Source organism: Salvelinus namaycush, chromosome 19 (genome assembly GCF_016432855.1).
Source record: "Salvelinus namaycush isolate Seneca chromosome 19, SaNama_1.0, whole genome shotgun sequence".
Classification (NCBI taxonomy): domain Eukaryota; kingdom Metazoa; phylum Chordata; class Actinopteri; order Salmoniformes; family Salmonidae; genus Salvelinus; species Salvelinus namaycush.
In genome coordinates this window covers 24,917,614-25,187,315 of record NC_052325.1, presented here as the reverse complement: position 1 = coordinate 25,187,315, position 269,702 = coordinate 24,917,614, and the positions used below count along the sequence as shown (strand labels likewise).

The following is a 269,702-nucleotide window of genomic DNA, read 5'->3' as shown; positions in this document are numbered from 1 at the left end:
CCCTACAGGGAACAGTCACACCAGCCTCTCACCAGGCTCCCTACAGGGGACAGTCACACCAGCCTCCCTACAGGGGACAATCACACCAGGCTCCCTACAGGGGACAGTCACACCAGCGGTGGACTCGCACCAACCTGTCACTTCAAAAGCACTCAATGGTCTTGGAGTCTCTGCATTTGCACTTTATATTTATTGTCTCTCATGTCATGTCTCTCTCTCTCTGTGTGTGTGTTTGGTGGTAGAGAATGTGTCCCCTCCTGTCCCACTGTGAACCAGAGGTGGGAACAGGATGATACTCTTCTCATCAATTAGCTAAAGAAAACGTATACTTAAAAACTGGAAATCAGTCAATCCCCCGTAGTTCACGCAATGTAATGGTCTAATACTTTATGATCAAAATGGAGAGAGTGTGGGCGACAGAGAGAAACAGAATGGTGCAGTTTGAGACCATGTAGCAGAAAGTGATGCGGGCGCTGGAGATACGGGTGGGGGCTAGTGGGTCTGGACAGATGTGATGTAGTGATGTTTGTATGATGTAGTCGTTTGTATGTGTATGTTTTGTATTGTTTATAAAATATCCAATTAAATTGTATAAAATAATACAATAACATTTTAAAAATAAAGAATGAGGTGAATCAGCAGACTTGTCTCTTCAGTTTTCCTACAAGTTGGTGTTTGGGCATTCTAGTCATTCTAGTAAAATATGTATTTGTTTACAGACATGTTGTGTTTGAATAAGTGTTAGTCTCAGTCTGTCTCTATGTGTGTCTGTGTGTGCATGAATAGTTGAAAAAGAGAAGACGTGTGACAGTGGCTGAATAGAACAGATTCAACACAACTGATGTTAGCCTTTGTATTGATGAGGATTCTCTGCCCTCTTGATTTGGTGGAAGAAAGAGAGCAGTAGCCCATGTTGACACAGGAGAATGTGGCTGCTTGCTTTGTGCAGCCATAACATTCCCACCACTGTCTGTCTGTAGTGGTGCTGCCTACAACCAAATTCAGGGTCTATCTCCATAGCAAGTCCTCCAGTCATCCCTATTTGAATTGGTCCACCTGTTTTTGTATTTGCTCCCTAATAACGGTATTACAACTAATTCCTCAGAACTAGCAGAGAAGGAGGCACCAGTCTACAGTTTATCTCTGATCGTCATGGCTCTAAACTCCAGCTACAGGCACTTTCTCAACAAGTGAATCAAAGTGTAAGTGCTTGCTTAGTGGCATACAACATAGCAGAGGAAGAGGATACACATCTAGAGTCTAGGTTCTACATAGCAGAGGAAGAGGATACACATCTAGAGTCTAGGTTCTACATAGCAGAGGAAGAGGATACACATCTAGAGTCTAGGTTCTACATAGCAGAGGAAGAGGATACACATCTAGAGTCTAGGTTCTACATAGCAGAGGAAGAGGATACACATCTAGAGTCTAGGATCTACATAGCAGAGGAAGAGGATACACATCTAGAGTCTAGGTTCTACATAGCAGAGGAAGAGGATACACATCTAGAGTCTAGGTTCTACATAGCAGAGGAGAGGTACACATCTAGAGTCTAGGTTCTACATAGCAGAGGAAGAGGATACACATCTAGAGTCTAGGTTCTACATAGCAGAGGAAGAGGATACACACCTAGAGTCTAGGTTCTACATAGCAGAGGAAGAGGATACACATCTAGAGTCTAGGTTCTACATAGCAGAGGAAGAGGATACACATCTAGAGTCTAGGTTCTACATAGCAGAGGAAGAGGATACACATCTAGAGTCTAGGTTCTACATAGCAGAGGAAGAGGATAACATCTAGAGTCTAGGTTCTACAAGCAGAGGAAGAGGATACACATCTAGAGTCTAGGTTCTACATAGCAGAGGAAGAGGATACACATCTAGAGTTCAGTTTACATAGCAGAGGAAGAGGATACACATCTAGAGTCTAGGTTCTACATAGCAGAGGAAGAGGATACACATCTAGAGTCTAGGTTCTACATAGCAGAGGAAGAGGATACACATCTAGAGTCTAGGTTCTACATAGCAGAGGAAGAGGATACACATCTAGAGTCTAGGTTCTACATAGCAACGCAGAGCTTTAGCCAACTGCCAGGGTTGTACAGGCAACGTTTTCTCTCGCCTTCTTTTCTTTTCAAGTGAGAAAAATATCCTGTTAATTGACAACGCGGGAGGGACAAGATTTCTGACCCTCACACAGAGGTTTCCGTAGAAACTTTGGAAGGCTATTTTGTTCCAATTTGCTCTGTGGTGTTAACTTAAGATCAGAAGCCAAAAGGCCAAATGGTAACTGTACAGTATATTAGCCTGCAAGTTTGATTAATCCAGCTGGAAGGTATATACTGTATCTTTGGCAGATTTATATTCATGAAGTCTATAAATTAAACTACAGTAAATTTGCCTTTAAATGTCAGCCTACACTATTTGGTTTACTTGAAAAACTTTAACTGCAATGAACTTGTTTGAGATTTAGTTGGGGTTGGGGAGCCATCTTTTCTCTGTCCCTTTCTCCCTTCACCCACCCCACCCCATGAAACCTAAGAAACTCCAGTTTAAATGCCATTCCAGGTCCGCACTCTCACCTCCATTGTAAAAGTTGGCGGTGTGTGTACGGGAGTGTGTGTGGTTCTTTGTGGCACTCCACACTACTTATGGGAAGGAGACGAACGACTGGTGTGAATTGAAAGACTCACCCCTCCCCCGTCTCTGTCTCTCCTCTCTCTCTCTCTCTCTCTCTCTCTCTCTCTCCATGAAATAGGTTTCTAAAGGGTACAACAGTCCTCTCAGCCCATCCCTGTAGCCGCAGGACCATGTGCCAGTGATGACTAGCTGGTGAGTACTGTGCTTCGTTCTCTTCTGCTACAGTTTGATCAAGTTTAAAACTTTATCATCCGTTTTTGGGGTTAAAATGGAAATATGTCTTTGGGATGGCGCATGCGCGTATGGATGGGACGCACTGGGAGATAGTAGCTCAGTTTTGTACCATCAAAACTGTGATTATATGTAGAAGCCAGACAACATAGTTTAAATCAGGCCCTTAAAATCGATAGATGAATATATCCCCAAGTAACTGGGAGAGAGTGAGCGGTGCATTATACACAACAACGATCTGTGTGTAAAGATACACTGAGACTCGGCCACAACAAGCCATGGCTTCTCTTGGAGGAAAAGACAAAGAACAACTTGGAGATGCAAATGAGAGCAGCGTACAGCTGAAGGATATCCAGGAAAACATGGTTTCAATGCTCTTAATACTCACCAAAAGAAACAAACTGTTACAATCTGTAGTTAAAAAAGTGTATTTGCTCAATAGGGAAGTAGAGCCTATCTTGTCAGACATGTATATACAGGATGGGCACGTGGACGATCAAGACAACAAAATTGGCCTTCTGGAAACAAAGGTGCAAACTTTAGAAGATTAGCTGGATCAGCTAGAAAACAGATTGAGACAAAATAATATATGAATATTGTCCCTACTGGAAGACAAGGACAAAGGGGACCTTTCCAGCTACGTGATCAAACTGATATCGGAGGAGCTTGGCGCGGATGTATCACCAGAGGATATGGAGCGATGCCATCGGATCGGCGTGAGGCAGAAGAACTCTAGATACCCTCGCATGGTAATATTTAAGCTTTGGAACTATCAGATCAAAGTCAACATTCTGAGGGCACAGTGGGGGAAAGGAGATCAAGATCCAGGGCCAGTCCCTTTGATTCATCCAGGACATGTCTACTAGGCTGAGTTAAAGGCCTGAACAGGCTGCAGGAAACCTTTCCAGTTGAAAGAGAGCCCAGTGCCCTGAGGAGAGGTGGAAAAAACACACTAGGCTACATACAGTGATGCCCAAGACCAGCTTATCGTAAATTGAGAAAATATTCCTTCCAATACAATCTGAACTCTATTGTCCCCAAGTAACTGTTCTTCTCCAGGAAGTAACAATATAATTAGCCTATGCCAATGAGATACATGGACACTGAAAGGACAATATAAAAGAGAATGTAAGTCAATAATAGTCAAAAATTGGTCTATGGATGCGTGCGCGTGTGCGTGCGCGCGCGCATGTGTGTGTGTGTGTGTGTGTGTGTGTGTGTGTGTGTGTGTGTGTGTGTGTATGGGTATGTATCTGTGCATATGAATGGGAGAATGAAGGAGGGTGAATATGTGTAGGATGGCGGGGGAGAATGGGTGTGCTGAGGCACAGATATATGTTGTGTGCGAATGAAGGAGAATGGGTGTGCTGAGGCACAGATATATGTTGGTTATTACTGTATTGTCGGAACTAGAAGCACAAGCATTTCACTACACTCGCATTAACATCTGCTAACCATGTGTATGTGACAAATAAAATTCGATTTGATTTGATTTGATGTTGTGTGTGAATGAAGGAGACTGGATAAGTAAGTAGATGTATAGAGGGTTGTAAATGTGTTTGAGAAGAAGGGGGGGAGAAAGAAAGAGGTTGGGATAAACTTGGCCTGGGTGGGTAAGGATGGGAGGGTGGGGCAAGCTTGACTTGGGGAGACAAGGGGGAGTAAAGATGGGAGGTGGGGATAAGCTTGGCTTGGGTGGGATAAAGGGGGAGTAAAGATGGGAGGTGGGGATAAGCTTGTCTTGGGGGGACAAGGGGGAGTAAAGATGGGAGGTGGGGATAAGCTTGTCTTGGGGGGGACAAGGGGGAGTAAAGATGGGAGGTGGGGATAATCTTGTCTTGGGGGGACAAGGGGGAGTAAAGATGGGAGGTGGGGATAAGCTTGTCTTGGGGGGACAAGGGGGAGTAAAGATGGGAGGTGGGGATAAGCTTGTCTTGGGGGGACAAGGGGGAGTAAAGATGGGAGGTGGGGATAAGCTTGTCTTGGGGAGACAAGGGGGAGTAAAGATGGGAGGTGGGGATAAGCTTGTCTTGGGGGGGCAGGGGGGAGTAAAGATGGGAGGTGGGGATACGTTTGTCTTGGGGGGACAAGGGGGAGTAAAGATGGGAGGTGGGGATAAGCTTGTCTTGGGGGGGCAAGGGGGAGTAAAGATGGGAGGTGGGGATAAGCTTGTCTTGGGGGGGGCAAGGGGGAGTAAAGATGGGAGGTGGGGATAAGCTTGTCTTGGGGGGACAAGGGGGAGTAAAGATGGGAGGTGGGGATAAGCTTGTCTTGGGGGGACAAGGGGGAGTAAAGATGGGAGGTGGGGATAAGTTTGTCTTGGGTGGACAAGGGGGAATAAAGATGGGAGGTGGGGATAAGCTTGTCTTGGGGGGGACAAGGGGGAGTAAAGATGGGAGGTGGGGATAAGTTTGTCTTGGGGGGGACAAGGGGGAGTAAAGATGGGAGGTGGGGATAAGCTTGTCTTGGGGGGGACAAGGGGGAGTAAAGATGGGAGGTGGGGATAAGCTTGGCTTGGGGGGGACAAGGGGGAGTAAAGATGGGAGGTGGGGATAAGCTTGTCTTGGGGGGGACAAGGGGGAGTAAAGATGGGAGGTGGGGATAAGCTTGGCTTGGGGGGACAAAGGGGAGTAAAGATGGGAGGTGGGGATAAGCTTGTCTTGGGGGGGCAAGGGGGAGTAAAGATGGGAGGTGGGGATAAGCTTGGCTTGGGTGGGATAAAGGGGGAGAACAGGGAGGGGGTGGTGGAGAGGGATGGATTTGGATTGGGAGAGAGAGAAGGAAGGACTTAATTATACTACAATGCCATTGTATTTTTTTAAATTTTGTGACTTGTAAACCTGTTGTAAAATGAATAAGAGTTCTGGACAGATTAGGAAAGGATGTCAAATCATTATTTTTCCATTTTTTCATTACAATTAAGACTTAATTGTGGTTATTGGTGAGAATGGAGAGGGGCTATATCCGGGGATTGGGATTGTTTGCTGGGAGGGCATCACACACTTCTTTGAGGTGTGCGTGGGGCCTCCACTCATCCCATTTCAATCTCTCAGAGGACCCACTCACCCCAAATAGACCCCATCCAGCCACTATATGTTTCTTAAATTCATAAGGTAATACAAACCAACCACAGTACTTAAGTGGCAGTCTTTCTTCAACTCAAGTATTTTCTTCAAATGTGTGTACAATGTATATATCGTATCCACAGTTTCTTTTAGGTAAATTAGGAGAAGAATCGGAACTAAAAAGCAAACCTGGTGTTTTTAGATAAAATTCATGCTATATTAGATCAAATACAGACAGGAACGATTATTTAGCAGGTGACAAATTATAAATTCGATATTGATTGACAGACGTAGTAATAAAAAAGTCAAATTTAGTCAAATGCCTTTAAGGTGTACATTAGGGGAATGATAATCTCCTACTCAGCAAAAGTTAAATCTGATATTGAAATTAAAATTAAATCAAAATAAATCACTATCTTAGAAAAAGCCCATAAAAAATCTTTACAAGGTAAAGAAGAAAACAACTTTTCTGAATTTAAGCAGGGATACGATATTTTACTTCTGAAGAAAGCTGACAACTACAAGTTAAACTCAAACAAAGCATACTACTTAATGGCAAATAAACCTGAATATTTTGCAGCTCTCACAAAAACGAATACATGCTAAACCAGTTATAATTTTAAAAGATAAAGATACAGAAGCGGTAATTAGAAACAACAACGATATTAAGGATAATTTTAACAGCTTCTATGAAAAATGTATATAAATGAGAATTAAACAACAGTTGGACGGATCCTATAGCCTTCTTAAACTGAACAACTCTGAAGCAATTATCAGAAGACAAAAAATGAGCACTAAGTACAGAGATCCCCCCAAGAAGAAGTGTTAGGTACAGTTAGAACGTTCACACGGAGAAAAGCACCAAGAATGGATGACTTTCCCATAGAATTCTATTCAACATTTTGGGTCAAAGTAGTATTTACATAAATGACAACAGACATGTCACTCAATTGAGTACTTCCTAGTTCCTTGTATCAAACAGTTATTTCCAATATATTAAAAGCAGGAAAATCTGGAGAGTCCCCTGCTGATTATAGACTCATGAGTTAAATCAAATCAAATCAAATCAAATTGTATTTGTCACATACACATGGTTAGCAGATGTTATTGCGAGTGTAGCGAAATGCTTGTGCTTCTAGTTCCAACCATGCAGTAATATCTAACAAGTAATCTAACCTAACAATTTCACAACAACTACCTTATACACACAAGTGTAAAGGAATGAATAAGAATATGTTACATCAAAATATATGAATGAGCGATGGCCGAACAGCATAGGCAAGATGCAGTAGATGGTATAAAGTAAAGGATATACATATGAGATGAGTAATGTAGGGTATGTAAACATTATATAAAGTGGCATTGTTTAAAGTGGCGAGTGATACATTTATTACATCAATTTTTTCATTATTAAAGTGGCTAGAGATGAGTCAGTATGTTGGCAGCAGCCACTCAATGTTAGTGATGGCTGTTTAACAGTCTGATGGCCTTGAGATAGAAGCTTTTTTTCAGTCTCTCGGTCCCCGCTTTGATGCACCTGTACTGACCTCTCCTTCTGAATGATATCGGGGTGAACAGGCAGTGGCTCGGGTGGTTGTTGTCCTTGATGATCTTTTTGGCCTTCCTGTGACATCGAGTGGTGTAGGTGTCCTGGAGGGCAGGTAGTTTGCCCCCGGTGATGCGTTGTGCAGACCTCACTACCCTCTGGAGAGCCTTACGGTTGTGGGCGGAGCAGTTGCCGTACCAGGAGGTGATACAGCTCGACAGGATGCTCTTGATTGTGCATCTGTAAAAGTTTGTGAGTGTTTTTGGTGACAAGCCAAATTTCTTCAGCCTCCTGAGGTTGAAGAGGCGCTGCTGCACCTTCTCCACCACGCTGTCTGTGTGGGTGGACCATTTCAGTTTGTCCGTGATGTGTACGCCGAGGAACTTAAAACTTTCCACCTTCTCCATTACTGTCCCGTCGATGTGGATAGGGGGGTGCTCCCTCTGCTGTTTCCTGAAGTCCACGATCATCTCCTTTGTTTTGTTGACATTGAGTGTGAGGTTATTTTCCTGACACCACACTCCGAGGGCCCTCACCTCCTCGCTGTAGGCCGTCTCGTCGTTGTTGGTAATCAAGCCTACCACTGTAGTGTCGTCTGCAAACTTGATGATTGAGTTGGAGGCGTGCATGGCCACGCAGTCGTGGGTGAACAGGGAGTATGAGGGCTGAGAACGCACCCTTGTGGGGCCCCAGTGTTGAGGATCAGTGGGGTGGAGATGTTGTTACCTACCCTCACCACCTGGGGGCGGCCCGTCAGGAAGTACAGGACCCAGTTGCACAGGGCGGGGCGAGACCTAGGGTCTCGAGCTTAATGACGAGTTTGGAGGGTACTATGGTGTTAAATGCTGAGCTGTAGTCGATGAACAGCATTCTTACATAGGTATTCCTCTTGTCCAGATGGGTTAGGGTAGTGTGTAGTGTGATTGCGATTGCGTCGTCTGTGGACCTATTGGGGCGGTAAGGAAATTGGAGTGGGTCTAGGGTGTCAGGTAGGGTGGAGGTGATATGGTCCTTGACTAGTCTCTCAAAGCACTTCATGATGACGAAAGTGAGTCCTACGGGGCGATAGTCATTTAGCTCAGTTACCTTCACTTTCTTGGGAACAGGAACAATGGTGGCCCTCTTGAAGCATGTGGGAACAGCAGACTGGGATAAGGATTGATTGAATATGTCCGTAAACACACCAGCCAGCTGGTCTGCGCATGCTCTGAGGACGCGGCTGGGCATGCCGTCTGGGCCGGCAGACTTGCGAGGGTTAACATGTTTAAATGTTTTACTCACGTTGGCTGCAGTGAAGAAGAGCCCGCAGGATTTGATAGCGGTCCGTGTCAGTGGCACTGTGTTGTCCTCAAAGCAAGCAAAGAAGTTGTTTAGTTTGTCTGGGAGCAAGACATCATGGTCCGCGACGGGGCTGGTTTTCCTTTTGTAGTCAGTGATTGACTGTAGACCCTGCCACATACCTCTCATGTCTGAGCCGTTGAATTGCGACTCTACTTTGTCTCTATACGGATGTTTAGCTTGTTTGATTGCCTTGCGGAGGGAATAGCTACACTGTTTGTATTCGGTCATGTTTCCGGTCACCTTGCCCTGATTAAAAGCAGTGGTTCGCGCATTCAGTTTTGCATGAATGCTGCCATCAATCCACGGTTTCTGGTTGGGGAATGTTTTAAAAGAGGCTGTGGGTACAACATCACCGATGCACTTGCTAATAAACTCGCTCACCGAATCAGCGTATTCATCAATGTTATTGTCCGACGCTATGCGGAACATATCCCAGTCCACGTGATCGAAGCAATCTTGAAGCGTGGAATCCGATTGGTCGGACCAGCGTTGAACAGACCTGAGCACGGGCGCTTCCTGTTTTAGTTTCTGTCTATAGGCTGGGAGCAACAAAATGGAGTCGTGGTCAGATTTTCAGAAAGGAGGGCGGGGGAGGGCTTTATGTGCGTCGCGGAAGTTAGAATAACAATGATCCGGGGTTTTGCCAGCCCGGGTCGCGCATTTGATATGCTGATAAAATTTAGGGAGCCTTGTTTTCAGATTAGCCTTGTTAAAATCCCCAACTACATTAAATGCAGCCTCAGGATATGTGGTTTCCAGTTTACATAGAGTCAAATGAAGTTCTTTCAGGGCCGTCAATGTGTCTGCTTGGGGCGGGATATACACTACTGTGATTATGATCAAAGAGAATTCTCTTGGTAGATAATGCGGTCGGCATTTGATTGTAAGGAATTCTAGGTCAGGTGGAACAAAAGGACTTGAGTCCCTGTATGTTGTTATGATCACACCACGTCTTGTTAATCATAAGGCATACACCCCCGCCCTTCTTACCAGAGAGATGTTTGTTTCTGTCGGCGCGATGCGTGAAGAAGCCAGGTGGCTGTATCGACTCTGATGGCGTATCCCAAGTAAGCCATGTTTCCGTGAAACGAAGAACGTTACAATCTCTGATGTCTCTCTGGAAAGCAACCCTTGCTCGGATTTCGTCTACCTTGTTGTCAAGAGACTGGACATTGGCTAGTAGTATTCTCAGGAGCGGTGCGCGATGTGCCCGTCTACGGAGCCTGACCAGAAGACCGCCCCGTCTGCCCCTTCTGCGGCGCTGTTGTTTTGGGTCGCCGGCTGTGATCCGATCCATTGTCCTGAGTGGTGGACCAAACAGAGGATCCGCTTCGGGAAAGTTGTATTTCTGGTCGTAATGTTGGTGAGTTGACGTTGCTCTTATATCCAATAGTTCCTCCCGACTGTATGTAATAAAACCTAATATTTCCTGGGGTAACAATGTAAGAAATAACACATAAAAAACCAAAATACTGCATAGTTTCCTAGGAACGCGAAGCGAGGCGGACATCTCTGTCGGCGCCGGAAGCAGTCAAATAATAACAAAGCTTATCAGCAATAGAATGGCAAAACTCTTACCAGACTTGATACATATCAATCAAACAGGGTTTATTAAAAATAGACATTTACAAACAAATACAATAAAAATATGCAGTTTAATACAATATGCAAAAAAAACAAGATATACTGTAGATTTATCAATAATGTCGATGCTGAAAAGGCCTTTGACCATCTTGAATGACATTTTCTATTCAAAACTTTGGAAGCTTTCAACTTTCCAGCTGAAATAATATGTTTAATAAAACTGTTGTATAAATGTCCTAAAGCAAAAAATCTACAGAAATAATACAATATCTAATGAAATTGCTTTAGAAAGGAGCACAAGGGATGTCCCCTCTTCCCCCTCCTGTTTGCACTGGCTTGCAGAAAGAATTCGACAGGATCCAAACGTAACTGGTATCAGTATTAGTAAACATGAATATAAGATACATTTATTTGCAGATGATCTCCTGATATACCTGATCAGTATTGAAAACTCAATGCCCCCGTTGCAAAAAATATTTTCAGAGTACAAAAAAATCTCAGGATATAAAATGTATGTGAAACCCCCCCCGAAATAATGGCAATAGAATGTCATTTTAAACTCTCCGCACATAACTTTCAATGTGCGTTTGTAGAAGTTTTCAAGTTGTGATTGATCTTGGTATTGGTCTTGGTATTAGATAGGACAATGTTTAGTTTCCAACTGCATACCACATGTCCCCTTGTCCCATACCTCTGAGATGGTTGGACCAGTGGAGACCTAACGTAGGAAGCTCGAAGCCATCTATCACTCCATCTCTCTCCAACTATGTCTCTCTGTTTACCCCCCCCACCCCCCCCCACCCCCCCCCCACCCCCATCCTCCACCTCTTCTTTACAGCCCCTGTAGTAAAGTGACTGAGGCATGGAGCCTTTTATGTGAAAGAGAGGTGGAGTGGTGAGATGGAGAGAGGAGGGGTGGTGATGGAGAGAGGAGGGGTGGTGAGATGGAGAGAGGAGGGGTGGTGATGGAGAGATGGAGAGAGGAGGGGTGCTGATGGAGAGAGGAGGGGTGGTGATGGAGAGATGGAGAGAGGAGGGGTGCTGATGGAGAGAGGAGGGGTGGTGATGGAGAGATGGAGAGAGGAGCGGTGCTGATGGAGAGAGGAGGGGTGGTGATGGAGAGAGGAGGGGTGGTGATGGAGAGAGGAGGGGTGGTGATGGAGAGAGGAGGGGTGGTGATGGAGAGAGGAGGGGTGGTGATGGAGAGATGGAGAGAGGAGGGGTGCTGATGGAGAGAGGAGGGGTGGTGATGGAGAGATGGAGAGAGGAGGGGTGCTGATGGAGAGAGGAGGGGTGGTGATGGAGAGATGGAGAGAGGAGGGGTGGTGATGGAGAGATGGAGAGAGGAGAGGTGGTGATGGAGTGATGCTTAAACCTCTCATTCTATCCAGCCTGCTAATGGTGAAGTCCTAGCCCGCAGCTCCTCTCTCTCTATAATATAATATATGCCATTTAGCAGACGCTTTTATCCAAAGTGACTTAAACTCTCTCTCTCTCCTCTCCCTCTCTTCTCTCTTCCGCCCCACAAAAACTGTTTGGCGGAAGGAGGGAGTCCACTAGGGACTTTGTCTAATTGGCTCTACGTGGGCTAATCAAAGAACCAAAGCTCAGAGGTGAAGTGTTTTAAAAATACAGCAAGTGATATATCCTTTCTTCTCTGCTCCTCTCCAAGAATGGTGAAGTTTATGTAATACGTTTTTGTAATAGAGAAGTGTACTTTCAGCTGTAAATTTATCAAAGGCTTTTATACAGCGATAGTTGCCTCTGTAGGGCCAGTACCAGAGGGGGTGCTTCCTTTGAGTGGAAGAATGCCAGACCGGGCAGTAAAGATTTGAGTTCATTGAGCCCTTAAAGTTTCACACAACTCTCCAACTACCTGACCCAGTTATCATGATGAGGCGCATGGGCCAACACAGTAGAAAGTCTACCCTATTGAAGGGCCTAGTTGGCTGGCACTGGCTTCTATTCCCCTCCAGTGCGCTGACTCGCCCAGCTTGAGTCGATTTGTGCCCCAAAAGTTTCCCCAAACCATATCAGTGGACCAGAAAGGCCCCGTCCCATTTGGCCCTTGTGTGAAAGCTTGTCAAGAAGCTCCTTTCTGTTTATTGTTTGAATTATCCTCCTTTCTCCTGGATGTATCTGGACTATCTGGACCCTGAGGAGTGGAGGCCGTGTTTACGTGTTGTCCTTCCTCTCCCTGCTGTTATTTGCTGATATTTGTTTCAGGAAGAGCAGGAAGAAAACAAGCAGCTTTTCAAGTATGAATGGAGGAGTAGAGGATAGCGGGATGAAGGGAGGATGGAGGGAGAGAGAGGAGACCCAGTTTAAGGGCTCATCTCATCTCATCTGAAGTTTAGGGGTATGTCCAAAATGGCACCCTCTTCCCTTTATAGTGCACTACTTTTGACCAGGACCAATAGGGCTCTGTTCAAAAGTAGTGCGCTATATAGGGAATAGGATGCCATTTAAGACCCACTCCCGGCCTTAAAGGCTCTGTCTGTTGATGTCCCCCCAGGCAAATTACCACACTGCCTTTGTAGGTCCAGCCATGGTACATTAGTGTGCCTTAAAAACGTGGCCTAGTGCTGCCCATTCAGGGAACAAAGAGAGGGTCCGCTGGCAGAACCTTGGCTGGTTACACAGAGGAGCCATTCACACGGGACGCAGGATCGCAGGGAGCCTTACCAACGATGAGCAAACCTACATCACCGGGAGGGAATCCACCGTGACATACTTTCATGGTAGAACTTGTGGTGGTGAAGATGTCATGATGTCATCGGCTCTCCTCTCCTCTACTTACACAGCCAGGAGATGTTTCCTCCATCTAGTTTCAAGTTGTATTAGTTGTGTGTACGGGATACGCATGGTATACATTGTCCAATGAAATGCTTACTTGCAGGTTCCTTCTCGACAATGCAACAACAATGAGAAATAATAAAAGATAAGAATACAAACATAAAGTAAATGGCTCAGTAGAACAGGCTTTTGTCATCCTTGTGTTGTCATCAGATTTACTTTAGATGCAGCATAACTTTCTTTACAGTTGTCATCGTTTTCCTTGATGGCAGCTTTGCACACTCTTGTTATTCTCTCAACCAGATTCATGAGGTAGACACCTGGAATGCATTTCAATTAACAGGTGTGCCTTGTTAAAAGTTCATTTGTGGAATTTCCTTCCTTCTTAATGCATTTGAGTCAATCAGTTGTGTTGTGACAAGGTAGGGGTGGTATACAGAAGATGGCCCTATTTGGTAAAAGACCAAGTCCATATTATGGCAAGAACAGCTCGAATAAGCAAAGAGAAAAGACAGTCCATCATTACTTTATGACATGAAAGTCAGTCAATCTTGAAAATTTCAAGAACTTTGAACGTTTCTTCAACCTTGAACGTTTCTTCAAGTGCAGTCTCAAAAACCATCAAGTGCTACGATGAAACTGGCTCTCATGAGGACCACCACAGGAAAGGAAGACCCAAAGTTACCTCTGCTGCACAGGATATGTTCATTAGAGTTCCCAGCCTCAGAAATTGCAGGCCAAATAAATGCTTCACAGAGTTCAAGTAACAGACTCATCTCAACATCAACTGTTCTGAGGAGACTGTGTAAATCAGGCCTTCAAGGTTGAATTGCTGCAAAGAAACCACTACTTAAGGACACCAATAAGATGAAGAGATTTGCTTGGGCCAAGAAACATGAGCAATGGACATTAGACTGGTGGAAATCTGTCCTTTGGTCTGATGAGTCCAAATTTCAGATTTTTGGTTCCAACCGCCGTGTCTTTGTGAGACGCAGAGTAGATGAACGGATGATCTCTGTATGTGTGGTTCCCACCATGAAGCCTGGTGGAGGAGGTGTGATGGTGTGTGGGGGCAGGTAGCCTAGTGGTTACAGCATTGGGCCAGTAACAAAGGGTTGCTGGATCAAATCCCTGAGCTGACAAGGTAACAATATGTCATTCTGAGCAAGGCAGCTAACCCGTGCGTGTTGATTAAGGCAGCCCCCCACACTTCTCTGATTCAGAGGTGTTGGGTTAAATGTGGAAGACACATTTCAGTTGAATCCATTCAGTTGTACAACTGACTAGGTATCACCCTTCCTTCTTGCTGGTGACACTGTCTGTGATTTATTTAGAATTCAAGGCACACTTAACCAGCATGGCTACCACAGCATTCTGAAGTGATACGCCATCCCATCTGATTTGTGCTTAGTGGAACAATCATTTGTTTTTGTATAGGACAATGATCCTAAACACACCTCCAGGTTGTGTAAGGGCTATTTGACCAAAAAGGAGAATGATTGAGTGCCGCATCAGATGACCTGGCCTCCATAATCACCCGACCTCAACCCAATTGAGATGGTTTGGGATGAGTTGGACCGCAGAGTGAAGGAAAAGCAGCCAACAAGTGTTCAGCATATGTGGGAACTCCTTCAAGACTGTTGGAAAAGCAATCCAGGTGAAGGTAGTTGAGAGAATGACAAGAGTGTGCAAAGCTGTCATCAAGTCAAAGGATTACTTTGAAAAATCTGAAATATAATATATTTGTTTAACACTTTTTTGGTTACTACATGATTCCATGTGTTATTTCATAGTTTTGATGTCTTCACTATTATTATATAATGTAAAAAATTGTAAAAATAAAGAAAATTAGTAGGTGTGTCCAAACTTTTGACTAGTACTGCATATATATATAGTTGAAGTCGAAAGTTTACATACACTTAGGTTGGAAAGATTTGGATTTGGCACTACTTTTGTCTTGTGGATAAAGGCCCTGTATTCAGCACCTCAAGCATCTGTTTGTACTATCAGCACCCTCTCACAATATTTCTCCCTTTATAGAGGAAATCGGTAGGGCTGTCCGCTGAGTCCTCTCCTGTTTTATGTAGCCATCAAACCCCTAGACGTCTCCCTGACAGGCGATGAGGGAATGACGGGTAGAAGTCGAGTAGGGCAGGTCCACAAACTGTCTCTGTATGCTGACGGCCTCCTACTGTATATCTCTGACCCCATCACGTCTATCCCAATCGCTATTTATATCATCTCCAGATTTGGCTATGTTTCAGGTTACAAAATACATTTCACAAAAAGCTTACTCTTTCCGCTCAATAAGCAAGCAATAGATCTATCGTTGGATTAATTTCCTTTCAGGGTAGCTCTCAATACTTTCACCGATTTAGGGTTCTGTGTGACTTAGAAATTCAATGACCTGTTCAATTTTAATTTCAAGCCAGCCTTGGAGAAGGCTAAGCAAGACCTCAATCGCTGGTCGACACTCCCAATGTCACTCGCTGGCAGAGTCAACTCGGTCAAGATGGTCGCTGTCAGAGTCAACTGGGTCAAGATGGTCATTATGCCAAGATTCCTGTATCTGTTTGACTATTCCCATCTTTATAGCAAAATTATTTTTTAAAGAACTGGATAGACATATATCTACTTTGATTTAGAATAAAAAGATCCCACGGTTGCGCAAAGCGTTTTTGGAGAGGGGGGGTCTTTCCCTACCCAATTTCCTCCATTACTATTGGGCTGCTAATATTCACAAGGTAACCTTGTGGGTCTTTACATTTTTAGAGGGGGAAGGACTGGTGTTGTCCCTTATGGAAAAGCACATCGTCCTCATTCTGCTTAGTCTGTGCACCCCTACCATTAAGCAAACAATACTACTCAAACAACCCTATTGTGAAAGTTCACTCAGGATATGGCGTCAGTTTAGGATTCACTTTGGACATAGACAAGCTATCTCATCCATGCCTTTTATTTCCAACCCACCCTTCACACCCTCTCTCATAGACACAGCCTTCCAGCTATGGTTTCAGAAAGGTTGAAGAGTGTAAAATACCTTTTCCATGACCGTATATTTACCTCCTTTGAACATGTAGTTAGAGAGCACAGTATACCCCAGATGCACTTCCTCAAGTACCTGCAGATTTGTAACTTTACAAGAAAGATTTTCCCCTCATTCTCATCTCTCCCACCCACCAGCTGGCTTGATGAATGTCTGAACCTGGATCCTTATGTAAAGGGACACATTTCTAAGCTATATGACATTATTCAGAATATTGCATGCCCCTCTCTTGACCATGTAAAGCGTTCATGGGAGGGAGAGTTTGGAAGCAAGATTTCCGATATCACTTGGCATTCTGCAATTGACAGGACACACTTATCCTCTGTCTGCATTAGACATGGGTTACTACAGTTTAAAGTATTTCATCACCTACACTTTTAGAGTGACTTGCCAGATTGTATCCAGAAATTGACCCAACCTGCTCTAGATGTCATCAGCCACCCGCCACTCTGTATCACATGTACTGGTCGTGGCCGACACTAGTTCCATTCTTGTTCTCTATCTTTGAGACTTTCTCATATATATGCAATAAGGAAATTGCCCCAGATCTCTGTCGCCATTTTCAGCGTAACCCCCGAAGGGCTTCATCTCTGTAACACCCAAGAAGACGCCATAGCCTTCTCGTCCCTTCTGGCCAGCCAACGTATTATTTTTAAGTGGAAGTCAGGTGCCCCACCATTACATGCTCACAGGGATGTTATGGCCCATCTTAAACTTCAAAAGCTAAAATATTCCACTCGTGGCTCCTCTCAAAGGTTTTATAAGGTCTGGCAGCAATTTCTCAACTATTTTGAGAGTAACCTCTGCGCTCAGAACTTAATATAGCCTCTGCAACACCCCCAATATCCTTTTATTATTTATATGTATTATTTATATTAACATCCAGATACTTTTATATATTTTTTGTATTGTTCTTTTTTATTATATATACAGTACCAGTCAATAGTTCGGACACATTCAAGTTTTTTTTTTCAAGAGTGTGCAAAGCTGTCATCAAGGCAAAGGGTGGCGCTACTTGGAAGAATCTCAAATATAAAATATATTTTCATTTGTGTAACTTTTTTGGTTACTACATGACTCCATATGAGTTATTTCATATTATTGATGTCTTCACTATTATTCTACAATGTAGAAAATAGTAAAAATAAAGAAAACCCTTGAATGAGTAGGTGTATCCAAACTTTTGACTGGTACTGTATATATATATTTTTTATAATAATTTTTGTCATTTATTTTTTATTTTATATATATTTTTTTTATTGTCCAACAGCTGTTGCATAGGATAGTTTCAATATAACTTATTGCTGTATTTATGTTGTTAGTGTCCATTATTGTCTGTATTAATATCTACTTTTAAAAACCAATAAAAATGATTGCAATATATAATAGTAGAGACGCAGAGCTAGACAATGGTACACTACAGTTGAGTAACAATGGGGAAGTAATTCTGCTTTGAAAGTTGATAAACTTGTAAAATAATTTTTGAGAAAATGGCCCTTGAATATTTTGGTACACAAACTGGAGAGCTCTTCTTTGTCTACACCCATTCAGCATTGTTCACACCCTCTTAAGCTTAGGCCACACCCATTTCTTTAAGGATTCACATGGATTCACAAGGCTATGTACTAAACAACCAAAGATTTAAAGACTCAAAGCTGGTTCGATCCCAGCCGGCTGTGACCGTGAGACCCATGAGGCGGTGCACAATTGGCCCAGCGTTGTCCGGGTTAGGGGAGGGTTTGGCCAGCCGGGATGTCCTTGTCCCATCGCGCTCTAGCGACTCCTTGTGGCGGGCCGGGCGCATGCACGCTGACATGGTTGCCAGTTGTACAGTGTTTCCTCCGATACATTGGTGCCGCTGGCTACCGGGTTAAACGAGCAATGTGTCAAGAAGCAGGGCGGCTTGGTGGGGTCATGTTTCAGAGGACGCACTTCTCCCGAGTCCGTACGGGAGTTGCAGCAATGGGACAAGACTGTAACAACCAATTGGGGAGAAAAAGGGGCAAAAAGTAAAACATTTATAAAAAATAAGAGCATCAAGCGAACCTTGCGAAGATACTGTATGTGACTGTGTGAGGGCGACGTCTTGCATCTCGCTCATCCCAATATCTGCGGTGCTGCTCGTGGCAACGTCATTCCGCTGAGTCCACCTTTAAGATAGATGACTTGAGAGAGCCTGTATATATCTCAGGTGGCCATGGATATATGGATTTTTGATGCTGCTGTTGCCATAGCACTGTATGTGCCCATCCTGTGAAGTTTCAAGGAGACTTGAAAAGCAAGATGGGCAGTGGGGAGAGATGCAGAGATGGGAGGATCTGAGATGCCACCTCCTCTCTTCTTCTCTTCTCCATGGTTGCACAGAGATGTATAATAGTTTTCGGGAACTTCTGAAAGACTGCAGAAATGAGACTGTGTGTCAAAGCAGCTTTGTTCAGGCCTACGGGTGATATCAAGTCACAGGGAATCTATTTCTACATTTTTTGTAAAGGCATCCCATGTAATGAATGTAATGAATGTAATGATTTAATCCATATTTGATCACAAATATCACATCGTAAGATTAACTGTATTTTCCCCACCATTCATATAATTAGGCATTAACCATACCTCCCAATATAATTTCGGATGCCTTTCACCTCCCTTCAAAAAAATCCCTCCCTTCAAATCCTGTAACGAGTGTGTTGAGAGTCAGGAAGCAACTTCAGGGAGTGTTTTAATAAATAAAAGAAACAATGAACACGAAACACAAACATCGCACCGACATGAAAACAGAGTCAATAACACCTGAGGAAAGAACCAAGGGGAGTGACAGATATAGGGAAGATAATCAAGGAGGTGATGGAGTCCAGGTGAGTGTCATGAGGCGCTGATGCGTGAGACGATGGTGACAGGTGTGCGGGATAATCAGCAGCCTGATGACCTAGAGGCCGGAGAGGGAGTTTACGTGAAAAATCCTCTCTATATTAAGTACCCCTAGAAAAGTCACTCCCCTCAAATCAAACATGAAACGTGTGAAAAGTGTGATATGAAGCCATTGACTTACTTCTGTAGGCCTATATTCAGAAATACCCCCAGTCCTCTTTTCCTTTTCCTACAGTCTGACCTCCTCATCAGTAAAGGAAGTTGACATTCTCACCAAATTAATTACTCTGAGGTTTGGGACTGGCTGACTGAGGACATTTCCTCTTATGTCCAGACTCAGAGCCCCCTATTCTCGCTCTCTCTCTCTTTCTCTCTCTCTCGTACGCACTCACTCAGATACTCACTGGCCACACACACACACGCGCACGCTTTCACGCTCACGCGCACACACACACGCACGCACGCACGCACGCACGCACGCACGCACGCACGCACGCACGCACGCACACACACACACACACACACACACACACACACACACACACACAGATTGTGCCCAGTGGTCCTTTGTGTCTCCCTGGGTTTATCTCAGTATGACCGGCAGATAGAACAGACCTTATTAGCTGAGCTCTCTCTGTGTTCATGTTGCCGTCAGAGAAAAACATTCAACGGACAAAGTACTGTATAAAACCTTGACAATGGTTGAGAAAAGGAAAAGGGAACACGGCACCCTATTACCTTCATAGGGCTCTGGTCAAAAGTAGTGCACTATATAGGGAATAGGGTGCCATTTAGGACTTAGACTGTAATTTCTATAAGCTTTGTCTTCATAAACTATTTGAAAATGAAAATAACAGCTATGTTTTTCTAACCGAAATAACCTGTACTGAAGCTACAGTTTAACTATGGTGAGTAATTGAATCATCTGTTTATGACTAACAAAGAGAGAACAGATTAAAGAATAGAACCAATTTGGCTGCATTTTGTATTGAACAAAAATGTGTTTTTCAGCCAGTAGTCTTTATGTTACAATTACAGTTACACAACAGGCTCCCTCTTCAGAAAGGGAGGGAAAGAGAGAGAGAAAAAAGAGAGTGAGAGAGCGCACTTTGAGGACTTTGAAATCCAACAGGACTTTAAAATCCAACAGTGGAAGTTGAGCTGTTGTACCACAGTGGCTGAGACAATGTAGACAGTGATCATTTCATCTCCACATTTCCTGGCACAAAGCCAGGGTCATGCATCAACATGTCTGTAATGGAAAATCTTGTTGTGAGACCACATGGCAATTAAAGTAGGAATCAGGATGCTTTTCTGTAATTATATCACAATGAATGTAATTATTGTTGTGTGCTTTGCGAGCAGCAACAGTGTTGTTGTTGTTGTCTAATGTATTTAATCAATTGTCTTTGTTGTGTTATTAGGCCTCCCTCCCCTAGCTCTTTCTACTTTAATGAACGTTCTAAATAACGGAACCAGCTTGAAACTAGTTCATTATGTGTTTATAGACTGTTTACTGAGTGCACAAATTGGTTCAAATGAACTAAAACATGCCCTATGTAGGCTACTGTGTAGTTACATTTACCATGCCAATTCATTGTTCCATTCTCTGTGTCATGCCTTGTAATTTCACTACTCTGCTGATTGGACCGTATAAAAACAATCTACTTATCCGTTCACATAGTGTGTTATTGGATGTTTTCCACTGATTAGCCTAATAGCAGCCTAAAAAAAACATGTTTAGTACACAAATACACAAAGCAATGAAAAAACATAAGTCTTGCCGCAGTGAATGTCAGATCCAGAATGCACTGCTTTCAGGCTGTAGTGTTTTGTTTTTGCTCATGCCACGCTCCTTCCTCTCTCTCCAACACCAACAGAGGTTCTGACAGTCCCTAGTAGAAAGGTGATAATGGCTGTTGTTTTCAGATGTTAGTCATTTGTGCTTCACCTCAAACCACAGAGCAGAGTATGTCAGCCAACTACCACATGACTGGGTGTGTGTGTGTCGCAAAGAGAGGGGATGCTACAAATCTCATGCCCTGCCACCCCTGTATAAGTGGAAAGCTGAGGGGACCAAGATCACAAGATCAGATAAAAGTGGCCTGAGGAACAATATTACCATCATAATCCTATTAGTCTACATGAATATTATTGTGGCTAACTAGACATTGTTCTGTCATTCAGTCTCTCAGCTGACACAGTTCTGCAGGGGGCATCTGAATTAGGCCATTTGAATAACACAATTCAAAGTTGATCGGAAAATTCAAAGACATTTTAAAATATGAAAATTAATCAGGGAATGTTCTCAAAGCCTGTTGCCTGAATATAGCCTTTGTGATATTCAAATATTACCTCTCCTTATTCTCAGCACACATTGTATTGTTCTGCTGTAATCCTGTAGTAATCCTGATCAGAGGTGGTGTGTGTGTGTGTGTGTGTGTGTGTGTGTGTGTGTGTGTGTGTGTGTGTGTGTGTGTGTGTGTGTGTGTGTGTGTGTGTGTGTGTGTGTGTGTGTGTGTGTGTGTGTGTGTGTGTGTGTGTGTGTGATGCGTGTGTGTGGGTGTGTGTGTGGCAGCAGCCTCCCCCTCAGAACACTCAGATAGAGGGAGTGGGCATCTAATAGAGAAGAAGGAAATGAAGCAAGGTACTCTGAGATAGAGGAACAGGAAGAGTCAAAGGGCCAACTCTCTGACACTAAGCATCCAAGGAAAGTGGGATGGAGGAGGAGAAGAGAGGGGGAGAGGGAAGGTGAAAAAGAGGACCTTGAGTGACAGGTGCAAGTTACTACTGGCTGAGTAGCCATGGAGTTAACAGGAGTCAGTGGCGTTTGGAGGTGGGTGTGTTGATGTGTGTGTGGTTGGGTGTGTGGGTGTGTTGATGTGTGTGTCCATGTGCTTGCACGCACACTCACTGAGCCTCCTATCACACTTTCAAACGTCGCAGCTCACACAGGCTACTACGGCCTAGTCAACGCTAGACAAATTGCATTAGAGACCAATTAATGTGAAAGTAACCCAATTAATCAATGTCCCAGACTAGCACTAGCTGGCATTCAGACCTGTTGCAGGCAGCCTGTTTGAAGGTGGTTTTAGAGTGCTGTATGTCTGAGGAGACTTGTTAAGAGGCTACATCTTCCCCAGACTAGAGTTTCACGGGTAATTGAGTTTTGAATACTGCAGAGACACAATAGAGAGATCGTTCCGTCTTGTCCTCCCCTGGTTGAGACTGGCCAGACAGACTACTTCTCAATGTCATCAACTTTCTTTATCCTCCTTTAGAAAGTCTCCTTATCTGGGTTTAATTGGAAACTCTGACGGCAATTATTTGATAGATTGTTATGCGACCGTCAACAACAAAATGTATGCCTTTTCTAAAACGATAATTTTGGGACACAAAAGCTCTCCAGACAGTGCCTTTGGAAACGGTGGGCAGCGGGCTTGTTAGATTAAAGTTCTGTGTCCGTTCCCTGTGTGTGTGTGTGTGTGTGTGTGTGTGTGTGTGTGTGTGTGTGTGTGTGTGTGTGTGTGTGTGTGTGTTATCCCTGGGCAGCACAATAGTGCTGAGTGATTAATGCCTTTAGCCAAAATCCAATAAAGGGGATGTGGAGTGGGGACAATGTGGTACGGCATCTCTCTTTCTCTATCCCTCCATCCCTCCCTCCATCTCTATCCATCCATCCTCCGCCACCAGGTTCCAAATCAGCCAGCCATTTGTTCTACTGTGATCAATGTGTTCTGACAAACAGAGAAGCCAAATTGTAATGCTTTATTGAAATTCCTCCTCCAACCTGCAAGGACTGTGTGGTTGTGTGTGTGTGTGTTTGTGTTTGTTTGTTTGTTTGTTTGTTTGTTTGTGTGTGTGTGTGTGTGCATGTGTGTGTCTTGAGTGGTTTCAGGCCGCCGCAGCTAGAGGCCAGTTCTCAGAGCCTGTGTGTCTGTCTGCCTCTATGTGTCAGGCCGTCCTGTCTTGTCTCTTGTGTTAGACAACGTGTGGACTGAAGCACCAAATCAATTGGACCTAATAGAATAAGGTACAACTTAATTTGACTACACTAAGATTTATATTGGATTCTGATGTAATAGTTGTTGGACTTTTTGAAGGCCAGATACTGTGTGTTATTACAGATTAGACTGGGTAGTATAGGAGGAGGGCTGTGTGTGTGTGTGTGTGTGTGTGTGTGTGTGTGTGTGTGTGTGTGTGTGTGTGTGTGTGTGTGTGTGTGTGTGTGTGTGTGTGTGTGTGTGTGTGTGTGTGTGTGTGTGTGTGTGTGTGTTTGTGTGTGTGTGTGTGTGTGTGTGTGTGTGTGTGTGTGTGAACATACATTTTTTTTTTCAATTTAAAGTTTTATTAAGTTTTCAATCAACCAACCAAGCACATTCCACATTCACAGATGTGACAGACTTTAAAAAAATAAAAATAATAATAATAATAATAATAAAAAATTGTTTTATATATATATATATATATATACACATACATACATACATACATATATATATACACATACATACACACACATACACACAAATAATAATTATAACAACATTTAAAATATAGAACTTGCAGCAGCACTATCAAGGTTCTTATTAGCTATTTCCAGCCTTAGCTGAGATGACGAGCCAATAGATTTTACAGCACCTTACACAACACGCATCTGCTCATCTCCCTGATCCTCCCCATTCACTCTGTCCAATTTGAAATATAGTTGAGTAGTGGAGACCAGAGTCTATCAAACTTGGGCTGTCTCTTGTGGAGGTCATAAGTGAGCTTTTCAAGAGGGAGAAAGTCAACAATCTGGTCAATCCACATTTTAAATGTAGGAGAAGTATTAGAGGCCCACAATAGAAGAATACATTTCTTAGCAAAGTATGTAATGGTCATGAGCAAATTTTCTCTGTCAGGATCAAGAACAAAGTCCTGCTGGGCATTAAGAAGATAGAGACACGGGGTCATATCAAACTGTACATCTAGTATTTTCTGTGCAGCAGTATGTATAGATTGCCAAAATCTGGCAATCTCTCTACAGCTCCAAAATACATGCATATAGGTTCCACTTTCAGAGGTACATCTTTTACAGTTAGGAGAAATGTCTGTTTTCATTTTATGGAGTCTCAAGGGAGTGTAATAAAATTTGTACAAAAATTTGTAATTAGATTCTTTCATTTTTACATTAGTAGAGGAGCAGTATACCCTGTCGCAAACCTCCGCCCATAACTCATCACTGATAGTCAGACCAAGGTCCTTTTCCCATATTATTTTCAAAGGAGTAAAGGAGGATCCTCCTTTCTCAGACAGGAGTCTATAGATATAGGATATTTTGCCTTTAATGGATTGTCCTGTGACAAGAAGGGTTTCAACTTCATTCAACTGAGTTCTAAACCTCCTCTTGGAAGTAAATGAGGAGATGACATGTCTAATTTGAAGATATTTTAAAAAATGGGATCTTGGCACATTGAATTCACTGCAGAGCTCTTGAAAGGATTTCAGTGTAGTGGTCTTCTGATGAAATAGGTCTGAAAAGGTCCTGATTCCTAGAGTATGCCAAAGATTAAAGTTGGTATCCCTCAGGCCTTTGGCAAGTCTGGGTTGCCTACTATAGGCGAGTGAGAACATATTTGGGAGGAGATGCCCAGGTATTTCTTACAGTCCCTCCACGCTAGTAGGGTGCTGTAAATCACAAATGTTTTGGCTATGTTGCCCACTTCACTAAAGTTATTAATGAATATAGTTGAGCTTAGTGGCAATGAACCACAAGATTGGGCTTCTATCTGGATCCACGTTGACTCTTGTCTGTTTGTGATCCATGTTAGCATGTTGCGGATTTGGGCAGACCAGTAGTACAATTGAAGGGAGGGAAGGGCAAGACCACCCTTAGATTCAGGTTTCGATAGAGTGGAGAGCTTGATCCTAGGTTTTTTATTGCCCCATATAAATTTGGTGATGCTTTGGTTAATTGTTTTGAAAAAGGAAGCTGGGAGATAGCATGGGAGCATCTGAAATAAATAGTTCAGTCTAGGGAGGATGTTCATACGGATTACATTAATTCTTCCTACTAAGCTAATTGGGAGGGAGATCCAGGTTTGGAGGTTGTTCTTGATTCGATCCAGGAGTGGAAGATAATTCTCCTTGAAAAGCCTATTCAGATCTGGTGTTATGAATATCCCAAGGTATTGAAACCCCTGTGTCTTCCATTGGAATGGGCATAGTGTCTTCATAGAACTGGTGAGTGTAATATTGAGAGGGCAGACAGTGGATTTGTTAAAATTAATCTTATAACCTGAAAACGTGCCATACTGAGCAATTGTGTCTAAAATGGGAGGAAGGGATTTCTCAGGGTTGGATATGTAGAGCAAGACATCATCCGCGTAAAGCGAAATCTTGTGCTGCAGGCCGCCTGCAGGAACACCCATAATACTTGGATTGCTCCTTATCAACTCTGCCAGAGGCTCCGCCCCCAACAAGTAGAGCAGGGGGGACAGCGAGCACCCTTGTCTTGTGCCCCGTCCCAAAGGGAATCTGTCAGAGTTCAGTCCGTTAGTAGTCACCATGGCATTTGGATGAGAGTATAGTGATTTGATCCATTTAATAAAGTTTGGGCCCATATTGAACTTTTCTAAGACTGAGAACAGAAAGCTCCACTCCATCCTGTCGAACGCCTTCTCAGCATCCAGTGAAGCCAGCAGGACAGGGGTCTTCTGTGCGTTTACTTGATCAATAATATCAAAAAGACGGCGAATGTTATCAGAAGAGTATCTGTCTCTAATAAATCCAGTTTGGTCCGCTTTTATTATTTTGGGAAGAAGAGTGTTTAGTCTTTTGGCGAGCAATTTGGTAATTATTTTGTAGTCGAAATCCAACAAGCTTATGGGCCGGAAGGAGGAGCAGGATAGGGGGTCCTTGTCTTTTTTGAGCAACACTGTAATGCGAGCTGTGTGCATTGAGTCTGGGAGAACTCCGTTTTTGCAAAAATCCTCCAGCATTGGCATGAAAATAGGGCTAAGCTGGGGCCAAAAAGCTTTGTAGAACTCTCTGGGGAATCCATCTGGGCCTGGGGACTTGTTAGGTGGCATGGAGGTAATTGCCTCCAGGATCTCCTCAGGAGTGAAGGGGGAGTTGAGATCTTCTTGGTCGGTCTCTGATAGTTTAGGTAGCGAGATTCCCTCTAGGAAGGAGTGGAGTTCTGCCTCCGTGTGTTTTCTCTCAGAGGTATATAGTTTGCAGTAAAAATCATGAAAAGTTAAATTGATCTTTTTTGGGTCATATGTGACCTCATCCTCTGCTGTTCGGATAGCCATAATTGTACGCTCTGACTGCTCTTTTTTTAATTGATAAGCAAGCAATCTACTAGGCCTATTGCTATACTCATGGTATTTCTGTTTAGTAAAGAAAACTTTTTTTTTAATCTCCCGAGTATAGTCCAAATTCAGTTTGGCTTTGGCTGCTTTAAGTTGACTCCAGGAGGTGCTGTCTGGGGATTGTTTATGTACTTTTTCACAGCGTTCCAGCTCCCTCTCCAGATCTAGCCTGTGTGCTTCCATTGCTTTTTTCTTAGAGGAAGCATATGCAATTAGATGACCTCTTAGTGTGGCTTTAGCAGCGTCCCACATTGTGGCCGGAGAAACAGGAGAATCTTTGTTGTCTTGTGTGTAGTTGTCTATCCATGTAGTTACCAATGTATGGAATGCTTCGTTTGATAGCATGGAGGTGTTGAATTTCCAGCTCTTTGACCTCGGGATGTTTTTGCAGAGGTCAAAGCGGAGGTGGACAAAGGCGTGATCCGAAAGCGCTATGGGTCCGATTGTACACGTGGCTGAATTTACGAAACTCTTTGGGATAAAAATGTAATCTATACGGGAGTAGGTGTTATGGACATTAGAGTAGTATGTATAGTCCATAGATGAGCTATTAGTCTCTCTCCAGATATCTATCAGTCCCATCTCTTTAGTAAGAGAGTTCAACATCTTTGCAGATCTAGGATTTGTGGTGGGGACTTGAGATGATTTGTCTAGGGTTGGTTCAGGGTACAATTAAAATCTCCGGCCAACACTCCAAAGGAAACACAATGCTCATTGAACAGGGTTATCATTTTCGACATAAAAGCAGGAGTATCTGTGTTAGGGGCGTATATGTTTAAGATAGTAATTGGTTGCCCATACAGTGACCCAGTTATCAAAATAAATCTCCCCTCCGGATCAGATATGTTTTTGTCAATTATGAATGGAACATTCTTATGGATAAGTATTGCTGTACCTCTACTGTTGGATTTGAAAGATGAGAAATACACCTGTCCCACCCAAGCTCTGCGGAGTTTGGCATGTTCAGCATCACAGAGGTGTGTCTCTTGCAATAGCGCGATGTCTGCTTTTTCCTTTTTTTAGAGCACATAGTATCTTTTTCCGTTTTATTGCATGGCCTAGACCATGGCAGTTCCAAGTCAATAGATTTAAGGTACTAGTCATCGTCATCGAACAGTAATCGAACTTTAGTGCAAGTCATCTCTGGGTAAAGGTGGATAGTAGTTACAGCTGCGTTCACATAAAAGGAAAATAAATGGTTTACATAAAATAACAATCTCTGAACACCCCAGCCGAGTTCCCAAACAACTCGACATATCCCGTTGGATCTATTACCTCCCCGCTCAGTCACAATTCTGTGTTCCAAAAAAAAAAAAAACGGGAACAGTTAGCAACGCACAACGTCTCCCCCTCCCCACCAAAGAAATGCCTCATCCTCTCCGCCCCGCATTGAGTAAATGACAACGTAGCCCCCGTCCAGACCACATTAAAAAAGGGAGAAAATAAAATCAATAGCCCAGCCTACATATAGTAGGCCTAGGTTATAATATGGGGCCTATCCCTCTCAGCTAAAGGAACATAAATATAGATTAGACGGCTATAATGACATTTAGCAGGGCGGGTGGGTCTTTGGATATCGGCTATATGTTGTCTTACCTCCTTTAGTAATAACAGTAATCGCATTTAGTCAATGGTCCATTTCTCATTGACCGGGGTTGTCTTTCAAAAAACGTTTTGCCTCTTCGGGAGTTTTGAAGTGTCGCAGGGCTCCTTGGTGAAGAATCCTGAGCTCGTTTGGGTATTTGAATCCCCTAAAGATGCCTCGGTCAATGGAGCATTTCTTCACCTCGTCAAACTCTCGCCGCTTTCGGCGTATTCCAGCTGACAGGTCCTGGAGTAAGGTGAGTTTGGCGTTTCCCACTGTAATGGTGTTGGTTTTCGCCGCCTGTAGGACTCGTTCCTTGTCGGTGAATCTCAGGAAACGTATGGTGATTGGGCGCGGTGGTTGTCTGGCTGCTGGTGGGGGCCTCAGTGCTCGGTGAGCTCTCTCGAGTTCTACGGGCCTGTCGGTGGACAGGTGGAGCCACTCGGGAAGTTTGTCTTGCAGGTAGCGGATCAGTGGCATGTTTCCCTCTTCTTTTTCGCCCAGATTTAATAGAACACAATTATTCCTTCGCCCCCTGTTTTCCAGGTCCTCTGTTTTCTCTTCCAGCTGCTCTATTTTTTTTTTAGCATATGCTATTGTTTCCATGGCGTCTGTCAATAAGTTTTCCGTGGATAGGATTCGCCCCTCTGCCTCGTCCAGGCGCCCCGCGTTTATGGTTATCTTGTTGTTTATGTCAGGCAAAGCATTTTCCAGGATTGTCACCTTGCCCCCTATCGCACTGAGCTGAGCGTTAATGGCATCTAGTTTAGTGTTGAGTTCTGTACGTTGGGATCTCAGCTCAGAAAAGATGTCTTCGACAGAGTGCGAGGTTGGCATTCGTTGGGCCTCCGGGGGGAACGGGTCCTCTTGCTCCTGGCTAATGGCGCTAGCTTTTTCTGAAGCTAGCTGCTTCTTGGAGGCTTATTCCGTCGCTAGTGCTCGAGTCCGGGTAAAAATGTCACCTGTAGTGTCGCCTTTTGTAGCCGCCATGACTTTTTGACTAAAGCTAAATGAGTTTAAACTTGAAGTGGAGGTAAGATTAGGAATTGGAAACTACTTGTGCGGAGCTCCTAGTTCATGCGGCCATCTCGTTCAAGGGTCACGTGATCCCCGTGAACATACATTTTAACACCTGCACTCAATTTACCTTTTAGAAAGAGAGGGTGAAAAAGGGTGCTAATGATTTGTTTCACGTTTCAGGAGACCTCTGGTGACCTGACTTTGCTTCCAGTTGAAAAAAGTGTTGTGTATTTTATTACACTAATTTACTTCTGGGAGACGTAGCTTTGTCCAATCCTATTGGACACAACTGTATATCTGGAGCTCTGCCTGGTGTGAATGTCTTTGCGTAGGAGTGTTTGGGATTAGGAGGAGTATGTATGTGTGTGTTTGGGATTAGGAGGAGTATGTATGTGTGTGTTTGGGATTAGGAGGAGTATGTGTGTGTGTGTTTGGGATTAGGAGGAGTATGTGTGTGTGTGTGTTTGGGATTAGGAGGAGTATGTGTGTGTGTGTTTGGGATTAGGAGGAGTATGTATGTGTGTGTTTGGGATTAGGAGGAGTATGTATGTGTGTGTTTGGGATTAGGAGGAGTATGTGTGTGTGTGTTTGGGATTAGGAGGAGTATGTGTGTGTGTGTTTGGGATTAGGAGGAGTATGTGTGTGTGTGTTTGGGATTAGGAGGAGTATGTATGTGTGTGTTTGGGATTAGGAGGAGTATGTGTGTGTGTGTTTGGGATTAGGAGGAGTATGTGTGTGTGTGTTTGGGATTAGGAGGAGTATGTGTGTGTGTGTTTGGGATTAGGAGGAGTATGTATGTGTGTGTTTGGGATTAGGAGGAGTATGTGTGTGTGTGTGTTTGGGATTAGGAGGAGTATGTATGTGTGTGTTTGGGATTAGGAGGAGTATGTATGTGTGTGTTTGGGATTAGGAGGAGTATGTGTGTGTGTGTGTTTGGGATTAGGAGGAGTATGTGTGTGTGTGTTTGGGATTAGGAGGAGTATGTGTGTGTGTGTGTTTGGGATTAGGAGGAGTATGTGTGTGTGTGTGTTTGGGATTAGGAGGAGTATGTATGTGTGTGTTTGCCATTGCCTTGCAGTGCCAGTGGCAGGCGTGATGATTAGGACCAGATCTGAAGGGGGACAGACAGCCCTGAATGCAGCCTCTTTATCTTGTTGTTCATTACGTCGTGATAGCAGTGTCATCCTCCACACAGACTCAGCACAGACACTACAGCACAGACACTACAGCACAGACACTACAGCACAGACACTACAGCACAGACACTACAGCACAGACACTACAGCACAGACACTACAGCACAGACACTACAGCACAGACACTATAGCACAGACACTATAGCACAGACACTACAGTACAGACACTAAAGCGTCTATTTTCACTCCGTAATGTTGATTGATCCGTTTGATACATTAAAATGGTTCCATTGTGTATAGGTGGGCAAGCATATGTGCATAGCTCCACGAACACTCAATGTTTTGATAAGAATCAGTCGTCAATCTGAGTGGTCAAAACTGACCAGTGGGTAGTGTACATTTTAGAACACCCTCATGCTTCTATAAGGGCTCAGCATGTCATGCACAATCAAATCATTGTACACTATCAATTATCTTCCCCCGCCCCAATCATATCATGTCTACTCCTCAGCTCCATGTGGTGTCTGTTCAACCTGTTGTTTTGTCTACTCCGCTGGACCGTGTGTGTGTGTGTGTGTGTGTGCGTGCGTGCGTGCGTGCGTGCGTGCTTGCGCGCGCGTGCGCGCGCGCGTGTGTGTGTGTATGTGTGTGTGTGTGTGTGTGTACGTGTGTGTGTGTGCCCTCCAGTGGACCTTCTCCCTATAATGGGATCTCTGCTTAGAGATTCAGAATTGAATTGATAATGAGGCTTTATGGAGGTGTGCTCTGGAAATATCAGAACTAAACTCACCATGAACTCATATGAGGTTTTCTGATTCAGCCCAGACCTTTGATTCAGTCAATAGCTCATTTAGGGAACACGCTGTTACAGAGTTGTTACAGAAAGTCCATGAGCCTGGAGAGTCGGTCGGGCTCACTTGGGTGACGATGTCTCATAGGGATTTTCTTGAAGGTCTACAGTTGAAGTCGGAAGTTTACATACACTTAGGTTGGAGTCATTAAAACTCGTTTTTCAACCACTCCACAAATTTCTTGTTAACAAACTATAGTTTTGGCAAGTCGGTTAGGACATCTACTTTGTGCATGACACAAGTAATTTTTCCAACAATTGTTTAAAGACAGATTATTTCACTTATAATTCACTGTATCACAATTCCAGTGGGTCAGAAGTTTACATATACTAAGTTGACTGTGCCTTTCAACAGCTTGGAAAATTCCAGAAAATGATGTCATGGCTTTAGAAGCTTCTGATAGGCTAATTGACATCATTTGAGTCAATTGGAGGTGTACCTGTGGATGTATTTCAAGGCCTACCTTCAAACTCAGTGCCTCTTTGCTTGACATCATGAGAAAATCAAAAGAAATCAGCCAAGACCTCAGAAAAAAAATTGTAGACCTCCACAAGTTTGGTTCATCCTTGGGAGCAATTTCCAAATGCCTGAATGTACCAAGTTAATCTGTACAAACAATAGTAGGCAAGTATAAACACCATGGGACCACGCAGCCGTCATACCGCTCAGGAAGGAGACGCGTTCTGTCTCCTAGAGATGAACGTACTTTGGTGTGAAAAGTGCAAATCAATCCCAGAACAACAGCAAAGGACCTTGTGAAGATGCTGGAGGAAACAGGTACTAAAGTATCTATATCCACAGTAAAACAAGTCCTATATCGACATAACCTGAAAGGCCACTCAGCAAGGAAGAAGCCACTGCTCCAAAACCGCCATAAAAAAGCCAGACTACGGTTTGCAACTGCACATGGGGACAAAGATTGTACTTTTTGGAGAAATGTCCTCTGGTCTGATGAAACAAAAATATAACTGTTTGGCCATAACGACCATCGTTATGTTTGGATGAACAAGGGGAGGCTTGCAAGCCGAAGAACACTATCCCGACCGTGAAGCACGGGGGTGGCAGCATCATTTTGTGGTGGTGCTTTGCTGCAGGAGGGACTGGTGCACGTCACAAAATAGATGGCACCATGAGGTAGGAAAATTATGTGGATATATTGACGCAGCATCTCAAGACATCAGTCAGGAAGTTCAAGCTTGGTCGCAAATGGGTCTTCCAAATGGACAATGACCCCAAGCATACTTTCAAAGTTATGGCAAAATGGCTTAAGGACAACAAAGTCAAGGTATTGGAGTGGCCATCACAAAGCCCTGACCTCAATCCTATAGAAAATTTGTGGCCAGAAATGAAAAGGCGTGTGCGAACAAGGAGGCCTACAAACCTGACTCAGTTACACCAGCTCTGTCAGGAGGAATGGGCCAAAATTCACCCAACTTACTGTGGGAAGCTTGTGGAAGGCTACCCGAAATGTTTGACCCAAGTTAAACAATTTAAAGGAAATGCTACCAAATACTAATTGAGTGTATGTAGCTTCTGACCCACTGGGAATGTGATGAAAGAAATAAAAGCTGTAATTAATCATTCTCTCCTATTATTCTGATATTTCACATTCTTAAAATAAAGTGGTGATCCTAACTGACCTAAAACAGGGAATTTTTACTGGGATTAAATGTCAGGAATTGTGAAAAACTGAGTTTAAATGTATTTGGCTAAGGTGTATGTAAACTTCCGACTTCAACTGTATGTCCCCAGAGTTGGAAAATGTGTGATATCAGTGCAGTAATGGTAGCGTCCTCTGTGTTATTACTCTTAGGGATTTTACCCTGTGACAAACAATGTCAGTATACAACAAGTTATTGCTCACGTATACACTTTAATCATACATCTTTGGAATGCTTAGATTGACAGAGGGAGAATCTAAGAGGGGGGAAGGAAATACCACAATCTGTATATGCACAAGCCATTAAATCCTTGTCTGTGTCCAAAATGGTACACTATTCCCTTTAGAGAGCACTACTTTTGACCAGGACCCATAGAGTAGTGCACTACTTTTGACCAGGACCCCTAGAGTAGTGCACTACTTTTGACCAGGACATCTAGAGTATGCACTACTTTTGACCAGGGCCCATAGAGTAGTGCACTACTTTTGACCAGGACCCATAGAGTAGTGCACTACCTTTGACCAGGACCCATAGAGTAGTGCACTACTTTTGACCAGGACCCATAGAGTAGTGCACTACTTTTGACCAGGGCCCATAGAGTAGTGCACTACGTTTGACCAGGGCCCATAGAGTAGTGCACTACTTTTGACCAGGGCCCATAGAGTAGTGCACTACTTTTGACCAGGGCCCATAGAGTAGTGCACTACTTTTGACCAGGACCCATAGAGTAGCGCACTACTTTTGACCAGGGCCCATAGTTTTCTGGTCTAAAGTAGTGCACTATAAAGGAAATAGGGTGCTATATGTTTTTCTACCGGCTACTTGTTTACTTTACCAGACAGTGCTCACAGTGTCCTTGCAGCTACTTAGGATTCTCTGAATAGACGGATGGGGAAGTTACTTCAAATGCGTAACTAGCTTTTTCAGGATGGGGAAGTTCAATCAGTATTTATAAGTATAAAAACTGAATGGAAGGTTTTTCCTCTTACTCTGAACTGCCATACAAGCTCAGCCTCTGCAGAGTTAGGGGGATTCAGTAGTGTCAATCTATGTGTGTATGTCCATTCCCTGTGTGCGTCTCCAAGTGGCCAAGACAGGCTCTGTGATTGAATCCAGCCAGGCCTCTCCCAGGCAGCCCACCCCTGGTCTTGACGTACAGTCTTTTCATTGCCCCCTGTCTGCCTGTGTGTTTGTGTGTGTGTGTGTGTGTGTGTCTGTATGTGTCTGCGTGAGTATGCATGCTTGTGTACGTGTGTGTGTGTTTGTGTGTGTGTGTGTGTGTTTATGTGTGTGTGTGTGTATGTGTGTCTGTGTGTGTGTATATACACTAGTGGCCAAGACAAGCTCTTTGACGGAGGGTGTTTCCATTGCCCCCCTGTCTGCCCCCCAGGCCGCCTGCTGCTGATGGGATCAGGGCTGAGTCTCAGTACCATTAGTAACAGCCACAGCCTTCTGGACCCCTGGTCTACCGGGTCACTGGCCACAGCAGACACAGACGCTGTATTGCCTTCAATAGATCTGATAATCAGGGCAGCTGTAAGGAAATGGTGTGTTGGTGGTGTGTTTGAGTCTGTCTGTCTGTGTGTAAGTGTGTGGGTGTGTGTGTGTGTGTGTACATCCATCCAGCTGTTTCTGTATGCATCCATGAGTCTATTCAAGAGTGGAGCTTTGTTCCTCATATCAAGAGTTCTGTTTTGATCCATGCAGCTCTCCTTTTGAGGTCTGTTGTAATCAATTTGCTCATCAATTAAAGTGTCTGGCTGCCCTTGTGTGTGTGTTTTGTTTTGTGTCCGCTCCAGTTAATGAGAACAGCACTCCTTCTGTTGTCCTTGAGATAGCTGCTAATTAGACTGAGCTGAGCTGTCTCTGCGTCATTGGTTCGTAATGGCCGCTTTGCTCCCACAGAACGCCATGCATCTGAGCAAAACTTTGTGAGAATTCACGTCGGTGAATGGTGGTGCATGGTGGTGCATGGCGGTGCATGGCGGTGAATGTCGGTGAAGAGGTGGTTTGGAGAGGCTGTGGAGGTCAGTCATGTGCCTCTCTGAATTTTTTTGAATCGTTCAATTCCTTTAAACGTCCGTTTTTCTGAGTATCTCAGCCCTCTTGATGATTGGAGGAAGTGTTGGGATCACACTCTCCTGTTATCAGTTGGCACACCACCCTGGCAAATCCGTTACCCATCATGGAGAGGATGGTGGCATTTCAAAGCTGGTCCCTCATTGGTCCATCCACTCCTTAGCTTGTTCTTACCCTCTCTCTCTCTCTCCCCAACACGAGAGAGCAAACAACAGAGATAGAATGAGGGAGAGGGGAAAGAGAGAGAGGAAAGAGAGAGAGAGGGAAAGAGAGAGAGGAAAGAGGGAGAGAGGGGAAAGAGAGAGGGGAAAGAAAGAGAGAGAGAGGGAAAGAGGGAGAGATGGGAAAGAGAGAGAGAGGGAAAGAGAGAGAGAGAGGGAAAGCGAGAGAGGAAAGAGGGTGAGAGGGTGAGAGCAGAAAGAGAGATAGAGGGGAAACAGAAAGAGAGAGGGATAGAGAGAGGGGAAAAAAGAGAGAGGGGAAAGAGAGAGAGAGGGGAAAGAAAGAGCGGGGGAAAGAGAGAGAGGAGAAAGAGAGACAGGGGAAAGAGAGAGGAGAAAGAGAGAGGGGAAAGAGAGAAAACAAGGGAGAGAGGGATCGAGCAAAATAGAGAGAGAAATATGGTGACCTCTCTGACCGTGTTAATGACCTGGGATTTGTGGGATGGAAACTCCTCTATTGCGTTAGCCAATCAGAGGTCGTCACCCCTGGTCACCCAGCCAATCAGAGGTCGTCACCACTGGTCACCCAGCCAATCAGAGTTCGTCACCCCTGGTCACCCAGCCCCTGGTCAGTCATACTCTTTGTGTCGGTGGTCACCCAAGTCCCTCCCTCTTTGTCCCTTATAGCCACAACAGCTGAGACCTGCCCTCCTGAACTCTCTTGGTTCGTTATCAACGTTAGATCACTATAGAAGAAACTGACCAGACCCTTTTCACACTATCGTGTTGACCCAAATCAACCTGTGTTCAGATGTATAAGAAACAGACCACTTAGAGATCTAGAATGAAAACTATATCAAAATGTGTGAATTTTTAAGTTGCCAAGGCAATGACAAATGCAAGAAGGAGCTCTAGTCTATAGCCTCCATATGCAGCGCGGCGCTCTATAGGCTCTGCAGTGCAGTTTGGAATATGGAAATGGTATGTTGACTGAAATTGTAATAGGGTAATGTGGAACACATCAAAGGATTGGCTCAGTGGTTCTCAGTGGCTCAAGGCAAATACGGGTGAAGGAGTGGGTGTTTTTAATTCCAAGTTCCAACATGGTATTTTTCTAAACTTTTCATGAGACTAGAGTATCTAGCAGCGATATCAACTGTACTGCAGAACCTCTTGGACTATTGTTTCATTCTTTCACTTTGAAGGTTTAACCCATCAGTTAAAACCACATTAAAAGCACCCAGATGGCACATAGTGGCAGCTTTAAACATTTCATAAATCCCATCAACAACTGGGCTGTGAGTCAGAACACGACCTCACACCTTTTGGCCTGTTTCAACACTCTCTGCAAACCTCCCAAATAAGAATCAATACGAGCCCCAGGGTTACAATTCTCACAGTGAAGGCTCATAGACTGTATACAATGAAGAGGTGACAGGTCAACTACAGCTATGCACCCAAATGGCCCCACGGGCCCTGGCCAAAAGTAGTGCACTATATAGGAAGTAGGGTACCATTTGAGACACATCCTGTCTGAACGGTATAAGCTGTGACACTGTCTTCCAACTGATGTAATAATAAACCTTTTGAAGGCCAGACGCTGTGTGTTATTACAGATTAGACTGGGTAGTACAGGAGGAGGGCTGTGTGTGTGTGTGTGTGTGTGTGTGTGTGTGTGTGTGTGTGTGTGTGTGTGTGTGTGTGTGTGTGTGTGTGTGTGTGTGTGTGTGTGTGTGTGTGTGTGTGTGTGTGTGTAGCCAGTATGGGCGTGATGGGGTCTGACAGGCCCGGAGATTGGAGGAGACCCTTTGCCAGTCAGCCTCCCAGCAGATTGCTTCTGACCAACCACACTCTAGAGGGGCTGTGTGTGTGTTTGTGTGTGTGTGTGTGTGTGTGTGTGTGTGTGTGTGTGTGTGTGTGTGTGTGTGTGTGTGTTTGTGTGTGTGTTTGTGATTGTGTGTTTGTGTGTGTGTGTGTGTGTGTGTGTGTGATTGTGTGTGATTGTGTGTCTTCAGAATATTGGAATGGTTCCAAGCTTAGGAAAAATATATGGCTTTGAAATCTAATCTCAGGACTCCAAATGATGTTCTATCCCAGGGATATTCAACTCTTACCCTACGAGATCCGGAGCCCGCTGGTTTTCTGTTCTACCTGATAATGAATTGCACCCAGGTCTAAATCAGTCCCAGATTAGAGGGGAACAATGAAAAAACTCAGTGGAACTGGCTAGGTCAAGAGTTGAGTTTGAAGGTTCTATCCTATTGTTATAATACAAACGTCTACTGCATGGTTCCCAAACTCAGTCCAAATATAACTGGGCCTGTTGTTGTAACTGCCAATTATACTGTCCTGCTGCAAAAAAATATTATATGTGAAGTGTACTTTAGTATTATTTGGACTGGAATGCCTGTGGCGCGCGCACACACACACACACACACACACACACACACACACACACACACACACACACACACACACACACACACACACACACACACACACACACACACACACACACACACACACACACACACACACACACAGTACTACTATCTGGAGTCTGATGATACAAACTGTTCTCAAATCGTCACTACTCTACAGGCCATATCAAATCACTGTAGCCACTGGCATGGCAGTGTGATTGGAGGGCAGTGTGATTGGACATTTTGAACAGCTCAATAAGTGTCCGTCTCGCCTCAGGCCTTTGTGTAATAACAATCTGTCCTTTTTGGGCTATTTGAACTGTGCTGCATGCACCATAAAAACACCTTGGTGGTGCTCTAACAAGCTGTTTTGTTACAATATGAATTAGGCAACATAATGGGGTGCAATCTGCGATTGAAATCAGGACTTTCTTTGTGGAGTCCGTGTGTTGAAGTCTGAGTGTTGTACTGAAAGTCATTCTCGCTCAGTTGTTGTTCCAAATGGCACCCTATTCCCTTTATAGTGCAGTACCTACAGTATGGGCCCTGGTCAAAAGTAGTGCCCTATAAAGGGTGCCATTTGGACCGCATCCAGTGCTACCAAATGATATTTGGTGTTTTATATAACTTGCACTTTAGGCTGTACCGGAGCGACAAGTCTAGGTCCAAAAAGCTTCTAAACGGCTTTTACCCCCAAGCCATAAGACTCCTGAACATCTAGCCAAAGGGCTACCCAGACTATTCACATTGCCCCCCCCCCCTTCCCATCTCCACACCACTGCCACTCTCTGTTGTCATCTATGCATAGTCACTTTAATTAACTCTACCTACATGTACATACTACCTCAACTAACCGGTGCCCCCGCACATTGACTCTGTACCGGCACCCCCCTGTATATGTTGTTATTTTTTACTATTCTTATCCGTATTTTTGAAACTGCACTGTCGGTTAGGGGCTCGTAAGTTAGCATTTCACTGTTGTAGTCGGCGCATGTGACTAATACAATGTGATTTGATTTGAACAAAGGTTTCTGAACTGACAGTGACTACAGGGCAAAACAGATCAAGAGGCGGCAGGTAGCCTGGCGGGTAAGAGTGTTGGGCCAGTATCTGAAAGGTTGCTGGATCAAATCCCCGAGCCGACAAGGTAAAAATCTGCAGTTTTGGCGCCTCCCGGGTGGCGCAGTGGTCTAGGGCACTGCATCGCAGCGCTAGCTGTGCCACCAGAGTCTCTGGGTTCGCGCCCAGGCTCTGTCGCAGCCGGCCGCGACCGGGAGGTCCGTGGGGTGACGCACAATTGGCCTAGCGTCGTCCGGGTTAGGGAGGGTTTGGCCGGTAGGGATATCCTTGTCTCATCGCGCTCCAGCGACTCCTGTGGCGGGCCGGGCGCAGTGCGCGCTAACCAAGGGGGCCGGGTGCACGGTGTTTCCTCCGACACATTGGTGCGGCTGGCTTCCGGATTGGAGGCGCGCTGTGTTAAGAAGCAGTGCGGCTTGGTTGGGTTGTGCTTCGGGGGACGCATGGCTTTTGACCTTCGTCTCTCCCGAGCCCGTACGGGAGTTGTAGCGATGAGACAAGATAGTAATTACTAGCGATTGGATACCACGAAAATTGGGGAGAAAAGGGGGGTAAAATAATAATAATTTTAAAAAAATGTACAGCTGTGTGTTGTCCGCATAGCAGTGAAAGTTGACATTGTATTTCCAAATGAAATCACCAAGGTGGAATATAGGTGGAATATATAGTGAAAACAATAGTGGTCCTAAAATGGAACCTTGAGGATCACCGAAACTTGCAATTGCAATTGAGGACAATCCATCCACAGAGATGAACTGATGTCTTTCTGACAGATAAGATCTAAACCAGGCCAGAACTTGTCCGTGTAGACCAAATAGGGTTTCCAATCTCTCCAAAAGAATCTGGTGATGGTGTCAAAGGCGACACTAAGGTTTAGGAGCACAAGGACAGATGCAGAGCCTCGGTTTGACGTCATTAAAAGGTAATTTACCACCTTCACAAGTGCAGTCTCAGTGCTATGATGGGGTCTAAAACCAGACTGGAGCATTTTGTATAGATTATTTGTCTTCAGGAAGGCAGTGAGTTGCTGCGCACAACTTTTTCAAAAAGTTTTGAGAGAAATGGGAGATTCGATATTTTATTTTATTTATTTATTTCACCTTTATTTAACCAGGTAGGCAAGTTGAGAACAAGTTCTCATTTACAATTGCGACCTGGCCAAGATAAAGCAAAGCAGTTCGACACATACAACAACACAGAGTTACACATGGAGTAAAACAAACATACAGTCAATAATACAGTAGAAAAATATGTCTATATACAATGTGAGCAAATGAGGTGAGATAAGGGAGGTAAAGGCAAAACAAAAGGCCATGGTGGTGAAGTAAATACAATATAGCAAGTAAAACACTGGAATGGTAGATTTGCAGTGGAAGAATGTGCAAAGTAGAAATAGAAATAATGGGGTGCAAAGGAGCAAAATTAATAAATAAATAAATACAGTAGGGGGAGAGGTAGTTGTTTGGGCTAAATTATAGATGGGCTATGTACAGGTGCAGTAATCTGTGAGCTGCTCTGATAGCTGGTGCTTAAAGCTAGTGAGGGAGATAAGTGTTTCCAGTTTCAGAGATTTTTGTAGTTCATTCCAGTCATTGGCAGCAGAGAATTGGAAGGAGAGGCGGCCAAAGGAAGAATTGGTTTTGGGGGTGACCAGAGAGATATAGTACCTGCTGGAGCGCGTGCTACAGGTGGGTGCTGCTATGGTGACCAGTGAGCTGAGATAAGGGGGGACTTTACCTAGCAGGGTCTTGTAGATGACCTGGAGCCAGTGGATTTGGTAATGAGTATGAAGCGAGGGCCAGCCAACGAGAGCGTACAGGTCGCAGTGGTGGGTAGTATATGGGGCTTTGGTGACAAAACGGATGGCACTGTGATAGACTGCATCCAATTTATTGAGTAGGGTATTGGAGGCTATTTTGTAAATGACATCGCCGAAGTCGAGGATTGGTAGGATGGTCAGTTTTACAAAAGTATGTTTGGCAGCATGAGTGAAGGATGCTTTGTTGCGAAATAGGAAGCCAATTCTAGATTTAACTTTGGATTGGAGATGTTTGATGTGAGTCTGGAAGGAGAGTTTACAGTCTAACCAGACACCTAGGTATTTGTAGTTGTCCACATATTCTAAGTCAGAACCGTCCAGAGTAGTGATGTTGGACGGGCGGGCAGGTGCAGGCAGCGATCGATATAGGCCGATAGTTAAAAAAAAATTCTAGGTCAAGGTTTGGCTTTTCAGGAGAGGCTTTATTACTGACACTTGATGAGTTTGGTACACATCCAGAGGATAGGGAGACGATTATTATCCTAGGAGGACCAAGCACAGGAAATAGCTCTTTCTTGTAGTCAGCTGGAAGGTTTAGAGGCCATGACTATTTTAGTGAATGTTTCGAGAGATAAAGGATAAAAAAACTGGCAATTCTGTGCAGACTCAGGATAACTGAGTTTTGGAGAAATACGCAGATTAAAAGAGGTATCCATCATTTTCTTTCTAATTCTCATGGTCTTTTCGTCGAAGAAGTTCATGAATTGATCACTGCTGAAGTGAAGGCCAACCTCTCTTGGAGAATGCTGCTTTTTAGTTAGCTTTGTGACAGCATAAAAATAAAAAACTGTTGATTCAAAATATTAATTGTGCTTGTTAACTCTGTAGTAACTCTGAAATAACTCTGTAATAACTCTGTAATAACGCTGTAATAACTCGGTAATAACTCTTACGTAGATTTTATCGAGGAATAGATGCTATATTTTCCATTGCTGCAAATTAATTCTGTTTCTGCCTGCGAGGCAGCGTCTTCTGATCTAATGAGCTGGTTTTTGTTTTCCACTGGTACTGAAGCTAATGTCATGGTTAGCGCACGTGTGTGTGTGTCTGTCTGTGTGTGCGTGCGTGTACGTGTTCGTGTGCTTGTCTGTGTTTGTCTGTGTGAGTGTTTGTATGCAACAGAAGGCTCAGGGACAACAACACATTTTTCATACAGTTACTACTCATGGGTGCTCAATGCTAAATCCTCATATAAGATGCCTAACAATCAGATCTAATCAACATAGATTATGATCAAATGCATCAAAGAACCCACTGGAGGGGAATCAATCCTCCTTATAGACTTTCCCAACAGAAATGACCAATTTCATTTCGATAAACATCAATATCTACATCCGTTCATTCGCAGTAAAACACTTTATTTCTCTGATAGCAAGTACTTTATTTTTTATGAGTAACACCAGTGATTTTCTGCATCCCAAATGTCACCCTATATAGTGCACTACTTTTGAGCAGGGTCCATAAAGCTCTGGTCAAAAGTAGTGCACTACATAGGGAATATGGTGCCATTTAGGATGCAACCATTGGTTTCCCGATGGGCTGGAAGCAATTTAATCAGTGTCTTAATTGATTCAGATGAGATTCAGTTGAAGGGGTTTCTATTGTAATTAGAAGTAGTAGAGTAGACACATCACCATCCGGATGAGAGGAGGTGCAGGCAGAGCGCTCAGGGCCCTAAATCATCCTTCTCCAAAATGGCGGAACAGAGCTGAGGGAGCCACTGACTCATCTTAAACTTTTATGGCTGGTAGGCAGAGGGAAACTGTCTGACACACCTGCTGGCCCAGTGGCCCTGTGGAATGTGATAGACTCCCCCTGACATTATTATTAGTGTTTTAAAGGAGTTTTTTATGGCCTCCCTCCCGACCGCGCCACTTCTCTCGTCCTTTGCTTTAGTTTTAGTGAAAGGCCACAGTTTGAATGAGGCTGTTGAGTTTGGAAGGTCTGAGAGACTAAGAGGAGCAGGGGGTATCAAACAGCACCCCCCCCCCCCCCCCCCCCCCAATCTCCACCAATCCCCACACAGCAGAGAAGAGAATATGATCAAGGGAAAAAGACAAGATATAAAGTTTCTCTCCTCATAGACTTTTATTCTGTCTCCAGGGCCCTTGGCGAGCTACGCAACTATTTACATTTCACAGCTTTTATCAGACTTCAACCTCTCTCACCTTGTTTTCAGACACGCAGTATGTGGGTATCATTAAGTGGGTAAGGAAAACATATTTAGCATTTTTAGCTAGAAGACGTATCCCCCTCCCTTTAGATGTTTTTTCTATGAGGGTAATAGTCTACCCTTACCACTTTCATGGTCTATGTTACATCATCAATATTCGAGCTCTCTCTCTCTCTTCAGGAGGGTTTCTCTGATGATACACACTGGGCTCAGCGTCAATATTCTACTCTACCTGCCCACATCTACTAAAGAACTGGCTCATTATATTACCTGTTACCAGGGCTACGGGATACATCCAATGGGCAGGGAGTGGGGTAGGAAGGGAGGGAGTGAATGAGGGAGTGAGTGAGTGAGCTTAGAGAGACCATATTAAATCAGAGCAATATCAATGACTGGACCTCCTACCTCCAGTGTGTGTGTGTGTGTGTGTGTGTGTGCTGGGGTCCATGTGTGATAATCAGAAGGCTATTGACAGGGGATGTGCTTGGGCATTCGCTAGTCAAAGCCCTGGCTTAGAGTTCCCCTCTAAGCTATGAGAACACTGTCCACAGTCCATGGATAATTAACTGCCTCACTTGTTCTCCCAGCCAGGCACTCTGATGTGCTGTAACACACCCTGTGAGTGTGTGTGTGAGTGTGTGACAGACAGCTGACTGAACTGAAATGGTTTCATATTGGTTTTATCTTGGCAAACTGCATTCAAGAAGGAGGATGTCATAGAGGGTCTGTCCTAGTGGGCCTCTGAGGGTCCTCGGTAATGGAGCCGTGGTGGACACAGGCACGCACACCTGTGTGTGATCTGATGTGTGTATGTGGACTAATGAATCTGTCAACCCAGAGTGACAGCCCACACACACACACACACACACACACACACACACACACACACACACACACACACACACACACACACACACACACACACACACACACACACACACACACACACACACACACACACACACACACTGCCAGTCTAATTGTTGTTAGACCGTCTATAAACACACACCTCTACCTGCTGTTAGTGTTTACCCATGGGTTTAGTTGACTGTGTCTGTGCTCAGACCAGCTCCTCTCTCTGGGCTGTAGAGCTGCTGCTGGTCCTCCCTGTCTTCTCTCTCTGGGCTGTAGAGCTGCTGCTGGTCCTCCCTGTCTTCTCTCTCTGGGCTGTAGAGCTGCTGCTGGTCCTCCCTGTCTTCTCTCTCTGGGCTGTAGAGCTGCTGCTGGTCCTCCCTGTCTTCTCTCTCTGGGCTGTAGAGCTGCTGCTGGTCCTCCCTGTCTTCTCTCTCTCTGGGCTGTAGAGCTGCTGCTGGTCCTCCCTGTCTTCTCTCTCTGGGCTGTAGAGCTGCTGCTGGTCCTCCCTGTCTTTTCTCTCTGGGCTGTAGAGCTGCTGCTGGTCCTCCCTGTCTTCTCTCTCTGGGCTGTAGAGCTGCTGCTGTTCCTCCCGGGCTTCTCTCTCTACTAGTACTATTTTAATTGATACATCTTCCACTTTTTACTTTACGGGCTACTTCCAGGTCTGAATATACTTGACATAGCGGTGTGCCTATCTAACACTAGGGGTTTGCTCTGCACTTTACATATCTGCAGATTATTGTACAGCGTTATTCTCTCTATGATTGGCATGAGGAATGCACTCAGTAACCCAGTATTGGCATTTCTTCCTTTCAGAGTCTGTTGACTGTTACTGTATTGTAATGACAAACACCCCAGCGGCTCATGTGCATTTGCCTAATTAGTAACCAGCTGTAGTGAGAGAGAGGGGGGCGGGGGGGGGGGGGGGGGGGTTAATTGATTGTGGGCAATACAGTTGATTTGCAACTCAACCAAGCTAATAATGTGGTATTGATCGGTCCATTAAATTGAACAATATTACAAGGAGATCTAATCCAGTGACTGTGAAAGCAGAAGTTAGTTGATGCTCTTACAGTTTTTCATCTACTTATGGTATTACGTCATTCAATGGTGACATTGTAAGAAGTGGTGAGTGTGGGTGATGATGGACTACAGGCTTCAGCCAGGCTGTACTCCCTCGTATATAACGTCTGCAAGAAATTACATTAACTACAGAGGAGGAGGTGTGTGGTACTGTTCAAGGCGGTCTAACAGAGTTTAGTGTTACGCTGAGCAGAGCAGGTGAACCCAAGAGCAGAGTCAGAGCGGACAGAACTGTAGCGGAGAGGGAAACAGCGTCAGGCAAGGGAAAACTGGCACAACATGAAAACAGGATCTATGCAGGAACAAACGGCTAAAACCGCATACTGACTGAACAGAGGTTACGATCTGGCAGCGTGGAAGTGGCAGGGATGAGTATTTGTAGAGGTCTTGATAATGGAACATGTTGCAGCTGGTGGGGATCTGCTCTGCCTCCAGCACACCTGTCTCCGCCCACACAAATCACACACACAGAGAGAAAGAGGGAGAGGCGGCAGGTTAGGGAGACACAGGATGAGTAGTAGAGGGCATGGCAGAAGCAGATGTAACATTTAGTCTGGTGTGGCTAAACCAAGATGGCTGCCATACCAGACCTTTTTTTAAACATTTAACTAGGCAAGTCAGTTAAGAACAAATTCTTATTTACAATGACGACCTATCTCTGCCAAACCCAGACGACGCTGGGCCAATTGTGCGCCGCCCTTTGGGACTCCCAATCACAGCTAGCTGTAATGCAGCCTGGATTCAAACCAGAACTGCAGTGATACCTCTTGCACTGAGATGCAGTGCCTTGGAGGTTGGAGGGGCGCCATGTGTGACTGACATGTTTTCCGTTTGCTCCTGCATTATTCTTAAAGTTTATGTGAATTTTGCAGCAGAACCGTATTTATTTTCAAATATTAGTTTGGTGATCCCTTTCCTTTAAAACCAAGACTAATTTGCTTTCGAATGTCAGCATGTCGATGAAACATAAGGCCAAAAACATGACTTTAAAAAAACCTGGCCTACAAGACTCTTATCACCGCCCTCTCCTGAGTCTGAGGGCCTGGGGACTAACACTTTACCCAGGGGTACGGCTTGGCCTGGCGGCGCTGAAATGAACATTCTCGAGGCCATCAAACTACTACGCTCTGAGATAGTTGAAATGAAAACGGAGGTAGTTGCTACGATTGAGGCCTGAATACAGGAGGTTTCTCATACTTTAAAAGCAGATCTAACCATCCTGCGGAACTAGACGGTGCCAGCAATCACATCACTCAAAACAACAACAGAATTGCACACTACAACGATTGCAGCACTGGAGACCTCCACTACCAATGTCTCCGACTAAACTACCTCCCTGGAGGCTGACGTGAAACCCCTGGCTGCGGATCTGAAAAGGGTGCAGGAGAGCTGTGTGAGTTTAGAGGAATTCTCTCGCTGCAATAACCTGAGACTGGTATCGGTCCCAGAGTCAGTGGAAATGCCACGCACCACGGATTTCATTTTTCGGCTGCTGAAGGATGTTCTTGCCTTGGATGAGAAGCCCCTGATTGATCGTGCCCACCGGTCGCTGCGCCCAAAGCCCCGGGATGGTGAGAGGCCCTGTGACATCATTCTTTGAGTGCACTTTTCCATGAGAAGATGGAGATTCTCCGACGAGCCCGCAATACCACTCTGAGCTTTCAAGGACAGCTTCTCTATCTACCAGGACCTCTCCCCCACTGTTTCCAGGCAGTGTGCAGCTTTCGGGCTGGCCAAACGACTACTACGGGACCATCCAGGTGTGAAGTATGGACTGAGATTCCCGGCCCGTTTATGACTATCTCATGATGGTAAAGACTACACATTTGATTCTCCGTATGAGGCTGTGGCACACATTCAACGTCACATCAAGAAGTCTTGAACTTGCTCATAGATCAGCAACTGTTGCCTGCGATCTGTGGATAGCAAGTAGCCCACCTGTGGTACAATTATGTTTAGTTATAACATACTATTCTTGTATAGTTGGGGAGTTGGCGAACCCATTCAGGCTTATTTGATGTGATATTTGATGTGATCTAATGTTTTGATCATCTAGTGTGTTTGCCTTCCAAGCATTCAGTCATTTTCATTTCATTATATTAAGGGTTTGCTTAACTCCTTTCTTTCTAGGCTGTCTCATTCACCTATTCAGTTTGTTTACATAGTGTCTCAGTGACTCAAAATATTTTTGGTTATTTGTTTGCTGTGTCCGTTTGTACTGACCCAGTAAACAGTAAATGTTCCGAGGCTACACGTTTTGGGGGGTCTTCACTTTAATTTTAAAGGTTTTGAAGGTCATATATGCCCAGCAAACGTTCAACATTGCACACACGTAGTTTTTGGTCTTGGCTGTAAGATGTCTTATCGTCAAACTAGACAGTTATTATTATTTAATTTTTTTTGATCGTCTTACTATTATTTGCTTATTTCAAATTAGGTTTTTGGTTGAGAGCCTTTATACATTTTATTTATTCTCTCTCAATGCCTGTTATAAGACTGGGAAAATAATTATATACATCTACAAGTGATGCTTTTGTCATTTCGTTTGCACAAGGGATTCACTTTTATTTTTCTCTCTTTTTGCTGCTTGATCCACTAACACAAAACGCGACTTTAAAGAGCGGGACTGTGGGTTTGGGTTTAACGCCGCACTCTCACAGACATACTGTGCGAAGAGAACATGTTCTATTTAGGCTTGTACCTCGTTTTGGGAGGTATTGTCTGGGATGGGGGGAGGTGGTTGGGGAGAGGAAGGAGGTTGAATTGTTCAGTTCTAATGTTGTTATTCTGTCTTTTTAGTTTTTTTTTTGTACTTTTGCCAAGTATCTTGCACCGTACATTATTACTCTGAGACAAGTTATTCTGGGGTTTTGGGTATTCATTGCTTTTCCACTCTATGCTCTAATGACAGGGTTGTATAACGGGAGTGCTCAGGGTGGCCGAAATAATACGATTAAGTACATTTCGTGGAACATCAAAGGGGTTAACAACCCTGTGAAGCGTAAGAGGGTGCTGACACACTTAAAGGGTTTGAATGCAAATGTTGCATTTCTACAAGAGACTCACTTGAGGACTGGTGAGCATTTTAGGATGCGTAGGGACTGGGTTGGTCAAGTGTTCCACTCTAACTTTCATAGTAAATCAAAAGGTGCTGCCATTTTGGTTGATACATCTACTCCCTTTGTAGCTTCTGAGGTTATTGCTGATCTTAAGGGACGATACGTCATAGTAACCGGTAAACTGTTTTCTACCCCTCTTGTTTTGGCTAGTGTTTATGCTCCCAATTGGGATGGCACAAGTTTCATTTCTTCCTTTATATCTGCTATACCCAATTTAGATTCCCATTTGTTGATTTTAGGGGGGGGGATTTTAACTGTACAATGTCCCCAGTTCTTGACAAGTCCTCACGAAGAACTACAGGCCCATCTAAATGTGCCCTACTTATTCAATCTTTTCTTCAGAAATATGCTATGTCTACAGCATACTCTACAGATAGACAGTATTCCTTTTATTCTCATGTTCATCAAACATATTCCCGCATTGATTACTTATTTTTGGACAAAAAACTTCTGCCTAACCTTCGGCGGTGTACTTATGAGAGTATTGTTATTTCTGACCATTCACCATTAGTGCTTGAACTAGAGTTTCCCCAGCGACCTCCTATGCGCTATCAATGGCGTCTTAACCCCATTTTCCACTCAGAAAAGGAGTTTGTCAATTTAATTTCTTCTGAAATCACCTTATTCCTAGAAATTAATTCAACGCCAGGTATGTCCTGCTCTACCATATGGGAGTCTCTGAAAGCGTACCGACGTGGCCAAATTATTTCTTATACAGTCAACCAAAACAAAGCTCACTCTCAGCGACTTCGGGACCTGAGCGAAGCCATAGCCACATTGGATGAGAAGTATGCTACGGATCCTTCCTCTGATCTACATAAAGAGCGCCAACTACTCCAATCTGAATTTGATGAGCTTTCTACCAGGTAAGCTGAACAGTTACTCTTGCGAGCTTGATACAGAGTGTATGAACAAGGCGACAAGGCCAGTAAACTCCTTGCACATCAGATCCATAAATGTGAGGCCTCACGTTTAATTCCACAAATAAGGACTCTGTCTGGTGCCACCACAGTTATACATAAAGAGATCAATGATCAATGCAAACAATTTTACTCTGCGCTATACACCTCTGAATCTCCTCAAGACCCTTTGCTAATTGATTCATTCTTTAATGGTTTGAATATGCATTCAATTGATACAGACTCCCATGACTGTTTAGAAGAAAAATGTACACCTGAGGAGATTGCAACAGCAGTGTCCGCAATGAAAAGTGGTAAATCACCGGGTCCGGATGGTTTTCCAACCAAATTTTACAGGACGTTTTCTGGTCTGCTTTGTCCATTCTTGTCTCGATTATTTGCAGAGTGCCTTAATACCTCAAAGCTATCACCTAGTCTTTATCAGGCTTCAATCTCATTACTATTAAAGAAGAACAAAGACTCCCTGGAATGTGGATCCTATCGCCCAATCTCGCTTTTAAACTGTGATTACAAAATCCTAGCCAAGCTCTTAGCCATCCATATGGAAGGCTCACTGCACCAAGTAATACACTCTGACCAGACTGGCTTTGTGAGAAATAGTTATTTGTTTTTCAATATTAGACTCCTTATGAATATACTGTACTCCCCAGTGTCGGGGGACCTGGAGGTGTGGGTCTCACTTGATGCGGAAAAAGCTTTTGAACACGTTGAGTGGGACTACCTAACAGCTGGCCTTTATAGATTTGGCTTTGGCCCCAAATTCATTGCGTGGATAAAGATTCTTTATTTTTCTCTCATGGCTTCGGTACGGACTAGCAACTTTTCCTCTGACTATTTTCCCTTGCACCGCGGATCCAGACAGGGTTGTCCACTCTCCCCCTTGTTGTTTGCTTTGGTAATCGAGCCTCTCGCCATTGCACTACGCTCTACTGATGCCATTCAAGGAATAATCAGGACGGGCTTAGAGCAGAAAGTCTCGCTATATGCTGACGACCTCCTTTTGTTTATCTCCAACCCTGATACCTCATTGCCACGTGCCTTATCTGTGCTTAAAAAGTTTGGATCAATCTCAGGGTACAAGCTGAATCTAGGCAAGTGTGAGCTTTTTCCTGTAAATAAGGCTGCTTTAAAGTGCTATTTTACAAGTATTCAGTTTAGGATTGTCTGGGATCAATTCACCTATTTGGAAGTTAAAGTGACAAGGAAATATTCAGAATAGTTTCAGGAAAACATTGTTGCTCTAGTAGAAAGTTTGAAACAATATTTTACTTTTTGGAATTCACTACCTCTTTCTCTTATTGGAAGGATTAATGTCATTAAAATGAATGTGTTGCCCAAATGTGTATATTTATTTCAATGTTTACCCATATTTATTCCAAAATCTTATTTTAATTCACTGGATCAAACATTCATGTATTTTATTTGGAATGGCAAGGTACCACGGATTGGTTGAAAACATTTACAGAAGCCTAAGGCATTGGGGTGGTTCAGCTCTACCAAATTTTCAGACATACTATTGGGCTGCAAATTTCAGAGCCCTTTTGTACTGGCTGCAGACTGATCCTACTGGTCCTAGACCACTCTGGGTCCAGATGGAGTCTGAATCGAGTAAACCTGCTGCACTTTCTTCTGTGTTGTGCTCGTCTCTCCCAGTGTCCCGAGGCAAAAAGTTTGTCAACCCAATTGTAAAGTAGTCTCTCAAAATTTGGAATCAATTCCGTTTAGCCTTTAGCCTCCGAGGCTTTTCTCTATCAGGCCCAATCATTCAGAACATTTTATTTCCTCCATCTTTAGATGATGGGGCTTTTGCCATCTGGCACTCACTAGGCCTCTCCTCACTAGCCCAATTATTCTTTGATGATACATTTGCCACTTTTGCTCAGCTACAGGAAAAGTTCAACCTCCCCCAATCCCACTTTTTCCGCTATCTCCAGACTAGGAACTTTGTCAGAGCTAACACACCTGAATTTCCCCATAGGCCTGCGAATACAGCTATAGAGAGCATCTTTGAGTTGAACAAGCTTCCTAGGGGTGCAATTTCAGATGTATATGCAATCATTAGTGACTTACAGAATCCTTCTTTGGTAAAGACTCGATGGGAAAAGGATTTGGGGGAGGAACTTGGGGAAGACACCTGGGAGTCTGTGCTGCACAGGGTGCATTCGTCCTCTTTTAGCACTAGACACAGCCTCATTCAATTCAAGGTGGTTTACCGTATCCACTGGTCCGGGGCCAAACTTGAAAGAATATTTTCTGATTTTGATCCTACCTGTGTCCGATGTTAAACGGAACCAGCCACACTGTTGCATAGGTTTTGGGGCTGTCATAAAATGTCAGTTTTCTGGGAATTAATATTTAAATGTTTCTCTGATATATATGACACTGTTATAGATCCGTCTCCCCTTACAGCCATTTTTGGCGTACTGCCCATAGGTACCCCCCTGTCAAGAATTCAGTTGGACACTGTTGCTTGTACAACTCTTTTAGCTAGATGGCTAATATACAGAACTGGAAGATGGCAGCTCCCCCATCTTATAAATATTGGGTGAGAGATGTGTTGTGCTCTCTGAAACTAGAGAAAATTCAATTCAATACAATACAGCCAGCAGCATACCACCCTGCATACCACTGCTGGCTTGCTTCTGAGCTAAGCAGGGTTGGTCCTGGTCAGTCCCTGGATGGGAGACCAGATGCTGCTGGAAGTGGTGTTGGAGGGCCAGTAGGAGGCACTCTTTCCTCTGGTCTAAAAAAAATATCCCAATGCCCCAGGGCAGTGATTGGGGACACTGCCCTGTGTAGGGTGCCGTCTTTCGGATGGGATGTTAAACGGGTGTCCTGACTCTCTGAGGTCATTAAAGATCCCATGGCACTTATTGTAAGAGTAGGGGTGTTAACCCCGGTGTCCTGGCTAAATTCCCAATCTTGCCCTCAAACCATCACGGTCACCTAATAATCCCCAGTTTACAATTGGCTCATTTCATCCCCCTCCTCTCCCCTGTAACTATTCCCCAGGTTGTTGCTGCAAATGAGAATGTGTTCTCAGTCAACTTACCTGGTAAAATAATGGAAAATGAATGTAGGAACACCAAACTGTTTTATGAGGCTTGGGCTCCATTCCGGTCTTACTTTAAACAGTCCATCTCTGATGGCATTCATATTAAAATTAAAATAAGTCTGTATTTGACTCCCCTGAGACTTAAGGGTTGGATGAGCATTTCTTTGTGTTTTTTTGGGGGGGGGACATTAAGGTTGATGATGTGCTTATTGATTGTGACCTGCTGATGCCTTGTTCATCTTGCCCGGTCAATGTGAGCTTGTTTTGCCCTGTTTTATTTTATAATTGTTTTCACGCTTACATAAAACTATTATTATACATTATTATACATTATACATTTAAAGCATTGTAAACTTTATTTTTGGTCCAGTGGATGGTCAGTCTGTGGCCATGACTGTCTGTGAGTGTTTGCATTTCTCCACCCCTATCCCTTGTCTGTTTACAGGAACAATGGTGAGGTTTCTGCTCTGTCCCTGTACTACAGATTGCCCTTTAACCTTTGTAGCCTTCTGCACGGTGTGTTTAACTTGTCTAAAGTACGGTATCTTTAAAGCAAATTTTAAAAAACATTTTATTTGTATTTTTTTCTAGTTGAGTATATTATTTATATTGTTTTGTGTTGGCTTGTGTGTAAAACTGAATAAACAGAGTTTTCAAAAGAGATGCAGTGCCTTGAAATCTTTCAAATACTTCTAGCATTTGCTTTAGCCTTCCTGGAGTGCCAAGATGGGCGGGGTTTTCCATTTTGTCACTATTCTATTGGATTAATTGCTATAGGTAAACTCAATCAAGCCCAGCTGAAGTTTTTGAAATTATTTCAGGTCTGTGCCATAATACCAAGGCTGCTTCAGCACTGTGAGCGGTGAGATGACTATCAGCTATTCATGTACGTCGTCTACTCAAAACAATTTTTACAAAAAATGATCTCTGTAGAGAGTAGCTGTGGCGTGCATCTTTCTTGTACTAAGTACATTTCTATGAGCCATAGATTTTAAGCACACAGGGTTCTGGTACATTGACTGGTGGAAACTTGCACCCCATTGAACAATCCACCACCCTCTTATTCAATTTTCCAACATTAATCAGCCGTTAAATTAACTTCTGAGGTTTAATTGCGTACTTTGAATGATTATGGTGAGGTCAGGGGTAAGGTACTTCACAGACTTGGCTGCTCGTAGTTTTTTTCTCTCTCTCTCTCTCTCTCTCTCTCTCTCTCTCTCTCTCTCTCTCTCTCTCTCTCTCTCTCTCTCTCTCTCTCTCTCTCATATTGTGTACGCTTTATTCAAACAGTTGTGAAATCAGAGGGGAGATAAACAAGTGGGAGACTCAGAGTGGACAAGGGGGAGAAACAGGGTGGACAAGGGAGAGAAACATGGGCACAAGGGAGAGAAACATGGGCACAAGGGGGAGAAACAGGGTGGACAAGGGAGAGAAACATGGGCACAAGGGAGAGAAACATGGGCACAAGGGAGAGAAACAGGGTGGACAAGGGAGAGAAACATGGGCACAAGGGAGAGAAACAGGGTGGACAAGGGAGAGAAACATGGGCACAAGGGAGAGAAACATGGGCACAAGGGAGAGAAACATGGGCACAAGGGGGAGAAACAGGGTGGACAAGGGAGAGAAACATGGGCACAAGGGAGAGAAACATGGGCACAAGGGAGAGAAACAGGGTGGACAAGGGAGAGAAACATGGGCACAAGGGAGAGAAACAGGGTGGACAAGGGAGAGAAACATGGGCACAAGGGAGAGAAACATGGGCACAAGGGAGAGAAACAGGGTGGACAAGGGAGAGAAACATGGGCACAAGGGAGAGAAACATGGTGGACAAGGGAGAGAAACATGGGCACAAGGGAGAGAAACAGGGTGGACAAGGGAGAGAAACATGGGCACAAGGGAGAGAAACATGGGCACAAGGGAGAGAAACATGGGCACAAGGGAGAGAAACATGGTGGACAAGGGAGAGAAACATGGGCACAAGGGAGAGAAACAGGGTGGACAAGGGAGAGAAACATGGGCACAAGGGAGAGAAACAGGGTGGACAAGGGAGAGAAACATGGGCACAAGGGAGAGAAACAGGGTGGACAAGGGAGAGAAACATGGGCACAAGGGAGAGAAACAGGGTGGACAAGGGAGAGAAACATGGGCACAAGGGAGAGAAACATGGGCACAAGGGAGAGAAACAGGGTGGACAAGGGAGAGAAACATGGGCACAAGGGAGAGAAACATGGGCACAAGGGAGAGAAACATGGTGGACAAGGGAGAGAAACATGGGCACAAGGGAGAGAAACATGGGCACAAGGGAGAGAAACATGGGCACAAGGGGGAGAAACAGGGTGGACAAGGGAGAGAAACATGGGCACAAGGGAGAGAAACATGGGCACAAGGGAGAGAAACAGGGTGGACAAGGGAGAGAAACATGGGCACAAGGGAGAGAAACAGGGTGGACAAGGGAGAGAAACATGGGCACAAGGGAGAGAAACATGGGCACAAGGGAGAGAAACAGGGTGGACAAGGGAGAGAAACATGGGCACAAGGGAGAGAAACATGGTGGACAAGGGAGAGAAACATGGGCACAAGGGAGAGAAACAGGGTGGACAAGGGAGAGAAACATGGGCACAAGGGAGAGAAACATGGGCACAAGGGAGAGAAACATGGGCACAAGGGAGAGAAACATGGTGGACAAGGGAGAGAAACATGGGCACAAGGGAGAGAAACAGGGTGGACAAGGGAGAGAAACATGGGCACAAGGGAGAGAAACAGGGTGGACAAGGGAGAGAAACATGGGCACAAGGGAGAGAAACAGGGTGGACAAGGGAGAGAAACATGGGCACAAGGGAGAGAAACAGGGTGGACAAGGGAGAGAAACATGGGCACAAGGGAGAGAAACATGGGCACAAGGGAGAGAAACAGGGTGGACAAGGGAGAGAAACATGGGCACAAGGGAGAGAAACATGGGCACAAGGGAGAGAAACATGGGCACAAGGGAGAGAAACATGGGCACAAGGGAGAGAAACATGGGCACAAGGGAGAGAAACATGGGCACAAGGGAGAGAAACATGGGCACAAGGGAGAGAAACAGGGTGGACAAGGGAGAGAAACATGGGCACAAGGGAGAGAAACAGGGTGGACAAGGGAGAGAAACATGGGCACAAGGGAGAGAAACATGGGCACAAGGGAGAGAAACAGGGTGGACAAGGGAGAGAAACATGGGCACAAGGGAGAGAAACAGGGTGGACAAGGGAGAGAAACATGGGCACAAGGGAGAGAAACAGGGTGGACAAGGGAGAGAAACATGGGCACAAGGGAGAGAAACAGGGTGGACAAGGGAGAGAAACATGGGCACAAGGGAGAGAAACAGGGTGGACAAGGGAGAGAAACATGGGCACAAGGGAGAGAAACATGGGCACAAGGGAGAGAAACAGGGTGGACAAGGGAGAGAAACATGGGCACAAGGGAGAGAAACATGGGCACAAGGGAGAGAAACAGGGTGGACAAGGGAGAGAAACATGGGCACAAGGGAGAGAAACAGGGTGGACAAGGGAGAGAAACATGGGCACAAGGGAGAGAAACAGGGTGGACAAGGGAGAGAAACATGGGCACAAGGGAGAGAAACAGGGTGGACAAGGGAGAGAAACAGGGGCACAAGGGAGAGAAACAGGGTGGACAAGGGAGAGAAACATGGGCACAAGGGAGAGAAACATGGGCACAAGGGAGAGAAACAGGGGCACAAGGGAGAGAAACATGGGCACAAGGGAGAGAAACATGGGCACAAGGGAGAGAAACATGGGCACAAGGGAGAGAAACAGGGGCACAAGGGAGAGACACATGGGCACAAGGGAGAGAAACAGGGGCACAAGGGAGAGAAACATGGGCACAAGGGAGAGAAACAGGGGCACAAGGGAGAGAAACATGGGCACAAGGGAGAGAAACAGGGGCACAAGGGAGAGAAACATGGGCACAAGGGAGAGAAACATGGGCACAAGGGAGAGAAACAGGGGCACAAGGGAGAGAAACATGGGCACAAGGGAGAGAAACATGGGCACAAGGGAGAGAAACATGGGCACAAGGGAGAGAAACAGGGGCACAAGGGAGAGAAACAGGGGCACAAGGGAGAGAAACAGGGTGGACAAGGGAGAGAAACAGGGGCACAAGGGAGAGAAACAGGGGCACAAGGGAGAGAAACAGGGTGGACAAGGGAGAGAAACATGGGCACAAGGGAGAGAAACAGGGTGGACAAGGGAGAGAAACATGGGCACAAGGGAGAGAAACAGGGTGGACAAGGGAGAGAAACATGGGCACAAGGGAGAGAAACAGGGTGGACAAGGGAGAGAAACATGGGCACAAGGGAGAGAAACAGGGTGGACAAGGGAGAGAAACATGGGCACAAGGGAGAGAAACAGGGTGGACAAGGGAGAGAAACATGGGCACAAGGGAGAGAAACAGGGTGGACAAGGGAGAGAAACATGGGCACAAGGGAGAGAAACAGGGTGGACAAGGGAGAGAAACATGGGCACAAGGGAGAGAAACAGGGTGGACAAGGGAGAGAAACATGGGCACAAGGGAGAGAAACAGGGTGGACAAGGGAGAGAAACATGGGCACAAGGGAGAGAAACAGGGTGGACAAGGGAGAGAAACAGGGGCACAAGGGAGAGAAACAGGGTGGACAAGGGAGAGAAACATGGGCACAAGGGAGAGAAACAGGGTGGACAAGGGAGAGAAACATGGGCACAAGGGAGAGAAACAGGGTGGACAAGGGAGAGAAACAGGGTGGACAAGGGAGAGAAACAGGGTGGACAAGGGAGAGAAACATAGGCACAAGGGAGAGAAACAGGGGCACAAGGGAGAGAAACAGGGTGGACAAGGGAGAGAAACATGGGCACAAGGGAGAGAAACATGGGCACAAGGGAGAGAAACAGGGTGGACAAGGGAGAGAAACAGGGTGGACAAGGGAGAGAAACAGGGGCACAAGGGAGAGAAACAGGGGCACAAGGGAGAGAAACAGGGGCACAAGGGAGAGAAACAGGGTGGACAAGGGAGAGAAACAGGGTGGACAAGGGAGAGAAACAGGGGCACAAGGGAGAGAAACAGGGTGGACAAGGGAGAGAAACAGGGGCACAAGGGAGAGAAACAGGGTGGACAAGGGAGAGAAACATGGGCACAAGGGAGAGAAACATGGGCACAAGGGAGAGAAACAGGGGCACAAGGGAGAGAAACAGGGTGGACAAGGGAGAGAAACAGGGTGGACAAGGGAGAGAAACAGGGGCACAAGGGAGAGAAACATGGGCACAAGGGAGAGAAACAGGGGCACAAGGGAGAGAAACAGGGGGACAAGGGGGACAAACCGGGTGGACGTGGGGATCAAACCCCAGTCTCCAGGATTGTACATATATGTCAAGAACCAGAAATATTACCACACAATCACAAGCTCTGCATGACATGTCTCCTCCTTTTTCTAACTTCCTCTCTTTCTTCCCTTCTTCTTTTCTCACAGTTGTATTCCAGAGGCCCACCTTGGCAGTTAGAGGAGAGGCTCCGCGGTACGCCACCCCCATGTCTGTGCCTGGCATGTTGCTCCTCCCCCTGCTCCTGCTGCCCCTCCCCATCGCGCTGTCCCAGAAACCCCTGCTCCTCTCCCTGCCCGACCCCACGCCCGCCCCCCTGTACCTTTCCCGGCCGGAGTGCACCCGGAGAGAGCACCCTGTGGTCACCTTCCAAGGTAAGTCATACTGGACACAAAACTCGTTACAGGACATGCATTTCTGGACATCCACACTGAAGGTCTCTTCTCTCACTACTGAATACAAACTGGAATATTTAAGCAATAAGGCCCGAGGGGGTGTGGTATTTGGCCAATACCATGGCTAAGGACTGTTCCTATGCACAATGCAACGAGGAGTGCCTGCATACAGCCCTTAACCGTGGTATATTGGTCATATACCACATACACCCCCCCCCCCCCAAGGTGCCTTATTGCTATTATAAACTGGTTACAAACGTAATTAGAGCAGTAAAAATAAATGTTTTGTCATACCCGTTGTATACATTCTAATATACCACGACTGTCAGCCAATCAGCATTCAGGGCTCGAACCACTAAGTTTATAATTGTACTTAGACCACTTTTGTTTACTACTAGTCTTTGACAGATCCTCCATGGCTTCTATAACCATAAGGACTTGGGATGATCTCACCTTTACATTCCAAGTGTTTTAAATGTCTGAGGGGGTGTTGGCCAAATGTGTTAGAAATGATTATTAGAATTATGTTCTAGATAATGGTTTCTCTAGGCTCTTCTTCTTGAACAAAAGTTTGGATGAAATTGTGTGACCTAAGAATGTTTTGCCAAAGGGAAGAGTGTGAAACTGTACACCCATGATTCAATTATTGCAGACTCCAAGCCTAACAGGTTAGAGTGAGGAGCACCCCTTTGTACAGACAGGTTTTAAATCTCTCATATGACACTATACAGAGAGACAGAGAGATGCTTTATGTTGATGCCAGCCCCATTTGACAGAAACATCAGTCTTACAGGGAGATAAACACTTTTCATTTCCATCTGTCTGTCTGCCAGCTTCAATAATTCCAAACGTTGCATGGTTCACACACACACATACACACAAATCTGGACAGAGAGAACGTTGCGTTCAGTGATACCCTCCTATCTGCTCTGTTTATCTATGCAGTGGGGCATGAAACAAGGTGTTCTCCATGAAATTGCTGTATTTATTTCAGGACATGCAAGTGTTTTTGTTAGCCTTTCCAAGGGCCTTGACTAGATAGATTGGTGAAGAAATTCTGCTCAGTTTGGGGAAATAAATAAAGAAAATAAAGAAATAGTGAAGTGATAGCTAGAGGGTTTCCTTATTATCGGAGATATGCCCAAACCTCTTAAAGCAATGGGTCATATGAACATTTCCTGGGGCCCCACCTACTTTTTATTGCAGGGTACCATTCTGATGGTGTTTCTTTAGAGGCCAGTTTATCAATGTTATCACGAGGTCCTCCAGGGTCCAGGAAGAGGGCTGGAAGCCAAGGAGGACGCTTTTTTGCATCACAAAAAAACAAAGCCTATACGATTCACTCATTGATTTGAAATGATAAAATGTTCCATTTACATCAAGAAAAACAACAGGGGATACAGTTGAGACTATTTAATGTCAACATTTCAGCACAAGGCCATTCTCAAGACTTTCTCAATATCTGTAATGTTAAAACACTGTGCAAAAACTGATTGAATCAATGTTATTTCCACAAAATAAAAAATAAACTGTGATGCCGTTGAATCAACGTGAGAAACAGGTTGGATTTGTAGTCATCAACGTGAAAAACAGGTTGGATTTGTAGTCATCAACGTGAAAAACAGGTTGGATTTGTAGTCATCAACGTGAGGGAATTATGTCTTTATTTCACGCACATTTGACCTAAATCCAATTTCATGGTGAAATGTTTTGTTGATTTAATGGTGGATTCACAATAGTTGACAAAAAAACAGACTAATGTTTGTGCCCAGTGGAAAGTTGGCTGGATCAAAAACATCCTTCATCCTTTCACTCAGCATCATTCATACAAAGCTACACTATACAGTTGAAGTGGGAAGTTTACATACACTTAGGTTGGAGTCATTAAAACTTGTTTTTCAACCACTCCACTAATTTCTTGTTAAACAAACTATAGTTTTGGCAAGTCGGTTAGGACATCTACTTTGTGCGTGACACAAGTAATTGTTCCAACAATTGTTTACAGATAGATTATTTCACTTATAATTCACTGTATCACAATTCCAGTGGGTCAGAAGTTTACATACACTAAGTTGACTGTGCCTTTAAAACCTGTTATGGCTGCAGCCCGGTGTCGGTACACTTATGACAACAGCCCGTCCAAGTGCAGGGCGCGAAATTCAAAATATATTTTTTAGAAATATTTAACTTTCACACATTAACAAGTCCAATACAGCAAATGAAAGATACACATCTTGTGAATCCAGCCAACATGTCCGATTTTTAAAATGCTTTACAGCGAAAACACCACGTATATTTATGTTAGCTCACCACCAAATACAAAAAAGCACAGACATTTTTCACAGCACAGGTAGCTTGCACAAAACCAACCTAACTAACCAAGAACCAACCAAACTAACCAAGAAACAACTTCATCAGATGACAGTCTTATAACAAGTTATACAATAAATCTATGTTTTGTTCGAAAAATGTGCATATTTGAGGTATAAATCATAGTTTTACATTGCAGCTACAATCGGAAATAGCACCGAAGCAGCTAGAACAATTACAGAGACCAAATTGAAATACCTAAATACTCATCATAAAACATTTATGAAAAATACATCGTGTACAGCAAATTAAAGACAAACATCTTGTGAATCCAGCCAATATTTCCGATTCTTTAAGTGTTTTACAGCGAAAACACAATATGGCATTATATTAGCTTACTACAATAGCCAACCACACAACAGCATTGATTCGTTAGGCACGTTAGCGATATCGAATAAACCATCAAAAGATATTATTTTTTTCACTAACCTTCTCAAACTTCATCAGGTGACAGTCCTATAACATCATATTACACAATACATATATGGTTTGTTCGAAAATGTGCATATTTAGAGCTGAAATCCGTGGTTATACATTGGGAAAACTTAGCATCTTTTTCCCAGAATGTCCGGATATATTTCTGACACTCACCTATTCTAATCAAATAACTATTCATAGACTTTACTAAAAAATACATGTTGGACAGCAAATTAAAGATAGCTTAGTTCTTAATTCAATCGCCGTGTTAGAATTCTAAAAATAACTTCATTACGACATGCAGCTTACGTTATGGCGAGAGAGCGCCCAAAATCTGGGCGCAAACTAATAGTACACATGTTCGACAGATATATGAAATAACATCATAAATGGGTCCTACTTTTGATGATCTTCCATCAGAATGTTGTACAAGGGGTCCTTCGTCCAGAACAATCGTTGTTTGGTTTTAGAACGGCCTTTTTCCCTCTCGATTTAGCAAGCAAAACTTGCCAAGTGGCGCGAAGCTCTCCATCGTCAACAAACTCAGAGAACGGAACACGCCAAAACTCCCGAAAAAATGTCAATCATCTGATTAAACTATATTGACAAAACATACTTTACGATGATATTGTCACATTTATCAAATAAAATCAAAGCCGGAGCTATTAGCCGTCTATAACAACAGCTTTTCAGAAGCCAATCCGGAAGTCCTTTCCGCGTCTTCCTGAACAAAGGAAATTGGGGTCCTGTCATTCCAAGCGCTCTCTTTTGACCATAGAAAGAGCTAGAGACCCCATTTCACCTCTCACAGCCTATTGACATCTAGTGGAAGGCGTATGAAGTGCATGTATACTAATAGATTTCAAGTAAAAGATTAGGTAGGCCCTGGAACAGAGCCTCGATTTGAGATTTTTCACTTTCTGACAGGAAGTTTGCTGTAAAATGAGTTCTGTTTTACTCACAGATATAATTCAAACGGTTTTAGAAACTTGAGAGTGTTTTCTATCCAATAGTAATAATAATATGCATATTGTACGAGCAAGAATTGAGTACGAGGCCGTTTGAAATGGGCACCTTTCATCCAAGTTACTCAATACTGCCCCTGCAGCCATAAGAAGTTTAAACAGCTTGGAAAATTCCAGAAAATGATGTCATGGCTTTAGAAGCTTCTGATAGGCTAATTGACATCATTTGAGTCAATTGGAGGTGTACCTGTGGATGTATTTCAAGGCCTACCTTCAAACTCAGTGCCTCTTTGCTTGACATGGGGAAATCAAAAGAAATCAGAAAAAAATTGTAGAGCTCCACAAGTCTGGTTCATCCTTGGGAGCAATTTCCAAATATCTGAAGGTTAGACGTTCATCTGTACAAACAATAGTACGCAAGTATAAACACCATGGGACCATGCAGCCATCATACCGCTCAGGAAGGAGACACGTTCTGTCTCCTAGAGATGAACGTACTTTGGTGTGAAAAGTGCAAATCAATCCCAGAACAACAGCAAAGGACCTTGTGAAGATGCTGGAGGAAACAGTTACAAAAGTATCTATATCCACAGTAAAACGAGTCCTATGTCAACATAACCTGAAAGGCCACTCAGCAAGGAAGAAGCCACTGCTCCAAAACCGCCATAAAAAAAGACAGACTACGGTTTGCAAATGCACATGGGGACGAAGATTGTACTTTTTGGAGAAATGTCCTCTGGTCTGATGAAACAAAAATATAACTGTTTGGCCATAATGACCATCGTTATGTTTGGAGGAAAAAGGGGATGCTTGCAAGCCGAAGAACACCATCCCAACCGTGAAGCACGGGGGTGGCAGCATCATGTTGTGGGGGTGCTTTGCTGCAGGAGGGAATGGTGCACTTCGTAAAATAGATGGCATTATGAGGTAGGAAAATTATGTGGCTATATTGAAGCAACATCTCAAGACATCAGTCAGGAAGTTCAAGCTTGGTCGCAAATGGGTATTCCAAATGGACAATGACCCCAAGCATACTTCCAAAGTTGTGGCAAAATGGCTTAAGCAAAACAAAGTCAAGGTATTGGAGTGGCCATAACAAAGCCCTGACCTCAATCCCATAGAGAGTTTGTGGGCAGAACTGAAAAAGCATGTGTGAGCAAGGAGGCCTACAAACCTGACTCAGTTACACCAGCTCTGTCAGGAGGAATGGGCCAAAATTCACCCAACTTATTGTGGGAAGCTTGTGGAAGGCTACCCGAAAAGTTTGACCCAAGTTAAACAATTTAAAGGCAATGCTACCAAATACTAATTGAGTGTTTGTAAACTTCTGACCCACTGGGAATGTGATGAAAGAAATAAAAGTTGTAATGAATCATTCTCTCTACTATTATTCTGACATGTCACATTCTTAAAATAAAGTGGTGATCCTACCTGACCTAAAACAGGGATTTTTTACTAGGATTAAATGTCAGGAATTGTGAAAAACTGAGTTTAAATGTATTTGGCTAAGGTGTATGTAAACTTCTGACTTCAACTGTATATAGATGAGTATGTGGACTCCCCTTCAAATTAGTGCATTTGGCTATTTCAGCCACAACTTTTGCTGACAGGTGTATAAAACTGAGCACACAGCCATGAAATCTCCATAGAAAAACATTGGCAGCAGAATGGCCTTACTGAAGAGCTCAGTGACTTTCAACATGGCACTGTCATAGGATGCTATCTTTCCAACAAGTCAGTTCGTCAAATTTCTCCCCTTCTAGAGCTGCCCCGGTCAACTGCATAAACATTGTTTGTCCTCAGTTGCAACACTCCCTATGGAGTTCCAAACTGCCTCTGGAAGCAACATCATCACAAGAACTGTTCGTCGGGAGCTTCATGAAGTGGGTTTTCATGGCTGTGCAGCTGATAACACAAGCCTAAGATCCCCATGCGCAATGCCAAGCGTCGGCTGGAGTGGTGTAAAGCTCACCGCCATTGGACTCTGGAGCAGTGGAAACACGTTCTGTGGAGTGATGAGTCACGCTTCACCATCTGGCAGTCCGACGGACAAATCTGGGTTTGGCAGATGCCAGGAGAACGCTACCTTCCTTAATGCATAGTGTCAACTGTAAAGTTTGGTGGATGAGGAATAATGGTCTGGGGCTGTTTTTCATGGTTCGGGCTAGGCCCCTTAGTTCCAGTGAAGGGAAATGTTAACGCTACAGCAGACAATGACATTCTAAACGATTCTGTGCTTCCAACTTTGTGGCATCAGTTTGGGGAAGGCCATTTTCTGTTTCAGCATGACAACACCGCCGTGCACAAAGCGAGGTCCATACAGAAATGGTTTGTCGAGATAGTTGTGGAAGATCTTCACTGGCCTGCAAAGACCCCTGACCTCAACCCCATCGAACACCTTTGGGATGAATTGGAACGCCGACTGCAAGCCAGGCCTAATCACCCAACATCAATGCCCGACCTTACTAATGCTCTTGTGGCTGCATGGAAGCAAGTCCCCGCAGCAATGTTCCAACATCTCGTGGAAAGCCTTCCCAGAAGAGTGGAGGCTGTTATGGCAGAACAGGGCGGACCAACTCTATATCAATGCCCATGATTTTGGAATGAGATGTTTGACAAGCAGGTGTCCACATACTTTTGGTCATGTAGTGTACCTTCAGACTGTGCTTACAGCTACACTACCAGATAATCCTTAGACTGCTGTCAGTGCTGCCTACTGCACATCAAAGGCATACAGTACCCACTTTAGAATGGCTCTATGGAGAGCAGACGGCCCATTTGCTTAGTATAGCTGGCATTATATCACTTGGAGGCAGCAGCTATAGAAACCCCAGAACAATGAAGGTGTCAGCCTGAACCTGAGATTAGTCCCAGTGATTGATGAGTGTTTTATCGTAGAGTGGTGGAGCGGTCACTGAGCCCAGTCACCTGGTGGAGGGCCGTGGTGGGGCCCTTTTCATCTGACAGGGGTGGTGTGTGTGTGTATAGGGGGGTGTCAGGGTTAGTGGTATGTGTGGTTTGCGTGTGTGTGTGTGTGTGTGTGTGTGTGTGTGTGTGTGTGTGTGTGTGTGTGTGTGTGTGTGTGTGTGTGTGTGTGTGTGTGTGTGTGGTGTGTGTGTGTGTGTGTGTGTGTGTGTGTGTGTGTGTGTGTGTGTGTGTGTGTGTGTGTGTGTGTGTGTGTGTGTGTGTGGAGAGGGGTGTTAGGGTTAGTGGTAGGAGGCCCCTCTGCTTTGAAAAGGCTAAAACGGACCTTGTGGTAGTGAGGCCCCTCCCACTGGGCATTGATGTAATTTCTACGTCTATTTTTGATTTACATTTGGTTGAGATGTCAACTATTGTGAATTCAATGTGAAATCAACAACACATTTCACCATGTTATTTGATTTAGGTTAAAAGCAGGGTAGAAAAAGAAAAGACAATTCAATCAGTTTTCCATGTTGATTCAACATCATCTGATTGAATTTTTGTTGTTGAAATGACGTGTAAACAACGTTGATGCAACCAGTTTTTGCCCAGTGGGCTGACTGTAGAGAGGAAAGGGCAGTAATATGCTGTTGGAGGACTGGACACGTCACTGAGTTGTTGTTGGCCAAAGTGATGGTGATCATGGTCACAGCCCAGGTGTGGGAGAGAGAAACTGTATAAGGCTCTGTGGCTGGGTCATTATCACCTCTGTCCCAGTGGCCAGTATCACATCTCCTATCCTAATCTATCCATCAGACCAGGCCTGTAGGAGGGATAATCTAGTCTAGTAGAGGAGCGCCAGAGTATCAGTCCAGAATCAACTCCTCTCACATTCCATCCAGAGATCAGAGGAGAAATATCGCCTTGAGAGGCACGCAACCTCCATTCCTCCATCCATGTGGACTGATCTCTCCTCTGAGCCTCCTGCTGATAGACTGGCTTGGTCTCAGATCAGCTTGTGATGCCTTGCCAACTCCTATGGCCATTGTCATGCCACGCTCATAGGAGTTGGCTATACAGCACAAACAGATTTGGGACCAGGCTAGCCCTGACCATCGTTAGGCTGTGTCTGAAATGGCACCCTACTCCCTAGTGTCTGGTCAACAATTGGGCACTGCATAGGGAATAGAGAGCCATTTCAGACATAGACCTAGTATGTCTGAACACGCACTACACCGTGGTCAGACTCAGGATTAATTCACTACACCATGGTCAGACTCAGGAATGATTCACTACACCGTGGTCAGACTCAGGAATGATTCACTACACCATGGTCAGACTCAGGAATGATTCACTACACCGTGGTCAGACTCAGGGTTAATTCACTACACCATGGTCAGACTCAGGAATGATTCACTACACCGTGGTCAGACTCAGGAATGATTCACTACACCATGGTCAGACTCAGGAATGATTCACTACACCATGGTCAGACTCAGGAATGATTCACTACACCGTGGTCAGACTCAGGCTTGATTCACTACACCGTGGTCAGACTCAGGATTAATTCACTACACCGTGGTCAGACTCAGGATTGATTGACTACACCATGGTCAGACTCAGGATTAATTCACTAAACCATGGTCAGACTCAGGATTAATTCACTACACCATGGTCAGACTCAGGGTTAATTCACTACACCATGGTCAGACTCAGGATTAATTCACTACACCATGGTCAGACTCAGGGTTAATTCACTACACCATGGTCAGACTCAGGATTAATTCACTACACCATGGCCAGACTCAGGATTAATTCACTACACCATGGTCAGACTCAGGATGAATTCACTACACCATGGTCAGACTCAGGATTGATTGACTACACCATGGTCAGACTCAGGAATGATTCACTACACCATGGTCAGACTCAGGATGGATTCACTACACCATGGTCAGACTCAGGCTTGATTGACTACACCATGGTCAGACTCAGGGTTAATTCACTACACCATGGTCAGACTCAGGATTGATTCACTACACCATGGTCAGACTCAGGATTGATTCACTACACCATGGTCAGACTCAGGGTTGATTCAACCCACTGTGCAGCATGGCCCTGTTATCCATCCTGACCACAACTCCACCCACAGAGAAAATTGCAACTATTACAAGTTGGTTACCATGGTAATGGAAAGCAACAAGCTGCATTCGACTGCTATGGGTCCATTTCAGAGAGCAGTTGACCTGAAACCCACTGAGCTAACTGTACAATTCAGAGCAATTTGACCACTGAAATTATGATATCCACTGAGGTAGTGTGTAGTTTGGGAAATTAAGTAGTGTGTGTGGGTTGATATGGAAGAGGAGGCATTTTAGATTGCACATTTTCCTCTCAGAGGAATCTGCACTCTTAATAAAGCCAGGTCACCTGCTTCATAATCTCAGTGAACCAATTTGTATAGCCATCGTCCCTCTCTTCCTCCTTCCTCTTCTCTCTACCTCCCTACCTACCTTTCCCCTCCCTCCCTCCCTCCCTCCCTCCCTCCCTCCCTCCCTCCCTCCCTCCCTCCCTCCCTTCTCTCCAGCTCCCTACTCACCTCTCCTCTCCTCTCTTCCTCCCTCCTCTTCTCTCCAGCTTCCTACCCACCTCTCCTCTCCTCTCCTCCTACCACCTCTTCCTCTCTCCTCCACCCTACCCACCTCTCCTGTCTTCTCTCCTCTCCTGTCCTGTCCTCTACTGTCCTCTCCTCTCCTGTCCTGTCCTGTCCGCTCAACCCAAAGTTGTGGACAGTGGATTGTATAGTCTGCTCGGGCAGGATTATCTCGCTATCAGCTCTCGTCTGGATAATGACGCTGTCGTTTAAGCCGTGTCGCCGCCCAAAGGGCCTCTTGAGAGAGAGATAGAGAGAGGTGTTCTCTGTTCTCCAAGCCGACGATAACTGATAGAAAAGGGAGGTGTGAAATTTTGAGCCCCCGGTGTGTGATTTTACTGGTCCTGATTGTCCTGTGATATCAGAGGCTGGCGGTGGATGGATCCATCAGTTACTGTGTTGAATGTTTCTCCATCTCTTCAGTTCTCCTCAGAATGTCGATTAGCAGGCTGCTAATGGGGATGCTGCTGTGGTTAACAGGCTGCTAGTAGGGATGCTGCTGTGGTTAACAGGCTACTAGTGGGGATGCTGCTGTGGTTAACAGGCTACTAGTAGGGATGCTGCTGTGGTTAACAGGCTGATAGTAGGGATGCTGCTGTGGTTAACAGGCTACTAGTAGGGATGCTGCTGTGGTTAACAGGCTGCTAGTAGGGGTGCTGCTGTGGTTAACAGGCTGCTAGTGGGGATGTTGCTGTGGTTAACAGGCTGCTAGTAGGGATGCTGCTGTGGTTAACAGGCTACTAGTGGGGATGTTGCTGTGGTTAACAGGCTGCTAATGGGGATGTTGCTGTGGTTAACAGGCTGCTAGTAGGGATGCTGCTGTGGTTAACAGGCTACTAGTGGGGATGCTGCTGTGGTTAACAGGCTGCTAGTAGGGATGCTGATGTGGTTAACAGCCTGCTAGCGGGGATGCTGCTGTGGTTAACAGGCTGCTAGCAGGGATGCTGCTGTGGTTAACAGGCTGCTAGTAGGGATGCTGATGTGGTTAACAGGCTGCTAGTAGGGATGCTGCTGTGGTTAACAGGCTACTAGTAGGGATGCTGCTGTGGTTAACAGGCTGCTAGCAGGGATGATGCTGTGGTTAACAGGCTGCTAGTAGGGATGATGCTGTGGTTAACAGGCTGCTAGTAGGGATGATGCTGTGGTTAACAGGCTGCTAGCGGGGATGTTGCTGTGGTTAACAGGCTACTAGTAGGGATGCTGCTGTGGTTAACAGGCTGCTAGTAGGGATGATGCTGTGGTTAACAGGCTGCTAGTAGGGATGCTGATGTGGTTAACAGGCTACTAGTAGGGATGCTGCTGTGGTTAACAGGCTGCTAGTAGGGATGCTGATGTGGTTAACAGGCTGCTAGCGGGGATGTTGCTGTGGTTAACAGGCTGCTAGCAGGGATGATGCTGTGGTTAACAGGCTGCTAGCAGGGATGTTGCTATGGTTAACAGGCTGCTAGTAGGGATGCTGCTGTGGTTAACAGGCTGCTAGTAGGGATGCTGATGTGGTTAACAGGCTGCTAGTAGGGATGATGCTGTGGTTAACAGGCTGCTAGTAGGGATGCTGCTGTGGTTAACAGGCTGCTAGTAGGGATGCTGCTGTGGTTAACAGGCTGCTAGTAGGGATGCTGCTGTGGTTAACAGGCTGCTAGTAGGGATGCTGCTGCGGTTAACAGGCTGCTAGTTGGGATGCTGCTGTGGTTAACAGGCTGCTAGTAGGGATGCTGCTGTGGTTAACAGGCTGCTAGTAGGGATGCTGCTGTGGTTAACAGGCTACTAGTAGGAATGATGCTGTGGTTAACAGGCTGCTAGTAGGGATTCTGCTGGGCCTGCATGTCTTTAATCCACTGATGGGCTATCATAAGGAGGAAGGAGGAAATGGAGGAGGAAATGGATGTATGGAGGGGAAAAAGTTTGGGTTTTATTGCCACTTTGGTTGAGTTGAAGGTAGTGGGAGCTACCTCTCTCTCTCTCTCTCTCTACACCAACCACCACTACCACCACACACACACACCTCCTCCCTGCCAAATTGCTAGCTGCCCTGGATGTTTTCTGAGAAGATACCTCCTTTCAAGTTTCTGCCTGGCTGGCTGCTTGGCCTACCGATTACCCGTCTGGTCCTGAGTGTGTCCTCCTAGACCTGTGTGTGTTGTCAGTCCAGTCCAGCCCTCTCTCTCCCCCCTCTGCAGTAGCTCCGACAGACACCGTGTCCCTTTTCTCCATTATCCCTGCTCATTCTGGAGGAGGGATGTGCTTCACTGAGGCATAGCAGCCCTCTATTCTCCAGCAACCCCCCCCCCCCCCCCACAACACACACACACACACACACACACACACACACACACACACACACACACACACACACACACACACACACACACACACACACACACACACACACACACACACACACACACCAAAACAAACCACATGAAAATCCAAGGGAAATCCACCAAGCAAGGGGAAGAGGGGAGAAGAGGGGGAGACAAAACAAAATAACATTTTTTTGTGTGGAATTTTGGATAAGCTGAAGCAATCTGCTGTGTCTGATAAAATCCTGGGGGCTCCGGAGAGAGTAAGGGAGGGGAGGGAGAGAAAGAGAGGGAGGGAGGGAGGGAGGGGAAGAAAGGGAGAGAAGGAGGGAGGAGAGAGAGAATAGGAGATGGGGAGAGAGAGAGAGAGAGAGAGAGAGAGAGAGAGAGAGAGAGAGAGAGAGAGAGAGAGAGAGAGAGAGAGAGAGATACCCTGAGTTGGAGAAGAGAATGAGAATGGAAGATCATCTGGCAGAGCAGGAAGCATCTGATTCCTTCAGGCTTAAACTTTGTCTGGGACATTTGGATCATTGTTATTTCATGCAACAGATGCTGCAGCTTTCCTGATACACCACTGTTCATTGAATCTGTCCAAAGGGATGCTTTCTCAGTCCTACCATGTTAGTAGCCATGATAATAGTACTTAGTATGTGGTTAAAACATCCATTCATTCAATCCGATATACATCGGTGAAATACAGTATAATTTGCATAAACAAGGCCCTGCCATCTAACCCTTATATTGTCTACACAGTAGCTATTTCACAGGTTTGAGTCTGTGATGACAGACAGGTGCCTTCAACACAATATGTGTAATTCATAACTCATTTGCTAGTTAGCCCCTGAGGGGAGCAATCAACGCCATGCTCAATTAAAATACTAATGAGAAAAAGCATTGTTGATATTTGTTTTCTGTTCTAACAAGAATGTACTGTAATTAAGTAAACAGTTCTACCCCCAGAAGCCAAACTATTTACATTTTAGTCATTTAGCAGACGCTCTTAAATAGAGTGACTTACAGGAGCAATTTGAGTCAAGTACCTTGCTCAAGGGCACATCGACAGATTTTCACCTAGTCGGCTCGGGGACTAGAACAAGCGACCTTTCGGTTACTGGTCTAACGCTTTTAAATGCTAGGCTCTCTGTTGCCCCTAAACTATAACATAAGATTCCAAACGTTAAATAAAGTTTCAAATCAAATCAAACTTTGTCACATGCACTGAATACAATAAGTGTAGACCTTACCGTGAAATTCTTACTTACAAGCCCTTAACGAACAGTGCAGTTCAAGAGTTAAGAAAATATTTACCAAATAGACTAAAGTAAAAAAATAAAATAAAAGTAACACAATAACATAACAATAACGAGGCTATATACAGGGGGTACAGGTACCGAGTCAGTGTGCGGGGCTACAGGTTAGTTGAGGTAATTTGTACATGTATGTTGGGGTGAAGTGACTATGCATAGATAATAAACAGCGAGTAGCAGCAGTGTACAAAAGGGAGGGGGGTGGTCAATGTAAATAGTCTGTGGCGATTTTATTAATTGTTCAGTAGTCTTATGGCTTGGGGGTAAAAGCTGTTGAGGAGCCTTTTGGTCCTAGACTTGGCGCTCCAGTACAGCTTGCCGTGCGGTAGCAGAGAAAACAGTCTGACTAGAGTCTCTGACAATTTTATGGGCTTTCCTCTGACACCGCCTATTATATTGGTCCTGGATGGCAGGAAGCTTGGATCCAGTGATGTACTGGACTGTACGCACTACCCTCTGTAGCGCCTTACGGTCAGATGCCGAGCAGTTGCCATACCAGGCGGTGATGCAACTGGTCAGGATGCTCTCGATGGTGCAGCTGTAGAACCTTTTGAGGATCTGGGGACTCTTGCCAAATCTTTTCAGTCTCCTGAGGGGAAAAGGTTTTGTCGTGCCCTCTTCATGACTGTCTTAGTATGTTTGGACTAGAGGTCGACCGATTATGATTTTTCGACGCCGATACCGATACCGATTATTGGAGGGCCAAAAAAGCCGATTAATTTTTAATGACAATTACAAGAATACTGAATGAACACTTATTTTAACTTAACATCAATAAAATCAATTTAGCCTCAAATAAATAATGAAACATGTTCAATTTGGTTTAAATAATGCAGAAACAAAGCGTTGGAGAAGAAAGTAAAAGTGCAATATGTGCCATGTAAAAAAGCTAAAGTTTAAGTTCCTTGCTCAGAACATGAGAACATATGAAAGCTGGTGGTTCCTTTTAACATGAGTCTTCAATATTCCCAGGTAAGAAGTTTTAGGTTGTAGTTATTATAGGAATTATAGGACGATTTCTCTCTTTACGATTTGTATTTCATATACCTTTGACTATTGGATGTTCTTATAGGCACTTTAGTATTGCCAGTGTAACAATATAGCTTCCGTCCCTCTCCTCGCCGCTACCTGGGCTCGAACCAGGAACACATCGACAACAGCCACCCTCGAAGCAGCGTTACCAATGCAGAGCAAGGGGAACAACTACTCCAAGTCTCAGAGCGAGTGACGTTTGAAACGCTATTAGCGCGTACCTCGCTAACTAGCTAGCCATTTCACATCGGTTACACCAGCCTAATCTCGGGAGTTGATAGGCTTGAAGTCATAAACAGTTCAATGCTTGAAGCATTGTGAAGAGCTGCTGGCAAAAGGCACGAAAGTGCTGTTTGAATGAATGCATACAAGCCTGCTGGTGCCTACCATCGCTCAGTCAGGCTGCTGTATCAAATCATAGACTTAATTATAACATAATAACACACAGAAATATGAGCCTTTGGTCATTAAAATGGTCGAATCCGGAAACAATCATTTCGAAAACAAAACGTTTATTCTTTCAGTGAAATACGGAACCGTTCCGTATTTTATCTAACGGATGGCATCCATAAGTCTAACTATTGCTGTTACATTGTACAACCTTCAAAGTTATGTCATAATTATGTACAATTCTTGCAAATTAATTACGGCCTCTGTTAGGAATAAATGGATTTCACACAGTTCGCAATGAACCAGGCGGCCCAAACTGCTGCATATACCCTGACTGCTTGCACGGAACGCAAGAGAAATGACACAATTTCCCTAGTTATAAGAAATTCATGTTAGCAGGCAATATTAACTAAATATGCAGGTTTAAAAATATATACTTGTGTATTGATTTTAAAGAAAGGCATTGATGTTTATGGTTAGGTACATTGGTGCAATGACAGTGCTTTTTTCGCAAATGCGCTTGTTAAATCATCACCCGTTTGCTGAAGTATGCTGTGATTCAATGAGAAATGAACAGGCACCGCATCGATTATATGCAACGCAGGACACGTTAGATAAACTAGTAATATCATCAACCATGTGTAGTTAACTAGTGATTATGTTAAGATTGATTGTTTTTCATAAGATAAGTTTAATGCTAGCTAGCAACTTACCTTGGCTTCTTGCTGCCTTCGCGTAACAGGAAGGTTGCAAAAACGAATCCCCGAGCTGACGAGGTAAACATCTGTCGTTCTGCCCCTGAACAAGGCAGTTAACGCACCGTTCCGAGGCCGTCATTGAAAATAAGAATGTTCTTAACTGACTTGCCTAGTTAAATAAAGGTGTAAAAAAATAAAAACGATTACCGATTGTTATGAAAACTTGAAATCGGCCCTAATTAATCGGCCATTCCGATTAATCGGTCGACCTCTAGTTTGGACCATGATAGTTCATTGGTGATGTGGACACCAAGGAACTTGAAAAACTCGTGACCCGCTCCACTACAGCCCTGTCGATGTTATTGGGGGCCTGCTCGGCCCGCCTTTTCCTGTAGTCCACGATCAGCTCCTTTGTCTTGCTCACATTGAGGGAGAGGTTGTTGTCCTGACACCACACTGCCAGTTCTCTGACCTCCTCCCTATAGGCCGTCTCATCGTTGTCGGTGATCAGGCCTACCACTGTTGTGTCGTCAGCAAGCGTAATGACGGTGTTGGAGTCGTGTTTGGCCACGCAGTTGTGGGTGAACAGGGAGTACAGGAGGGCACTAAGTACACACCCCTGAGGGACCCCAGTGTTAAGGATCAGCGTGGTGGACGTGTTGTTTCCTACTCTTACCACCTGGGGGCGGCCCGTCAGGAAGTCCAGGATCCAGTTGCAGAGGGAGGTGTTTAGTCCCAGAGTCCTTAGCTTAGTGATGAACTTCGTGGGCACTATGGTGTTGAACGCTGAGCTGTAGTCAATGAACAGCATTCTCACACAGGTGTTCCTTTTGTCCAGGTGGGAAAGGGCAGTGTGGAGTGTTATTGAGATTGCGTAATCTGTGGATCTGTTGGGGTCGTATGTGAATTGGAGTGGGTCTAGGGTGTCCGGGAGGATGCTGTTGATGTGAGCCATGACCAGCCTTTCAAAGCACTTAATTTGGCTACCAACATGAGTGGTACGGGGCAGTAATCATTTAGGCAGGTTACCTTCACTTCCTTGGACACAGGGACTATGGTGGTCTGCTTGAAACATGTAGGTATTACAGACTCGGTCAGGGAGAGGTTGAAAATGTCAGTGAAGACACTTGACAGTTGGTCCGAGCATGCTTTGAGTACACGTCCTGGTAATCCGTCTGGCTCAGCGGCTTTGTGAATGTTGACAAATGTCTGGTAGGCTCGCATCACTGGGCAGCTCGCGTCTGGGTTTCCCTTTGTAGTCCGTAATAGTTTTCAAGCCCTGCCACATCCGACGAGCGTCAGAGTCGGTGTTGTAGGATTCAATCTTAATCCTGTATTGACGCTTTGCTTGTTAGATGATTCGTCTGAGGGCATAGCAGGATTTCTTATAAGCGTCCGGATTAGTCTTCCGCTTCTTGAAAGTGGCAGCTCTAGCCTTTAGCTCGATGTGGATGTTGCTTGTAATCCATGGCTTCTGGTTGGGATATGAATGTTCGGTCATTGTGGGGACAACGTTGTCGATGCATTTATTGATGAAGCCGTTTGGATTCCAAGGTTATCGGACCGACCCCTAGGTCAACTGCCAGTGGTTTGTTATGGTTTGTTTTGCATTTAGGGATTTAAACATCAACAAACGGCATTAACTAACTGACGAGGCCTGAGCAGAACTGAGAGAAAACATCCTCATCTCTCTCTCTCATTCTAATTAAACTGGGGTGATTTGATTTGAATCCTGAAAAGATGAGTTGTCTATAATCTCCTATTATATATTCATTAAAAAGCTTTGCACTCTGTTCTGCTACAGGGCCCTACCAGGTCCTTTCTTTCTGAAGGATATCTGGGGTCACACTAACACAACAGCCATCACAGAGTAGACCCCTTCACTAGATAGGACTAGTCATCAGGATCAACAAATTGCATGCCTCTGTGTTTCCATCAGAGCCGTGATGCCCATCTGATAGTAGCCATCTCAACAAGCTACCCTAAACACTTTAGTGGAATAGGTAAAGAGAGATGGTGGTGGCAGAACGATGGTGTCTGTCTTTATCGGGTTGTCCTGTTCATGTCGTTTTAGCGTACAAACTAAAGGCATTCCGTCAGATAGCATGAGATGATCAGATCTGGATTACTGTATGTGTGGCTGTGAGTTTGTGTTTCCTTTCCCTCAATGGTCTGTCTTCTAATTTGGTGTGTAAAATCAGCATTACCGAACTGCCTTTGTAGCTGCCAAGTCCTCCTGTGAATAGCTAGTGTATTTGTGGCGAGACAGAGACACTACTTCTTATTTAATAGAGGCTCTCTGTAAGTCTTTTTTAATTCTTTCAAGACACAGATATAAAGGTTAGGATTCATGTCCCATCGAGTGTCTAAGGCACTGTCCTCTCCCGCCAGCTCTGCTGGCTAATGCATTCATCTGTCGCTCACATGTACGTTTTTTGCCTGTATTTTACGGTATTTTGCCTGGGCAATGTTTAATTGTCTGTATTGTCTACTTGTTGAATGTTTGAAGTATTGATTTGTGGTTGTTTGTAATGTCTTGTTCATTTGTGTTGGACACCAGGAAGATTAGCTAGCGTTACGGCCAATTTGTAAGTCGCTCTGGATAAGAGCGTCTGCTAAATGACTTAAATGTAAATGTAAAATGATTGGAATAAAGTAGGCTAATGCAATTGAAGGCATGTATCAAATTGTTGCTTACTGAAACTCCTAGTCATCCAATCCTTGTAATAGAATTGAAGCAATAGCCTACCCGCGTGTGGTCAACTAAATTATTTCAGAACCGCCATCGCGCTACTTTGAAACAAGCATGGGGACTCATCTTGATAAATCAATAAATGTACGATTTTTGTTTTCCCTGAATCTCCATTTGGATACTGGTTAGGCTACAATTAGGCTGGGGAAATGTTAGCTACGTTGAGGTGAGTGTTGCTCCTGATCATCTTGTCTAGTTTGCTCATTTCTTAGAACATTTTCCCATGTAATGTAGTTTAAAAAGTGGATTATTTTGCTCTTCACTCGCAGTCGCTTAGCAGCCTAGACCTACTCCCTACCAAAACAGCCTAATCCACTGACTTGTCTGATAATTAAACAATGTGATTTTGTTTAACTGAATCTTTGTCTGTATAGGCTATTTGGTTAATTGGTTTCTGGCTGGGCAAATTACGTGGAGATGGTATAGCTTATCTATTAGTTTTCTCATCTATCACTGATAAGAAACATTTAGCATGCAATAATGTAGCCAAAATCATGTATAGGCCTATTATTTAGCTCGATCGCATATAGGCAACTCAAACACCCGCGGAGGTTGGGAAATATTTGAGACTCGCATGCTTTTGAAAATAGGATTGTTTATATTTTGTATCGGTATCCTGATGAAGGTAAGACCCTTCTCCTGCTCCCTACCAAAGCGGAGTGAGGGTAGGAAGGAAATGACACATGGGCTTTGTTTCAAAATATAGCTTTGTTATATGACAGTGTTCTATACGTTTCCATGACACAAGTTGTGTGGGAAAAATATTTGTTGCATTTTAATATTCCATCATATTCATCAGGGTAGGTGTGTCTTGCCTGTTTAATTAACAAAATAACAAGCTATTGATTTAATTTGGATTGCGTAGCCATGGCTGCACAGACCGGTAACATAGGCCTAATTAAACTCAAAATATGATATTCTATTATTTTGAAAGTATGTTATATTAGTCTTATGTTTCTTAGGACCTAACAGCAAGTAATAATGGATTTATTTTTCAAGGTGTATATTCTCAATGAATTTTATTAAAATAGAAGCCCACCCACATCTGCACACCACAACTTCCACTCCCCCCCGGCATGCTGGCATGCGCAAGGGAGGTATGAAAGGTGGATGCAGAAAAGAAGGTGGTAAAAATGGGCCTGTTTGTAAGGGGGTCATATAATTATTAATTTTTATTTATTTATTAGGATCCCCATAAGCTAACGCCGTAACGCTAGCTAATCTTCCTGGTGTCCAACACAAATGAACAAGACATTACAAACAACCACAAATCAATACTTCAAACATTCAACAAGTAGACAATACAGACAATTAAACATTGCCCAGGCAAAATACCGTAAAATACAGGCAAAAAACGTACATCCTATGTGAAAACAGTATTTCATTGTGTTTATATGTGTGTTAGAGTGTGTGTTAGATCATGTGGATGTGTGTTAGAGTGTGTCTCCTAGCACTCAGTTATCTGCTCGGTACCTCCTGGAGGATGAGGAAAACCACCAGGCAGCTCCATCCTACACTATGATTACTCTGCTATCAACTCATTATGTCTTAATAATCCATCCCTATGATTACTCTGCTATCAACTCATTATGTCTTAATAATCCATCCCTATGATTACTCTGCTATCAACTCATTTTGTCTTAATAATTCATCCCTATGTTTACTCTGCTATCGTCCCATTATGTCTTAATAATCCATCCCTATGTTTACTCTGCTATCGTCTCATTATGTCTTAATAATCCATCCCTATGTTTACTCTGCTATCGTCTCATTATGTCTTAATAATCCATCCCTATGTTTACTCTGCTATCGTCTCATTATGTCTTAATAATCCATCCCTATGATTACTCTGCTATCGTCTCGTTATGTCTTAATAATCCATCCCTATGATTAGGGATGCTAATTATACTGCATGTGTGTGTTTATACTGTAATACTGTAATTGCTTAATTACAGTATACCTTAATAATGTATACTCGGGATAATCTGGCCATATGGTTGCAATCAACCCTACTGTAGTCTGTTCATTCACTGCTTTGGTTTAATGCTGTGTTGTGGTGGAAATCTGTGGGTCTTTTGTGATTTTTCCCAAGACTTCAGTTCAGTGTAAGTTCTTCGTCTCTCTAGCAGACAGTGAGTTTGTCGTATTTGGTGTAGCTCTTTCCTGCAGTCAAATAACCAAAATCGCCCTCAATTGGCCTCATAGGTGAAATTTTCATAATTTCATAATCAATGCAAAAAAAATTATTAAAAAAATGTACGCTGAAAATCCGGTGTTTCTATGTCAAACGGTTGTGTTATATTTCAGTCTTCTGTGATGTATATAAAGTGTAATATTGGGATGTAAACTCAAAATAATACAATAATACAATTTATCTGACATGGTACAGGGGTCTTCTTTCTTTAAACCCATAACCATGTGTGTGAGTGTCACGGATTCCCCCGGTAGGTCTACGTCACCGGCCTCTAGGCTGAACTGTCTCATTAAGCACACCTGATTCCAATTCCCCTGATTAGTAATTGTATATATGTGCCCTCTGTTCACCATTGTCTTGTTGGTTATTTTTCCATGGCCGTGTGAGTACCTGTGCTTTGTTGTTTTGGCTTACGTGTATTGTGTACTCGTTATTACAGATCTCGTCCCGTGTATTTATTAGAGGTGTAACCTCACCTCTTTTGTTTTGGTTACATCCCTGTGTTTACATTTTTTAAATTTCACCTTTATTTAAACAGGTAGGCTAGATGAGAACAAGTTCTCATTTGCAACTGTGACCTGGCCAAGATAAAGCAAAGCAGTTCAACACATACAGCAACACAGAGTTACACAGGGAATAAACAAACATACAATCAATAATACAGTAGAAACCTCTCTTATCCTACCTCATTTGCACATGCTGTATATAGAGTTAAGGCAATAAATAAGCCATGGTGGCGAAGTAATTACAATATAGCAATTAAACACTGGAATGGTAGAATGTGCAGAAAATTAATGTGTAAGTAGAGATACTGGGGAGCAAAGGAGCAAGATAAATAAATAAACAAATAGTATGGGGATGAGGTAGATTGGATGGGCTATTTACAGATGAGCTATGTACAGGTGCAGTGATCTGTGCGTTTTCTGACAGCTGGTGCTTAAAGCTAGTGAGGGAGGTAAGAGTCTCCAGCTTCAGAGATTTTTGTAGTTCGTTCCAGTCATTGGCAGCAGAGAACTGGAAGGAGAGACGGCCAAAGGAAGAATTGGCTTTGGGGGTGACCAGTGAGATACACCTGCTGGAGCACGTGCTACGGGTGGGTGCTGCTATGGTGACCAGTGAGCTGAGATAAGGCGGGGCTTTACCTCGCAAAGACTTATAGATGACCTGGAGCCAGTGGGTTTGGCGACAAATATGAAGCGAGGGCCAGCCAACGAGAGCATACAGGTCGCAGTGGTGGGTAGTATATGGGGCTTTGGTGACAAAACGGATGGCCCTGTGATAGACTGCATCCAATTTGCTGAGTATAGTGTTGGAGGCTATTTTGTAAATCACATCGCCAAAGTCAAGGATCGGTAGGATAGTCAGTTTTACGAGGGTATGTTTGGCAGCATGAGTGAAGGAGGCTTTATTGCGAAATAGGACGCCTATTCTAGATTTAATTTAGGATTGGAGATGCTTAATGTGAGTCTGGAAGGAGAGTTTACAGTCTAACCAGACACCTAGGTATTTGTAGTTGTCCACATATTCTAAGTAAGAACCGTCCAGAGTAGTGATGCTGGACGGGCGGGCAGGTGCAGGCAGCGATCGGTTGAAGAGCATGCATTTAGTTTTACTTGCATTTAAGAGCAGTTGGAGGCCACGGAAGTAGAGTTGTATGGCATTGAAGTTCATCTGGAGGTTAGTTAACTTCTTATGGTCAGGTGGGATGGTAGCGTCCCACCTGGCCAACATCCGGTGAAATTGCAGAGCGCGAAATTTAAACTACAGAATTATAAATATTTAACTTTCATAAAATCACAAGTGTAATACATCAAAATAAAGCTTAACTTATTGTTAATCCAGCCGCTGTGTAACGGCAGCCTTCCCTCTCTTCACTAGAAGAGAGAGTGTAGCAGGGATTGGACCAACACGCAGCGTAGCCAGTGCTCAACATGTTTAATTTAAACGAAAACAGTGAACACTTACAACGATACAAAACAACAAAATGTGGCAAACCGAAACAGTCCTATCTGGTGCAGACAAAACACAGAGACAGGAAACAACCACCCACAATCCCCAACACAAAACAAGCCACCTATATATGATTCTCAATCAGGCACAACGATTGACAGCTGCCTCTGATTGAGAACCATATTAGGCTGGACACAGAAACAGACAAACTAGACACACAACATAGAATTCCCACCCAGCTCACGTCCTGACCAACACTAAACAAATGGTCCTTTTGTTCGATAATGTCCGTCTTTATATCCATAAAAACTCAGTTTAGCTGGCGCGCTTCAGTCAATAATCCACCCAGTTTCCCTACATCAAAATGCATCCAAAATGAATCTCAAACGTTTACTAATAAACTTTTCCAAACAAGTCAAACAACGTTTTTAATCAAACCTTAGGTACCCTAATACGTAAATAAACTATGAAATTTAAGACTGAGAATCGTTATTGTCTGTACCGGAGAAAAATACCAAAGAACGCGTTCTCTTCCACGCGCTTGGAAACACTACAGCCAAAATGGGAGCCACCTATAAAAACTACAATTTCTGGCTCATTTTTCCAAAAACCAGCATGAAACTCTTTCTAAAGACTGTTGACATCTAGTGGAAGCCCTAGGAACTATAAACTGGGAGGAGTTTGCCTTATAATAAAAGTGACAGCCATTGAAAACAGTGGTAGGCTGATAGTGGTAGGCTGAAAACAGTGGTAGGCTGAGTGTTTTCTATCCAAACATGATATGCATATCCTAGCTTCTGGGCCTGAGTAACAGGCAGTTTACTTTGGGCACGCTTTTCATCCGGATGTGAAAATACTGCCAGTGTCATTACGCTGCTAGTGCAGCGCGTCGGGATGGCATACTGCCATGGATTCCCCCGGTACTGCTGCTCATTCTGTGCACCATTTCCGGGGGTCTACGTCACCGGCCTCTAACTGTTTCATTACGCACACCTGATTCACCATTGTCTTGTCGGTTATTGTTCCCATGTCCGTTGGTCTTGAGTATATGTGCTTTGTTTCGGCTTTCGTGCTGCGTGGACTGTGTACTCATTATTACGGGTCCCGTGTATTGCTGTGCACTTGTTATTACGGGTCTTGTTCCGTGTATTGTTATTACGGGTCTCGTCGCCTGTATTTATTAGAGGTGTAACCACGCTCTTTGGTTTGGGTTACATCCCTGTGTTTTTACATACATGTTTGTTTTGTACTTCGTCCCCATGGCTTTCATGGCATGTTGTATTTTTGGGTGGAGTATTAAAACCCCCTATTACGAATTACTACGCCTGTCTCCAATCGTTTATACAACGTGACAGAGGTGTGTACTTTGGTTTCAAAGTAGATTTGTTTAAGATGACCAAAAACACTGTCACCCTAATTTTAGCCCACTGCAGTAAAATGTTAAAATATCAGGAGAGATAAATCATGCAATTTTTTTTATAGAAACCCCCCACTGAGCTTTTTGTTACTTTAATAATTTTTGTTCAAATTCAAGCATTCACTTTTTAAAATGGTAAATGCATTTTTTTTAATGCAGTAAACAAACTGAAGATGTCCAAGGTTGTCTTTGCAGGGGGCCAAAATAAATACAATTATTCTGGGGGGAAAAAAATAATAATGTCTTGGTTTTCTTTCATGTTATATTCTACTAAACACACTGCAGCGCTGAATCCAAGCAACCAACCACTTCAATATTGTGTTCTACACATAAAAACAACAAATCCCATTCACCTTGCAATCTCCCATGTGGTGAAATCCATTTAGCAAACCCACGCTCAGATCACATGGAGATCAGCTGAGCACTTTCTGGACCCGCCACTCTACAAGGCGCATTGTGTGACTTCCTGTGACTCTGCCGGGAGAAATTGTTTTTGATTTGTGAAAGCGACTGTCAAATGTTTGAAGCAGCGGGCGCTGTGGAGTGGTGTGTTTCCTGGAAGGGCTCTTTTTGACTGGTTGCGTTAGGCTCAGTAGGCTTGATGTGGTCTTAAACAGCATTGTCCCTCTCTGCTGGACCCTACTGGGGTCTCGGCAGAGGGGGGTTACCAGTAGCTGGACACAATCACAATCTACCCACTCACTCCTTCACTGCTGAAAGCCACAGCGTACAGGTCGTTTCTCACCGACAGACATTTTTGCACCTGTAAGACATGAGGTGAGGCTACTTCATACTTTCACTATTGGCCAACTGAAAACATATGCAAAGGTGAAATCGGTGATAATGGGCAGTTTTTTTAATGACAATATAAAGGATGCTACACTGTTTTGGACCTATAACAACACAAAATAGATCATGACAACCATATCAGAGCACAGGGTGATTCCAGTGTGTTTTCAGGACATCTATCGTAACCCACTTCAATGTGAATTAGAAGTGTTCCGAATCTCTCTTATTAGATTTATTTCAGAGACGTTACTCATGTTGCTGTCACCTTCAATTTAACTCGACTGAACAGGCTGCCCCAGGAGCCCAACAGAAGACAGATTCATCATGTTACAATATAGTAGAGAAACATCCTTTGTAGTCCTTAACTCTCGCTTTCGTTTTCTCTCTCTTTCACTCTCTATCCCTTGCGCTCTCTTTTCTTCCTCTCTTTCAGCCCTGAGTCCTTGGATCTCTATTTTCTCCCACCCGGGCGTGAGAGACTACTCTCAACTGACCCTTGATCTGACCAGGAATGAACTGATAGTGGGTGCAAGGTAAGAATGCATTCCTTCATTTATCTCTTGTTCATTTATCACTTAAGCAAAACACTCTGCCTGGCCCTGCACTTTGCTGCTGCTGAGAAGTCCTCACTGTCTATCATAGACCATGTTGAAATAAATTCACAAGTGGTAATCATGTTTTAAAGGGGTCTGAACTTCCTGATTTAACCTTGGTTCAATTATCCTCATCAGGAAATGAGACTGAGAACCAGATTTGGGCCATGGAGGCGTGTTTTGATGTGGGTGTTCGAACATGGAAAGCGTTTGTACTTTCACTCTGCCAAAACAGCACACAGTTAGTTACTCACCCTTCTAGATAACTTGAAACAGTCTAACCAGGTCTTGTGTCTGGAGCTAGCCTGGACTAGCTAACAAGCTAGCCAACTTCTTTCTCCAATTAGCTTCAGCCGGTTGGTGTGGGACAGTGGCCAAGTTCTTTTAGTTATCATTAAATGCTGTCAATATTTGTTTATGAATTTCTACAATTTATAGTTGGTTTGAGATTTGTAACTCATTGAAGGTTGGAGCTATTGACTTTAAATTATTGTCACGTGTACATTGTGTAATTTACTGATGATCTCTAACTAGCCCCATAGGGATATCAAATGTCAAACCAAATTGACCCTGGGTATGGAGCGAGTTAGCTGCCAAAAGGTTGAACATATGTATCGTTAAGATTGTAAGAAAATCCATACGTAAATTGTTAGATCATAAGAAAAGCCATGCGTGAAACGTAAAAATGAAATTTCACCTGTGAACATACAAACACCATTTTCTGATTATAGATTAACATTTTAGGCTTGAACAAATCTTGTTGCAATTCTGACGTACAATAATACCTTTCAGAGTTTTAGCAGTTTCATCTCAACAAAAAACATACACCAAACTGCCTGTGAGGAGTGCTATGTGAACAAGCGTACCACAGTATAAAAAACTGAAGTCAGGGAAACAGGAAAGAGGTATCCTGCACATTAAGTCTCTATTAGTCCTCAGTTGAGTTTACTTCACATTTAGGTAGCTAATGTAATGGATTTGTTTGGCAGCATAAGTCTAGATAGCACTAGCTGTATTATGCCTACAACAGTGAAGTTTCAGTCCGCTATGTGTATCTCTAAAGCATGGGCATATATCTGGGTGACGTGGACATCCCCATGCATGCGCCTTATCAAAATATGACAGATTTAATACTGCACCATCCCATTCTCTGGGCTCTGTCTGCAATCATAACCAGTAGTATCTACCAGGAATAATGAAACATAACCAGTAGTATCTACCAGGAATAATGAAACATAACCAGTAGTATCTACCAGGAATAATGAAACATAACCAGTAGTATCTACCAGGAATAATGAATCATAACCAGTAGTATCTACCAGGAATAATGCATCAGAACCAGTAGTATATTCCAGGAATAATGAATCATAACCAGTAGTATCTACCAGGAATAATGAAGCATAACCAGTAGTATCTACCAGGAATAATGAATCATAACCAGTAGTATCTACCAGGAATAATGAATCATAGCCAGTAGTATCTACCAGGAATAATGAATCATAACCAGTAGTATCTACCAGGAATAATGAATCAGAACCAGTAGTATCTACCAGGAATAATGAATCAGAACCAGTAGTATCTACCAGGAATAATAAATCAGAACCAGTAATATCTACCAGGAATAATGAATCAGAACCAGTAGTATCTACCAGGAATAATGAAACATAACCAGTAGTATCTACCAGGAATAATGAATCATAACCAGTAGTATCTACCAGGAATAATGAATCATAACCAGTAGTATCTACCAGGAATAATGAATCATAACCGGTAGTATCTACCAGGAATAATGAATCATAACCAGTAGTATCTACCAGGAATAATGAAACATAACCAGTAGTATCTACCAGGAATAATGAATCAGAACCAGTAGTATCTACCAGGAATAATGAATCAGAACCAGTAGTATCTACCAGGAATAATGAATCATAACCAGTAATATCTACCAGGAATAATGAATCATAACCAGTAGTATCTACCAGGAATAATGAGTCATAACCAGTAGTATCTACCAGGAATAATGAGTCATAACCAGTAGTATCTACCAGGAATAATGAATCATAACCAGTAGTATCTACCAGGAATAATGAATCATAACCAGTAGTATCTACCAGGAATAATGAAACATAACCAGTAGTATCTACCAGGAATAATGAATCAGAACCAGTAGTATCTACCAGGAATAATTAATCATAACCAGTAATATCTACCAGGAATAATTAATCATAACCAGTAATATCTACCAGGAATAATTAATCATAACCAGTAGTATCTACCAGGAATAATGAATCAGAACCAGTAGTATCTACCAGGAATAATGAGTCATAACCAGTAGTATCTACCAGGAATAATGAGTCATAACCAGTAGTATCTACCAGGAATAATGAGTCATAACCAGTAGTATCTACCAGGAATAATGAGTCATAAACAGTAATATCTACCAGGAATAATGAATCATAACCAGTAACATCTACCAGGAATAATGAATCATAACCAGTAACATCTACCAGGAATCATGAAACATAACCAGTAGTATCTACCAGGAATAATGAGTCATAACCAGTAATATCTACCAGGAATAATGAGTCATAACCAGTAGTATCTACCAGTAATAATGAATCATAACAAGTAGTATATAGAATGATAAGAGATGTTTGGTGAATCTATGAATTATGTATGACCACTGGAGTCACTCAAAAAATAATAATATTGGATATTTTATTAAATCACTTAATCTTGCCAAAGCATATTCTGCATGAGCGGTTAATATGAATTTTAACACATTTTTCATGATTTATATGAAACATATGGACTTTGAAATGAACAAGTGAGAGGTTAAATGTAGGCTAAGTCTGGCATAAGCTCATTCCCACACTAACAATACCTCTGTTGCAGTGGTCTTACTGTAGGTAGTCTCTGTATAGGCTATTCCTTCCAGCGCGACACTGCTGCCCAGTTGAAGAGCTTGTGATCTCCATGCAGCACCATACGCCTTTGGAAAAGCATCCCTCAGCCTCAGAAGATGCCCTTCTGGAGGCATGCAGCCACAGAGTCATTATACCCTAATGTAGGCCTATTTGCCTACTAACCAAATGAAGTCCACAGCATGCATGATGCGTGCAACTCGTCATTCCAACATATTTGAACATTTAATTCATCCTTCATTCAATTTAGTCAGTCAGTATGTCATCCATTCAGTCATTTGTCTGAGTTGCAATAGGAACTAAATCAAAGAGAATAGAACAGTCTTACCCATTTGTTTATTGAAATCCATGTGTGTATTCAAAATGATCAAGTTCTTTAGCCTATCACTTTAATAATTACATGTTTAATTTAGGCCGATGCAAATAAAAATAGCTCTTCAACTTTAGTGTGATGGTGTCTTGCAGAAGAATTTTTGAACTCTATGTGTTTTAAAATAGGGGTCCCTTTAAAAAAAGACCTTAGCTCACAGGCCTCAAAATATAGCCCTCTGAATAAATGTTAAACTAAATAGTTGAAGAGGCACATGCAGTGGCAATTCTTTCTATTTAGTTTAATACAATATATTGATGCAAAGCGTTAAAAACACAGTCGAAGTGCTGCTTTTTTGGGGGGACCGATTTTGCCTAATGATTTGTCATCTCACACACAATTTCTCTGTCCTTCACATCGGAGTGCTGCTGCAGGCTCTTTGCATGTCTTGACCAATCAGATTAAACGGAAAATTAGAGTTTGAGCGGTACAGGCACAAAGCTCATGGCGCCCTCTCCATTTTCCTAAGGTATTTATTTAGTAAGCGTGATAACACATCACTCTCAACAGACACAAGCAAAAACTCATTCATAAATGTAGTATCCTATACACCTAAACCTTAGCGATCTGATATGCTGTATTGCGTGGAAACAAGACTATTTTTCAGTCTGGTCAACTGTAGTCTAGCCTACTATGTGTCTCTCTGGTCAGGGTAAACAAAGCGGTGTGTATTTATAGACGATTGTTTGTGGTAAAATATTAATGGGATCAAATTTGGTTTATATTTAAACTTGGGCTGACTAGGCTACCCAAATTATGAACTGGAATTCATCAATAAACACAATGGCTGACAGTCTGTACATTTTTCATTAGGTCTATGGTTGCATAGGGCAGGACTACATAAAACAAGCTCAGCCCTGTGAGTTTTTTTATTGTCCAATCATGTTGCTTTCTCTGTGTCTGTGTAGGAAACTTCCCTAGTCCTTGGTAGCCTAGCATTTAGAGCACAAGGTCGTTGGTTTGAATACCAGAGCCGACAAGGTGAAAATACTGTCCATGTACCCTTGAGTAAGGCACTTAACCTTAATTTGCTCCAATACAATTCATATGAACAATCCCTTATGGAAAAAAACACATGATTTCACGTGACACCATGTATTTTTGAAACACTTCACATGTGATGATGTGGACTTTAACATGAGAAATAATGTGAAACCATTTTGTTTTTGGAACACTTCACATGTGTGAAGCAAACAAAATTTAGTTATGATACACACAGTGCTTTTAACTTTTAGTGTTATCAACTTACATATTTGACTCACTTTAACATACATGATGTTAACTGAAGGTACAAACACTAGGAGCACCTTCTTAATATGGAGTTGCACCCTCTTTTGCCTTCAGAAGAGCCACAATTTGTCGGGGCATGGACTGTACAAGGTGTCCAAAGCATTCCGAAGGGATTATGGCCCATTTAGACTCCAATGCTTCCCACGGTTGTGTGAAGTTGGCTGGATGTTCTTTGGGTGGTGGACCATTCTGATACACATGCAAAACTGTTGAGCGTGAAAAACCCAGCAATGTTGCAGTTCTAAACATACTTAAGCCGGTGCGCCTGGTACCTACTACCATATCCCGTTCAAAGGCACTTTAATATTTTGTCTTGCTCATTCACCCTCTGAATGGCACATATACACAATCCATGTCTCAATGCCTAAAAATCCTTTAACCTGTCTCCTCCCCTTCATCTACATTGATTTAACAAGTGACGTCAATAAGGGATCATAGCTTTCACCTAGTCAGTCTAAGTCATGGAAAAAGCATATGTTCCTAATGTTTTGTACACTGTGTTAGTTTATTTATGCAGTCATTATTATTCAACATGTCCTTATCTGTGATTTGAACTCACAACCTCCTGTTTCATGGCAGGTTCATGGCATTCTAATCTTCCTTTTACGCCACCATGTCTGTATCATTAAATCATTTCACCTGTATTCCTACACGTTGAACTTTAAAGTATATCTCAGTCTTGTTAAAAATACACTCAAGAAAATGTCATGTGAAGTGTTCCAAAAACACATGATTTCACATGCGAAATGTCACATGTCAAGTCTTACTAAAACACGCTATCATATGTGCAATTCATGTAGTTTTTCCGTAAGGGACTACACGGTTGCAGAGTTTTCATCCTCGCCAAGGCCATGATTTATTTTTTTAACCATGTGACCTGATTAGAAAAAATCTGGTCCCATCATAGCCCATATTAAACCTTTTAACAACAGATTAATCACTTCATATTGTGTAAGGTCCAGAGGTTTACCTGGTTAGGTTACCAGATTAGGAAAAACTACGGGCCCCAGTTTTTTTTCTTTTTCGCCAAGCCACTCTGGGACCTGTGGTGCCATTTCTGACTGACTGGAACAGAAAACATACACAACTGCCATGTAAACTAAGTGTTTATTAACTGATTGTTTTAACTGTTATTTCCTCTCTGTCATTTTTACACAGAAATTTCCTCTTCAGATTGAGTCTCAACAACGTGTCTCTCATCCAGGTAAAATAAACCCACCTCCTCTCTTCTCTTGCTGCTGTGTGTGTGTGTTGTCCAGTTACATATAATCTGATAATCTGAACTAATCAATTATTCCAGCAAGAATATTGTAATCAGATTGGATACTTTTGAAAAACTCTGATTATTTTTCAATTCCAAAAGGATGTTTGTGTAAAAGTACATTATGACATAATTTCTGTTTTCTCAAAGACATTCAGTTCAGCCTTGGAAAAAAGGTGCCAGTTTTAAATTAATTCCACTCAAACGAGTCTGACCACAAGTCAGTCCACTATGATGACACACCAAATGCGTTTGGTGGATCCTTTTTGTCGTCGTCTTATGCCTCTTAAAGGGTAACTCTCAACCCCAATTTCCGCCTTTGCCCTTACCCCTTCAAATTTTCAAAACATGCATTCAGGTGAGAAGTAGTGGTTGGGGGGAATTGCTAATAAATATTCATTTTGGGGGTGGGTAGAGGTAGTTGTACCTGATTCCAAAAGTTTCTCTCTAAAATATACCAGGAGTCCTGGCACGCTCTGATAATAAAATGATGTGCATCATAAGCAAATATGGCTCTGGACATTTAGCTCACAGTGGTAAGGCACTTAGTTGCTGACATCTATTGCCACTTGCGGTGTAAATTTGAATCGCCCATGAGACGCAAAATAAATGTGGACTCACATTTATTGCGGTATTGTGTTGGGAAGAAAAGTGCAATCATCACCTTGGAAATGAAGATTAATTCAATCCAACTCCCATTGCAGTATTTACACAGTAGCTATTTTTCTAATGGTCAAATTAACTCATAGATTGGTCTTGGGTACTATATAAAAACCTACAACTACTACCAGGGCGTCCCCTCTCACAGGCATGCTTTCACTTTTCAGAATTAGAAGTGTATGGCAGGGGATAAATAATGTAAATAAAGGATTTGAAAAAATATATATATCTGCCTGAGGCCTCCCGAGTTGCACAGTGGTCTAAGGCACTGCATTGCTGTGCCACTAGAGATTCTGGGTTCGAGTCCAGGCTCTGTTGCACCTGGCCGCAACTGGGACACCAGTTGGCGCACAATTGGCCCAGCGTCATCCGGATTAGGGGAGGGTTTGGCTGGCAGGGATGTCCTTGTCCCATTGTGCACTAGCAACTCCTGTGGCGGGCCGGGCGCAGTCCACGCTGACACGTTTGCCAGGTGTACGGTGTTTCCTCTGACACATTGGTGTGGCTGGCTTCTGGGTTAAGTGGGCATTGTCTCAAGAAGCAGTGCGGCTTAGTTGGGTTGTGTTTCAGAGGACGCATGGCTCTTGACCTTTGCCTCTCCTGAGTCTGTACGGGAGTTGCAGCGATCAGACAAGACTGTAACTACCAATTGGATACCACGAAAAAAGGGTTCTTTTTTTATTTAAAAAAAATCTCTATATATCTGCCCAATGTGGTATTAGAACTCACAAATATGAGCCAACTGTCTAAGCATACTGCACCACCAATCAGTCATAGCAGTTGGAGAAAAATACAATGACTTGACATTTCTTGTTACGATGGATGTAGCTACGAATATAACCATATAATCCTAATAGCCTACATTTAGTTTTCTTCATAAAAGCACATAGATGTGTATGAAACGGTAATAAAAAATGTTGAATTATGTCATATGCAGAAATGTGCCTAACTGCCTTTTGGATTTAGTCAAGGAAGCATCATGCAAAATGTATTGGTACACTCCACTTACCAAGGCGATTGCCAAAAAAGGACGCTGTAACCTGCTTTTATATTGAGGCTTGAGGTGGTACCACCCAGCACATCTAGAAGGGAGTGTATTTCATAACGAACCCCTTCCTTGAGGTGGTACCACCCAGCACATCTAGAAGGGAGTGTACTTCATACTGAACCCCTTCCTTGAGGTGGTACCACCCAGCACATCTAGAAGGGAGTGTATTTCATACTGAACCCCTTGAGGTGGTACAACCCAGCACATCTAGAAGGGAGTGTATTTCATAACGAACCCCTTCCTTGAGGTGGTACCACCCAGCACATCTAGAAGGGAGTGTACTTCATACTGAACCCCTTCCTTGAGGTGGTACCACCCAGCACATCTAGAAGGGAGTGTACTTCATACTGAACCCCTTCCTTGAGGTGGTACCACCCAGCACATCTAGAAGGGGGTGTACTTCATAACAAACCCCTTCCTTGAGGTGGTACCACCCAGCACATCTAGAAGGGAGTGTATTTCCTACTGAACCCCTTCCTTGAGGTGGTACCACCCAGCACATCTAGAAGGGAGTGTATTTCATACTGAACCCCTTCCTTGAGGTGGTACCACCCAGCACATCTAGAAGGGAGTGTACTTCATACTGAACCCCTTCCTTGAGGTGGTACCACCCAGCACATCTAGAAGGGAGTGTACTTCATACTGAACCCCTTCCTTGAGGTGGTACCACCCAGCACATCTAGAAGGGAGTGTACTTCATACTGAACCCCTTCCTTGAGGTGGTACCACCCAGCACATCTAGAAGGGAGTGTATTTCATACTGAACCCCTTCCTTGAGGTGGTACCACCCAGCACATCTAGAAGGGAGTGTACTTCATACTGAACCCCTTCCTTGAGGTGGTACCACCCAGCACATCTAGAAGGGAGTGTATTTCATACTGAACCCCTTCCTTGAGGTGGTACCACCCAGCACATCTAGAAGGGAGTGTATTTCATACTGAACCCCTTCCTTGAGGTGGTACCACCCAGCACATCTAGAAGGGAGTGTATTTCATACTGAACCCCTTCCTTGAGGTGGTACCACCCAGCACATCTACAAGGGAGTGTATTTCATACTGAACCCCTTCCTTGAGGTGGTACCACCCAGCACATCTAGAAGGGAGTGTATTTCATACTGAACCCCTTCCTTGAGGTGGTACCACCCAGCACATCTAGAAGGGAGTGTATTTCATACTGAACCCCTTCCTTGAGGTGGTACCACCCAGCACATCTAGAAGGGAGTGTATTTCATACTGAACCCCTTCCTTGAGGTGGTACCACCCAGCACATCTACAAGGGAGTGTATTTCATACTGAACCCCTTCCTTGAGGTGGTACCACCCAGCACATCTACAAGGGAGTGTATTTCATACTGAACCCCTTCCTTGAGGTGGTACCACCCAGCACATCTAGAAGGGAGTGTATTTCATACTGAACCCCTTCCTTGAGGTGGTACCACCCAGCACATCTAGAAGGGAGTGTACTTCACACTGAACCCCTTCCTTGAGGTGGTACCACCCAGCACATCTAGAAGGGAGTGTACTTCATACTGAACCCCTTCCTTGAGGTGGTACCACCCAGCACATCTAGAAGGGAGTGTATTTCATACTGAACCCCTTCCTTGAGGTGGTACCACCCAGCACATCTAGAAGGGAGTGTACTTCATACTGAACCCCTTCCTTGAGGTGGTACCACCCAGCACATCTAGAAGGGAGTGTACTTCATACTGAACCCCTTCCTTGAGGTGGTACCACCCAGCACATCTAGAAGGGAGTGTATTTCATACTGAACCCCTTCCTTGAGGTGGTACCACCCAGCACATCTAGAAGGGATTGTATTTCATAACGAACCCCTTCCTTGAGGTGGTACCACCCAGCACATCTAGAAGGGATTGTATTTCATAACGAACCCCTTCCTTGAGGTGGTACCACCCAGCACATCTAGAAGGGAGTGTACTTCATACTGAACCCCTTCCTTGAGGTGGTACCACCCAGCACATCTAGAAGGGAGTGTATTTCATACTGAACCCCTTCCTTGAGGTGGTACCACCCAGCACATCTAGAAGGGAGTGTACTTCATACTGAACCCCTTCCTTGAGGTGGTACCACCCAGCACATCTAGAAGGGAGTGTACTTCATAACAATCCCCTTCCTTGAGGTGGTACCACCCAGCACATCTAGAAGGGAGTGTACTTCATACTGAACCCCTTCCTTGAGGTGGTACCACCCAGCACATCTAGAAGGGAGTGTATTTCATAACGAACCCCTTCCTTGAGGTGGTACCACCCAGCACATCTAGAAGGGAGTGTACTTCATACTGAACCCCTTCCTTGAGGTGGTACCACCCAGCACATCTAGAAGGGAGTGTACTTCACACTGAACCCCTTCCTTGAGGTGGTACCACCCAGCACATCTAGAAGGGAGTGTACTTCACACTGAACCCCTTCCTTGAGGTGGTACCACCCATCACATCTAGAAGGGAGTGTACTTCACACGTAACCCCTTCCTTGAGGTGGTACCACCCAGCACATCTAGAAGGGAGTGTACTTCATACTGAACCCCTTCCTTGAGGTGGTACCACCCAGCACATCTAGAAGGGAGTGTACTTCATACTGAACCCCTTCCTTGAGGTGGTACCACCCAGCACATCTAGAAGGGATTGTATTTCATAACGAACCCCTTCCTTGAGGTGGTACCACCCAGCACATCTAGAAGGGAGTGTATTTCATACTGAACCCCTTCCTTGAGGTGGTACCACCCAGCACATCTAGAAGGGATTGTATTTCATAACGAACCCCTTCCTTGAGGTGGTACCACCCAGCACATCTAGAAGGGAGTGTACTTCATACTGAACCCCTTCCTTGAGGTGGTACCACCCAGCACATCTAGAAGGGAGTGTACTTCATACTGAACCCCTTCCTTGAGGTGGTACCACCCAGCACATCTAGAAGGGAGTGTACTTCATACTGAACCCCTTCCTTGAGGTGGTACCACCCAGCACATCTAGAAGGGAGTGTATTTCATACTGAACCCCTTCCTTGAGGTGGTACCACCCAGCACATCTAGAAGGGATTGTATTTCATAATGAACCCCTTCCTTGAGGTGGTACCACCCAGCACATCTAGAAGGGAGTGTATTTCATACTGAACCCCTTCCTTGAGGTGGTACCACCCAGCACATCTAGAAGGGATTGTATTTCATAACGAACCCCTTCCTTGAGGTGGTACCACCCAGCACATCTAGAAGGGAGTGTACTTCATACTGAACCCCTTCATTGAGGTGGTACCACCCAGCACATCTAGAAGGGAGCGTACTTCATACTGAACCCCTTCCTTGAGGTGGTACCACCCAGCACATCTAGAAGGGAGTGTACTTCATACTGAACCCCTTCCTTGAGGTGGTACCACCCAGCACATCTAGAAGGGAGTGTATTTCATACTGAACCCCTTCCTTGAGGTGGTACCACCCAGCACATCTAGAAGGGAGTGTACTTCATACTGAACCCCTTCCTTGAGGTGGTACCACCCAGCACATCTAGAAGGGAGTGTACTTCATAACAATCCCCTTCCTTGAGGTGGTACCACCCAGCACATCTAGAAGGGAGTGTACTTCATACTGAACCCCTTCCTTGAGGTGGTACCACCCAGCACATCTAGAAGGGATTGTATTTCATAACGAACCCCTTCCTTGAGGTGGTACCACCCAGCACATCTAGAAGGGAGTGTATTTCATACTGAACCCCTTCCTTGAGGTGGTACCACCCAGCACATCTAGAAGGGATTGTATTTCATAACGAACCCCTTCCTTGAGGTGGTACCACCCAGCACATCTAGAAGGGAGTGTACTTCATACTGAACCCCTTCCTTGAGGTGGTACCACCCAGCACATCTAGAAGGGAGTGTACTTCATACTGAACCCCTTCCTTGAGGTGGTACCACCCAGCACATCTAGAAGGGAGTGTATTTCATACTGAACCCCTTCCTTGAGGTGGTACCACCCAGCACATCTAGAAGGGATTGTATTTCATAACGAACCCCTTCCTTGAGGTGGTACCACCCAGCACATCTAGAAGGGAGTGTATTTCATACTGAACCCCTTCCTTGAGGTGGTACCACCCAGCACATCTAGAAGGGAGTGTACTTCATACTGAACCCCTTCCTTGAGGTGGTACCACCCAGCACATCTAGAAGGGAGTGTACTTCATAACAATCCCCTTCCTTGAGGTGGTACCACCCAGCACATCTAGAAGGGAGTGTACTTCATACTGAACCCCTTCCTTGAGGTGGTACCACCCAGCACATCTAGAAGGGAGTGTATTTCATAACGAACCCCTTCCTTGAGGTGGTACCCCCCAGCACATCTAGAAGGGAGTGTACTTCATACTGAACCCCTTCCTTGAGGTGGTACCACCCAGCACATCTAGAAGGGAGTGTACTTCACACTGAACCCCTTCCTTGAGGTGGTACCACCCAGCACATCTAGAAGGGAGTGTACTTCACACTGAACCCCTTCCTTGAGGTGGTACCACCCAGCACATCTAGAAGGGAGTGTACTTCATACTGAACCCCTTCCTTGAGGTGGTACCACCCAGCACATCTAGAAGGGATTGTATTTCATAACGAACCCCTTCCTTGAGGTGGTACCACCCAGCACATCTAGAAGGGAGTGTATTTCATACTGAACCCCTTCCTTGAGGTGGTACCACCCAGCACATCTAGAAGGGATTGTATTTCATAACGAACCCCTTCCTTGAGGTGGTACCACCCAGCACATCTAGAAGGGAGTGTACTTCATACTGAACCCCTTCCTTGAGGTGGTACCACCCAGCACATCTAGAAGGGAGTGTACTTCATACTGAACCCCTTCCTTGAGGTGGTACCACCCAGCACATCTAGAAGGGAGTGTACTTCATACTGAACCCCTTCCTTGAGGTGGTACCACCCAGCACATCTAGAAGGGAGTGTATTTCATACTGAACCCCTTCCTTGAGGTGGTACCACCCAGCACATCTAGAAGGGATTGTATTTCATAACGAACCCCTTCCTTGAGGTGGTACCACCCAGCACATCTAGAAGGGAGTGTATTTCATACTGAACCCCTTCCTTGAGGTGGTACCACCCAGCACATCTAGAAGGGATTGTATTTCATAACGAACCCCTTCCTTGAGGTGGTACCACCCAGCACATCTAGAAGGGAGTGTACTTCATACTGAACCCCTTCCTTGAGGTGGTACCACCCAGCACATCTAGAAGGGAGTGTACTTCATACTGAACCCCTTCCTTGAGGTGGTACCACCCAGCACATCTAGAAGGGAGCGTACTTCATACTGAACCCCTTCCTTGAGGTGGTACCACCCAGCACATCTAGAAGGGAGTGTACTTCATACTGAACCCCTTCCTTGAGGTGGTACCACCCAGCACATCTAGAAGGGAGTGTATTTCATACTGAACCCCTTCCTTGAGGTGGTACCACCCAGCACATCTAGAAGGGAGTGTACTTCATACTGAACCCCTTCCTTGAGGTGGTACCACCCAGCACATCTAGAAGGGAGTGTACTTCATAACAATCCCCTTCCTTGAGGTGGTACCACCCAGCACATCTAGAAGGGAGTGTACTTCATACTGAACCCCTTCCTTGAGGTGGTACCACCCAGCACATCTAGAAGGGATTGTATTTCATAACGAACCCCTTCCTTGAGGTGGTACCACCCAGCACATCTAGAAGGGAGTGTATTTCATACTGAACCCCTTCCTTGAGGTGGTACCACCCAGCACATCTAGAAGGGATTGTATTTCATAACGAACCCCTTCCTTGAGGTGGTACCACCCAGCACATCTAGAAGGGAGTGTACTTCATACTGAACCCCTTCCTTGAGGTGGTACCACCCAGCACATCTAGAAGGGAGTGTACTTCATACTGAACCCCTTCCTTGAGGTGGTACCACCCAGCACATCTAGAAGGGAGTGTACTTCATACTGAACCCCTTCCTTGAGGTGGTACCACCCAGCACATCTAGAAGGGAGTGTACGTCATACTGAACCCCTTCCTTGAGGTGGTACCACCCAGCACATCTAGAAGGGAGTGTACTTCATACTGAACCCCTTCCTTGAGGTGGTACCACCCAGCACATCTAGAAGGGAGTGTACTTCATACTGAACCCCTTCCTTGAGGTGGTACCACCCAGCACATCTAGAAGGGAGTGTATTTCATACTGAACCCCTTCCTTGAGGTGGTACCACCCAGCACATCTAGAAGGGAGTGTACTTCATACTGAACCCCTTCCTTGAGGTGGTACCACCCAGCACATCTAGAAGGGAGTGTATTTCATAACGAACCCCTTCCTTGAGGTGGTACCCCCCAGCACATATAGAAGGGAGTGTACTTCATACTGAACCCCTTCCTTGAGGTGGTACCACCCAGCACATCTAGAAGGGAGTGTACTTCATACTGAACCCCTTCCTTGAGGGGGTACCACCCAGCACATCTAGAAGGGAGTAAACTTCATACTGAACCCCTTCCTTGAGGTGGTACCACCCAGCACATCTAGAAGGGAGTGTACTTCATACTGAACCCCTTCCTTGAGGTGGTACCACCCAGCACATCTACAAGGGAGTGTACTTCATACTGAACCCCTTCCTTGAGGTGGTACCACCCAGCACATCTAGAAGGGAGTGTACTTCATACTGAACCCCTTCCTTGAGGTGGTACCACCCAGCACATCTAGAAGGGATTGTATTTCATAACGAACCCCTTCCTTGAGGTGGTACCACCCAGCACATCTAGAAGGGAGTGTACTTCATACTGAACCCCTTCCTTGAGGTGGTACCACCCAGCACATCTAGAAGGGAGTGTACTTCATACTGAACCCCTTCCTTGAGGTGGTACCACCCAGCACATCTAGAAGGGAGTGTACTTCATACTGAACCCCTTCCTTGAGGTGGTACCACCCAGCACATCTAGAAGGGAGTGTACTTCATACTGAACCCCTTCCTTGAGGTGGTACCACCCAGCACATCTAGAAGGGAGTGTACTTCATACTGAACCCCTTCCTTGAGGTGGTACCACCCAGCACATCTAGAAGGGAGTGTACTTCATACTGAACCCCTTCCTTGAGGTGGTACCACCCAGCACATCTAGAAGGGAGTGTACGTCATACTGAACCCCTTCCTTGAGGTGGTACCACCCAGCACATCTAGAAGGGAGTGTACTTCATACTGAACCCCTTCCTTGAGGTGGTACCACCCAGCACATCTAGAAGGGAGTGTACTTCATACTGAACCCCTTCCTTGAGGTGGTACCACCCAGCACATCTAGAAGGGAGTGTATTTCATACTGAACCCCTTCCTTGAGGTGGTACCACCCAGCACATCTAGAAGGGAGTGTACTTCATACTGAACCCCTTCCTTGAGGTGGTACCACCCAGCACATCTAGAAGGGAGTGTATTTCATAACGAACCCCTTCCTTGAGGTGGTACCCCCCAGCACATATAGAAGGGAGTGTACTTCATACTGAACCCCTTCCTTGAGGTGGTACCACCCAGCACATCTAGAAGGGAGTGTACTTCATACTGAACCCCTTCCTTGAGGGGGTACCACCCAGCACATCTAGAAGGGAGTAAACTTCATACTGAACCCCTTCCTTGAGGTGGTACCACCCAGCACATCTAGAAGGGAGTGTACTTCATACTGAACCCCTTCCTTGAGGTGGTACCACCCAGCACATCTACAAGGGAGTGTACTTCATACTGAACCCCTTCCTTGAGGTGGTACCACCCAGCACATCTAGAAGGGAGTGTACTTCATACTGAACCCCTTCCTTGAGGTGGTACCACCCAGCACATCTAGAAGGGATTGTATTTCATAACGAACCCCTTCCTTGAGGTGGTACCACCCAGCACATCTAGAAGGGAGTGTACTTCATACTGAACCCCTTCCTTGAGGTGGTACCACCCAGCACATCTAGAAGGGAGTGTACTTCATACTGAACCCCTTCCTTGAGGTGGTACCACCCAGCACATCTAGAAGGGAGTGTATTTCATAACGAACCCCTTCCTTGAGGTGGTACCACCCAGCACATCTAGAAGGGAGTGTACTTCATACTGAACCCCTTCCTTGAGGTGATACCAACCAGCACATCTAGAAGGGAGTGTACTTCATACTGAACCCCTTCCTTGAGGTGGTACCACCCAGCACATCTAGAAGGGAGTGTATTTCATAACGAACCCCTTCCTTGAGGTGGTACCACCCAGCACATCTAGAAGGGAGTGTACTTCATACTGAACCCCTTCCTTGAGGTGGTACCACCCAGCACATCTAGAAGGGAGTGTACGTCATACTGAACCCCTTCCTTGAGGTGGTACCACCCAGCACATCTAGAAGGGAGTGTACTTCATACTGAACCCCTTCCTTGAGGTGGTACCACCCAGCACATCTAGAAGGGAGTGTACTTCATACTGAACCCCTTCCTTGAGGTGGTACCACCCAGCACATCTAGAAGGGAGTGTATTTCATAACGAACCCCTTCCTTGAGGTGGTACCACCCAGCACATCTAGAAGGGAGTGTACTTCATACTGAACCCCTTCCTTGAGGTGATACCAACCAGCACATCTAGAAGGGAGTGTACTTCATACTGAACCCCTTCCTTGAGGTGGTACCACCCAGCACATCTAGAAGGGAGTGTATTTCATAACGAACCCCTTCCTTGAGGTGGTACCACCCAGCACATCTAGAAGGGAGTGTACTTCATACTGAACCCCTTCCTTGAGGTGGTACCACCCAGCACATCTAGAAGGGAGTGTACTTCATACTGAACCCCTTCCTTGAGGTGGTACCACCCAGCACATCTAGAAGGGAGTGTATTTCATAACAAACCCCTTCCTTGAGGTGGTACCACCCAGCACATCTAGAAGGGAGTGTATTTCATAACAAACCCCTTCCTTGAGGTGGTACCACCCAGCACATCTACAAGGGAGTGTATTTCATACTGAACCCCTTCCTTGAGGTGGTACCACCCAGCACATCTAGAAGGGAGTAACGAACCCCTTCCTTGAGATGACAGATGTACCTTCTCAAGGTGCCTCTACATCACCATTTCAATGGTGGAGTTGAACCGCTAGGGGTAAAAACAGTTAGATGTACTACTAAAAGAACAATATATCACCCTGGCAATGAACTGTCAAAATGGAGACCAGAATTAATGTGTTTCACTATAACTAAGCCTAAAACATCCTGGTTTTCGATTAAAACAACTTTTCATGAAACTTATGGCTGCAAGCCCGACGTCGGTACACTTATGACAACAGCCAGCTCAAGTGCAGGGCGCGAAATTCAAAATATATATTTTTTAAATATTTAACTTTCACACATTAACAAGTCCAATACAGCATATGAAAGGTACACATCTTGTGAATCCAGCCAACATGTCCGATTTTTAAAATGTTTTACAGGGAAGACACAATATGTAAATCTATTAGCTAACCACGTTAGCAAAAGACACCACTTTTTTTACTCCCAGTTTTTTACTCCATCAGTAGCTATCACAAATTCGACCAAATAAAGATATAAATAGCCACTAACCAAGAAACAACTTCATCAGATGACAGTCTGATAACATATTTATTGTATAGCATATGTTTTGTTAGAAAAATGTGCATATTTCAGGTATAAATCATAGTTTACATTGCAGCTACAATCAGAAATTGCACCGAAAGCAGCCATAAAACTTACAGACACCAACGTCAAATACCTAATTACTCATCATAAAACATTTCTGAAAAATACGTAGTGTACAGCAAATGAAAGACAGGCATCTTGTGATTCCAGCCAATATTTCCGATTTATTAAGTGTTTTACAGCGAAAACAAAATGTAGCGTTATATTAGCTTAGCACAATAGCCAGAAACACTTGGGCGCCGACGACTAGTTCACATCTACGACAGATATATGAAATAGCATCATAAAATGTTTCTTACTTTTGCTGATCTTCCATCAGAATGTTGGACAAGGTGTCCTTTGTCCAGAACAGTCGTTGTTTGGATTTAGAACGGCAACTTTCCCTCTTCATTTAGCACGCGCACTAGCCAAGTGGCACGGATCTCTCCATCGTCAACAAAGTCAGAGAACGGAACACGGCAAAACTCCCGAAAAAATTTCAATAATCTGATTAAACTATATTGAAAAAACATACTTTACGATGATATGGTCACATGTATCAAATAAAATCAGAGCCGGAGATAGTAGTCGTCCATAACGGCAGCTAAACAGAAGGCAATCCCACTGTCCACCTCGCGCTCTCAAGAGTACCGGAAATGAGGGACACGTCATACAAAGAGCTTGTATTCCAATTCAGACCAAGATAAACACTAAATGTCTTCTCTCACAGCCTCTTGACATCCAGGGGAAGGTCTATGAAGTGCACGTAGACTCTTACGTATCATGCCCATGTATAGGCAGGAAGAAGAACAGAGCCTCGATTTCAGACTTTCCACTTCCTGGTCAGGAAGTTTGTGCCAAATGAGTTTTGTTTGACTCACAGATATAATTCAAACGGTTTTAGAAACTAGAGAGTGTTTTCTATCCAATAGTAATAATAATATGCATATTGTACGAGCAAGAATTGAGTACGAGGCCGTTTGAAATGGGCACCTTTAATCAGAGCTACTCAATACTGCCCCTGCAGCCATAAAAAGTTAAGAGGAAAGTAATCTGATTACGTTACTGATTTTGGGTAATCTCAAAATTACGTTACTGATGACCATTTTAGACACGTAACTGTAATGGATTACATTTAGAAAGTAGCCTACCGAACCCTGTCAGTGGTCTTTAACAAACCACACTTATCTGTCTGCAGCCAGCGCTCCTCTCTTCCGCTGGGCTCCCAGACCTGCTCTCATTCACTCCTTCTCCGCCTCTCTCCTCCTCTCTCTACTCCTCTGTTCTGCCGCTCCTCTCGTTAACTTTCCTGGCAGCAGTTGGCTTGCTGCTATTGATTCTGTGGTTTTGGGACTGGAGTGTTTTCAACTCCTAGGATGGTGGTGGGGTGATGAAAGAGTGAGTGTTTGGTGTGATAACTATATGGAGGTAGCTACTGTTACAGGGGTCTACTGTGGGATTACAGTGCATTAGGTAGAGAAGGCTCGTGGTGGTGTGGGACCTGTTTTTAGTATTTAGTATTCCAGCCCTGGAGATTGTACATCACAACCCACAGTTTTTATGCAAGTTAAGTTATACTCGGGGTGGCAGGGTAGCCTCGTGGTTAGAGCATTGGGCCAGTAACTGAAAGGTTTACTTTTTTTTTTCTAGATCGAACCCCTGAGCTGACAAGGCAAAAATCTGTTGCTCTGCCCCTGAACAAGGCAGTTAACCCACTGTTCCTAGGCCGTCATTGTAAATAAGAATTTGTTCTTAACTGACTTGCCTAGTTAAATAAAGGTAATAAAAAAGATACCAAAAAATGAAGTTTCGGTGCAATTTTATAAATGCCGACAGATAATTCGTTAGTTTGACATGATGGGATATTTTTGTGTTGGTAAAATTAATTATGCTAGAAATGGCAGTGGAAGCATTTTTATGCTCAAATATTGATATAGTAACCATCATCGAAGTAAACTTGGAGTCACGCGGTATGATATGTGGTCCTCCCACTACGACTCGGGAAACCATGCAGTTTATTAGGCTACGGATTAAATCAATTATGATGACCTACACAGGGTGATGAAAGTGCACGGCCGGTCTTGATGCTCCTTTCCAATAATATTGGGGGTTTGATACTGGTGACATGATGATTGATGCTTGACTGCCATTAACAAACACAAATATTTGCGCTCTTATCAATAATAATCTCATGTAGACTAGTCTACCTGCACTGTGTCTGTGAGCTGTTAGCTAATGAGCATGTACCCAGACCAGAGCCAAGACTATTGTAATAGTTCCAAAAGTGTCCAACCCCGTCCATCTGGCACTCCAGCAAGACTCAATCAAACACTCAAAGTCCTTGAAAGAACACAAATACTATTTGAACCCAGGTATGACTAAATCACATTTATTTATAAAGCCCTTACATCAGCTGATGTCACAAAGTGCTGTACAGAAACCCAGCCTAAAACCCCAAACAGCAAGCAATGCAGGTGTAGAAGCACGGTGGCTAGGAAAAACTCCCTAGAAAGCCAGGACCTAGGAAGAAACCTAGAGAGGAACCAGGCTGAGGGGTGGCCAGTCCCCTTCTGGCTGTGCCGGGTGGAGATTATAACAGAACATGGCCAAGATGTTCAAATGTTCATAGATGACCAGCCGGGTCAAATAATAATAATCACAGTGGTTGTCGTGGGTGCAACAGGTCAGCACCTCAGAAGTAAATGTCAGTTGGCTTTTCATAGCCGATCATTCAGAGTATCTCTACCGCTCCTGCTGTCTCTAGAGAGTTGAAACAGGAGGGGTCGGGAGACACTGTGGGCCCCATCCGACGGTACCCCCGGACAGGGCCAGTGGAGAGAGGGGAACCGGCCAGGCAGAGACAGCAAGGGCGGTTTGTTGTTCCAGTGCCTTTCCGTTCACCTTCACACTCCTGGGCCAGACTACACTCAATCATAGGGCCTACTGAAGAGATGAGTCTTCACATGGGTAGGCAGACCATTCCATAAAAATGTAGCTCTATAGGAGAAAGGCCTGCCTCCAGCTGTTTGCTGGAGTCTTGTGACCGTAGCGTACGTGTAGGTATGTACGGCAGGACCAAATTGGAAGATAGGTAGGAGCAAGCCCATGTAATGCTTTGTAGGTTAGCAGTAAAACCTTGAAATCAGCCCTTGCCTCTTACATCAGCTGATGTAAGAGGCTAGCAGACTGTCCTTGAAACAGTCTTGATATGTTCGTCAAAAGAGAGATCAGGGTCCAGAGTAACGCCGAGGTCCTTCACAGTTTTATTTGAGACGACTGTACAACCATCAAGGTTAATTGTCAGATTCAACAGAAGATCTCTTTGTTTCTGGGGACTTAGAACAAGCATCTCTGTTTTGTCCGAGTTTAAAAGTAGAACATTTGCAGCCATCCAGTTCCTTATGTTTGAAACACAGGCTTCCAGGGAGGGCAATTTTGGGGCTTCACCATGTTTCATCGAAATATACAGCTGTGTGTCATCCGCATAGCAGTGAAAGTTAACATTATGTTTCCGAATAACATCACCAAGAGGTAAAATATATAGTGAAAACAATAGTGGTCCTAAAACAGAACCTTGAGGAACACCGAAATGTACAGTTGATTTGTCAGAGGACAAACCATCCACAGAGACAAACTGATATCTTTCCGACAGATAAGATCTAAACCAGGCCAGAACTTGTCCGTGTAGACCAATTTGGGTTTCCAATCTCTCCAAAAGAATGTGGTGATCAATGGTATCAAATGCAGCACTAAGGTCTAGGAGCACGAGGACAGATGCAGAGCCTCGGTCTGACGCCATTAAAAGGTCATTCACCAACTTCACAAGTGCAGTCTCAGTGCTATGATGGGGTCTAAAACCAGACTGAAGCGTTTTGTATACATTGTTTGTCTTCAGGAAGGCAGTGAGTTGCTGCGCAACAGCCTTTTCAACATTTTTTGAGAGGAATGGGAGAATCGATATAGGCCGATAGTTTTTTAAATATTTTCTGGGTCAAGGTTTGGCTTGACCCTTTCAAGAGAGGCTTTATTACTGCCACCTTTAGTGAGTATGGTACACATCCGGTGGATAGAGAGACGTTTATTATGTTCAACATAGGAGGGCCAAGCATAGGAAGCAGCTCTTTCAGTAGTTTAGTTGGAATAGGGTCCAGTATGCAGCTTGAAGGTTGAGGCCATGATTATTTTCATCAATGTGTCAAGAGATATAGTACTTAAAAACAAATTATAAGGGGGAGGTTGAGTGAAATGAGTGAATGCTGTATGTTGGTCTGATTCTACAGCACTATGGCCTGTTTCTCTGCACTGAGAAGGATGGATGAATGAAAGCATGTCACCACACACAGACTTAGGCTTCTATGACAAAGTGCTCTTTCAGCACAGTCCCAACAGAGTGACATAATATGTGAGCAGCTGCCACCAGTGTGCCAATTTCAATGTTTCCCCACTGGGCAAAAACTGGTTGAATCAACGTTGTTTCCACATTTCAACTAAATAAATCAATGTGATGACATTGAATCAAGGTGGAAAACTGATTGGATTAGCAAAAAGACATCAACGTAAGGACATTTAGTCTTTTTTTCACCCAACTTCGAACCTAAATCCAATGACATGGTCATTTTTTGTTGTTGATTTCAAGTTGAATTCACGTTAGTTGACAACTCAACCAACTGTAAATCAAAACTAGACGTTGAACTGACATCTGTGCCCAGTGGTCCTTTGTTTTTGTTGCTCTTGTTGTCCTTTTTTTTGTCTGTGGAAGAGGACTGGGGTTGGTGAGTTTCGCACACTGTTTCTGTACTCTGTAAAATGGTTTTGGCAGTCCTGAAATTAACCATGTCTTTCAACATCTGTATGCCCGCGTGCACACACACACCCTTTATTGTATTGTCTTGAGCTGGGGGATAAACAAGGTGGCTCCCTCTTCATTCTGTTCTAACTGGAGGTGTCATTAGGTGTGCCAGGGCCCAAATCGATGAGCACAGAACATTGCTGCTGCCCAGTGAGTAGGAGAGGATCTGAGCCTGCCTAAAGAGATGGAAGGACGCTGCTTCAAACTATTCCTTTTCCTCCTCCTGGCTGTTAGCCTGAACCATCCAAAGCAGCAGGAGAGAGCTATCCAACCCAGTCCCGGGGGACCTAAGGGTTGGCTGGCTTCAGCCCTGCACAATCTGCACAATCACACAGACCTGAAATGGAGGTCAGGTATTGAAATGGGGTGAAAGTGAGTCTACATTACCTGCTGTCCTCTAGTTGAAATGAGTCTCTGATTGATTGAGAAGTAACTGGAGTAACAACCACTATTCACTATTCAGTCAGAGCAGACCTATTCATACATTTTAATGGCAGCCCAGTCTTTATCAAAGCTGACCCATTATCCCTGTAACCACATCCCTTTTGAGCATCCCTACCTCGTCTGTCTGTGTCTCTGTCTCTCTCTTCCCTGTCTCTTCATCCCTCTCTCACTCTCTGCCCCTCTCTCTATGTGATGCTATTAGAGTCCCCCTGTGTGTTGCTTAGAGGAACAGCCCAGCGATGGAGCTCACCTCCCCATGCCAAACACGCAGCTCCTGTCGGGAGAGATGAAGGGGAGAGATGAGGACAGAGGGGTGAGGACAGGCCTTTTAGTTCTCCCCTTGCTGGGGAGAGAAGGGAGGAAAAAAGGGAGAGATGCGGGAGGAAAGAGGGGGGAGGACAGACCTTTTAGTTTTCTCTGAGAAGGCGGGAGGGGGAAGTGCTGATGCTGGCTTTGAAGGCGGACCCAGGCTATTCAAACAGACACCTGGGAGAACACCTGTCATAGGCATTAGTGGGCAGGCAAGCGTGGAGGAGAGGAAAAGGGGAGATTGAGAGGGAGAGACAGAGGGAAGGGGATAAATACAGTGGTCATCAGAGGAGAGAGAGACCTATCCAACCAAAAAACACAGGCACAGAAAACCTTAGCTTATGCCTTCGCTATGGTGAATCACTAAAACAATGAATAAATACTGTAAGATAAAAGAAGGAATAGCATGCCAGAAAACAGCTCAATGTGATTGAAAAATCCATTGAATCAAATCACTTCTGGGAAAATTGGAACACACTAAACAATCAACAACACGAAGAGCTATCTTTCCAAAATGGAGATGTATGGATAAACCACTTATCCAACCTTTTTTGACATATAACAAAAAACCAAGAACAAAAACATGTACTGTACATGATCATATACTAAACTTAGAATCAACTACTAAAGACTACGAGAACCCACTGGATTCTCTAAATACATTGGATGAGCTACAAGACCAAATATAAAACCTCCAATCCAAAAAGGCCTGTGGTGTTGATAGTATACTAAATGAAATGATAAAATATACAGACCACAAATTCAAATGGCTATTAAACTCTTCAACATATCCTCAGCTCTGGCATCTTCCCCAATATTTGGAATCAAGGTCTGATCACCCGAATCCACAAAAGAGGTGACAAGTTTTACCCCAATAATTACAGTGGAATCAGCGTCAACAGCAATCTCTGAAAAATCCTTTGCACTATCATCAACAGCAGACTCCAACATTTCCTCAGTGAAAACAATGTCCTGAGCAAATGTCAAATTGGCTTTCTACCAAAATACCGTACAACAGACCACATATACACCATGCACACCCTTAGTGACAAACAAACCAACCAAAACAAAAGCTTTGTTGATTTAAAAAAAGCATTTGATTCCTTTTGGCATGAGTGTCTGCTATACAAATTTATGGAAAGCGGTGTTGGGGGGGAAAAAACATATTGCATTATAAAATGAATTTACACAAACAACAAGTGTGCAGTTAAAATTGGCAAATAAACACAGATTTCTTTCCTCAGGGCCGTGGGGTGAACTCAGAAATCAAATGTCTACTGTTTGCTGATGATCTGGTGCTTCTGTCCCCAACCAAGGAGGGCCAGCAGCACCTAGATCTTCTGCACAGATTCTGTCAGACCTGGTCCCTTTCAGTAAATCTCAGTAAGACAAAAATAATGGTGTTCCAAAAAAGATCCAGTTGCCAGGACCACGAATACAAATTCCACCTGGACAACGTTGCCCTAGAGCACACAGAGAATTACACCTACTGTGGCTTAAACATCAACACCACAAATAACTTCCACAAGGATTTGAACGATCTGAGAAACAAGGCAAGAAGGGCCTTCTACGCCATCAAAAGGAACATAAACTCGACATCCCTGGCTAAAAATACTTCAATCAGTTATAGAACCAATTGCCCTTTATGGTTGTGAGGTATGTGGTCCACTCACCAACCAATAATTCACAAAATAGTACAAACCCAATTGAGACTCTGCATGCAGAATTCTGCAAAAATATACTTTGTGTGCAACGCAAAACCCAAAACAGTGCATGCAGAGCAGAATTAGGACTATACCCGCTAGAATCCAGAAAATAGCTGTTCAATTCTACAACCACCTAAAAGGAAGTGATGCCTACATATTCCATCACAAAGCCATCACCTGCAGAGAAATTAACCTTGAGAAGAGTCCTCTCAGCCAGCTGGTTCTGAGGCTCTGTTCACAAACACAAACAGACCCCACAGAGTCCCAGGACAGCAAAACAATTAGACCCCACCAAATTAAGCAAGAAGCTAACAATTTGACACACTGGAAAGAATCAAACAAAAACAGAGCAATTTGGAATGCTATCTGGCCCTGAACAGAGAGTACACAGTGGCAGAATACCTGACCACAAAATTAAGAAAATCCTTGACTATGTACAGACTCAGTGAGCATAGCCTTGCTATTGAGAGAGGCCGCCATAGGCAGACCTGGCTCTCTCGAAGACAGGCTAAGTGCACACTGCCCACAAAATTAGTTGGAAACTGAGTTCCATTTCCTAACCTCCTGCTAAATATATGATCACCTTAGAGATACATATTTCCCACATATCATATTCCAGATTTGGAAAAAAAAGTTAAACACTGCCATTTAGGTCATACGCGTGTCACATGTTGCATGGTTTTACAGTGTATCTGCATGACACCATCCAAAGGGAAACTAAAAGAGGAACGCAGATGAAGGAAGCAGCTAGAGCAATCTCTATCTATCTATCTATCTCTCTATCTATCTTTCTCTTTCTCTCTCTCTATCTCTCTTTCTCTTTCTATCTCTCTATCTCTCTATCTCTCTCTTTCTATCTCTCTCTCTCTCCTGTTCTATCTCTCTCTCTTTCTATCTATCTCTCTCTTTGTATCTCTCTCTCTCCTGTTCTCTCTCTCTCTATCGCTCTCTCTCTCCTGTTCTCTCTCTCTCTCTCCAGTTACTTTTGTTCTCTCTCGCCTTCTCTCTCTCCCTCACACCCTCTCTCTCCCTCCTGCTCTCTCCCTCTCTCTCCTGTTCTCTCTCACTCTTCCCCTCTCTCTCCTGCGCTCTCCCTCACTGTCTCACTCTGCTGTGTGTTTTGTGTGGAGCTGGCAGACTACATCACACAAACACACTCTCAGCAGGGGCCAAGAGGACAGAGTGTGTGGGTGTGACTCAGAGAATCCCACCACATACCTCACCACATCCCTCACTCTAGCTCCCCTACGGTGAGAGGATGAGAAATCGAGCGAGAGCGAGTGAGACATTCCAGGAAAAGGAGCGCACTGACAATTGTGTCAGATGTTCTTACCCAAAAAGGATGCAGTGATCCCACACAGTGTGTGTGTGTGTGTGTGTGTGTGTGTGTGTGTGTGTGTGTGTGTGTGTGTGTGTGTGTGTGTGTGTGTGTGTGTGTGTCGATGACAAAGGATATCATTAATTCACATACACCCCCCCACCACCATACCTACCAGCCCCGAATCCTAAGCACAAAAACCTTCAAGTGTGTGTGGGCACCACAGGAGTTTGGTGGCACCTTAATTGGGGAGGACGGGCTCGTGTTAATGACTGGAGCGGAATGAGTGGAATGTTATCAAATATACCAAACACATGGTTTCCATTCCATTTGCTCTGGTTCCAGCCATGTTTATGAGCCGTCCTTCCCTTCACTGGTGGGCATATTCTATCAGTATCAAGGGAAATGATTTACATTTCTGCAGGACCGTGAGAGAGCATAGAAGCAGTAGCTTCTTCTCCACAAAGACCAGTGAGGTGGGCTATAAAATCCATGTTGGCCATTTGCAAGCATTCCATGGATGTGTCCTGTGCAGATATTTTATGATGGGTTAGGTACAGTATGTGCAGTGATGGGCAGTATTTCTGTATTTGAAATACGTATTTTAAATACTTCTGAGTATTTTGTAATTTCTATTACATTGGGCTGAACTACACTCCAATGTATTTTGTATTTTCAAAATACTGTAATTTGTCTTTTCAAAATACAAAATACTTTTCTATATAATTTTTATAGTGGTTTACATTTTGTGGCCCACCTTTCACCCTGCATTGGTATCAGAAGTCTGATATCACTATGGTGTGACAAAAACATCTGCTATAAACTATATAAATATAAATGTATATGTAAAATGCACAATTGCAAAGCAAGCCGAGTATTATTCTAATAAGTTCCGCCCCATATGTCATTGTCACATATACATGTACATTTAGGTAATTTAGCAGACATACTTATCCAGAGTGACTCAACGGAGGCAGATAAACAACATACAGTATCACAGTCATAGCAAGTCAAATGTTTTTGTAACCGTTACTGAGAGCATTGTTGCTGTTCGGGCTGGCTACTTGCAAATCTATTTGAAAATACAAAATACATGTATTTTAATTCATTGAATTACAAAATACAAGTACACAATACAAGTATACAAGTATTTTGTGGTTTATTTTGGTACAGATACATTTATCTTTACGGTAATTTGTATCTGGCACAGCGGTCTAAGGCACTGCATCTCAGTGCTAGAGGCGTCACTACATACCTGGTTTGATTCCAGGCTGTATCACAACTGGCCGTGATTGGTAGTCCCATAGGGCAGCACACAATTGGCCCAGCGTCGTATGGGTTAGGGCTTGGCTGGGGTAGGCCGTCATTGTAAATAAGAATTTGTTCTTGACTGACTTGCCTAGTTAAAAAAAATTGTAATTGTACAGTATTTTGTCATTTTTGCCCATCCATGGGTATGTGTTGGACAGGCCAGAAAGCCCTGGAGGCTGTGAGGGTCAGAGGGGGAGTGCTGAGGTGGACTAAGGTGAAATAAATGATTTAGTTCTCTTTCTCTCAATTCAAAGAGCCTTTATTGGCATGGGAAACGTGTTTACATTGCCAAAGCAAGTGAATTAAACAATAAACAAAAGTAAGATACAAAACAATATCAACAAAAAACAATTAACATTTAACAGTAAACATTTCACACCTCCCTTAGAATGCAAGATTAAACATGATAGTCAGCTTTTTCCAGTCAGTTTCCAACCAGAACACCTATATCTCCCAAGTGTTCAGATTTTAACACTAGTGTTTGCTTTCCCATTGTCCTGTTGAGTGCATTTAGTCATTAGACATTGATGCGATTTTCACATGCCTTTTATTCAGATTAGTGTTAGGAATGTCTGTCACCTTACATACATTTCAGCACAACTGGACAGAACATTTGATTTAAGAAAGCTTTTCAAACACATGGTGTTGTTACTCAGCTAATTTTCTTTATCTCTCTGAGTGAAAAAGACGTGGGAGTGGCTTCATTATCATATTTCCCAGCATGCTTTGTTGCAGGTTGATTTTTAGAGTAGTTTGTTTTAATATGATAATTCTTAATATCTATGCTTCCTCATGCACATTAATGAATTGATCTTTTCTAAACTAATTCAATCTATAAGGCCCGTTACCGGGATGGTTGTTCCAGTTTAGCTGGATAGAGTTGTTAACTCTTCCCTATGTCTTGAATCTGATAGGCATTACTAATAATTTCACAAACTACCATGTTGTAACTTGTTGGTCTGCAAAGGTCCAGGATTTTTGATGGTTTCAGGGACAAAATTATTTGAACAAAACAATGTCTCTGTCACTAACAATCAAAGTCATGGGTGGGTATCTCTCACATACACTTGAAAGGTATGCTGGGAAATATGCAAATATGGCTTTACACGCTGCAGTGTTAAAACAACACCTCAGGGCCGGTTTCCCAGACCGGTGTCCAGCCTAGTCCTGGACTAAAAACATTCATAATGGAGATTCTTGTTGAACGTGGAATGAGGCAGCGCTTGGTTTATTGTTTAGGCAAGTTTTGAAGTGTCTGAAAATGTGTTTTATTGGAAAAGTTTGGTTACTAGCTAGCTACCTTTTGATTTTGGATCGCGCAACGAGGTTGGCATCAGTTGCTGGAACCACTGCTATCTGTCCAGGAATCCTACCAATCAAGGGTTTGATGATGAGCTGCTTGGCGTAGCAGCTAGCCTAGCTGCCACTGTTAGCTGCCTATCAAGTTAGCAGGGTTTCCTTGAGGGCTTGAATGCAGCCCGCGATGCAGTTAGCCCTTGTGGCTGGGACTGTGGCTGTCTAGATCCATACAGTGTGTTTGCCTTTCCATCTTCCTTGTGACCTGCCCTGTCTGGAATTGCGGGGAGTAACAGCACAGCCTACATTACTACCATGACAAAGACCAAAGCCGGTGGGAGTACCGTTGATGACAGTGGTGTCTCTCTACCACAGAGTTCTACAAGCAGTTGTTTCAACAACAAGAAAATTTATTCAAGTATTGTGTCAAAATACTGGTGGAGTCAACTAATAAAAGAATGGACAACCTGACCAGAGAGGTCCAGGACATGAAGAACAGTTTGCAGTTCTCCCAGGGTCAACTCAATGAGTTCAAACAGGAAAATGGCAAGATTACAAAAATCTGTAAGTCATTGAGAAAGGACATTAGTTCTGTATGTAAATCCATGATAACAATGACAGAGAAATCAGATTATTTCGAGGGACAATCACGGCGGAACGACATTGTTGTAGACGGAATTGCAGAATCTACACATGAGGCCTGGACGGAGTCTGAGGACAAAGTGAGGGAAATTATCTAAGAGAAACTGAAGATGGACCACAGGAAGATTGCGTTGGAGCACGCCCACAGGACTGGAAAACCCACCATCGACCGAGGTGACAGGCCCAGGCCGATCTGCGGTTCTGGAAAGATCCAAGAACTTGAGGGGAACGTACATCTTCCTCAACAAGGACTATCTTGAAGCTGTGTGCCAGAAGAGAAAATTAATTATTCCGGCCATGAAAGCTGCCAGAGCACGTGGGGACATGACTTATATCCAATATGACAGGCTCATTGTACACCCTCCCTCCCAAAAGCCTGGAAACGATGAGAGAGCCAAGCCTATGGGTTCTTAGCTTTAACCCCGCAGCACACACACACAATTACACACACCAACTGATTAATGGACTGCTAAATGTATGTTTTTTTTCTCTTGCTTTGTTTGTTCTTTTCCATATGTCTATCTTAGAGAAGCTACCAAGAAAGGGCTGAAAACAGACAGCCCATATTAATATATGTAGCCTTAGAAATAAGGTTCATGAAAGCATTAACTTGTTAACATCAGATAACATTCATATATTAGCCATTTCTGAGACTCATTACAAGGGTATAACATCTAAGAGACAGAAATGCTCACAGGGGAGGATTTGCTGTATATATTCAGAGCCACATCCCAGTAATGTTTAGAGAAGATCTCATGTCAAGTGTTATTGAAGTACTGTGGATGCAGGTTCACCTGCCTCATCTAAAGCTCATTATTTTGGGCTGGTTCTACAGGCCACCAAGTGCTGACAGTCAGTGTCTAAATCATTTGTCTGAAATGCTTGAAAGTGTATGTGATGTAAACAGAGAGGGGGACCTGAATATTGACTGGTTTTCATCAAGCTGGCTGCTCAAAAGGAAGGTTCTCACTATACCCAGTGCCTGTAACCTGGTTCAAGTTATTAATCAACCAACCAGAGTGTTTACAAACACTACAGGAACAAGATCATCCACATGTATTGATCACATTTTTACTAATAGTGTAGAACTTTGTTCTAAAGCTGTATCTGTACCCATTGGATGCAGTGATCACAACATAGTGGCTATATCTAGGAGAACCAAGGTTCCAAAAACAGGGCCCTTAAAGTAGTGTATAAGAGATCACACAAACATTTTTGCTGTGACTCTTATGTGGTTGATGTAAAAAAAAATATGTGTTGGTCTGATGTGATTAATGAGGAGCATCCAGATGTTGCACTTGATGAATTTATGAAATTGCTTCTTCCAATTATTGAGAAACATTGAGAAACTGACTGTTAGAACTATTTAGGCTCCATGGATTGATGAGGGATTGAAAAACTATATGGTTGAAGGAGAGAAAATAAAATATTTTTTTTTAGAAAGTTAGGAACCAATATACACAGGCAGTTAGGAAAGCAAAGGCTATCTTTTTCAAGCAGAAATTTGCATCCTGTAGCACAAACTCCAAAAAGCTATGGGCCACTGTAAAGTCCATGGAGAATAAGAACACCTCCTCCCAGCTGCCCACTGCACTGAGGCTAGGAAACACTGTCACCACCGATAAATCCACGATAATTGAGAATTTCAATAAGCATTTTTCTACGGCTGGCCATGCTTTCCACCTGCCGCGGTCATCCCCCTCTTCAAATGTGGAGACACTCTAGACCCAAACTGTTACAGACCTGTATCTATCCTACCCTGCCTTTCTAAGGTGTTCGAAAGCCAGGTTAACAAACAGATCACCGACCATTTCGAATCCCACCGTACCTTCTCCGCTATGCAATCTAGTTTCCGAGCTGGTCATGGGTGCACCTCAGCCACGCTCAAGGTCCTAAACGATATCATAACCGCCATCGATAAAAGACAATACTGTGCAGCCGTATTCATCGACCTGGCCAAGGCTTTTGACTCTGTCAATCACCACATTCTTATCGGCAGACTCAACAACCTTGGTTTCTCAAATGATTGCCTTGCCTGGTTCACCAACTACTTCTCAGATAGAGTTCAGTGTGTCAAATCGGAAGGCCTGTTGTCTGGACCTCTGGCGGTCTCTATGGGGGTGCCACAGGGTTCAATTCTCGGGCCGACTCTTTTCTCTGTATACATCAATGATGTTGCTCTTGCTGCTGGTTATTCTCTGATCCACCTCTATGCAGACAACACCATTCTGTATACTTCTGGCCCTTCTTTGGACACTGTGTTAACTAACCTCCAGACAAGCTTCAATGCCATACAACTCTCCTTCTGTGGCCTCCAACTGCTCTTAAATGCAAGTAAAACTAAATGCATGCTCTTCAACTGATCGCTGCCCGCACCTGCCCGCCCGTCCAGCATCACTACTCTGGACGGTTCTGACATAGAATATGTGGACAACTACAAATACCTAGGTGTCTGGTTAGACTGTAAACTCTCCTTCCAGACTTACATTAAGCATCTCCAATCCTAAATTAAATCTGGAATCTGCTTCCTATTCCTCAACAAAGCCTCCTTCACTCATGCTGCCAAACATACCCTCGTAAAACTGACTATCCTACCGATCCTTGACTTTGGCGATGTGATTTACAAAATAGCCTCACTCACCAGTAGCACGTGCTCCAGCAGGTATATTTCACTGGTCACCCCCAAAGCCTATTCCTCTTTGGCTGCCTTTCCTTACAGTTCTCTGCTGCCAATGACTGGAACGAATTGCAAAAATCACTGAAGCTGGAGACTCATATCTCCCTCACTAACTTTAAGCATCAGCTGTCAGAGCAGCTCACAGATAATTGACCTGTACATAGCCCATATGTAAATAGCCCATCCAACTACCTCATCCCCATATTGTTATTTATTTTTTTGCTCCTTTGCACCCCAGTATCTCTACTTGTCTACTTGCACATTCATCTTCTGCACATCTATCACTCCAGTGTTTAATAGCTATATTATAATTACTTCGCCACTACAGCCTATTTATTGCCTTACCTCCCTAATCTTACCTCATTTGCACACACTGTATATAGATTTTTTTATATTGTGTTATTGACTGTACATTTGTTTATTCCATGTGTAACTCTGTGTTGTTGTTTATGTCGCAATGCTTTGCTTTATCTTGGCCAGGTTGCAGTTGTAAATGAGAACTTGTTCTCAACTGGCCTACCTGGTAAAATGAAGGTGAAATCAACAATCAAATATAAAGATTGTAAACCATCATGTTCAAAACTTATAGATTCAATGGTTCTAAGGTTGGGGAGAGGTCTGTCCGTAATAAAGAAACACCACACTCCACAAAACAAGTCCTGCAGGCTCTAGTTTTGTCTTATCTTGATTATTGTCCAGCCATGTTGTCAATTGCTGCTAAGAAAGACAAATTCAAGCTGCAGCTGGCCCAGAACAGGGTGGAACGTCTTGCTCTTCATTGTAATCAGAGGGCTGATATAAATACTATGCATGCCAGTCTCTCTTGGCTAAGAGTTGAGGAGAGACTGATTGCATCACTTCTTATTTTTTAAGAAACGTTAATGTTTGGAAAATGTCAAATTGTTTGCATAGTCAACTTATGCACAGCTTTGACACACTTACCCCACCAGACTTGCCGCCAGGGGTCTTTTTACAGTCCCCAAATCCAAAACAAATTCAAGAAAGGTTATGGTATTATATAGAGCCATTATTGCATGGAACGCTCTCCCATCTCAATTTGCTCAAATGAACGCCTCTCCTCTCCCATATTTGAGCTACTGTAGAGATTAGGTGTTTATTTATTGATATGTAGGCTATGTGTGCCATTTTTAAATGTATGTAGTTCTGTACTTGAGCTGTTCTTGTCTATTAATGTTCTGTATTATGTCATGTTTCATGTTCTGTGTGGACCCCGGGAAGAGTAGCTGTGGCTTCGGGTATCCTAATGTAATACCACATAATCTGTGTCCGGGGAACCGGCCCCTAGTGTTGTGTTCAACACGTAAACCTATTGTGCTGAATAAACGTGTTCATGTGTTTAAAATGTGTCACAGTGAATAAACGTGTTCATGTGTTTAAAATGTGTCACAGTGAATAAACGTGTTCATGTCTTTAAAATGTGTCACAATGAATAAACGTGTTCATGTGTTTAAAATGTGTCACAGTGAATAAACGTGTTCATGTGTTTAAAATGTGTCACAGTGAATAAACGTGTTCATGTGTTTAAAATGTGTCACAGTGAATAAACGTGTTCATGTGTTTAAAATGTGTCACAGTGAATAAACGTGTTCATGTGTTTAAAATGTGTCACAGTGAATAAACGTGTTCATGTGTTTAAAATGTGTCACAGTGAATAAACGTGTTCATGTGTTTAAAATGTGTCACAGTGAATAAACGTGTTCATGTGTTTAAAATGTGTCACAGTGAATAAACACGTTCTGGTTCTGGAAACGTTTTCATTTCAATTCTAAATTGTTTGACGCCTTTAAAAAATGTTAGAGAAAAGGGTTTCGTTTTGTGTTCAGATCCTTAACACTATATTTCACAATATAGTATTCTGTCAAGTGAAATACTGGTGAAACTTTGTGATGGAAAGGTTTCTTAGAGTTTATCCTTTAACAGTGGTGTGACTTCAGTGTTTCGGTTCTCTATTTCTTACGGAATGTTTTGTCTGTTTGATATGATTGCCTTTTAGAATAAACAACACCAATGTGCTGTTCAAACCAGTCAGTGAGATACAGTATGTTTGGTTGGATGATGCCCGTTTTGTGTATTTTTAATGGAATGCTATTCATGTGCACACCCAGAAAATTAAGTAAACAGAGCACTTGTGGGAGCTGACAGTATACCAGTATGCAGATGTATTTTGTTCTCTACCATGTGTGGGCTTTTTCTTCACTGGTGCTGTGAAATGTGTCAGACCTGTTTCCATTTTCCCATGGGAGTTCTGGCAGGTACTGTACGCAGCAGGCTATGTTTTGTTTCCCATTGGTCTGGTCTGGTCTGGACTGTGCTTACCTCACCTCACCTCACATTGAGCTGCTAGCGTTGTCAGTTTGCTTATTTGTAACAAATAAGCTCAATGCCCACTCACAGACTCCCAGAGGGCATGACGGTTTGTCGATAATCTCTTCATCCGACCACATGTCAGTACAGTGTGATAAGACAGACGACCTCCATGTTCACAGAGTGTAAGTGATAGTTATAGAGGGAAGCTATGTGTTCTGGTTTGACCCTGTAGCCCAAATGGGGAACATTAGAGTTAACGAGGGGAAAAGTTAACAAGGGGAAGAGTTAACGAGGGGAAGGGTTAACGAGGGGAAGGGTTAACGAGGGAAAGAGTTAACGAGGGGAACATTTTACGAGGGGAAGTGTTAGGGAGGGGAAGGGTTAGAGAGGGGAAGCGTTAGGGAGGGGAAGCGTTAGGGAGGGGAAGCGTTAGGGAGGGGAAGAGTTAGAAAGGGGAAGGGTGCGGGGGGGAAAGAGTTAGTGAGGGGAAGAGTTAGCGAGGGGAAGAGTTAGCGAGGGGAAGAGTTAACGAGGGGAACATTTTACGAGGGGAAGTGTTAGGGAGGGGAAGGGTTAGAGATGGGAAGCGTTAGGGAGGGGAAGCGTTAGGGAGGGGAAGCGTTAGGGAGGGGAAGCGTTAGGGAGGGGAAGAGTTAGAAAGGGGAAGGGTGCGGGGGGGAAAGAGTTAGTGAGGGGAAGAGTTAGCGAGGGGAAGAGTTAGCGAGGGGAAGAGTTAACGAGGGGAAGGGTCAGCGAGGGGAAGGGTCAGGGAGGGTAAGTGTTAGGGAGAGGAAGAATTAGGGGTGGGAGTGTCCTACCACTGACAGGGATGAGTGAGGGGTCAATGAGCCGAGTTGGGAGAGGGGAGGAGATGAATGAATAGGTGGAGAGAGTTTGAGGGAGATGGGAGAGGTGGAAGGAGGTGGAGGGAGATGGGAGATGGGGAGGAGATGAGGGGTTTGTGTGTAGAACATTTTAATGGACATCCTCTTGATGACGAAGAGAAACAAAAATGCCATGGGGGGAGATGATTTAGCAATTTCATAACACATTTCATGCAATTCTACAAATTTTGCCATGGGGCAGTGAGAAAAATGTGCAGTTTTACAACAAATTGTCTGCAATTCTACACAATTTTCAATAGGGTGGAGATAAATGTTTATAAATAGTTTTTAGCTAATTTCCTCCAATTCTACACCTTTTGCCATGTTAATATGATATCTGAGTGAGCGTGACTAACAAAATAAATGGGGGCCTCCTGGAAGTCAGGGCCCCTGGGCACGTGCCCGGTCGGTAATTTGACCATGATTAATACAAGTTTAGATAGCTGGCTAGACTAATTTAGCAATCTTAAGAATATAAGCTGATAGGGGCTAATTGAGTGAATGTCAGTGACTGACAAAACAAGAGAAAAACTGCTGTTGCACAACCAAATTCCGAAATTGCACCTTGTGTATTCTACTATTCTAACTTTCAACAGTAAGTTGAGACCCCGATTGAGTTCCTAAAAATAAAAAATGTAATTGTTTTTTTGGGTCGTGGGCCCTTAAGTCGCTTAGTGGCTAGGGCCAGCACTAGGTTTGTGAGTGGAGGTTGGGGATTAAGGGAGAGGAGGTGAAAGGAGAGAGAGAGGAGGAAGAGGAGAGGTGAGGTGAGGTGTGTTTTTGCCATCTGAGTGTCCCTGTGAGAGATAAGAGGTCAGCTCTTATCTGCAGGTCTGCAGGGTCATATTGCAGTCTCAGAGGTGTTACAAACCTCTACAGCAAGCAGAACCAGCCTCACACAATCTGTCTCCATCCCCCAATCCCTCCGTCACCCCATCCCTCTATCCCTTAGACCAGTGGTTCCCAAAATGTTATAGTCCTGTACCCCTTCAAACATTCAACCTCCAGCTGTGTACCCCCTCTAGCACCAGGGTCAGCGCACTCTCAAATGTTGTTTCTTGCCATCATTATAAGCCTGCCACACACACACTATACAATACATTTATTAACATAAGAATGAGTGTGAGTTTGTCACAACCCGGCTCGTGGGAAGTGACAAAGAGCTCTTATAGGACCAGGGCACAAATAATAATATAATAATAATCAATAATCTTGATCTTTATTTAGCCATCTTATGTATAAAACATTATTTGTTAATCGAAAATGGTGAATAACTCACCACAGGTTAATGAGAAGGGTGTGCTTGAAAAGATGCGCATAACTCTGCAATGTTGGGTTGTAATTGGAGAGAGTCTCAGTCTTAAATCATTTTCCACACACAGTCTGTGCCTGTATTTAGTTTGCATGCTAGTGAGGGCCAAGAATTCACTCTCATATCGGTATGTGGTTGCAAAGGGCATCAGTGTCTTAACAGCGCGATTTGCCAAAGCAGGATACTCTGAGCGCAGCCCAATCCAGAAATCTAGCAGTGGCTTCTGATTAAATTCAATTTTCACAGATCCGCTTGTTGCAATTTCGATGAAGGTCTCTTGTTCAGATATCAGTAAGTGGAATGGAGGCACGGCATGAAAGGGATAACGAATCCAGTTGTTTGTGTCATCCGTTTTGGGAAAGTACCTGCGTAATTGTGCACCCAACTCACTCAGGTGCTTCGCTATATCACATTTGACAATGTCTGTAAGCTTGAGTTTATTTGCACACAAAATTTTGTCCCGCACATTGGATATAGTTGCAGAGAGTCCCTGTAATTCTAGATTCAGATCATTCAGGTGAGAAAAAACATCACCCAGATAGGCCAGTCGCGTGAGAAACTCGTGTCATGAACCAGCTCGAAGTCTGTAACAAAAAGGGAGACAACGTGGAGATTAGGAATAACAAAATATATTTATTAACTGAAGTAACGTAAATACAATTAACAATGGTGTGTGTAGTCAGTAATCAGTAGTGTAAGTGAGTGGTTGCGTGCATAAATGTAATAATGAGGGGTGTTGAAAGGTGCCAAAGCAAACAAACAAAACAGCCACAACCAAAATCTATCAGTGTCTGCATGGATGGAGAGAATCTCATGAATGAGGAAGAGGTGTATTCATCCTGGGACACACCCGGGCCCAGGTATGTCCCATGTCACTGAGGACCCTCCCAGCTCCGCCCGCCGACATCCTAATAAGGAAAACAAGAGCAAAGAGAAAGAAACCGGCAAACAGAGTGGGAGGGTCATCCAACTCATCATCATGCAAGCGGTCAGACAAGTGAAAATTATGGTCAGTAAAGAAAACTTTAAGCTCGTCTCTCATTGCCCCTTGATAACCAGCGCACATCTGTATGTTGTAAAAGCGTTACATGGTCGCAGCCCATATCATTGCAAATTGCAGAAAATACACGAGAGTTCAGGGGCCTTGCTTTAACAAAGTTAACTATTTTCACTGTAGTTTCCAAAACGTCTTTCAAGCTATCAGGCATTCCTTTGGCAGCAAGAGCCTCTCGGTGGATGCTGCAGTGTACCCAAGTGACATCGGGAGCAACTGCTTGCATGCACGTTACCACTCCACTATGTCTCCCTGTCATGGCATTTGCGCCATCAGTACAGATACCAACACATCTTGACCACCATAGTCCATTTGATGTCACAAAGCTGTCCAGTACATTAAAAATATCCTCTCCTGTTGTCCTGGTTTCCAGTGGTTTGCAGAAGACGATGTCTTTCTTAATTTGCCCCCCATAAACGTAGCGAACATATACCAGGAGCTGTGCCAGGCCCGCCACGTTTGTTGACTCATCCAGCTGTAACGCATATAATTCACTGGCTTGTATGCGAAGCAGTAATTGTTTCAAAACATCTCCTGCCATGTCACTGATGCGTCGTGAAACAGTGTTGTTTGATGAAGACATTGTCTGTATTGTTTTTTTGGCCTTTTCCCCCAGCATTGTCCCAGCCATATCTGCAGCAGCAGGAAGAATTAAGTCCATACTCCACAATAGTATGGGGCTTGCCTGTCTTAGCCACTCGCCTGCTCATCATATAAGACACTTCTAGCCCCTTCTTATTAATGGTATCTGTTGCTTTTATACATGTCTTACTACTCGAAAGTCGTCTTAATTCTCGCTCAAAAAACTTCCGTGGCTTATGTTTCAAATTGGCATGTTTTGTTTCTGCACAAGAGTGAAGGTTTCATCGAGTTGTGAGATAGTACTTTTGCACATACAGTATAACACACTGTGGCTGAGGAAAGGCACTACTCACAATATAATTGAACTACAAATCAATGTAGTTCATCATATTTGTGCCTCTTCGATGGCCCAGCGTCCCTGTCTGTTGTTCGGTGCTTTCCCGGGTAAGGGGGCAGTAGCTCCCCAGCGTCCCTGTCTGTTGTTCGGTGCTTTCCCGGGTAAGGGGGCAGTAGCTCCCCAGCGTCCCTGTCTATTGTTCGGTGCTTTCCCGGGTAAGGGGGCAGTAGCTCCCCAGCGTCCCTGTCTGTTGTTCGGTGCTTTCCCGGGTAAGGGGGCAGTAGCTCCCCAGCGTCCCTGTCTGTTGTTCGGTGCTTTCCCGGGTAAGGGGGCAGTAGCTCTTCGGCTGCATCAGATTCACAACTGTCAGTGTCCATGCTAGGTGAGCTAACAACAAATGTAGAATTACTGATGCTAGCATTGGATGTGCTCATGGAAGCAGAACTTGTGTCGTCAACAGGGGCAGGTGTAGTACTGCTGGTAGTAGCAGTATTACCAGTAGAGCTGGTATGTGTCACTATGGACACAGGCCTCACTTTTTTTAACCATTTTCGAGCAAACGGAATGAGCAGCAGCTATGTTTGGCGAGAGAGAGAGAGAGAGCGTCTGCAGAGTGGTAAATAAAGTGTATAGTTCAACTTGTATTTTTGTCTCTTTAAGCTCCAAAAGACACACATTTTGTCTAAACCACTGCCTCTCATGTTAAATTGAATTCTTCTGTTCGGCGAAGCATAGCAGCAGCCATTTCTGAGGCGTCTTGGCCTTATTTTCCACAGAATACATCTAAGTTTCTATAGAGAATGTATTGCAGCATCTTGAGAAGCTGACGAACTTTTGCACTGACTGAGACCCAGATCCATCCTCAGACGGAGGTCCTGTTTAGAGAAGCTAATGAGGACTTTCATTTGGCTGGACCGAGGCCAGTTTGGCCCCAGGTGGCCAGCAGTGTGTCCCATGACTCTGTCCCAAACATCAGGGCTCTTTCTCAATTAATCTTTCAGTGATTCCTCACATCCCCTCTCCTGGTCTCATCAACTGTATTGAAGGTGAAGGTACAAGGTCTCTCCCCCCAGACCTTGCTCTCCAATGCTTTTTGAGAAGGAGGCGAGAGGATGTGAGGAATCGGGGAAAATTAATTGAAAAAGAGCCCTGGCCTTACAGAAACAGATGTGACTGACTGAGTCAGAAGGAAGCTAAAAGCTGTTGTCAGTCATTGGAGGAAATACTTGTTTGACCTGCTGGTATTGTTCGGTCCCAAAATGCATTGTGTTGGACTGTGAAGACCAAGGTCAGGGGAATAGGGGCCACCTCCCTGGTCAAGAGGTCTTGACCTCTGAACTATAGATTCCTGAAAGAACAGAAAGTGTTCTGTTCAAACTCCCTGGTCAACAAAGATTTATGTGGAAACTCTTAACGGATGAAAAGGAAAACAAATTATTTTCTCTTGTTTATATTTATTTACTTATGTAAACTTCTTGAAGTAGTTTGTTGAAGGAAAGAGAAGATGAGAAAAAGGCCATCTGGTTATTTGTAACATCTTGGCATGAAGATGCAATTACAAATTGGATGACAGTTGGATTACATTTGAAGAGATCCAAAAGGTCCAAAAGGCTTCTCAACAGCTTCTACCTCCAAGCCATAAGACTCCTGAACAGCTAATCAAAGGGCTACACAGACCCCTCTTTTTACACTACTGCTACTCTCTGTTTATAATCTATGCATAGTCACTTTAACTCTACCTAAACTCAGAGACAGGGGGGGGAAAAAACATCCTCTCACTGTCAACTTTGTTTATTTTCAGCAAACGTAATGTGTAAATATTTGTATGAATATAACAAGATTCAGAAACTGAGACAAACTGAACAAGTTCCACAGACATGTGACTAACAGAAAATGAATAATGTGTCCCTGAACAAAGGGGGGTCAAAATAAAAAGTAAGTCACTATCTGGTGTGGCCACCAGCTGCATTAAGTACTGCAGTGCATCTCCTCCTCATGGACTGCACTAGATTTGCCAGTTCTTCCTGTGAGATGTTACCCCACTCTTCCACCAAGGCACCTGCAAGTTCCCAGACATTTCTGGGGGGAATGGCTATAGCCCTCACCCTCCGATCCAACAGGTCCCAGATGTGCTCAATGGGATTGAGATCCGGGCTCTTCGCTGGCCATGGCAGAACACTGACATTCCTGTCTTGCAGGAAATCACCCACAGAATGAGCAGTATAGCTGGTGGCATTATGATGCTGGAGGGTCATGTCAGGATGAGCCTGCAGGAAGGGTACCACATGAGGGAGGAGGATGTCTTCCCTGTAATGCACAGCGTTGAGATTGCCTGCAATGATAACAAGCACAGTCCGATGATGCTGTGACACACCGTCCCAGACCATGACGGACCCTCCACCTCCAAATCGATCCCGCTCCAGAGTACAGGCCTCGGTGTAACGCTCATTCCTTCGAGGATAAACGCAAATCCGACCATCACCCCTGGTGAGACAAAACCGCGACTCGTCAGTGAAGAGCACTTTTTGCCAGTCCTGTCTGGTTCAGCGACGGAGGGTTTGTGCCCATAGGCGATGTTGTTGCCGGTGATGTCTGGTGAGGACCTGCCTTACAACAGGCCTACAAGCCCTCAGTCCAGCCTCTTTCATCCTATTGCGGACAGTCTGAGCACTGATGGAGGGATTGTGCATTCCTGGTGTAACTTGGGCAGTTGTTGTTGCCATCCTGTACCTGTCCCGCAGGTGTGATGTTCGGATGTACCGATCCTGTGCAGGTGTTGTTACACGTGGTCTGCCACTGCAAGGATGATGAGCTGTCCGTCCTGTCTCCCTGTAGCGCGGTCTTAGGCGTCTCACAGTATGGACATTGCAATTTATTGCCCTGGCCACATCTGCAGTTCTCATGCCTCCGTGCAGCATGCCTACGGCACCTTCACGCAGATGAGCAGGGTCCTTGGGCATCTTTCTTTTGGTGTTTTTCAGAGTCAGTAGAAAGGCATCTTTAGTGTCCTAAGTTTTCAAAACTGTGACCTTACCGTCTGTAATCTGTTAGTGTCTTAACGGCCGTTCCACAGGTGCATGTTCATTAATTGTTTATGGTTCATAGAACAAGCAGGGGGAAACAGGGTTTAAACCCTTTACAATGAAGATCTGTGACGTTATTTGGATTTTTACAAATGATCTTTGAAAGACAGGGTCCTGAAAAAGGGAAGTTTCTTTTTTTGCTGAGTTTACATGTACAGTTGAAGTCGGAAGTTTACATACACCTTAGCCCAATACATTTAAACTCAGTTTTTCACAATTCCTGGCATTTAATCCTAGTAAAAATTCCCTGTTTTAGGTCAGTTAGGATCACCACTTCATTTTAAGAATGTGATATGTCAGAATAATAGTAGAGAGAATTATTTATTTCAGCTTTTATTTCTTTCATCACATTCCCAGTGGGTCAGAAGTTTACATACACTCAATTAGTATTTGGTAGCATTGCCTTTAAATTGTTTAACTTGGGTATTTGGTAGCATTGCCTTTAAATTGTTTAACTTAGCCTTCCACAAGCTTCCCACAATAAGTTGGGTGAATTTTGGCCCATTCCTCCTGACAGAGATGGTGTAAGTGAGTCAGGTTTGTAGGCGTCCTTGCTCACACCCGCTTTTTCAGTTCTGCCCACAATTTTTCTATAGGATTGAGGTCAGGGCTTTGTGATGGCCACTCCAATACCTTGACTTTGGTGTGCTTAAGCCATTTTTCCACAACTTTGGAAGTATGCTTGGGGTCATTGTCCATTTGGAAGACCCATTTGCGACCAAGCCTCAACTTCCTGACTGATGTCTTGAGATGTTGCTTCAATATATCCACATAATTTTCCTACCTCATGATGCCATCTATTGTGTGAAGTGCACAAGTACCTCCTGCAGCAAAGCACCCCCACAACATGATGCTGCCACCCCCGTGCTTCACGGTTGGGATAGTGTTCTTCGGCTTGCAGGCCTCCCCCTTTTTCCTCCAAACATAACGATGGTCATTATGGCCAAACAGTTCTATTTTTGTTTCATCAGACCAGAGGACATTTATCCAAAAAGTACAATCTTTGTCCCCATGTGCAGTTGCAAACCGTAATCTGGCTTTTTTATGGCGGTTTTGGAGCAGTGGCTTCTTCCTTCCTAAGCGGATTTTCAGGTTATGTCGATATAGGATTTGTTTAACTGTGGATATATAGTTTTGTACCCGTTTCCTCCAACATCTTCACAAGGTCCTTTGCTGTTTATCTGGGAATGAGTCGCATTTTTCGCACCAAAGTACATTCATCTCTAGGAGACAGAACGTGTCTCCTTCCTGAGCGGTATGACGGATGCTTGGTCCCATGGTGTTTATACTTGCGTACTATTGTTTGTACAGATGAACGTGGTACCTTCAGGCGTTTGGAAATTGCTCCCAAGGAGAACCAGACTTGTGGAGGTCTACAATATTTTTTCTGAGGACTTGGCTGATTTCTTTTGATTTTCCTATGATGTCAAGCAAAGAGGCACTGAGTTTGAAGGTAGGCCTTGAAATACATCCACAGGTACACCTCCAATTGACTCAAATTATGTCAATTAGCCTATCAGAAGCTTCTAAATCCATGACATCATTTTCTGGAATTTTCCAAGCTGTTTAAAGTCACAGTCAACTTTGTGTATGTAAACTTCTGACCCACTGGAATTGTGATACATTGAATTATAAGTGAAATAATCCCTCTGTAAACAATTGCTGGAAAAATGATGTGTCATGCACAAAGTAGATGTCCTAACCGACTTGCCAAAACTATAGTTTGTTAGCAAGAAGTTTGTGGAGTGGTTGAAAAATGAGTTTTAATGACTCCAACCTCAGTTTATGTAAACTTCTGACTTCAACTGTACATATTCCCTCAATTACCTCGACTAACCGGTGCCCCCGCACATTGACTCTGTACCGGTACCCGCTGTATATAGCCTCACCATTGTTATTTCTATTTTCTACTTACCAATTGTTTACTGAACACTTAAAGCATTGTTGGTTAAGGGCTTGTAAGTAAGCATTTCACTGTAAGGTCTACTACACCTGTTGTATTCGGCACATGTGACAAATACAATTTGATTTGATTTGATCCCAGAATCTGAAAGGTTAGGTATCAGGTATTTTACAGGCACACATCTAAATTGTGTTGGTATAAGTATTGCATGTACGTAAACACAGTAAATTCCCAGCCCTAACTATATGACCAAGTTTTTGATGACATCGTCCATCCAGACTCATGACTGATTGACTTATTAATGTGGTCTTTGTCAGAATGGGAGGATAATCTGTGGACTATAGATCCAGAGAGAAACCAGTCGATTGGCCTCTGTAAATGTGTTACAGATCAGGTCAGTCTTTGTGTTCCTGGGTGCTCGCGTGTGTGTGTGTGTGCGTGTCTTCGTGCGTGTGTGTGTCTGTGTGCTAAGGGATGATCCATGATGTTGAAAACTAATTGAGGCCGTGGCCGGCCTGTTTAGCCTCATCTCTCCTCTGATGCAGAGTAATGGCCTGTAGGAGACTGTAGGAGCCTCCACTGGGACAGAGTAATGGCCTGTAGGAGACTGTAGGAGCCTCCACTGGGACAGAGTAATGGCCTGTAGGAGACTGTAGGAGCCTCCACTGGGACAGAGTAATGGCCTGTAGGAGACTGTAGGAGCCTCCACTGGGACAGGGTAATGGCCTGTAGGAGACTGTAGGAGCCTCCACTGGGACAGAGTAATGGCCTGTAGGAGACTGTAGGAGGCTCCACTGGGGCAGAGAGGACATATCGTGCACCACACTCACAGATTAAAGTTATCACCCCACTGGTTGAATCAATGTTGTTTCCATGTCACTTCATCCCAAAAATTATAAGTGATGATGTCGAATCAATGTGGAAAACTGATTGGATTTGAAAAGTCATCAACTTAAGGGAATTTCATATTTCGTTTCACCGAACTTTTAATCTAAACCACATGACAGGGTGACATTTTTGGTTGATTTTATGTTGAATTCACATTAGTTGACAACTCAACCAAATATAAATCAAAACTAGACATTGAAATGACGTCTGTGCCCAGTGGGCTGTCACACACATTTACTGGATACTGCCCCTAACCCCTTCACTAGCATGTAGCCCCCTTCACGAGCATGTAGTCCCCTTCACGAGCATGTCAAATCAAAGTTTATTTGTCACGTGCGGCAAATACAACAGGTGTAGACCTTACAGTGAAATGCTTACTTACAAGCCCTAACCAACAGTGTACTTTTTAAGTAATAGGTATTAGGTAAACAATAGATATGTAAAGAAATACAACAACAACAAAAAACAGTAAAATGACAGTGAAAATAACAGTAGCGAGGCTATATACAGGTGGTACCGGTTCAGAGTCAATGTGCGGGGGCACCGGTTAGTTGGGCTAATTGAGGTAATATGTACATGTAGGTATAGTTACAGTGACTATGCATAGATGATAAACAGAGAGAGGAAGCAGCGTAAAAGAGCGATTGGAGGGGGGGGGGGGGGCACAATGCAAATAGTCCGGGTAGCCGTTTCATTACCTGTTCAGGAGTCTTATGGCTTGGGGGTAAAAGCTGTTGAGAAGCCTTTTGGTCCTAGACTTGGCGCTCCGGTACCACTTGCCGTGCGGTAGCAGAGAGAGTCTATGACTGGGGTGGCTTGGTCTTTTACAATTTTTAGGTCCTTCCTCTGACAACGCCTGGTGTAGAGGTCGTGGATGGCAGGCAGTTTAGCCCCAGTGAAGTACTGGGCCGTACGCACTACCCTCTGTAGTGCCTTGCGGTCGGAGGCCGAGCAATTGCCATACCAGGCAGTGATGCAACCCGTCAGGATGCTCTCGATGGTGCAGCTGTAAAACCTTTTGAGGATCTGAGGGCCCATGCCAAATCTTTTCAGTCTCCTGAGGGGGAATAGGTTTTGTTGTGCCCTCTTCATGACTGTGTTTGGACCATTCTAGTTTGTTGTTGATGTGGACACCAAGGAACTTGAAGCTCTCAACCTGCTCCACTACAGCCCTGTCGATGAGAATGGGGGCTGCTCGGTCCTCCTTTTCCTGTGGTCCACAATCATCTCCTTTGTCTTGATTATGTTGAGGGATAGGTTGTTATTCTGGCACCAGCTGGCCAGGTCTCTGACCTCCTCCCTATAGGCTGTCTTGTCATTGTCGGTGATCAGGCCTACCACTGTTGTGTCGTCTGCAAACGTAATGATGGTGTTGGAGTAATGGCTGGCCATGCAGTCGTGGGTGAACAGGGAGAACAGGAGGGGACTGAGCAGGCCCCCTTGAAAGGCTCCAGTGTTGAGGATCAGCATGGCAGATGTGTTGCTACCTACCCTCACCACCTGGGGCGACCCGTCAGGAAGTCCAGGATCCAGTTGCAGAGGGAGGCATTTAGTCCCAGGATCCCTAGCTTGGTGAATAGCTTTGAGGGCACAATTGTGTTGAACACTGAGCTGTAGTCAGTGAGTAGCATTCTCACGTGGGTGTTCCTTTTGTCCAGGTGGGAAAGGGCAGTGTGGAGTGCAAAAGAGATCGCATCATCTGTGGATCTGTTTGAGCGGTATGCAAATTGTAGTGAGTCTAGGGTTTCTGGGATAATGGTGTTAATGTTAGCCATTACTAGCCATTCAAAACACTTCATGGCTACCGACGTGAGTACTACGGGTCTGTAGTCATTTAGGCAGGTTACTTTAGTGTTCTTGAGCACAGGGACTATGGTGGTATGCTTGAAGCATGTTGGTATTACAGACTCAATCAGGGACATGTTGAAAATGTCAGGGCAGATAACTGCCAGTTGGTCAGCACATGCCCGGAGCACACGTCCTGGTAATCCGTCTGGCCCAGCGACCTTGTGAATGTTGACCTGTTTAACCTCTCTAGGGTATGTGGGACGGTAGCATCCCACCTCGTCAACAGCCAGTGAAACTGCAGGGCGCCAAATTCAAAACAACAGAAATCCCATAATTTAAATTCCTCAAACATACAAGTATTTTACACATTTTAAAGCTACACTTGTTGTAAATCCAGCCAAAGTGTCCGATTTCAAAAAGGTTTTACGACGAAAGCACACCAAATGATTATGTTAGGTATGAGCCAAGTCACAGAAAAAGACAGCCATTTTTCCAGCTAAAGAGAGCAGTAACAAAAAGCAGAAAGAGATAAAATTAATCACTAACCTTTGATAATCTTCATCAGATGACACTCATAGGACTTCATGTTACACAATACATGTATTTTTTGTTCGGTAAAGTTCATATTTATATAAAAAAAATCTGAGTTTAGGCAAGACGCTACTGTATCACTTTGCAAAAAGCCTGAGAAAATGCAGAGCGCCAAATTAAAATTAATTACTATGAAAATTACTATAAAATCTAACTTTCATTAAATCACACATGAAAGATACCAAATTAAAGCTACACTGGTTGTGAATCCAGCCAACATGTCAGAATTCAAATAGGCTTTTCAGCGAAAGCATGCGAGGCTATTATCTGAGCATAGCACCATAGTAAACAAGAGAGAAAACATTTCAACCCAGCAGGCGCGACACAAAACGCAGAAATAAAAATATAATTCATGCCTTACCTTTGACGAGCTTCTGTTGTTGGCACTCCAATATGTCCCATAAACATCATAAATGGTCCTTTTGTTCGATTGATTCCATCGATATATATCGAAAATTTCCATTTATTTGGCGCGTTTGATCCAGAAAAACACTGGTTCCAACTTGCTCAAACGTGACGACAAAATATCTCAAAGGTTACCTGTAAACTTTGCCAAAAAATGTCAAACTACTTTTGTAATACAACTTTAGGTATTTTTTAACGTTAATAATCGATAAAATTAAAGACGGGATGATATGTGTTCAATACAGGATTAAAATGATATGTAGCATGCCTTCTGTTTGATTGAAGCGCATGTCCAGGACACCTGGAGTGCCTCGACTTCAAGATGGCCGTATTTCTTCATTACACAAAGGAATAACCTCAACCTATTTCTCAGGACTGTTGACATCTAGTGGAAGACGTAGAAATCTGGTTTCCCAATGAAAACTCATTGAAAAGACAGTGACCTCAAAAAAAAAAATCTGAATGGTTTGTCCTCGGGGTTTCTCCTGCTAAATAAGTTCTGTTATACTCAGACATGATTCAAACAGTTTTAGAAGCTTCAGTGTTTTCTATCCAAATCTACTAATAATATGCATATCTTATCTCCTGGGGATGAGTAACTGGCAGTTTAATTTGGGTATGCTTTTCATCCAAACGTGAAAATGCTGCCACCTACCCTAGAGAAGTTAAAGGTCTTACTCACGTCGGCTACGGAGAGCGTGATCACAGTCATCTGGAATAGCTGATGCTCTCATGCATGCCTCGAAGCTTTCTACCTCTCCCCTCTCTCTCCCTCTTATCTCTCCTGTGTAAACATTCGGTCAGAACAGCTGTGGCACTTCAAAGATAGGCTGCTCTAGCCTACGGACACACACTGAGACACACATGTAGCCCCCTTCACTAGCATGTAGCCCCCTTCTCTAGAATGTAGCCCACTTCTCTAGCATGTAGTCAATGGTGTTCTCAGATGGTTCAGTGTCTCTCCTGTGAGTCCTCTCTCTCTTCCTCCCCACCTCTCTCACTTTCTCCACCCTCTCTCCCATATAAACATTTGGTCAGAACAGCTGTAGCACTTCAAAGATTGCCTGCTCTAGCCTACGGACACACACTGAAACCCCCCCAAGCCATAAGATTGCTAAATAGCTACCCAGGCTATCTACATTGACCCCTTTTTGCACAAGCTTTTTAACTCATCACATACACTGCTGCTACTGTTTACTATCTGTCACTTTATTCCTAGGTATATGTACAGTACCAGTAAAAAGTTGACACACCTACTCATTCCAGGGTTTCTTTATTTTTACTATTTTCTACATTGTATAATAATAGTGAATACATTAAAACTATGAAATAACACATATGGAATCATGTAGTAACCAAACAAATGTTATTCGAAGTAGCCACCCTTTGCCTTGATGACAGCTTTGCACACTTTTGGCATTCTCTTAACCAGCTTCACCTGGAATGCTTTCCCAACAGTCTTGAAGGAGTTCCCACATATGCTAAGCACTTGTTGGCTGCTTTTCCTTCACTCTGCGGTCCAACTCATCCCAAACCATCTCAATTGGGTTGAGGTTGGGTGATTGTGGAAGCCAGGTCATCTGATGCAGCACTCCATTACTCCCCTTCTTGGTCAATTAGCCCTTACACAACCTGGAGGTGAGTTGGATCATTGTGCTTTTGAAAAACAAATGATAGTCCCACTAAGTGCAAACCAGATGGGATGGCATATTGCTGAAGAATGCTGTGGTAGCCATGCTGGTTAAGTGTGCCTTGAATTCTAAATAAATCACAGACAGTGTCACCAGCTAAGCAGTCCCACACCATCAAACCTCCTCCTCCATGCTTCACGGTGGGAACCACACATGCGGAGATCATCCGTTCACCTACTCTGCGTTTCACAAAGATATGGCGGATGGAACCAAAAATAGCAAATTTCGACTCATCAGACTAAAGAACAGATTAACACCGATCTAATCAAATAAAATAAAATTGTATTTGTCACATGCGCCGAATACAACAAGTGTAGACCTTACAGGGAAATGCTTACTTACAAGCCCTTAACCAACAATGCTTTAAGAAGTTTTCAGATTTTTTAAAAATAAATGTGATATAAAAAATAGATAAGTAAAAAATGTAAAATAGAAAATAAAAGTAACAAATAAGAAACAGCAGCAGTAAAATAACAAGCGAGGCTATATACAGGGGGTACCGGTACAGAGTCAATGTGCGAGGGCACATGTTAGTCGAGGTAATATGTACATGTAGGTAGAGTTAAAGTGACTACGCATAGATTATAAACAGAGAGTAGCAGCAGCGTAAAAGAGGGGTCTGGGTAGCCCTTTGATTAGCTGTTCATGAGTCTCATGGCTTGGGGGTAGAAGTTGTTAAGAAGCCTTTTAGACCTAGACTTGGCGCTCCTGTACCGCTTGCCGTGCGGTAGCAGAGAGGACAGTCTATGACTAGGGTGGCTGGAGTCTTTGACAATTTTTAGGGCCTTCCCATGACTACCCTCTCTAGTGCCTAGCGGTCGGAGGCCAAGCAGTTGCCATACCAGTGTCGTGTCTTTGGCATCAATAAAGTGAATATTTTATCAATTCTCTAATTATTATTACGTGATTAAACTAATCATGTAAATGTAATTAACTAGAAAGTCGGGGCACCAAGGAAAATCTTCAGATTACAAAGTTATAATTTTCCTAATATAACTTCAGATATTTTAATATCTTATCAATTAGTCTTCTAATTAATGAATTATTCTTTACCTCACGTTAGTCTCATTCCAAACATAGTAAAATGTTGGTTATCTGCACGAACCCAGCCTTTACTATGAATCATCCATACATCAATTGACTTAATCATTTATTTACTAACTAACTAAATAATCACAGAAATGCATAAACAGACAACACAGTAGATATGGTTACAAGGTAATGATAGGGGATGTTCCCTAGTGGGCTAAGCCGATATGACGGCTTGGTGGACAAAGGGAAGTGGGTGTGTACTGAAAAGGGCTGGAACAACAAAAGGAGTCTGTCACGCCCTGACCATAGTAACCTGTTTTTTTCTCTGTGTTGGTTGGGGCGTGATAGTGACTTGGGTGGTCATCTAGGTGTTTTTTGTATTTCTATGGTGGCCTGATATGGTTCCCAATCAGAGGCAGCTGTTTATCGTTGTCTCTGATTGGGGATCATATTTAGGTAGCCATTTCCCCATTGGTATTCGTGGGATCTTGTCTACATTGAGTTGCCTGAGTGCTCTCCAGTAGCTTCACGTTTCGTTTATGCTTTATTATTATGGTGAGTTTCAGTTTATTAAAAATATGTGGAACTCTATTCACGCTGCGCCTTGGTCTACTCATTTCAACAAGCGTGACAGAGTCACTACACAGTTGATAAATATATTAATTGAAATGCTAATCCTTTGCACATGAATGCTCACTCATTCGGGAATAACTGCAATCAATATACACTGCTCAAAAAAATAAAGGGAACACTTAAACAACACAATGTAACTCCAAGTCAATCACACTTCTGTGAAATCAAACTGTCCACTTAGGAAGAAACACTGATTGACAATACATTTCACATGCTGTTGTGCAAATGGAATAGACAAAAGGTGGAAATTATAGGCAATTAGCAAGACACCCCCAATAAAGGAGTGGTTCTGCAGGTGGTGACCACAGACCACTTCTCAGTTCCTATGCTTCCTGGCTGATGTTTTGGTCACTTTTGAATGCTGGCGGTGCTTTCACTCTAGTGGTAGCATGAGACGGAGTCTACAACCCACACAAGTGGCTCAGGTAGTGCAGCTCATCCAGGATGGCACATCAATGCGAGCTGTGGCAAGAAGGTTTGCTGTGTCTGTCAGCGTAGTGTCCAGAGCATGGAGGCGCTACCAGGAGACAGGCCAGTACATCAGGAGACGTGGAGGAGGCCGTAGGAGGGCAAAAACCCAGCAGCAGGACCGCTACCTCCGCCTTTGTGCAAGGAGTCACCAAATGAAACACACTCGTCATACCCGTTCTTTAAGTGTCCATGGACCATTTCCACCTTCTCACAAATGGACATTTTATATCAAATCCCCATTTTGGGGGATTTAGGAGTTCGCCATGTGAAATCCTTTGTTCTCTCTATTTGTCTCGTTCTGCATGGCCAGGGGGAGAGAGTCTCCTCCAGGAATGTACAACCTGAGATAACAGAACCTAGGTGTAGGAGAGAGGGGGGGACTAGCTATACCCAGAAAGGGCCACGTCATGACACCAGGCAGTGATGCAACCGGTCTGGATGCTCTCGATGGTGCAGCTGTTGAACCTTATGAAGATCTTAGGACCCATGCCAAATCTTTTCAGTCTCTTGAGGGGGAATAGGCTTTGTTGTGCCCTTTTCATGACTGTCTTAGTGTGTTTGGACCATTCTAGTTTGTTGGTGAAGCTCTCAACCTGTTCCACTACAGCCTGTTGATGAGAATGGGGGCATGCCCGGTCCTCCTTTTCCTGTAGTCCACAATCATCTCCTTTGTCTTGATCGCGTTGAGGGAGAGGTTGTTGTCCTGGCACCACACGGCCAGGTCTCTGACCTCCTCCCTATAGGCTGTTTCATCATTGTCGCTGATCAGGCCTACCACTGTTGTGTCATCGGCAAACTTGATAATGGTGTTGGAGTCGTGCCTGGCCATGCAATCATGAGTAAACAGGGAGTAAAGGAGGGGACTGAGCACGCACCCCTGAGGGGCCCCCGTGTGGAGGATCAGCATGGCAGATGTGTTGTTTGTCTATTCTTACCACCTGGGGGTAGCCCGTCAGGAAGTACAGGATCCATTGCTTGTGTTTCTTGGCCCAAGCAAGTCTCTTCTTCTTGTTGGTGTCCTTTAGTAGTGGTTTCTTTGTAGCAATTTGACCATGAAGGCCTGATTCACGCATTCTCCTCTGAACAGTTGATGTTGAGATGTGTCTATTACTTGAGCATTAATTTGGGCTGCAATCTGAGGTGCAGTTAACTCTGATGAACTTATCCTCTGCAGCAGAGGTAACTTCCTTTCCTGTGGCAGTCCTCATGAGAGCCAGTTTCATCATAGAGCTTGAATGTTTTTGCGACTGCACTTGAAGAAACGTTCAAAGTTCTTGACATTTTCCGTATTGACTGTCGTTTCTCTTTGCCTATTTGAGCTGTTCTTGACATAATATGGACTTGGTCTTTTACCAAATAGGGATATCTTCTGTATACCACCCCTACCTTGTCCTTCCTTAAGAAGGAAAGAAATTAGCAATGCACACCTGTTAATTGAAATGCATTCCAGGTGACTACCTCATGAAGCTGGTTGAGAGAATGCCAAGAGTGTGCAAAGCTGTCATCAAGGCAAAAGGTGGCTACTTTGAAGAATCTCAAATATGAAACATATTTTATTTTGTTTAACACTTTTTTGGTTACCACATGATTCCATGTGTGTTATTTCATAGTTTTAATGTCTTCACTATGATTCTACAATGTAGAAAATTGTAAACATAATGAAAAACCCTTGAATGAGTAGGAGTGTCCAAACTTTTGACTGGTACTGTACTGTATATGTCTGCCTCAATGACCTTGTACCCCTGCACATCGACTCAGTACTGGTACCCCTTGTATATAGCCAAGTTATCGTCTTTCTCTCTGCATTATTGGGAAGAGCTGTAAGTTAGCATTCCACTGTCAGTCCACACCTGTTGTTTGCGAAGCATGGGATTAATAAAATGTGATTTCATTTGACACACTGACACACACTGACTCACACTCAGGGAGGAGGGGGAGAGGGCCTAGAGGGATGGAGTGTACAGCACAGGGAGAAGGAGGAGGGCAGCAGAGGAGGACTGGAGGAGTGCACGGGGGGAGGAGAGCATATCTGCGCCCTCTTGTCTAGGGATCAGCGTTCAGGGACAATGAAGGAGGGCCATTGAGAGTCCTGTCACATTCGTCAGTAGGACTGGGGGGGGAGTGGAAGGGAGTGGAGAGGGGACAGGGGGAGTGAAGTGGAGAAGAGGGGAGTGGAGAGGGGGACGGAGGAAGGAAGGGAATGGAGGGGGTAAAAGATGGAGGGAATGTAGGGGATGGGGGAACAGAGGAGTTGGAGGGGAGTGGAGGATGGAAGGGGTGCAAGCCTGAATAGGGTACTCTATCAGTGACTTCAAGAGGACGAAGCAAGGCGGGGCGTGGGCTCATTGAAGTGATGGCTTCGAGTAAAGTAGAGCTAGTAGGCTATAACAGACAGTACAGAGATGGATGATCTCTTTGCCTCCTCTCCACACCTTCATCACAGATCATGCACATAACGCTCACTTGGTTCGACAGAGATTTGGAGGTTGAGTCAAGGATATAGGGAGGGTAAATATATTCAACAGTAAATAGATTCTCAGAGTTCAGTAAATTGATTGTTAGTCCATACCATTATGGTTGAGTGAGTATGTATACTGTACAGATGTAGGATCTTAATTTGATAACTCTGTTGCAGGAGAACTCTTCTGCAATGCATGAGAAGAGGAGAGAGCCTTGTAGCGTATTTTAGGTTGATAAAGGCTTCTGAAGATTGTTATTTTCACTTTTAAATTTCAGACTGGATTTTCCCTTATGATAAGAGTCTGTGTACGTACAAGTCCACTGATTGCAGTCTCAAGCGGTCACAGCAATCTTTTTAAATACCATACTTGCTGTAGCCCACTGAAGCAAACTGTAACGGTCGTCTTTAGGTGAGAGAGTGGACCAAGGCGCAGCGGGTGATGAATACATAATGATTTGTTTAAAGAGACGAACACTGACACGAAATACACTTGATAATTTACAAAATAACAAACAAACGACGTAGACCGACCTGAACATGAGAACTACATATAACGAAGAACGCACGAACAGGAACAGACTACATACACGAACGAAAACGAAACAGTCCCGTGTGGTGCGACATACACAGACACAGGAACACAATCACCCACAAACAAACAGTGAGAACAGCCTACCTCAATATGGTTCTCAATCAGAGGAAACGTAAAACACCTGTCCCTGATTGAGAACCATATCAGGCCAATAGACAATGAACCTAAACATAGAAACACATAACATAGAATGCCCACCCCAACTCACGCCCTGACCAACTAAACACATACAAAAACAAGGAAAACAGGTCAGGAACGTGACACAAACACTCTGAAATACCTGTGTCTTCTCTCCAGACACATTTTGTTCGGCAGGTAGCCTAGTGGTTAAGAGCGTTGAGCCAGTAACCGAAAAGTCACTGGTTAGAATCCCAGAGCCAACTAGGGGAAAAATCTGTCTGTGTTCTTCCCTAATTGCTCCTGTAAATCGCTCTGGATAAGAGTGTCTTCTAAATGACTAAGATGTAAATGATTCACAAACCATAATGAATAGTCAACATGCTTGTGGTCATATGTCACAGAGCGACCTAGTCTTATCTACAGAGTGCTATCCATGTTTAAGCAAGAGCCATTTCCCATCGCTCCAACTGTCTGGCTCACTGTTAGCGGTTTGTTTCATTAACACTTCCCATCGCTCCAACTGTCTGGCTCACTGTTAGCGGTTTGTTTCATTAACACTTCCCATCGCTCCAACTGTCTGGCTCACTGTTAGCGGTTTGTTTCATTAACACTTCCCATCGCTCCAACTGTCTGGCTCACTGTTAGCGGTTTGTTTCATTAACACTTCCCATCGCTCCAACTGTCTGGCTCACTGTTAGGGGTTTGTTTCATTAACACTTCCCATCGCTCCAACTGTCTGGCTCACTGTTAGCGGTTTGTTTCATTAACACTTCCCATCGCTCCAACTGTCTGGCTCACTGTTAGGGGTTTGTTTCATTAACACTTCCCATCGCTCCAACTGTCTGGCTCACTGTTAGCGGTTTGTTTCATTAACACTTCCCATCGCTCCAACTGTCTGGCTCACTGTTAGGGGTTTGTTTCATTAACACTTCCCATCGCTCCAACTGTCTGGCTCACTGTTAGGGGTTTGTTTCATTAACACTTCCCATCGCTCCAACTGTCTGGCTCACTGTTAGTGGTTTGTTTCATTAACACTTCCCATCACTCAAACCGCTAACAGTGAGCCAGACAGTTGGTTTCATTAACACTTCCCATCGCTCCAACTGTCTGGCTCACTGTTAGCGGTTTGTTTCATTAACACTTCCCATCGCTCCAACTGTCTGGCTCACTGTTAGCGGTTTGTTTCATTAACACTTCCCATCGCTCCAACTGTCTGGCTCACTGTTAGCGGTTTGTTTCATTAACACTTCCCATCGCTCCAACTGTCTGGCTCACTGTTAGCGGTTTGTTTCATTAACACTTCCCATCGCTCCAACTGTCTGGCTCACTGTTAGGGGTTTGTTTCATTAACACTTCCCATCACTCAAACCGCTAACAGTGAGCCAGACAGTTGGTTTCATTAACACTTCCCATCGCTCCAACTGTCTGGCTCACTGTTAGCGGTTTGTTTCATTAACACTTCCCATCGCTCCAACTGTCTGGCTCACTGTTAGCGGTTTGTTTCATTAACACTTCCCATCGCTCCAACTGTCTGGCTCACTGTTAGCGGTTTGTTTCATTAACACTTCCCATCGCTCCAACTGTCTGGCTCACTGTTAGGGGTTTGTTTCATTAACACTTCCCATCGCTCCAACTGTCTGGCTCACTGTTAGCGGTTTGTTTCATTAACACTTCCCATCGCTCCAACTGTCTGGCTCACTGTTAGGGGTTTGTTTCATTAACACTTCCCATCGCTCCAACTGTCTGGCTCACTGTTAGCGGTTTGTTTCATTAACACTTCCCATCGCTCCAACTGTCTGGCTCACTGTTAGGGGTTTGTTTCATTAACACTTCCCATCGCTCCAACTGTCTGGCTCACTGTTAGCGGTTTGTTTCATTAACACTTCCCATCGCTCCAACTGTCTGGCTCACTGTTAGGGGTTTGTTTCATTAACACTTCCCATCGCTCCAACTGTCTGGCTCACTGTTAGTGGTTTGTTTCATTAACACTTCCCATCGCTCCAACTGTCTGGCTCACTGTTAGGGGTTTGTTTCATTAACACTTCCCATCGCTCCAACTGTCTGGCTCACTGTTAGCGGTTTGTTTCATTAACACTTCCCATCGCTCCAACTGTCTGGCTCACTGTTAGGGGTTTGTTTCATTAACACTTCCCATCGCTCCAACTGTCTGGCTCACTGTTAGGGGTTTGTTTCATTAACACTTCCCATTGCTCCAACTGTCTGGCTCACTGTTAGTGGTTTGTTTCATTAACACTTCCCATCACTCAAACCGCTAACAGTGAGCCAGACAGTTGGTTTCATTAACACTTCCCATCGCTCCAACTGTCTGGCTCACTGTTAGCGGTTTGTTTCATTAACACTTCCCATCGCTCCAACTGTCTGGCTCACTGTTAGCGGTTTGTTTCATTAACACTTCCCATCGCTCCAACTGTCTGGCTCACTGTTAGGGGTTTGTTTCATTAACACTTCCCATCGCTCCAACTGTCTGGCTCACTGTTAGCGGTTTGTTTCATTAACACTTCCCATCGCTCCAACTGTCTGGCTCACTGTTAGCGGTTTGTTTCATTAACACTTCCCATCGCTCCAACTGTCTGGCTCACTGTTAGCGGTTTGTTTCATTAACACTTCCCATCGCTCCAACTGTCTGGCCCACTGTTAGCGGTTTGTTTCATTAACACTTCCCATCGCTCCAACTGTCTGGCTCACTGTTAGCGGTTTGTTTCAGTAACACTTCCCATCACTCCAACTGTCTGGCTCACTGTTAGGGGTTTGTTTCATTAACACTTCCCATCGCTCCAACTGTCTGGCTCACTGTTAGCGGTTTGTTTCATTAACACTTCCCATCGCTCCAACTGTCTGGCTCACTGTTAGGGGTTTGTTTCATTAACACTTCCCATCGCTCCAACTGTCTGGCTCACTGTTAGGGGTTTGTTTCATTAACACTTCCCATCGCTCCAACTGTCTGGCTCACTGTTAGCGGTTTGTTTCATTAACACTTCCCATCGCTCCAACTGTCTGGCTCACTGTTAGCGGTTTGTTTCATTAACACTTCCCATCGCTCCAACTGTCTGGCTCACTGTTAGGGGTTTGTTTCATTAACACTTCCCATCGCTCCAACTGTCTGGCTCACTGTTAGTGGTTTGTTTCATTAACACTTCCCATCACTCGAACCGCTAACAGTGAGCCAGACAGTTGGTTTCATTAACACTTCCCATCGCTCCAACTGTCTGGCTCACTGTTAGCGGTTTGTTTCATTAACACTTCCCATCGCTCCAACTGTCTGGCTCACTGTTAGCGGTTTGTTTCATTAACACTTCCCATCGCTCCAACTGTCTGGCTCACTGTTAGGGGTTTGTTTCATTAACACTTCCCATCGCTCCAACTGTCTGGCTCACTGTTAGCGGTTTGTTTCATTAACACTTCCCATCGCTCCAACTGTCTGGCTCACTGTTAGGGGTTTGTTTCATTAACACTTCCCATCGCTCCAACTGTCTGGCTCACTGTTAGCGGTTTGTTTCATTAACACTTCCCATCGCTCCAACTGTCTGGCTCACTGTTAGGGGTTTGTTTCATTAACACTTCCCATCGCTCCAACTGTCTGGCTCACTGTTAGCGGTTTGTTTCATTAACACTTCCCATCGCTCCAACTGTCTGGCTCACTGTTAGGGGTTTGTTTCATTAACACTTCCCATCGCTCCAACTGTCTGGCTCACTGTTAGCGGTTTGTTTCATTAACACTTCCCATCGCTCCAACTGTCTGGCTCACTGTTAGGGGTTTGTTTCATTAACACTTCCCATCGCTCCAACTGTCTGGCTCACTGTTAGGGGTTTGTTTCATTAACACTTCCCATCGCTCCAACTGTCTGGCTCACTGTTAGTGGTTTGTTTCATTAACACTTCCCATCACTCAAACCGCTAACAGTGAGCCAGACAGTTGGTTTCATTAACACTTCCCATCGCTCCAACTGTCTGGCTCACTGTTAGCGGTTTGTTTCATTAACACTTCCCATCGCTCCAACTGTCTGGCTCACTGTTAGCGGTTTGTTTCATTAACACTTCCCATCGTTCCAACTGTCTGGCTCACTGTTAGCGGTTTGTTTCATTAACACTTCCCATCGCTCCAACTGTCTGGCTCACTGTTAGGGGTTTGTTTCATTAACACTTCCCATCGCTCCAACTGTCTGGCCCACTGTTAGCGGTTTGTTTCATTAACACTTCCCATCGCTCCAACTGTCTGGCTCACTGTTAGCGGTTTGTTTCAGTAACACTTCCCATCGCTCCAACTGTCTGGCTCACTGTTAGGGGTTTGTTTCATTAACACTTCCCATCGCTCCAACTGTCTGGCTCACTGTTAGGGGTTTGTTTCATTAACACTTCCCATCGCTCCAACTGTCTGGCTCACTGTTAGGGGTTTGTTTCATTAACACTTCCCATCGCTCCAACTGTCTGGCTCACTGTTAGCGGTTTGTTTCATTAACACTTCCCATCGCTCCAACTGTCTGGCTCACTGTTAGGGGTTTGTTTCATTAACACTTCCCATCGCTCCAACTGTCTGGCTCACTGTTAGCGGTTTGTTTCATTAACACTTCCCATCGCTCCAACTGTCTGGCTCACTGTTAGGGGTTTGTTTCATTAACACTTCCCATCGCTCCAACTGTCTGGCTCACTGTTAGGGGTTTGTTTCATTAACACTTCCCATCGCTCCAACTGTCTGGCTCACTGTTAGTGGTTTGTTTCATTAACACTTCCCATCACTCAAACCGCTAACAGTGAGCCAGACAGTTTGTTTCATTAACACTTCCCATCGCTCCAACTGTCTGGCTCACTGTTAGCGGTTTGTTTCATTAACACTTCCCATCGTTCCAACTGTCTGGCTCACTGTTAGCGGTTTGTTTCATTAACACTTCCCATCGCTCCAACTGTCTGGCTCACTGTTAGGGGTTTGTTTCATTAACACTTCCCATCGCTCCAACTGTCTGGCTCACTGTTAGCGGTTTGTTTCATTAACACTTCCCATCGCTCCAACTGTCTGGCTCACTGTTAGCGGTTTGTTTCATTAACACTTCCCATCGCTCCAACTGTCTGGCCCACTGTTAGCGGTTTGTTTCATTAACACTTCCCATCGCTCCAACTGTCTGGCTCACTGTTAGCGGTTTGTTTCAGTAACACTTCCCATCGCTCCAACTGTCTGGCTCACTGTTAGGGGTTTGTTTCATTAACACTTCCCATCGCTCCAACTGTCTGGCTCACTGTTAGGGGTTTGTTTCATTAACACTTCCCATCGCTCCAACTGTCTGGCTCACTGTTAGCGGTTTGTTTCATTAACACTTCCCATCGCTCCAACTGTCTGGCTCACTGTTAGGGGTTTGTTTCATTAACACTTCCCATCGCTCCAACTGTCTGGCTCACTGTTAGGGGTTTGTTTCATTAACACTTCCCATCGCTCCAACTGTCTGGCTCACTGTTAGCGGTTTGTTTCATTAACACTTCCCATCGCTCCAACTGTCTGGCTCACTGTTAGCGGTTTGTTTCATTAACACTTCCCATCGCTCCAACTGTCTGGCTCACTGTTAGGGGTTTGTTTCATTAACACTTCCCATCGCTCCAACTGTCTGGCTCACTGTTAGGGGTTTGTTTCATTAACACTTCCCATCGCTCCAACTGTCTGGCTCACTGTTAGGGGTTTGTTTCATTAACACTTCCCATCGCTCCAACTGTCTGGCTCACTGTTAGCGGTTTGTTTCATTAACACTTCCCATCGCTCCAACTGTCTGGCTCACTGTTAGGGGTTTGTTTCATTAACACTTCCCATCGCTCCAACTGTCTGGCTCACTGTTAGCGGTTTGTTTCATTAACACTTCCTACTTTCTCTGTAAAAATTTTATACATTTCCCTCCAAAACATAATTTCTCTTCTGTAAAAGTGATGAATCCTCCATCCTCTCACTAATTGTATTTTCAGCTATTTTATTTGCCCATTAAAAAGTAATGATCTTTTTTCCCTGTAAAGGGTTGCCGGGGGCAGAATACTTATTGCCTCCAAAAGTGGCAAAGTGACAAAGTTGGAAGAAATGAGGTGTCACCTGAGTTTGAGGGAAACTAGATGTTGTTGGTGAACGTGCATCATTGTTGTTGGTTGGCCCTTCTTATAGAGGAGAATGAAATCAGAGATGCATAAGAGTGGTTGGTTGACCCTTCTTATAGAGGAGAATGAAATCAGAGATGCATAAGAGTGGTTGGTTGACCCTTCTTATAGAGGAGAATGAAATCAGAGATGCATAAGAGTGGTTGGTTGACCCTTCTTATAGAGGAGAATGAAATCAGAGATGCATAAGAGTGGTTGGTTGGCCCTTCTTATAGAGGAGAATGAAATCAGAGATGCATAAGAGTTGTTGCACAACTTATCAACAAGTCAGTCCAGGACTCGAATAATTGACTGTTTTGGAAAGCAGCAGGGGGATTTTTTTTAAAATTATCTTCAGTTTGTTTTTCAATATTTACCATTTTGTATTCCTCAAACCAATGTGTTATAGTTACCTTCAAACTGACATTTAAACTGACATTTAGAGTGAATAACTTGTAAAGTGATTTATCTTCTGTTTGAGCCTTATTTCTAAATGTCAGTAGCTCAATTGAACAAAAAATCATCACAGATGTAATGTCAAACTCATATGAAAGGATAAGGCAAACTAGAATACTTAGTATTGAATATGAATAGAATAGTACGTATTGTGATATTAACATGTCCTCCACCTCATCACTGTGTCATATATCACTATTTCTAAAAGAACCCTTTTAGTCTGAAATAGGGCCTCAAGCCTCTAGCCTCATCCCTACATTGTTCTCTCATCCTCTACTGCCCTGCGGCCCTATGGGCCTGTTTACAGACAGACAGACAGACAGACAGACAGACAGACAGACAGACAGCTCCATCCAGCCCTGCTCCAGCCCAGCTCCAGCCCGGGCAGGCAGGCATTGTACAGCCGTCACCACACTCAGAGTGCATGTTTATAGGCCTGTCACAGCCGGGGCTAGGGGGTATAGTTGTGGTGGTATTGGGTGTGCATGGGCCCTGTGGTATTTGGGGTAGGACTTTATGAGCTCACTTTGTTCCAGTAGGGGTGAAGAGAGGGACTTGACAGAGCGACGAGGGGTCAGGGGTTAAGCTGAGAGCATTTCTCGCTGAGAAAAGATGGTAATGACCTAAACGATGATTCACTGCATAGGCATCCACACACACACACACACACACACACACACACACACACACACACACAGCAATGGATGGAGGGGTGTATGAAAGGAGGGATGTGTGTGCATTTGTTTTGAATCACGTCATCACTACTCCGCTCCTAGAGCTGGTCTATTGAGGACATGTAGTAACAGTTCACTTGAAAAACAGTTCTATGGTCAGTGTGACGTGTGGAGTGTTTGACAGACCACCCAGAGAGGGTATGTGTGATGCTATATGAAGAGCGTGTTGACTGTCATGGTGTTATAGTAACGCCTTGATATGAGGGTAATAAAAAGTTACACAAATAATATTTCATTTGAGGCCCTGGCTCTTATTTAAAAAAATGTTATTTAACCTTTATTTAACTAGGCAAGTCAGTTAAGAACAAATTCTTATTTACAATGATGGCCTATACCTTATCTGTCCTGAGTTTAAACTGTCCTTGTTGTCTAATTGAATCACAGTATGGCTGGCCTTTCTCTCTCTCTGTCTCTGTCTCTGTCTCTGTCTCTGTCTCTGTCTCTGTCTCTCTCTCTCTCTCTCTCTCTCTCTCTCTCTCTCTCTCTCTCTCTCTCTCTCTCTCTGTTCTCTCTCTCTCTGTTCTCGCTCTCTCTCTATTAATGGCAGTATGAGGAAGGTTAATTGAAAAGAGTCTCTCAGAGACTCTCTCTCTCTCCCCCCTGTCTGTTCTATCTCTCTCTCCGTTCTCTCTCTCCGTTCTCTCTCTCTCCGTTCTCTCTCTCTCCGTTCTCTCTCTCTCTCTCTCTCTCTCTCTCTCTCTCTCGTTCTCTCTCTCTCGTTCTCTCTCTCTCGTTCTCTCTCTCTCTCTCTGTTCTCTCTCTCTCTCTCTGTTCTCTCTCTCTCTCTCTCTGTTCTCTCTCTCTCTCTCTGTTCTCTCTCTCTCTCTATTAATGGCAGTATGAGGAAGGTTAATTGAAAAGAGTCTCAGACTCTCTCTCTCTCCCCCCTGTCTGTTCTATCTCTCTCTCCGTTCTCTCTCTCCGTTCTCTCTCTCCGTTCTCTCTCTCTCTCTCTCCCCTGTCTGTTCTATCTCTCTCTCCGTTCTCTCTCTCTCCGTTCTCTCTCTCTCCGTTCTCTCTCTCTCTGTTCTCTCTCTCTATTAATGGCAGTATGAGGAAGGTTAATTGAAAAGAGTCTCTCAGACCGAGATAACACCCAGACTCATCAGGGTTGAGCAGACCAAATGGCACCCTTTTCCCTATATAGTATACTACTTTTGTCATAAGTAGTGCACTATGTAAGGAATAGTGCCATTTAGGACTCAGTTCCTCTCAATGAGCTAAACATAGCTTTATTGAACTAATCAATTTCCTTCTTACCCTCTTTCCTTTCCTTCTGCCGCTTCTGGACACTTTAATGTGTTTCCAGAGTCCAGACATGGGCTTTTCTGTTTTCATGTCACGATGCGGTCTCTGTAGTAGTCTCTTGCCTTGTTGTGCATGGCAATGTTCCACAAGGCAAAATGGTGGTCGTTGTGTTGTGTGTTATGGATGCTCCGTCCCAAAGTCAATACTACGAGAGAGAGAACCGGAATGGCTAGATTTTTGCTCAAGTGTGTGCAAAGAGGCCCCCCATTCGCTGAAATAGATTAGAGGAGAGGTGGAGAGGAGAATGATAGGGGAGAGGAGGCGAGGGGAGTGTCACATAGGAGGTATAATCTGGCCCGAGTCCGTGCCAACTTTAGCTTTTCTCTCTCTCTGTTCCAGCACTAGTGGGTCAGCCCAGCAGCACCACGGCTATTTTTAGTGAAACTGAGAGACCTAAACACGAAGTGATACCCATGAGAGAGAGTACCATCTCTCAGGCTCCTATACAAAAGGCCAATTCTGCTCTGTTAGCTGTGTGTGTGTGTGTGTGTGTGTGTGTGTGTGTGTGTGTGTGTGTGTGTGTGTGTGTGTGTGTGTGTGTGTGTGTGTGTGTGTGTGTGTGTGTGTGTGTGTGTGTGTGTGTGTGTGTGTGTGTGTGCGTGTCTGCCCCAGCACTGAGCTAGGGCATTCTTAATTAAAACCAAGGCATACGGTTCTAAAGGAATGTAATTGGGCCGTGGAGAAACACCCGGCATTGGTGTGGTAGAAGATTGGAGGACAGTGTGTGTGTGGTAGAAGATTGGAGGACGGTGTGTGTGTGTGGTGGAGGATTGGACTCTGAAACACACTGCTTTAGCTTTAATGAGAGAAGAAGATGCTATTTCCATCCTAAAGACATCTGGGCTACAGCCATGGTCCTGTCTGGTTACCTCACCTTGTAATCCACTGGCTGGCCCACTCAGCTCCATGTTGACGCAATTAACAAACAACAATAAGGTTTGTGTCTTTTCATGGCGTCTGTGTTGTGTTGTTAATATTACCGTCAACAGTTGCGTCATTTGCAGGCATCCACTTTCTCTTTCTAAGGAAGTAGTCAGGCAGCCATGCTGAGTCTCTTTCATCGCAGTAGTCAGGCAGCCATGATGAATCTCTTTCAACACAGTAGTCAGGGAGCAGCCATGCTGAGTCTCTTTCAACGCAGTAGTCAGGCAGCCATGGTGAATCTCTTTCAACGCAGTAGTCAGGCAGCAGCCATGCTGAGTCTCTTTCAACGCAGTAGTCAGGCAGCAGCCATGCTGAGTCTCTTTCAACGCAGTAGTCAGGCAGCACCGGTGAGTCTCTTTCAACGCAGTAGTCAGGCAGCCTTGGTGAGTCTCTTTCAACGCAGTAGTCAGGCAGCGCCGGTGAGTATCTTTCAATGCAGTAGTCAGGCAGCGCCGGTGAGTATCTTTCAACGCAGTAGTCAGGCAGCGCCGGTGAGTATCTTTCAATGCAGTAGTCAGGCAGCGCCGGTGAGTCTCTTTCATCGCAGTAGTCAGGCAGCCATGCTGAGTCTCTTTCAATGCAGTAGTCAGGCAGCAGCCATGCTGAGTCTCTTTCATCGCAGTAGTCAGGCAGCCATGATGAATCTCTTTCAACGCAGTAGTCAGGCAGCCATGATGAATCTCTTTCAACACAGTAGTCAGGCAGCACCGGTGAGTCTCTTTCAACGCAGTAGTCAGGCAGCGCCGGTGAGTCTCTTTCAACGCAGTAGTCAGGCAGCCATGCTGAGTCTTTTTCAACGCAGTAGTCAGGCAGCGCCGGTGAGTCTCTTTCATCGCAGTAGTCAGGCAGCGCCGGTGAGTCTCTCAACGCAGTAGTCAGGCAGCCATGCTGAGTCTTTTTCAACGCAGTAGTCAGGCAGCGCCGGTGAGTATCTTTCAACGCAGTAGTCAGGCAGCGCCGGTGAGTATCTTTCAATGCAGTAGTCAGGCAGCGCCGGTGAGTCTCTTTCATCGCAGTAGTCAGGCAGCCATGCTGAGTCTCTTTCAATGCAGTAGTCAGGCAGCAGCCATGCTGAGTCTCTTTCATCGCAGTAGTCAGGCAGCCATGATGAATCTCTTTCAACGCAGTAGTCAGGCAGCCATGATGAATCTCTTTCAACACAGTAGTCAGGCAGCACCGGTGAGTCTCTTTCAACGCAGTAGTCAGGCAGCGCCGGTGAGTCTCTTTCAACGCAGTAGTCAGGCAGCCATGCTGAGTCTTTTTCAACGCAGTAGTCAGGCAGCGCCGGTGAGTCTCTTTCATCGCAGTAGTCAGGCAGCGCCGGTGAGTCTCTCAACGCAGTAGTCAGGCAGCCATGCTGAGTCTTTTTCAACGCAGTAGTCAGGCAGCGCCGGTGAGTCTCTTTCATCGCAGTAGTCAGGCAGCGCCGGTGAGTCTCTTTCAACGCAGTAGTCAGGCAGCCATGCTGAGTCTTTTTCAACGCAGTAGTCAGGCAGCGCCGGTGAGTCTCTTTCATCGCAGTAGTCAGGCAGCCATGGTGAATCTCTTTCAACGCAGTAGTCAGGCAGCCATGCTGAGTCTCTTTCAACGCAGTAGTCAGGCAGCCATGCTGAGTCTCTTTCAACGCAGTAGTCAGGCAGCGCCGGTGAGTCTCTCAACGCAGTAGTCAGGCAGCCATGCTGAGTCTCTTTCAACGCAGTAGTCAGGCAGCGCCGGTGAGTCTCTTTCAACGCAGTAGTCAGGCAGCGCCGGTGAGTCTCTTTTAACGCAGTAGTCAGGCAGCCATGCTGAGTCTTTTTCAACGCAGTAGTCAGGCAGCCATGCTGAGTCTCTTTCAACGCAGTAGTCAGGCAGCCATGCTGAGTCTCTTTCAACGCAGTAGTCAGGCAGCGCCGGTGAGTCTCTTTCAACGCAGTAGTCAGGCAGCGCCGGTGAGTCTCTTTCAACGCAGTAGTCAGGCAGCGCCGGTGAGTCTCTTTCAACGCAGTAGTCAGGCAGCGCCGGTGAGTCTCTTTCAACGCAGTAGTCAGGCAGCGCCGGTGAGTCTCTTTCAACGCAGTAGTCAGGCAGCGCCGGTGAGTCTCTTTCAACGCAGTAGTCAGGCAGCCATGCTGAGTCTTTTTCAACGCAGTAGTCAGGCAGCCATGCTGAGTCTTTTTCAACGCAGTAGTCAGGCAACGCCGGTGAGTCTCTTTCATCGCAGTAGTCAGGCAGCCATGCTGAGTCTTTTTCAACGCAGTAGTCAGGCAGCCCCCTTTGCAACAGGTGAATGCTGTGTCCAATCACTCTTTATACATGTGTTTATTTTGGTTTCCTAGGCAACGGAATGGATTCCAGATGACGACACCAGGAGGTCCTGTCAGAGCAAAGGGAAGACTGAGGTAAACAACGACTCTGAGACTTCCCGGGAGGGCTACACACACACACACACACACACACACACACACACACACACACACACACACACACACACACACACGACCTTCCCTGAATAGGACCATTTACTTTGAAAGCCGTCTGTTGACTGGCTGGTCAAGGGGCCCTATGGGGTCTTGTGGGAGTGGCTTATAGTGATTTTATGATTATTGGGCCCCTTCAATCGAAGTGTGTTTTCTGGCTGGGAAGTGAAAAATAACACAGCCTTTTTAGTAAGACACTCAAGGCAGAGCCCTTCTTCTGTACTTCCAACGGCTGATAACAAACGCTGTGATCATTTTGTTATTTCGCTTTTCTTTGTGAGAATTGATTGCCATGCTATTTTTATCTCAAAAGCCCAACGGAGAAGGGAAAGTAAAAAATCCATTCTCTCTGGAGATCGTCGTCTGACCTCAAGTTTGAAACACAGCAATTTTATTTATTTACCAAGACAAAATATTTAAGGACAACAAAGAAGTTTCTTTCCCTCAAACGTTAGACAGTGCTTTATAAAAATGAGATGTGATTAGATTAGGTTTAAATGTGTTACATTTAATTTTACAGATGAAAGATAAAAACATTCCAGTCATATCACTAAGTGAGCCGTGAGTGAGTATTGCTGGGTCGTATTCATTAGTGCACTCTGTTGCAAACCATAGCAAAATGTTTTGCAACAAAACAAGCGTTTATCAGGTTTCGAATCAAATTTGATTTGTCACATGCGCCTAATACAACAGGTGAAATGCTTACTTTACGAGCCCTTAATCAACAATGCAGAGTTTTAAAAAAGTAAGACAAATTTGCTAAACTAAAGGAAAAAGTAACACAATAAAAATAACAGTAACAATAACGAGGCTATATACAAGGGGTACCGGTACCGAGTCATTGTGCAGGAGTTCAGGTTAGTCGAGGTAATTGAGTTAATATGTACTGTTGGTAGGGGTAAAGTGACTATGCATAGATAATAAGCAGAGAGTAGCAGCAGCATATGTGAAGACTGTGAAGGAGTGTGTGTGTGTGTGTGTGTGTGTGTGTGTGTGTGTGTGTGTGTGTGTGTGTGTGTGTGTGGCGTCAATATGCATATGTGTGTTTTGTGTGTGTGTGTGTGTGTTGGAGTGTCAGTGCAAAAAAATGATAATAGATAAGAATAAAACAAGGGTAGACATTTGATGAACTATTCAGCAGTCTTTATGGCTTGGGGGTAGAAGCTGTTAAGGAGCCATTTGGTCCCAGATCCTTATCAAGTTCATGTAGTCCCTCCCCGTTTCGATCCGTTTTCTTGTGTTTGTTGAATAAAAAACAAAGGTACACAGGTTTCTAACCTCTAACAACCTGTCTGCTCTCTACTACTCCCTGTAGGTAGAGTGTCAGAACTACCTCCGTGTGCTACTGGTCAATAAGACTGAGGTCATCACCTGTGGAACCAACGCCTTCCAGCCCCTCTGTATCACCCGGGAGGTAAGAGGGAATGGGGGATGCAGGGAGGATGGATGGAGTGATAACCTACAGGGGTGTAGGTAGGGGGGTGATAGGGAGGACATGATGAGAGAGTAAAGGAAGGTGGTGCACTGTAAAAAAAATGCTGGGTTGTTAAAAAAAACTGCTGGGTTATTGATGCTGGGTATTGGGTTATTGATGCTGGGTGTTGGGTTATTGATGCTGGGTGTTGGGTTATTGATGCTGGGTGTTGGGTTATTGATGTTGGGTTATTGATGCTGGGTGTTGGGTTATTGATGCTGGGTGTTGGGTTATTGATGCTGGGTGTTGGGTTATTGATGCTGAGTGTTGGGTTATTGGTGCTGGGTTATTGATGCTGGGTGTTGGGTTATTGATGCTGGGTGTTGGGTTATGGATGCTGGGTGTTGGGTTATTGATGCTGGGTTATTGAGATATGACCCAACGGGACAGATCAGATGACTGGAGGCGTAGTTTCATAGGGGCGTGGATTTCAGATTGATCTTTTTAGTCACCCATGAGAGTAAATGTAATTTATAGTAATCTGTTCTGTTGTATAGTTAGTGAAATATATCCATATAAAAATATAACAATAGTTATTTGGTTAGATAGAGTAAAGGATACGTTTTGTATACTTCTAAAAAGTCCTAGTGAAAACGTAGGCCTATAGGCTATTTTCAACACTTTCAGCCAGTGACGCAACAACATTCTAACAGTCTAATAAATACATTTCATATATGCTATCAGAAGAAGAATAATTTGGTTGTGTTTATTAAGGTCTTAGGTAACATTAGAATACTAAAAAACTATATTTTCAAAGAATATAATAACATTTTCATTCGTTTATGTTACTCTAGGCCCCTCAAACTCAACTCTGGACCTTGAAGCCAGTTCCACTGCATTTTTTCATTGTTCCCCTCTAACCAGGGACTGATTTAGACCTGGGACACCAGTTGTGTGTAATTAATTATTAGGTAGAACAGAAAACCAGCAGGCTCCAGACCTCGTAGGGTAAGAGTTGAGTACCTCTGCTCTAGGCTATAAGTAAAAACGAAAAACCACTAGTTCAAGTCCCTCACAAATCAACCCACAAGGCGAGCGGTGAAATTATTAACCCTAGCGCCAACGCTGATGTAACGGCTGTCTTCGGGTGAAAGAGAGGAGGACCAAACTGCAGCGTGATGATAATCCATATTTTAATAGGTTACTTAAACAACGAACAAAAACAACGAACTGACAGAAAGAACCGAAGACGCTACAGTCCCGAACTAGTGAACACAGACCAGATGAACAGACGAACAGGAACAATCACCCACAAAACACACTACAAAACAGGCTACCTAAATATGGTTCCCAATCAGAGACAATGACTAACACCTGCCTCTGATTGAGAACCATATCAGGCCAAACAAGAAACCCCACATAGAAACAGACAACATAGATAATACCCACCCAGCTCACGTCCTGACCAACTAAATAAAGACTAAACAAAGGAAATAAGGTCAGAAACGTGACAGTACCCCCCCCCCCCCCAAGGTGCGGACTCCGGCCGCAAAACCTGAACCTATAGGGGAGGGTCTGGGTGGGCATCTGTCCACGGTGGCGGCTCTGGCGCTGGAAGTGGCCCCCACTCCACCATAGTCAATCCCCGCTTCCGTGGCCTCCTCGGAACGGCGACCCTCCTAAATGACCCCACTGGACTGAGGGGCGCCTCTGGACTGAGGGGCGCCTCTGGACTGAGGGGCAGCCCACGACCGAGGGGCAGCCCACGACCGAGATGCAGCCCACGACCGAGGGGCAGCCCACGACCGAGGGGCAGCCCACGACCGAGGGGCAGCCCACGACCGAGGGGCAGCCCACGACCGAGGGGCAGCTCACGACCGAGGGGCAGCTCACGACCGAGGGGCAGCTCACGACCGAGGGGTAGCTCACGACCGAAGGGGTAGCTCACGACCGAAGGGGTAGCTCACGACCGAAGGGGTAGCTCACGACCGAAGGGGTAGCTCACGACCGAAGGGGTAGCTCACGACCGAAGGGGTAGCTCACGACCGAGGGGTGGCTCTGGCGGCTCCTGACTGGCGGGCGGCTCTGGCGGCTCCTGACTGGCGGGCGGCTCTGGCGGCTCCTGACTGGCGGGCGGCTCTGGCGGCTCCTGACTGGCGGGCGGCTCTGGCGGCTCCTGACTGGCGGGCGGCTCTGGCGGCTCAGGACAGACGGGCGGCTCTGGCGGCTCAGGACAGACGGGCGGCTCTGGCGGCTCAGGACAGACGGGCGGCTCAGGCGGCGCTGGATAGACGGGCGGCTCTAGCGGCTCAGGACAGACGGGCGGCTCTGACGGCTCAGGACAGACGGGCGGCTCAGGCGGCGCTGGACAGACGGGCGGCTCAGGCGGCGCTGGACAGACGGGCGGCTCAGGCGGCGCTGGACAGACGGGCGGCTCAGGCAGCGCTGGACAGACGGGCGGCTCAAGCGGCGCTGGACTGACGGGCGGCTCTAGCGGCTCAGGACAGACGGGCGGCTCTGACGGCTCAGGACAGACGGGCGGCTCTGACGGCTCAGGACAGACGGGCGGCGCTGGACAGACGGGCGGCTCAGGCGGCGCTGGACAGACGGGCGGCTCAGGCGGCGCTGGACAGACGGGCAGCTCAGGCGGCGCTGGACAGACGGGCAGCTCAGGCGGCGCTGTACAGACCGGCAGCTCAGGCTTGCCGAGGCGTACTGTAGGCCTGGTGCGTGGTGCCGGAACTGGTGGTACCGGGCTGGGGACACGCACCTCAAGGCTAGTGCGGGGAGCAGGAACAGGGCATACTGGACCCTGGAGGCGCACAGTAGGCCTGGTGCGTGGTGCCGGAACTGGTGGTACCGGGCTGGGGACATGCACCTCAAGGTTAGTGCGGGGAGCAGGAACAGGGCACACTGGATTCTCGAAGCGCACTATAAGCCTGGTGCGTGGTACCGGCACTGGTGGTACCTGGCTGAGGGCACGCACCTCAGGGCGAGTGCGGGGAGAAGGAACAGTGCGTACTGGACTCTGGAGACGCACATGAAGCCTGGTGCGTGGTGTTGGCACTGGTGGTACTGGGCTGATGACACGCACCTCAAGGCGAGTGCGGGGTGCTGGAACTGGGAACTGGAGGCCTGGTACATGGCGCCAGCACCGGAGAGCTGGTGCGTGGGGCTGCCACAGGAGAGCTAGTACGTGGGTCTGCCACAGGAGAGTTGGTGCGCTGAGCTGGCACAGGACGTGCAGGGCTAGGGAGGCGCACAGGAGGCCTGGTGCGTGGGCCTGGCACAGTCTTCACCAGACGGCTAGCACGCACCTCAGGACGAGTATGGAGAGCTGACTCAGGTGACATCAAATCCCTGACACGCTCCGTCGGGCGGATGTCGTGCCTCATGCACCAAACCAGCAAATCCCTCATTTCTCTCTCCTCCAATTTCCCCATTAAATTCTTCACAGTCTCTGCTTCACTCACCCTGCTCACCTCCAACTCCACCCCGACTGGCTCCGGTTCCATCCTTGGCCCCTCACGGTAAGCACGGGGAGCTGGCTCAAGTCTCCTACTTGACCCAGCTACACTCCCCGTGTGCCTCCCCCCCAAATTTTTGGGGCTGCCTCTTGGGCTTCCATCCGCGCTTTCGTGCTGCTTCCTCATAACGCCGCCTCTCCGCTTTCGCTGCCTCCAGCTCAGCTTTGGGGCGGCGATATTCCCCTGGCTCTGCCCAGGGTCCTTTACCGTCCAGTATTTCCTCCCATGTCCAGAAATCCTGACCTCGCTGTCTCTCCTGCTCCTGCCCGTTACCACGCTGCTTGGTCCGGTTTTGGTGGGTGATTCTGTAACGGCTGTCTTCGGGTGAAAGAGAGGAGGACCAAACTGCAGCGTGATGATAATCCATATTTTAATAGGTTACTTAAACAACGAACAAAACAACAAACTGACAGAAAGAACCGAAGACGCTACAGTCCCGAACTAGTGAACACAGACCAGATGAACACACGGACAGGAACAATCACCCACAAAACACACTACAAAACAGGCTACCTAAATATGGTTCCCAATCAGAGACAATGACTAACGCCTGCCTCTGATTGAGAAGCATATCAGGCCAAACAAGAAACCCCACATAGAAACAGACAACATAGATAATACCCACCCAGCTCACGTCCTGACCAACTAAATAAAGACTAAACAAAGGAAATAAGGTCAGAAACGTGACAGCTGATAAATATAGGCATGACACAAACTCATCATTACACTATTGTTGTTCTAAATTAAATCAACCTTTTCATCCTCCTTATCATTCAGTCAGGCCTAGTTTATATTCAATTGTGGAGTAACTTGCACAATTATTGCCCAATCATCCATTTATCATTCATTCAGTGTGCTGGCATCGTTTGCTTCCCTTCGCTCATCAACTTGGATAGAGTCAAGGATATGTTTTCAATATTCTTAAGGCCTACCCATAACCCATTAAGGCCTACCCATAACCCATTCATTTCCTTTACAATGCATTTGATTAGTAATATAGTTATAGTAAATAAAACAGTCCAATAACAGCATCTTTTTACAAAGTAAAAGTTAAAAGAGAAGGATATCAACCCACAAGTCATGCGTTCAAATGATTTGGTATAAACATGAGTACCAACGCTAATAAATGGGAATAACACAAACTCATCATTACACTATTGTCTTTCTAAATTAAATCAACCTCTTCACCCTCCTTATCAGTCAGGCCTCATTTAAATTACATTGTGAAGTAACATGCACAAGTATTGCCCATTCATCCATTTGTCATTCATTCAGTGAGGAGAGAGAGATGCATTAGCACCTGGCTGGGTACCAACGTCCTACAGCACATTATCTTGGTGGGTTAAGTTGGGAAAAGATGTGAAAAAAACAGATAAAAAGGCTCTAAATACTTTTCTGTTTGTGATTTAAAAATTCTGACGAATAAGCAATATAAAATACAAACAATTCTGAAAATTCAGGGAAGGAGCAGGACGTTGTCGCCTCACTTCACGTTCTCAGGAAAATATGCAGTAATTCGATTTTTTATGTTTTATTTCTTACATTGTTAGCCCAGAAAATCTTAAGCGTTATTACATACAGCCGGGAAGAACTATTGCATATAAAAGCGATGTCAACTTACCATCATTACAACCAGGAATACGTCGTTCCCAAAACGGATGCTTTGTTCAGACCTCCACCCTGGACATGCGATCTTATCCAAGAGGCCGACCCAAAACAATGCAGTCGCCGCGTGAGAGGCAGATGGAGCGGCCTACTGGTCAGACTCAGAAGGCGAGCACACCATCCACCACTTTCGAGCATATTACTCGCCAATGTCCAGTCTCTAGACAACAAGGTGGACATTATCTCCCAAGAGAATTCTCTTCGATTATAGTCACAGCCGTGTACAGTTGAAGTCGGAATTTACATACACCTTAGCCAAATACATTTAAACTCAGTTTTTCACAATTCCTGACATTTATTCCGAGTGAAAATTCCCTGTCTTAGGTCAGTTAGGATCACCACTTTATTTTAAGAATGTGAAATGTCCGAATAATAGTAGAGAGAATGATTTATTTCAGATTTTATTTCTTTCATCACATTCCCAGTGGGTCAGAAGTTTACATACACTCAATTAGTATTTGGTAGCATTGCCTTTAAGTTGTTTAACTCTGGTCAAGAATTTCGGGTAGCCTTCCACAAACTTCCCACAATAAGTTGGGTGAATTTTGGCCCATTCCTCCTGACAGAGCTGGTGTAACTGAGTCAGGTTTGTAGGCCTCCTTGCTCGCACCCGCTTTTTCAGTTCTGCCCACAAATGGTCTATAGGATTGAGGTCAGGGCTTTGTGATGGCCACTCCAATACCTTGACTTTGTTGTCCTTAAGCCATTTTGCCACAACTTTCAAAGCATGCTTGGGGTCATCGTCCATTTGGAAGACCCATTTGCGACCAAGCTTTAACTTCCTGACTGATGTCTTGAGATGTTGCTTCAATATATCCACATAATTTTCATTCCTCGTAATGCCATCTATTTTGTGAAGTGCACCATTCCCTCCTGCTGCCACCCCTGTGCTTCACGGTTGGGATGTTGTTCTTCGGCTTGCAAGCCTCCCCCTTTCACTCCAAACATAACAATGGTCATTATGGCCAAACAGTTCTATTTTTGTTTCATCAGACCAGAGGACATTTCTCCAAAAAGCACAATCTTGTGCAGTTGCAAACCGTAGTCTGTCTTTTTTTATGGCGGTTTTTGAGCAGTGGCTTCTTCCTTGCTGAGCGGCTTTTCAGCTTATGTCGACATAGGACTTGTTTTACTGTGGATATAGATACTTTTGTACCTGTTTCCTCCAGCATCTTCACAAGATCCTTTGCTGTTGTTCTGGGATTGATATGCACTTTTCGCACCAAAGTAAGTTCATCTCTAGGAGACAGAACGCGTCTCCTTCCTGAGAGGTATGGTGGCTGCGTGGTCCCATGGTGTTTATACTTGCGTACTATTGTCTGTACAGATGAACGTGGTACCTTCAGGCATTTGGAAATTGCTCCCAAGGATGAACCAGACTTGTGGAGGTCTACAATTTTTCTTGGCTGATTTCTTTTGATTTTCCCTTGATGTCAAGCAAAGAGGCACTGAGTTTGAAGGTAGGCCTAGAAATACATCCACAGGTACACTTCCAATTGACTCAAATGATTTCAATTAGCCTATCAGAAGCTTCTAAAGCCATGAAATAATTTTATGGAATTTTCCAAGCTGTTTAAAGGCACAATCAACTTAGTGTATGTAAACTTCCGACCCATTGGAATTGTGATACAGTGATTTGTAAGTGAAATAATCTGTCTGTAACAATTGTTGGAAAAATGACTTGTGTCATGCACAAAGTAGATGTCCTGACCGACTTGCCAAAACTATAGTTTGTTAACAAGAAATTTATGGAGTGGTTGAAAACGAGTTTTAATGACTACAACCTACGTGTATGTAAACTTCCGACTTCAACTGTTTATCACCCCACATTCAGATACCTCGACGACCTTGGAAGTACTTCCCTGGACTCTATGTAAACTGGAAACCATATATCCTGAGGCTGCATTTATTGTAGCTGGGGATTTTAACAAAGCTAATTTGAGAACAAGAATACCTAAATTCTACCAGCACATTGATTGTAGTACCCGCTCGAGCAAAACACTGGACCACTGCTACTCTAACTTTCGCAATGCATACAAGGCCCTCCCTCGCCCTCCCTTCGGTAAATCTGACCATGACTCCATCTTGTTGCTCTGCTCCTATAGGCAGAAACTAAAACAGGAAGCGCCCATGCTTAGCTCTATCCAACGCTGGTCTGACCAATTGGATTCCACGCTTCAAGACTGTTTCGATCACGTGGACTGGGATATGCTCCGGGTAGCCTCAGACAATACATTGACGTACAGTATATGCTGACTCGGTGAGTGAGTTTATTAGGAAGTGCATTGGAGATGTTGTACCCATTGTGACTATTAAAACCTTCCCTAACCAGAAACTGTGGATTGATAGCAGCATTCGGGCAAAACTGAAAGCGCGAACCACCGCATTTAATTATGGCAAGGTGACTGGAAACATGACCGAATACATATTTGATTCCCTCCGCAAGGCAATCAAACAAGCAAAGCGACAGTATAGAGACAAAGTAGAGTTGCAATTCAACGGCTCAAACACAAGACGTACGTGGCAGGGTCTACAGTCAATCGCGGATTACAAAAAGAAAACCAGCCCCATCGACGTCTCACTCCCAGACAAATTAAACAACTTCTTTGCGTGCTTTGCGGACAATACAGTGCCACCGACACGGCCCGCTACCAAAGACTGTGGGCTCTCCTTCCCTGTGGCCAACGTGAGTAAAACATTTAAACGTGTTAACCCTCGCAAAGCTGCCGGCCCAGACGGCATCCCTAGCTGCATCCTCAGAGCATGCGCAGACCAGCTGGCTGGTGTGTTTACGGACATATTCAATCAATCCCTATCCCATTCTGCTGTCCCCACATGCTTCAAGATGTCCACCATTGTTCCTGTTCCCAGGAAAGCTAAGGTCGTCATGAAGTGCTTTGAGAGACTAGCCAAGGATCATATCACCTCCACCATTCCATCCTCTTTCATTGTGTGTATAAGGTAGTTGTTATTCATTGTGTGTATAAGGTAGTCGTTATAGATATTACTGCACTGTCGGAACTAGAAGCACAAGCATTTTGCTACACTCGCATTAACATCCACTAACCATGTGTATATGATCAATAACATTTGATTTGATGTAAACTTAACATGATGAACAGGAATGACATTTACTCTCACGGCTGGCCAATAAGCACTAGCTGAAAGCCACGCCCTTAATAAGCCACGGCTCCTGAAAATAACCTAAGGATTACATTAAAAAAGACCCAGCTGCTAGGTCAACCTAGCATGACAGTAAAAAATACCCATCTGATGGTTAAGTTAACCCATGTTTGTGTAATCCCTACGACCCTACTGGCTGGGTCAAAATAACACAACTTGTTCTGTCCACTATTTAACCATATTGGGTTGTTTTTAGAGCATCATTTTTTTAAAGTGTGGAATGAAGGAGTTGGGGGAAGGAAGGGGGGGTGAAGAGAAGAGACGGATAGAGGTGATAACTGGCAGGAATAGGGGTGGGGGATAATAGAGAGTGAATGGTGAAGGGAGGCATTAAGATAAGGTCGTCTCCAGCTACATGACTGGAATGTAAACATCAAACAGCCATATGGTCTGTGAGAAGATAGTGTGTTGTTACTATCATTTTCTTGCTCTCACACGCTATATCTCTCTCTCTCCTCCCTCCCCCTCGCTCAGGTGGGGAACATGTCCAGCGTGTTGGATCGTGTGAACGGCGTGGCACGGTGCCCGTATGACCCTCGCCATAACTCCACGGCGGTGGTGACGGAGAGTGGTGAGCTGTTCGCCGCCACTGTCATAGACTTTTCGGGTCGCGACCCCGTCATCTACCGGAGCCTAGGAGGCATGCCACCCCTCCGGACTGCCCAGTACAACTCCAAGTGGCTCAACGGTAAATAACGGTTACACAAACGTCGCTGTGTGTGTGCGTTTGTAGTGTGTGTGTGTGTTGACACCACCCGCACTGCCCACCATGTGTTTGTATTAGTTAATTTGGTAAAGTAAATTAAAGTGAATTGCATAGGAGCTAAGATCTTTGTTAGAGGCCCAGTGCTTCCTGATTGTTAATGGCTTGGTGCAGTCTGTTATCAACCATGTTTCAGGCTATCAACCATGTTTCTCAGGGACACCATTTCTACTATTTCCTAGTATCCAAGTAAAAAAACATGGTAATTTGACCGCCCCACAAAATAAAGTATGTGATTTGAGTGTAATCCACCTAGGTACGGTATTGTGGACAGTATGAGCTGGTATTGGCTGGTACTATAGAAAAGCTAAGTTAGATAAACCTCCAGCATCAGCCCCAACAGTCCTAGCTAGGTGTCTGTAATCTTTCTGTTGCTGACACCAGGCCTTTTTACTGAATGCACCTCACAAATACATCCTGACTCCAGCAGAAAAAAGACAAACCTTTCCGAAACTCTGATTATTATCTGCAGTAATTCAAACACAGCAACCATATTTAGTTCTAGGCTCCATAGAGTAGGAGGAGAAAAGAGGAGGAGAAAATAGGAGGGAGAAGAAAGGGGGAGAGAGGAAGGGTGAGGGGGTAGAGGTGTGCACTAGAGCCCTGCACGCACGGGCATGAATTTTAAGCTCAAGCCGTGCAAATGCCCACAACGTTCAGGCCCTAACCTACCCAGACCCGATTGCTTCTGCCAAATTTGGGCTTTACCATATTGGGCTTTACAGTCATTTACAAAAATCTATTTAAAATTACCCCCAAAAATTATAAGCGACAAGTAAGGATCTTTCAAAAGCCCGAAATCAGAAATAACTTCCTCTGTTAGTAAATCCATTAGCCCCCTGTGTGCAGCTAGCTCAGCTCGCTCTGAGTCTGTGAGTGTCCATGGCGACGACTCCACTTGGACTGCTCTGCTCAATGAAGAGACATGAGAGAGCAGTTAGCTGTTAGCTAATTTTCATCACTATAAACTCTGACAAAACTCAAGGAACATGATTATTTTCTGTGAAATATTCTCTCCTGTCTTATATTTGACGAGGTTGAAGCATTTCTGACACCATGTTGTGATCTTAGTCAGATATGACTGTACTGTGCAGCAGAGCACGAGCAAATGGCTCAGCTTCAAATTGTTAGTGATCAATGTAGTGATACCCGAGCCCTGCCCGTACCTTAGTTATTGATGAAAAAACAGGCCCTACCCAGCCCTAACCCGATGTGTTGTGGTCGGGTAGGAGAGCTCTAGTTTAAACTACAGGGGTAGACCAGGAGAGAGGCGAAGAAGGCAGAGAGACTCAGGAGTCAATATATGGTGTAAGAAGGAGAAGGAAGGGGGAGAAAGAGAGGAGAGGAAGGCTACAGTAGTGAGCCAGGCAGAGGAGACTCAGTAGGGAGAAATGGAAGAAGCAGGAGAGGAGGAGGGGGAAGGAGGCCAGGCTACAGTAGTACAGTAGTAGTAGGCCAGGCAGAGGAGAGAAGAGGAGATAAACTCAGTAGTATGTGAGCTGAGCGGAGCTGGAGTAAGGCAAGGAGCAGAGCAAGGAGCAGAGCAAGGAGCAGAGCATGGAGCAGAGCATGGAGCAGAGCAAGGAGCAGAGCATGGGGCAGAGCAAGGAGCAGAGCATGGGGCAGAGCATGAAGCAGAGCAAGGAGCAGAGCAAGGTACAGAGCATGGAGCAGAGCATGGAGCAGAGCATGGAGCAGAGCATGGAGCAGAGCATGGAGCAGAGCAAGGAGCAGAGCATGGAGCAGAGCATGGAGCAGAGCATGGAGCAGAACAAGGTACAGAGCATGGAGCAGAGCATGGAGCAGAGCATGGAGCAGAGCATGATACAGAGCAAGGAGCAGAGCATGGAGCAGAGCATGGTACAGAGCAAGGAGCAGAGCATGGAGCAGAGCATGAAGCAGAGCAAGGAGCAGAGCAAGGAGCAGAGCAAGGTACAGAGCATGGAGCAGAGCATGAAGCAGAGCATGGAGCAGAGCATGAAGCAGAGCAAGGAGCAGAACAAGGTACAGAGCATGGAGCAGAGCATGGAGCAGAGCATGAAGCAGAGCAAGGAGCAGAGCATGGTACAGAGCATGGAGCAGAGCATGGAGCAGAGCATGGAGCAGAGCATGAAGCAGAGCATGGAGCAGAGCATGAAGCAGAGCAAGGAGCAGAACAAGGTACAGAGCATGGAGCAGAGCATGGAGCAGAGCAAGGAGCAGAGCATGGAGCAGAGCATGCTCAGTTTGACTGGAGCACGGAGCGAGTTTCCCAAAGACTGGAGCATCGGCCTTCTTGCCTGCTACAAGTTTGCTCCTGTAGCGTTCCAAGTAGTGCTCACTTCATGGGCTCAGGGCATTCCTGTCCCGACTGGCACTTGTAGTCTACTTGCATGCTGCTATAGCCCCTTGCTTTAGCTACTGTCATGGAGTTGGCTAAATATTTTCTGAAAAAAACTTGTAAAACTTACAAGTAGTGTGAAGTAGGTAGGGTGAAGTAGTGTGTCCACAACTAAAGAAACATTGTGAAATCTAAAAAGACAAGTATCCCGAAAGCATGATGGTGTACTTACTATGTGCACATGCTAACAGAAAGGAACGAGGTGGGTATTTATAAACATAAAATCTGAATTCTTACATTTTCGTTCTATTATCTATACAAAAGGTTATCATGGATTTTGGCCCAGTAGGCCTGGCATATTACCTCTTTCCATTTTGAAAGGGTTATTTTGCTTATAAACCTTTAGGCCTACCTATCAAAGAAAACAAACAACTCCGCGTCCCTGCCCAGCCTGGCAAGAGTGGCCCGAAGGGTGTTTAGTATCTCCAGTGGCTCTGCGAGCACGTTGAGGGTATTCTCTGCTGCTGCCCTCATCGCATGATCCTGAAGCCACAAACTCTGGCTAAACTCGTCTTTCCGAAAATGAATTCAAAGGCACTGAGCCTAATAAGGCATTTTTCACTTAATTTGTATTTAATTCCAAGTAAGTGCAGCCTATATATGCAATTTATAAACTATAATGATTTAATACAACAAATGTTTAAAATCTGAGTGCTTAATGTCCCTGCCAGCCTAGCAAATGCTTCACAATGTATTTATTTGTAGGCTATAGCCTTGAAACAATAGAAATAATATAGCCTGAATAATTTATAAGGAATTCACTTAGTCTCCCTGTCTGCCTCCTGACCTATTTAGAGTGTTTATATGCTGTTTAATATGACATGAAGCCTATTTGAAATGATGAGCGCTTCTTACATTCACCTTTTCATGTTGTTTATTAAAGTACTTTTCATTCAAATCATATGGTTTGGTTTCAATACTTCAAAACCAAATGGTTGGTCCAGGTAGTCACTAAATAGATGGGTGTTGATTACCTTGAGATTTTAATGAATGGAGCGAATTTGGAGCATCAGAGAGAGGAACTTTTTTAGCGTGAGTGGTTGGAAAGGACCTGGAGCGACTGATCATGAGCGATGGCGGGATTTCAGACCGCTCAACTCCACTCACATGCTCTGTTCAGTAGGGAGAGACAGAGGAAGAAAGGGGCTGAGAGGAAAGGTAGAGGGCAGAAATATACAGGCCAGGCAGAGGAGAGGAGATAGACTCGGGAGGCAGTGAGTGGTATAATTATTCCCCGTGGCAGGGAGAGGGTGAAATTACAGCACGCTGCATGCTTCATGCCACGCAGGGCTATGTGTGTGTGTGGGAGGTGGGCTTTACCACAGGAGGGGGCGAGTGAGAGAGCAAGCGAGGAAGGAAGGAAGGAGAGGAGTGGAGCGGCGAAGAGAGTGCTGTGCTCATCAGCATAATCACAGCTGGTTGCAGATAGACAGACAGACAGACAGACACCACCTTGCCTTTCCATTCCCTCAGCCCTTCTGAAATACACACATCCTCTTGGGGCAAAGCCCACTTTGCTGTACAGACTCTCCTTCCAGAGTCTAGAGCTGGATCGGGCAGGATCAGAGGAGACGGAGTGAGAATTCAAATCTAATTTCTAGTCATGAGCCTAGGCAACACACAGGCAGGCAATAATCTCTCTCTCTCTCTCTCTCTCTCTCTCTCTCTCTCTCTCTCTCTCTCTCTCTCTCTCTCTCTCTCTCTCTCTCTCTCTCTCTCTCTCTCTCTCTCTCTCTCTCTCTCTCTCTCTCTCTCTCTCTCTCTCTCTCTCTCTCTCTCTCTCTTCCCCATGTTCAGTCACGTGGCTGTGTGTGAGTTCCACCCCCCGCAGGCCTCAATCAGTCTGTGTGGAGATTGAACAATCTGTTTACTTTCGGCAGGGAAGTGGAAAAATGCTATTTGTTGGATTGACTCCCACAAATGACACGCAGCCTAAACATGGAGTATTAGCTCATTCATATGCCACCTCTGACCGCCACAGGGCTGTGTGTGTGTGAGACAGCCGTGGGGAAGCAGCAGTTAATCTACGCTAATGCCTGTTTCCATAGCTTCTCTTTCCGTGGTAATTATCTAGGACCCGACAGGAGGTCTGGTGATACAGTACACACGCATACACAAACACACACAAACCCATCATGTACATGGCTGTTAACTGACCTGGAAAACCTAGTCCTCCATTACAAAGTTCCATGCAGAGCAGGTGAGGGATTTGATGGTAGATTTGTCATATTAGTTTTTCAAAGCTATGGGTTCTTACATTGTCTCTTCTCCCATTAAGTTTAGACTAGAGATAATGATGGAACAGTTTGATATAGCAAACTATAGGATAAGAATAATGGGACAGTGGATGAATATTCAGCTGACAAGGGAATGTAAATTGTCAAAGACTCCAGCCACCCAAGTCACAGTCCGTTCTCTCTGCTACCACACGGCAAGCGGTACCGGAGCACCAAGTCTGGGACCAAAATTCTCCTGAACAGCTTCTACCCCAAAGCCATAAGACTGCTGAACAGTTAATTAAACGTCTACCCAGACTTACTGCTTTTCACCCCCTACCTACATTTACATAGTACTTCAATCAATCAATCACCTAACCAAACCTACATTCACATATTACCTCAATCAATCACCTAACCAAACCTATATTCACATATTACCTCAATCAATCACCTAACCAAACCTATATTCACATATTACCTCAATCAATCACCTAACCAAACCTATATTCACATATTACCTCAATCAATCACCTAACCAAACCTACATTCACATATTACCTCAATCAATCACCCCAACTACCTCGTGCCCCAGTACACTGACTCAGTACCAGTACTCCTTGTATATAGCCTGTATATAGACTTGTTATTGTTATTTTATTGTGCTATTTTATTGTGTTACTATTTTATTTGATCTATTTGTAAATGTATTTACTGTTTAACTACATTGTTGAGAAAGGGCTCGTCAGGAAACATTTCACAGTAAAGTCCACACTTGTTTGATTTGAGATTTTACCGAACATTGTGCTAGTTGGTAATCCAGTCAGTCTCAACCATTTCACACATTCCTATTGGCTGTGGCCAGTCACTACCTGCAGTTGGTTTTTATCAGTGTTCTGAAATGGAATTACGAGTCCTGTTATTGCTCCTGATGTCGTTTCCATTCCTGCCGGTTGCTTGCATTCTCCTATAATCTCATTCGCTTAAACGGTAGTGCTGGCCCCTGGGGCATTTACCGTCATGGCTGTTTGCAGGTTAGTATCTCCACTCTCCACTCTGCTCTGAATCCACGCAGTGAGTTCATGTGTTTCTGTGTGTGTCTGTGTGTCTGTGTGTGTGAGTGTGTGAGTGTGTGAGTGTGTGAGTGTGAGTGTGTGAGTGTGAGTGTGTGAGTGTGTGTGTGTGAGACATCACTGAGAATTTACGGTCCCAGAGAGAAAGCAGAACTGACAGCCATATTTTGTTGTTTTCACCAGCTCACTGACTCTCTAGTCATGAGTAATTCTACGTTATAACTCTACCGGAGAGTACGATCCTACTTGTTATCACACCTGGCTTCAAATAGTACTCCAAATCTTTCACAGGCTTTTGCTTGAGCCTGCCTGAAGGTTTTGAACCCAGGTGTGCTGCTAATGTGTTCCGTTGTGGTGTCAAGACTAAACAGTGCCTGTGTTTATAGCAACCGCGACAAGGTTTGAGCGTCCATGTTGCCATATGGTGTTTCTGACCACCAAGTCAAAGTGGAAGGAATGATGAAGTCAAGGTCTCTATTGATTTATTTCCCCCCAGTCGAGTGCGTTAGACTCATGTCTTTACCATGTATATCCAGATTGATCAACTGTCCTGGTATTTACAGAGGGAGGAATGAATGTATTGTACATTTTACAGGATGACTATTACTAATGAATGTACAGTATGTCTCACAGGATGAGTAATATCTTTATTATCAACATGACTGTACACGTTTATTCATCAGTATTGGCTACCAGTATAGACTACCATGACATTGAGAATCATCAACTGTGGCTTCATGGAGTCTAATGCTCTCTCTGACTTTGTCTCCCTTTCCCTCTCTGCTTCGTCTCTTCTCCTCTCCTGTTCTCTCCTCCTCTTCCACTCCTCTCTTCCTGTCTTCCCCTTATCTTCCACTCCTCTTTTCCTGTCCTCTCCTCCTCTTCCACTCCTCTCTTCCTGTCCTCTCCTCCTCATCCACTCCTCTCGTCCTGTCCTCCCCTTATCTTCCACTCCTCTCTTCCTGTCCTCTCCTCTTCCACTCCTCTCTTCCTGTCCTCTCCTCCTCATCCACTCCTCTCGTCCTGTCCTCCCCTTATCTTCCACTCCTCTCTTACTGTCTTCTCCTCTCCTCTTCCACTCCTCTCTTCCTGTCCTCCCCTTATCTTCCACTCCTCTCTTCCTGTCCTCTCCTCCTCATCCACTCCTCTCTTACTGTCTTCTCCTCTCCTCTTTCACTCCTCTCTTCCTATCCTCTCCTCCTCATCCACTCCTCTCGTCCTGTCCTCCCCTTATCTTCCACTCCTCTCTTCCTGTCCTCTCCTCCTCATCCACTCCTCTCTTACTGTCTTCTCCTCTCCTCTTCCACTCCTCTCTTACTGTCTTCTCCTCTCCTCTTCCACTCCTCTCTTCCTGTCCTCTCCTGTCCTTTTCCACTCCTCTCTTCCTGTCCTCTCCTCCTCATCCACTCCTCTCTTACTGTCTTCTCCTCTCCTCTTCCACTCCTCTCTTCCTGTCCTCCCCTTATCTTCCACTCCTCTCTTCCTGTCCTCTCCTCCTCATCCACTCCTCTCTTACTGTCTTCTCCTCTCCTCTTCCACTCCTCTCTTCCTGTCCTCCCCTTCCACTCCTCTCTTCCTGTCCTCTCCTCCTCATCCACTCCTCTCTTACTGTCTTCTCCTCTCCTCTTCCACTCCTCTCTTCCTGTCTTCTTCTCTCCTCTTCCACTCCTCTCTTCCTGTCCTCTCCTCCTCATCCACTCCTCTCGTCCTGTCCTCCCCTTATCTTCCACTCCTCTCTTCCTGTCCTCTCCTCCTCTTTCACTCCTCTCTTCCTGCCCTCCACTCTCCTCTTCCACTCCCCTCTTCCTGCCCTCTACTCTCCTCTTCCACTCCTCTCTTCCTGTCCTCTCCTCCTCCTCTCTTCTTCAGAACCCCATTTCATCTCAGCGTACGATGTGGGTCTCTTCACCTTTTTCTTTCTGCGTGAGAACGCCGTGGAACACGACTGTGGGAAGACTGTCTACTCACGGGTGGCCCGAGTCTGTAAGAACGACATCGGGGGACGGTTCCTACTGGAGGACACCTGGACCACCTTCATGAAGGCCAGGCTGAACTGCTCGCGCTCAGGAGAGATCCCCTTCTACTATAACGAGCTGCAGAGCACCTTCTATCTGCCTGAACAAGACCTCATCTATGGGATATTCACCACCAACGTGTAAGTGATGAGTGATAGTCTTTCTAGGCAAGACACAAACACACACTCAGGTAAACACGTATACACAGCAAATTCACCAGTGTTAAAAAACAAACAAAATGAACACTGAAATTATTAAATCAACACTGAAAGGGTTGAGTCTGTGGACCCATGTAGAGAATGGAACAGTGTTAAATTAACACACTCATTAGTTTAAAACCTTTTTCAAATATTTCCCAGAGTGCCTTGCCTTCGAGAGTTACCACCCATGACTGTATTTGTTAGTGACAGAGACATGATTGTTGCATTCATCCATTTTCAGTCCTATGGACCTCACCAACTCCCAGGAGGCAGTAGGCTACTTTCTATCACTGTACCAGTACAGGACAGAGAAGGAGCGAGTACTTTCCAACTGTGTGTGTTTGTGTGTATCCCTCCCTCTTTCCCATCCTTTGTCTCAGTCCCTGTCTGTCTCTCAGTCCCCCAGTTCCTCCCTAAAACTCTTCCCCCTGTAGGGAGATATGGTAATGGAATCACAGGAAACACTGTCTCCATCTGTCTGTGTTAAATTGAACATGGTCAAACAACTCCCAGGAGTTTGAACTGTAAAACAGAACAGAGGGAGTGAGTGAGAGGGAGAGAGGGAGTGAGTGAGAGGGAGAGAGGGAGTGAGTGAGAGGGAGAGAGGGAGGGAGGGAGGGAGAGAGAGAGGCAGGGGGAGAGGAGAGGCAGGGGAGGGAGAGAGGGAGATATATTTATGCTGTTCTCCATCTGCCTTTGCTGGAGATCTGCTCTTTTAAATAGGTCATTCAGTAGCAGACAGGGTTTACATTCATTCTCTCGTCAGAGTAGTGATCTTAAGACCCCAGAGCTGAGGTGTTTTATTAACTGTAGACCTTACTGGTATCCCTCCCTCCCTCCCTCCCTCCCTCCCTCCCTCCCTCCCTCCCTCCCTCCCTCCCTCCCTCCCTCTGTCAGGGCTGCTGAGTGGGGCTTTGCTGTTTCTCACATTGAAATGGGGCTGTCACTTGCTAATGATAATAATCCAGGTGATTTCTCTGCTTTACACATTCCATTCCAATGGCTTTCTCCATATGTAGTAAACTTTGTGAATGAGCAGCTGGATGCTGCTGCAGGTGTGTATCATATATGAAGCTGATTGGCTTCTGATTTGACATGTCTCCTGGGTAACCTGTTAACCATGGTGTCCTGGCGTGGTGTAATGTGTGTGTGCAGCCATCTGAAGCGTGACCCATATTTTTGGCTGACTTTCCATATTTTTTCATTATAAGTGTACTTCTTTCATCACCTCAATATAATAATGTCAAATGCACCTTGAAATGAGCTCTAAATTCCGTGGAGCATATTGGATATGCCTAGAATAAGATGTACCTATAGGATCGGTCAGATCAGTCGTTTTTACAGTAAGAAAAGTATTATTTTACCAAAAATACTACTTACAGGCAGCTTGTTTATACCATGTACACACAACAGTAACCTTTTGTACTGTATTGCAACATTGCTGCTGCTGTTTTATTGCTACCTGACTGTCTCCTGAAAGTGACTGTTTCAGAACATAGCACTGTAGCTCACGTATTGCATTGAAATGCAGTAAAAAATTGTTATGGATAATCCTAGCCATAGTTCAATTTCTGCTCCTTCCCTGCCTGCCGTACGGTAAAGGGGATTCTGAGTGTACTTTTTGTTTTTTGTTCGATGCAGCTATTCACTGAGGTTGAAACACATTGGACCGGTCTAAATGCTAGAGGCGTTACTACAGACCCGGGTTCATTCCCGGGCTGTGCCACAACCGGCCATGGCCAGGAGTACCATAGGATGGAGCACAATTTGCCCAGCGTCGTCCTGGTTAGGGGAGGGTTTGGCCGGGGGCTTTACTTGGCTCATCGCGCACTAGCGACTCCTTGTGGCGGGCCGTGTGCCTGCAGGCTGACCCCGGTCGCCGGTTGAATGGTGTTTCCGCCGACATATTGGTGCGGGTGGCTTCCGGGTTAGGTGGGAGGGTGTTAAGGAAAACCCAGATGTGTTTGACTTAGTTATAGTGAAACATGTAAATTCTGGTCTTAATTTTGACAGTTCATTGCAAAAGTGATATGCACTGAGTGTACAAAACATTAGGAACACCTTGACATAGCCTGACAAGGTGAATCCAGGTGAAAACGATGATCCCTTATTGATGTCACCTGTTAAATCCACTTCAAATAGTGTAGATGAAGGGGAGGAGACAGGTTAAAGAAGGATTTTTAAGCCTTGAGACAATTGAGACATGGATTGTGTATGTGAGCCATTGAGAGGGTGAATGGGCAAGACAGAAGATTTTAGTGCCTTTGAACAGGGTATGGTAGTAGGTGCCAGGCGCACCGGTTTGTGTCAAGAACTGTAACGCTGCTATGTTTTTCACACTTAGCAGTTTCCTGTGTGTATCAAGAATAGTCCACCTCCCAAAGGACATCCAGCTAACTTGACACAACTGTGGGAAGCATTGGAGTCAACATGGGCCAGCATCCCTGTGGAAAGCTTTCAACACCTTGTAGAGTCCATGACCCGACGGATTGAGGCTGTTCTGAGAGCAAAAGGGGATAAACTCAATATTAGGAAGGTTAATGTTTGGTAACTTTTTACCCCTAGCGGTTCAACTCCACCATTGAAATGGAGATGTAGAGGCACCTTGAGAAGGTTCCTCTGTCATCTCAAGGAAGGGGTTCGTTATGAAATACACTCCCTTCTAGATGTGCTGGGTGGTACCACCTCAAGGAAGGGGTTCGTTATGAAATACACTCCCTTCTAGATGTGCTGGGTGGTACCACCTCAAGGAAGGGGTTCAGTATGAAATACACTCCCTTCTAGATGTGCTGGGTGGTACCACCTCAAGGAAGGGGTTCAGTATGACGTACACTCCCTTCTAGATATGCTGGGTGGTACCACCTCAAGGAAGGGGTTCAGTATGAAATACACTCCCTTCTAGATGTGCTGGGTGGTACCACCTCAAGGAAGGGGTTCAGTATGAAATACACTCCCTTCTAGATGTGCTGGGTGGTACCACCTCAAGGAAGGGGTTCAGTATGAAATACACTCCCTTCTAGATGTGCTGGGTGGTACCACCTCAAGGAAGGGGTTCAGTATGAAATACACTCCCTTCTAGATGTGCTGGGTGGTACCACCTCAAGGAAGGGGTTCAGTATGAAGTACACTCCCTTCTAGATGTGCTGGGTGGTACCACCTCAAGGAAGGGGTTCAGTATGAAATACACTCCCTTCTAGATGTGCTGGGTGGTACCACCTCAAGGAAGGGGTTCGTTATGAAATACACTCCCTTCTAGATGTGCTGGGTGGTACCACCTCAAGGAAGGGGTTCAGTATGAAGTACACTCCCTTGTAGATGTGCTGGGTGGTACCACCTCAAGGAAGGGGTTCAGTATGAAGTACACTCCCTTCTAGATGTGCTGGGTGGTACCACCTCAAGGAAGGGGTTCAGTATGAAATACACTCCCTTCTAGATGTGCTGGGTGGTACCACCTCAAGGAAGGGGTTCGTTATGAAATACACTCCCTTCTAGATGTGCTGGGTGGTACCACCTCAAGGAAGGGGTTCAGTATGAAGTACACTCCCTTGTAGATGTGCTGGGTGGTACCACCTCAAGGAAGGGGTTCAGTATGAAGTACACTCCCTTCTAGATGTGCTGGGTGGTACCACCTCAAGGAAGGGGTTCAGTATGAAATACACTCCCTTCTAGATGTGCTGGGTGGTACCACCTCAAGGAAGGGGTTCAGTATGAAGTACACTCCCTTCTAGATGTGCTGGGTGGTACCACCTCAAGGAAGGGGTTCAGTATGAAGTACACTCCCTTCTAGATGTGCTGGGTGGTACCACCTCAAGGAAGGGGTTCAGTATGAAGTACACTCCCTTCTAGATGTGCTGGGTGGTACCACCTCAAGGAAGGGGTTCAGTATGAAGTACACTCCCTTCTAGATGTGCTGGGTGGTACCACCTCAAGGAAGGGGTTCAGTATGAAATACACTCCCTTCTAGATGTGCTGGGTTGTACCACCTCAAGGGGTTCAGTATGAAATACACTCCCTTGTAGATGTGCTGGGTGGTACCACCTCAAGGAAGGGGTTCAGTATGAAATACACTCCCTTCTAGATGTGCTGGGTGGTACCACCTCAAGGAAGGGGTTCAGTATGAAATACACTCCCTTCTAGATGTGCTGGGTGGTACCACCTCAAGGAAGGGGTTCAGTGTGAAGTACACTCCCTTCTAGATATGCTGGGTGGTACCACCTCAAGGAAGGGGTTCAGTATGAAGTACACTCCCTTCTAGATATGCTGGGTGGTACCACCTCAAGGAAGGGGTTCAGTATGAAGTACACTCCCTTCTAGATGTGCTGGGTGGTACCACCTCAAGGAAGGGGTTCGTTATGAAGTACACTCCCTTGTAGATGTGCTGGGTGGTACCACCTCAAGGAAGGGGTTCAGTATGAAATACACTCCCTTCTAGATGTGCTGGGTGGTACCACCTCAAGGAAGGGGTTCAGTATGAAGTACACTCCCTTCTAGATGTGCTGGGTGGTACCACCTCAAGGAAGGGGTTCAGTATGAAATACACTCCCTTCTAGATGTGCTGGGTGGTACCACCTCAAGGAAGGGGTTCAGTATGAAGTACACTCCCTTCTAGATGTGCTGGGTGGTACCACCTCAAGGAAGGGGTTCAGTATGAAATACACTCCCTTCTAGATGTGCTGGGTGGTACCACCTCAAGGAAGGGGTTCAGTATGAAGTACACTCCCTTCTAGATGTGCTGGGTGGTACCACCTCAAGGAAGGGGTTCAGTATGAAGTACACTCCCTTCTAGATGTGCTGGGTGGTACCACCTCAAGGAAGGGGTTCAGTATGAAGTACACTCCCTTCTAGATGTGCTGGGTGGTACCACCTCAAGGAAGGGGTTCAGTATGAAATACACTCCCTTCTAGATGTGCTGGGTGGTACCACCTCAAGGAAGGGGTTCAGTATGAAATACACTCCCTTGTAGATGTGCTGGGTGGTACCACCTCAAGGAAGGGGTTCAGTATGAAATACACTCCCTTGTAGATGTGCTGGGTGGTACCACCTCAAGGAAGGGGTTCAGTATGAAATACACTCCCTTGTAGATGTGCTGGGTGGTACCACCTCAAGGAAGGGGTTCAGTATGAAATACACTCCCTTCTAGATGTGCTGGGTGGTACCACCTCAAGGAAGGGGTTCAGTATGAAATACACTCCCTTCTAGATGTGCTGGGTGGTACCACCTCAAGGAAGGGGTTCAGTATGAAATACACTCCCTTCTAGATGTGCTGGGTGGTACCACCTCAAGGAAGGGGTTCAGTATGAAATACACTCCCTTCTAGATGTGCTGGGTGGTACCACCTCAAGGAAGGGGTTCAGTATGAAGTACACTCCCTTCTAGATGTGCTGGGTGGTACCACCTCAAGGAAGGGGTTCAGTATGAAGTACACTCCCTTCTAGATGTGCTGGGTGGTACCACCTCAAGGGGTTCAGTATGAAATACACTCCCTTCTAGATGTGCTGGGTTGTACCACCTCAAGGGGTTCAGTATGAAATACACTCCCTTGTAGATGTGCTGGGTGGTACCACCTCAAGGAAGGGGTTCAGTATGAAATACACTCCCTTCTAGATGTGCTGGGTGGTACCACCTCATGGAAGGGGTTCGTTATGAAATACACTCCCTTCTAGATGTTCTGGGTGGTACCACCTCAAGCCTCAATATAAAAGCAGGTGACAGCGTGCTTTATTTGGCAATGGCCTTGGTAAGTGGAGTGTACCAATACATTTTGCATGATGCTTCCTTGACTAAATTCAAAAGGCAGTTAGGCACATTTCCGCATATGACTTAATTCAACGTTTTTGCTTACCGTTTCACAGACATCTATATCTTTATGAAGAAAACAAAATGTAGGCTATGAGGATTATATGTTTATATTCGTAGCTACATCCATCGTAACAAGAAATGTCAAGACATTGTATTTTTCCCCAACTGCTATGACTGATTGGTGGTGCAGTATGCTAAGACAGTTGGCTCATATTTGAGTTCTAATACCACATTGGGCAGATATATATATATATATATATATATGTAGATTTTCAAATCCTTTATTTACATTATTTATCCCCTGCCACACACTTCTAATTCTGAAAAGTGAAAGCATGCCTGTGAGAGGGGACGCCCTGGTAGTAGTTATAGGTTTTTATACAGTACCCAAGACCAATCTGTGAGTTCATTTGACCATTGGAAAAAGAGCTACTATGTAAATACTGCAATGCGGGTTGGATTGAATTGAGCCCCGAATCTTAATTTTTTAAGGTGATAATTGCGCTTCTCTTCCCAACACAATAGCGCAATAAATGTGTCCAATTTTCAACAACAAAAAATGTGCGCCCCTGTGGGGGATTAGAATTTAAACCTCAAGTGGCAATAGATGTCAGAAACTCTGCGTTTTACCACTGTGAGCTAAATGTCCCCCAAAATGAATATTTATGAGCAGTTCCCCCCACAACTTAAAGTATAGTGTAGAGAATCATTGTACCACCTAAACTGCTGTGAAATATATATTTATATTTTCAGCTGTTTGAAGCTGGTGTACAAAACCGAAAGTAAAAGATGCAAAAACAAAACTTAAGAAAGGGAAGCATAGAAATAATGCACATAGAACAGATCTACAGCTTCTTATACTTGATTTCAATGAGAATGACAGATCTGTAACTTACATTACTATGTGCATTTGGTCAAGTCGCCCAAAAAGTTACATATTGCTGCTTTATTGCGTCCCAAATCACACCTATTTTCTATATAGTGTACGACTTGTGTGTGTGTGCACTACATGGGGAATAGTGTTCCATATGGAATGCACACTTCATGTATTTTTACAGTGTATTTGTTCAACTGATGTGATGTGCACAGACTGAATTAGCTCCATATACCCTGCTTAGACTGGAGCCTGCCAAAGATAGGCAGAGCACATCTGTTGCTGTATTCTGTGGTGGAAGTGTGTGTGTGTGTGTGTGTGTGTGTGTGTGTGTGTGTGTGTGTGTGTGTGTGTGTGTGTGTGTGTGTGTGTGTGTGTGTGTGTGTGTGTGTGTGTGTGTGTGTGTGTGTGTGTGTGTGTGTGTGTGTGTATGCGTACGTGCATGCGTATATGCGTGCCTTCATTAGCGCGCGCGCGCGCGTGTGTGTGTGTGTGTGTGTGTGTGTGTGTGTGTGTGTTAGAAAGTATTTTGGGATGCAAGTGTCTCTATGGCACACATACAGTGCAGTATATATGGGCCATCTGGTGTGATGATGAGCACCATCCATGCTAGACTCCTCTCTATGATTCATCATCATAGAAGCCTTCACCACTCATATGCACTGAACTGCAGTAAGCAGGTGCAGCGGCAGGCACTTTATGTGTCCCAAATGGCTTCATGTTCCTTTAATAGCACACTACTGACCAGGGCCCATAGGGGTTTGCCATTCGGGACAAAGCCTGTGTCACTTTTTTTATTTGATTTTATTTCACCTTAATTTAACCAGGTAGGCAAGTTGAGAACAAGTTCTCATTTACAATTGCGACCTGGCCAAGATAAAGCAAAGCAGTTCGACACATACAGCAACACAGAGTTACACATGGAGTAAAACAAACATACAGTCAATAATACAGTAGAAAAATAAGTCTATATACAATGTGAGCAAATGAGGTGAGATAAGAGGTAAAGGCAAAAAAAGGCCATGGTGGCGAAGTAAATACAATATAGCAAGTAAAACACTGGAATGGTAGATTTGCAGTGGAAGAATGTGCAAAGTAGAGATAGAAATAATGGGGTGCAAAGGAGCTAAATAAATAAATACAGTAGGGGGAGAGGTAGTTGTTTGGGCTAAATTATAGATGGGCTATGTACAGGTGCAGTAATCTGTGAGCTGCTCTGACAGCTGGTGCTTAAAGCTAGTGAGGGAGATAAGTGTTTCCAGTTTCAGAGATTTTTGTAGTTCATTCCAGTCATTGGCAGCAGAGAACTGGAAGGAGAGTCGGCCAAAGGAAGAATTGGTTTTGGGGGTGACCAGAGAGATATAGTACCTGCTGGAGCGCGTGCTACAGGTGGGCGCTGCTATGGTGACCAGTGAGCTGAGATAAGGGGGGACTTTACCTAGCAGGGTCTTGTAGATGACCTGGAGCCAGTGGGTTTGGCGACGAGTATGAAGCGAGGGCCAGCCAACGAGAGCGTACAGGTCGCAGTGGTGGGTAGTATATGGGGCTTTGGTGACAAAACGGATGGCACTGTGATAGACTGCATCCAATTTATTGAGTAGGGTATTGGAGGCTATTTTGTAAATGACATCGCAGAAGTCGAGGATTGGTAGGATGGTCAGTTTTACAAGGGTATGTTTGGCAGCATGAGTGAAGGATGCTTTGTTGCGAAATAGGAAGCCAATTCTAGATTTAACTTTGGATTGGAGATGTTTGATGTGAGTCTGGAAGGACAGTTTACAGTCTAACCAGACACCTAGGTATTTGCAGTTGTCCACATATTCTAAGTCAGAACTGTCCAGAGTAGTGATGCTGGACGGGTGGGTAGGTGTGGGCAGCGATCGGTTGACAAGCATGCATTTTGTTTTGTTTGCATTTAAGAGCAGTTGGAGGCAACGGAAGGACAGTTGTATGGCATTGAAGCTCATCTGTACGACTGCCTGGCTGGTGTGGTTGAGGACATCAGCCTTTTACTCCCATAACACTGGCCATAGGGGAACACCAGCCAGCCATAGGGGAACACCAGCCAGCCATAGGGGAACACCAGCCAGCCATAGGGGAACACCAGCCAGCCATAGCGGAACACCAGCCAGCCATAGGGGAACACCAGCCAGCCATAGGGCAACACCAGCCAGCCATAGGGCAACACCCGCCAGCCATGGCGGAACACCAGCCAGCCATAGGGAATACCAGCCAGCCATAAGGGAATACCAGCCAGCCTTAGGGGAACACCCACCAGCCATATGGGAACATCAGCCAGCCGTATGGGAACATCAGCCAGCCATAAGGGAACACCCGCCAGCCATAGTGCAACACCCGCCAGCCATATGGGAACATCAGCCAGCCGTATGGGAACATCAGCCAGCCGTATGGGAACATCAGCCAGCCATAAGGGAACACCCGCCAGCCATAGGGGAACACCCGCCAGCCATAGGGGAACACCAGCCAGCCATAGGGAACATCAGCCAACCATAGGGGAACACCAGCCAGCCATAAGGGAACACCAGCCAGCCATAAGGGAACACCAGCCAGCCATACGGGAACACCAGCCAGCCATACGGGAACACCCGCCAGCCATAGGGGAACACAAGCGATCCATAGGGGAACACCCGCAAGCCATAGGGGAACACCTGCCAGCCATAGGGGTACACCCGCCAGCCACAGGGGAACACCCGCCAGCCATAGGGGAACAGCAGCCAGCCATAGGGGAACAGCAGCCAGCCATAGGGGAACACCCACCAGCCATAGGGGAACACCCGCCAGCCATAGGGGAACACCCGCCAGCCATAGGGGAACACCCGCCAGCCATAAGGGAACATCAGCCAACCATAGGGAACATCAGCCAGCCATAGGGGAACACCAGCCAGCCATAGGGGAACACCAGCCAGCCGTATGGGAACATCAGTCAGACATAGGGGAACACCCGCCAGCCATAGGGAACACCCGCCAGCCATAAGGGAACACCAGTCAGACATAGGGGAACACCCGCCAGCCATAGAGGAACACCCGCCAGCCATAGGGGAACACCCGCCAGCCATAGGGGAACACCCGCCAGCCATAGGGGAACACCCGCCAGCCATAGGGGAACACCCGCCAGCCATAGGGGAACACCCGCCAGCCATAGGGGAACACCCGCCAGCCATAGGGGAACACCAGCCAGCCATAAGGGAACATCAGCCAGCCATAGGGGAACACCAGCCAGCCATAAGGGAACATCCGCCAGCCATAGGGGAACACCCGCCAGCCATAGGGGAACACCAGTCAGACATAGGGAACGTCAGTCAGACATAGGGGAACACCCGCCAGCCATAGGGAACATCAGTCAGACATAGGGGAACACCCGCCAGACATAGGGAACACCCGCCAGCCATAAGGGAACACCAGTCAGCCATAAGGGAACACCAGTCAGACATAGGGGACCACCCGCCAGCCATAGGGGAACACCCGCCAGCCATAGGGGAACACCCGCCAGCCATAGAGGAACACCAGTCAGACATAGGGGAACACCAGCTAGCCATAGGGGAACACCCGCCAGCCATAGGGGAACACCAGTCAGACATAGGGGAACACCAGCTAGCCATAGGGGAACACCCGCCAGCCATAGGGGAACACCAGTCAGACATAGGGGAACACCAGTCAGACATAGGGGAACACCCGCCAGCCATAGGGGAACACCAGTCAGACATAGGGGAACACCCGCCAGCCATAGGGGAACACCAGCTAGCCATAGGGGAACACCCGCCAGCCATAGGGGAACACCCGCCAGCCATAGGGGAACATCAGCCAGCCATAGGGGAACACCCGCCAGCCATAGGGGAACACCCGCCAGCCATAAGGGAACATCAGCCAGCCATAAGGGAACAGTACAGTGTCAACCTGTCTGACCGGCTGGCTGGTTTCGGTGAGAACATGAAGGGCACTCCAGATTATATATTTTTCTGTCCTCCCTGGGCTACGTCCCAAATGGCACTGCATTCCCTATATACAGTAGTGCACTACTACTTGTGCACTATATAGGGAATAGGGTGGCATTTGGGACGTCACTCTGCTCTGCTCTCCACTATGCTGATGATTGTCCCTTTTGTGAAAGGAGTAGAAGAAAGAAAATCTAAATCTGCCTCGGCTGGGCTCATCCTCCCCAAGCACTGCTTTCTACCCTCCCCTCTTCCCTTCATCCGATCATCCCTCTCTTTCCCCCTCTCTGGTCCCCTACATATCAAGACATAAATACGGAGTGAGCTGAGTGTGATTAAGAGGTTCTGTTTTAATACCAAGGGGACTCAGGGAACAGGCCAGTCAAAAGAGAGGGGGGAGAGAGAGCGAGAGGGAGAAAGAGAGAGAGATGGGGGGGGGAGAGAAGAGAGAGAGAGAGAGAGAGAGAGAGAGAGAGAGAGGGAGAAAGAGAGAGAGAGGGGGAGAGAGAGAGAGAGAGGGGGGGGAGAAGAGAAAGGGGGAGAGAGAAGAGAGAGAGGGGGAGAGATAGAAAGCGAGAGAGAGTGAGTTTTTATAAAACCTTTTTTTTATACTTAATTATTAACACAAATAATGGCACACTGTGCCTTTTCAGAAATTAAACAAATTCAAAAAGGCACTCGCACATCTGAGCAATCTTATTTGCAGGTGCATGGCAACAATTGAACAAGATGAAGGAAAAAGGAAACCGCACACTGCTCTTGATAGTATCACGGATATTTAATAAGCTTTACGTATCGGCCACACGGCCAGAAATTAAACAACAAATGTGTCATTTCTAATTAAAAATAAATTCAATTAAATAAAAAAACAAATATATACGTTCAGCTTATTTCATCAACAAACAATAGTTTCCCCTCCTCCACAAAACATACCGCTCCTTCATAAGCCCACTTCTCCTCAAACAATGGGAGGTACTTTACAGCCGAGAAGAACTCAAAATCCACTTTTATTCTGACTTTGACTAATCCTTTAAGAACACATCGTACATCCTGCCCATATGCCGTGTCTATTTTATGTTTCCTACTCAGAACAATGGACATCTAAGCTTGTCCCAAAATAACATGGAACAGTTGACATTTTATTTTCTGTTGCTTACTGTATTGAAACCCCAAAATAAAAACAGTGTTATTGAAAATCTCCCCTACAGCTGTAAACAAAGACTCCAGTATTTAAAAGAGGCTTTATGCTCTCACACTCCATAAAACAATGAAACATTGTATCTCTTATGTTACAAAAAGGACATCCATCTCCAACGTCTGAGTTAATAACAGATACAAAAGCATTAACTGCAATGATGCCATGCAAAACTCTCCATTGCCCTTTTGTAACGGTGGCTTGTACAATGCTCTCTGTGTTGGCTTTACCTTGTCACCAATGCCCAGTTTTACCCTCCAATGAGTGTATTTTCTATTCTTCAATTTATCTTTATTCAAAACCTTGACACACCCCCTTTATTTATATATATATATATATATAAATAAATAAAAGTATTTCCCATTCACCACATCCAAACCCACCTTTTCCAACTCTCTCAAATCCAGTAATAACGCCTTTCTTTCTGACTCTGGGATATTGGGTGTAATCCCTAGACTTGAAATGGGTTGTTTTCATCTTGTACCCTATTCTTGTGATTATTAAGCATAAACCACTTTTTTTACTGACAGAGCCTTCATGCAGCCACATTTCCGGGCCATAAAGCAACCTTTGAATAAACTGAAACCGGAAAGCAGCAGCCCTACTAGCAAGATGTACAAGACCTTGTACCCCCTCCTCTTTTGACACCAGTGCCACAGTGCAGAGGCAACCATATTGTTAACAATAATAGTGTGCCCCCTGTATGACATACGAGATAACAACCAACGCCATCTCCTCATCCTCCCTTCTACCATTTCAAGCACCCCATTCCAATTTTTTCCCATTGTCCCCTCATCCCGTAGGTACACTCCAAGATACTTAAAACCTCCCTTACACCCTTCCAGCCCCCCTGGCAAAGCCATGATCCCTCCAGACCATTTCCCAATCTGTAAAGCACAACTTTTTCCCAATTTACCTTTGCAGAGGATATTCCCCTAAACCGATCATCCATGAGACTCAAACTATCCACCTCAGCTTAATTTTTCACTGAAATAACTACATCATCAGCATAGGCTGAGAGACGAATAGGAATATCCTCTGAAAGGTTCACCCCTTCAATGCGACTTCTAATGCTATTTAGTAGTGGCTCTATAGTGATGCATATAACATTCCTGACAAAGAACACCCCTGCCTAATACCTCTACACACTTTAAAAGGAGCACTCAAGCCACCGTTAACTTTCAATACACTTTCAGTGTCACCATATATCACCCTGATCATGGCAATATAACCAGAGCTGAAAACAAATTCCTCAAAAGTGTGTCATAAGTATTGATGTTCAACTCGGTCAAATGCCTTTTCCTGATCAATTGAAATTAGACCAGCATCCAACCCAATAGACCTAGAAACGTCAAAAAAATCCAGAATCAGGTTAATGTTATCCCCTATCTGCCTGCCGGGAACACAGTAGTACTGGTCCGTATGTATGATTTGCCCCATCACCTCCCTTAGCCTGCTGGACAAAGCCGTGGACAGGATCTTATAATCAGTGCACAATAAAGTCCCCGGCCTCCAGTTCTTCAGTTTTTCACTAGTGTCACCCATTTTTGGCAGATGGGTGAGGACAGCTCTCCTGCAGCTTATCGGTAGTAACTTTCGGTCAAACTATCATTAACTACTGCTAGCCAATCCTCTCCTAACATGGCCCAAAATACTTAAAAAAGTAAAGTAAAGCCCATCAATGCTTGGTGCACATCCATTTTACATGCCTTTTAATGCAATGTATAGCTCCTGCAAAGACAATGGTTGCTCTAGCTCTACCTTCTGCAGCCACCTATGGGATCCCATCAAGGAGCTGCTGTGTCACTGTTTTATCCTCTTTGTACTCACACTTGTAGAGCTCAGCATCGAACTCTGCTCCCCTCTTTCTAATTTCACTTGGGATAGTGAGCTCTTGTCCAACAGCTGATTTGAGGCAATGAATAATTCTTCTTTGTCCATTCTTTTTCTCTAAACCGAATAAAAATGTGGATGAGGGATCCATTTCAGAGATTCCCTGAAACTTTCTTCTCACCAATGCCCCCTGTGCTATGATGCCCAACAGGTCTGGCAATGCGGCTTTTTTTCTCTTGAGTGCCTGAGTATGGCCTTAATCTCCTGTGGTCTCAACCAACGTCAGGAGTTCCACTATTTCAGACTCTAGGACGTTCATTGATCTGGTGATGTCTCTGGTGACATTCATTGTGTACTGAATCTGGATTTTCCCTATATCCCACCACTGTTGAAGGGATACAAAACTGGCCTTTGAGACCTCCACCGCTCCCAGAAAAAAACTACAACATTTCCTGAAGTGAGCATCACTCAATAAAGTTATATTAAAATGCCAATATGCGCTTTTGGGTTTTACAGCGTTAATGAACACCACCTCTGTTATTAAACAATGATCAGAACATCCCACTGGGGTTTTATCACACTGGATTTACAGACCTGAGATTGATGCTCAAAACAATGAAACCTATATAACCTGGTCAGAGAGATGGTGTTCTCTCTCACTTTAGACCATGTGTTCTGTCTCGTGCCTCCATGTTGGCTCCAAACATCACACAGTGTTACAATGAAACCTATCTAACCTGTCCAGAGAGATGGTGTTCTCTCTCACATTAGCCCATGTGTTCTGTCTCGTACCTCCATGTTGGCTCCAAACATCACACAGTGTTACAATAAAACCTATCTAACCTGGCCAGAGAGATGGTGTTCTCTCTCACATGGGTCCATGTGTACTGTCTCGTGCCTCCATGTTGGCTCCGCCAAATATCACAGTTCATATGTTACAATAAGGCAATATTGTTACAATATGAGGTTCTTTGTGGTTTCTATCTAAATCACTGACTGTGCAGTTAAAGTTCCCAGCAAGAAATAAATAATCATCTTCAGTGTTACATTTCTCAATGGTATTTGGATAGCCACACCCCCACTTTTTGAGCTTTTATGACTACACACCACCGAACAACCCAACGCAGCAGGAATCTTTACACAATGTCGGCAAATATGTTTTTCAAACCCCAACCCTCCATGAGTTGCTACTGCAACTGGCCCCACACACTGGTTGCACACTGGAGAAAAACCACCTCAACTTTCACACAACCCTTATATGTGCTTAGTGACATTGAGACAAAGATAACCTTAAAACAACTAAATAATATATATACACATATTGAAAACACACCGAAACCGCGTCCCTGCTCACCGCGTCCCTGCTCACTGCCAGCATATATATGTGTGTGTGTGTGTGTGTGTGTGTGTGTGTGTGTGTGTGTGTGAGTGAGAGAGAATACCACATTGTGAAAGAAAGGAAGGTGAGGTTTTAAAATAGACTAAATCTTTATTAACAAACTAGATAACAGTTAACAGTAACCAACAGTGCCCATATCCCCCACTGTGCTTGGGCAGAGGTTTATACAGTAAAGCAGAGCTTTCTGTCTAAACTGCACAAGTGTGACTTTATTTGCAAGAGCCGTGGTCAAAACATAACTCTTGGCTGCAGACTACAGGCCTTGGGACACCACAGTGTCAGGGAGGGGGTGTGTCTGTCTCTGTGGCTGTGTCTGCAGGCCCAGGGAAACGACCGTGTCAGGGAGGCACGGAGGGAGTGTGTCTAGCTCTGTGGCTGCGGCTGCAGCCTGATAATTGGTTATTGCAGCTGGTTTCCTCAGTTTGGGTTTGATTACTGTCCATTCACGGCAGGAACTCACTGATCACGGTGCAGAATCCTAGACTCACTGACCACGGTGCAGTAGTGTCAGACTCACTGACCACGGTGCAGTAGTGTCAGACTCACTGACCACGGTGCAGTAGTGTCAGACTCACTGACCACGGTGCAGTAGTGTCAGACTCACTGATCACGGTGCAGTAGTGTCAGACTCACTGACCACGGTGCAGTAGTGTCAGACTCACTGACCACGGTGCAGTAGTGTCAGACTCACTGACCACGGTGCAGTAGTGTCAGACTCACTGACCACGGTGCAGTAGTGTCAGACTCACTGACCACGGTGCAGTAGTGTCAGACTCACTGATCACGGTGCAGTAGTGTCAGACTCACTGATCACGGTGCAGTAGTGTCAGACTCACTGACCACGGTGCAGTAGTGTCAGACTCACTGACCACGGTGCAGTAGTGTCAGACTCACTGACCACGGTGCAGTAGTGTCAGACTCACTGATCACGGTGCAGTAGTGTCAGACTCACTGACCACGGTGCAGTAGTGTCAGACTCACTGACCACAGTGCAGAATCCTAGACTCACTGACCACGGTGCAGAAGTCTCAGACTCACTGACCACGGTGCAGAAGTCTCAGACTCACTGACCACAGTGCAGAATCCTAGACTCACTGACCACAGTGCAGAATCCTAGACTCACTGACCACAGTGCAGAATCCTAGACTCACTGACCACAGTGCAGAATCCTAGACTCACTGACCACGGTGCAGAAGTCTCAGACTCACTGACCACGGTGCAGAAGTCTCAGACTCACTGACCACAGTGCAGAATCCTAGACTCACTGACCACGGTGCAGAAGTCTCAGACTCACTGACCACAGTGCAGAATCCTAGACTCACTGACCACGGTGCAGAATCCTAGACTCACTGACCACGGTGCAGAAGTCTCAGACTCACTGACCACAGTGCAGAATCCTAGACTCACTGACCACAGTGCAGAATCCTAGACTCACTGACCACGGTGCAGAAGTCTCAGACTCACTGACCACAGTGCAGAATCCTAGACTCACTGACCACGGTGCAGAAGTCTCAGACTCACTGACCACAGTGCAGAATCCTAGACTCACTGACCACAGTGCAGAATCCTAGACTCACTGACCACGGTGCAGAAGTCTCAGACTCACTGACCACAGTGCAGAATCCTAGACTCACTGAACACAGTGCAGAATCCTAGACTCACTGACCACGGTGCAGAAGTCCCAGACTCACTGACCACGGTGCAGAATCCTAGACTCACTGACCACAGTGCAGAATCCTAGACTCACTGACCACAGTGCAGAATCCTAGACTCACTAACCACAGTGCAGAATCCTAGACTCACTGACCACAGTGCAGTAGTATCAGACTCACTGACCACAGTGCAGTAGTATCAGACTCACTGACCACGGTGCAGAATCCTAGACTCACTGACCACGGTGCAGAAGTCTGACTCACTTACCACGGTGCAGAATCCTAGACTCACTGACCACGGTGCAGAATCCTAGACTCACTGACCACGGTGCAGAATCCTAGACTCACTGACCACGGTGCAGAAGTCCTAGACTCACTGACCACGGTGCAGAAGTCTCAGACTCACTGACCACGGTGCAGAAGTCTCAGACTCACTGACCACAGTGCAGAATCCTAGACTCACTGACCACAGTGCAGAATCCTAGACTCACTGACCACAGTGCAGAATCCTAGACTCACTGATCACGGTGCAGAAGTCTCAGACTCACTGATCACGGTGCAGAAGTCTCAGACTCACTGACCACAGTGCAGAATCCTAGACTCACTGACCACGGTGCAGAATCCTAGACTCACTGACCACGGTGCAGAAGTCTCAGACTCACTGACCACAGTGCAGAATCCTAGACTCACTGACCACAGTGCAGAATCCTAGACTCACTGACCACGGTGCAGAAGTCCTAGACTCACTGACCACGGTGCAGAAGTCTCAGACTCACTGACCACAGTGCAGAATCCTAGACTCACTGACCACAGTGCAGAATCCTAGACTCACTGACCACAGTGCAGAATCCTAGACTCACTGACCACAGTGCAGAATCCTAGACTCACTGACCACAGTGCAGAATCCTAGACTCACTGACCACAGTGCAGTAGTGTCAGACTCACTGACCACAGTGCAGAATCCTAGACTCACTGACCACAGTGCAGAATCCTAGACTCACTGACCACGGTGCAGAATCCTAGACTCACTGACCACGGTGCAGAAGTCTCAGACTCACTGACCACAGTGCAGAATCCTAGACTCACTGACCACGGTGCAGAAGTCTCAGACTCACTGACCACAGTGCAGAATCCTAGACTCACTGACCACAGTGCAGAATCCTAGACTCACTGACCACAGTGCAGAATCCTAGACTCACTGACCACAGTGCAGAATCCTAGACTCACTGACCACGGTGCAGTAGTGTCAGACTCACTGACCACAGTGCAGAATCGTAGACTCACTGACCACAGTGCAGAATCCTAGACTCACTGACCACGGTGCAGAAGTCTCAGACTCACTGACCACAGTGCAGAATCCTAGACTCACTAACCACAGTGCAGAATCCTAGACTCACTGACCACAGTGCAGTAGTGTCAGACTCACTGACCACAGTGCAGAATCCTAGACTCACTGACCACGGTGCAGAAGTCTCAGACTCACTGACCACAGTGCAGAATCCTAGACTCACTGACCACAGTGCAGAATCCTAGACTCACTGACCACGGTGCAGAATCCTAGACTCACTGACCACGGTGCAGAAGTCCTAGACTCACTGACCACGGTGCAGAAGTCTCAGACTCACTGACCACAGTGCAGAATCCTAGACTCACTGACCACAGTGCAGAATCCTAGACTCACTGACCACAGTGCAGAATCCTAGACTCACTGACCACAGTGCAGAATCCTAGACTCACTGACCACGGTGCAGAAATCCTAGACTCACTGACCACGGTGCAGAAGTCTCAGACTCACTGACCACAGTGCAGAATCCTAGACTCACTGACCACAGTGCAGAATCCTAGACTCACTGACCACAGTGCAGAATCCTAGACTCACTGACCACGGTGCAGAAGTCTCCGATTCACTGACCACAGTGCAGAATCCTAGACTCACTGACCACAGTGCAGAAGTCTCAGACTCACTGACCACGGTGCAGAATCCTAGACTCACTGACCATGGTGCAGAATCCTAGACTCACTGACCACAGTGCAGTAGTATCAGACTCACTGACCACGGTGCAGAATCCTAGACTCACTGACCACGGTGCAGAAGTCTCAGACTCACTGACCACAGTGCAGAATCCTAGACTCACTGACCACAGTGCAGAATCCTAGACACACTGACCACAGTGCAGAATCCTAGACTCACTGACCACGGTGCAGAAGTCCCAGACTCACTGACCACAGTGCAGAATCCTAGACTCACTGACCACAGTGCAGAATCCTAGACTCACTGACCACAGTGCAGAATCCTAGACTCACTGACCACAGTGCAGTAGTGTCAGACTCACTTACCACAGTGCAGAATCGTAGACTCACTGACCACAGTGCAGAATCCTAGACTCACTGACCACGGTGCAGAAGTCTCAGACTCACTGACCACAGTGCAGAATCCTAGACTCACTGACCACAGTGCAGTAGTATCAGACTCACTGACCACATTGCAGTAGTATCAGACTCACTGACCACGGTGCAGAATCCTAGACTCACTGACCACGGTGCAGAAGTCTCAGACTCACTTACCACAGTGCAGAATCCTAGACTCACTGACCACGGTGCAGAATCCTAGACTCACTGACCACGGTGCAGAAGTCCTAGACTCACTGACCACGGTGCAGAAGTCTCAGACTCACTGACCACAGTGCAGAATCCTAGACTCACTGACCACAGTGCAGAATCCTAGACTCACTGACCACAGTGCAGAATCCTAGACTCACTGACCACAGTGCAGAATCCTAGACTCACTGATCATGGTGCAGAAGTCTCAGACTCACTGACCACAGTGCAGAATCCTAGACTCACTGACCACGGTGCAGAATCCTAGACTCACTGACCACGGTGCAGAAGTCTCAGACTCACTGACCACAGTGCAGAATCCTAGACTCACTGACCACGGTGCAGAAGTCCTAGACTCACTGACCACGGTGCAGAAGTCTCAGACTCACTGACCACAGTGCAGAATCCTAGACTCACTGACCACAGTGCAGAATCCTAGACTCACTGACCACAGTGCAGAATCCTAGACTCACTGACCACAGTGCAGAATCCTAGACTCACTGACCACAGTGCAGAATCCTAGACTCACTGACCACGGTGCAGAAGTCTCAGACTCACTGACCACAGTGCAGAATCCTAGACTCACTGACCACGGTGCAGAATCCTAGACTCACTGACCACAGTGCAGAATCCTAGACTCACTGACCACAGTGCAGTAGTGTCAGACTCACTGACCACAGTGCAGAATCCTAGACTCACTGACCACAGTGCAGAATCCTAGACTCACTGACCACGGTGCAGAATCCTAGACTCACTGACCACGGTGCAGAATCCTAGACTCACTGACCACGGTGCAGAATCCTAGACTCACTGACCACAGTGCAGAATCCTAGACTCACTGACCACGGTGCAGAAGTCTCAGACTCACTGACCACAGTGCAGAATCCTAGACTCACTGACCACAGTGCAGAATCCTAGACTCACTGACCACAGTGCAAAATCCTAGACTCACTGACCACAGTGCAGAATCCTAGACTCACTGACCACGGTGCAGTAGTGTCAGACTCACTGACCACAGTGCAGAATCGTAGACTCACTGACCACAGTGCAGAATCCTAGACTCACTGACCACAGTGCAGAATCCTAGACTCACTGACCACAGTGCAGAATCCTAGACTCACTGACCACAGTGCAGAATCCTAGACTCACTGACCACGGTGCAGAAGTCTCCGATTCACTGACCACAGTGCAGAATCCTAGACTCACTGACCACAGTGCAGAAGTCTCACTCACTGACCACGGTGCAGAATCCTAGACTCACTGACCACGGTGCAGAATCCTAGACTCACTGACCACAGTGCAGTAGTATCAGACTCACTGACCACGGTGCAGAAGTCCTAGACTCACTGACCACGGTGCAGAAGTCTCAGACTCACTGACCACAGTGCAGAATCCTAGACTCACTGACCACAGTGCAGAATCCTAGACTCACTGACCACAGTGCAGAATCCTAGACTCACTGACCACGGTGCAGAAGTCCCAGACTCACTGACCACGGTGCAGAAGTCCCAGACTCACTGACCACAGTGCAGAATCCTAGACTCACTGACCACGGTGCAGAATCCTAGACTCACTGACCATGGTGCAGAATCCTAGACTCACTGACCACAGTGCAGTAGTATCAGACTCACTGACCACGGTGCAGAATCCTAGACTCACTGACCACGGTGCAGAAGTCTCAGACTCACTGACCACAGTGCAGAATCCTAGACTCACTGACCACAGTGCAGAATCCTAGACTCACTGACCACAGTGCAGAATCCTAGACTCACTGACCACGGTGCAGAAGTCCCAGACTCACTGACCACAGTGCAGAATCCTAGACTCACTGACCACAGTGCAGAATCCTAGACTCACTGACCACAGTGCAGTAGTGTCAGACTCACTTACCACAGTGCAGAATCGTAGACTCACTTACCCCAGTGCAGAATCGTAGACTCACTGACCACAGTGCAGAATCCTAGACTCACTGACCACAGTGCAGAATCCTAGACTCACTGACCACAGTGCAGAATCCTAGACTCACTGACCACAGTGCAAAATCCTAGACTCACTGACCACAGTGCAGAATCCTAGACTCACTGACCACGGTGCAGTAGTGTCAGACTCACTGACCACAGTGCAGAATCCTAGACTCACTGACCACAGTGCAGAATCCTAGACTCACTGACCACGGTGCAGAAGTCTCAGACTCACTGACCACAGTGCAGAATCCTAGACTCACTAAGCACAGTGCAGAATCCTAGACTCACTGACCACAGTGCAGTAGTGTCAGACTCACTGACCACAGTGCAGAATCCTAGACTCACTGACCACGGTGCAGAAGTCTCAGACTCACTGACCACAGTGCAGAATCCTAGACTCACTGACCACAGTGCAGAATCCTAGACTCACTGACCACGGTGCAGAATCCTAGACTCACTGACCACGGTGCAGAAGTCCTAGACTCACTGACCACGGTGCAGAAGTCTCAGACTCACTGACCACAGTGCAGAATCCTAGACTCACTGACCACAGTGCAGAATCCTAGACTCACTGACCACAGTGCAGAATCCTAGACTCACTGACCACAGTGCAGAATCCTAGACTCACTGACCACAGTGCAGAATCCTAGACTCACTGACCACGGTGCAGAAATCCTAGACTCACTGACCACGGTGCAGAAGTCTCAGACTCACTGACCACAGTGCAGAATCCTAGACTCACTGACCACAGTGCAGAATCCTAGACTCACTGACCACAGTGCAGAATCCTAGACTCACTGACCACGGTGCAGAAGTCTCCGATTCACTGACCACAGTGCAGAATCCTAGACTCACTGACCACAGTGCAGAAGTCTCAGACTCACTGACCACGGTGCAGAATCCTAGACTCACTGACCACGGTGCAGAATCCTAGACTCACTGACCACAGTGCAGTAGTATCAGACTCACTGACCACGGTGCAGAATCCTAGACTCACTGACCACGGTGCAGAAGTCTCAGACTCACTGACCACAGTGCAGAATCCTAGACTCACTGACCACAGTGCAGAATCCTAGACTCACTGACCACAGTGCAGAATCCTAGACTCACTGACCACGGTGCAGAAGTCCCAGACTCACTGACCACAGTGCAGAATCCTAGACTCACTGACCACGGTGCAGAATCCTAGACTCACTGACCACGGTGCAGAATCCTAGACTCACTGACCATGGTGCAGAATCCTAGACTCACTGACCACAGTGCAGTAGTATCAGACTCACTGACCACGGTGCAGAATCCTAGACTCACTGACCACGGTGCAGAAGTCTCAGACTCACTGACCACAGTGCAGAATCCTAGACTCACTGACCACAGTGCAGAATCCTAGACTCACTGACCACAGTGCAGAATCCTAGACTCACTGACCACGGTGCAGAAGTCCCAGACTCACTGACCACAGTGCAGAATCCTAGACTCACTGACCACAGTGCAGAATCCTAGACTCACTGACCACAGTGCAGTAGTGTCAGACTCACTTACCACAGTGCAGAATCGTAGACTCACTTACCACAGTGCAGAATCGTAGACTCACTGACCACAGTGCAGAATCCTAGACTCACTGACCACGGTGCAGAAGTCTCAGACTCACTGACCACAGTGCAGAATCCTAGACTCACTGACCACAGTGCAGTAGTGTCAGACTCACTTACCACAGTGCAGAATCGTAGACTCACTGACCACAGTGCAGAATCCTAGACTCACTGACCACGGTGCAGAATCCTAGACTCACTGACCACGGTGCAGAATCCTAGACTCACTGACCACGGTGCAGAATCCTAGACTCACTGACCACGGTGCAGAATCCTAGACTCACTTCAGAAACACGCTGAAACAGGGCAAACAAGCTGCTGTTAGTCTACAGGCTGACACACACATACACACACTCTCTCTCTCTCTGCAGTAGCTGCTGTTAGTCTACAGGCTGACACACACATACACACACACTCTCTCTCTCTCTGCAGTAGCTGCTGTTAGTCTACAGGCTGATACACACATACACACACTCTCTCTCTCTCTCTGCAGTAGCTGCTGTTAGTCTACAGGCTGACACACACATACACACACTCTCTCTCTCTCTGCAGTAGCTGCTGTTAGTCTGCAGGCTGACACACACATACACACACTCTCTCTCTCTCTGCAGTAGCTGCTGTTAGTCTGCAGGCTGACACACACATACACACACTCTCTCTCTCTCTGCAGTAGCTGCTGTTAGTCTGCAGGCTGACACACATACACACACTCTCTCTCTCTCTGCAGTAGCTGCTGTTAGTCTGCAGGCTGACACACACATACACACACTCTCTCTCTCTCTGCAGTAGCTGCTGTTAGTCTACAGGCTGACACACACATACACACACTCTCTCTCTCTCTCTGCAGTAGCTGCTGTTAGTCTGCAGGCTGACACACACATACACACACTCTCTCTCTCTGCAGTAGCTGCTGTTAGTCTGCAGGCTGACACACACATACACACACTCTCTCTCTCTCTGCAGTAGCTGCTGTTAGTCTACAGGCTGACACACACATACACACACTCTCTCTCTCTCTGCAGTAGCTGCTGTTAGTCTGCAGGCTGACACACACATACACACACTCTCTCTCTCTCTGCAGTAGCTGCTGTTAGTCTACAGGCTGACACACACATACACACACTCTCTCTCTCTCTGCAGTAGCTGCTGTTCATTCTGCTGCAGGCTGTTTTTACTCCTCATAGTATAGTCAATGAGCCACCTGTTTCCCATCTCCTTTGTTTGTATTGAGCTCATTTTGTGGCATCCTCTCGCCCCCACGGAACTGACAGTGTTATTGTATTTAACTCATTTCGTGGCATCGGCCACCCCCCAGGGTACTACTGACAGTGTTAATGTATTTCTACAGAGCTTATTGGACCTCCACGATGGTTGCTAGATACACTTATATAAGGACAATACACTTATATAAGGACAATACACTTACATAAGGCATGAATGGAATATAGCGTACAAACTGTACTCTGCAAGAACACAACGTAGCAAGACCATAACCGATATGTAAACTTATATAACAAGAACATAACAGGAGAGTTAATCTATAGGGCCCTATTGTATCGTAGTCCTCACCATCTCCGTGCTACAGTACACCAGCCCAGTTATGAGTGTGCTGGCATCCACACAAAGGAGAGCACAGAGTTTATTGTACAGTAAAGTCTGTTCAGTGTAGATCACTACTGACACACACACACACACACACACACACACACACACACACGAACTCGCATACACACTCACGCACTCGCACGCTCACACACACAGAGCGGAGCAGAAGTATCTATCCAGAAGAGAATATAAAGTAAGGAAGGCAGTTCCCAGACACAGAATACTATGGTCCTGAGGAGAAGAGCACAGGATCGCTGGGAAAACAATGTTACAGCCAAACACTGCCCTAGTTAACTGGGTTTATTCACCTCATACCGGGGTTGGGGAGGATGTGTGTTTGTGTGTTTGTGTGTGTGTGTTTGCATCCTAATTCACTCATGCCGATTGTGAAGCACAGACACAGCCTCCAGCAGAAATGGATGGTGTGTTAAATGCATCTGTAAAATATGAGACTTTCAGACAGACGTAGTGATTAATTTGATTCATTTGACCTCTCAGTTAGAGATATATATGGGCAACACTAATTTCTCTCATCACTGAGTTTTGTAACACTGTCTCTCTCCCTCACTCTCTCCCTCACTCATCCCCTCACTCTCCCTCTGCCCCTCTCCATCTCCCTATCTCCCTCTTTCCCTCTCCCTCTCCCCCCTCTCTCTCCTCCCCCTTTCTCTCTCTCTCTCTCCCTCACTCACTCCCTCTCTCCCTCTTTCCCTCTCTCCCCCTCTCCATCTCGCCCTCTCTCCCTCTCCCCCTCTCTCTCCATTCCCCTTCTCTCTCTCTCATTCCCTCTCCCTTTTCTTCTCTCTCTTTCTCTCTCTCTCTCCCCCCTCTCTCTCTCCCTCTCTCCTCCCCATTTCTCTCTCTTCCCCCCCCTCTCTCTCTCTCTCTCTCTCTCTCTCTCTCTCTCTCATTCTCTCTCTCTCATTCTCTCTCTCTCATTCTCCCTCTCTCCCTTCCCCCCTCTCTTTCTTTCTTTCTTTCTTTCTTTTTATCTCTCTCTCTCGCTCTCTCTCTCTCTCTCTCTCTCTCTCTCTCTCTCTCTCTCTCTCTCTCTCTCTCTCACACTCTCCCTCTGCCTCCCTCCTATCTCTCCTTTCTCTGTCTGTCCTACAGGAACAGTATAGCAGCATCTGCAGTGTGTGCATTTAACCTTAGCTCCATCACCCAGGCCTTCAACGGGCCCTTCCGTTCCCAGGAGAACCCCCGCTCTACCTGGCTGCCCACCCCAAACCCCATCCCCAACTTCCAGGTTAGTGCTGGTCTGGAGGGTAATCCTGCCCACCCTGTGTATCCCCAGAACCAGGACGAAAGGACACTGCATCCAGGAGGCATTTGATATAAGAACTAGGGATCATGCACCACATAGCCCACATCATTTAAGAAATGCAACCGTAGCTTTATGAAGCAATTCATGTCATCCAGTATTTAAGAATGGCATTTAAGGAGCATATTGTTGCTGTAGTGTGCCAGATCCAGAGATGTTGTTTAGCCCAACAACAGTCATTACATTGTAACAGTCATTATATTGTAACAGTCATTATCTTGTAGGTGTGAATAAGTGTGATTACTAAAGGACAAAATGAGAATGAAATGACCACAGCTGAAGCGTAGTAAGGACAAAATGAGAATGAAATGACCACAGCCTGAGATGTAGTATTAATTTAATCAAAACAATAATGACTGTGAACATGAGGCATTTTTCATTTTCATTATGTGTCTCTTTTCTCTTTCCCTCGCTCTCTTTCCCCTCTCTCTCTCTCACTCACTCTCACTAAACCTCTCACTCCTCCCGCCTCTCCCACCGCTCCTCCACCCCTCCTCAGTGTGGAACCATAGATGACGACGGCGGTCCTAACGATGGTCTGACGGAGCGCAGCCTCCAGGACGCCCAGCGGCTGTACCTTATGAACGACGTGGTGCAGCCCGTCTCTGTGGACCCCTTGGTCATGCAGGATGATGTGCGCTTCTCCAGGCTGGTAGTGGACATCGTACAGGGTCACGACACCCTCTACCACGTCATGTACATCGGCACAGGTCAGCACAGAGTTCAAATGTCAGGTGTCAAGGTCAAGGTCAATAGGTTAGACCCAATAATCAATCATCAACCAATTAATTAATCAATCAATGCCGGCACCCTTCACTAGCTGTCTATCCAAAGGACGTTCTATTGACCTATTATAGGACCCTGAGTTTTCCCTAACCACATGACCTGACTGTTACAGTACAAACCAACGAATTCTCATCATCCTCTTCCTCCTCTCTTCTCCAATCAGAATACGGCACCATCCTGAAGGCCCTGGCCACCACCAATAAGAGCCTTCAGGGGTGTTACCTGGAGGAGATCCAGCTCCTCCCCCCTGGGGTGCGGGAGCCAATCCTGAGCCTGCAGATCCTTCACAGTGATAGGTCACTGTTTGTAGGACTCAACAACAGAGTTCTGAAGATTCCATTGGAGAGATGCTCCAACTACAAGACTGAGACGTGAGTTTCTTACCTTTTACAATGTGTACAAGAACACAAAAAGCCAAACTGGCCAACAAACCCAAACGTATAGGAGAGTACATGTTAGGAAAAGCTGCAACTACATGACTGAGACGTGAGTTCCTTAAATTGAGGATTATTACACATTCTCTATCACATCTCTGCGTTTCAGTAAAGTTTCAGTATAGTTTCTGTAAACTTCCATAAAAATGTACAGAGTGTTGTTTATTGCTTACTTGGAAACAACTTCCCTTCCTTTCATATAGCCAAAAAACCTATTAACAGGTCTGCATATGTATTTTCCTTAAATGTTATATTTAAAGTAGTTAGTTTAAATATAGCATTTAAAGGTTTTCGGCTATATGAAATGAAGGCAAGTTGTAATTGTATTTGTTTTGTAATTGTATCAGTAACTTACTGTATTAATCAACAGTATGATACTGTGTAAACGGAATACAGTAGATTAGTGTACGATGCACAGTAAAGAACCATACATTTGTTTTACAGCACACCGTAAGACCTTTCTGTAATTTCTACAGTAAAACACCTTAGAATGCACAGTAAAATACCATATATTTTTTACAATATTAATTATGATGCATTGTGGGAAAATGTTAGTAGGCGGGGAAAGAGTCTCTGGCTCATGAACATATTTTAAGGTGTGGCTTATAAGATACTATATTTGTTACACCCGTGGGTGAGAATGCTGTACCCCCACATAACATTGTAATATACTTTCTTTTAGAAATACTTTTAACATTGTTTTGAAATTCTACAGTAACTTACTAGCCAATTGCTGGCAGTAATTTACTCTTATTCCAAATACAGTAAAATGTTTGGAGCACCAAAAACCTTTTGAACACTAGTGGATGCATGGTATTGTTGTTTCTTATTTATTAACATATTTTCAGATGTGTCTTGTAAGCGTCTATATTTATTGTACCTAGTTAGTGAGAGTGCAGTACCAATGTAAGTGATATGTAGTAGTTAAGCTTTTGTTAAGTCTTAAAGTGAATATTATATAAAACACCAAATATCAGTTGGTATGCTGTAATACATAGTTAAATATTCACTATTAGCAGTTGCTGATTTTATTTTCAATGCAATTCAGCAATAAAGTACTGTACTGCTGTTTTGCTACATATTTACAGCAGCATACTGTAAATTATGGTGCATTGCGGAGAAATATTGTGGGAGGAGAAAGAATCACTGCCTCAGTAACATATTTTAAGGCGTGCCTTGGAAGTGGCTATATTTGTTGTTGAGAGTCCTGTACCAATTTAAGTGATATGTGGTAGTAGTTCTCTAACAATTAAATGTATACTGAACAAAGATATAAACGCAACATGCAACAATTTCAACGATTTTACTGAGTTACAGTTCATATAAGGAAATTAGTCAATTTAAATAAATTCATTAGACCCTTATCTATGGATTTCACATGACTGGGCAAGGGCGCAGCCATATGTGGGCATGGGAGGGCATAGGCCGAGCTAGGCCCAGCCAATCAGAATGAGTTGTTCCCCACAAAAGGGCCTTATTACAGACAGAAATTCTCCCCAGGTTCATTAGCTGTCAGGATAGCTGGACTCAGACGATCTCGCAGGTGAAGAAGACTGAAGTTTTGTAGTGGTTTCGTGTTATTGTTGTTGATGTAAAGAATATTTGTTGGTCGGTGGTGTGTAATGAAAAGCAAACAGACGCTGCACTTGACACACTTATGAAATTGCTTATTCCAGTTACTAATAAGCACACACCCATTAAGAAAATGACTGTAAAAACTGTTAAATCCCCATGGATTGATGAGGAATTGAAAAACTGTATGGTTGAGATGGATGGGGCAAAAGGAATAGCAAATAAGTCTGGCTACACAACTGATTGGCAAACATATTGCAAATTGAGAAATCATGTGACTAAACTGAATAAAAAGAAGAAGAAACGACTCTATGAAACAAAGATAAATGACATAAGGAATGATAGTAAAAAGCTTTGGAGCACCTTAAATGAAATTTTGGGGGAAAAGGCAAACTCAGCTCCATCATTCATTGAATCAGATGGCTCATTCATCACAAAACCAACTGATATTGCCAACTACTTTAATGATTTTTTCATTGGCAAGATTAGCAAACTTACATGCTGACCACATCGCTCGCGTCGCAAAATAAATGTACACATACGTGGTGATCCTAACTGACCTAAAACAGGGAATTTTTACTAGGATTAAATGCCAGGAATTGTGAAAAACTGAGTTTAAATGTATTCGGCTAAGGTGTATGTAAACTTCCGACTTCAACTGTACATGTAAATTCAGCAAAAAAAGAAACTTCCCTTTTTCAGGACCCTGTCTTTCAAAGATAATTTGTGTTATTCAATCATTGCACCCACACTGCTCGCACACGTCAGCGAGCGTCTGCGTGGCCAGACGCTCAACACGCTGCAAGTCCGGCCTCTCTCATTTCCTCATTGGTGTTTAGGAGCATATACCCATGTGTGGGATTGAAAGATTAACTTAGGTCCACACTCCGGTTGGTTGTAGTAATGCTGTAAAGTTGGTTGCCAACCACAATATAAAGTCCAAAGAAGAAAAAGAAGCTGAAGGAAGGAGGAGAGATGACGAGAAACATATTTGTTTTACCGTTTTAGCTGTGGATTAATTGTCAGAGTAGAGGACCTTGTGCATTTCAGATAAAACAACCCAATGTTTATATACCAGGACAAATTAGCTAGCAACAGCAAGCTAGCCAGCTAAATTGCTATAAGCGTTTAATGCTTTTTGACTTGTCCCCAAATGAATATAATTGGTTCAGAGTTTGTTTTGATATTTCAACCTGCGTGTCCTGATCGCTTCTGGTGTGAGTGAACAAAATCAACTTGCGCGATGGACACGCGCACGTGCGGTTTGGTCAGCATGTTAGGCATGACATGCCAGCAACAAATGATGACACTACACATCAAAGTATATCTGACCAAATTATGAAAGACAAACATTGTAATTTTGAATTCTGTAAAGTGAGTGTGGAAGAGGTGAATTTTGTTTTGTATATCAACAATGTCAAGCCACCGGGGTCTGACAATCTGGATGTAAAATTACTGAGGATAATAGCAGACGATATTGCCCCTCCTATTTTCAATATTTTCAATTCAAGCCCACTAGAAAGTGTGTGCCCACAGGTCTGGAGGGAAGCAAAAGTAATTCTGCTACCTAAGAATAGTAAAGCCCTCTTTACTGGCTCAAATAAAGTGGCGGCAGGTAGCCTAGTGGTTAGAGTGTTGGACTAGTAACTGAAAGGTTGCAAGATCAAATCCCTGAGCTGACAAGGTAAAAATCTGTCATTCTACCCCTGAACAAGGCAGTTAACCCACTGTTCCTAGGCTGTCATTGTAAATAAGAATGTGTTCTTAACTGACCTGCCTAGTAAAATAGCTGACCAATCAACCTGTTACCAACCCTGAGTAAACTTAAGGGGGAAAAATGTGTTTGACAATGCTATTTTACAGTAAACAAATTGACAACAGACTTTCAGCACGCTTATGGGAAAGGACATTCAACAAGCACAGCACTTGCAGAATTGACTGATGATTGGCTGAGAGAAATTGATGATAAAAATATTGTGGGGGTTGTTTTGTTAGACTTCAGTGTGGCTTTTGACATTATTGATCATAGTCTGCTGCAGGAAAAACATATGTGTTATGGCTTTACACCCCTGCTATATTGTGGATAAAGAGTTACCTGTCTAACAGAACACAGAGGGTGTTCTTTAATGGAAGCCTCTCCAACATAATCCAGGTAGAATCAGGAATTCCCCAGGGCAGCTGTCTAGGCCACTTACTTTTTCAATCTTTACTAATGACATTTGTAGTGCTATATTGTGGATAAAGAGTTACTTGTCTAACATAACACAGAGGGTGTTCTTTAATGGAAGCCTCTCCAACATAATCCAGATAGAATCAGGAATTCCCCAGGGCAGCTGTCTAGGCCACTTACTTTTTCAATCTTTACTAATGACATGCCAATCTTTACTAATGCCATTTGAGTAAAGCCAGTGTGTCTATGTATGCGGATGACTCAACACTACATGTCAGATCCTACAGTGACTGCAACACTTAACAAAGAGCTGCAGTTAGTTTCAAAGTGGGTGGAAAGGAATACATTAGTCCTAGACATTTCTAAAGCTAAAAGCATTGTATTTGGGACAAATCATTCACTAAACCCTAAACATCAACTAAATCTTGTAATAAATAATGTGGAAATTGAGCAAGTTGAGGTAACTAAACTGCTTGGAGTAACCCTGGATTGTAAACTGTCATGGTCAAAACACAACAGTAGCTAAGATGGGGAGAAGTTTCTCCATAATAAAGTGCTGCTCTAAATTCTTAAAAGCACTATCAACAAGGCAGGTCCTACAGGCCCTAGTTTTGTCGCACATGGACTACTGTTCAGTCGTGTGGTCAGGTGCCACAAAAAGGGACTTAGGAAAATTGCAATTGGCTCAGAACAAGACAGCACAGCTGGCCCTTGGATGTACACAGAGAGCTAACATTAACATGCGGGGTTGGGAAGTAACGGTTACAAAAAACGGTAACTGTAATCCGTTACGTTACCAGCAAAAATGCTGCAATCAAATTACAGACACTTTTGAAAAACTAGATGATTACTTCGAGGATTACTTTTAAATTCAGAAAGGATGTTTGTGAAAAAAAATTGTGTGACACTTCTCTGTTTTCTTAATGACATTCAAATCATATTTGAACCCAAAAATGGTTGAATTAAAGAAGTTTAAGCTGCCTATCAATCATTGTTTTTGAAACCAGTGGACAGCCAGTGAAAAATGCGCTCTTGCAACAGCTGCATAGTACAGATCCCAGCCTATGGAATAAAAGTGAGGCTTTTATTGCTCAATCTAATTCATGCTGATAAAAAAATCCAAGGTCCTAATGGACACATGCTCAAACTTGCACACATTTGATAGACTAAAAGGGGCAATCTGTAGTTGCTACATCCATTTTTTGACTTATAAATTATTTATATTAATGTAAAGATATCTTTTAATCGTATTATTATATGTAGTAGAAAGCGATGGGTTAGAAGAAGCCTACATAACCAACCCATAAAGTCAAATTTAACATCCATATATGGCCAGCTATGTTAACTTTACAATAACGATACAGACAATCAATCAGCAGTGGGCACACACAGAGCAACATAGGACAAGCAACATGTAGCATGCAAACAGAGCAACATAGCACAAAAAGCAACAAGACAAAATCACAAAATCCATAAAAGCAGCAAAGTGTTTCCACACCTCACAAGCTACAGATAACAGACAACATGGAAAGCGGTAATACACAACTAGGGATTACGTTCACAAATCTGATTGCTCTTTAGCCATGTCTTCATGTTTTTTGTGAAAGTGTGATAGGTGGTGCAGTTGTGTATGTCTGATGGCAGTGTTTTCCAAACATGGGAAGCTCTCACAGAGAAAGCAGATTGACTAAAGGTGCTTTTCCTTAAGGGAACTATACAGTCACCTCTCATGGCAGACCTTGTGGATCTGCTGCCATATGTTTGGGCTTTCTGTTTAACAAAAGTACTGTGGAGGGGGAGCCAGGCCATTTGGGATCTTGAATACAAGACATGCGTCGGTGTATTGCACAAGTTTTTTCCAACTCAGGATCTCATGCTTTCTTAGGATGTAACAGTGATGATGGCTATTGGGCTTCCTATCAATAACTTTGAGAGCCTGTTTGTAGACCAACTGAATGGGTTTTAATGTTGTACAGCAAGCTTGGGCCCAACTAGTCAAGCAGTATGTTAAGTGGGAGAGTATCATAGATTTGAAGTACAGTTTTGCTACCTCTGTAGTCAAACAATTTTGTATAAATCGGAAATGAGCTAGGTTGAATTTGGTTATTTGAGTTACCTTTTTCACCTGCTTTTTAAAAGAGAGGATGGAATCAAGTATGATGCCAAGGTACTTAAAATCAGATACCACCTGGAGCTTCTCCCCTGACACATAGGCATCTGGCTCAGTAGCATCAGTTGCCCTCTTTGTGAAGAACATGCAGACAGTTTTTTTCACATTGAGATGCAAACATGAGTCACTGAGCCACTTTGTAACCTGGACCATTACAGTAGTGAGTTCTTGTGCAGCTTGTTGTTTGCTCTTTGCATGCATATATATCACTGTATCATCTGCATACATTTGAACTTCAGACCCAGTACAGACAGAAGGCAGATCATTAATGTACAGGCTGAACAGGAGGGGCCCCAGTATTGACCCTTGGGGCATGCCCACATCATAGCTAAGAGTGGGTGACGGCTCATTGCTCACTCTGACACACTGAGTTCTTCTGCCTTCAAGGTATGATTTCATCCATCTCAAGGCATCGGGGGAAACGTTTTCTTCATGGTTAACAGTATCAAAAGCCTTCCTTGGGTCCAGAAACAGCCCCAACAATGCCCCCTTTGTCCATCTTTGACCTCACATTTTCCATAACAAAGCAGTTTGCCATTTCTGTGGAGTGTTTTGCTCTGAAGCTAAACTGTATGGAGTGTAATGTGAAGGGGCTGTTGTTGAGGTGGGCAATCAGTTGTTCTGCTACACACTTTTCAACAACCTTTGACACCACAGGTAGTATACGAATGGGCCTAGTTACTAACGTCAGCAGGGTCACCCGATTTAAAGATGGCCGTTATTATGGCCGACTTCCAGACCCTTGGAAACACCCCCTGACCAATAGATGTGTTGGTGACCTTAGTAATGGTGCCAGTGAGTGACTCTGTAGTGTTTAAGAAAGGTAGAGTCCAGCCCAAACACATATTTGGCTTTAGATTTCTTTAGTGAGCTAATCACCTTGTTCTTCTCTGACTCAGAAACCTCCCTTATGATGAAGACAGGTTGAGTGTCATTCACTAGCACTGAGCCCAAGAAACCAGTGGAGGGGTTCTGTGTCAGTACCCTGACAGAGTCAATAAAGTAGGAATTGAAGGCTATTGCTATTTCGACTGCATCCTGTGGTAGATTGTCATACACCATGATTTCTAGTCTTTTTGCAGTGTTACTATGGTCATTCCCTGTTAACTTTTTTAGATTCTCCCAGATCAATTTAGAATTTCACTTTGCTTCACCAATTATGTCAATAAAAAAGTCTGCCTTGGCCTGTCTGATTTATTTCATCGCCTTATTTGTTAACATGGTAAACCTACGTCTGTCATGGTCTAATTTGGACTTTAGGGCTGTTTTTAGAGCATGATCTCGTTCTTTCATCAGTTTCCAAATGTCTCCATTTAGCCAAGGAAGAGTGCTCCTCTGGCCAGGTTTGGATTTGATTTTCTTTAGGAAGCCATTTATTGTAGTCTGGATTGTGGATAGAAAAACCTATCAGCTTCCACATCTGTATAGGACAAGAGATCATTCCAGTTAATTCCCTTCTTTGTGTTTTCAAAATAATTTAATTCACTCTTAGGTAATCTGAGTTGATCAGGCTTTCTAACAGTAGAGAGGTTCAACCTGTTCTTAAAAAGCTTTCTGGCTACAAGTGTCAGATTATGATCAGACAGCCCAGTAACCATATTGAATGATTTAGTCTTCATAATTAATGTTAAAATCTCCCATTAACATGACCTCTTTCCCAAAATGACATTCCCTAAGCATGTTATTAAACTGATCAAAAAAACACACTTTTGGTGGAAGGTGGCCTATACATTCCAATAAGGGTAAAAGACATTTGGGGAGACAGTGTAACGTTTAGGCCAATACAGTCTAGTTCATTATCACATGACCACTCAATTTGTTTACATCAGATATGTTCTTTAATGCAAATCATCACACCCCCTCCTCTTCCTTCAGTCCTGTCTCTCCTGAAAACATTGTAGCCAGGCACAATCAAAGCAGCATATGGAGACTTTTTATGGAATCATGTCTCTGAAAGGAGGAGGAAGTCAAGGTTGGAGTTTGTGAGAAGATGTTGAATTTGATCACTTTTTTGGAATGACACTACGAATGTTCAAGTGCCCCCCTAGTAGTCCCTTGGGCTTAGCTCGTGGGTCCCAGATGACTCGAGAATGATTGACACATTGAAAAAAAGTTACATTTTCTGTGTTTTCTGACGGCCGGGTTTGGGCCGTTTTGATTAGGGGCAGTTCGGTAGTGCAATTAACTATCCCTTCCGCTTGCACTGGATGCAGGGAACTAATTTAAACAACTTGCGTGCCAGAAGCAGAGTCAGGGATCGCGTATAGCAACTTGGATATGTTTGGAGAGTCAAATTCCATTTTGGAGCCTGGTGACTCGAGAGAAACCATGGGACCATAGCACTCACCCACTTCTGCAGCGGCGACGATCAGTGGCCATCCACTGCTTTCCACTCCGGTGATTATCGCTGGCTCGGTGATGTTAGGCCCAGGGTTGAGTTGCACATCCCCGGAAAGCAGGAGGGTAGTGGATTGGTAGTTTAACAGTTTCCGATAAATGTTGGACCTGTGTTTGTTACTCCTAAATGGTTCAGTGGAATAGGGAGCGAGGTAGACTTGGCCATTATTCAGAACATTATGGTATGCTGTGTACTGTCCTCCAGTGTTACGGTGAACCAATGTGTTTGGTGTTGGTATTCTCCGGCAGTAGATTGATTGTGTCATCCCAGCAAGGACGCACTGAGATTATCAGTAGAGCAGCTACATAACTGATAATCGTGACAATGTACTGGAGATAAAACACACAATTGCGCTTTAAATCTTTGCATTAGTTATTTAGTTGGGGTCGGCGTACACCTGATGTTAAAGATAAAATAACAGCATCTGTAGGAGAAGCGGCACCACCCTCCCTTCCGTCTGCCATCGTCCACATCGATCTTTTGCCTTCTTCTAATGCCTCTTAAGGGGAAAGTAATCTAAAAGTAACTGAATGTTAGTAGATTACGTTACTGAGTTTGAGTAATCCAAAAGTTACGTTACTGATTACAGTTTTTGACAGGTAACTAGTAACAGTAACGGATTACAATTTAGAAAGTAACCTACCCAACCCTGAGAAAATGCATGTCAATCTCTCCTGGGTCAAAGTGGAGGAGAGATTGACTTCATCACTACTTGTATTTATGAGAGGTATTGACATGTTGAATGCACCGAGCTGTCTGTTTGAACTTCTGGCGCACAGCTCCGACACCTATGCAAACCCCACAAGACATGCCACGAGGTCTCTTCATAGTCCCCAAGTCCAGAACAAACTATGGGAGGCGCACAGTACTACATAGAGAAATGTTTAGGTACCCTTCCCCCGATCAGTGCCTCAACACAATACTGTCTCGGAGCTCTACTGACAATTCCTTCGACCTCATGGCTTGGTTTTTGCTCTGACATGCACTGTCAACTGTAGGACCATATATAGACAGGTGTGTGCCTTTCCAAATCATGTCCAATCAATTGAATTTACCACAGGTGGACTCCAAGTTGTAGAAACATCTCAAGGATGATCAATGGAAACAGGAGGCACCAGCTCATAGCATAGGGTCTGACTACTTATGTAAATAAGGTATTTCTGTTTAAAATTTAATCAATGTGCAAACATTTCTAAAAACCTGTTTTCGATTTGTCATTATTGGGTATTGCGTGTAGATTGATGAGGATATATTATTTTTTTATCCATTTTAGAATAAGGCTGTAACGTTACAAAATGTGGAAAATGTAAAGGGGTCTGAATACTTTCAGAAGGGACTGTATCATAAGATATGTTGTTGTAATTGTAATTACTTTGAGACCAATGTATCCTTAACTACAACAACATTTTTATTAACGGTTACAGAAATGTTTTACTTGCTATTACTGTGATTTGTGCTTTTGTTTTATCAACATTGATTGAATGCAAGTTGCTAAGGACAAGAGTGCCAGCTAAATGAGTAATTCCATGCATGGGTAATTCCAGGAATTTACTGTAAATTGGATTACAGAAAAATGTTAGTACTGTAAAATGGATTACCGTAAATTTGATTACAGTAGCTGTACTGTAAAATCAATTACAGTAACTTACTGGCCAATTGCTGCCAGTAACTTACTGTAAATTTTACAGGAAATGTTTTACAGTGAACTCTGTTTGTCAGGCCTTAAGCATTTCATTAATGCTTTTAATCAACTCTCTCTGCCTGCTGGATGTGGGGACAACAATCCCTCAAAGTCAGCCTGTTTTTTTTGGCCAAAGTAAAGCTGCATCCATGCTTTGTCAGCTCGCTGTGCAATAACGTGTGCTGAGGCGCATGAAGGGCAACTTACTGTATGAGAGATTGTTTTGTGTGTGTGTGTAGGGGCTCATGCATATGATGAGTCAGCACGCTATTTCTTAACCCACTTTCTCCATCACATGTCACCGACAGTAATACACACGCACGCACGCATACACACACAGATGCACACACACTCCTCTTCGTCGGGTATATCAGTGAACACTAAACAAGGTGTGATTGAGGAGATGTGAGAGTAGAGCGGGAGCCTCGGTAGCCAGGCCTATTTAAAACACAGTGGGGAAGCCTCGTCCTCATCTCTCTCATCTCTCTCTCTCTCTCTCTCCTAGTTTTACCCTAATACACCTCAGGCTTGCAAAGTTCCTATTGGGACTCTCGCTCTCTCTTTCTCTCTGTATGTGTGGAATTGGTTCTTATGAAGAACACCTGCCTGTGGTCACAAAACACTAGTCCCATTATCTTGCTGTCTGTCTGACCCAGCCAGGCATTTCTCTGGTCAGTCAGTGGCCTAGACTGGGACTTAGACTTACTTGGATTTGTTGCACCTGTTACTAAAATGGTTGTTCCAGTTTAGATGCTTTAGGTAGTCTCATATTTCAGTCTTCCCAACTCTGGAAGTCATTCTGAATGTAGATTGCAGGTTAATTCAACACTGTTCAGTGTCTATACGGGTCCACACTTTCAGTATTCATTTAATATTGGGTATTTTGCTGTGCCCCTAATAGCATGAGTTGACATACAGATGGATATACAGCACTTTTTATTTGTGTTTTTATTCATATTGGCTCTCTTTGCAGCAGGAAACAAACAGTTGCCACCAAAACCTGCCCTGTCAGTTTGCCATAGAAACAGCTGTGCAATATATTTTGTGCTAATGTGTACAGTACTGTGTACAGCTTTGTACAGGACAGAGTGCCTGGTGGCTGTTTAGTGATCAAATAGCTATATTGCTTTGCAGTGTTGTCTATTGTTATTGGTGACTTGCTAAGCGGTGCACCACCTACAGAGGTGTTATAGTCTGACCTTCCTTAGTGAAAATTATATCTGACCTCCCCAATGGCCTCTACTACTTATTGCGAACAGCAGCCTCCACCTCCTCCTCTCTCTCAGTTAAATCTTAAATCAAATGAATGTGCACAACGCATATGTTTCACAGACAACTATGTTCTACCGGAAGCCTATACAGTTTGTTTCGGACTGTTATTGAAAGAGTAGTCTCATATCTCAGTCTTCCTAACCCTGGCTGTCATTTTGAATGCAGTTTGCAGATTAGTATAAATTCTAATTGTTGGATATCCCCATTCTGGCTGGGTCCCAATAGGAACTTTGCAAGCCAGCATAATGTGACTTGCAAGCCTGAGGTGGCCTGAAACTCAGTTTACAGGCCATTGTATTAGGGTAAAACTAGTCCCCTCACAATAAGGACTTAGTAAATATATTAAATAATTGTATTTAACAATGACATATTCACTTACTATTTTGCTTGGTGAAGGACACAAGTTCAAGAGTGGCTGAATGTAACAATCATGTCTCTGTCACTAGCAAACACAGCAATGGGTGGTACTGGTCATTCTAAAATTCCCTTGAATGGCACCCTGGGAAATATGCAAACAAGGAATCAACCCTATTGCGGGGTTATAGTGTACCAAAGTATGAGTCATAATACCCATAAAACCTAGATGTCAAAGAAGGAAATGGTTCCAATCGTTTGTCCACCATTCATTTTTACCATAGGGGATTTTAAAAACACTTAAAATATGGTCTGTGTTTCGTGTAGGCTTACCCTGGCATGACGTTTTGATAACTGTGTAAATTTCTCTAGGACAAGGTGACTTTTATCAATATATTCGCCTGTATTTAACCCCCGAAAATGAAATGCTGGTAAGCTGTTTATGTCGCTATCGTTAAGAACTACAAATGCCATGATGATCTGGACTAGACTGCCGAATCAAGGCAAAGGTACGAATCTCTGGATTAACTATCTAATGTTAAATTGGCTACATTTCTTTAAATGTACAAATTTGTAAATGTACAATTGTGTGAACTGTCTTGTGCAAGTTTGAAATTGCCACAGTACCTCTTAGCAAAGTTGTCAGCTAGAGATGACGTGCAGGAGCTTGCAGGGATTTGTAGTCTTGTATGATGTCTACTTTGATGCTAATTAGCAAATGTAGAATCTGAGAGTAAATAGAGCTGAATATATTAATAAAGGTCACCTTGTCTGAGAGAGATTTACATAGTTATCAAAATATCACGCCAGGGTAAGCCTACACGAAACAGCACTTATTTTTTTTTAAATCAAAAATGTCCTATGGGAAAAATGAATGGTGGAAAAACGATTGGAACCATTTCCCTGTTTGACTGCTAGGTTTTATGGGTATTATGACACCTCCATTGTGGGTCTCTATTCCTGGAGGGCTGAAACATTTCAAACTCATTCCATAGAGGGCAGTGTCTGTGGGTTTTTTGTTTTTTCCTTTCAGTTAAGCCCTAGACATCCAGGTGAGGGGAGTTCCTTACTAATTAGTGACCTTAATTACTCAATCAAGTACAAGGGAGGAGCAAAAATCCAGAGACACTCAGCCTTCCGTGGAATGAGTTTGGCACGTGGCACACTATGGCATCATGCTTAAGAACCTTATTTTGTTCCAACTTGCACCTCAGGCTGCAGTGTTTGTTGGCGCCATCAAAGTAGCTCTGTCAACACTTTCACTGAGGCAAGGTGTTTCAGGTCCATACAGCTCAATGGGGGGATTGGAAGGTGGTGATTATAATGTTTTTAATGTGTTTAATCATGGTAGCAGCCCTGATATACAAACCCCTCACCCCTACCCCCCTGGCCAACCTCTAATTATACTACCCTTGATGTGAAGGTGGTGAAATTGAGGACAGAGTAGGAACACAGAAGGCTGCTGAGGGGAAGACGGCTCATAATAATGCCCGGAACGGAGGGGATGGAATGGCATCAAACACATCCACCCATTACCACGAGCCCGTCCTCCCCAAAAAAGGTGCCACCAACCTTCTGTGAGTAAGCGTGTGAGTTTTGCTTGCTTTGTGATTTACTATTCTAGCTACAGACAGGCAGACAGACAGGCAGACAGACAGAGAGGCAGACAGGCAGACAGACATGCATGAACATGAGCTCATGTTTCCAGAGTACAGAATGTTTCTCTACACTAGCGAACCACAGGTGTTTTCATTGTTAATTAAATGGTTTTCACAATCAGACCATTTTTGGATAGTAACCATGTCCAGCCTACAACTGTCCTCCACTGACCCTCAGGCAAAATAATAGTTATTTACTTTTACAGGCACTATGTGTGGAGATATTAAATTATCTAGTTTATTGTAACGCCCCTAGGCTCTTTACAGAATCAAATCTGATAAACCATTTTTATCAGTATTGAGTTCTGAAGTTGTAGCCTTGTAATTGGTTACCACTGCGCTATCAAATATCCGTGCAATGAACATTCATGTAAGCTCGCAAGATCAGGCGGCTTAGGGGGTTACTGAAGTTGGTCCCTGGGGACAATAATAACCTCTGTATATCAGTGGAGGCTGCTGAGGGGAGGACGGCTCATAATAATGGCTGGAACGGAGCGAATGGAATGGCATCAAACACATACTGTATTCTGGCTTTAACAGGGTCATCTCCAGAGGGTCCCAGGATCCCTGAAGAGACCAGTGTTTTACTTTCCTTGAGAAGAGATTTCATTTCATCCACAGGTCCTCCTCAGTCCAATTTATGGCCTGTTGTTGCTGCTGCCAGCCTGTCAACAGGGTTCTTAAACACAATGCAGTTAATCCTGTATGAACACTCCAACCCCAGTAACGAGAGAGAGAGAGAGAGAGATATGAGAAAAAGGGGGGGAGGGTTGAGAAAGAGAGACAGAGATGAGAAAGAAGGGGGGTTTAAGAGACTTGAGAAAGAAGGGGGGGTTGAGAAAGATAGAAAGAGGGGGGGTTGAGAGAGTTGAGAAAGAAGGGGGGTTGAGAGAGAGAAAGTTGGGGGGTTGAGAAAGAAGGGGGGGTTGAGAAAGATAGAAAGAAGGGGGATTGAGAAAGAAGGGGGGTTGAGAGAGTTGAGAAAGAAGGGCGGGTTGAGAAAGAGGGGGGGTTGAGAAAGAGAGAGATGAGAAAGAAGGGGGGTTGAGAAAGAGAGAAAGAAGGGGGTTGAGAGAGGTGAGAAAGAAGGGGGGTTGAGAAAGAAGGGGGGGTTGAGAAAGAGAGAAAGAAGGGGGGTTGAGAAAGAGAGAAGGGGGAAGTTAGAGAGAAACTCTTGAGCCTAACAATGGCAGGAGAGTTTCACAGCCCCCAGGGGTGAGAAAGAAGGGGGGTTGAGAAAGAAGGGGGGGTTGAGAAAGAGAGAAAGAAGGGGGGTTGAGAAAGAGAGAAGGGGGAAGTTAGAGAGAAACTCTTGAGCCTAACAATGGCAGGAGAGTTTCACAGGGGAATTTAACTTCTCTAGGATAGGGGGCAGCATTTTCACGTTTGGATGAAAAGCATACCCAAATTCAACTGCCAGCTACTCATCCCCAGAAGATAAGATATGGATATTGTTAGTAGATTTGGATAGAAAACACTCTGAAGTTTCTAAAAATGTTTGAATCATGTCTGTGAGTATAACAGAACTTATTTAGCAGGCGAAACCCCGAGGACAAACCATTCAGATTATTTTTTTTGAGTTCACTCTCTTTTCAATGGATATTCATTGGGAATACAGATTTCTAATTGACCTTCTTGCAGTTCCTACCGCTTCCACTGGATGTCAACAGTCTTCAGAAATTAGTTGAGGGTTTTTCCTTTGTGTAATGAAGAAGTACAGCCATTTTGAATCAGGGTCACTTGAAGTGTCCTGTTAGATAGAGGCGCGTGACCAGAAAGCATGCTACAGATTGTTTTAATCCTGTATTGAACACAGATCATCCCGTCTTCAATTTTATCGATTATTTACGTTAAAAAATACCTAAAGTTGTATTACAAAAGTAGTTTGAAATGTTTTGGCAAAGTTTACAGGTAACTTTTGAGATATTTTGTAGTCATGTTTCACGAGTTGGAACCGGTGTTTTTCTGGATCAAACGCGCCAAATAAATGGACATTTTGGATATTTATATCGACGGAATTAATCGAACAAAAGGACCATTTGTGATGTTTATGGGACATATTGGAGTGCCAACAACAGAAGCTCGTCAAAGGTAAGGCATGAAATATATTTTTATTTCTGCGTTTTGTGTCGCACATGCAGGGTTGAAATATGCTTATCTCTCTTTGTTTACAATGGTGCTAACTCAGATAATAGCATCGTTTGCTTTCGCCGAAAAGCCTATTTGATTTCTGATATGTTGGCTGGATTCACAACCAGTGTAGCTTTAATTTGGTATCTTTCATGTGTGATTTAATGAAAGTTAGATTTTTATAGTAATTTTCATAGTAATTAATTTTAATTTGGCGCTTTGCATTTTCTCTGGCTTTTTGCCAAGTGAGACAGTAGCGTCCCGCCTAAACTCAGATTTTTGGATATAAATATGAACTTTACCGAACAAAACATATATGTATTGTGTAATATGAAGTCCTATGAGTGTCATCTGATGACGATCATCAAAGGTTAGTGATTCATTTTATCTCTATTTCTGCTTTTTGTTACTCCTCTCTTTGGCTGGAAAAATGGCTGCGTTTTTCTGTGGCTATGTACTGACCTAACATAATCGTTTGGTGTGCTTTCGCCATAAATCCTTTTTGAAATCAGACATGTTGGCTGGATTCACAACAAGTGTAGCTTTAATTTAGTGTCTTTCATGTGTGATTTCATGAAAGTTAGATTTTTATAGTAATATATGTGAATTTGGCGCTCTGCATTTTTACTGGCTTTTGGCCAAGTGGGACGTTAGCATCCCACATATCCTGGAGAAGTTTTTAAGCAACTTCATTTTCATGGCATGGCACAGTGCTATAAGAGCACACTACCCCTATGTCAAGAGAGAGGGTATTGGCCCAGGGTGGAAACTCACAATACTAGACATTGAGGAAATTGAAACAACCTTTGTCAACGATCCAAGATGGCGTAGCAATCAGGCATCTTTGTCTTCGTCTTGTCGTGTCCCGTGTATATATCTTTTAATATTTTTTTTCTTCTCATATCTTTTTTTATATTTTTCTTAACCTCAACTTCAAAATGCTCTCCTGCAACCCGCCTCACCCAATGTGGTATGGATCTGCTATTTTCTTTACTTTAGAACCAGAACCCCCCAACAGAAGCTAGCCAGCTAACTAGCTACTAGATAGTAGTCAGCTAGCCACTGCTAGCTGTCATCAACTAACCTTTAGCCCAGACAACTCCTGCCAGTCTGCACAGCGCGATTCAACACAGAGCATGTCGGACCGCAAAATGAACTTTTTCACATGGATCATCGCTGCTAGTGGCTACTCCTGGCTAATGTCTCTGTCCCGAAGCAAGCACCAATTAGCCTGAAGCTAGCCTATGCTAGGCCCATCTCCCGTTTAGCTGAAGAGGTCCATCAGCCACACCTTGGGCTACAATACCTATTTTGCCAATTGGCCTGAACCCCTTTTTCTGCCGATACGGAGTCCCGCCGATTCATCACGACTGGACTACCGACGTAATCCACCCGAGGGGTTTTTTCAACAGGCTCCTCCGTCGCGATATCCCTTGAATGCCAATCTGCTAGCCTGCAAGCCGCGGCCCACTAGCTGTCTAGAGCATATCAGACTGTTAGCTGAAGAGGTCCATCAGCCAATTTCTTGTGCTACTATACCTATTTTGCCAATTGGCCTGGACCCTTTTACTACACGGAGCCCTGCTGATCCATCACAACTGGTCTGCCGACGTAACCGCACGAGGGGGCTACAACAGACTTCTTCCGTCGCGACATCCTTCTAAGGCCCTTCTGCTAGCCTGCTCTCCCCGGCCCGCTAGCTGTCTGAATCGCCGTGTCTCCAGCTCACGTATCTACTCACTGGACCTCTTGGTTCATTCCAGACCTCACTGCCCTTGACCAGCACAAAAACATCCTGTGGCGTACTGCATTAGCATCGAATAGCCCCCGCGATATGCAACTTTTCAGGGAAGTTAGGAACCAATATACACAGGCAGTTAGGAAAGCAAAGGCTAGCTTTTTCAAACAGAAATTTGCATCCTGTAGCACAAACTCCAAATAGTTCTGGGACACTAAAGTCCATGGAGAATAAGAGCACCTCCTCCCAGCTGCCCACTGCACTGAGGCTAGGAAACACTGTCACCACCGATAAATCCACGATAATTGAGAATTTCAATAAGCATTTTTCTACGACTGGCCATGCTTTCCACCTGGCTACCCCTACCATGGTCAACAGCCCTGCACCCTCAACAGCAACTTTCCCAAGCCTCCCCCATTTCTCCTTCACCCAAATCCAGATAGCTGATGTTCTGAAAGAGCTGCAAAATCTGGACCCCTACAAATCAGCCGGGCTAGACAATCTGGACCCTCTCTTTCTAAAATTATCAGCCAAAATTGTTGCAACCCCTAGATAAGGGAGGTAATGATGATCGATGATCGATGATGTCATCATGTAGACTAGCCTACCTGCACAGCCTAGCCTGAACAACCTATCTTTCATGTCATCTGAGAGCCCCAAAGATTGGAAAGCTGACGTGGTCTTCCCTTCAAAGGGGGAGACACTAGACCCAAACTGCTATCTATCCTACCCTGCCTTTCTAAGGTCTTCGACAGATCACTCACCATTTCGAATCCCACCGTACCTTCTCCGCTATGCAATCTGGTTTCCGAGCTGGTCATGGGTGCACCTCAGCCATCCTCAGCCATGATCCACCTCTACGCAGACGACACCATTCTGTATACTTCTTGCCCTTCTTTGGACACTGTATTAACTAACCTCCAGACAAGCTTCAATGCCATACAACTCTCCTTCCGTGGCCTCCAACTGCTCTTAAATGCAAGTAAAACTAAATGCATGCTCTTCAAACGATTGCTGCCCACACCTGCCCGCCCATCCAGCATCACTACTCTGGACGGTTCTGACTTAGAATATTTGGACAACTACAAATATCTTGGTATCTGGTTAGACTGTAAACTCTCCTTCCAGACTCACATTAAGCATCTCCAATCGAAAATTATTCGCAACAAAGTGTCCTTCACTCATGCTGCCAAACATACCCTCGTAAAACGGACTATCCTGACGATTCTTGACTTCAGCGATGTCATTTACAAAATAGCCTCCAACACTCTACTCAGCAAATTGGATTCAGTCTATCACAGTGCCATCCGTTTCGTCACCAAAGCCCCATATACTACCCACCACTGCGACCTGTATGCTCTCGTTGGCTGGCCCTCACTTCATATTCGTCGCCAAACCCACTGGCTCCAGGTCATCTACAAGTCTTTGCTAGGTAAAGCCCTGCCTTATCTCAGCTCACTGGTCACCATAGCAGCACCCACCCGTAGCACGAGCTCCAGCAGGTATATTTCACTGGTCACCCCCAAAGCCAATTCCTCATTTGGCCGCCTTTCCTTCCAGTTCTCTGCTGCCAATGACTGGAACGAATTGCAAAAATCACTGAAGCTGGAGACTCATATCTCCCTCACTAACTTTAAGCACCAGCTGTCAGAGCAGCTCACAGATCACTGCACCTTTACATAGCCCATCTGTAAATAGCCCATCCAACTACCTCATCCCCATACTGTTATTTTTTTATTATTATTTTTTTGCTCCTTTGCACCCAAGTATCTCTACTTGCACATTCATCTTCTGCACATCTACCACTCCAGTGTTTAATTGCTAAATTGTAATTGTTTCGCCACTATGGCCTATTTTTTTGCCTTACCTCCCTTATCTGACCTCATTTGCACACACTGTATATAGACTTTTTCTATTGTGTTATTGACTGTATGTTTGTTATTCCATGTGTAACTCTGTGTTGTTTGTGTCGAACTGCTTTGCTTTATCTTGGCCAGGTCGCAGTTGTAAATGAGAACTTGTTCTCCACTAGCCTACCTGGTTAAAGAAAGGTGAAATAAAATTGTAAAAGTAAAAATGTGTACAAGTCTGGGACAGTGATCGTGCACGGCATCCTCATGCAGTTCCAGCAGGACTTTTTCGGGATCAAAGAGAGAGCATAGCAGATACATTTCTCTCTCTGTGACGACTCCCCCATCCTGAGTGAGTCTGATCACACCTCTTCAAACTGTCCTGCAGACGAGGATAGTCACCCACCAGCACTGAACACACCCAGGTCCCACAACTGCACTGGTCCTCCATCATTGAGGATAAATTCACAGAGCTGGAGAGAGACATGTTGGAGCTCAGAGAGCTAGTCCACACAATCCAGACAGAACAAACCCACAGAACAGACCAACACCACAACACATCCCCAACAAGATCCGGGGGGCAGAATGTGGAGATGGATGGCTGTGTGAGCGAGCTGGCTGCTCTACGGACTGATGTGACAGAACTTAAAGAGGCGCACATGGCACTGAAGGAGGTGACAGAGAGACAGAGAGCAGTATGAGTCAATATGTTGGCAGCAGCCACTCAATGTTAGTGATGGCTGTTTAACAGTCTGATGGCCTTGAGATAGAAGCTGTTTTTCAGTCTCTCGGTCCCAGCTTTGATGCACCTGTACTGACCTCGCCTTCTGGATGATAGCGGGGTGAACAGGCAGTGGCTCGGGTGGTTGTTGTCCCTGATGATATTTTTGGCCATCCTGTGACATCGGGTGGTGTAGGTGTCCTGGAGGGCAGGTAGTTTGCCCCCGGTGATGCGTTGTGCAGACCTCACTACCCTCTGGAGAGCCTTACGGTTGTTGCCGTACCAGGCAGTGATACAGCCCGACAGGATGCTCTCGATTGTGCATCTGTAGAAGTTTGTGAGTGCTTTTGGTGACAAGCCGAATTTCTTCAGCCTCCTGAGGTTGAAGAGGCGCTGTTACGCCTTCTTCACCACAGTGTCTGTGTGGGTGGACCTTTTCAGTTTGTACTTGATGTGTACGCAGAGGAACTTAAAACGTTCCACCTTCTCCACTACTGTCCCGTTGATGTGGATAGGAGGGTGCTCCCTCTGCGGTTTCCTGAAGTCCACAATCATCTCCTTTGTTTTATTTGACGTTGTGTGAGGTTATTTTCCTGACACCACACTCCGAGGGCCCTCACCTCCTCCCTGTAGGCCGTCTCGTTGTTGTTGGTAATCAAGCCTACCACTGTAGTGTCGTCTGCAAACTTGATGATTGAGTTGGAGGCGTGCATGGCCACGCAGTCATGGGTGAACAGGGAGTACAGGAGTGGACTGAGAACTCACCCTTGTGGGGCCCCAGTGTTGAGGATCAGCGGGGTGGAGATGTTGTTTCCTACCCTCACCACCTGGAGGCGGCCCGTCAGGAAGTCCAGGACCCAGTTGCACAGGGCGTGGTCGAGACCAAGCTTAATGACGAGTTTGGAGGGTACTGTGGTGTTAAATGCTGAGCTGTAGTCGATGAACAGCATTCTTACATAGGTATTCCTCTTGTCCAGGTGGGTTAGGGCAGTGTGCAGTGTGATTGTGATTGCATCGTCTGTGGACCTATTGGGGCGGTAAGCAAATTGGAGTGGGTCTAGGGTGTAAGGTAGGGTGGAGGTAATATGATCCTAGTCTCTCAAAGCACTTCATGATGACGGAGGTGAGTGCTATGGGGCGATAGTCATTTAGCTCAGTTACCTTAGCTTTCTTGGGAACTGGAACAATGGTGGCTCTCCTGAAGCATGTGGGAACAGCTGACTGGGATAAGGATTGATTGAATATGTCCGTAAACACACCAGCCAGCTGGTCTGCACATGCACCGAGGACGCGGCTAGGGATGCCGTCTGGGCCGGCAGCCTTGCGAGGGTTAACACGTTTAAATGCTTTACTCACGTTGGCTGCGGTGAAGGAGAGCCCGCAGGTTTTGGTAGCGGGCCATGTCGTTGGCACTGTATTGTCCTCAAAGCGAGCAAAGAAGTTGTTTAGTTTGTCTGGGAGCAGGACATCGTGGTCCGCGACGGGGCTGGTTTTCTTTTTGTAGTCCGTGATTGACTGTAGACCCTGCCACATACCTCTCGTGTCTGAGCCGTTGAATTCCGATTCTACTTTGTCTCTATACTTAGCTTGTTTGATTGCCTTGCGGAGGGAATAGCTACACTGTTTGTATTTGGTCATGTTTCCGGTCGCCTTGCCCTGATTAAAAGCAGTGGTTTGCGCTCTCAGTTTTGCACGAATGCTGCCATCAATCCACGGTTTCTGGTTGGGGAAGGTTTTAATAGGCGCTGTGGGTACAACATCACTGATGCACTTGCTAATAAACTCACTCACCTAATCAGCGTATTCATCAATGTTGTTGTTCGACGCTATGCGGAACATATCCCAGTCCACGTGATCGAAGCAATCTTGAAGCGTGGAATCAGATTGGTCGGACCAGCGTTGAACAGACCTGAGCATGGGCGTTTCCTGTTTTAGTTTCTGTCTATAGGCTGGGAGCAGCAAAATTGAGTCGTGGTCAGATTTTCCGAAAGGAGGGCGGGGCAGGGCTTTGTATGCATCGCGGAAGTTAGAGTAACAATGGTCCAGGAATTTTTCCGTCCGGGTAGCGCATTCGATATGCTGATCAAATTTAGGGAGTCTTGTTTTCAGATTAGCCTTGTTAAAATCCACAGCTACAATGAATGCAGCCTCAGGATATGTGGTTTCCAGTTTACATACATGAAGTTTGTTCAGGGCCATCGATGTGTCTGCTTGGGGGGATACATACGGCTGTGATTATAATCGAAGGGAATTCTCTTGGTAGATAATGCGGTTGACATTTGATTGTAAGGAATTCTAGGTCAGGTGAGCAAAAGGACTTGAGTTCCTGTATGTTGTTTTGATCGAACCACGTCTCATTAATCATAAGGCATACCCCCCGCCCTTCTTCTTCCCAGAGAGATATTTGTTTCTGTCGGCGCGATGCGTGAAGAAACCAGGTGGCTGTACCGACTCCAATAGCGTGTCTCGAGTGAGCCACTTTTCCGTGAAACAAAGAACGTTACAATCTCAGATGTCTCTCTGGAAGGCAACCCGTGCTCGGATTTCGTCCACCTTGTTGTCAAGAGACTGGACGTTGGCGAGTAGTAAACTCGGGAGCGGTGCGTGATGTGCCCGTCTGCGGAGCCTGACCAGAAGACCGCTTCCTCTGCCCCTCCTGTGGTGCCATTGTTTTGGGTCGCCGGCTGGGATCCGTTCCATTGTGCTGGGTGGTGAGCCAAACCGAGGATCCGCTTCGGGAAAGTTGTATTCCTGGTCGTAATGTTGGTAAGTTGACGTTGCTCTTATATACAATAGTTCCTCCCGGCTGTATGTGATAAAACTTCAGATTTCCTGGGGTAACAAGGCTCCACAGCAAGTTCTCCAGTGTTAAATCAAAAATAACCATGTTTCCATCCACAGTTTTTATGCAAGTAAAGTCATACCGTATAAAAAAAAAATCACCACAGCTGTGATGGAAACAAGATGTTTCGGTAAAATTGTGTAAATGCCGACAGATGATTTGTACGTTTGACATGGTGGGATCTTTTTGTGTCGGGTAAAATTAATTATACGAGAAATGGCGGTGGAAATGCCAACTATTGATATAATAACCATCATATTGAGGTTAACTTGGGGTCACACGATGATCTGGGTGTGTGTTCCTCCCACTACGACTCAGGAAACCTTAGGCTACAGATGAAATAAGTTATGATGAACTTCACAGGGTGGTAAAAGTGTACAATGATCTTGATGCTCTTTTCCAATAAATATCGAGGGTCTTATTCTGGAGACATGATGATCGATGATGTCATCATGTAGACTAGCCTACCTGCACAGCCTACCTGCACAGCCTACCCCCACTGTATCTGTGAGCTGTTGGCTAGAGCACACATGCCAAGACCATAGTAGGCACATTTGCTATTTAACTAAACTGTTTTTGTGACATACTGTAACTAGTAGAGTTGAAAATGCCATGGAAACACATTGAACTTTAGATTTTTATTCGGTACACAAAACCTTAAGCGAAAAAGTACATTTTGTGTGCACTAAGTCATCACCCACAACAGACTTAGTCTGTTAGGTGGAAACACACCACTGGTGGAAAATATACATATTTTCTTTATGCAGATTCTAGAATATTAGCATGAAAATCGGTCACCAATTGGACGGAAAGATAGCTACTGAGAGTGTTAAATTAACACTGAATGTGTGGACCCATATAGACACTGGAACTGTGTTAAAAAACAATGATACTAAGCGACCCAATGTCTGAAACCCAGCAGTTGGGTCATCCAAGCAACCCAGTATGCAATGGATGTCCTCAAATTAAGGCCTTATGAAATACATATTGTATTGTGTTAAATAATTACATTTTAATGATCACATATTCACTTAGGACATCACTTGGTGAAGTCCATAGGATTGAAAATGGATGAATGCAACTAGCATGTCTCTGTCACTAACAAATTATGTCATGGGTGACAACTTTACAATTCACTCAAAAGGCAAAGCACTCTGGGAAATATGCAAATGAAGTTTTATACAAAGCAGTGTGTTAATTCAACACTGTTCAATGTCTATACAGGTCCACACTTCCAGTGTTAATTTAACACTGCTTATAACACACCGCAAATTCCCCAATCAGAGAGGATTCAGAGGAATGCTGTACTGCAGTGTAGTCATCTGGACAGCTATCTACTGTGAATTTGCATTGCAGATGTCCCCAACATGGCTATTGACTAACAACATGGCTCTAATTCTAATCATAATATTTACACCACCTGTCTGTGTCTTGTCTTGTTTACAATAATGAGGACATAATGCAGTTAAACGGAAGGTGACTGTTGTCTTTATGATGTTCTGTTAAAAGACCTTGTAAAGGACAGACATTTTACAGCTCTCACAAGCCCTTTTAAAATGTCCATTAAGCCCCGTGGCAAACGCTGGAGATTTATCACATGCTGTCTGTTGGCAGCCAAGCCATGTGTTATAGGTTGGTTTATTTTTGCCGCTCGCTCTGTTTAAAATTTAACAGGCAATTTTTTGTGGCTACGCTGTTTTGAGTGTGCTGTGTCGCTGGTAAAAGAGGCTGATGAATTGAATATCAGTATGGTGTCTTGTGTTGGTGTCAAAACCATGCAGAAGCTCTCTCTTTATTTTTGTCTTTATATTCATTTCTCGCTCTCCCTTTCTTAGTCCTTGCTCTCTTGCTAAAACAACAGACATGTACAATCATTCACACACACACACACACACACACACACACACACACACACACACACACACACACACACACACACACACACACACACACACACACACACACGCTACAAAACCTGCATAGCTCTCAGCAGACTCCGCCACCTGTACCTAGATGCTCCCACATCATCCTTTACTAGGAACAGCTCCAAGTGGCCTACTGTACATCAGAGCCTTGTCTGTAGCTGGCCTACAGTACATCAGAGCCTTGTCTGTAGCTGGCCTACAGTACATCAGAGCCTTGTCTGTAGCTGGCCTACTGTACATCAGAGCCTTGTCTGTAGCTGGCCTACAGTACATCAGAGCCTTGTCTGTAGCTGGCCTACAGTACATCATAGCCTTGTCTGTAGCTGGCCTACTGTACATCAGAGCCTTGTCTGTAGTTGGCCTACTGTACATCAGAGCCTTGTCTGTAGCTGGCCTACTGTACATCAGAGCCTTGTCTGTAGCTGGCCTATGGTACATCAGAGCATTGTCTGTAGCTGGCCTACTGTACATCAGAGCCTTGTCTGTAGCTGGCCGACTCACCTGATATACTTTTACAACATCCTGCTTTGTTTGATAAAATTGTTGAGTAGTCAGAAACAGGGGCCCGAGAACTTTGGCCGGCCAGCCGTTGATGCTGCTGGAGAAAGGTCAGATGGGATCGGAGCTAAACACCTTGGCTTGCCCTCTAGTCTGCACTGTAAATCCTAGATTTAATGTCCACACTGGTGCGTGCGTGTGTACATGTCTGTGAAAAACAGAGAGAGAAAACATCCAAAGAAGTCGCAACTTTTCTCTGCGGACTGCAGACGACCAGCTCAGGACATGGTTGATTGGATAGCGGACCAGGTTAATTTCGCTGCTAGCTGGGCTGTGTCCAACTAGCCTGCTTTATTACTTGCATAACCGGTAGGACTGCGTTGCTGGATTATACTATAGCTTACTGACAGATCAATGAGGTAAGAACCCAATATCCATGTAAACAAACTATTCATTTTTACCAGAGTGGCATTGTTTTTAAGTTGTTATTTGGGACAGGCATGGTCCTCAGAGGCGTCAGTATGATTTGTTAGACATTTTTATATGGCTAAGCCATGACGATTTATATTAGTATTTTGCTCCCTGTCATGGTAGGTGTGTTGGGATCAGGACACCCGTTATTGGTTTTGTTTTTTGACTTGCATCATATAAGGAGTCTGAAGAGTTCTCTATGTTTGTTAATTTACTGGGCTCGAGCTCCAAGTTCACATTTGCCTTCATGTTAGAAATTCAATTTAGGAATAGCGAAGCTGGGAGAGTAGCTCAACTACAGGTGGGATTTGTGCTGGGCGTGTTCAAGAACAGCACTGGGGGGAGGAGGGGAATTATTTGTTTTGTTTACTTTATATTGCAGTACTGTTTTGTGAGAGACCTTCGCTTTATAATATGTACAGTGGGGCAAAAAAGTATTTAGTCAACCACCAATTGTGCAAGTTCTCCCACTTAAAAAGATGAGAGATGCCTGTAATTTTCATCATAGGTACACTTCAACTATGACAGACAAAATGAGGGAAATGAGGAAAATCCAGAAAATCACATTGTAGGATTTTTAATGAATTTATTTGCAAATTATGGTGGAAAATAAGTATTTGGTCAATAACAAAAGTTTATCTCAATACTTTGTTATATACCCTTTGTTGGCAATGACAGAGGTCAAACGTTTTCTGTAAGTCTTCACAAGGTTTTCACACACTGTTGCTGGTATTTTGGCCCATTCCTCCATGCAGATCTCCTCTAGAGCAGTAATGTTTTGGGGCTGTTGCTGGGCAACACAGACTTTCAACTCCCTCCAAAGATTTTCTATGGGGTTGAGATCTGGAGACTGGCTAGGCCACTCCAGGACCTTGAAATGCTTCTTATGAAGCCACTCCTTCGTTGCCCAGGTGGTGTGTTTGGGATCATTGTCATGCTGAAAGACCCAGCCACGTTTCATCTTCAATGCCCTTGCTGATGGAAGGAGGTTTTCACTCAAAATCTCACGATACATGGCCCCATTCATTCTTTCCTTTACACGGATCAGTCGTCCTGGTCCCTTTGTAGAAAAACAGCCCCAAAGCATGATGTTTCCACCCCCATGCTTCACAGTAGGTATGGTGTCCTTTGACAGCTCTTTGGTCTTGGCCATAGTGGAGTTTGGAGTGTGACTGTTTGAGGTTGTGGACAGGTGTCTTTTATACTGATAACAAGTTCAAACAGGTGCCATTAATACAGGTAACGAGTGGAGGACAGAGGAGCCTCTTAAAAAAGTATTTAGTCAGCCACCAATTGTGCAAGTTCTCCCACTTAAAAAGATGAGAGAGGCCTGTAATTTTCATCATATGTACACCGCAACTATGACAGACAAAATTAGAAAAAGAAATCCAGAAAATCACATCACAATCACAGGTAACGAGTGGAGGACAGAGGAGCCTCTTAAAGAAGAAGTTACAGGTCTGTGAGCCAGAAATCTTGCTTGTTTTTAGGTGACCAAATACTTATTTTCCACCATAATTTGCAAATAAATTAATTAAAAATCCTACAATGTGATTTTCTGGATTTTATTTCCTCATTTTGTCTGTCATAGTTGAAGTGTACCTATGATGAAAATTACAGGCCTCTCTCATCTTTTTAAGTGGGAGAACATGCACAATTGGTGGCTGACTAAATACTTTTTTGCCCCACTGTATTTGACAACAGGCTCACCGAAAATAGGCAATAGAATATCCGACACCCTTATTGGACTCCTGACATTTGCATTCATGTATTGAGTGAACAATATGGCTAAGATAGTAAATCATACATCATTAAACGTTAATGGACTGAACGGACCTGTTAAATGAAAACAAGTCATTATGTACTTGAAAAGCTAAAGATTGATGTTGCGTTTATACAAGAAACACATCTAACAGGGGCAGAACATAAAAAGTTAAAGAGGGCATGGGTAGGAGCTGTGTTGATTAATAAGAATTGACCCTTCTGTGTGACAAAAACAATTATTGATCCACTGGGATGTTACGTAGTGGTCCATGGCAGAATCTATTCTGAATTTTGGACCTTGCTTATTGTATATGCACCTAATTATGATGATCATATTTTTATTCAAGATATATTCTTAAAGGTAGTACATTTCAGAGAACACTCTTAGTTTGTTCTGGATCCTCAACTAAAGCAACCTCATTGACTAAGTCATCCAAATCCACTCTATCATTTATGAAAGACTTAAATTTGAAAGACACATGGAGACAGCTCCACCCCCAAGATAGGGATTACTCATTCTACTCCTGTCCACAGCACAGGTAACCCATAGAGTTGTGGAAACTGAGTATTTATGCAGAACTAACTCAGATCATTCTCCCCTCACACTTTCTGTTTGGATTCCAGATCGAGTTCAAGGGACCTATAGATGGCGCCTAAACCCAACTCTTTTGAAACAGGCAATTTCCTCTTTACAATCCGGCAAATCACCAGGAGACGATGGCTTTCCCTCTGAGTTTTATAAGGAGTTTAAAGATTTGATTATTCTTCTGTTGATGGATGTTCTAGATTTAGCTGCTGAGACGCAAAGCCTACCGGACTGCTTTTCCACAGCTATTATAACAGTTATACATTAAAAAAAATAAAGATCGTCTACAATGCTCTTCATATAGGCCGATCTCGCTCCTCAATGCCGAATATAAATCCATTTCGAAGGCAATGGCTAATAGATTAGGACAATATTTACCAAACCTGATTTAACACCGATCAAACAGGCTTTATACAGAAAAGATCCACCAATAATTTGCGCAGGTTATTCAACGTAATTCACATGGCCAGTGTGAAGAGTGATCCTAGTATAGCAGAATCTCTAGATGATGAAAAGGCCTTTGATAGGCTGGAGTGGCCATACTTATTCAAGGTCCTTGTTAAATGTAACTTTGGTCCTTTGTTTGTCAACTGGGTTAAGACTTTATACCATAAACCGCAGGCCAAGATCACCACTAATGGCATGATGTCAGCCACATTCCAACTCTTTAGAGGTAGTAGACAGGGCTGTTCACTTTCCCCATTCCTTTTTGTGCTAGCCATAGAACCCCTGGTGGAGGCCATAAGAACGTATCCTGGCATAAGGGCTTTCAGGTGGGCCAGATAACACACAAGATCTCATTGTTCGCAGACAACATTATTTTGTTCCTCTCTGAACTGACCGGATCCCTCTCAAAACTACAGACACTTTTGGGTACATACAGCTCTATATCAGGTTACAAAGTCAACATGAAATACTTCCACTGACTCGCTTTGACTATAGCATCTATGAACGAACAGGTTCCTTCAGATGGTCGCCACAGGGGTTCAAATATCTAGGAATCACAGTTGATAATGACTTAAGAAATTTGGACAAGCTTAACTACTCTGTCTTGGTTCAGAAGGTGGTGGATAACTTGAATAGATTGATAGATCTGCCTCTTACATTATTTGGGAGAATTAGCTGCAATAAGATGAACGTTCTGTTGATGTACCTATTTCAATCTTTAACCATATCCCTACCCGAGAGTTTCTTTAAGTCCCTTAACAATACCCTAAGATGGTAATGAACACGATGGGCGACAGAGAGCTGGTTTCAAGCACAGGGCGCAGCAGGTGTTCATTGCAAAGGACCACAGTAGGAGGCAGGTAGCTGGGTCCAGGGGCATGCAGAAGGTCATACACAGGGGGTCCAAAAAGGTACCAGTACAGGCAGGGAAAAGGCTAGTAATGTCATCCGGGAGATCAGGCAATAGGTTGATAACAGGAAATCCAATAGGCTAAAGTACAGACAGGGAATAGGCAAAAGGCATCGTTAGTGAGGCAGGCAAAAACTATCATACACAGGAGGAGTAAATTACAGGAAACCCAGCACTCTGAAGAGCAATGTGTCACAAAACAAACAATACCTCACAATGATGGGGTGCAAAGAACTGAACTAAATAGTGTGTGATAATGACATACAGGTGTGTGATCAGAATTCAGGTGATTGGGATCTGGAGAGTGAGCTGCGTTCAGGGGATCTATGTGTTTGAGAGTGAGTTGGAAGCAGACGTTACAAAGACAATTTGTATGGAACCGTAAAACTCGAACGGTGAGCCTGGACAAATTAAAATTGGATTATAGTCTAGGAGGTCTCCGTCTACCAAGTTTCAAGATGTATTACTGGGCAGTGCAAATTAGATTAATTTAATTCTTATTAGAAACTGAACCAGCCCCTTCTTGGATTCAGATGGAAATGTTTGCTCTTAATGAAAAGGTTGGGAGGAATATTATCTACAAGTGGAACCCCAAGACTATATCAACAAAAACTAGCAATCCCTGTTCCATCAATTTGGTAAAATCTTGATATGACATTCGTAAGTTATTTGGTCTTTAACAAGACTTGTCACCCAAAACACCCGTGTGGCAAAACAGACTCCTGCCAATGATCTTGGATAGCAAAACATTTCAACATTGGCATGAGAAGGGAATAATGAATTAGAACATTGTTATATAGATAGGTACTTATGTCATTTGAGCAACTGAAAGAGAAATACCAGTTATCCAATTATCATTTATTTTATTATATACAGTTAAGAAACTTTCTCAGAAGCACTCTTGGAGATATGAATTTACCAAGTCTATCAAGTATTGAACAACTACTCCATGATAACCATGACACATAGATTTATATCCAGAGTGTACTCATTGCTAATGCAACATTTCCCAAAAGCAGATGTACATAAGAGAGCGATGGGAATCCAAATTGAATACTACGATTGATGAGTGTCTCTGGTCGGACCTATGACAAAATAACGTGTCAGCCACCATCAACTCTGGATATAGACTTCTCCATTACAACTTCCTCCACCAACTCTATCTGACACCTCAGAGGTTACACCTTGAAAAATCAGAAATGTGTTTTAGAACAACAGAAGACCCTTTTTTGCATTCTACTTGTCAGTGTACTAAATGACAAGCCTTCTGGCATGATGTTTGTGGCACCCTGGCCTTTATTATGGAGGTCCCTTTCCCACTTGAGCCTGAAATATGCCTTCGGGGTAACTTCACAAATGTGAATTTGAGGAATAACTTCAAAATCTAATTGACAGAAACCTCTCTTGCCACTGCAAGAAAATGTGTTGCATTGACATGGAAATCAGATTCCCCTCTCCCATCCCCTCTCCCATCCCCTCACCCAATTACAGGACGGCTCTCTGAAATGAATAAGTATATTCCTATGGAGAAGATTACCAATGCTTTAAGAAATAAATTCAACTACTTTGTGAAAATATGTTAACCCTTACTGGACTATATTGAAACGCTTCCATTGGGGTCGATGTAGATCAATGTAGCTATTGTCTCGCTGTAATGTACTGTTTGTATTGTTTTATTTTGATCTCTCTTGTCATTTGTCTTATTTAGTCATTATTAGTATTATTACAATTAAAATTGTATTTATTTATATTTTTTATTTTGTAATTTATCATTGTTTTAATATTTTTTGTATTTTGGGGGGTGGGGAGGTTTGAAATCCCTTTTGTTGTAGTACTTACACTTGCTGTACTCTATTGTTCTGTTGTTGAATAATTTAAAAATAAAAATATACAAAAAAAGAGAGAAAGAGAAGTGATCTCAATCCCACCAGTACCTCCAAGCCCTTTATCTAAGAGCTTCCTTTGAGGCCGAGTGTTTCAGTAAACTGGCATGGGTTAGGAGAGCAGATGGTTCAGCTGGGATGCCCTGTGGTGGTGTTAGTACGTCAGGACAGCTCTCCTCTCATCTTTTCTCTGGTAAACCGTCCTTCGCTCCCGCTCTCTCTCGCTGCGCTCGTCAAAAACCGCCATCTCAGCATTCTTTCCAAGCTGCCGCATTTTCATAGTCTTAAGAGCTTACATGGATGGCTGGCTTTCATCGCTGGCCCGGCCATCCGTCGGCCGCTGTGTGTGTGTGTGTGTGTGTGTGTGTGTGTGTGTGTGTGTGTGTGTGTGTGTGTGTGTGTGTGTGTGTGCATGCGATTTCTCCACTGTAATTAATGAGCTCGGGGGTAAACTTTCAGCTAAAGTGATTTAGCTGAAAGGGTGATTTAACCCAAGGGTGTGCGTGTCCCGAGGGCCTGACATCTGGCTCACCTGTAACAGAGATCTGTACAGACCTCAGATCTGTACCATGTTCTTACTATGCACATCCTTATGTATTCTTCTTCTTCTCTCAGAAAGATATCTGCTTTGCTCTTAATTATTATGCACAACCGCCCGGCTTCCTAAGTGTGTGTTTAGACTCTGTCTGTCTATGTGTCTGGGTAAACAGAATGCAAACTAACAGTTTTTGGTGATGCAGCTACAAGTAATCAAACATGTTATGTTTGCCATGTCTTCATCCTCTCATTGACCACCTCTCATTGACCACCATTTAAAGCTATGGCATAACGTAGGGGTCTCCTCTTTCTGTCTGATGGAGGTCACCGCAACAACATGGCTCTCTTCCAAACATGGATCCCTTCCCCCTCCTCCCTGTAGCTCTGTGTCAGGTCGGCTCTGATACAGGCTGGTAAAATATGTCAGCTCAGGACAATGGCCTCCCTAGGCTCTAGAACACCTTCCTCACCAGGCTGTAGGACTTGCCTTAGGCTTGGCTGTGTGTTCTGTATGAACACAACAGTGTTGCCTCAACCTCCTAGCTGAAACACCAGAGGCCCCATTGAAATGAACCAAGCAGCCAGTGCCAAGAACACAATGCCCTTTCTCTATCCCTGCTAGCTAAGGGGGCTGAAGGGAAGCTGTACAAGGAGTCAGTAGTGAGCAGACCTGAGTTCAAATATTTTAAATACTTTGAGCGTTTGCTTTGCTTTTTGGGAGTTTTCTATTAGTTACATTGCAACAGGCAAGCTCAATCAAGTATTTCAAATTATTTCCAATACTATTGAACCCAGGTCTGCTAGAGAGGCGATTGGGAGTCAGTCGGTAATGGTTGATTTGGAGGCAGTAAGGGTTGTTTACAACAAGTGGTCAACACATTCCCTCTGTTCCTGTTCCTCTTAGAAAATATGTGATATTTTCAAACACATCCGTGTGTCTAGTTAGAAACAACACATGTTGTGTTACTTTTAAGATAATCACCATGTTGGCACATTTAAAACATGAGTGTAGATTTTTGTAAACAGTGATTCCTGTTTGTCATTTTTTTCCCTGATGTCATTCCTAACTAGACACACGGATGTGTTAAATAATGTTTTATTCCACATATTGTGTTGTATTCCACTTAAAGCATCTTTAAAATTCTGTAAATGACTGGGGAAGACGTGTAGAGAAAAAAAACGAAACCATTTATTACATTAATTTATTGCTCCATATACAAAATCTTATATAAAACAAGTTCTGTACATGCAAAATATCATTCTTGAAAGATTTCAAACATGTTAGTGCTAGTTAGATACACAGTCCAGGGAAACCTACTCTGACAATTTTGTACCCGAGATCAGACTTTTGTTGGCTATGGTAGCCATTTTTACCTTGTTAAAGGCAAAAATCTACCTCTAATAAACTGTTACAGCACTCCCAATCACGGGTAGCCAAAAATAACTACCTGTCACGACCGTTTAAAGGAGTGGACCAAGGTGCAGCGCGATTGGAATACATATTTTAATTCAACAAAGAACACTTAACAAACTAACAAACGAAACGCCAACGTAGTGCTCACAGGCAACTAAACATGGACAACTACCCACCAAACCAAAATGGAAAATGGCAACCTAAATTGGCTCCCCAATCAGAGACAACGATAAACAGCTGTCTCTGATTGGGAACCCACTCAGGCCACCATAAACCTACAACCCCTAGACAATACAAAATCCCCATATATAACAAAAACCCCTAGACAAGCCAAAACCCCTAGATAATACAAAAACTAAACAAACCACCCCTTGTCACACCCTGACCTAACCAAATAATAAAGAAAGCAAATATAACTAAAGTCAGGGCGTGACAGTACCCCCCCCCAAAGGCACGGACTCCCGGCCGCAAACCTAAACCTATATGGGAGGGTCTGGGTGGGCATCTCCCCGCGGTGGCGGCTCTGGTGAGGAACGCAGACCCCGCTCCACCTCTGGCTTGGCCAACTTTGGTGGGGACCCTCGCCGCCGACCCCGGTCTGGGGACCCTCGCAGCGGGCCCCGGACAGGAGGGCGACTCCGGCAGCTCCGGACAGGAGGGAGACCCCGGCGGCTCCGGACAGGAGGGCGTCGCTGGAGGCTCCAGACTGAAGGGCGTCGCTGGAGGCTCCGGACTGACGGCCTTCGTTGGAGGCCTCGTGCCATAACTCCTCACTGGAGGCTTCGTGCCATGGATCCTCACTGGAGGCTTCGTGCCATGGATCATCATTGGAGGCTTCGTGCCATGGATCATCACTGGAGGCTTCGTGCCATGGATCATCACTGGAGACTTCGTGCCATGGATCATCACTGGAGGCTTCGTGTCATGGATCATCACTGGAGGCTTGGCTCTGGGAGAAGGTACCGGACTCACCAGGCTGGGGAGACATGCAGGAGGCCTTGCCCTTGGCCGAGGCACCGGATACACTGGGCCGTGGAGGCGTACCGGCGGTCTCGAGCGCAGAGCTGGCCCCACCCGTTCTGGCTGGATGCCAGCTTCCACCCGGTAAATGCGGGACGCTTCCCGCATTTACTCGCCATGGTAAGCACGGGGAGATGGCTCAGGTCTCCAACCTGACTCTGCCACACTTCCCGTGTGCCCCCCCACCAATTTCTTGGGGGGGCTGCCTCTCGGGCTTCCTTGCCAGCCGTGTTCCCTCGTACCGCTGGTTCCCCTTTCCTGCTGCCTCCGCTCTCCTGGCTGCCTCCACCTGTTCCCATGGGAGGCGATCCCTTTCAGCGATCCCTTCCAGATGTGTAACTCCTATTCGAGTCCCGCCAGTGCTCGGATATTTTTATTTTGCATTTATTTAACTAGGCAAGTCAGTTAAGAACAAATTCTTATTTTCAACTGCCTTGTTCAGGGGCAGAATGACAGATTTTTACCTTGTCAGCTCGGGGATACGATCTTGCAACCTTTCGGTTACTAGTCCAACGCTCTAACCACTAGGCTACCTGCCACTCCAACAACTTCAATTTTTATTCACACAACCTGCATTCAGAATGACTGCATTACCACCCCCAACTGGACTATAATAGAAATCCATTATACTTTGTGATACAAAATGGAAAATACAAAAACACACTTCCAACTAGCCCTACACTCATTAAAACCCCACTACTCCAATCCACTACTTTGATCCTATCTTAGATAGGTAGTCTCCTCAGAATCTAAGCCATTTAAACTGGAACAGCCATTTCAGTAATGGGTGAAAAAAAATGTAACTAACTGATTAGTTTAGAAAAATGTATGTTATTTATCTTTGTGTGGCATATGATTAATCAATCAATGTACATGCAAAGACACAGATATTAAAAACTACACCTCCCCACAAAAAAATCTACCTGCAGTACAGCATGCTGGGAAATATGATAATGAGAATGATTATGGTAAAATTTGCCTATTTAGCCTTACTTCTTGAAAACTTGTCTGAAAGAATAAGTCAGGAATAAAATGTTGCTATGTCCTCTCCGCATTAGCCTCAAATGGTCAGCTCATTCAGATACCTTGCTTCTTGTTTCATATTCCTCCTGCTGACTGGCTGAGGCTCACTCCAGGCTGTCACTTCACTTCCCTTTTAATTGCAGGAATTGACTCAAAGTGTTGAAACTTTTACACAAATTATGTTGTATCAAAACAGTGATTGTGTTTAAAGTAATGCAGCATGTGTCGGATCTAACTAGACACACAGATGTGTTAAAAAATAACATTATCATCTAAGAGTGTAAGATCTTCTCGCTCTCGCTCTCTCACTCTCTTTCTCTGTCGCTCTCTCTTCTCTCTCTCTTTCTCTCCAGCTCTCTCTCCTGCTCTCTGTCTCTCTATCTCTCTCTGTCTCTCACAGCTTAATTTCATCATTAATGGGTTTAGAATTAATTATCCCTCATTAAGCCCCTGTTTTACTGGGAGCTTACAACATATTTAATCACTATTTGGTTCATGTGTGGTGTTCTGAGTGAGGGGGTAGGGGGGAGGGGAGGGGGAAGGAAGGAGGCAGGGGAGGTGAGGGGAGATACTCGGGCTGATTTGTTTACCTCTAGTCAGATGCTCTGTTAGAATCACAGGGGTGCGAGCTGTGTGTCAGGAGGGAGTGTGAGTTTATGACCAGCCATTGTGTGGTCTGGTCTGTTAGCAGTAGTCTTAGCTCTGTGGAGGCTCTCTGCTTGTGTTTACTGCTTTGACTGGCTCTCTCTCTCTCTCTCTCTCTCTCAATTCAATTCAATTCAAGGGGCTTTATTGGCATGGGAAACATATGTTAACATTGCCAAAGCAAGTGAGGTAGATAATATACAAAAGTGAGGTAAACAATAAAAATTAACAGTAAACATTACACATACAGAAGTTTCAAAACAATAAAGACATTACAAATGTCATATTATATATATATATATACAGTGTTGTAACAATGTACAAATGGTTAAAGTACACAATGGAAAATAAATAAGCATACATATGGGTTGTATTTACAATGGTGTTTGTTCTTCACTGGTTGCCCTTTTCTTGTGGCAACAGGTCACAAATCTTGCTGCTGTGATGGCACACTGTGGAATTTCACCCAGTAGATATGGGAGCTGAATGGATGAATGAATGAATGGATGAATGAATGAAATTCATTTAGAGGAGGGTTTTGTATTTCACAGTATTTTACTGTAATTACAAGGGATTGGTGCAAGCATGTTGGCTGCTAGATAAAGTGTTTACACATTTTTGATGATTTATATCAATTGCATTTCTAGAAACTTAACAAAGGCTTCCTAACTGGCAGCGAATACAGGGAAAAACTGACCAAAAGGAGATGGCAAAATACTCAACCATTTAAGGTCAACTTATTCGTTTTTTCCAAAAATGATTTTATAATAAAAATGTTTAATCAATTTAGTTACAATTCTAAATAATAAACAATTAAACAAAAGTTAATCAATCCAACTTAACCCTTGTGTAGTCTTAACATTCTGTATACTCCCCTTGTCCTAAGGGTCAAAAATGACCCGCCTTCTCTAAACCACTAAAATAAAGCAGCTTAATTGAATTTTAAACCCCAAATCTATTTTGCATGAAGAAACAACCTGTCATTCATCACAAACTTTGTGAATATCTGGGTATTCCCTCTTCACAATGCAGAAAGACTGCATTTAATCAGTTGACACCACTCATTTTTATTACAACACACCTGTCATAATTGTTTTCTTTATTAAAGTAGAGGTTTATTATTATTATTATTATTATTGCTAAAGGTACTGCAAAGGTGTGAACATATATTTTTTTAGCCAGAGAAAGCACTTGTATAGCCTAAGAAAGTAGCAGAAATGTGCAGAAAGTAGTTTTGAATGCATTTTATGGAAGGGAAACAATAACAGTCTTGAACTTTATTGGCAACATAGTGATATATTCTTATATACTGTACAATGAGGAATTCAACTACCAAATACTAGTCTTCTCCCATTTTTTTAACCATTGCCTCCACCCACAAGGTGTATAAACAGCAACAATAAATAAGAATAAAATGAGATAATAGATACAAAACAAAAACATGAAGAACATAAATCAATCAACTCTAATTAGCACATGTAGGACAGTATGCAAGTGTGTGTGCATGGACTTTGCAGATGTATTTCTCACATGTGCAGCACATAGTATTTGTTTTACAGTCCTTCTTTGGGGGGCAGAATTGGCATCCACTCCTCTTGCCTGCCCCAGCTGCAGCCTCAGGTGGATCAGGACAAGATTCAGCCCCCTGAACAGCTTTCACAAGTGCTGCAGAGGCTGCTGTGCGGGGGAGGCGCTCCCTTCTTTGAATGTGTGGGTTTACAAGGGCCTTTCCCAGCTGCTCCAGGAACACCCTCCTCTTGTTCTGCTTATCAGGCATCCAGGTAGGGTTTATCTTGTTCCATATCACGAAGGCATTGTATGAGGACACATCAATGATGTTATGGGCCGTTTTGGGCAGTGTGCTCAGGAGGACCACATTCTTGTTCCTCTTTGGGAGGTAAGAAACTAGAGTGGAGGTGGGGGTGAAGGCAAACCTTGATGAGAAGGCCTCTCTCTCTCCCCCTTGTTGCGGGTAGTACAGGGGGGAGCTCAGGCTTGTTCTTTCTAACTGTGCCAACCATGGTGAACTTCCTCTTCAGGAGCTGCTGGCTGAGTTCAATCAGTAGCACGCATAATCTCAATTTCTCTCTCTGTGTGTGTGTGTGTGTGTGTGTGTGTGTGTGTGTGTGTGTGTGTGTGTGTGTGTGTGTGTGTGTGTGTGTGTGTGTGTGTGTGTGTGTGTGTGTGTGTGTGTGTGTGTGTGTGTGTGTGTGTGTGTAAATTATTTTATAACTGCCGGGTCAAAGATGACCCTATGACAATTTTGTACCTTGGTGGTGTACAGCTTTCATGGAAATATGAACAAAGGCGATGTTTCACGTTTTCTAATGTTGGGGTCACTCTAGGAAAAGTCATAACATTTCAAGTTGAAAAAATATAATTTAGGGGGTTTTCTCTGCTGTTAAACGTAGTGGCGGGTCATGTTTGACCCTTAAGACAACACAAGGGTTAAGCTAATGACATCAAGAGAAATACAAACAAATTCATTCAATAAAAAAACACACAGGTAACATCAGTCCATCAATTAGTTAGTCATGGTTGGTCTGGTGGAGTGGTTGACATTGTGTTTGTATCTTTGTGTTGGGGAGGTGAAGATGTTTAAGACTTGGTGCCACTCAAATCTGTCCTCTATTTGAATTGATGGTGCAGTATAATCACATGCAAGTTACATTGATACAGCATTCTCACTCACGGGTCCAACAAATATAGCTCTTACAAGGCAAACCTCAAAATATGTTAATGAGCCAGAAACAACACAACCATGCACCCACTAGAGGTCAAAGGGTTTTTGGCGATCCAATGATACAGTATGGTACTGTATTCTGTGGGGTGGAATTACAGTACCATTAAAAATACAGCAATGATTTGCCCTGTCCATAACATTTTCCCACAATGCATTTACACGATGCTGCAGTAAACAGTACTTTACCTGTTGATAATACCTAAATTACCATATAATTTACAGTTTTCGATCACAGTATATGCTTGGTAAGAATGATATGGTCAATGTTGCCAAAGTGAAGCGATACACATAACAATTATGAAAATAACAGCAACAACAAAAATAAGAATAGTAGCTACAATACTATAATAGTGCCTCTCTATGTCCCTCTCCCCTCCTCCTTTCTCCTGCCCCCTGTAGGCTATGCCTGGAGGCACGGGACCCCTACTGTGGCTGGGACAGAAAACAGAGACGCTGCACCACTCTAGAGGACAGCTCCAACATGAGCCAGTGGAGTCAGAACATCACTGTGTGTCCGGTAAGAGCCAACAGGGACCCACAGTTTCCCTCTCCCACCTCGCTCCTCATGGCATCTGTTGTCACTGGTACACAATCCCCCATAACCCCATGGGACTGCCTGCCACATGGCAACATGGCTGGCTGACACCCTGGAATACCTCCTCTCTGTCTGGTCTCTCCTGAGGACTGGCCCTACAGTAGTCTGACACTTTAACAAATTTGTGCTATGTCAACTCTCCTCAAGGACCCTGGTCCTGGTGTGACATTGTTACAGTTTGTCCAGGCCGCTCTCGCAAATATGTTTTTTTTACCTCAAGGGTCTTTCCTGGTTGTTGTCATGCAGTACCACATGATTAATGATGGCATCCTGTCCGTTCCAGTCCCTGACACTCTAGTCTCTCTCTGCCCTGTCTGACTTTTTAGCTGAGGAACCAGACCACCAATGGCGGCTTTGGACCCTGGACGACGTGGCAAACATGCAGCAATGACGATGGCGACGGCACCAGCTCCTGTCTGTGTCGCTCCAGGGCGTGTGACAATCCCTCTGCTCGCTGTGGTGGGAGGAACTGTGAGGGGTCCACCATCGAAGTCTCCAACTGCTCGAGGTATGTAGAACCACCAACCAACCACACCAATCTTACTCACTGTGTGTCCCAAATGGCACCCAAATCCCTATATAGTGCACTACTTAGTCTCTCTGTCCATACTAGCATACTACATAGTATGAAGCAATGTATTGGGCATGCATTCTAAGCAGTATGCTTAGAATGCTAGTGTGGATATTGGACATCTGCTCTGGTCAAAAGCAGTGCACTATGGAGAATAGGGTCCCATTTCAGATGCATCTTCAGACATGCAGCATTGTACTCAGGCTGCGACAGAATTAGCATTCTGACAGGATAAGAGGTATGTCTACAAAACAGGGTTTTGATTAAATAATGTAGGTGACATCCAAGTTTCCCCTCAGAGGTCTTGTACCGTCTGTGTCTAAGGAAATTGGTCAATCACCATTACTGAGAGAGAACAGCTCTCAGATACAAAGTGCCGGCTCCTTCATGTGCAGGTAGCTGTGTGTGTGTGTGTGTGTGTGTGTGTGTGTGTGTGTGTGTGTGTGTGTGTGTGTGTGTGTGTGTGTGTGTGTGTGTGTGTGTGTGTGTGTGTGTGTGTGTGTGTGTGTGTGTGTGTGTGTGTGTGTGTGTAACCATTACAACTCAGACACAAAGTGGCGGAGCTCCTTTCATAGCTATGCCAGATTAAACCCAGGTCCAATTATCATTAGTGTGAGAGAACTGCTCATATACAAATTGCCGGAGTTGTGTGTGGCGGACAGCCTTTCATAGCTTCGCCAGATTAAACCCAGGGTGGAGAAATTGAATTGTGTTTGAGCCAGAAGTCGCATACACCAGATAGGTGCAGTGTTGTTTTACAGGGTCAGCCATAGTGGTGTGGCACTCCTGGAGCAAAGGAATGTGTTTCTGGTGTCACATTTAGCTCCTGAGCAAGTTGTGTCTCATCCCTCTCATAATAACAAATGATGGCCATGATCATAAGTATGTTGAGTGCTTGAAGGAAGCTGAAATGGTGTATTGGCATGTTTGTGATTCTTTAAACCTTCTTTAATAACATCACATTTCTGTTGCCACAGAAACGGAGGATGGACACCATGGTCGTCATGGGGACAGTGCAGCACCACCTGTGGAACAGGGTTTGAGATGCGCCAGCGCTCCTGCAACAACCCCTCGCCCCGACATGGGGGACGTGTGTGTGTGGGCCCGGTCAGGGACGAGAGGTGAGAGGAGATGAAAGGTCTATTTGAGAGAGAGCAATGTGAAGAAACTTTGGTTTTGTCATACTTTTATCAAATGTCATTTTTTTTGCAAATAATTCAACAGTGTTTGTTTGACTCAAAAGAGCAAAACTCTCAAACATTTATGGTTGCCATTTATGAAGGAATGACCTTTATGATTCATTTATGAGACATGATGTGCACTTTTCAGTAACAGTATCTGTCGTCAGTATCTTTTGGGGTATGACAGTCTTAGGTAAATGTCAGTCCTCTTACACACGCCAGTGCCTCTCATGTGAGGCAGAATACAAATTTCAATTTCTCACAAAATGGACAATAAAGTTTCTCTCCTTTCCTCTCCACTTCTTCTAGGTTCTGTAACGAGGGTGTGTCGTGTCCCCAGCCTATCTTCTGGTCCCTATGGGGTGGCTGGGCTAAGTGCAGTGCAGAGTGTGGAGGAGGGGTCCACTCCAGGGTCAGAAGCTGTGAGAACGGGAACAGCTGCCCAGGCTGCGCATTGGTATGAGACACACACACTTGCACAGACACACAGGCATGAACAAATCCATGCCATACTTACCTTCCCTTTCATACAAGACTCCTTTCTCTCCGTGGGATGTGTGAAGTTACGGTTCAGCTCAGTTTTGACTGGTTTCAGTTGACTGAAATTCAGTTTGAGCTGAAATGCTTTCCCTCCTTTCCCCCTCCTCTCAGTCAAGTTGGGCTTCCCACAGTGGACTCTCAAACATGCTCTAAGCTGAGGATTTAGTTAATTTCATTATGAGTCCAATTAAAGTGTTATGAAGCAGCCAAATAACTCTCAGTAAAAAATGGAGAAAAAAATATATTTTAAAATAATTACCTATCTTTCTTTCTGTCTCTCCCTCTCCCTTTCCCCCGCCTCCTCTACCTCTCCCCCTTTCCAGGAATACAAGGCGTGTAACCTGGAGGCGTGTCCAGAGGTGAAGAGGAACACCCCTTGGACCCCGTGGATGCCTGTCAACGTGACGCTGGGCGGAGCACGCCAAGAGCAGAGGATGCGCTACATGTGCCGCGCCCAGCTGGCAGACCCCCACGAGCTGCAGATTGGACGACGCAAAGTAGAGACCCGCTTCTGCCCCAACGACGGCATGGCCACCTGCGAGACTGACAGTGAGTGCTTGTCAATCATAGCGGCTTTGGGTGTTGCTAGCTAACTCATTGGTGTGGCTTTACACCAAGTGAGGCATGGATGAAAAGGATGCACCTGTCCAACACCAATCATTATTCTCTGGCTATTCTCTAAGCATTGTGGGGGTAAAACTGCCCTGACACAGTCACCACACTGTATCTCCCCCTGGGTGATCAGACTGATCACTAGAAATATATGGCGATTTCAGATGTTTGAAAAGGTCTTGAGAACATCAATATATGCCTTCCTCTACGCTCACCAATTTAAAAAAAATGAAAAATGCCCAGCATTGGGCACGGACTCATGATGCTCGGAGCCGGAGCACGTTGCTTAGACCAATGCGCTACGGCAATTCACAATTCTCTAGCAAGCCGTGAGAATACTAATAATACTGATGATACTTGAAGGTAATAGTGTGTAATTTGTTATTATTTGGTTTTAAGCCTTCCCTAAACCTTAGCCCTAAACTTAACCACTCGGACTTAATGCCAGCTCAAAGACAGAACTACATGCATTTAAAAAAAAGGGCACATGTAGCCTACATATCAATGCATACTGATATCAAAAACTGTCTAGGTCAAGTAGGGGAGAGGTGTTGTGCCGTGAGGTGTTGCTTTATCTGTTTTTTAAAACCAGGTTTGTTGTTTATTTGAGCAATATGAGATGGAAGGAAGTTCCATGCAATAAGGGCTCTATATAATGCTGTATGCTTTCTTGAAATTGTTCTGGATTTGGGGACTGTGAAAAGACCCCTGGTGGCATGTCTGGTGGGATAAGTGTGTGTGTCAGAGCTGTGTGGAAGTTGACTGCAAACAATTTGGGATTTTAAACACATTAATGTTTCTTATAAAAGAAGAAGTGATGCAGTCAGTCTCTCCTCAACTCATAGCCAAGAGAGACTGGCATGCATAGTATTTATATCCGCCTTCTGATTACAATTAAGAGCAAGACTTGCCACTTTGTTCTGGACTAGCTGCAGCTTAACTAGGTCTTTCCTTGCAGCACTGGACCACACGACTGGACAATAATCAACATTAGACAAAACTAGAGCCTGCAGAACTTGGTTTTTGGAGTGTGGTGTCAAAAAAACAGAGCATCTCTTTATTTCGGCTAGACCTTTCCCCATCTTTACAACCATTGAATCTATATGTTTTGACCATGACAGTTTACAATATAAGGTAATGCCAAGTAATTTAGTCTCCTCAACTTGTTCAACAGCCAGGCCATTCATTACCAGACTCAGCTGAGGTCTAGAACTTAAGGAATGATTAGTACCAAATACAATGCTCTTAGTTTTACAGATGTTCCGGACCAGTTTATTACTGGCCACCCATTCCAAAACAGACTGCAACTCTTTGTTAAGGGTTTCAGTGACTTCATTAGCTGTGGTTGCTGATGCGTATATAGTTTAATCATCAGTATACATGGACACACATGCTTTGTTTAATGCCAGTGGCAGGTCATTGGTAAAACTGGAAAAGAGTAGAGGGCCTGGAGAGCTGCCCTGCAGTACACCACACTTTACATTTTTGACATTAGAGAAGCTTCCATTAAAGAAAACCCTCCAAGTTCTATTAGATAGATAGCTCTGAATCCACGATATGGTGTGGTTGAAAAGCCTTAGCACATACGTTTTTTCAACAATAGGTTATGGTCAATAATATCAAAGGCTGCACTAAAATCTAACAGTACAGCTCCCACAATCTTCTTATTGTCAATTTCTTTCAACCAATCATCAGTCATTTGTGTCAGTGCAGTACATGTTGAGTGCCCTTCTCTATAAGCATGCTGAAAGTCTGTTGTTAATTTGTTTACAGAGAAATAGCTTTGTATTTGGTCAAACACAATTTTTTCCAACAGTTTGCTCAGAGCTGGCAGCAAGATTATAGGTCTGCTGTTAGAACCAGTAAAGGCTGCTTTACCACTCTTGGGTAATTGAATTACTTTGGCTTCCCTCCAGGCCTGAGGATAAAGACTTTCCTCTAGGCTCAGAATAACAATATGACAGATAGGAGTGGCTATAGACTCAGCTACCATCCTCAGTAGCTTTCAATCTAAGTTGTCAATGCCAGGAAGTTTGTCATTATTGATCGATAACAATAATTTTTCCACCTCTCCCACACTAACTTTACACAATTCAAACTTGCACTGATTTTCTTTCATTATTAGTTTTTTTTATACATGAATAAAATTGCTCACTCTTCGTTGTGGGCATTTCCTGCCTATGTTTGCCCACTTTGCCAATGAAATACTCATTAAAATAATTGTCAACATCAAATGGTTTTGTGATGAATAAGCCATCTGATTTGATGAAAGATGGAGTTGAATGTCTTTCTGCCCATAATTTCATTTAAAGTACTCCAAAGTTTTTTTCCATCATTCTTTCTGACATTGATATTATCTTCATAATAAAGTTTCTTCTTCTTTTTGTTGAGTTTAGTCAAATTTTTTCTCAATTTGCAGTAAGTAAACCAGTCAGATGTGCAGCCAGACTTATTAGTCACTCCTTTTGCCCATCTCTTTCAACCATACAGTTTTTCAATTCGTCATCAATCCATGGAGGCTTAACAGTTCTAACAGTCAGTTTCTTAACAGGTGCATGTTTATCAATAATTGGAAGAAACAATTTCATAAATTCATCAAGTGCAGCGTCTGGATGCTCCTCCTTAATCACATCAGACCAACAAATATTTTTAACATCATCCACATGAGATTCACAGCAAAATATTTTGTATGATCTCTTATACACTATTTTAGGCCCAGCTTTTGGAACTTTGGCTTTCCTGGATATAGCCACAATATTGTGATCACTGCATCCAATGGATACGGATACAGCTTTAGAACAAAGTTCTACAGTATTAGTAAAAATGTGATCGATACATGTGGATGATTTTGTTCCTGTTGTGTTTGTAAACACCCTGGTAGGTGGATTAATAACCTGAACCAGATTACAGGCACTGGTTACTGTAAGAAGCTTCCTCTTGAGTGGACAGCTTGATGAAAACCAGTCAATATTCAGGTCCTCAAGAAAGTAGACACTATCAAGCATTTCACACATATTATTTAGATACTGAGTGTTAGCACTTGGTGGCCTATAGCAACACCCCAAAAGAAAAGGTTTAGATGTGCCAAGTGAACCTGCAACCACAACACTTCAATAACACTTGACATAAGATATTCTCTAAGCATTACAGGGATATAGCTCTGAATATATACTGCAATACCTCCCCCATAAGCATTTCAGTCTCTTCTATAAATGTTACATCCTTGTATTGCTACTGATGTATCGTCAAATTAATTATCTAAGTTATTGATTTCATGAACCTTATTTCTAAGGCTACATATATTAATATGGGATATTTTCAGCCCTTTCCTGGGTAGCTTATCAGAGATGGACATAATACTGAAAAGAGCAGACAAAGCAAGATTTTAAAAAAACATACATTTAGCAGTCCATTTAACAATTTGTGCGAGTGCGTGTGTGTGTGTGTGTGCGCGCGTTGCGGGGTTGAGGCTATGAACCCTTCCAGGCTTCTGGGAGGGAGGGTGGACAATGAGCCTGTCATAGCGGATGTAAGCAATGTCCCCACGCGCTCAGGCAGCTTTCATGGCTGGGATCAGTTCTTTCCTCTTCTGGCGCACAGCTTCAGGATAGTCCTCGTTGAGGAAGATAGACGTTCCGCTCAAGTTCTTGGCTCTTTCCAGAACAGCTACCTTGTCCTTGAACCAAGGGAACTTAACCACTATCGGCCTGGGCCTATCACCTGGGCTGGTGGTGTATTTTCCAGTCCTGTGGGCGCGATCCACCTCAATCTTCCTGTGGTCCATCTTCAATTTCTCAGATCATTTCCCTCACTCTGTCCTCAGACTCCGTCCAGGTCTCATGTGGAGATTCTGCAATTCCGTCCACAACCATGTTGTTCTGCCTTGATTGTCCCTCGATCTGATTTATCCGTCATTGTTATCATGGATTCACACACAGAACTGACGTCCTCTCTCAATGACTTACAGATTGCTGGCGTCTTGCTGTTCTCCTGTTTCAACTCATCGAGCTGACCCTGGGAGAACTGCAAACTGTTCTTCAGGTCCTGGACCTCTCTGGTCAGGTTGGCCATTCTTTTATTAGTTGACTCCACCAGTATTTGGACAAAACACTTGAAACAATTTTCTTGTTGTTGTAACAACTGCTTGTAGGTCTCTTTTTGTTCATTTAAAAGATCCTTCACGTGTGATAGAGAGACACCACTGTCCTCAACGGTACTACCGCCGGTTTTGGTCTTTGCCATGGTAGCTAGCAACTTAGGTTACGTTGTTACTCCTCACTGTTCCAGACAGGGCAGGTCACGGGGAAAATTGAAAACAACAAACAGCAGGGATCTAGACAGCCACAAACCAGGGACAATCTACGGTCCCAGCCACAATGGCTAACCATGTTGCGGGCTGCGTTCAAGAAAACCTCTTTAGCTTGATAATCTGCTAGCTAGCAGTTAGGCTACCTGCAACGCCAAATAGCTCGTCAGACTAGTCCTTGGTCGGCAGGATCACTGGAAAGATACAAGCAGTCCTAGCAACTGACGCCAACTGCTTCTTAGTCCAAACTAAGAAGCTAGGTAGCTACCAATAACTTTCCAATACACTTTCAAACAACAAACTTTCCAAGCAAACAAAACCTAGCTCTTCCTCGTTCCGCGTTCAACAGGAAGTGACGTGTATTGTGGAACAGGAGAAGAGTGGGACAAGAGAATAGGGGGACAAGAGGACAGGAGGACCGTAGGACAGGAGGACAGGGGGTCAGAAGGACAGCAGAAGGACAGCAATTGGTCCCCTGGCCTGGTCTCAGTAATCTGTCCACTGTATGTGTGAGCTATTCCATAGACATATTATAACATACTGCTACCGTAGTACTCTATGACCAGTGTAATGTAGAAGTAGAGGTGGTGAAGTGTATTGAGTAGACCAGTAACCTGTGTATTAACCCTTTCCTATAGCTCTGGTGGAGGACCTCCTGAGGACCCCTGTGGTACGAGTGGCGGGCTCCGGCTGGTCGTCATGGGAGACGTGGTCCGCCTGCTCCCAGGACTGTGCCAAAGGGTACCGTACCCGCAAGCGTACCTGTGCCACGCCAGAGGGCAAGGTTGCCCCCCCAGCCTGCAGGGGTTCGCCCGTAGAGTACCAAGACTGCAACTCTCAGGCCTGCCCAGGTAAAGGGGAAAGAACACAAGCACACACACAACTACACATCCACAAACACACTGTTATGCACAGTTGCCTATTGGGACGGTCTTCAGTCTGGCAGGTATACACGCATGCACACACACACGCATGCACACACTGCTCCCATAACTACATACCAATTATCTCCAGTTGTGGTTGGCATAATACACAATTTAACACACAGCACCAAGGGAGAGACATGTATGCTAATGCTAATGCCAGTCCTATAAAATAATGCTGAGGGAAGCATTAATTAGCTAATGGCTAGCATGGCAGCGGAGCAGAACCCTGCTAAGACGAGTCCTTGGTTTCAGTAGCTGAGTCAGTCCAGGGTTTGAACTAAAGCACCTCATCATCACCATAATCATGTGGCCTGCTTTAACTGGAGGTAACTGCACCTCGTCTCAGCTCAACCCAGCTCTGCTCTTAACACTCATGTAAGTGGAATGTGGACAGACTGACTGACTGTATGAATGTTTTATGTTTAGTGAATCACTGATGAAGACATCCCTTGAGTGTATATTTTATGACTGGTCACTGATCATTGCTACCTACATAAGTTTACTGGCTGTGTATGCCAGCCTATTATCCTCTGTCTCTGAATGATGTACCATGAATCAGCATGCCATCTCTCTGTGCCTCTGAAAGTTGTATATTATGTGACTTTGGGAGGGGGGGGGGTACCTGATTGACAGAGAGAGAGAGAGAGAGAATGATTGAGAGAAAGAGGGACAATGACACAGAGAGAGATATTAGTACTGATTGAGAGAAAGAGGGACAAAGAGAGAGAGACTGTGAGATTGAGAGACTGTGAGATTGAGAGACTGTGAGATTGAGAGACTGTGAGAGAGATTGAGAGAGGGAAGGGAGACAGTTAAAGAAAATTGATTTGACAAGAGTGAGATGGAGGTGGAGAGGACCAGGACTATAACGAGACCTGGTCCTGTTTGATCTACCGTTATCATACATCCTCAAGGCTTCTGTTTACTCGCTCTATTTTATTCTTTCTCCATAATGTCCCTCCCAGTCCCATCACCATGCACTCCCAGTTGCCAGACAGTCAGAGCAGTTTGAGGCAACCAAAGCAAGCATGCCACATTTCACTGTCCCTACTGTCTAATCCACTGGAGTAAATTTAGTTTTCTAGAGCAGAGAAACGAGGGGTCCGGGTCAACCACAGCTCCACTCACTCTCTCAGCTCAAACACTCTCATACAGAAGGGGAGACTGACTGCAACTGCCAATATGTGAGGAAGTGACAACACACTAAATACAGTCATTATAGAAGGATTTTAAGCACAGGGTAGTTGTTCTGATGAGTTTTACTCTCATACATGGATAGAGACCATGGGCAGCAGGAGTCTTAGTCGTTTTCTAATGGAATGATCAATCTGGTCTTCTACGTAGACTTTATGTGTGTCTGTTGCAGCTAGAAGAGGACAGCATTTCATATGTTGATTTTTGCCTAGTTGGTGATGAGAGGTATCTGACCGTGTGTGTGTGTGTGTGTGTGTGTGTGTGTGTGTGTGTGTGTGTGTGTGTGTGTGTGTGTGTGTGTGTGTGTGTGTGTGTGTGTGTGTGTGTGTGTGTGTGTGTGTGTGTGTGTGTGTGTTTTCCCGTCTAGTGAGTGGAGCCTGGTCCTGTTGGTCGTCGTGGTCTCAGTGTTCGGTACCCTGTGGTGGAGGGCACTATCAGCGTACCCGATCCTGTAACAATCCCAGCCCTGTCAACGGAGGAGATATCTGTATTGGCCTACACACTGAGGAAGCGCTGTGCAACACACACACCTGTGACGGTAAGGCAAAGACACACATCCATCAGAGTCGCAGGCTTCCCTGTTCTTTACATGAATGAATGAATGACATTTTATTTCCGTGTCAAATCGCCAGTTGGCGGCCCATCCCTTATGGGATTAATTGACACATAAACAAACATTACAATAATTCACTGTGGTAATTAAATCATAATTCTTCTTCTGGTGTTCTCTGCATTGCGCATCGCATAAAGACTGGAAAAATTTTAAGGTAAAAATCACTACATAATAGTAAATAAGGTTATCCAAACAATAACTACATCCTTAGAGCAGTAAAATAATATACATACACACTGTATATATACACATACACACATACAGTTGAAGTCGGAAGTTTACATACACCTTATCCAAATACATTTTAACTCAGTTTTTCACAATTCCTGACATTTAATCCTAGTCAAATTCCTGTCTTAGGTCAGTTAGGATCACCACTTTATTTTAAGAATGTGAAATGTCAGAATAATAGTAGGGAGAAGTATTTCTTTCATCTTGTATTTCTTTCATCACACTCCCAGTGGGTCAGAAGTTCACATACACTCAATTAGTATTTGGTACCATTGCTTTAAATTGTTTAACTTGGGTCAAACGTTTCAGGTAGCCTTCCACAGGCTTCCCACAATAAGTTGGGTGAATTTTGGCCCATTCCTCCTGACAGAGCTGGTGTAACTGAGTCAGGTTTGTAGTCCTTCTTGCTCGCACACACCTTTTCAGTTCTGGCCACATTTGTGGCCAGAACTGAAAAAGGGCTTTGTGATGGCCACTCCAATACCTTCACTTTGTTGTCCTTAAGCCATTTTTGACACAACTTTGGAAGTATGCTTGGGGTCATTGTCCATTTGGAAGACCCATTTGCGACCAAGCTTGAACTTCCTGACTGATGTCTTGAGATGTTGCTTCAATATATCCATATCATTTTCCTACCTCATGAAGCCATCTATTTTGTGAAGAGCACCAGTCCCTCCTGCAGCAAAGCACCCCCACAACATGATGCTGTCACCCCCGTGCTTCACGGTTGTGATGGTGTTCTTTGCTTGCAAGCCTCCCCCTTTGTCCTCCAAACATAATGATGGTCATTATGGCCAAGCAGTTCTATTTTTGTTTCATCAGACCAGAGGACATTTATCCAAAAAGTATGATCTTTGTCCCCATGTGCAATTGCAAACCGTAGTCTGGCTTTTTTATGGCGGTTTTGGAGCAGAGACTTCTTTCTTGCTGAGTGTCCTTTCAGGTTATGTCGATATAGGACTCGTTTTACTGTGGATATAGATTATTCTGTACCCTTTTTCTCCAGAATCTTCACAAGGTCCTTTGCTGTTGTTCTGGGATTGATTTGCACTTTTCGCACCAAAGTACGTTCATCTCTAGGAGACAGAACGCGTCTCCTTCCTGAGCGGTATGACGGCTGCATGGTCCCATGGTGTTTATACTTGCGTACTATTGTTTGTACAGATGAACGTGGTACCTTCAGGCGTTTGGAAATTGCTCCCAAGGATGAACCAGACATGTGGAGGTCTACACATTTTTTTCTGAGGTCTTGGCTGATTTCTTTTGATTTTCCCATGATGTCAAGCAAAGAGGCACTGAGTTTGAAGGTAGGCCTTGAAATACAACCACAGGTACACCTCCAATTTACTCAAATTATGTCAATTAGCCTGTCAGATGCTTCTAAAGCCATGACATAATTTTCTGGAATTTTCCAAGCTGTTTGAAGGCAGTCAACTTAGTGTATGTAAACTTCTGACCCACTGGATTTGTGATACAGTGAATTATAAGTGAAATAATCTGTCTGTAAACAATTGTTGGAACAATTACTTGTGTCATGCACAAAGTAGATGTCCTAACCGACAAAGTAGATGTCCTAACCGCCAAAACTATAGTTTGTTAGCAAGAAATTTGTGGAGTGGTTGAAAAACTAGTTTAATTGACTCCAACCTAAGTGTATGTAAACTTCTGACGTCAACTGTACATACATACATACATACATACATACATACATACATACATACATACATACATACATACATACATGCATACATGCATACATGCATACATACATGCATACATGCATACATATAAAGATAAATAAATACAGAAAAAAATGAAATACGAAGGCATTTGAACCCAGTCTGGCACAAAGAGAAGATTCATATGGGAGACAATCCTATACACAATCTATATACACACGCGACATTTACCACATAGAAGCTAAACATTGTTTTTTGCAATTTCATTATAGGTATCCCTTTGTCTTTTATTCCAGGCTTTATATAAATATTCCGCAAACGGAAATACACAATGGACAAAAAAACAATTCAGTTTCTCCTCATCACTCAGCCACATAATGCCAGGGTATATCTGGTGGTCTGTCTCCTCATCACTCAGCCACATAATGCCAGGGTATATCTGGTGGTCTGTCTCCTCATCACTCAGCCACATAATGCCAGGGTATATCTGGTGGTCTGTCTTCTCATCACTCAGCCACATTATGCCAGGGTATATCTGGTGGTCTGTCTCCTCATCACTCAGCCACATAATGCCAGGGTATATCGGGTGGTCTGTCTCCTCATCACTCAGCCACATAATGCCAGGGTATATCTGGTGGTCTGTCTCACCATCACTCAGCCACATAATGCCAGGGTATATCTGGTGGTCTGTCTCCTCATCACTCAGCCACATAATGCCAGGGTATATCGGGTGGTCTGTCTCCTCATCACTCAGCCACATAATGCCAGGGTATATCTGGTGGTCTGTCTCACCATCACTCAGCCACATAATGCCAGGGTATATCTGGTGGTCTGTCTCCTCATCACTCAGCCACATAATGCCAGGGTATATCTGGTGGTCTGTCTCCTCATCACTCAGCCACATAATGCCAGGGTATATCTGGTGGTCTATCTCCTCATCACTCAGCCACATAATGCCAGGGTATATCTGGTGGTCTGTCTCCTCATCACTCAGCCACATAATGCCAGGGTCTATCTGGTGGTCTGTTTCCTGATCACTCAGCCACATAATGCCAGGGTCTATCTGGTGTGCGTTCTGGAATAAGAACAGTTGTATATCGTGGTAGGAAGGGCAATAGAGGATCAAATTAGTTTAATTTTATATTTCTTAGTGGTCACAATAGTTGCATAGTCTTTCCTAATCAATGCATTGCAAGTCTATCGTGATAATTACTCCCTGATCAATACTGTGCCAGTCAGCACCTTGTTATGTCACTCCAGAGAAGGGTGTGAAAGAGGTGCATATTGGGAAATGGAGTTCCCATGCCTTTTCCCTGCTGTGCTGGGAGGCAGCCCAATTGTGTCTGATAGTGCACCTTGTTGACCAATAATGTGTGACGATAGGCCCTTGGCTCTGTGTAGTGTCTCTGTGTAGTGTCTCTGTTTCCTATTGGACTCTGTAATATGTATGAGTGTGAGCCAGCTATAGCTAATCCTGGACTGGGTAGAAAGTTACTCTCAGACATTCCTCTGAATTAGCCCACAGCCCTAATGAGAGACAAGACTAAATCTAATCTCTTGTATAAAAAGTTTAAAAAAAATCTGATTCCTATCCTAATCTTTATTTCCTGGAGTTTGCTGGCCAGTGTCACTATTTATTGTGTTCCTGCTGCGGCGTCCAGTGTGTGTGTCTGTGTATTTACGTGATTAACTATACTTGCAGGGACCAGAAGTCCCCACAAGAATAGTAAATGAAAACATTTTTACCAACTGGGGACATTTTGTTGGTCCCCACAAGGTCAAATGCTATTTTTAGGGGGTTCAGAGTTAAGGTTAGAATTAGTGTTAGGGTTAGAATTAGGTTTAGGTTAGGAGCTATGGTTAGTTTTAGGGTTAGGTTTAGGGTTAGGGTTAAGTTTTCCGGTTGAGGTTAAGGTTATGGTTAGGGTTAAGGTTAGGGTTAGGGTACGGGTTAGGGAAAAAAGGATTTTGAATTGGATTGATTTGTGTGTCCCCACAAAGTGTGTGTGTGTGTGTGCATGTGTGCATTCACTGAGACCGACCACAGTGTCAGGCAGAACAATGGGTTTTATCAATAGTCTTCTTCCTAAAGGCCAAACTGTCATTCATATTGAATTAGACCAGCTGTCAGTCAGTCAGTGGGAACTGAGGAGTTCGCCCTGATGGTAATTAAAGACAAGGAAGGGAATTGGTTTCTGTCTTTTACTTGGGTTGCGTCCCAAATGGCACACTATTCCCTGGTCAAAATATATAGGGAAGGCTTCCTGGGTGGCACAGCGGTCAAAAGCACAGCACCGCAGTGCTGAGGCACCACTACAGCCTGGGATTCGATCTGCAAGCTGACTCCGGTTGTCAGTCGAACTGTGGATCCTCCGACACATTGGTGCGGCTGACACTCGGGCTAAGAGAGCAGGGTGATAAGAAGTAGGAGGCCAGGTGGGTCATGTTTCAGAGGACGCATGACTCCACCTTCGCCTCTCCCGAGCCCAATGAGGAGTTTCAGAGATGAGCCAAGGGACCTAAATTCAGGGAGAAAATGCTTGTGGCCAGATCACCCTGAACACGCCTGTTCAGGGTCAGTCCTGGTTAGTACTGGGACTGGAGACCGCCTGGGAATACCAGGTGCCGTAAGTCTAAAAGAATAACAAATATATAGGAAACAGGGTGCCATCTGGGATGCAAACAACCCTTTTCATCTGGTTAATGTTCTCTTTTGACGTAGGGCTAACACTTCCCGTTAGCTAGCTAGCTAGCTGTCTGTATCTGTCTGTCTGTCTGTGTGTGCCTGCACGTGTGTTCACCTTCACATGTGTGCCCCTGCTTGTGTCCACAGTTTGCCATGCTAATGTCTTGTCCTCATCTGTCTCCTGCTTCGGTACATTTACCGACAGGCAGGACATTGGTCATCTATTCCCTACAGATGCAGTGAACCTCCAATTAGCCGAAAGACCTTGTATCTGTCAGTCCCCGGCCTATCTGATGGCCTTGTCAGAGATGGCTTGATTAAATAGATTGTGCTAACTAATGAAGGACAGGAGGGTGTGTGTGTGTGTCCATATTAGTACAGCCTCAAGAGTCGCAAGGACACCAACTTCCTATGACTCTGAGGCTGTCCTAATATGGATGCTGTACCGTGAGGGTTGTATTGTGTTGTTCTATGTAGACTGGTGTGGGGAGATCAGAGAGCACGAGGAGCAGCTTCGGCAGCCTGTGACTGAAAGGCTGACTGATAGGAGAGGTAAACAAAATGGCAGCCATCATTCATTGGGTGAATGGCTTTTGGCATCACGGGTTGGAAATGCGGGAGAGGGGGAGAGGGTCTTTCCTGTTTACTGTACACAGGCGCCTGTCGCCTGGGAAACATGGCTAACGCTTGGCTCTTGACGAAAACATCTCGGCTATGCACTAAACAAACTATGGGTTTGCTTTCTCAAAACAGTTTACCTCACAACCACTTGGGTCTGTTTGTATATGGCTAGGATTGTTAGGGTTGTTTGTGGCTGTGCTGTGGTGGGGCTAGTTTGTTTGTTTTCATGCGCTTGGGTGGTCAAGTTGGGTTCCAGGCATTTTAAGAATGCAGCGGTTACCTCAACTCAGAGTGAATCTTTGGTCATTTGTCTGTGTACTGACGTTCGTTTGTGTGTGCGCAGGTGGCTGGATGGCCTGGTCTCTGTGGTCAGCATGTGATGACGTAGGGCTGCAGGTACGCAGCCGGGTCTGTGGGGCTCAAGGCTCCGCCCCCTGTGTGGGAAACAGCACTGAGCACAGGGACTGCAACGAGATTCCAGGTGAGCCATACACACTTTCATCATATATGTCATCATCATTACCACCAACATCATCATCATAACCGTTATCATTTTCATCATCATCGCCATCGTTCATAATCATCACTATCATCATTATCATAACCGTTATCAGGATCATCATCCTGAGTATCGTCATCATTCATAATCATCACTATCATTATCATAACCGTTATCATGATCATCACCCTCATCATCGCCATCGTTCATAATCATCACTATCATCATCATCATAACCGTTATCATTTTCATCATCATCGCCATCGTTCATAATCATCACTATCATCATTATCATAACCGTTATCATGATCATCATCATCACCATTTTTTTATTTCGTTTTTTTATTTCACCTTTATTTAACCAGGTAGGCCAGTTGAGAACAAGTTCTCATTTACAACTGTGACATGGCCAAAATAAAGCAAAGCAGTGCGACACAAACAACACAGAGTTACACATGGAATAAACAAGCGTACAGTCAATAACACAATAGAAAAGTCTATATACTGTATAGTGTGTGCAAATGAAGTAAAATTAGTAAGGCAATAAATAGGCCATAGTGGCGAATAGGCCATAATGGCGGGCAGGTGCGGGCAGCGATCGGTTGAAGAGCATGAATTTAGTTTTACTTGCATTTAAGAGCAGTTGGAGGCCACGGAGGGAGAGTTGTATGGCATTGAAGTGCATCTGGAGGTTTGTTAACACAGTGTACAAAGAAGGGCCAGAAGTATACAGAATGGTGTCGTCTGCATAGAGGTGGATTAGAGAGAATCACCAGCAGCAAGAGCGACATCATTGATGTATACAGAGAAAAGAGTCGGCCCGAGAATTGAACCCTGTGGCACCCCCATAGAGGCTGCCAGAGGTCCGGACAACAGGCCCTCCGATTTGACACACTGAACTCTGTCTGAGAAGTAGTTGGTGAACCAGGCGAAGCAGTCATTTGAGAAACCAAGGTTGTTGAGTCTGCCGATAAGAATGCGGTGATAATCACTCTGAGATAATAACCACTCTGAGATAAGACGCATCATACACATAGGGACAGTTTCTTGGACACAGATTGACAGGGTCGAAAGCCTTGGCCAGGTCGATGAATACGGCTGCACAGTATTGTCTTTTATCGATGGCGGTTATGATATTGTTTAGGACCTTGAGCGTGGCTGAGGTGCACCCATGACCAGCTCGGAAACCAGATTGCATAGCAGAGAAGATACGGTGGGATTCGAAATGGTCGGTGATCTGTTTGTTAACCATCATTCATAATCATCGCTATCATCATTATCATAACCGTTATCATGATCATCATTATCGCCATCGTTCATAATCATCACTGTCATCATTATCATAACAGTTATCATGATCATCATCAGCGACATCGTTCATAATCATCACTATCATCATTATCATAACTGTTATTATGATCATCGCCATCGTTCAAAATTATCACTATCATTATCATAACTGTTATCATCATCATCATCCTTGTCATCACCTCCACCATTATCATAATCACTTTGAGATAATAACCACTCTGAGATAAGACGCATCATACACATAGGGACAGTTTCTTGGACACAGATTAAGTCTAATCCAATACAAAAAGCATGGATTATTGAAAGTGCTTTTTAGTCCATCCATGACAAGGCTTAATCTGTGTCTGGGAAACCGGCCCATACCCCCCCCCCCCCCCCCCCCCGCTGCTGCTTCTATGGACATTTGTTTAATTCACACCTGCAGTGTTGGAGCTCGGAGCTTAAGTATTTCACTGTACACGACAACTACTTCTGCGACCCTGTGCATGTGGCTACCTCAAACATCTAATCTAATCAAATTTCCCCCACCAGAATAAGATCTTCTATCTTAATTTGTGCTAATGAAGTCTACGTAAATCAGGCTTCTTAGAGTGCTCCTCTGATGAGGACCTTGTTAAGGCTGTTTCCTTTCTTTTACTTTTAACAGAGTAGTGATCTTTCTGTCCCTGGCTACCAGAGACAAGACAGATGCAATTAGCATCCCAAAAAGGCACCCTATACAGTGCACTACTTTTGACCAGAGCCCTATAGACGGGTTAGCGGTCAACATCACGAAAATGATGCGTGCGCTTCAAAGGCTGAGTGTTGTTATGGTTCTGGGTGGCCAGATAGCTAGCAACAATGACAAGAAATGGACATGTGGGACAAGAGCTCATTGTGTAACTATATTTATGTTTTCAATAAACATTGGAAACCAAATATAGTTGACGTGCTATCAACAATCTAATCCCACCCTATCTGTTTTTCTCCATTGTTTCGAAACAACCAACCCGTGTATGTGTCCTGGTCATGAGTATCCAACTATATAGGGAATAGGGTACTGTTTGGGACGCGGCCCAAATCACATCTAATTTCATTGCAATTTTGGAGGAGGCGTTGGAAATCGTAAGGTCACTGGGATGGCGTGTGACACTCGCTCAGGCGAAATTGCCCCAAAATGTAATCATAGGATGGCCACATCTCAATTAAAAACACACACCCTCCTCTTCCCCCCTCTCCCTCCTGATGACTGACTTTAAGTGTCTGTTAAACATCATAGAAGCTAGTCTACACAACAATCCCAACTGTCTGAAGTTTTCATTAGTGTTTCATGATGTATGTTTCTTTGTGTGTACTGTGTATACTGTGTGTACTGTTCTGTAAGTACCATCTACCAGTTCAAATCACAGTCTACTCTGAACCATTGGGTGGTTTCCAGATATTTCTGTGCATGGTAAGAATGTGCATGTGCTGGTAGCTGACTGTTTGTCTGTCTCTGCATGTATGTCTGTCTGTGTGTTGTGTTGCAGTGATTCTCCCTGCGTCTGGCTTTGATAAGGACCAGCAATGCAGAGGTAAGTGGATTAACAACCACCTGCAGTACGCGTGTGTGTGTGTGTGTGTGTGTGTGTGTGTGTGTGTGTGTGTGTGTGTGTGTGTGTGTGTGTGTGTGTGTGTGTGTGTGTGTGTGTGTGTGTGTGTGTGTGTGTGTGTGTGTGTGTGTGTGTGTTCCATGAATCCTTTCATTCAGTCAGCAGGAGGTAATAGGAGCGCTGTAGGTACCCCCCCCCCTTCTCCTCTTCCCCTCCTCTACTTTAATCTACCTTTAGGGGGGATGCCACCATGTCCGTTTTGAAACCATGGCGATGCTGCACAAGCCTTTGAACCAATCATCAGAAGTGGAATATGCATGAGGGGGGATGTCCATTATAATAAGGTGTAGGAACCATGCTGGGAAGGGTAATGGTTTCAAGGCTGTGCCGCCATGCCATTGGACAGCTTCCAGGTTTGACGGCAGGAGCACTGAGGAGGAGGAGCTTGATTCCATTGAATGAACCACCATTTTACTAGCCTGGTCCCCAATATGTTTGTGCTGTCTTGCCAACTCCTGAGGTCATTGTCACTAAGAGTTGGCAAGACAGCACAAACAGATATGTGACCAGGCTACCACTTTGCTGCAATACAATATGTGAAGGAGGATGAGGAAAGAAAGAGTTATGATGAGAGAACAAAAACGACAGATAACAGACACCGATAATTGAACGAGACATCATGACTGACCTCCTCCCATCTGTCTGCTTTGTTGTTTTTGCGCAGCATTCACCTCTCTGCACCTGATAGCCACAGGCGTGTCCTGTTTCCTGGGGGCGGGCCTTCTGTCCTTCCTGGTCTATGTGTACTGCCAGCGCTTCCACAAGCCCTCGCAGGAGTCTGCCGTCATACACCCAACCACACCCAACCACCTCAACTACAAAGGCAACACCACACCAAAGAACGAGAAGTACACGCCCATGGAGTTCAAGGTATTGTCACAGGTACAGTATACAAGGGTTGTCACTCACGCAGACACACACGGGGATAAATACACACACAGACATGCATATACACACACAACAGGCCTGACTCCTCTGCATGCAGACACGCGTGCATAGACACACACACATCCACTGTTGTTTTACTAACCTTGTGAGGACACACAATTGATTCCCATTCCAAATCCTACTTTTCCTAACCCTAGCCCTAACCATAACCCTGACCCTAACCTTAACCCCAAAACTTAACTTTAACCCTAAACCTAACCTTTAACTCCTAAACCTAATTCTAACCCTAACACTAATTCTAACCCTAACACTAATTCTAACCCTAACACTAATTCTAACCCTAACACTAATTCTAACCCTAACACTAATTCTAACACTAAACCCCCTGGAAATGGCCTTTGTCTTTGTGGGGGCTTGCAAAATGTCCCCAGTTGGTCAAAACAAAAATCTGTTTACTGTTCTTGTGGGGACTTCTGTTCCCCACAAGTATAATTAAACATGTCCACACACACACACACACACACAGACAAACATATACACACACAGACATATACACACACAGACATGCATGCACGATTGTCTGCGTAGCAAAGAGATGCTGTAACACCAGCCATTCATATGGCTTTGAGAAGATTTTCCTTATGTCGAGGGTTATTTCATTATATGAGGATGCGTAATGGTAAGAGCTCAGAACTCTTATCTGTCTTCACCTGGTTTCCTTACTCCATGGTGTCTTGTGTCTCTGCCTGCTCATAGCCTCAGTCCTTATTAATGGACCCCGTTGGGCTGTTATAGCCACTGACTCCCGCTGCTGTCTATAATGCTGGAACCATCATCTCTTGAGAAAACATTGAGGTTTGCTCAGCTATATTAAATTCAATAATAAATGTAAAGTCAAGCTGCACCTGCCTGCCCCACCTTTCCTCACTCTTGGACCTAACACCTGCGTGTGCCTATGAGCCACCTTCCGATCCCATCGATCCGTCCCACCGTGGCATTGCCCATCATACATACGCCAGGGTTAGCCTTAGGACCAAGGTCATGATCCACCTAGTATACATAGTTCCATATTATTTTGCCCCCTAATTAGTCAAGTACTGTGCTAGGACAGTCTATCTCAGATGATGGTTGGTGCTTCTCAGAAGGACACCTGATTGTTTTTCTAAAGCTGTCAGCCGCCAGCTGGCTGAGTGATGTGTTGTGGTGCAGTAGTTGAGGGTGGGTTCTAATACCTGTCACTGATGATCAGAGCCATACAGTGAGAGCAGAGGCTTAATAGAATAAGGATGGCTAGGCAGGTTTCATACCACAGGTAGCTAGCTAACTATTAGCCTGGCATCTTAACTGATTTTGCTATGTTTAACCTGTGAGCACAGCATTCAGTCTGGTTTAACCAGGTTAGCTAGCTAGAGCCACTCGCTCAACCTGAGAACTCCTGCTGTTATCATTGGTCTTTCTTCACAGGCCCTCACCGCCCTCCTCCAGGGCGTTTCAAAATGGCCGATGTTGTTGTGCATTTCACTGATTCTGTAACCCAATTACAGAGCAGCGTTTGGGCCCAGAGCTGTTAAGATAAATTACATTACTGAGCAGCCCTCCGTAGTGTTCCCTCCGTCGGCTTGTTGTGGCTTCTAGCCGCGGCAACCTGCCTGTAAAGTGCAAGAGCATTACATTAAGTGTGCGTCCCAAATGACACCCCATTGCCTATATAATGCACTACTTTCCAAATGGGCCCTGGTCAAAAGTAGTGCACTATAAAGATAAAAGGGTTCCATTTGGAATGTAACCTACAGTAAAAATGTATTTTGTGCTGTTTCCTCATTTAGAGGGACCTACTGTAATTTATTCATCCCTCTCATATTTGTTAATTGATTATGCTTGATTTATGGCTGATAAATCACATTTTGTTGAAGTTTTCTACCCTGCTTAAAGATGCACTTCCAGTACCCAGCACTGTAGCCCACTTTTCAACTTGTAAGAGTATAATATATGGATATTGCTCCTGTCTGAGTCATTGGTCAACTTAACCATCTGTTATGGTACTGTTATGAAACTCTTATGTCACTGTTATGACTGTTTTCTCTACTCTTCCCACCTCACCCAGACATACACTAACAGTATGTTACACTTTACTGAACAGTACGTACCTTTTACACCCGTCAGTGTTTTCTGTCTAAGTTTGTAGTCACTGTCATCTGTTATGATGTCCTCTCTCCTCTTCCAGACTCTGAACAAGAACAACCTGCTCCCAGACGAGAGGTCTAACTTCTACCCAACGCCCCTGCAGCAAACTAATGTTTACACTACCACCTACTACCCCACAGCGCTGAGCAAATATGACTACAACAGGCCTGACTCCTCCCCTTCCCCTTGCAGGACCTATAACCACAGCTAAGACACACACCCCAAGGACCCCAGCCCCACCTACCTACCCAGACTGAACTGAACTCCACCCCCATCGCCATGGTGACAAATGCCATGGTGACTGAACACAACCTAAGACCTGGATCTCATTTTTGCTCTCCTTTCCTTTATCCCATGGTATTGCCCAAATGGTGGGGGGTGTGTGTGTAAGGGTATACCTGGAACGTACTATCAGCACTCTAGGGGTGGATACAGTATGGATGCTGATGCCTCCCCTAGACTCACTAAGTAGAGCCAGGAACCTGATCATGATACTGGACATCACAGTGTCAACATAGTGCTTTGATGGAGAGCTGAATGAGGAACTCCATAAGACACTATAAGCTACAGTTTGGAGTTGGACAACGACTTATCCCTGTGGAACTTGACAACCTGAGCGCCTTACTGTAGGTGTTGTGTTGCTATTCAGAGAGGCTCGAGATACTCAAAATGGTCGCATCTTCTCCTCTCTGGTCTGTCTGATCACCTCTATGAATGAGTCTCTATGACACCAACATCCCCTCTATCTGCAGCATTTATCCCCATTATAAACTCAGAATTCTCCCAACAACAAATGCAGTTACCGAGAACAACCCAACCGGCGCATATCCTGGTGTCTGTCCTTGCTTCAGTGCTGGGGAACCAAAAAAAAAACTCAATTAATTCAAGAGATCAGGAGGTCAATATCAGTTCTATTGTGTTTGGAGGTGGATGGATGAATGCACTCAGCTCACCTCATCACATGACATGAGGAGGACAAGAACCTGGGACTTCAGCTCTGCCATGTTTTTGGGTGGTACTAGAGGACCAGGGGAACAGAGGCACATCCATGGATGGCAGCGTGTGATCGGTTATGGAAAAACACTACCTATATTGGTCCACACAGATACAGACATACTCATTGCTGGATAGACTGTAGTTTTAATCTGCTTATGTCCAAACAAGGCCCCACACTTCAGGCTGCCTAGCTGTGTTATGTAATGTATAGGTAGGCTTCCCAGGGAACGATCTGAACATGGGATAGAGAGCTGAGGTGTCTGACTGAGAGAGTTGGAATCAGTTGATGGGATACAGTTGATACAGCTTTGGTTGCCCCGGGTGCCTGTCTGTATGCAACAGAGGGGATAATGTGGGGTCAGATTCTATAAAGACTTCTAGAAGGGAATTCCCTTGTTTCTAGAAGGGAATGGATGCATTCTACTGAGTACTGTACCTACCTACTACCGCTCAGTGTGCAAAACTGGACTGCAACCGCATTTTGATATGATATCATACAAGCTAGGATAATAAACTAGTAGTGTGGCACCTTTTTTTAAGTTGTTTTTTTTTATGAGGGAGGTTATTTGTTTAATGCTAGAGAGAGAGAACAGTAGTATAGGAGGAAAAGTTTTATTTTACAAATAATAGCTGATTCACTTTTTAGTTTCTCATCAGTTTCACATCAGAAAATACATTATTTTTTAAATTTTTCAAAGCAGCTTAGTAGCCAATATGTATCTGACATATTTTACAAATAAGAACAAAAAAATAAAACACAGATTTATGTAGAAGCAAATATAAGTGACTGTAGCAAATATTAATGGATCCCTCTCTTAACATTGCTAAATCATGCTTAGAAATACTTTGGTATGAGATTAATGTTTTGCTTGTGTGTGTATGTTTGCTTGCTTCGTATGTGTATGCCTGTGAGCTTGAATGAGGAGAGGAACAGACAACTCTGTATGTATTTTGTACAATGTAAATGTAATGCTTTATTACATATGACTGTATATGACGGGATCTGTAAAGGACTATGTGCATTTTTTCACACATTATGATGATGGCACTGCTGATGTTCCGCTGGGTTTCTGTGTGTTCCACGTATAAGATGTTAATCATTGTAAGTTAAGGAGAGCTGCGCGGTTCTCATGGGGAAGCTTGGATCATAAAGGAATTTGAGAAACACAACTGAGCTATATTTTCTTATTATGCCTGATGTTATGCTAATTCAGCAGCGATGCTTCTAGTTCCTCTCATAGAAATAGAAGGATTTTATTCTATCATTTTAATTCTATAGTTCCGCTATATGCACGAGAGCTCTATCTGTACATAAGAGACAGCCTTCGATCTGCAGACCATTAATGACATCTAAAGGTTAGTATAATGTAAATGTATGTTATTGTATAGCTAACACTGTTTTTTGTTTTGTTTGTTTTGTTTGAAGCCTTATAGTTGTAAAAAAGTGCAGCAGCTATGTACACACCAACCATGGGGTTTGTAAGGGGATAGAGCTTGTCAATGTGACTGGTTGACTATGGCCTAGACATCTTTTCCAGGGATGTATTCATTCCACCAATTCTGTTGCAAAATGTTTCACAAACGGAATGAAACGAAGAGGGACATACATGAATTTGTCCAATAAAAACTCTTGTTTTGCTCTTTTTGCTTCCGTTTGGGTCTTAAACGGTTTCCGTAATGAATACACAACAGCTGTTTTGTTACTTTGTGCAGATGTACAGTTTGGCTACATCTTGTGTAGTATCTTAGAGTAACAAAGATAGCCTGTATTTTCAGAGGCACTCCTGCCAGTTTAATACAGAATCAATGTCACCACCACAATAAAAAATGTATAATTAAAAGCCCTACCTTAATAAAACATGTAAAACAAGAACGTGATACAGCAAATGTACAACAAAGAGTCATGTACAGTATTATCATAGTCCATTAGCTAGCTCAAATTAGATGTAATTCTGCTGTTTAGAGCACTTAAAGTAACACTTCCATCCTGTGGTTTTCCTTTTCCCCACATGCCTCACCCACGTTTCTTGGGTTTGTAATTGGCTCCCCCTAAATGGTGACTCCCTCTAGTTTGCTTCCCCTGGCCCTGTAGTCACTTTTGATTGGACAAACTGGATGTCACATTGTGGAGCTCTTTCCCCTGATTGGCTCGGTGCCCTTCTATGCAACTGACCTGGTGGTACTGTTAGATATGTGACGTAGACTGTAATCACTGCCTTTTAGACACTGTGAATTTTTTGGTACTCTATATTTTTGTATATTGTACATTATAAAGGATAATAAACCTTGATGCCAACATCACATGAGTCATTTGTGTGTGTGTGTGTGCATGTGTGTGCACATACTCCATCACATCACCCCAGTGCAGCACCAGACGGAAAGCTCTCTTCCTGGTGCCAGCTAAGCAGTCAAGAAGAGTGCCACATTGATCAGTGCCAGTGTCTCAATACAGGATATAATCCTGCTGAAACAGAATATTTTGCCACCCAATGCCTCTGTATGCAGATTACGCTATATGTACAGGTTTCACCTGATTGACAGCACATATCCATCACTATCATTTTAGACCTACACTAACTAGACATTTCCCTTAACCTGAAAGTATCCATGTACTGGAAGTAGCCTACAGTACTGTCCATGTCAGGCCTGACATTCATCTGATATGTCAGGAACTTCACCTCACTCATCCACAGAGAGAAAGTGAGTACAGCGCTGCTTCCTCATTTGACTGGAGTGCTCCCCTGGCCTGGCTGTGCCTCTCCATTACCCAGAGAAGCTCAAGCAGCTGAGAGTGGCTTTATTGATGAATGCAGCGGTTGCATTAATGAATCACCCCTTATCTGCTGAGATGGCTGACTGGCATGGACATGATGGAGTGATGGGCAAGCTGGATAACAGTTTTGAGGGTCACTATCCATCTACAGTAGTCTTGTCCTATGAACTAATGCTGCTGAGTACTGTCCTATAGGGATGGTTGGTGTGTGAGGTAACTATGATGATGATGAGGGTACGAGTCAGTGTCCTCTTGGCTGCAGAGCTGCAAGTTAGTATCAAAGTGTCCCAAGATCTCCTTGTTACTTCAGATGCACCACTGCTAACATCTTCAGGACTCTGCTTATTGGCTCCAGTATTTTACCATTAGCGGCAGAGCGCCAAGGCCCTCTGATGTGGCCTCATTGGACATCAAAAGGCTGGTTTGAGAAACATGGATCTTCAGGAATATGCTGGTTATTTGCTCCAGTACTTTAGCATTAGCTTAGTGTCGGTGCAACCCTCTGATGTACTTTACACAATGACCAGTAGGCCTAGCGGAGCTCAGATGTTCTACTTCTGTCTGTTGATGTTTACCAAGTGGAGGGCCGTGGTTGATTGTTTTGAAGTATTGCACCCCCGAAGGGAGGAAAGATGAAGAGTTGGACACAGTGTTTGTGTGTTTACATAACGGAGAAGATCACACAGCACAACAGATCTCTATGCCAGATGATGGCTCTCATCTCAACGTCTGGGGGTTCTGGAGTCTGTTGTCGTGTTCAGTGGCCGGTCACACACTCCACTGAGATCTCCGTCCTCTGATGAAAACTGGGAAATTGTTTGATTTGACGCAGAAGCTTACAATTAATCCACTAGCTAACTCATCTCTGCAGTGTACGATGGAACGTCAAAGGCACTGAAAGGGACACGATGGCATTTGAAATGTTATCAAAGAGTCTAGATTCTACTGAGGAGATATTGTGTGTACCTCCTCAGTAGAAAGACAATTATAAGGTCCCTTTATAGATCTGTAGACATTTGGGTTTTCACACTTTCAAACTGACCATTTCTTTATGAAAAGTATCAACACTTAAATCAGAGGCAAGTTGCAGTGATAACTTGGCTAATCTTTTGTTCAGCAACAACCTTTGTTGAAGCAGGCAGAGTTGTGGACCAGTAGAGGACCTGTAGTGGACCAATAAACAACACTAACCTTATAGGGGTAAAGTAAAGGTTGGAGGTAGAGTTGAGGTTAGGGTTAAGGTTGAGGCTAGGGTTAGGGTTGAGGCTAAGGTTAGGGTTGAGGCCAGGATTATGATTAAGGTTATGGTTAGGGATGAGGCTAGGGTTAGGGTTGAGGCTAGGGTTATGATTGGGGCTACGGTTAGGGTTAAGTTTGAGGTTAGGGTTATGATTGAGGCTAGGGTTAGGGTTGAGGCTAGGATTAGGCTTGAGGTTGGGGTTATGAATGAAGTTAGGGTTAGGTTTGAGGCTAGGGTTAGGCTTCAACCAGGATGCAGACATTCCCGGCTCAACCCTAACTCTAGCCATTATCCTCACTCTAACCCTAGCTTGATGTTAACTACCTGGGTTCAACCCTAGCCTCAACCCCAACCCTAACCCTAACCTTAGCCCTAACCTTAGCCCTAACCCTAGCCCTAACCTTAGCCCTTAACCCCAACCCTAACCTTAGCCCTAACCCTAGCCCTAACCTTAGCCCTTAACCCAAACCCTAACCTTAGCCCTAACCTTAGCCCTAACCCTAACCTTAGCCATAACCTTAGCCCTAACCCTAGCCAAACCTTAGCCCCACCCCTATCCCTAACCTTAGCCATAACCTTAGCCCTAACCTAGCCCTAACCCTAACCTTAGCCATAACCTTAGCCCTAACCTTAGCCCTAACCCTAACCTTAGCCCTAACCTTAGCCCTATTCCTAAACCTAACCTTAGCCATAGCATACCCCTAACCTTAGCCCTAACCTTATCCCTAGCCCTAAACCTAACCTTAGCCCAAACCTTAGCCCTAACCCTAATCACAATCTTAGCCCTAACCTTAGCCCTAACCTTAGCCCTAACCTTAGCTCTAACCTTATCCCTAACCATAGCCCTAACCCTAACCTTAGCCCTAACCTTAGCCCTAACCCTAACCTTAGCCCTAACCCTAACCTTAGCCCTAACCCTAACCTTAGCCCTAACCTTAGCCCTAACCCTATCCCTAACCCTAGCCCTAACCCTAGCCCTAACCTTAGCCCTAACCCCAGCCCTAACCTTAGCCCTAACCTTAGCCCTAACCTTAGCCCTAACCCTAACCCTAGCCCTAACCGTAGCCCTAACCTTAGCCCTAACCTTAGCCCTAACCCTATCCCTAACCCTAGCCCTAACCCTAGCCCTAACCTTAGCCCTAACACTATCCCTAACCCTAGCCCTAACCCTAGCCCAACCTTAGCCCAACCTTAGCCCTAACCCTAGCCCTAACCGTAGCCATAACCTTAGCCCTAACACTAGCCCTAACCCTAGCCCTAACCTTAGCCCTAACCTTAGCCCTAACACTAGCCCTAACCCTAGCCCTAACCTTAGCCCTAACACTATCCCTAACCTTAGCCCTAACCCTAGCCCTAACCGTAGCCCTAACCTTAGCCCTAACCCTATCCCTAACCCTAGCCCTAACCTTAGCCCTAACACTATCCCTAACACTATCCCTAACACTATCCCTAACACTATCCCTAACACTATCCCTAACCCTAGCCCTAACCATAGCCCAACCATAGCCCAAACCCTAGCCCTAACCGTAGCCCTAACCTTAGCCCTAACCTTAGCCCTAACCCTAGCCCTAACCCTAGCCCTAACCTTAGCCCTAACCTTAGCCCTAACCTTAGCCCTAACCCTAGCCCTAACCGTAGCCCTAACCTTAGCCCTAACCTTAGCCCTAACCCTAGCCCTAACCCTAGCCCTAACCTTAGCCCTAACCCTAGCCCAACCTTAGCCCTAACCCTAGCCCTAACCCTAGCCCTAACCCTAGCCCTAACCGTAGCCCTAACACTAGCCCTAACCTTAGCCCTAACACTAGCCCTAACCCTAGCCCTAGCCCTAACCTTAGCCCTAACACTATCCCTAACCTTAGCCCTAACCTTAGCCCTAACCCTAACCCTAGCCCTAACCCTAGCCCTAACCTTAGCCCTAACACTATCCCTAACCCTAGCCCTAACCATAGCCCAACCTTAGCCCAACCTTAGCCCGAACCCTAGCCCTAACCTTAGCCCTAACCCTAGCCCTAACCCTAGCCCTAACCGTAGCCCTAACCTTAGCCCTAACACTAGCCCTAACCCTAGCCCTAGCCCTAACCTTAGCCCTAACACTATCCCTAACCCTAACCTTAGCCCTAACCTTAGCCCTAACCTTAGCCCTAACACTATCCCTAGCCCTAACCCTAACCGTAGCCCTAACCTTAGCCCTAACAGTAGCCCTAACCCTAGCCCTAACCGTAGCCCTAACCTTAGCCCTAACACTAGCCCTAACCATAGGTGACCATATTCCAACCTCCATTAGCCAGAACAATATAGAATGGGTTAATGTTGTTCTTGGTTAAGGCTGACGGTGAGTGATGAGTGGGAGACAGAGAGAGGGCAGTGATGTAGGGTCTTCTCCTGTACATCGTCCTTCCCCAGTCCCTGCTAATGAAAGAGAGGGATGAAAGAGAGGAAACTAAATGCTGTTAAATCACCATGAGGCTCACATCTTTGAAAAGAAAACAAATATATAGCACCAGTCTCAAATTACACGCTAAAATCAATTCTAGAATATATATTTTTTTAAATCTAATTTATTAGGGACTCATTTGAGCACCTCCAGTTTATAGTTGTTCTGCATTGCTGAGCAAGAAGGCAGTGATGAAGCCATTCATTTGTGTATGATTCAATATACTTAAACACCTGCCAGGGGTTGTAAATGCTAATGCACATTTTAAGGAGAAGGTATATTGATGACTGGGCCTTAAACAAAAATGTTGATGATACTAAAACATTGATGGGGACATGTGCACATCTGAAGAGGGTAGGGAAAGGCACAGTATCACCTATCAATAGGGTCATACTGAATCAGAGGCCCAGTACACACTCAGGTTGTCAACTGATGTACAACGCATTTGACACACTGGTTGTGAAACTGATATTTTTGTGATACAGCAGTGTTACGTACGCCTCTTGGAGAGGGAACGCAACACCCTGCTACAACTCAACTCCCCGTGGAGTGAAAGAGGTATGGGACTGTAGGTGCGAGTAAGGATGACAAAGGTAGAGAATTTACCGTTTATTGGGAATTTATTCCTTCACACAGTAAATTTGGGGAAAAGGGGCTGAACAGAACCAAAGCAAAGAAAGTAAATGTCAAAGCCCCCCCCCCCCCTCCTATCTAACCTGCCTACCCACTACTTACCTAACTTAGCACCACCTGGTACGCTAACCAAAATACAGGGGGTGGTCCGCCCAGGTCTTACCTAGTGTGTATAGACAGTAAACACTACGGGTTATGAATGCCCGCAGGCCTCTTGCCTAAGCACTCCCTAGGTGCCTTCCCCTTCCCCCCTGGGAACAAATGAAACAGAATAATACAAACAATTTCTATAATCAAAAACACAGTCCTTTTGTCATAGACATACCTTAGTAGGACCGGCTACAAAATACTATACACAAACTATTTGAGCAACAACCAACACAAGATATCAAAGAAACTCTCTGAGCAACAACCAATACAGGATATAACAATAAGCTCTTTCTAAGAAACAACCAACACAGGACACACTAATCATTTCCTTCTGAGCAACAGAACATTGGCTTATATAGCTGGAGGAGTCTGTAATGGGATACAGCTGTATCCTGACGAGGGGGCGGGGTCAGCTCTCCAATCATCAATGGGGCCGACCAATCAGCTGCTTGGGGGAATCCAGGAAGCCATTTTCCTGAAACACACACATACAAACAAAACCACAACACAGGAACTGGGGAACGTAACAAGCAGAGAGTTTGTTTGCACAACCATTGTTCGGTGTATCTACAGAAAAACTCACTCTTGTTTCAGAACCGTTGTGCAAAATGTGTTGGACATTAGTTGTACAACCTGAGTGTGTACATAGCCACAAAGTAGCCTCTATCCCAGCTGTTCTAGGACTGGTCACGGTGTGATATCTGGCAGTACAATTCTATACAGAGAGTATTATTGTAAACCATAACACTTTAAAGGTACTACAGGAAGATATCCCCAACATTATATCCTCATCTTCTATTGAGCTTTTATAGGAAACAAGTCTTCTGTCCTAAAACCAGTAAGGTCTATATCCACCTTAGCAAAGACAACAACCTACTGAGGACATGAGAGGTAGTCTATACCAGGGTCCTGGCTGAGTTTTTTCCCTAGTATTACACAGCTGATTCAAATAACCAACTCATCATCAAGCTTTGATGATTTGAATCAGCTGTGTAGTGCTAGGACAAAACCAAAACGTGCACCCAGGTGGGGTGAGGGCCCAGGACCAAGTTTGGGAAACCCTGGTCTAGACAATGAAAGCCCAAATCCATACTTTATACTTTTCTCCCTCCTGTCACAAATGATAAAAAGAGTTAGGCCTAAATTCAATCAGATCAGGCGTTAACCAGTGATAGCAGACAACCGCATAGCGGATGCTTTGGTGGTGTCGGAGGTAGAACTGCATTGGAGCGTCACATCGGTGAGCCGCTGCTCTTGTGATCATTGTCACGAAGCCGCTCACCCCCCCACTCATGTTAGAAATTCAGAAGTAGAAAGTGTAGGCTATATAGAGACAATTATGCTCAAATTGAAAAATAAACTAAATAATGAGGATTTCTATGAGCCTAATGGAGGTGTAGATTACATCTCATGTTCCAGTGTTCAAACTTGTAAACAAGGCTGCATGGAATTTCTGTTAATGCGACTCTATGCAGCCAATGGCAATGTCCACTTTGGGTATAACGCCATGAGCCGCTTGTGGATTTGACAGCTCTAATGCAGTTCCACCTCCGACACCTCCAAAACAAATGCTATGTGGATGTCAGCTGAAGCGGATATGATTGAATAGAACTCTTACATCATAGCGTCGCTGTATTAACAGTTTTTCTCTGGACCTCTCAGGTTCGGATCGTTTGTTCTCTTCGACAGAGGCTAGTTACTATTCTCCAGTCATGACACACCTTGGTTTATATTTAATCCATTCTCACTGAGCTGAGAAATAGGCTTGCAGTTCCCCTACTCCCTGTCGGTGGTTTAATACGTTGAAACTAAACCCAAGCTTGGTAACATTTTGCAAATTGGTAAACCTGAATCATTTATACACAGAAATGCAAGGCCTGTTTTCAAAATGCACCACAAGCCTTTTTCTTCCCCCTTGTATTCATCTGAGGTTGGCGGTTATGAAAGGGGTACAGGCGAGTGCTTAGCCAACAAAAAAAGTATCTCGTGGTAGTGCATTCAACTTTTAGGAACAATAAAGCGGAAGCAAAAAGTAAGTGAAAATCAGTGTGTCAGGCCATATTCTAGGCTTTAAGCAATTTCCCTGTCCTTGTGTTTATTTAAAGCATTTTGCTACTGTGTCCCTAAAAAGCTTGCACACGAACACGATAGCAAACACACGCGCACACACACAACACACACACACAACACACAACACACACAACACACACACACACACCACACTCTATTTGAACCACCAGGTGTTGTTTGAAGTGATGTGTACTTATTTCTGCCCTCAAAACATCGACTACTTCTCTGTCATTTTTCTAAATGCATTTAGACAAACAGATGTGTACAACAATCCTTCTTTATGTTGAACAAGCCAACATCAACCAAACGCTCTCAGCATGGATTGCTGAATTTACATAAACACTTGAATTCAGTGAAAAACAATGAAATGCCTATATTGTCTAAAGTGCCTGAAAAGAACAATCAAATCAAAAGTGCTTACCATCTTATATTGTTCACAGTTGCCTACATAAACATCTGTTTTTCGCAGCAGCACCGTGACCTTTTTTTGTACATTACAGAGTGAAAGAACTTCTCACTGACATTTCAGAGCTGCTCAATCACATATTATACATAATGCTGCTGCTAGTCATGAAACATACAATATTTAAGTAAAGCTACTGTGCTGCAAAGGCCATACATACACGTGTTAACATTTCAGAACCCTTTTAACTTTCAAAGCCTTTCCACCATGTCATCATAATACTCCTACACTGTAAAAAATGTCCTATCATTTTTACAGTAGGTTACTGTGCATTTACAGTTGAATGCACTGACTGCAAGTTGCTCTGGAAAAAAAACACTTGCAAAGCACACTGCTGGGTATTATTCGAATGAGCTCCGCCCCCAAGCATGGCCGAACTTGATCAAAATACAAATAGTTTTAGGGCGGACCTCATTGTAATAATACCCAGCAGTGAGCTTTGCAATAATACATTTTTACATTTACATGTAATTTAGCAGACGCTGTTGTCCAGAGCATCTTAGTCAATGCATTAAACTAAGGTTGATTAAAAAATGTAAATATCACAGTTATAGATAAAACAAGTAAAACATTTCTGTAACAGTGACTGAGAATGTTGTTGTAGTTAAGGATACATTGGTCTACAAGGTATTTTGTATTTGTAATAAGATACCTTTTGATGTAACAAGATACTGTATCTTTTGATATATTAAGCAGACCACAGGGGAGTGCCATAATTGATTTCCAGGTCTAGGGTTCCCTTGTGGGTCTGCTTGCACCTCAGGGTGTTCTTCCTCCCCTCTGCAGATTCAGCTCCAATCCAGATCCCGGTTTCCAGCATCAGTCCCAGTACCAGACCACCAGACGAGAGACCAAACACCAGACCTTCCCCCAGAGTGAGCGGACCACAGGGAGTGCCACAATTGACCTCCGGGTCTAGGGCTCCCTTGTGTGTCTGGTTGGTATTTTAGGTAGTTTATTAGAATCCCCATTAGCTGTTGCAAAAGCAGCAGCTACTCATCCTGGGGTCCACACAAAACATGAAACATGACATAATACAGAACATTAATAGACAAGAACAGCTCAAGGACAGAACTGCATCAATAAAAAAAATACAAAAGGCACAAGTAGCCTACATCTCAATACATACACAAACTATCTTGGTCAAATAGGGGAGAGCCATTGTGCCGTGAGGTGTTGCTTTATCTGTTTTTTAAAAGCTGGTTTGCTCTTAATTTGATCAATATGAGATGGAACGGAGTTCCATGCAATAATGGCTCTATATAATACTGTACGCTTTCTTGAATTTGTTCTGGATTTGGGGACTGTGAAAAGATCCCTGGTGGCATGTCTGGTGGGGTAAGTGTGTGTCAGAGCTGTGTGTAAGTTGACTATGCAAAAATTTTGGAATTTTCAACACAATGTTTCGAATAAAAAGAAGAAGTGATGTTGAGTTGATCCTCAACTCTTAACCAAGGGAGACTGGCATGCATAGTATTTATATCAGCCCTCTGATTACAATGAAGAGCAAGAAGTGCAGCTCTGTTCTAGGCCAGCTGCAGCTTAACTATGTCTTTCCTTGCAGCACTCGACCACACGACTGGACAATAATCAAGATAAGACAAAACTAGAGCCTGCAGGACTTGCATTTTGGAGCTCCTCAGGTTGTTCTTCCTCCCCTCTACAGATCTCGACCCAGCACCATCCCCAGTTCTTGGTTCCCAGTTCCTGTTTCTCCCAGGCCCTGAGGAGTGGCTTCTGTCTGGCCACTGTACCATAAAGGCCTGATTGGTGGAGTGCTGCAGAGATGGTTGTCCTTCTGGAAGGCTCTCCCATCTCCACAGAGGCACTCTGGAGCTTTGTCAGAGTGACTATCGGGCCCTTCTCCCCCGATTGCTCAGTTTGGTCGGGCAGCCAGCTTAAGGAAGAGTTTTGGTGGTTCCAAACTTCTGTACCAAAAAGGCAGATGCGTGCACACACACACTTACACACAGAATGATGGAGGCCACTGAGTTCTTGGGGACTTTCAATGCTGCAGACATTTTTTGGGTACCCTTCCTCAGATCTGTGCATTGACAGAATCCTGTCTCAGCGCTCTGTGGACAAATCCTTTGACCTCATGGCTTGGTTTTTTTGCTCTAACATTCACTGTCAACTGTGAGACCTTATATAGACAGGTGTGTGCCTTTCCAAATCATGTCCAATCAATTAAATGTACCACAGGTGGGCTCCAATCAAGTTGTAGAAACATCTCAAGGATGATCAATGGAACAGGATGCACCTGAGCTCAATTTTGAGTCTCATAGCAAAGGTTCTGAATACTTATGTAAATAAGGTGTTTCAGTTTTACATTTTATATACATTTGCAAACATTTCTAAAAACCTGTTTTTGCTTTGTCATAATGGGGTACTGTGTGTAGCTTGATGAGAGAAAAAAATGTAATACATTTTAGAACAAGGCTGTAACGAAACAAAATGTGGAAGGGTCTGAATACTTTCTGAATGCACTGTATGGTATGGTACAATATTTTCTGGGATACAGCATTATCACTAATGTGTACAACAAATATAGCCTTTTTCAAGGCACGCCTCAAAATATGTTAATGACCCAAAGATTCTATCCCCGCCCACAACATTTTCCCACAATGCACCATCATTCACAGAATGCTGCTGTAAATATGCAGGAAAACAGGTAATACAGTACTTTGCTGTATATTTTACAGCAGTGTAGCGGAATGCCTGTAAGCTTCCATAATGCATTGCTCTTTACAGTACTGTTTGGTAATATAAAATTACAGTAGCTATAAATTTACAGCAATTTTTTACAGTGAAAATGCAGTATTTATATAAAGTGTGCAACAGCTGAGAAGGTCATGTCGTGTTTGATGATTCATAATGGTCCTTATAGGGAGGAGGGTAATGTAATGAATGGATTTTGAGGAACTTGAGGAACTTGCACACGCACACACACAGCTCTCTTTCAGAGGAGGAAAGGACCTATTATTTCTCAGCTGGAGAGCATTATGTCTGAGAGGGCTGGAATAGCTATACAGGGCTTCTTCTAGGACACTTAGTCCCAAATGGCACCCTATTCCCTATATAGTGAACCCTACAGTGCACCCTACAGCAAGACCACTATCATGACGCACCAAATGTGTTTGATGGATTGTGGAAAAAGAGCAGGAATAAGCTTTTGTAGGCTACAGTCCAAGCTACAGTATGTCTTCCAATGGTACGAATGCTGTCGGCATCCAAAGATTATCCAATGGAATAAACGCTTGGGGGGAAGGACGACAGCAGTGTTATAGAGAGCAATATTAATGGCGTCTTTTTGTAGCCACTACCTCCGCCACGGTTCGTTGGACAAAGTTTATGGGAAAATGTATGGAGTTTTTGAGGGTTTTTGGATATACTCCGAAAATAAGGAATGTGGCAAAACAGGCTTGGGAGATCTTAAACGTTTTGTTCTAGGAGATAATCTTCATCAGCTGACGTCACTTTTTGTGAATTTTGTAGCATTTATGTAATAAGAAAAAGCTCATAAATGCTTCATAATTCATAAAGATCATGTTAACTTACTGATATTATCTCATAAAACAAAACTTCTCCTAAGCCTGTGTTAACCTCAGACGTTATTTTCTACGTTTATCCCAAAACCGTATTCTTTCCCCATTCATTTTCCCAATAGGAATGACTGAACAAACCAGAGGTAACTCATTTCTGGGTTTTAGAACTACAAGCTGGGAAGCTCTATAGCCTACAGGTGGGGCGATATCACTTATTATGGATATCTACATAGCGCATTGATGTGAATCACACTGCTGCTACTTCATTTAGCTATTTGTGCCTTATGGATTGTGGTTGTTGTGGATGTCTGTTCAGAAATGTATAGGCCTATGTGTACTTTAACCACATATAAGAACCAGAGAAACAGATATACCCGTCTCTTTCCACCAAGTCTCTCCCTGAGCCGTCACTTCTCCCCTGGCCACCCCTGGCCTCATCGCAGCCAGGGAAGAGGTGACGACTTAGGGAGAGACTTGGTGGAAAGAGCCAGATAGCTCTGGTTCTCTGGTTCTAAATGGGGTCTTTTCTCAATTTACATCCCAGGTAAGCCCCTGTAAGCCTCTGGGGCCTCTAAGTCTCCCAGTAGGGTCCTCATGTGAACAGAGACAGAGCTGCACTGTGTTTATCCTAAATATGACAAACCGGTTCATTGTTAGTAGACCTCTTGTGGCTGTTACCTTTCTCTAGCCTGCATTATCCTCTCCTCTATCCACTCCTCTGCTGCTGTGACCAGGGCCATAAGCTGCTGAGCGGATCTATCAAGTCGTGCTAGTTCTTTCTGTCACAGATTATATACATGCTATGCTGAGCTTAGGGGAAATCTGTATAAACTCACAAACACAGTGGAGGAGGAGCTGGAGATGGAAGACTCTATGGTTCAGCTAGTTGACCGTACAGATGTAGGATATTAATTTGTTGCTGAGAATTTTCCTGCACAACAGGATATGCAAACTTCTAGTGTATTCTAGGTTTAAAAAGGCTTGAGATGTTTGTAATTTCCACGTTAAATTGTCAGACTTGATTTGCTCTAATGAAAAACGTATCAACCCTGACAAAAGAATGTCAAATCATTATATTCCACATAATAATAGGCATGAAGGTTGTGCTAGACTTTGTGTTTAGACAAAGAGCAAGATAGAGGGATTTATAAAGCCCACATACTGTAGCTGAACAGTTTATCTTCCATGATAAATGGAGGATGATGGGACTTTGGGGGAGGTGTTAGGTAGAGACCAAAGACCCAGAGACCAATTTCTTCAAAGATTTTAACTGTTGGCCGATTTGTTGTCTGCATCAGAGGTGGGTGAAAATCCTACCAACATACTGTAGGCGATGCGACAATGAGAAAGAGACATTGCCAAGAACTGTATTTCACCCTAATCCGGTTATGTTGGCAGATAGTGTACTTCATCAG

At 44.5% G+C, this 269,702-nt stretch overlaps 1 protein-coding gene across 1 annotated transcript; it reads left to right on the top strand.

The window, feature by feature from the left end:
- The first annotated feature begins 75,883 nt into the window (after positions 1-75,883).
- LOC120063950 (semaphorin-5B-like) lies at positions 75,884-257,271 on the top strand. The gene is made up of 21 exons (XM_039014259.1): positions 75,884-75,899; positions 81,800-81,899; positions 87,702-87,747; positions 147,712-147,774; positions 149,168-149,266; positions 158,116-158,329; positions 165,943-166,228; positions 191,863-191,998; positions 192,573-192,783; positions 193,023-193,230; positions 232,115-232,232; positions 232,637-232,818; positions 233,859-234,002; positions 234,372-234,519; positions 234,926-235,151; positions 240,159-240,371; positions 242,008-242,178; positions 247,814-247,951; positions 250,789-250,833; positions 251,576-251,781; positions 254,024-257,271. Exons 1-21 carry the CDS (start codon positions 75,884-75,886, stop codon positions 254,192-254,194), a joined length of 3,141 nt encoding a protein of 1,046 aa, XP_038870187.1. The 3' UTR covers positions 254,195-257,271.
- Positions 257,272-269,702: the final 12,431 nt, after the last annotated feature.

What these genes read in the sequence shown, in the direction of transcription:
- LOC120063950 (XM_039014259.1), top strand. An exon ending in AGAACATCACTGTGTGTCCG is followed by an intron (nt 232,233 to 232,636) that starts GTAAGAGCCAAC and finishes CTGACTTTTTAG; the next exon opens with CTGAGGAACCAGACCACCAA. An exon ending in GGCCCGGTCAGGGACGAGAG is followed by an intron (nt 234,003 to 234,371) that starts GTGAGAGGAGAT and finishes CACTTCTTCTAG; the next exon opens with GTTCTGTAACGAGGGTGTGT.